We start from the raw sequence: 251,946 nt of genomic DNA on the forward strand, positions 1-251,946 counted from the left end.
AATCACCAGTGTACAAAACCGTACAGCATTGCTCCTGTAATCCGTACAAAATGATTGTCTGCATGGTGGAGTAAGGCTGGGGTTGTGGGAGGGGAAGCGAGGAGCTGGGGAGGAGCACGGTTCTATTGCCGCCACCACCACCAGGCTGTGCCCCTGGCTGCCAGTGAGTGTCACTTGGGTGCACTCAACTGTGACATCAAGGACGAGAGGGCATCTGAGCTAGATCACATCCCAGGGCCCACAGAGCTCACAGCCTGTGGGGGGACCCCAACTCCCTGCTTGGTGGGGCCAGGCATAACCTGGAGATAGCTGTCCCTGGCCTCAATGACAAGGGCGCCCACCTCTGGTCTGCTAACACTGCTGTCATTAGGCATTTGTTGGGTCCTGGCCAAAACCAGTCCTTTCTCAGGACAGGGTTGGGCGGATGGACACATTAACTTGCTCTGAACAGGGCTGAGATCCCCCTCCTCCTGGAATAGGCCTTACCACCTGGGGGCCTCGACTCCCCTGGGCAGACCCCGGGGCGCTGCTGGCCCCTCCAGGTTTCCACCCCTGGGGAGAAAAGGCTGAGGCAAGGCCCAGATGCTCAGGTCAGAGACTCACACCTTTAGAAGCTGTCCCTTGACCCTTGCTTCCAAAATGCCCATTTCAACACACAAAAGCTAAAAGGCACCCAATTGTGCAATAAAGTTCCCTCTCGGCAAAAGGGAGGGGTTCTGGCCTGGGGCTCGACGTGGAGCTCCCGGTGATGGCCCATGACCCTCCAGAGAGGAAGAGGACAAAGCCAGTCTGACTCCCGGGGGAATCACAGTGATTCTCAATAATTTGTGATTTTCCCAAAGGGCTGTGCTTTAAAAACAAACACCCACCACTTCTCCAACTCCCCTGACCTGGGAAGAGGGGAAGGGGAGAACCATGCCATGCTGGCTATGGGATCCAGCTTGGCCTTGGAGGTGAGCAGAGGTTGGGGGTCCAGGTACTGCTCCCCTGGGGTTGGGTACCACCTCGCCCATTCGGTGGCTGGGAAAAGGACAAGGCCAGAGGGAGCCTCTGTCCACCTTCCTTCTGAAATCACAGAAAGCAGGCACCAGAGGGCCGGGGTGGCCGGGAATGCCCAGCAGCGCACTCCTTGCCCTCCGCACCCTCCATGCTGCCGCTGCAGCTCCTGCTGTGGAACCTGTGCTGTGCTCTGTTCTGTGGCCCAGGAAAGCGGAACCAAAGCAACCTCTGCACTGACCCTGCCTCTGTGGGTACTGTGGCGGGAGAGGGGGGTGGTGACGTTAACTGAGGGTTCATCTGAACCTACTTCTGCACCAACAGCTCCTGCTACTGCAATCTCTGGTGTGAGCAGAGCCAGGGAGCGTGGCTGGGAGCTGGGTCACGGCCACAGGGCTGCTGCGTCCCACAGGGAGCGTCTCCTTGTGCTGTTTGCTCCTGTTCCTAGTGCACATGTGTGAAGGACCTGGTATCAGCTTAGCACAATCCTTAATCAAAATGTTGTTTTGCTTGAATGGGTAAATCACAAAAAAGGGATTTGGTCAAGAGCCCATTCCAGGAAGTGGTCTGGGTTACAGACATCGGCCCTACCTCCTGCCTCATGCCCCTTCCTCCAGGGTCTGGGTCCCCAAGGAGGCCACTGTGGAAGGATTTTTGTCAATAAGGGTTAAGCCAGAGAAGGCTGGGTGGGAGGCTTGCAGAGCCAAGAGAGGAGATTGGTCAGTGTAGTCTGTGGCCGCCTGGAACTGGCTAACTGAGCTCTGGCCACATGGGCACAGTCACCCCAATTCTGCTTCCCATTAGATCCCGGGCACTGGTCCCCGAAGAGTGTTGCATGACATTATCACAGAAGCTGAAATACCACCCTGGAGACCAGGAGTTCTTTCCTTCCTAAGTGGTTCTGTCCCAAAAGCAAAACATAGAAACCTGTGGCATGCCGGCAGGGAGAGGGGGTGGGGATGCCATCAGGTCGGGGGGACGTGAGCCTGAAGCAGTAGCAGTGACGGCTTTGGACATGGCCGATGGAGGCCAGCCCACGTGGGGGGCAAGCCCCGCAGAGTCGACTGGATCCAGGTGAGGGGTTTCCTTGTGAAGGGGTTTCTGGAGCCTTCCACAGTAGGAAGAGCTCAGACCTGGTGGCCACACCCCACCCCTCACCAAACTGGCTTCTGGAGTTAAGGAAAACAGGGCAAGGTGGTTATAAACCAAGCCCCATCTTGTCTGTCTTCTTTCTTCCTGTATATAAATATGTGCATATACGTGAGTATGTGTACACACACCGCAGTTCCGTACATCGCAGTAGAGTAATACTATTGTGTTATTGCATAGAAGAGATAGCTTTCGGGCACTGGGCTAGGTAACAGTCTGGGAGCGCTGGCGGCTGCTGGGGGGCTGCTCGGTGGCGGGCGCTGCGCTGCTGCTGAGCTGTCGCTGCTGCTCCTGCTCCCTGGCATGCTCCTCGTACCACTCCTGGAGAAGAGAGCAGAGGGGGCGCTGAGGGCTGCACCCCACCCCGTGCCCCGCCCACCCCACAAGGTCACACAGCCCACAGCATCCAGGCTGGAGGGGGCAGGGCTGCCAGCCTCACCCAGCTGGTACTGAAACTCCCCTGTCACAGGCCCAGAAATGCTGGGAATTTTGAATATGGCCCCAGAGGCAAAAATGACAATGAAATCTTTCCCTAGTGTCTGGAGGCTTGCACACAGCAGCTCTCCAACAAGTCCACACAGGAACAACCTTCGCCCCTTGTTTGTGAGCATAACCCTTCACTAAAGGGTCCCCCTGAGGGACCCCTTTTGAGCTTGGCAGGAATTGTGTCCATTTCACACCTGAGATACTGAGGCTCAGAGCTGTATTGTGCTAATACTTCACCTAACTTTCACCCTCCAACAGGAATGTGAAGTCATTCTGAAAACATCCAACAGTGCACCACCCAAGGCCATGATTATAACCTCTGACATTTTCAGGGACTGAGGTATTCAGGTAATTAAGGAATTAAGAAGTATACCCCACATTTCCTTTTTTTTTGGAGACAGAGTCTCACTGTGTGGCATAGGCTGGAGGGCAGTGGCGAGGTACGGCTCACTGCAGCCTTCCACTCCTGGGCTCAAGTGATCCTCCCGCCTCATCCTCCCAAGTAGCTGGGAATACAGGCATGCACCACCATACCCTACCCTACTTTTAAAAAGACTGAACCATAGACTTTTAGAGTTTTGAGATGGCCTAGTTCTGACCCCCTTGTTTTACAGAGGGGAAAACTGAGGCCTGGAGCAGATGGACAGGCAGAAGGGCAGAGGCCGAGGGCAGCACACCTCCCTCCGACCACACCTGAGTGGGTGCTGCTGCACAGTTGTCCGCTTGCACAGACAGGCATGGAGTGACTTGCCCAAGGTCAAACGCTTCTATTATTTCCATGTCTCTGTGATACCAAGTTCAGTGAGCCACTACACATCAGCCCAGAGAACACTGCCTGAGTCTCTTGTGTTCCTGAAGAGAATGTGTAAGCTGCTTTGGGGATGGCACCTTCTGCTTTTCAGGTGTGGACCCTGGTTGTCACCGTTTTAGTGAAACAGAAGGGCTTCAAGCTGTTAAAATGCCAGAAAACAGAGCAAAGCTGGTGTAGGAGAGGCTCCCCAGAGCCCTGGCAACCCTGAGGTGGTTGAGAAGACCCTGCAGGGCTCATGTGCTGGTGGCCCACGGTCTGGAAGGCACAGTGCCAAGTGCCAGCCCACATGGTGCTTTGTGAGATATTTTCCTTAGCTGCCAATATGTAGAGATTGGGAGATTGTGCAAAGAAAAGGAAAAAGAAAAACATCTGACTCTGCCTTTTTTTTTTTTTTGGAGACAGAGTCTTGCTCTGTCACCCAAGCTGGAGTGCAGTGGCATGATCTTGGCTCACTGCAACCTCCATCTCCTGGAGTCAAGCAATTCTGCCTCAGCCTCCTCAGTAGCTGGGATTACAGGTGCACAGAACCAGGCCTGGCTAAATTGTGTATTTTTAGTAGAGACAGGGTTTCACCATGTTGGCCAGACTGGTCTTGAGCTCCTGGCATCAAGTGATCTGCCTGCCTTGGCCTCCCAAAGTGCTGGGATTACAAGCGTGAGCCACCGTGCCTGGCCTGCCTTTTCTTAAATTAGCAGCCAAGGTGGCAGGATCGCTTGAGGCCAGGAGTTTGAGACCATAGCAAGACCTCACTGCTACAAAATAAGATAATTAGGGTGTCACGGTGCACACCTGTAGTTCCAGCTGCTTGGGTAGGCTGAGTGGGGAGGATCACTTGAACCCGGGGGTTGGAGGCTACAGTGAGCTATGATCGCGCCACTGGACTCCAACCTGGGTGACAGAGCAATACCATCTCTAAAAGAAAAAAAACAAACACCCAATTATGAAAAACTCCAAGCGGTCCCAGCCTGGCCAACATGGTGAAACCCCATCTCCACTAAAAATACAAAAAGTAGCCAGGTGTGGTGGTGTGTGCCTGTAATCTACTGGGGAGGCTGAGGCAGGAGAATCGCTTGAACCCAGGAGGCGGAGGTTGCAGTAAGCCTAGATCGCGCCACTGCACTCCAGCATGGGAGACGACCGAGACTCCATCTCAAAACAAAACACCAAGCAGCCTGGCCACAGTAGACCTTCTTCCTATTGGGCAGTACTCGCTGGAGCTGGGAGGAGGCTGTGTCCCCTTTGGACAGGCACATCCTTGCCAGTTCACCACCGTCACTGCTCTTTCCTCTTTGCTCGCTGTTTCTTGCTACACATGTTTGAGTTTGCAGCTGACTCAGAATAAGAGATGGAGACGAGGTTCTGGAGAATTCATAAGGGGCAGGGACATATGGCGGCAGGCAAATGGGAGAGCTGCCTCTGCTGTGCACGTGTCAAGGGTTTAAGGCTAAGTGGGCCCCACTCAGGTCCCACACAACCCCCAGCAGTGGTCCCGACGGACGATCCGCATCTCTCTACCAGCCTTCTCCCTCTCCTCAGAGGGCTGGGGAGCAGCTCCCTGCCCCTCCCAGGCTGTAGCTCGGGGGAGGACTCGCAGCATGGTCAGCCAGGCTCCTACCTGGATCTCTTCCTGGTACATCTTCAGGCTCAAGTCGCTCTTGGTCCTTGATCGCCGTCCCAGAAACACCATGGAACGTTGCTAAGGAAGAGCAGAGGCTGCAGGGCTGGGCTGCAGATGTTCAGGTCCCACCCCTGGTGCCACAGCTGGCCTCTCCCACTTCTCCGGCTTTTGCAACTGTGTCACTCAAAAATGTTACCAATATCTGAGGGAAGGGATCACACCATGGTGAAACCTGCCTCCCTCCTTCGGACCAGGGCCTGGGCTCCTCACCTGGTATCTCTCCATCTGGGAGAGGGTCTCCAGCAGCCGGGTGACGTCCGAGGAGGCCCCCTGTGCCTCCCGGTAGAGCTCCAGGACAGCAACCAGCTCTTCTTTGGAGATTTCCTTCTCAAGGGTGATGCCACCATCAACTGCAGGGAGGGAGGGCAGGTGTGGGAAGGGCCTGGGGCTGGAGCTGCCAACCTGGCTGGGTCTCGTACCTCCCTGACCCCCCTCCACAAGGGGTCTTAAGGTTCCCTCTCTAAACCGACACTGCATTGGCATCCTGCTCTCCTCCTCGGCCCTCCCTTCCCTTCCCCTCCCTCTGCTGTGATATCAGGAGTGCAGGTCTAGCCAGCAGCTGTTACAGGGCCAGAGGGTTTCAGGAAGGGGCCTCTAAACACAGAGAAAATGGTCAGACGGTCTGATACGACAGAGATCTGAGGATGAGTAGTAACAGGTGTGGGCACGGGGTATTCTGTCTGTTTTGAGAGACAGGGTCTCACTCCGCTGCCCAGGCTGGAGTGCAGTGGTGTGATCATGGTCACTGCAGCCATGACCTGCTGGGCTCAAGCAATCAAGGGCGGACAGTTTTGAATTTGGGAAGAGTGAGGCAGTCACTAAAGCCAGCACCATCCAGTTGCAGCAGGAATACGATTCGCCTGTGCTGTAAACAATGTTTACACCATTTAAATCAAGAACCGTAATGTGAACCTATTATTGAGAAATGTGGAGATGACTAACAGAAGAAATAGCTAAGAGGGAGAAGCCTCTGGAGGATGGGAGGGGGAAGGCAGGGCACGGGCTGCTGCTGCCACATAAGCCTTTCTCTACTTCTTGATTTTTCTCCAACTATGACATGCACTCTTTTTTTAAAGTTAGATCATGTCTTCTGACATTAAATATTTGAAAATCAATACAAATACAAGATCTAGAAAGACAAGCCAGATAGATAAGCTGGACAACCAGACAGCAGAAAAATGACAGCCTGATGGCTGGCTGGACGGCCACCCAGACAGACAGACAGAGCTGGGTGGGCGGCAGACATCAAATGCCCAAGGCATCATCCCTGCAGACCTTCCGAGTCCTGGTTCTTGCGGCTGTAGTTCATTCGGAAGACGAAGGCCTCGAGGATGAAGGCGACAATGATCGTCATCACCACCTGGCCAGGGACAGGAAGGGAGGGGCAAGACAGGGGAGGAGGGTGGGTGAGTGTCCGTGGCTGCGCAGCCCACGCTCAACAGAGCCCGGCCATATGGGACCCAGCCCCACTCCCTGACGCTGCAGCCTGAAGAGCAGGGGCAGCTGGTGACATGGAAGACGAAGGACAAAGAGCGTTCTGTGGTCCGGGACCTACCATGGTCACAATGTAAAAGGTCATGAAGTAGAGGCGGCTCCAGTGAGAGGTCTGAGAGGTGACGCCTTCCTGGAGACCAAGAGAAGCAGCCAGTGAGGGGGTGCCCATGCAGGGCAGGTCCCCGTCTACACAGGCTGCTCCATGGCCCTGGCTCTTCTTAGACCCCACCCTGATTTGTGGCTGGCTGTGAGAGACGGAGGGGTGGGAGCTTGCCCCCCTGGGCCCAACACTAATTCCTGACTGCTGAAGGAGCCCTGGCTGCTCCCTTGGATGGCTGGATCCAGAACCAGGGCAGCCTTTATCTCAGTAGGGCTGGGAGTCGGGAAAGTTTAAGGAATGGAATAAAGAGATCAGCAATGCTCGCCGCATTGTCACTAGAGGGAAAAGTCATCCCTACAGTGGGCAAGACAGGACAGAGACCCAGAGTTTAAGTGCCATCTCCTGGCTGCTGGGAACATGCAGGGAGATGGGAGTGACAGCCGAGTCCAGCCAACGCTGGGAAGGGTGGCTCCCCGGGCCCAGCCATCCTGTGGCTGAACACCAACACAGCATGACTCAAGACCCCCAGCCCTGCGGCTATGGGAAGAATGATACACCCTGGGTTGGGGGGGAGACCCAGGGTCGACCCCAGGACTGACAGGAAGACACCCCCAGAGGTGCCCGAGCTCTTACCATGATGATGTACCAGTTGTTGACAACTGTGAGCTCAAACAGGGTCACTGCCAGGGGAAGGGAGAAAGAAGCATTCTGATGAGGCCCCACTTCAAAGTCAACTTCGAGTGGCCTCTTGCCAGCTATCCTGGGTGCCGTGTGCTGAGATGAGGGGGTCACCATATGACCGCTTGGGTTGTGAGCTCCAGGAAGGACCAGGCAAGGCACTCCTAGGGCGCTGGCTCCACAGGACATTGTGGCCCGGCCCCAAGAGGACACACCCTCTGCCTCGGCAGCCTGTGCCACACGAGACCATCTGGATCTTACTGGGTGCAGATCTGGGGTGTCATGGGGGCACACCCTTTTTCTGGAGAGGCGGTTTGGCTGTGTTCGCCTCTTCATGGGGGTGGGCAGAGGGCTGTGGGCAGCCTGAGCTGGGGGGCAGTGCAGCTGCAGCAGCATTGGTGTGGCTGGGTCCCATTCTGCAAGTGGCAGTGTGATGAGGGGACCCCGCCCAGCTAAGGCTTGCATCTCTTCTCCTCCCCAAATACTGAGAAAGTATCAGGAAAGAGTGGAATCAGGCAACCGAGTGAGCTCCGGGATCCGGCCTGGACTTCACTGCTAAGGCTGGGCAGACCATGTCCTCCACCTGGGCCGGGGAGGCTTCCAGAAAGTGTGGCCCTCGGTGCTGGAGGGAGAGGCCCAGACACTTTTGCTACAACACCTCTGGGACCCGTGGTGACAAGGACGGGGTCCCCAGGGAATGTGCCCCCTGTGATTTTTCCCACTCACCAAAGCTGTTGAGGATGTTGTCAAAATTATTGAGATAATAGTAGCCTTCCTCCACCACGGTCCTGTTGCCCACGGTGTGGTTGCGCCAGCGGTAGGCGTCTGCCACTGTACTCGTGCTGGCCGGAGCACAAGGGAGAAAGGAGGGAGGGTCACAAGGCGATCGGTCACCTCCAGAGAGGACAGAACTCTGAAACAAACCAAAGTCTGGCCAAGAATCCTTCTGTTCTGCCCGCAGTCTCGTTTCCTGCCTAACCCTCTCCACCTCATGCCTGGGTCCCCGCTGGAGGAACGCCCTTGGCTACTCCTGCCTGCTGGGCTTGGTGGGAGCCCCTGGCCAGCCTGACCCACCTCTGTCACCTGGAAGTTCTCTGCCGCAGGCGGGGCCTTCTCTCTCACCACTGCCTGCAGGGGAGGGAGGAGAGGCAAGGGCCTCCTCTGCACCTGCCCCATCTAGGATCTGCTCTTGAGGCTGGACACCAGGCCACAGCCCCAGGGAAAGAATTCCCTACTTGGGCTTCCCTGATACTTGGCCTGAGCAAGTATTTGAAAAGGTTGGCCCTGTTTTGAGGAGCTCATATTTGCCACTTTTCTTCTAATCCTTTATGGCTGTTGTGTTAATATCCATGCTAATGTTTATAGAAGTCTAGTGTCTGGGCCACCAGGGAGCCTCCTTCCACATGCACGCATCAGATGCACGGGTGAGGTCTCGAGCTTGCACTAAGCTCCCTGGTGACTGCAATGTGCTCTAAAGTCTGGGACCCACTGCTATAGGCTTCTGGTTCCAGACCAAGCTTGACACTCAAACTGGGTCTCAAAGCTACCAGTGTCTTTGTAAAACTGTTTCCTCATCAGTGCTTGAGGCTGTAAAGACCAAATGCAAGAGGACTCTGAACTGAGGATGAATGAATGGCGGTGTGCAGTGATTTCACTGTGGCGGCTCAGGAGAAAGGGAGTGGTCATGGGAGATTTCACTCTCTGCTCCCCATCCCTGAGCACCATGACCTTCTTGCACGTGTCCGTCTGTCTTATCCTATGATGCTGTCCCTAGAAGACTGGTCTTGGCCCAGGTCCCCAGCCACTCCAGGAGAAGTGGGAGGAAGCCATGGCACTTGACCTCTGGACCCGGGCTACTTCAGGGGTGGTCTCCAGCCCTCGGCAGAGGGTGAGCTGACGGCTCCCGACCCTATCTGGGGGATGGGGAAACAGGGACCCTGAGTCCAGGACCCTCGTTTAGCTCACTGCACTCAACTAAGCCCTGAAAGCAAAGCAAGGTGGTTGCTCAGAGAGGAGCATCCCTGAGGACCCCAAGGCCACAAGGACACCAATCCTGGCCCTGGCCAGCCCTCTGCCCTGGAAACGCAGACTGCCTGGGGCTGGGTGGGGCCGGGCACCGCCTACTCACTTGCAGCAGTTGGGGAAGACGATCCCGCAGAAGAACTCCATGCCCACGATGGCGAAGGAGTAGTAAAAGATGAGCAGAGTGAGGCCCAGGCTGTGGGGCGACAGGGGCAGGGTGATGCGGGGCCGGCAGGAGGGGGAACGACTCCTCCACAGCCCTGGCCTCCTCGGACCCGTGGGGCTGACTGTGGGGCCACGCCCCAGGTCGGTTCACCAACTGGAAAGTGCCTGCGGGGAAGGGGCCTCGTGGGGCAGCTCTGGGGTGAAAAACGGCTCAAGTCAGGACGCTATGAACAAATGCCCCTTTCCCAGAGATTCACCCCTTACCTGTGAAGGTAGACTCACAGGTGACCCCTTACCTGTGAACGTAGACACAGGTGGTAAGCAAGTTGACAGCTCCCTGCCCTCCCTACTAAACATGTCAGACAGGTCAGTGGAGAAAAATGGTGCCCAGGAGACCTGTGGTGGTCAAGATTCCAGGCTCCTTGGAGCCCTGTCAGGCCCTCAATTGCAGTCCTTTGTGGAACTCCTTTCCCCCAACTGCCACTCGGCTCCCGCCCCCACGGGGCACCACCGCATGGCACCTGGACCTGCAGGCCGGGGTGGGGGCTGGCAGTACCTGGCCATCCGGGGCAGCAGCTCGAACATGGTGTCCAGCACGTTGCGGTAGCGCTCTTTCAACTTAAACAGCCTGAGTGAGGAGGACGCCCGTCACCTCCACACACAGGCGCATGCCTCAGCCCCCGCCCTCAGAACATGCCAGCCCCGCCTTCCACACGCCACATGCTGAAGACAGGCGAGGGCATCTCCTCCACCTGCGTCTGCTCCCTTGGGCGCCACCAACCCTGAGCTTGGCCCAGGTGACTCATGCATGAAGGAAGGGACCGTGGTGGCCCCAGGACACCGGCTGGGCGGGGCCCTTCCATGACAAGGAGCAGGGCCAGGCTGCGTCTCCTTGCAGTAGAGCTGCAGGCTCAGACAAGAGCAAGGCCTGGCTCCCGGGGAAGACGGGGGAGAAGCCCGTGTGCCCCGGGGAGTAGGGGCAACGGAGCTCACCAGTGAAGAAGGGTGGCAGGGAGTGGGAGGGAGGCGGACACTCAGGGACAGCCCCAGGCCACCCCCACACGCCAAAGCGGTAGGCTTTTCCTCCATAGACGCCACCACCCCTCCCGGCACCTGCCCTGCCCATCCCGCCTTGGGAGAGGATGGGGTGGACGTGGATGGGGTTGCAGCTGGAGGGTCAGGAGGCAAACCCAGGCTCTGAGGGCAGAGAACCTGGGGACCCCTCATTAGGAAGAGATACCATCAGTGGGGCAGGCTCGCCTGGGACTTCCTCCAGTGTCCCTGGGAAATCACTGGGACCCACACAGGACTTTTCTCTACTAGAGGCTGAGCCAGAAAAGCACAAGGGGTCCCTGAAAGGCCCTTCCAAGCCTCAGACCTGTGGCTCTGTGATCTGCGACTGAGCACATGGGCTCCTGTGGCTGGTGCCATGCCACCTCGGGTGGGGTGCACATGAGTCATGGGCTGGGCTTCTCTGCCCAGAGGTGCCTGGTGCAGTGAGGGGATGGGCACAGGCAGCCTGCATACCCTCAGGGGTGGGGATGGTGACCCCATGGCACTTCTGCAGGGGGTGACATCTATGACTCTGGCTTGTGAACCTTCTGGCTCTTCTGGGTCACTTCCTGGACCAATCCTGGGGCATTCCCGCCCTCCCTCTCTTTCTCCCTCTCCTTCTCCAGCTCTGCCCTGCCCCATCACCTCAACAGCTGGAGGGGGCGCAGGACCACGATGAAATAGAAGGGCTCCATGTTGAGGGCCAGCGCCAGCAGTCCCAGGAAGGCGAACACTGTCACGGAGAAGTCAAACCTGCAGGAGGGGAGAGGCCAAGGTCCACCCTGTGGCCCTGAGCCTCCCTGCGCCTGCTCCCCTCCCCGGCACCGTGCACAGCCACCCTCCCACGGAGCCCAGACACAGCAACACCAACAGGAACCAGCCGGCTGCGGGAAGAACTTCCTGCCACCCTGGGGCTTCAAGGTGGCCAGGCCCTGTCCCAGCATGCGTCTTGGGAGTCAGGCCTCAGTGCTCTGACCCCAGGGCCAGAAATGCCCGGGAACCCCCTCCAAAGGGCCCCGTGCTGGTCTAACGACAGGGAGGAAAGAAGCCCCGGAGTCCGCAGCCCTGGAGACAGGCCTCGTCTTCCACTCAACAGACATCTGGCTACACACTGCGGACCAGCCTGACCCCAGGGAACTTTCTGAGGGAAGACAGCAGGCCCTTCCAGTGAGATTCACATTAGAACAGCTTGCCCTGCCCCAAGCCAGAGGACCCTCTCTCCTCTCCAGACACACAGGGCACACATGTGCTGTCAGCTCCTCCCAGCTCTGCTCTGTGTGTTAACCCCCTCACCCTCGCGGCCCACTCTGCGCGTCAACCCCCTCGCCCTCGCGGCCCAATGTGCGCGTCAACCCCCTCGCCCTCGCGGCCCACACTGCGCGTCAACCCCCTCGCCCTCGCGGCCCACTCTGCGCGTCAACCCCCTCGCCCTCACGGCCCACTCTGCGTGTCAACCCGCTCGCCCTCGCGGCCCACACTGCGTGTCAACCCCCTCGCCCTCGCGGCCCACACTGCGTGTCAACCCCCTCGCCCTCACGGCTCAAGACCTCATGAGTGCAACCTGACTTCACAGGCCAGTTAACTTGAACAGGGCAGGGAAGTGACCTCCCACGCTCTGGGGAACAGGCAGAAGGGCCACGTGGGTCTCAATACTGCTGATCAAGGAAGGTGGGGGAGCATTCTTCTCTGTGGGCATTGTGGTTTTTATGGAAGAGAAAAAAGTTTAATGACTCAGGAAGAGCCAACCAGCCTGTGGCACCTCAAGAGGCCTTTTCCAGAAGGACTGGCATGGGTGGTCTGAGAGGCTTCAGACAAGGGCCTGACCCTGGGAAGTTCCTGGGCTGGGGGCAGGGCTGCTTGAGGGAGACACAGGCCTCGGCCCGTCCTCAGACCTTCCCTCTGCAATTCCAGAAATGGCCCGGGATTGGGGTGTGCAGAGAAGGGTCTGGGGCCACCATCAGAGTTTCAGCTTTGCGTCAGAAACATGCTGTCCACTCACAAGTTCCATCCGGAGGACAAGTACTCCACAGGGCCCAGGCCGGCGACCTTCAGGAACAGCTCCACCCCATAGACTGCGGACAGAAGGAGTCCATTGGCAGCAGCCCCGCCACATCCTCCCCCTGCTCGGTCTCCTCTTTGAGGCTCCTCCACAGTCTGCAGCCTTCCTGCTGGCCATGTGCCCTCCAGGCTGAGCCCAGGCCTCACTCATGTCCCACCGTGAGAGCAGGTGCTCCATGAGAGGGCCCAGATGGTGGGCAACTGAGTAATCTGCTTAAAAGAAACTGGCCAGGCATAGTAGTTCATGCCTATCATCCCAGCACTTTGGGAGGCCAAGAGAGGAGGATCACTTGAGCCCAGGAGTTGGAGACCAGCCTGAGCAACATAGTGAGACCCCGTCTTTACAAAAAATACAAAAATTAGCCAGGCATGGTGGCGCTGTGTGCCTATAATCCCAGCTACTTGGGAGGCTGAGGCTACTTGGGATCCCTTGAGCCCGGGAGGTTGAGGTTGCAGTGAGCTATGATCACACCACTGCACTCCAGTTTGGGCAACAGAGAAAGATCCTGCCAAAAAAAAAAAAAGAGAGAGAGAAATCCTCCCTTCCTGTCTCTGGGCAGGGCCCTGCTAACCATTTGTCCATCCAACAGGTGTGTCCTGACCACCCCTTCCATCTTGGGCCTTGCACTGGGTACCAGGTGTGCAACAGTGACCAGTGCAGGGCACCCCTTGGGGCAGAGAGCTTATCAGCTCGGTGGGAGAAAAGACGCCAACAGGGAATGACAGCACAGTGTGCTCAGACTTGATAGAAGGAGCAGGAAAGTCAGGAAGAGGCTGGGGGAGACGCCACCAGGCAGAGGAAACCCCTGTGCACAGCCCAGAGGCAGGCGAGAGCAGCAGGCAGCAGAGGCCACTGAGGAGGGCAACAGCGTGCAGCGGGGGACACGGCGCTGGCAAGCGAGTGGAGGGCCACACACGCCTAGGATTCTGGGCTCCATCCAGAGGGCAGTGGACAACCACGAAAGAGTTTTAAACAGGGACAACACGGAATCCGACTAAATACTCCGTCTCTTTATAGCTTCCTGTTTTAGAGAAGAACCATGAGGTTCTATACTGAATAAAAGTTCTCCCAGACAATTTTAAAACAAGCAGTCCAGCAAAGCCATGTCAGAAACTTACTAGTTAGAAAGACGAGGTAACTCCAGGGCACGTGCTTGGAGAAGAAGTTCCCACCTGTAAGGCAGAGAAGTAGCAGCTCACAGGCAAGCTGGGTGTGCCGGCCAGGACATGGCCAGTCCCCAAGCAGGGCTCACCTTTCAGCATAAACGTCTCCACGAGGATCCAGACCCCGTTGACTGCCACCACCAAGTCTGAAATACACAGGCCCATAAAAGACAGAGAAATAACAGGGGGGGCTTAGAAATCTGCAGGTCACAGTTGCCGTCCCTGGTTAACTTCCTGGAGCTCTATGGGATGGGGAGAACAGGGCTGCTCCACACACCCATTTGATTGGGAACGTCTTTCTGCTCAGTGCTCTTACCAAGGGAGCTAAATCAACCAGTGTTTTCACCTAGAAACAGCTACAAATTTCTAAAAACACTCCCTCTGTCACTGTGTGAACACCAGTTATGATGTAGAGATTATTCCAAATTGGTGTAAAAGATGGACAATATACAAGGCATTCAAGGATTGAAAACATGTGTTTTCCCCTAGAGACTTCTAATTTTAAAAAATTGCATGAACTCTTTAGAAAAACTGCATATGCATTAAGCCATTCGCCTAGCGATCCCACTTTCCAGAAACCATCCCAATGATGCACTGGCAAAAATGTAAGATGTATCTGAAAGCTATTCACTGCAGCACGATTTGTGATAGCAAAACACTGGCAACAATCTCAATGATCATCAGTAGGGGAGTGGTTGAGCAGACTATGATACGTTCATAAAGTGGCATACTTTAACCATAAAAACAAACACAGGCTGGGTACAGTGGCTCACACCTGTAATCCCAGCACTTTGGAAGCCTGAGGCAGGCAGATTGCGTTGAGCCCAGCGGCTCGAAACCAGCCTGGGCAACACAGGGAGACCACATCCCTACAAAAAATAAAAACAACTAGCCAGGTGTGGTAGTTGTGGGCCCAGCTACTCAGGAGGCTGAGGTGGGAGGACCGTTTGAACACAGGAGGTCAAGGTTGCAGTGAGCTATGCTTGTGCCACTGCACTCCAGCTTGGGTGACAGAGCAAGACCCTCTCTCTAAGAGAGAAGAAAGAAAAGAGACGAGGTACATTTCTACATATTAATTTTTTTTTTTTTTTTTTTTTTAGACAGGGTTTTACTGTCACCCAGGCTGAAGTGCAGTGGGGCGTGATCTTGGCTCACTGCAACCTCCACCTCCTGGGCTCAAGCGATCCTCCCACCTTAGCTTCCTGAGGAGCTAGGAACACAGGCGCACACTACCACACCAGCTAATTATTGTATTTTCTGTTGAGCTGAGGTTTTGCCACATTGCCCAGGCTGGTTTCAAACCCCTGGGCTCAAGTCATCCACCCGCCTCTGCCTTCCTAAGTGCTGGAATTATAGGTGTGAGCCACCATACCCAGCCTCATTTCTACATATTACCATGAATTGGTCTCCAGGGCACATTGTTAACTGCAAAAAGCCAGGTGGCAGAAAAAAGTGCATAAAATATGCTATTGGTTAAGACAGAGATATTGATATGCATCCAACTTACAGGTTTTAAACAATGGAAGAAGCCATAAATAAAAGTTGCCCACTGTGGGAAGTGACAGGGATAGAAATGAAATTTCCTTCAATATATATATTTTTTGTAGATCTGACTTGGAACCATGTATTTTACATAATTTTTTTTGCTTTTTTTTGAGATGGAGTCTCGCTGTGTCACTCAGGTTGGAGTGCAGTGGCGCCATCACAACTCACTGCAACCTCTGCCTCTCAGGATCAAGCGATCCTCCCGCCTCAGCCTCCCAAGTAACTGGGACCACAGGCGTGCATGGCTACTTTTTTCTATTTTTGGTAGAGATGGGGTTTCACCACATTGCTCAGGCTGGTCTCGAACTCCTGACCTCAAGTGATCTGCCTGCCTTGGCCTCCCAAAGTGTTGGGATTACAGGCATGAGCCACCATGCCCAGTCCTAATTTACGTAATTATGAAACAAAATTTGTTTTTTTTTTTTTTTTTTTTTTTTGAGATGGGGGATCTCACTCTGTTGCCCAGGCTGGAGTGCAGTGGCGCCATCACGGCGCACCGCAGCCTCAACCTCCCCAGGCTCGGGTGATCCTCCCACCTCAGCCTCCCAAGTAGCTGGGACTACAGGTGTGAGTTACCACACTCAGTTAACTTTTGTATTTTTTTGTAGAGATGGGGGTCTCACCATGTTGCCCAGGCTGGTTTCGAACTCTTGGGCTCAAGCAATCCAACCACCTCGGCCTCCCGAAGTGCTGGGATTTTAGGTCTGAGCCACCATGCCTGGCCGTAAAATAAAATAAAATGTCAAAAGCAATCCCAAAAAATAAAAAATAACATGGCATAAAAAAATCCAAATGTATATCCCATTGGTGACATGTCCACATGGAAAGGAACTATTCCAGGTGACCTTAAAACACAAGGCCAGGCACAGTGGCTCACACCCGTAATCCCAGCACTATGGGAGGCCAAGGCAGGAGAATGGCTTGAGGCCAGGAGTTTGAGACCAGCCTGAGCAACATGAGAACACTCCAACTCTACAAAAAATAAAAACATTAGCCGGGTGTGGCGGTGCGCACCTGTGGTCCCAGCTACTCAGAAGACTGAGGTGGGAGGATGCATTGAGCCTGGGAAGTCAAGGCTGCAGTGAACTATGACTGTGCCATTGTTGGGGCACCAGACTAAGTCCTTGTCTCAAACAAACAAACAAAAAACCCCACAGTAATCTGAATGTACATCCCCAGACTGATGTTTCTAGGAATTATATCATTGGGATTGCGTTGCAGTTGTTATCCTGGGACTGTGAGATAAAGCAAATGAATAACTGTGCCAGTGTAGTTAGGAACCTGGATATTTTTCTTCTTTGTTGGTGTCTGATTGTCTTCAAAGACAATCTGGATTTTAAGATTGAGAATCTAGGCCAGGCACGTGGCTCACGCCTGTAATCCCAGCACTTTGGGAGACTGAGGTAAGTGGATCACCTGAAGTCAGGAGTTCGAGACCAGCCTGGCCAACATGGTGAAACTCCATCTCTACTAAAAATACAAAAATAGCCAGGCGTGGTGGCGCACACCTGTAATTCCAGCTACTCGAGAGGCTGAGGCAGGAGAATCACTTAGAACCCGGGAGGTGGAGGTTGCAGTGAGCTGAGATCACGCTAGCCTGAGAGACTGAATTGAGACTCTGTCTCACAAAAAAAAAAAAAAAAAAAAAAAGGATTGAGAATCTAGATGTGTAAGATTCATGAAATCAGTCTTACACATCTAGATTCTTAATCTTAAAATCCCTGTAGGCCTGAATGTGAAGTATCAGCATGAACTCACAACAGTTTATCTTTAAAGAAACAAAACCCTAGTTCTGTCCATGGGAAGGCCTAGAAACAGTGACCAACCCAAGCAACGAGCACTCAACGCCTCGAATTGTGTCTCTAACACCATCTCCTACTAAAAGGAACCAGAGCTCCTTGGAAAGACCAAATTGGATCAAGCCTCTAGGTTAGTACTATCCAAGGGAATTTTCGTGACAATGAAAATTTTCTTATCTGCACCATCCAATTGGTAGTCATTAGCCATTTGTGGCTATTAAGCACTTGAAATGTGACTGCTAAGCTGATTTTTTCATTTTAATTAGCTTAAATGTAAATGGCCGCATGTGGCCAATGGCTTCCACACCGCACAGCATAGCTCTAGATAGAACTACTAAATTCCAGGAAAGGGCAACAGAGGAACACACAAAACCCAAATCTTGCTTCCTCACCTAAATACTGCATGAGGGGAGGAAGAGGAGCCTAGAGATTAAAACAAACTCAAGAGACATATCGACCAATCAACTCTGTAGTTCTGGAATTTGCTTCCAAAAAATCTAGGGCTAGAGGGGATGATGAGCCACAGTGAGGATACAGATGGGTGATGGGCACGGGGATGCGTGTGGTAATGTTTTCTCCAATTTTATACATGCTGAGAATTCCCCACAGTAAAAAGTCAAACACAGGATTCTAGGACCAATCTCTTGCCTCTCCTGCTTCTAGAACAGCAAAGGACTCAGGGGGAAAGTGGCCTAGAGTGGAGATATTTCATACTTACACATGAAATACTGGAAGGCCTTGGACTTCACAAGGATATTAATGCCTATTTGAAGAAAAGACTTGTTAAAATGTAAATTTATGCACTTGTTTCCCCTACCGTATCCTTCATTTTTTATTTTTTATTTTATTTTATTTTTTTGAGACGGAGTCTCGCTCTGTCACCCAGGCTGGAGTGTAGTGGTGCGATCTCGGCTCACCGCAAGCTCCGCCTCCCGGGTTCACGCCATTCTCCTGCCTCAGCCTCCCGAGTAGCTCGGACTATAGGTGCCCGCCACCACGCCCAGCTACTATTTTGCATTTTTAGTAGAGACGGGGTTTCACCGTGTTAGCCAGGATGGTCTTGATCTCCTGACCTCGTGATCCGCTCGCCTCAACCTCCCAAAGTGCTGGGATTACAGGCGTGAGCCACCATGCCGGGCCCCGTATCCTTTATTATTATTATCTCCTTCTGGGCAGGTGCGACCACCTACCACATTCTTTGTGCATGCAGGTAAGCATGGTCTTTAGCCCAGAGGTTAAGAAAGGAGGGTCCTGGCCGGGCACGGTGGCTCAAGCCTGTAATCCCAGCACTTTGGGAGGCCGAGACGGGTGGATCACGAGGTCAGCAGATCGAGACCATCCTGGCTAACCTAGTGAAACCCCGTCTCTACTAAAAAATACAAAAAACTAGCCGGGCGAGGTGGCGGGCGCCTGTAGTCCCAGCTACTCGGGAGGCTGAGGCAGGAGAATGGCGTAAACCCGGGAGGCGGAGCTTGCAGTGAGCGGAGATTGCGCCACTGCACTCCAGCCTGGGCGACAGAGCGAGACTCCGTCTCAAAAAAAAAAAAAAAAAAAAAGAAAGGAGGGTCCTACTCAAAGAGTGGTACCCACACTTCTGTTCAGACCCCCAGACAAGACTGCACTGACTGTAGCTGCTCTGGGGAGAGGCTGAGCAACCTGGAATCCAGATAGAGCAAGACAAAGCTCTGCTGACCACTGCTGAAACTGGCATGAAATTAACGGGCAATTGTCAGGTTAATAATATGAGCACCCAATTTCAAATTTTCAAACTTTACACTACACAAGCATTATTCAAGGGGTCATGCAAAGTAAGTATACATCCTGTCATAAGAGGAAGGTAAAAATATATTACTGGGGCTGGGCATGGTGGCTCACTCCTGTAATCCCAGCACTTTGGAAGGCCAAGACAGGCAGATCACGAGGTCAGGAGTTCGAGACCAGCCTGGCCAGCATGGTGAAACCCTGTCTCTACTAAAAACACACACACACAGAATTAGCCAGGCACAGTGGCAAGTGCCTGTAGTCCCAGCTATTCAGGAGGCTGAGGCAGGAGAATCACTTGAACCTGGGAGGCGGAGGTTGCAGTGAGCTGAAATCGCACCACTGCACTCCAGCCTGGGCGACAGAGCGAGACTCCATCTCAAAAAAAAAAAAAAAAAAAAAAAAAAAAATATATATATATATATATATATATAAAATTGGATGAAAAGGTAGATAACAGAATAGAATATATAATGTCACCCTATTGTTTTAAAAATGCATAGAAAAACGGCACGGAGGGAAACACATCAGAGAATTAACAGTGGTTATCTGGGTGGTAAATTTCCATTTACTTCTAATTATCTCACTTTCAAGTTTCTTCAATGAATATCTTTGCTTTTGTATGAAAAAAGAAAAATTCCCCAAATGTCTTGGTTGGGTTAAGTTACCCATTTTGGTTGGGTTAAGTTACCCATTTCTCTCCAATCTGCTTCCTACCACGCTTACCTCCCTGCTGGGGTAATCACGCTGTCTCTTCACACACACATTCAGACAAACACACACACACACCTGTCTGAACCTCTCCTCAGATGCTCCTCGGTGGTCTCTGAAAACTTCCGTCAGCCCCCAGCTGCCAACACCTGCCATATTCAAGCCCACTTACCTTTGAAGATGAGGAGCGCCGTCCTGGGAAGCTCATCAAACCAGTGCTCTCTGTTTTTCTTGGCCTGGTAGATAACAGGACCAAGAGGGAGGGTGTCAGGGCCAGGGACCAGAGCCGTGCCCTGGAGCCAGGATGCTGGCTTCCTTTCCTGTTCACCCTGCTAAACTGGGGAACAATGTTAACCTTCAGGGATCTATATGACAACACAGCCAGCCAGTGTGTACCAAGCATTTACAATGTGCCATGCAGGGGCATTATTTTAGTATAGTCCTGAAATTAGCTTTGTCAGTAGGGATTATCATTATGCCACTTCCCAGGCAAAACAAGGCTCAGAAAGGCTCAGCAACCTGCCTGATGTCACACAGTGACTAATGGGGTCTAAGTGAGATTGGGTGCTGTTAACCATGACACTATGTCACAAATGTGAGGGCAGATTTGGGGGCTGGGGGCCACCTGTGATCCCTGAAGTGTACCATGCCAAGCTGGGGGCTGAGCTGCTGTAGCAGGGAGAGAGCTGGATCTTGGGGTGTCCCTGCTTCTCACTGCCCCACTTGGGGACCTGTCTGTCTACTGCTCCTATGGTCTCAGAGGAGAACTCACCTTCCACTTCAAAGCCGCAACTTCGTAGATATCGTAAAAGTCCTTTAGGCTGCCAAAAGCAAAATAAAAAGGGACAAAATATCAGAACATAGTTCCACTGAGCTTTGCTTCTCTTACTTGCCTGCCTATGGACACCTTTACAGGGTGAGGGTAGGAGGAAGGGAGGGGATACCGTGTGAGTCCCAGCACAGCAGTGCTGGGGGATCCTTTACCTGCGATTGTTTGGATCTCCTCTGACCCTGAGGTACTACGAATACGTAATCCACTTAGTCTCCACCGACTGCACTAACTACGGACAGTGTCAGTGCCCTGGAGAGGCAGCTGCTGGAGTACTAGGATTCTTACGAGGACAGAAACTTCGCCTTTTAGCAGGGGCCTTAATGTAACACCTGGGACTGCAAGCTCAGCTCAAACAGGGCTTGTTCTCAGCTCCACAGCAGGCTGCTGTGGACAGGGCTTGGTCATCAACAGCCTGGAAGACCAATCCTGCCCCTGGAGATCTAGGGTCAGTTCTCTGCGGCCGAGCCAGGTATGTGCAGGGGATGGGGGAAGTATATTCACCCCTCTCTGTCCACCTGGCTCACATGGGACTATCCCACCCCACTGGGGGTTCGAGGGCCAGCAGCTGGACCAGTCCACTCCATGAGCTCCTTTTTTCTCAAGTCAGTTTGAACTGGATTTGTGTTGGACTTTTGTCACTTGCAAAAGGAATCCTGGTGAATCCAGTCTGTAAGTCTACATGGATAAACATTTCTGTGGAGGAAACTGAAGTCTCTGACAAGCCTATAGGCCTGCCCACCTCCACGGCCTTCACATGCCCTGGTTCACTCTAGACATGAATGCCTTGTCTGGCCACGCTGCCCCTACCAGGCACCTGCTCTTACCTGAGCAGAGGTGTGTTGTTCTGATTCAGGGCCTTGAAGGTAAGATAGCGCTCCCTGGCACTCATCCGGGGCTTGTAGAAGCGCATGAGGCCTTCAAACTGCCTGTAGGAGATGCCGGCGGGCCTCTGGGGGAGAGGGAGGAGCAGTGTGGAACCCAGACTACTCCCTTTCCCTTGGGGCACCCACTCCAGATCCACTCCAGCTCTGTTCATTCTTCCAAGGGCAGGGCTCCTGGTTTCTAAAGTTGCTGGCCTGGCCATGCTTAGGGGCTGCTCTGGGCAAGGGAGGGAGGACAGGGACCAAGCCCCTCCCTGGCCCATGGCTCCTACCCTCTGGCTGACGAGCAGGCGGTAGGCATGCTGGATGGCGGTTCGCTTGTGCAGTAGCAACGACTTGAACTTGCGTTTCTCAATGTCATTGAAGGTGTCGAACACCACAGCCAGAAGCTGTGGGAGAGAAGCACAGGGCCCTGGTTCAGGGCCGTGAGTGGCTGGGGCAGGGGGTGCAGGGGGGCATGGGTTCATCATCTAGGCAGGACTCTCATCCAGCCAACCCAGAGAGGCCCTGGGGAGACCCTTTTGCCTGCACCTCATGGGGTAGGAAGTCGGTCTCCCAAGTCTCAACAGAGGAAACCCTTTGTTCCTCTTGTAAATTTCCCTCTTCAGATACATGAAGGCATTGTTACTCAATCTTTCCCAGGTTCCCCTCCACTTTCCCACACTCCCTTCCCCAGTTCCAGCTTGTCCCAGGCTGGGCAGGGGCAAGCCAGGGGAGGATAGAGTAGCAAGAGGGGCGCATCTGGGTTCTGAGCCCAGTCTGACTCTGGCCAGTGGCAGGAGGAGGCTGCCTGCCCACTGCCCTCCTGACCTCCGAGCCAGAAGTACCCTTCCTCCCCCTGCCCTCTTTGTACTTCTCCTTCACTGCTTCATGTGTGGCCCAGGAAAAGGGGGAGTGAGAGGCTCTGCAAGCAAGGAAATAACGTTCTAGAGTTGGCTAATACCAAAGTTAGCTTATCAGAGGGGGATGGAAGGTGGGGGAAGAACTTGAAAGAATCCTTTTTAGAAACACTTTCTCTGTCTTTAAAAATGTTTTAAGGGAAACTCTCTGGTCCTTTCCCTCAAACTGGTTCCCCATTTTTTCCCTGTGGATCAAAGGTCAGCACGCTTTTTCTGTAAAGGGTTCAACAGCAACTGTTTTAGGCTCTGGAGGCCAAATGATCTCTGCTGCAATTACTAACCTGTGGTCATATCATGTGATCAGCCACAGACTATACATAAACAAATGGGCATGACTGTGTCCCTGTGTATTTACAAACACAGGCTGTGGGCCAAATTTGGCCAGCAGGCCGTACTTTGTTGACTGTTGCCCTAAATTCTCACAGCTCTAAATATATTGCAAATTAAATCAAACACAAAGAAGTACTCAACATATTTCTTCTTGGTTTTGAGGAATTAAAACAAGAATATATTTTCTCCTTTTTAAGACTTAATTTTGGCCAGGCGCTGTGGCTCACACCTGTAATCCCAGCACTTTGGGAGGTTGAGTCGGGCAGATCACCTGAGGTCAGGAGTTCGAGACCAGCCTGACCAACATGGCAAAACCCTGTCTCTCCTAAAAATACAAAAATTAGTCGGGTGTAGTGGCATGTGCGTACGCCTATAATCCCAGCTACTCAGGAGGCTAAGGCAGGAGAATCACTTGAACCTGGGAGGTGGAGGTTGCAGTGAGCCGAGACTGCGCCACTGTACTCCAGCCTGGGTTACAGAGCAAGACTCCATCTCAAAAAAAAAAAAAAAAAAAAAAAAAAGGACTTAAAATTTTTTAGATTTCACATGTCTACCTGGAGAAGATGATTTTCATTTCTATACTCGGCCTGACTGTGGTGACTGGTGTGAGAATGCTCTGCGGAAGCATAAAAATAAACACAAAACTCGATCAGAAGCCTCTTCCCGTTAGTCCTGCCATGGATTGTGTGGTCTGAGCACCGGCCTAACAGCCTGGTGTCGGATGTGATCTATGATGGCTGGGACATTCCTGGCGGCTGTCTGCGCCTCCACAAATACTCTCAAAGTTCTTTGAGCACAGGCGCTTTATGTTCTCCTTCACAAACGTGTTCTATACTGGATTTTCTGATGGTTCCTGATAAATGAGGTAGAAATACACAAGACATTTCTGGCATGTGAGTGCAACTGAACAGACTGGTTAGGAACAGGGCTCTGGAATGGGCCTGGCCTGGCTACTCCAAGCTATGCAGGCGTCAGCAAATCACACTGTCACTCTGACCCTCAGTCTCTTCATCTGCACTTCGAGAACCATACTCACTACCTCCAGGGTTGTGTTTATTTATTAAATTATTTCATCCTTATATGTAAAGCACTTTGCATAGTGCCAAGTGGCTAAGGCTTACTAAATGCCAGCTTTTACAGTTATTATAATATAGTTGGCCTTCCATATCTGTGAGTTCTGCATCCATGGATTCAAACAACTGCAAATCAAAAATATTCCAAAAACAAAAGGATGGTTGCATCTGTACCGTACATGTACAGCCTTCTTTTTCTTGTCATTATCCCCTAAACAATATAGTAAAACAATTTTTTTTTTTTAATACGGAGTCTCGCTCTGTCACCCAGGCTGGAGTGCAATGGCATGATCTTGGCTCACAGTAACTTCCACCTCCTGGGTTCAAGCAATTCTTCTGCCTCAGCCTCCCGAGTAGATGGGATTACAGGCGCCCACCACCACACCCAGCTAATTTTCGCAAGTAGAGACAGGGTTTCACCATGTTGGCCAGGCTGGTCTCGAACTCCTGACTTCAAAGGATCCACCCACCTTGGCCTCCCAAAATGCTGGGATTAAAGGCGTGAGCCACCCTGCCCGGCCCAGTATAACAACTATTTACATAGCTTTTACATTGTATTAGGTGTTATAGGTAATGCAGACTAATTTAAAATATACGAGAGGATGAATGTGCACAGGTTATCTGCAAATACTCTGCCATTTTAGACAAGGGACCTGAACATCTGTGGATCTTCACACCTACAAGGGGTCCTGCAAACAATCCCTGTGGACACTGAGGGTCAACTGTCTATTTCTGACGTAAGAATGCAAAGGTCCCAGGGTCGCCTGGGTTTAACATCCAGCACTATCAGCAGCAGCAGCACTGCCCTGGTGAGGATGCCACCCCCAGCAACTGGCTGAATTCCTGAAGTCCTGACAGGGCATTCCCTGCAACACTGCACCTGACTATGAGTCTGGGACTTCCTGCCCCAGCGTTCTGCCCTGAGAGGCGGAAAGCAGTCCCCACTTCTCCAATCCCATGGCGCCCAGCGCTGTGTGGGTAGCGGCAGGCTGCTTCAGCATATAGCCTGAGGCACAGTCACTCACCAGGTTCATGATGAAGTACAGCTCGATGGAGAGGTACACGATGAAGAAGACACACGACCAGGGGTTCCGGGAGTAGGAGGGCATCATCACATCTGGGAAACTGTATTTGCAGAGGGTGACCCGGCGTGCTGTATCTGCCTGTCTCCATCCTCTCAGAGCACATGCCTTGCAGAGGACAGCTCCTTGTTCGCCTTCCCAGCCTCCAACCCCGGTTCCCCTACTCTCACCCCTGGGCTTCATGCTCAGTGGGCCAACCCCATCTCCCAACGGCACCACAGCACCTGCCTGTGCTGGGATGTGGAATATACTTTGCAGAAAAGAGGAGGAGACCCCAGGGCAGCAGCAGAGGACCAAAGGCAAGGCAGAGTCTGCACTTACTTGGCTGTGGTCAGAAGGACAAACAGACTGACGATGCTGTTCTCCAGGGTGCTGAAGTACTGCAACGGAAGAGGGGGCAGAGGAGAGGTCGGGACCAGCCAAGAGCACATGGCTGCCAGGAACAGGCTGTGATGGGCCACCTGGCGCACCCTGCCACGCCCGCTCTTGCATCTCTCAAGGAATCCCTGAGGGAGGCAGAGGAAAGAGCAAATACGCAGTCCAGAGGCCTCCCCTTTCCTGCACCTGATGTTTCTGGCAGAAGCAGACTATTGACTTGGGGGGACTTTTTTCTAGGGAATCACATGTCTGGGCCATTCGTCTGGCTCTCCGCCACTACTCCTCTGCCAAAATATTTCAACGGTCCAAACCTGATCCTGGCGGCACCCCTTTGAAGGACAGAAAAGGGGATCCCCAGCTCTCAAGGAAGGAAGTGGTCAAGTCTGAGTGACAGGAACTCCCACGTGTGGTGCACACACAAGCTATGATGAGAAACCAGGCAGGGCCCCCCTTCCCCACATGGCTACAGGGTCACGCTGGTGACCCTGTCTGAGGGAAAAGTCCTCCATAAAAGAAGAGACAGACAAATGTGCCAATTACTTACGGGGTCTGAAGGGTTAGGGGAGAACAAGTAGAAACCTAGAAGCGGGTGGAAACACAGATAAACAAAAGGATTAGAGCAGAGGTCCCAAAACCTGGTGTGAAAAGGACCGGGCAAATACAGGCAAATGAATGCAGCAGGTCAGGAAGAGCAGCAGGGACTGTTGGGGACCACAGCACCCCAAGAATGCATGCTGTGTTGAAAGGGAGCAGGGCTGCAGGCACCAGACGCTTGCCGCTCTACAGCAATGTGCTGGGCACTATCAGCTCTGTTCTTTCAAAAGAGGGGAAGTCTGTATTTTTGTGTAAAATCTAATTTTAAAATGCTGGCTCCAAGTTTTCAGACCAAACAAAACCCATCTGTAGGCTGGATCTGGAATCCAGGCTGCTGTTTTGCAATCTTAGGTTCTGAGATCATGACAGCTGAGTAAAATTCCAAAGGGATCCGCTGCTCCCCTGCAGCCAGGGTCCCAGGGTGGGAATGCCATTCACTTCCTCCCTTCAGGAATGGACCACTCCCTGAGTCCCTGAAATCCTGAGTGGGAAAAGGGAGGAACTCTGCCCTTAGGGGAAATCAGCCCTACCCCTGGAGAAGCACAAACAAAATTCTACCAAGAGTGGGATGGCGGGTGGGAGGAAGTGAGAGCCATGACTCAGGACAAGGCAGCCATGAGAGCCAGGAGGGGTGGGGCCTGGCTCTAGCCTCAGAGTCAGGGCTCTGGAGTCCCACTGTCTTCGCCATCTGCGGAATCCTGGTGAAAGGACCTCGGCTTTCCCAGCTGAGTACCAGGGCTTCCAAGGTCTATGCCCTGTGACTCTGTGTGGCTATCACAGTCAGCCCCATGTGAAAAACCAAGCCCTCCTGAATGAGCAGCCTGTGACCCTGCTGTACCCAGTGAAGCTGAAGCTTGCCATCTCTCAGGGCCCAGGCAAGTGCCTTCGAGAAACTCTCAAGCGTGAGCACCAGGAAACACACAAGAGTGTTCACTGCGGTGGGATTTGTGATAAGAAAAACATCCAACAGAAGAGCAGATTAACAAGCTTTGGCATACTTGCTCTGCTCCAGTGAAAATGAATATACGGCATCTACATGTATCAACAGGAATAAATTTCAAAAACACAGTATTGAGCGAAAGACCAATGTGTAGAAGTTAAGTATGTAAAGCTTTATCATTTCTTTGTCACTTGGGGAAACATAAATGTGAAACAAAATATAAAGAAGTGCATGGGAATGATAAGCTTAGGACAGTGGGTACCTTTGGGGAAAGCGGGAATCATGATCACTAAAGGTCACAAACGTGCCTTCCATTTTATTCTAAGGCTTCATTTCCTAAACTGGATGGTAGGTCCATGGGTGTTCACGTTATTATTATTTATTTATTTTGAGACAGGGTCTTGCTCTGTCACCCAGGCTGGAATGCAGTGGCACCGTCACAGCTCACTGCAACCTCTGTCTCCCCATGCTCAGGTGATCCTCCTGCCTCACCTCCTGAGTAGCAGGGACCACAGGAGCATGTCACACACCACCATGCCCAGCTAATTCCTGTTTTTGTTTGTTTTTTTGGTAGAGATGGGGTCTCGCGCTGGTCTCGAACTCCTGGACTCAAGCGATCTGCCTGCCTCAGCCTCCCAAAATGGTGAGACAATCGGCATGAGACACCATGCCTGGCGTATTTTTAAAATCTTTCTGAATTTCTGAAACTACCTGCTCTGGTCTGAATGTTTGTGTTCCCCGCCCCAATCCCTACGTTGAAATCTAATCCCCAAATTGAGGGTGTTAGGAGGTGGGGGCTGTTGGAGGTGAAGAGGTCATGAGTGTGAAGTCCCCCCGAATGGGATTAGTGCCCATATAAAAGAGGTCCCAGAGGCTGGGCGCAGTGGCCCACACCTGTAATCCCAGCACTTTGGGAGGCCGAGGCAGGCAGATCACAAGGTCAGGAGTTGGAGACCAGCCTGGCCAATATGGTGAGATCCCGTCTCTGCTAAGAGTACGAAAATTAGCTGGGTGTGGTGGTGGGTGCCTGTAGTCCCAGTTACTCGGGAGGCTGAGGCAGGACAATCACTTGAACCTGGGAGGCGGAGGTTGCAGTGAGCCGAGATCGCGCCACTGCACTCAGCCTGGGTGACAGGGTGAGACTCCGTCTCAAAAAAAAAAAAAAAAAAAAAAAAAAAGAGGTCCCAGAGAGCTGCCTCTCACCTTCCACCACGTGAGGACACAGCCAGAAGGCACCACCTACGGATCAGGGAACAGGCCCTCACCAGACACCCACGGCTGGCCCTTGACCTTGGACTTCCAGATTTCACAGCCTCCAGAACAGGGAGAAACAAACTTCTGTTGTTTATAAGCCACCCAGTCAGGAAGAAATAAACTTTTGTTGTTTATAAGCCATGCAGTCTATGGCATTTTGTTATAGCAGTCCAAAAGGACTAAGGCACTGTCAAAATAATTTTTCTTCTCTTTTTTTTTTTGAGACAAAGCCTCACTTACTCTGTTGCTGCCCAGGCTGGAAAGCAGTGGTACGATCTCAGGTCACTGCAACCTTGGCATCCCGGGTTCAAGCAATTCTCCTGCCTCAGCCTCCCAAGTAGCTGGGATTACAGGCGTGTGCCACCCACGCCCAGCTAATTTTTGTATTTTTAGTAGAGACTGGATTTCACCATGTTGACCAGGCTGGCCTCAAACTCCTGACCTAGGTTATCTGCCCACCTCGGCCTCCCAAAATGCTAGGATTATAAGCGTGAGCCATTGTGCCAGGCCCAAAATAATTTTTCATCCACTGTGAACGTGCTTTTTGAGTGCGCCTAGGCCTGAGAAGTAGGAACTCACCGAGGATGGCGAAGATGATCATGAAGAACAGCAGCAGCAGGAGGATGTCCATGAAGGGCGGCAGGGACTGGAAGATCTGCCGCAGGTTGCTGGGGAGAGATGGGCCAGCTCAGGGGAGGTGCCAGCTGGGGCGGGCCGTCTGGGACTCCTCCTTGTTGAGATGGGGGCCTAGTGCTTCAGACTCGAAATACTAAACCCTGCCATACCCTGGTGTGACATCATGCTTCATTTTTTCCTAAAGTGGCTTGAGACCCCCACTTAGTGGGTGGCGGGGAAGAACTGGGGCAGGCGTAGCACACAGCCACCTCCACCTGGTGACGGCCCAAGGAGGCAAGTGCCCTGCAAGCAGGGAACAGAGCAGAAGGCCAAGGGCATCACTTTGGGCGCAAAGGTCAGTTTCCATGAGCAGGATGTGGAAGGCATGAAGACATTTCAAGGCCACTTAGTCCTGGGACGCTGGGCCTGTTTCAAGGACAAGTCCTGTTTCTAGCTTTGCAGATGGGCACAAAGAATGAATTACAAGCCCACTCTCAGCAACAGTAGACCAGCCAAGAAATTTTCCAGATTGTGTCTCCCAAAATAAATCTCAGTTGAGGCTTGGTCCGGTTTGAGTTTGGTCCCACAGCCTCAGTGGAGATGGCAGGAGAGTCTGCTTGTGTCACATGGATGCTGCTGAGCTGCCTGCATTTGGGTAGATAACACGCATAGAGCGAGGAAGCAGCTCTGGAAGGCTGCAGAAAAGATGGGAAAAAGCCCTGGACCCAGAGGCCGCAAACCTACACTGCGGCAGGAAGATCGCTTTCTCCTGTGCGTGGGTGGAATGGCAGAGGGAGAGTGAGTGTGTGTGTACTCCCACCAGCATGCAGGGTCGACGTCATCACTAACTGACTCACAAGCTCTTGCCCCACCAGCCCAGAGGTCAGGCCATGCCAGGATAGTGACTGTCTGCCCAGCTTCCAACCCGGGCCTTACCGCCGGATGCCACCGCAATACCGACAGTCCACCAGGAAAATGCAGCGTAGTGCTCGGGTCACCCGCACATGGGACATCTGCCGTACCAACACCACGATGGCCTCGACAAACTGCACCACCAGCACCGAGGTCTGCGGGTGGCAGGCATGGAGCACCGTCAGGCCCTGCAGCCCAGCCGTCATCCTGCATACCTAGAATTGGGGGCTGGGGAGGCAGCGCCCACTCTGACCTCGGGAGGCCTTGTCTTCTCTCCAGCCCTCTCTCGCACTTCCTGCCAACATCAGGCAGCCCCAGAAGAAAAAAACTCCAGCTGCTGGCTCAGGTGTGTGGCACCAGGAGAATGAGCCGAAGGGAAGCATGACTGCTGGTATCCACTGAGGAGGCAAAACTGCCACTCTGCCAGGCCCCCTTGATCAGCCCTCCCTACTCACATCAGGGATCCTGGGGCCTGCAGCTCCTCTTCAGCTCCGCTTACTTGGCTACACTCTCCTAGAGTAGCACACATGCTCCACACACTACAAAGTGCCACCTTGACGTGCTCCTACTCACGCCACTCTCTGCGGCACAGAGAGAAAACGCATAACACTAGGGACAGGTGAGCCCGGGCGCAGTGGGCAGAGCTGGGTGTGAACCCCATGTCTCCAGATGAATGTAAAACAGGGAGAGCAGCACACCTCTCTCCAAGGTGACTGCGCCAGTGCCTGGCAGGTACTAAACACCCCATCACATTAGCTACTGCTGGCATCACCACAACATCTAGGGCACTGGCAAGGCTGAGGGCGTGGTCAGGACAAGGACCCTAGGGTGACACCTCTAAGCATGGACTGGGTCCATGGTGGATTCTGAATTGTACCAAAGAGACAGGTTTGAAGGTGACATGGGAGAAAAGGCTGCAAGGGGAGGGACAGATGGGCGGACACATCACCTTGACCATGGTCCGCTTGTGCCGGATGAAGGTGTGGAGGCCCAGCCAGCGTAACTTCATGCAGAGTTCAAACACTACCACCATCAGGGCGAATAGCTCCAGGGTGGCGTGGACCTGAGACCAGAGGGTGTGGGGATGTGTCATGGCCAGCCCAGCCCATGGCCACTCCTCATTGCCCAATCCTCCCAGGACCTGGAAGTGCCCCAGGACATCCTCCCAACACACACCAGAGTTACAAAAGCCTGGCCCTGCATGCCTAAAGACAAAGCCTTGGTCACGGAGCCTTCCCCAAACAACTAAACATAATCTTGATATCCAGGAAACTGACATGCTGGTCCAAATGATGAAAAATCAGGAAGGAGCCTGAAGTTTGTAAGTTATAAGAAAAACAAATTAGCTGGGCGAGGTGGCGCACACCTGTAACCCCAGCTATTCAGGAGGTTGAGGCAGGAGAATCGCTTGAGCCCAGGAGGCAGATATTGCAGTGAGCCGAGATGGTGCCACTGCACACCAGCCTGGGCAACAGAGGGAGACTCAGTCTCAAAAAGAAAAAAAAAAAAGTAAGAAAAACAAGATAAGATAAAATTTAATATCTAGCCTTGTTCTAAGAGGGATTTCATGTAATTTACAAAAGATCTATGAAAGACACTAAGAAAGCATCAATTAGGAACTTAAGAAATAAAATCTGATTGTCAAAAAAACAAGGACTGTCAAGCAGAGAGCAGCCCCTAAAACTCTCATTCTCATTCTGGACAAAAGGACAAGACATGGAAAACCCTCAGCTGTAAAACCTTCCCAGCAGGGAAGTCAAGTGCTTCCGGGAAGCAGACATGGGAGAGCTCCTCCTCCCGGGGGTGGGGAGGTTCGGGGCCTGTGGACATTCCAGTGGGCAGGAACTGACAGAGTGAAGGGACGGGAAGATGGACTCCAGCACAGGGGACAGAGTGGTGGAGGTGTGCAGAGGAAGAAACACAGACTGGCTGGAGCTGTGACTTTCAGGCACGAAGGAGGAGAAACAGGAAGGGAAACTGAGTCATGGAGGGCCTCAGAGGCCAGGCTGGATGAGTGCTTCCTAACTCAACAGGCACAGGCTTCCTTCCCTGCTTCCATGCCTCCCGCACACTCCTTGAGAAGGGAACAAGCACAGCTCCACACCTGCTCTGGCCCCCACTGAATGATGGCTGGGCCTAGGTGTGGGGACATCTGAGGGGCTGGAGCTGCCCAGGAAACATCTCCGCCTCCCATGGTGACCACACCCAAATGCCTTCTCCTTTGAGGCTGGAGACAGAGTAGTGGGACTATCCACTGGGTGCCCTCCCCACCCAGAGACAAGGTGTGGGCACTGGTTCTGAGCAGGGCCTGGGACACTTCCCCTCCCTGGAATGCACTGGTGGGCAGAATCCCAGAGAGACTGGCTGAAGGCCATTCACTCCAGCAGGGACACCCAGGCATTTCGGCTCCCAAGGCCTCTATGACCGCCTGGTATCTCTCTGTTTTAAGTCTGTTTGCAGTGTTTGTCCTCCCAGTATGTTCCTTTTTGGGGTTCTGTCGTTTGCCCTGAAAGCCGTGGCTCCCAGCCCCCCATGTGAGGAGCATGTGTGCTCACGTAGATGCCGAGCCGGAGTGCGGGGACGGCGGGGGCCTCGCACAGGGAGAGCAGCAGCAGCAGCAGGGCCGTGGCCAGCTCCATCAGGTAGAAGAGGTGATTGTGTGCAAAGAGGTAGGCCGCCAGCGCCTTGGCATCCTTGGGGTGGGTGAAGAACTTGTCATTGTTCTCGCCTTCCTGAAAAGATGAGAGCAGTGTGGGCATGTGAGCCTGGAGACCTGTCCAGCACCAAGGAGGAACCATGGGCAGGAGAGGAAAGGAAGGACCCAGGCAGGCGAGGAGAGATTCAAGCCAGAGACAGAAGACGCTGGAAAATCAAAATGATCTTCGCAAAACTCATGGTGGTCAAGTCTCACTCCTGCCTGCTGATGGGCTCAAGAGACTTGCTGCTTCTTAAAAACCACTTGGAGGAACCAAAGTGTCCTGAGACAGCCAGGTGTAGTGACATCCCAGCTACTCCAGAGACCAAGGCGGGAAGATCCCTTGAGCCAGGAGTTCAAGTCTAGCCTGGGCAACACAGCAAGACCCCATCTCTTAAAAAAGAGGGGAGGGGCTGGGTGCCATGGCTCATGCCTGTAATCACAGCACTTTGGGAGGCTGAGGCAGGAGGATTGCTTGAGCCCATGAGTTTGAGACCAGCCTGGGCAACAAGGTGAGACCCCTGGTGCCAGCTACTTAGGAGGCTGAGATGGGAGAATCACTTGAGCCCGGGAGGTCAAACCTGCAGTGAGCCAAGATCATGCCACTGTACTCCAACCTGGACCACAGAGCAAGATCTGGTCTCAAAAAAAAAAAAAAGAAAAAGAAAAAAAAGAAGAAAGGTCCTAGGAGGAGATAAAGAGAAACAGGCATGAGTCCCCTCAGAGGCCAAGTTCTCCCTCTAGGAGTGCCCAGCAGAGTGTAAAGAGCTCAGAGGCCAGGCTCGGTGGCTCACGCCTGTAATCCCAGCACTTTGGGAGGACGAGGCGGGCAGATCACGAGGTCAGGAGATTGAGATCATCCTGGCTAACATGGTGAAACCCCGTCTCTACTAAAAATACAAACAAATTAGCCAGGTGTGGTGGTGGGCGCCCGTAGTCCCAGCTACTGAGGAGGCTGAGGCAGGAGAATGGCATGAACCCGGAAGGCGGAGCTTGCAGTGAGCCGGATCGTGCCACTGCACTCCAGCCTGGGCAACAGAGCGAGACTCTGTCTAAAAAAAAAAAAAAAAAAAAAAAAAAAAAAAGGGGCTCAGTGTAAAGAGCCTGAGAGGAACCACATGAGCTGAGCCTTGGCTTTCTACTCCTTCCCTGAGGAATGTTGGGAAGGTTCCTTCGCCCTTGAGGCTCAGCTTCTTCAACGGTAAAGGCACTAACATTAGTGCTTCCTCCTGGGGCTGTTGTGAAGAAGAAAGGTGAGGACATTTGAAAGGCATTTAGAGTGGTGTCTGCCACACAGTCAGCTCACTACAGGTATTTGCTATTATCATAAGTTATATGAACATTACCAGAAAAAAGGAAGCCAATAACCCTGCCTAGTCAGACCCTTTAACGCCCTTCAAGAGCTACCCAGAACAGGCGCAGTGGCTCATGCCTGTAATCCCAGCACTTTGGGAGGCTGAGCCGCATGGATCACCTGAGGTCAGGAGTTCGAGACCAGCCTGGCCAACATGGTGAAACCTCATCTCTACTAAAAATACAAAAATTAGCCGGGTATGGTGGCATGTGCCTGTGGTCCCAGCTACTTGGGAGGCTGAGACAGGGGAATCACTTGAACACTATTATACTCTATACTCCAGCCTGGGCCCCTGTCTCCAAAAAAAAAAGGAGCTGCACAGTGGCGTATTGCTACTATACGTTTACTTAATTCAGGATTCCCCATACCCTACCTTGTTTCAATTGACAAATAATAATTGTATATGGGGTACAATGTGATATTTTGATATATTTATATGTTATGTAATATTTTTTTTCTTTTTTTTTGAGACAGAGTCTTCCTGTGTCACCCAGGCTGGAATGCAGTGGTACAATCTCAGCTCACTGCAACCTCCGCCTCCTGGGTTCAAGCAATTCTCTTGCCTCAGACTCCTGGGTAGCTGGAATGACAAGTGCACACCACCACACCTGGCTAATTTTTGTATTTTTAGTAGAGATAGTGTTTCACCATGTGGCCCAGGCTGGTCTTGAACTCCTGAGCTCAAGTGATCCGCCCACCTCAGCCTCCCAAAGTGCTAGGATTACAAATGTGAGCCACCATGCCTGGCCCATTCTCACAAACTTATTCTGGGAAAGGCTCTGCTTACAGTTTGCAGAGTGACTGTGAGTGAGTCACTTCCCTGAAGCTGGATAAACTGCTCTCCTCATTAGCAAAAAATCGAGGCAAACCGCAGACCCAGCAGCAAACCTGGCAGGGGTAGGCATGTCAAAGGGAGCAAACACCTTGGCAGTCAACAGAGGGTAAGTTGAACATGGTTCTGTGCTCTGTGCAGGGCTGTGGTTTTCACTACCACCTCCATGGCCACGGCAGTGGGCAGGGGGCCACATACAGTGGCCTGGGAAGCTTCTGGTTTCAATAACTAAAAAAAAAAAAATGTATTTCTTGGGCAATTTCTTCCAACAAATAGCCAGGAATGAAGGTCTCGCTAGAAGAACCACTGACATGGGGGCTCAGATTTTAACTCTAGGACTTGGAATCGTCCCAGAAGAGATGGGGGGAATGAGGTCTCCACCAATAGATGGAAATATCACCCATGGCACTGGATTCTGAAGAAAACCCAAGAGAACATCGACCCTGTTTCCTGGCTGCTGATCATAAACTAGATTTGGAAAAATAAGGAAGGCCAGTTGTAGCGACTTCTAGGCCTTTGCTCTCTGCTCTCTGGGGTCCAAGTCCACATAGAAATGAGTACTGTTTCAAAGGCACCAGGACTGCTGAGCACGTGGCTCCAGAGGATGAGTTAACAGGTAACAGGTAAAATGTGGGAAGAGGGGAAACTGCAGGCACCAGATACCCTCAAAGCAGCGAGGGCCAATTATCCACGCACACCAGCAACCTGGCTCACTGCAGGACCTATAGCCTGGCTGCAAGTGTGAAAAGGCAGGCCATCTTGAGCCGGGCACAGAGGCTCACACCTGTAATCCCAGCACTTTGGGAGGCTTAAGCGGGTGGATCACTTGAGGTCAGGAGTTTGAGACCAGCCTGGCCAACATGGTGAAACCCCGTCTCTACTAAAAATACAAAAATTAGCCGGGCGTGGTGGCAGGTGCCTGTAATCCCAGTTACCTGGGTGGCTGAGGCAGGAGAATCGCTTGAACCTGGAAGGAGGTTGCAGTGAGCCGAGATCGCGCCACTGTACTCCAGCGTGGGCAATAGAGTGAGAGTCTGTCTCAACAAAAACAGGCCATCTCATCCTCCAGGAACAGCTGTGAATGACTGTGACTGTTCAAAGAAATCCAAGTTTTTCTTACATTTTTTTTTTTAAAATGCATTTTTGGTAAAATAATTTAAACAATTTAAATTTGTAAGGTAGTAAAAATTCCATCAGCCAGAGATAATCATCTTTAATATTTAAACAACTTTCCAGATATGTACAGATATCTGTACACATACATACCCGCATGCATATGTTGCTGTATGACATCAATTTAAAATGATCATACAACACCAGCTGTTCCATAACTGCTTTTTTTCCACAAATACATGGCCCATTTTCAAGGAGATGCACACGGTCAGTTCATAAGTGATGCAACAGCACACAGAATAAAAAATATCATCTGGAGGCTAAACAGTTTAAATGTGGAGCTCTGCAACTCCCTAGCTGGGTGGCCTTGGGCATCATTTGGCCCCTCTGAGTCTCAGTCACCACATCTGTAAAGTGGGAGATGATCACTGCAGCCTCAAAGGCTTGTTACAAAGATTAGCAGGTGCCCTTTAAAGTCTCATATTTTCAGGCCGGGCGCGGTGGCTCAAGCCTGTAATCCCAGCACTTTGGGAGGCCGAGACGGGCGGATCACGAGGTCAGGAGATCGAGACCATCCTGGCTAACACGGTGAAACCCCGTCTCTACTAAAAATACAAAAAACTAGCCGGGCGAGGTGGCGGGCGCCTGTAGTCCCAGCTACTCAGGAGGCTGAGGCAGGAGAATGGCGTAAACCCGGGAGGCGGAGCTTGCAGTGAGCTGAGATCTGGCCACTGCACTCCAGCCCGGGCTACAGAGCAAGACTCCGTCTCAAAAAAAAAAAATAAAATAAAATAAAGTCTCATATTTTCATTACCAATGTCCTCACCTGCTTAGGAAAAGGAGGAATGATCAGGATCCTTAGAGCTTCAGCCATTCTAAGTCTGTGTTCTGACCAATCCCACGCTCTTATCTAGCCTCAGAGAAGGCGATGTGCAAAAGACATCCTCGCTAGATCATTAACAAGCATGCCTGAGCTTGGGACAATTTTCCTAAAACATTCTGTTGCCTTAACTTGAAACAAAACACAATCGTTTAGGTGTATATGATGCTGCATGAACGTATGAGAAACAAACGATTGAACAACCATCAAACAAATGTCTAAATTTCATTACATCTTTTTTCTTTTTTTTAGACAGGGTCTCATTTTGTCACCCAGGCTGAAGTGCAGTGACACAAACATGGCTCACTGAAGCCTCAACTTCCCAGAGTCAGGCGACACCTTCACCTCAGTCTTGCAAGCAGCTGGGACTAGAGGGTACACATGCCACGCCTGGCTAATTTTTGTATTTTTTCCAGAGATGGATTTGCCATGTTGCCCAGGCTTGAATTTCACTAAATCTTTTTTAAATGACAAAACAAATACTTGCAGTGGAGAGCTGATTCAGATAAGAAAGATTAGGGAAAATTATGATGTGAATGCACTTAAGAAAAAGTCTATTTCCTCATCCAAACTCTTAATGCAAACCAGAAACTGAAATCTTATAGTGACAAGATTGGCAAGATTAAGGTTAAAATGTCACCGCCAGTGGGGCCGTCAGTAAAGAGGCAATACTTCCTGTGGAGAGGATTCCATGATAAACATCAAGGACCTAAAAACTGTTGATTCCTTCTACCCGGTCATTCCATTTCTTAGACTTTCCATTTCTTTTACTTTCCTAGTAAAATAATCCTAGATGTAAGGGGGTGGGGGTGCTATGTATAGATTGTCCTTGGATTATAATTTACAATAAGGGAAAATATTCAAGATTATCAGGTTAAGTAAATTAGGATAATTTACCTGATATAATTTAAAGCTATTTAAATAGCCAGGTGTGGTGGCTCATGCCTGTAACGCCAACAATTTGGGAGGCTGAGGTGGGCAGATCACCTGAGGTCAAGAGTTCAAGACAAGCCTGGCCAACATGGCGAAACCCCATCTCTACTAAAAATACAAAAATTAGCCAGGCATAGTGGCACGTGCCTGTGATCCCAGCTACTCCAGAGGCTGAGGCAGGAGACTCGCTTGAACCCGGGAGGCAGAGGTTGCAATGAGCCAAGATCAAGCCACTACAATCCAACTCCAGCCTGGGTGATGGAAGGAGACTGTCTTCAAAAAAAGAAAAAAAAAAAAGCAGAATATAAAATTGCACATACCATATGACTTTTTTGGAAAACAGATATATTATTCTTATAGCACATTTTTTTTTTTTAAAACCTGGAAGGAAATAATGTTGACAGTGACTGCCTTAGGTGAATGTTTCTTCATTCTTTTTTGTATCTAAATTTATTGTAATAAGCATGTATTACCTTCACCTTTCACACAAAAATAAAAAATAAAAAAAAGAATCCAAAAATGGCAAACAGGAAAGCAGCAACAAGTTAAACAGGAATAAAGCTACAGCATTCAGTATGTAAAGAAGAATTCCCTCCTGAGAATGTGGCCTCTCAGTGTGCCCTGAGAAGAGGGAGGGTGGCAGGGAAGGCCGAGTGGACAGACTCCAGAAATTGTGGGGGTTAGCACAGCCCCAAACAGGGGCCTGAAGACAAGCCGGTGCACGGCAGTTTTCCCCTATGAGCACAGTCAGGTCAGCCAGCCCATCTTACGAACCTGAAGCTCACACACGAGCAGCAGCAGCAGCATGAACCGCCGCTGGAACTGAATTTCTGGGCACCTAACAGAGTCCTGGCTGCCCCACCCCACCAATAGGTGCAGAGAACCGCCAGGGCCTGACTGGAGATACTCACCTGGAGGTAGATTGCTGCCTCTTGGTAATTCATCTCCCAGTTGTGTGAGGGGCTGGAAGGGGAACTCCCGCCCTCAGAGCTGAGACTGGGGGCCTGGGAGTCGTGGATGGCATAGCTGCCGCCATCTGCATTGGAAGAGGAGAGAGATTCACTTGGCACCCAGGCTTAAGAGCATAAAGACACCGTTCGGCAGAAGAAAAGCCTGGCAGTCCCTTCATATGCTCACATGGACATCCTGTCATCTTCAAATCAACCTCCAAGCTGTGTACTGATAACGGCAAGAATTAGCACAGCTGGTTACAAATGTTTTCCTTTCTCTTGATAAGTGAAAAAAGCAAGTACAAAATAGTACAAATAGTATGCTCTCTAATGTGTACAAAAGGGAGGAAACAAGAAAACATAAATACATCAACTTATCTTTACCAAAAGAAACACAGGAAGGAAAAATGAGAAGTCAATGAAATCAGTCGTCCTACAAGGGCTATAAGGAACAGTGTAGATGGACCCTTTTTGAATCCTTTGACTTTTGGAAGCATATTAACATCCTACTTAGTTAAAAATTAAAAACAACTGGATTTGTTCCCTGGTGCAGGGCCATCTCTTCCCTGCTGACAGCCACGCCCTCCTCCCCCAGCAACACTGGGCCATCTGTCTGGGTAGAACATCCCCTCCTTGCTCTCTGTCCACATTGTTTGGCTCTGGCCGACTCCACCCCTGGCTCCCGGGCAGGTGACCTGGGCCTGGCAATGAGCCCCTCGTCTCCCCTGGGCCCAGGGATTGGTTCAGGCATGGCTGCTGACCCAAGTCCGGCCAGTGACAGCTGAACTTGAAACTGTTCCTGGGCCAATTAGGAAGGAGGGGCTCTTTCCCTGTTGTTGCTCGCGGCTGCCTCTGCCACCGCATGGGGAAAACTTGCCTGAGAAGGAAGTCAGCAGAGAACAAAACAATAACCAAGAGATAACACTAACACCAGCTGCACCTCTGGAATTCAGCTGTGCCTGAAATCTACCCCTTAATTTCCAAAATCCAAGCTGATAAAGAGATCCCATTTGAGTCTGAGTTGGGTTTGTCACAATAATCCTGAGACTCTACTGATACACACAGTAAACAACAGCATCAAGAAATGATGCATTGATTGGGAAGAAGTGAATCTGAGAGAAATCTGTAAATCCGCATTGTAAATGATCCACCTGAAGGAAGATAAAGCATCTAATGTTTTGGGCTGAGCACAGTGGCTCACACCTGTAATCCCAGCACTTTGGGAGGCCAAGGTGGACGGATCACCTGAGGTCAGGTGTTCAAGACCAGCATGGCCAACATGACGAAACCCCAACTCTACTAAAAATACAAAAAGTAGCCAGATGTGGTGGCAGGTGCCTGTAATCCCAGCTACTCAGGAGGCTGAGGCATGAGAATCGCTTGAACCTGGGAGGCAGAGGTTGCAGTGAGCCAAAATTGTGCCACCACTCTAGCCTGGGGGACAGAGCAAGACTCCGTCTCAAAAAAAAAAAAAAAAAAAAAAAAATCTAATGTTTTGATACTGGGATTTGCACAGTTGGCAGGAAGCAAATGTGTAAGGCTTACAACCATGCAAGGGACAGGAAACTGACAGGGCTCAAAGGCCTGCTGGGTTGCAAAAGGTCCTTCTGATCTTGAATTGCCAGTCATGAGCAACCAGGACCAGGCACATCCATTTTCCTAACAATAATGCTGCACATCTTTCCACATGTTTATTTACCATTTGTGTATCTTCTTTGAAGTGTCCAGATCTTTCACCTTTTTCTTTATTATATTATTATTATTATTATTAAATTGAGAGCTCTTTTATACACTCTGGATACAAGTCTATCAGATACATGATGATTTGCAAATCTTTTCCCCTTTGTGGTTTCTCTTCTCATTTTTTTCTAACAGCGCCTTTCAAAGGTCACTGAAACAGAAGTTTTGCAAATTTTGATGAAGGCCAACTTATCCATTTATTCTTTTATGGATTAATACTTTTGATATCATGTCTAAGAAATCTTTGCCTCACTCCTGGTCATAAAGATTTCACATCAGGCCAAGGCGGGGAGGATCACTTGAGCCCAAGAGTTCAAGACTAGCCTGGGCAACACAGTGAGATCTTGTCTCTACAAAAAAATTAAAATAAAAAAGATTCCACATCAAGGCACAGTGGTGTAAGCCTGTAGTCCCAGCTGCTAAGAAGGCTGAGGTGGGAGGATCACCTTAGCCTGGTAGTTCAAGCCAGCCTGGACAACACAGAAAGACACTGTCTTTAAAAAAGAAAAATAAAAACAAAGATTTCACATCAATACCTCAATGCCTTGATTACTGTGGCTTTACAGGTCTTAAAATCAGGTAAATGTTGGCAGGGCACAGTGGTTCACGCCTGTAATCCCAGCACTTTGGGAGGCCAAGGTGGGCGGATCACGAGGTCAGGAGATCAAGACCATCCTGGCTAACATGGTGAAACCCTGTCTCTGCTAAAAATGCAAAAAAATTAGCCAGGCGTGGTGGTGGGCGCCTGTAGTCCCAGCTACTAGGGAGGCTGAGGCAGGAGAATGGCGTGAACCCAGGAGGCGGAGCTTGCAGTGAATGGAGATCGCACCACTGCAATCCCGCCTGGGGGACAGAGCGAGACTCTGTCTCGAAAAAGAAAAAAACAAAAAACCAGGTAGTGTTAATCCTCCAATTTTGTTCATCTTGTTTTCAAAGTTGTTTTGGCTAGCCCAGTTCTTTTGAACTTCTATATAAACTTCAGAATTAGTCGATTTCTTTGTCCCTAATCTAGGAGTCCAATCAATCAATCAATCAATAAAAACCCAGCCTGAGGAATATAGTGAGACCCTATCTCTACAAAAAAAAATTTTTTTTAAGTAAAAAAATTAGGCATGGTGGCATGTGCCTATAATCCCAGCACTTTGGGAGGCTGAGGTGGATGGATCGCTTGAAGTCAAGAGTGAAGACCAGTCTGGGTAACATACTAAGACCTCATCTCTACAAAAAGTATAAAAATCAGCTGGGCATGGTAGCTTGCACCTATAGTCCCAGCTACTCAGGAGGCTGAGGTGGGAGGATTACTTGAGCCTGAGAGGTCAAGGCTAGAGTGAGCTATGATCATGCTACTGCATTCTAGCCTGGGTGACAGAGCAAGATCCTGTCTCAAGAGTAACAGGCCAGGCGCAGTGGCTCACGCCTGTAATCCTAGCAATTTGGGAGGCCAAGGCAGGTGGATCACCTGAGCTGAGGAGTTCGAGACCACCCTGGGCAACAAAGTGAAACCCCACTGGTCTCTAGTAAAATACAAAAATTAGCCGGGCATGGTGTCACGCACCTGTAGTCCCAGCTACTCAGGAGGCTGAGGCATGAGACTCACATGAGCCCAGGAGGTGGAGGCTGCAGTGAGCCAAGATTACACCACTGCACCCCAGCTTGGGCTGCAGAATGAGACTCTGTCTCAAAATAAATAAATAAATAAACAAACAAACAAATAGTCAATTTCTACTTAAAAAAAAAGCCTGCTGGGATTTGATTGAAATTATGCCAAATCTATCCATGAAACATCTTAAAAACTCATGAATATGGTATATCTCTCAGTTTATTTTGATCTTCTTTAATTTCTCTTAGTAATGTTTTGTAGCTTTCAGTATATGGACCTGACACATCTTTTGTTAGATTTATCACGAAGCCTTTCATATTTCCGATGCTGCTGTAAATGAAGTTGCCTTTTAATCTCAATTTCCAATTGTTTGTTGTTAGTATACAGAAATACGACTAATTTTTATATATTGGCCTTCTATCCTGCAACCTGGATAAGCTCACTTAAAAGGTCTAGTAGCCTCTTTTGTAAATGTCATGAGCTTTTCTATACAGAAGATCATGTTGTCTGACGATAAGGACAGTTTTATTTCTTCCTTTCTAATCCAGATGCCTTTTGTTTTTCTTGCCTTATGGCACTGTTTAGAACCTCCCTTACAATACTGAATAAAAGTGATAAGAAGGGATATCTTTGTCTCATTCCCCATCTTAGGGGAAAAGCATGCAGTTTTTCACCACTCAGTATGATGTAAGCTAGAAGTTTCTCGTAGATACTCTTTATCAGGCTGAGGAAATTCCTTTCTATGCCTAGTTTGTTGTGAGATCTTACCATGAATAGGAGCTGGATTTTGTCAAACACTTTGTCTACTTTGAGATGATTTCAGCTTGAGTATCCCTAATCTGAAAATCTGAAATCCAAATGCTCCAAAATTCCATACTCTTTGAGTACCAACATGACACTCAAAGAAAATGCTCACTGGAGCATTCTGGATTTCATATTTTCAGGTTAGAAATAACCAATAAGTATAATGCAAATATTCCAAAATCTGAAAAAAATTAAAAATCAGAAATACTTCTGGCCCCAAGCATTTTGGAAAAGGGACAGTCAGTCTGTATATGGTTTTTCTTTCTCCTTTGGTTAATATAGTGAATTACAATGATTGGTTTTTGAACATTAAACCAACCCTGCATTCCTGAGCTAAGTCCCTCTAGTCATGATGTATTATCCTTTTTATATATTATTGCATTTGCTAAAATTGTTTCAATTTTTTGCATCTATATCCACGTAGAATGTTAGTCTGATGTTTCTTTCCTTGTGATGTCTTTGCTGGTTTGGGTATGAAGGTAATGCTGGTCTCATAAAATGCGCTAGAAAATATTTCCTCCTTTTCAATTTTCTGGAAGACTTTGGGTCAAATTCGTATAATTTATTCCCTAATGTACAGCGTTCACCAGGAAAGCTATCTGGGCCTGAAGTTTTCTTTCTAGGAAAGTTTTTATTACATATTAACCTTCTTCAGTACATATAGAGCCACTCAGGTTTTCTATTCTTACTGAGAAAGCTTTGGTGGTTTGTATCTTTTAATAAATTTGTCAAGAGGTTAAGCAATCTGTCCAAGATCACACAGCTGTAAGGGCTGAACCAGGCTTTGGCCCCTAGCAGCTTGCCTCCAGAGCAGATGCACTTAACCACTATGCAGTACTACCACCCCCTTTAAGGAAGAGGAGTCGGGGATGAGGAATGCAGATGATGATTTTAATCTACTGGTAGCAAACATTTATTGAGGTTTACTATATGCCAAAACCTATCCTATGGCAGATTTTATTTTCCAAAAATGGCCACCACATTATCTTTCACCTTCCATGCTCTTCTGGAACCTTGCCACTTTTCCACACACAGAAGCTCTCTTCCTCTTGAAATCAGGTGAGCCTTCATGACTGCTGTGACTAATAGAGAACAGGGAACCTCATGACTTCTGAGGTTATAAAAATACTTTCACCTTATTCTCTTGGGGCACTTACTTGTGGAACCGAGCGACCATTTTGTAAGGAAGCCCAAGCAGCTGGTGGAGAGAGAAGACTCAAGGTCCCAGTTCACAGCCCAGCTGAGCACCCAGCCAAGGGGTAGTACCAACTTCTCTGCCACATCAAGGAGCCATCTCAAAAATTGATCCTCCAGCCCCAGTTAAGCTGTCCAAACAGATGCTACATACAACAGCAAAAAGACAACTCCACCAAGCCCTGCGCAAACTGCAAATTCAAGCAAAATAAATGTTGCCATCTTAAGGCACTCTGTTGGGGCAGTGATTTGTTACAAGGGCAACAGATAACTGATACCTATCTAAATACATTGTATCTATTAACCCACTTAGTTCTAACAACCCTGGGAAGAAGGTAATATTGTTATCAATAGATAACTGATACCTATCTAAATACATTGTATCTATCTATTAAGCCACTTAGTTCTTACAACAACCTTGCTAAGTAGGTAATATTATTCCCACATCAGACTTGAGGAAACTAAGGTGCACAGAGGCTAAGTAACCTCCCCAGGTCATGCTGCTAGTGAGAAGCAGGGCTGGGATCCCAAACTAGGCTGCCTAGCTCCCAGTCGGTAGACTACTTGCCTCTCAAGAATCAGAAACTTGAAAAGGATAACAGGGTAGTTAGTGCCAAAAGGACCAAAAATACACTAGCATTTCCATCACTAGAGTGGAGTTCCAAGTAGGAGGTGGGACATCTGGGTGCGGTTTGAACTTGGTAATTCTGACCCTTGTCTTCCCAATAGCAACAGAGCAGCATTCCCTACTCTGATCCCAATGCTCATTTCTGAAAGAACTAAGCCCTAGGCAGAGACAGGAGAAGGTCAAACTACCTTCCTCAATCTGCTCCCGTGGATCAGAGAAGCACCAGCCAAAACGTGACTCCTGAGCAGAAAAAGCCACAGGCGAGCAGCTGGATGGAGCTGCGTCCTCGTGCGCCCATGCCCTGTCCTCCATGACCTCCATATGCCCCAGCAGGGGCTGGCACCAGCAACACAGCAGAGTCCTAGGTAATATAAATAACAATGATGGAGTGGGGCAGGTAGCTGCTAGCTGGCACAGATGGCAGCAGCCATTAGTGCCACCCTCCTACCCGACACTAGACAGGAGCGTCTATGTAAGCCACTGCCATGAAGAACCCCTTTGGAGCCTTCCCACCCTTCTTCTCACACAGGGGTCTCCTTGAATTGACAGGAACTTCCTCTTTGTGCTCAGGAGCTCTCTCAACCCATTCCTGGTGGGGAGAGGACATCTGGGCCTTCTCAACAGCTCCCCCATCCCTCACCACTTATACCACAGCACCCCTGGGACCAGGTGGCCCAATGCATCCCATGGTGCAGGCCATTCCTTGCTAACAAGCCTCACTGACACTCCCAGCAACAGGTTTCTCCGGGGAGCAGGTAACCTTTGCTATCTTTAGGTGTCCTGGTTTGGGTGAGAGATAGTCCCTCTTCCCCGATACATAACCCTTCAAAGCCACAAAGGACAGTTCCATTCAGCTGAAATCCACAAGGACCACCGAGACTGGAAGGACTAGGCTTATGGCTGCCCTGGGAGGACAGTCCTCAGAGCCAGAAATCTTAATCCCATCTTCTTTTTCACTTCTCATGGCCTGTAACTCACCAGGTCTAGAAAGGTCTCCTCCCTCCTCCTTCTCATCTCTACTCAAGAGGTCTTTGGGGCCTCTTGTCTTTCACCTAAAAGCCTGCAGCAACCTGGACTCGCTCTCATTGTCCAGGCCTTTCCTGACCACCTGACTTGGGCCCCTTGAGGCAGGATAAATCAATCTGGTAAGGCCGAAGTCTGATGGTGTCACTCTGCTACTTAAAATCCTTCCATGGCTTGCCTGCAGAAAAAGACTGACTCCTTGGAACAACAGGAGAGGATCTTTAGAGCTGGCTCCTGCTACAGCCCTCTCCCTTTTCCCTATTCCTGTACCAAACTCCTAACAGCAGAGGGGCTGGGGCCTGAGCCTCAGGGCTGGCCGCAGACAGCAACAGGTGACCATGGAGAGCTAAGGATGCAGGGAGCTGGCTGGAGTCCCCCCATGGGACAGTGAGCACCACAGAGACAAAACGTGAGCCCATGGCCACAGACCATACGTGGCTGGTGGGTGAGGGCAGACACGTGGCAGTGCTGCCAATGGTGGAATGAGGACTCAGGAATGGACTTCACAGGGTGTTTCTGCTAGATCTGAAAGGGCTTTCTAATAACTAGAAATGATGGACCATCAAAGAGGGCTTTAACTTTGTCAGGTTTGATGGATTAAAACACAGAAGTCAGTGCCATGCTTCGTTAGAACTGGGTACCTAAGTATTTGTTATTTTAATCGAAACATAATCTGTGAGTTGGAAATAAGTCTCTTTCCTTTTTTTTAATTTTTAGTTTTAGAGACAGGGTCTCACTACGTTGCCTAAGCTGGACTCAAATTCCTGGACTTGGGTGATCCTCTCTCCTTGGCTTCCATTTGGAAATAATTCTTTTTACTGAGCCCAGGCTGGAGTGCAGGGGCACTATCATGGCTCACTGCAGCCTCAACATCTCAGGCTCAAGCCATCCTCCCACCTCAGCCTCCAGAGTAGCTGGGACTATAGGCATGTGCCACCATGCCTGGCTAATTTTTTCTTTCTTTCTTTCTTTTTTTTTTTTAGAGATGGGATCTTGCCATGTTGCTCAGGGTGGTCTCAAACTCCTAGGCTCAAGTAATCCACCTGCCTCGCCCTCCCTCCCAGTTCTAGGATTATAGGTGTGAGTCACTGCACCTGGCTGGAAATAATACTTTTATTTTCATTTTTAAACTTTTATGTATTTTTTCTTTTTTTTTTTTTTGAGACAGAGTCTTGCTCTGTTGCCCAGGCTGGAGTGCAGCGGCACAATCTCATCTCACTACAACCTCTACTTCCCAGGTTCAAGTGATTCTCGTGCTTCAGCCTCCTGAGTAGCTGGGACTACAGGCGTGCACCACCACACCTGGCTAATTTTTGTATTTTTTGGAAGAGATGGGGTTTCACCATGTTGACCAGGCTGGTCCTGAACTCCTGACCTTCAAGTGATCCAACTGCCTTGGCCTCCCCAAGTGCTGGGATTACAGGTGTGAGCCACCGCGCCTGGCTGGGAAATAATTCTTAATGAAAATATTCTAAGACCAACAACTGGCCTGTTCATCTACTCCTTTGTTTAGCAGACATTCCCAGGGTTGTCCCTGCCCAAGGGCAGCTCCTAGGTGCTGGACCCTTAGTGGGGAATGTAGGAACGAGGTAGCCCTTGCCCTCCAGGGGCACCTGTCTGCAGAGGCAGTGGAGTACCCCATCACCACCTGGCCTCAAAAAGAGGCTCTGTAGCTACTAGTCATGGAAGTTTCAACAGCAAAAAGGTTCACCAGCCAGTGAGCAGTGGACTAGCTGCCCCTGCAGCTTGTGGCATCTAAATGTTTACAGGTATGTGGTGACTTCAAGGGGAGCAGGCAGGTGGGTGCAGATGGCTTCAGAAGGAGCTCCAAACTGCGGAGCTGCCCCAGAGGATTGGCAGTGCCACACACAGTCTGAGCAGGGCCCAGCTGCCTAGATCCTGATGGCACCAAAAGCCTTCCACAAACACTTCCTCACTGCGTAGGGAGGGCAATGGCATCTTTTTTTTAGCGCATGTGTCCCTCTCCCACCTCCCGATTAACTGCAGCCCCCAAATCTAGCCCCAATTTCATCAGCTCAGCTTCAGCTACAAGAACACACACAAACACTTGTGGAGCAAATTCTGTGAGGCAGGCACTACTCTCGGCACTTTATATGTGAAATAACTTCATCCTCGCAACCACCTTAGGAAGTGGATACCATCAGTATCCCCATTTCACAGGTGATGGGACAGAAGCACAGAGATTAGTCAGTTTGTCCAGGGGCTCCCACATTTAGAAAGTGATGGAGCTGGAGAATAAACGAGGTCTGTGCCTGGAACCACTCTAACTGCGGGCGGTGTTATTCCACGTGATCTGCACAGTCCATGAATGGTGTGCGATGGTTGGGGATGAGCACCATCCAGGAATCAGAGCCAGCGTGTAGAGGCCATCACTGCAGGTGGCACTGTGCGGCACTTCCTTTTCCTAGTACTTCATTTCTGCTGTGTTTGATGGAAGTAGAGGTCCTCTGCCACAGAGTGTGGGAAGCCCTGCTACATAGCTCTCCGGCATGCATTGTAGGCACTTTCTGCTGCTGTCTTAGGAGCAACAACTGTCAGGTCAGGAGCGGATCCTAGAGACCACCTAATTCAAGGCCCAGCTTTTAGAGGTGGGGAAAATGAGGGCAGGGAATGTGATGTCTCCGTGGTATAGGGCCAACTGGTTACAGCACCAGGTCTAGCACCCAGGCCTCCTGGCTCCCCATCCAGAGCTTTCCTTCATACAAATATCTCCCACTCATCTCTCACTAGTGAAATGTAGGGGATAGCTCTGCTGACCCACTGTCTGCCGTGGGGTACACTGGCCGCTGTCTCTTCTGATGGACAGCATACAGCTGTGAGACAGGCTTAGCACCTATGACCCAAATCAAAGAGAACATGTGGCTGGTTCTCGCACAGATGGTCCCTCCATTGGCCAGGGCTCTTGGGATGCACTCTTACAGGCCACAAGTGACTGGGGGGCAGGAGAAGGCCCTGGGGTGACTGAGACCACATTTTCCTGGCCGTACCGGTGCTGCATGGAACAGCTGCACCAACAGAGAATCTTGCGGCAGGAGGGGCCTCAGGAATCAGGAGGCTCCTCCCCTTCCACAATCAGCTGAAAGGCCCACAAATAGGGGCTGTGCCTGGCCCACAAGACCTTGCTCTCACCAGCTCCTCTGCCACACTGTGGCCCAAACCACCTCTCCCCTAGACCAACACAATCCCTTCTCTGTGTCCCTCTCTGTTCTACCCTCTGTGGCCTATTCTTGACACCAGTCAGAGAAATCCTCTGTTGCGTGCACATGTGTGTGGGTTTTTGGCAAACTTTTTTGTTTAATATAACAATAATCCTCAAGAACACTAAGCCAAATGGTATCACTCCTCTGCCCGAAACATGCCCCAGCCTCCCTTGATCGGAAGATCTCATGGAACCTGACCCATGATCTCTCCAAGTCACCTCGTCCCGCCTGCCCCTTGCTGCTGCCATGCTGGCCTCCTTGTTGTTCTGAAACGTGCCTGGAACACTCTGCCTTGGGGCCTCTGCCTCCCCAGTCTTTGGCTGTTTCCTCACACCTTCCAGTTTCCACCCAAACATCTTATCAAAGGCTCCCCTTGGCCTCCCCTACAAGGTGAGACCACATCACTCTGTCCCCTCAAAGTGCTGAGGCTTCCTCCTGGGGCTGTCACCACCTGACAGGGTATCTGTTTACTTGTGGGCCTGTTTCCCTGCCTGGAATGTCAGCTCCAAGAGGGCAGGGACTTTTGTTTTGGTCACTGTGGTGTTCCCAGGCCCCAGAACAGTGTTGGATACAATGTGTAAGGGGTCAGCAAACATATCTGAATTGAAGTGAAATAGAAGGCCTTGCCTGCCCTGAAGATTCCACACACCCCCGTGGGGCACTTAAGGATGGCCACAGCCTGGAGGGTGGAGAGCAAGGAGCCATCCATGGGGCCTGGCAGGCCTCAGGCAAGAGGGTGGGCTCCACCGGGGGTACACCAACGGGTGTTAGGAAGGCGTGTGACGTGGTAATTTTGTATTTGTAAAAACCCTTCTTTTAGTGGTCTGCTGAAGAGGGGCTGTTTTGTGTAAGAGTAATTCAGGGTAGAACCTTGAAAGGGACAGGGAAGAATAAGACTCAAGAGCTAAGGTGAAAGAATAGCGAATTCTCCCCCTCCCAGGGCAGACTTTGCTCTGTGCTTCTAACCACTCAACCTCAGAAAACAGGACTTGGTGTGCTCATGTGGTCCCAAAAGGCAAAGCACGATCACTCTTTTCTCCACATGGAGAAAGGGACGAAAGGCCTGAGGTGACACTGGCCATTCAGGGGCTTTTCAAGAAAGCCACAGGTGATCGCAAAGGGCCTCCTTCACACCCAGGCACGAGCGACTGGGGTGCATATTTAGGGATTATAGAAAGGGTGCAAATGGAAGGCAAGGAGCCACAGTTCCATTCTGTTCCTTTTGTACGTGGCCTTTATGCAGCAGTGCAGCTGTGCCAGCCAAGTCCAGGGCATGGCAGGGGCTGGGTGGAGCTGGGCCACCTTGTGGGGTGCTAATCCCCTGCCCTGTCTGCTGTCTAACCCTCTTCCCCACTTATGAGGTTACAGAAGTAGCCAGAGAGGCAGTGGAAATGCTCCCACCCCGAGTGCTGCATTGTTCCCGCAGAAGGTATGCTCCAAGGCTTGGCAGCTTCCTGAGGAGGACATTTCAGGCCCAGGAAAGAGGGAAGGCAGGGGGCAGAAGGGGCAGATCAAAGGGGACAGGGCTGATAGCCAAGTCCTGGTGAGTCAGGGTGTGAGCCGGTGAGTGCAGATGGAGTGGTGTCTGGGAGAATGAGCCCCTGCTTGCTGGGGAACCAATCCCAGCAGGCCCAGCTTCCTCGAACTGAATACCCTCCGTGTGGGAAGTAAGAGGGCGTGCAGGGGCCCCAAGCTGCCCTGAGAGGTCAGCACTATATGTGAAGCTAGAGGACAGTCTGCCCCACTGAAGCCCATTGTACCCACTGGGTTGGCTGCAGGACCTCTACCTGGGCAGCCTTGAATGCCAACAGTTGTTCGCACCCACCTGCTCTAGTGGCCTGGTGCCTTGCTCTGACCTCCTACTGCCCACAGACCCTGGGCAGAACCTCCTGGTCAATGATTGGCACTCGCATCTTCGGAGTACCAGGCACAGAAAACACAGGAAGCGTCCTAGCCAACAAAGTGACCAGGCAGGCTCACCCCGCATCACCCCAGTCCAGCCCCTTCCTCTGTGTGCCGGGGCTGGCCCTCTCCAACCGGTGCTCATTACAGACCACGGAAGAAGCAACACCTGTGGCCTCTGACCTTGGCACTGTTCTTGCCCAGAGCAGAATGGGTTCTTCCAGGCCAGCCGGAAAGGCAGGGATCGGGGCACGCCGCAGGGGCCCAGCTCGAGGAGACAGGATGACCTCACCGTGGAGCTGTCAGGGAGCTGGCCTCCACTGCCTCCTCCAGAAGGCCAGCAGCTAGCCCTTGCCTCTGCATGTTCACCTTTCCTGGAAGGCAACCGGGCCAGATATGGGAGGGAGGGAGGGAGGGAGATGAGCAGCAGCATGGGCAGGTGGGCAGGATTTGCAGTCTCCCTGCCTCCTGCAGCCAGCAAGCTCCACACGCAGGTTTCAGAAAGGACCAGAGGAAGCTGACCAGGAACACTCTTGGCAACCAGGAAGATTGTATTCTGCATCTCTGTTCTGAGCCTCTGGGGAAAGTTCCACGAAGGGAAACATTTTGTCCTGCCCTTCTGGTGCCCTGGGCAGACAGCTCTCTTGGGAAAACCAGACCAAGAGGACAGGCACAGCCTTTCAGGCCCGCAGACTTTGGCCACTAAAGATTTCTGTGGCACCAGCCCCTTAACTTCCCTCCCTGAATCCTGGCAATCAGCCCGGAGGAGAGAACATAAAACCACTCAGAGGAGGGGAAGGAGTGGAAAGAAACAGCTGAACTGACAGGCAGGAGAATACAAAACAACAACCCAAACCCTGACTCAAAGCAGCAGAGACATCCCGGTGCACAGGACAGGCGGACAAACCAGAATGACCTGTTTGCATACATGGTAACACTCCCCCATGCTGATGTCACAGGGCCCAGACGCACCCATGAAACAGCTGGCTGATTTGCACGCCACATTGGAAATGACCCTGCGGGGGAATCCAAGGTTTCCATTTGCTGGAGCACAGCATGCAGCAGCTTCCTGGTGGTGCCGGATAAATAGAAACAGTTTCCATATGCCGGCCATAAAGATGCACTGGGGAGGAGCAGGAAAGAGTGGGCAGGAGGGGAAGGCTTCCACGACCCACCTCCCACCCAGCAAGCGCAGGGGGCAGCCTGGGCTGCGTAAACCACTGGGGCCTTTCTTTGGTGCCTGGGCCAGAGATTGCTTTGGATAAAGGGCCCCTCCTGGGAGGAAGCTCTGATCAGAAAAAGCAGAGAATGACTGTTCTCGGGAAGGGTGATACTGAGGGGCCTACCCCGTTTCTAACCTCTCTCCTTTTCAGTCTCATTTTCTTTCTTTTTTTGGAGACAGGGTCTCACTCTGTTGCCCTGGTTGGAGTGCAGTGGTGCAATCATGGCTCACTGTAGCCTTTACCTCCTGGGTTCAAGCAATCCTCCCACCTCAGCCTCCCAAGTAGCTGGGACTACAGGCATGCATCACCATGCCCAGCTAATTTTTTGTATTTTTTTGTAAAGACAGGGTTTCATCACCATGTTCCCCAGCCTGGTCTTGAACTCCTGGGCTCAATTCATCCACCCAGCTCAGCCTCCCAGAGTGCTGGGAATACAGGCATGAGCCACCGTGCCCTGCCTCATTCTCATTTTCTTAAACACACACAACCTCACGCATTCTCGAATGCACACATACACACACCCTCACACACCGTCTACGAGACAAAACGGAACCCTGGACACCCAAGTTCACTCCAGCTATGCCGCCTCCCCTCCCCCCAGTTCATGATCTTAATCCCCAGAGCCTCAGTTTCTTCATCCAGAAACTGGGACCGGTGCCAACCGTGCTCTAGGCATTGCAGAAACAAACGCGAATACCCACAAAGCACTCGGAGCCCTCCGGAAACCAGTGCCTACCAGAATGACAACGAGCAACTACCCCGCCGCTTGCCAGTTGTCACTGAGAGCCCCACTCCATGGGAAAGAGCTCAAAGAGAAGAGGAAAATAAACCAGAGTGACACTGATGAGTTTTCCAGGCACAGCGTCGCCACCGTGCTTCTGTGCCGGCTGGCTCTTCAAAGGCCCCCAGATAAAAATCTAGCATGAGATGCTATGCCGAAAGAAAGCAAAATGCACATCCCCCTGCTCAGGCCTTCTCTCTCTGATAATTGGTTGCAAGACGGTGTAGAAGGTGGACCCGCATTATCGACACGTTAGTAAAAGCTCCAAACCCAAGCAGAGTCCTGGGCAAATACACTGACCTCCAGAAAGGCAAGAACTGGCATGGAGCCCTCCCAGTTGAATTGCTGGCCTCCAGCCCAAAATCTGTCCTGCCAAAGGCTTAAGTCAAAGGAGAAAAGGAAAAAAGAAAGGCTCAACGGGGCAGTACCATGGGTCAAGCCCTGTTCTAGAGGGAGGGACTCAGGTGTGAAAGTCTCTGTTTCCAGCCACCTGACAGGGACCTAAGTGGCCAAGTCCAGAGGGAATCGCTGTCATCCATGAGGTCAGGCCCAGGGAGCCTGGAACTGGCAGGGGATGGGGCAAGGAAGCAGAGAGCAATTCTATAAACGGAGTGCGAAAGACGTGGAAAGGCAGGAGGGGTGCAGATCAGAAACAGGCTCTTGGGAGGTGGGGGACAGGGAAGAATGTAGGCAGGGAGAGGGGCTGGGAAATGAGCACATCAAAACCACTGGGGGCAGTGACTGCAGCCTGAGATGCCCACTTCCTAACTGTCCACAGCAGACATCCTAAGGTTGCAAACATTGCCTCGAGAACACCTTTCTAATCTTTTTTTTTTTTTTTCAGATGGAGTCTTACTCTTGTTGCTCAGGCTGGAGTGCAGTGGCACAATCTCGGCTCACTGCAACCTCCGCCTCTCAAACTCAAGTGATTCTCCTGCCTCAGCCTCCCGAGTAGCTGGGATTACAGGCGCCCGCCACCACACCCAGCTAATTTTTTGTATTTTTAGTAGAGACATGGTTTCACAAAATTGGCCAGGCTGGTCTTGAAATCCTGATGTCATGTGATCCGCCCACCTCGGCCTCCCGAAGTGCTGGGATTATAGGGATGAGCCACTCTTTCCCATGGAGTGGGGTTACAGGCATGAGTCTGTGCCCGGCCTCTAGTCTTAATAAATCACATGGTAATTTTGCGGAGAAAAAGGGAGGATGTAGTAGTTTTTTTTTTTTTTTTGAGACACAGTCCTGCTCTGTCGCCCAGGCTAGAGTGCAATGGCACGATCTCAGCTCACTGCAACCTCCATCTCCCGGGTTCAAGTGATTCTTGTGCCTCAGTCTCCCGAGTAGCTGGGACTACAGGTGCCTACCATCATGCCCAGCTAATTTTTGTATTTTTAGTAGAGATGGGGTTTCACCATGTTGGCCAGACTGGTCTTGAACTCCTCATATCAAGTGATCCACCCACCTCAGCCTCCCAAAATGCTGGGATTACAGGTGTGAGGCACTGCGCCCAGCCAGATGTAGTTTTAAAAGGCTGACCGCCTATATACAAACACATGTGGTTTAATTTGAGGAGACATTTATTCAGCACTTACTGTATACCAGGCATTGTGCTAGGTGCTGGATTAGAAAAGGTGAAACCATGGCCCTCACCCTCATGGAACTCTCTATCAGTGGGTGACGAAGGATCGTGACTCTGGTGCACTGAGATCTAAAACAGGCTGGGATGACAAGGGCCCTCCATGGGGGCTGGTGGCCAGTGGCAGGGAGGAACTCAGGGCATGCCAGAGCTGGCATTTCAAGGCTGAGGGATGAGTAGGTATTCACAGGGTGGACAAGGATGGGGTGAGTGGCACATTCCAGAAACAAGGATGGTCATTCAGACAGCACAGAGACTTGAACAGCAGGGCATGTCTGGGAAACTGCAGAGGGTTCCGTAATTCTGAAGCTTAAAATGCCAGAGACCAGTGACCAGGATGATGCAGTGGACAATGGTAACAGCTGCGGCTCGCACTCAGTACTTACCACACACCAGACACAGTAAGGGCTTTATGTTAATTAATTATTCTAAGCGTACAAAGGCCCTACAAACAAGACTTGATTATTATCCCCAGTTTACAGAGGGGGAAACTAAGGCCCAGAGAAGCTGAGTGACTTGCCCAAGATCACAGAGGGAGGAAACGATGAGCAGCCAAGCCCTTGCCTTTCCCTCCACTATTTCTACAAGGCTGGGGGTGTAGGCCAGGTGGAAAGCCATGCTGAGGGCCTGGACTTGAGCCACTGGGGACTAACAGTGTGGAGCAACCTGACCAGGTGTGCTACTTGGAAAGACACAACCAAGGAGGTCAGTCCTGGCTAACTCCCTAACCCATCTGCAAACATTCTGCACAGGCAAAACCGCAAGTTCCTTTTCCCAGCGGAGCCACGGCCAGCTAGTGTTCGTGAGGCAGATTAAATTGCCAGGGGCCGCCACGGTCACTTTTATTGTGTAATCCTCCTTCCTGAGATGGAGAACTATGTCTTGTCCTTACGGCATGCCCCATGGTTTGCCAGATGTCCATGGGTAATTTCTTGGTGAGGCAGGACATGACTTCTTCTTTAGTCCATGAATTTCAAGACCCAACTTGGAATTGTACTTGCTGCTCCCATGCCACTGGGTTTATTATGAAACAAAGGGCCTTCCCTGCCACTGCTCACTTACTCACTAAGTATTTATTGAGTACCCGTCATGTGTAAAGTGTTTCAGATGCTTTAAAAAACATTTGCAAAGGCCCTACGCTTCCTGCTGTCACACACACACACACACACACACACACACACACACACACACGCAGAGGCATGCAAACGCCACTGTTTACCCAGTGAAGAGTACAGCACCTGTGCGAACATCTGTTCCATATTCACTTGGAAGCATCTGAAATGCTAATTGTGAAACACCCAGGGACAGGGAAGGGAGCTGGAGAAGAGTAAATGGAGATTAAAGGCATTTTTCACTGTGCACTGGTGCTCTCTGGTTCCCCTGCAAGAGGTCAGCAGAAAGCCCATGCTCAGAAGAACAAGTCTGGCTTGAGACTCAAGCTGCATGAAGGTCACTGATGTGTCAGCTGATGGCATCCACTCAGCACAGATCAAAGGTCCGCTCTAGCCCTTAACCAGGAACACCTGCAGGCTGGCTGGCCCCAGCTTCCATGAACACTGGCCACGCCCCAGCACCTGGATCTGCTGCTGCTGCAGGCAGCTTTGTTCAGAAGAAGAGCAACAAGGGGTGAGACGACCGTGAGGCACGGGCATCTTGGGGAAGTGACAGCTGGGGGATGGCTACATCCCACAGAGAGCTTGATGGCCTAGGCCTGCCACTTCTCCAGGGCCCCAAATTCCTATGCAGTCAGTGGCCAGGCACTGCTTTTAGCCTTCCCTTCCTTTTGCTTCAGTTTACCTTTCTGTCGGTGGGGAAGACAGCCCCAAAGAAGCATTGTGAATAAAGGAAAATACAATGGAAATCAAGAAGCCACCCTAAAGAATGAGCAGGAGTGGCCGGGGCAGTGGCTCACGCCTGTAATCCCAGCACTTTGGGAGGCTGAGGTGGGCGGATCACCTGAGGTCAGAAGTTCAAGACCAGCCTGGCCAACATGGTGAAACCCCATCTCTACAAAAATTAGCCGGGCATGATGGCAGATGCCTGTAATCCCAGCTACTCGGGAGGCTGAGGCAGTAGAATTGCTTGAACCTGGGAAGCCGAGGTTGCAGTGAGCCAAAATTGTGCCTCTGTACTCCAGCCTGGGCGAGAGTGAGATTCTGTCTCCAAAAAAAAAAGAAAAAAAAGAATGAGCAGGAGATAGAGCTGCTTGATTTTTAATTAATTCTCCTTGCAACACAACAGGAATGGTAGTCAAGGAAGTTAACTACCATCCCTCAACTGCTACAATACTTAAGAATATGCAAACTACCAACTCACACCCCTTAAGAGGAACCACAAGAACGTGAGAACGGAGGAAAGGTTCACATCCTCAGTGCAGAAAGTCCTTCAATAGTCTCATGGGCTGAGACTCTGACTATAGACATTCATATACTGATTTGACAGATGAAGAAATTGCAACTTAGGAAAAAACAAGCTTAGCTCCTCATTCAAGGATGTTCAGCTATCAAGAGATGATGCCAAAAATTCAACCCCATCCTTTGCAGTTGACTGAGTGACACTCAGAAAATGTTGAACTGTTGTAGACACCAGCAGGTACCATCACTCCTCAGCAGACACACATTCATCACAGTCTAAGAATCTCCCGAGCCACTTCCATTCCCAGACTTCCGTGTCTCCATACACTCTGGACAGTGTCTGGTCTCCAAGAGGAAATAGAGAAAAACAACATGCAACAAAATCAAATGGGCCAACTAGGCTGGAGGCTGAGTCGACTTTAGCACTCATAAAATCTGTGCCCTGTTGAAGCTAGCAGACTGGCTCCAGGCTGTGCAGTAAAAACTGCAATTCCAACCAACCAGGCAGGCCAGCCAAGTGTGAACAGCCGAGCCCGCAAGAAGACAGGCCCCTTGAGAGTCACAGAGAGAAGACATCACGCTTGTCGACGACCACCCACAAGTGAAAGGCAGCGCAGCCGGCAGCTTGGAGCAGCTCCAAGCCATTAGCCAGCACTGAGCACAGGTTGCTCTGCCCAAGCTGGTTTTCAGCAAGTGCTGAAAGAATTAGGAAAAAAATAATAAAATCCCAATCTAACAAAAAGAGAGATAAAAAAGAGAGACGGGCAGTCTACAAATGGTAGGGAGGCGACAGGGAAGCTCAGATGGAAGGAAGGTGGGGATTGAGCACCCGGGGCTAATATGGCTATTACAGGACATGTGTGGGCTCCTGGGGAGTTCAAAGCTGGAAGCAGAGACCTAAACATCCAAAAAGTAGGCTGTTCCTAGGGGCGGCAATGCCATGCCCTGCTGGGCTACTTCTGATCTGATCACATGTGAATGAATCTCCTTGTCACCCCGCAATGGCTCCAGGGGCTGGTTTAGCTGTGACAGTCACCTGGGACCCTGGATGTTTTTGGAAACCAGTGACTCACTCCCAGATATGCAACTTCTATTATGTCTATTATTGTGCCCAGAGTATGTGTAGAAGAGACATGGTCCCTGCCTTTGCAAAACTTGTATTACCAGAAAGAGGCACAGCTGTGTAAAACATCAGCACCTAAAACAACAGCCATTAACACCCAGGCATTACACCAGGTTAGGCCTCTACCTTCCTGCCCTGCCCTGCCTAGTCATCTCAAACAGGCATCAGCGAGACACAAGAAAGAAACTCATAAACCAGGTAAGTGATAACTGGGGGGACCAGGATTCCCAAAACCCTGCTTGATGCTGGATAAACAGACTGGCTATGATTCACACTATGAAAGGATTATTTGCCAAACCTAGCCCTCCCATCTATATTTTATTTTGAAATATATATGTATATATGTATTTCTAGAGATAGAGTCTTACTCTGTTGCCCAGGCTGGGGTGCAGTAGTGTGATCATGGCTCACTGCAGCCTCAGACTCCTGGGCTCAAGCAATCCTCATGCCTCAGCCTCTCAAGTAGCTGAGACTACAGGTGTGCACCACCACACCTGGCTAATTTTTTTAACTTCTTTGTAGAGATGGGGTCTCACTATGTTGTCCAAGCTGGTCTCAGATTCCTGGCCTCAAGAGATCCTCTTGCCTTGGTCTCCCAAAGTGCTAGGATTACAGGGTGAACCACTCGCCTGGCTCCCACTCATATTTTAAATTACCTAATTCATCAAAACTCCATTTTCTCACAATCTATCATGGCACAAAGCAAACTCTGATTCAATCATCAAATCAACTACATCCCAGTGTTGGGGAGCGAGTGGGTCTCTGTGCGGTGAAGAGCAGAGAATGAGGTGTAAATAGCATACATGGAGAAGGAGAGGCTGTGGAAATACAACCACTATTCTCAAGGGTTAGGGAAGGCTCTAAAGGCCTTCAGCTAAAGAAAACAGGAAGGGCCAGGCGTGGTGGCGCTCGCCTGTAATCTCAGCACTTTGGGAGGCTGAGGCAGGTGGATAGCAAGAGATAGCACGAATGGCTCTGGGGAAGACTTGGTCATTTAAGGTAGCAAAAAAGGACACTCTAATATACAGCTACTAGATTGCCGCCAGGCAGGGGCCACACCCACGTGGCACTCACAGGACATATCTGCAAGTCTAGATATCTGCAAGTCTTCCAAATGCCACTGAAGTAGGAAGCCACCAAAACTAGGAGGTTCCCCGAACCCCTAAATCATGTTTTTTAAGGGAAAAAAAGTGGCACTGCTGCTGGAGTAATATGATGCTCTCTGCTTGCTTCTACAGCTAAAATATGTGGGCAAAGAGATCAGAATATTTTTAATAATTTGTCATCCAAATACCCAAGCTGTATTCCAAGATGCCAATTCCTCAATACCAGAAGTGTGGCTATGAGGATAGGTTTCTCCACTAAGTGGGAAAGGCAGAACACCGGGCTTTATCGTGAAGGAGGATGATAAAATAAGAGGTAGGCTGCCTGTCTGAACAGACTAAGAACTTCCTGATCAACCTGAGATGGGTTGTTCAGGAGAATGTGTCAGTGCACTGGAACAAAGCAGGAACTTATCTGCCGGAAACAGCCACACCTTTTTTATTCAGGAGAGTGGCCCTGGAACTTCAATGTACTTTCTGATCCTAAGAGCTGGGTGTGGTGGGATTAGGAAGGGCAAAGTGGGAGACGTGTGACAGGGCTGGGCACAGTCAAACATCTTCCTCCCATCGGCCCTGCTTTTCTTTCACTAGTTGCTTCCTCCGTGCCCAATACTGCTGGGATGTTTCTCATCAAAGAGCACCCTCCTGGGCCGGGCGCCAGGCCAGGTGAGCCGTCCAGATGCTTCCTGAGCGCATTTTAAGAAGTAAGGACTGGCCAGGCATGGTGGCTCACACCTATAATCCCAGCACCTTGGGAGGCCGAGGCGGGCAGATCACTTGAGGTCAGGAGTTTGAGACCAGCCTGGCCAATGTGGTGAAACCCTGTCTCTACTAAAAAATACAAAAAAATTAACAGGGTGTAGTGGTGCACACCTGTAATCCCAGCTACTGGGGAGGTTGGGGCACTAGAATTGCTTCAACCCGGGAGGCGGAGGTTGCCGTGAGCCGAGACTGTGCCACTGCACTGCAGCCTGGGCGACAAAGCAAGACTCTGACTCAAGAAAAAACAAAAAAAGAAGTAGGAACTGAGCTGAGCTTCCAGGACCTGGGGAAGTTCAGTGACTGGTCAGGGAGACAGACACAGAGAGAAAAATGCCAAATCTGGCTCCTACTACTGCAGAACAGCCTGGCAGTTTCCTCTCCATCCACCTCTCAATCTCCAGGGAGAAAAGTAACCCCTATTCAGGGCTGACCCACCCCAGGGTTGCTAAGCTCAGGGTGTATCAAAGCGGCTAGAGACAGCATTCTGAGGGGGCAAGATGTCAGTAGGATGATGCTCTGTGATCAGGTACTTTCTGGCCCAAACACATTTAGCAGCTCCCATGCCCAACTCAACCAGGTCCAAACTTCTGCCATCGGCATTTTAGGCACTCCATAAAACGGATATGCCTGCTCTGACCCCTGACCCTAATTATAATGGCTGACATCCACCCAATGCTTATTCTGGTATAAGCCAGGCACTGTGCTAGTTGTGTGAGGCATGCTATCTTGTATAAACCTTAGAGCAGTCTTAAAAGGTAACACTAATATTAGTGTCATTTTACAGATGAGGAAATCGAAGCTTAGAGAGGTTACATCATCTGCCCAAAGTCCCAGCAGGAGAAGGCAGGACTGGACTCAAACTCAGTGGGTCTGACCCCAGAGTTCATGTAAAAACACCCCAAATCCAATCTGCCCCCAGCATGCTAATCTCTGGCCCTGTCCAGGGTGAGAGTCTCAGAAGAGTTCCTACTTTTTTTTTTTTTTTTTTTTGGTGAGACAAGGTCTTGCTCTGTCACCAGGCAGGCTGGAGTGCAGTGGCAATCTTGACTCACTGCAACTCCCTCCTTACTTCAGCCTATGCCATTTCCCCTCCCTGGGATGTTCAGTCCCTCTCCCCAGCACCCCAAACTCCCACCTCTTCCTAAGTCACACCTGTCCATAGTTGATCTTCTGCTACTCCCCTGGCTGAGCTGCGTGGTCTCCAGCCAAAGGGCTGTACCGTCAGAAGTCAACCAGGGGCTACAAACTCAAATGCCTACAGGCACCAGGCAGGTAACAAACATGGGGGCTTGGGCATGCAGACTCAGATGTCAAGCTGTATCTGCATAGCAACTATTTGGTTACGCTGCCTCTTAAAACACTGTTCAGGCAAAAACACAACGGGTACCCCGTGTCCCTGGGCCATCTCCACACTGCCTGGTCTTGCCATCATTGCCAACTGCTCTTGGCAGGGCAGTATGAATGAATTTTCAGACACTCTCTTGAAAAACAATGGTCATTCCCCTGCTTAAAGTGCCCTGGGGCTTTTCCTCCACCCCAGGATGAAGGTCCAGCTCCTCTCCAGTATGGCTCTAGGAGTGCAGGCAAGAAGACCCTCAAGATTTGGATCCAACCTTTCTCCCCAACCCTCTGACTCAGGTGCCACCCACTCCAGCACATGTACACCTTTCCTCCCCTGTTCCTTTCTTCTGGGAGAGTCTTTCACTTCCTGTTTATCTCCTTAGACCCTCAGCACACTCAAGCTTAATCCAATCTCTAAAGCCAATCTGGATGCTACCCCAACCCCTCACCAAGCAGACCCACGCCATCTCCTCCTGCCCCCATCTTTCACCTTCTTGGGAAGCCATGCCCACCTCCCCTAAACCCTTCTAGAGTTATACACCACAAAAGCAGCATGTTCTATACTCATCTCACTGCCAACCAGACCAAGCTGTAACTACATTTGACGCACTTCTTCTAACTTTCAGGGCAGCTGTTCTAAGTCCTAAATGTGCAGCCATTTTAATAACTCGACTTAGTTTTTCAGTTGACAAGGAAGTGACAATTTAGAGAAAAAAGAAGATTAGCTATTAAACCACTGTTTTTTTCCTTTTTTTTTTTAAACCATTACTTTTTAAAAAAACTTTTAATGCTCACGTGAATCTTTATTACACATCTCAAAGTCAAACCTAACAACCACCAAAAAAGGTGATAGCCGGCTGGGTGCGGTGGCTCACACCTGTAATCCCAGCACTTTGGGAGGCCGAGGCGGGTGGATCACAAAGTCAGGAGATCGAGACCATCCTGGCTAACACAGTGAAACCCCATCTCTACTAAAAATACAAAAAAATTAGCAGGGCATGGTAATTTTTTACCACAGGCAGGCGCCTGTAGTCCCAGCTACTCGGGAGGCTGAAGCAGGAGAATGGCGTGAACCCGGGAGATGGAGCTTGCAGTGAGCCAAGATTGCACTGCTGCACTCCAGCCTGGGTGACAGAGAGAGACTCTGTCTCAAAAAAAAAAAAAAAAAGGTTACAGCCTGAATCAAATCACTTTTAAAAAAAGGTAGGGGTCCAAAATGGCGTAGGATGAAGATAAGAAGGAAGAATGTAGAATGAGCACTCCCTAGACGCATGTGAACTGTAACAAAGAAGGAAAGAATCACCAGGAAAGAATGATGCAGGGTTTCCTGGGAGACGCGTCCACCTGCCCTGGCTTCAAATCTCCCTTTGCCTGGCCTGGCTTGACACCTCCACCCTCCAGCCCCAGCTTTGATTCCAAAGTCAAATGAAATCTGGTCTTTCTTTGGGTAAAGCATTTAGTGGCAAAGAGGAGACTGCCTGACCTGTTCTGATTCCCACTGGAAGCCACTGGAAGAGGAAGATAACCTCAGGGGCCATGGAGAGTTTGTTGGTTGGTTTTGTACTCTTTTCCTTGATTTGAAGTAGTCTTCTCTGAACAGAAAACAGAGGGTGAATCGGTATGTTCTATGTCAGAGAGAGCAGGGGCAGCCTACTGACCAGATTTCACTCAGCTGGCTACTTTGAAGACATATATGAATTGGTTGCCACTATTTACGAATCAAAAGACTTTTGATTAAAAATATAGGTTCTAATTTCTTTTGAAAAACTGGCAAATGTGCTAGCAATCAGCCTGTGATCCTATACGACAGCGATTAGCCAGAGTAAGTCACAGTGTCCCTTCAGAGAGTGCACACTGTCCCCAGCATGCCCATGGCCCGGCAGGCCACGTGGTGGCCCAGCCCTCAGATTTTATGCTACGACCTTATACCTCCTCTGAGTCACAGCCTCGTGACTGGGGTAGGGAAAGAACTGCACTTTTTACAAGGAGATAAATATCTCCAACAAAAAGTAAACAAGGCGTAAGGGGTATCCGGTACAAAAGGCAACACAAGCACCAGTGGCTCCAATTTGGATATCTGGCTCAGTCCAGGGACTTCTACCAGGCAGGTCCGGATATGGGGTCACCTGCCAATGGGAGTCAACAACCTCAAGGGGTCACTGCCCTCAGCAAGCCCACCTGGCCTTGGAAGTTTACCTTCATGCCCCACTCCAAACTCCTCCTCCTCATCCTTCCTCTCCCAGGCCCAAATCTTGACTCCTGAGAACTCCCATTTTCCGCCCAAATTTTCTTGTTCTAACCACCATGATGGAAAAAGCAGCCACATGTCTCTATGCAGAGGAAGAATCGGGGAAAGGCGTGCATTGGGGAAAAGCCTAGTTTCCGCAGATGGTGAGAGCGTGGCTGTCCTCTGTGGTGTGGTGTTCACTTCCCCCGTCTCGGGGCTTCTCTGGGATGATCCAACACAGCTTCACAATGAAACACCATCAGTTGTGCTATTTGTACAATATGAAAGGGAGCTCCAGGTATGGAACTCCATTTAAAATAATTGCCTTAGAGGAAATAAAAGTTTAATTTAAAAAAGGGATAAAGATAGAAACCAACTTCCTTTTGGGAAAGAAAGAGATTCAGCCTAAAATGCTACCTCTTCCACAGAGCTCTACCTCACGGGGGGGCATATTAGGTAAGAGACTAGTTCTGGAGTCAGTAGACATGGGTTCAAAGGAAGTCAAAGTGGCTTCGTGACCTTGGGTAAGTTTCAACCTCTGAGAGCCTCCGTTTCCTCTTCTCTTTTTTTTTTTTTTTTTTTTTGAGGCGGAGTCTCGCTCTGTCGCCCAGGCTGGAGTGCAGTGGCGCAATCTCGGCTCACTGCAAGCTCCGCCTCCCGGGTTCCCACCGTTCTCCTGCCTCAGCCTCCCGAGTAGCTGGGACTACAGGCGCCGCCACCACGCCCGGCTAATTTTTTTGTATTTTTAGTGGAGACGGGGTTTCATTGTGTTAGCCAGGATGGTCTCGATCTCCTGACCTCGTGATCCACCCGTCTCGGCCTCCCAAAGTGCTGGGATTACAGGCTTGAGCCACCGCGCCCGGCCTCCTCTTCTCTACGATGATATTGAAAGTAACGGCCTCCCAAATCTGCTGTGAGGGAGGACCAAATGATAGACAGCAGCACAAAAGTGCTTTGGGGCTGGGCGCAGTGGCTCGTCTGTAATCCCAGCACTTTGGGAAGTCGAGGCAGGCAGATCACGAGGTCAGGAAATCGAGACCATCCTGGCTAACACGGTGAAACTCCGTCTCTACCAAAACAAATACAAAAAATTAGCCAGGTGTGGTGGCAGGCACCTATAGTCCCAGCTACTCATGAGGCTGAGGCAGGAGAATGGCGTGAACCCAGAAAGCGGAGCTTGCAGTGAACCGAGATTTGCGCCACTGCACTACAGCCTGGGTGACAGAGCGAGACTCCATCTCAAAAAAAAAAAAAAAAAAAAAAAAAAAAGTGCTTTGGATACCGCCTGACACACAGCAAGGGCTCAACACCCATAGGCCATGATTATGACTGCACATACTCTGACCCAGGCACATACCCTCCCCAGGCATACTTGCCTGTGGGGAGAAGGGTGACAGTCAGAGAATGCCTGAACCAGAGGATTCACTCCAGCCAAGGGCAAGACTGGAGACCTGCCCGGGGCTCCTGGAGCAGGAAGGCAGCATGGGGGCTGTTTCAAGACTGATGTCACTCCAGGTTTGTTCCTGGGCTACCTTGCTGTCATTTGAAACCTCCCCGCAGAGGGCATTGCAACCAGATGCCCCCAGCGGCACGCTGCTGTGAGCCATCCAAGCCCTCCCATATTCCCTCCCCGATGGGGAAGCTGAGAAGTTCACGGTTCTGGCTCATGAAGCGCTCTCAGAGCAAACGTGAACTCAGCCCTCCCCAAGGCGAGCGGGGAGGAGCGTGGCAGGTGCTCCAGCCTGCACCCAGCTGCCATGACTGCCATTTAGAGCGGTAGCGTCTTGTGTGCGGGGAAAGGGGGACGGGAAGAGACGGCATCTCATGGCAGGGGGCCTAAGGCAACAGACAGGATCCCTCCAATGAAGAAGCGGAGGGCTGAGGAAGTGAAAGCTCCAAGGCTCGGCTGCAAGGTTCCTGCCCAGCATGCTGGATGCTTACTCATTTTAATTGGTGCCACTGCTGGTCTGGTGACACCCAGCGCTCTGCCTTGGCGAGGCCCTGTAAAAGCCAGGGGAATGACTCCAGCGGAGCCAAATGCCCAAGCTCGGTGGGAGCCTGTGAAAATCAAATTGCTGCTTGGTCTCCAGCTGCTACATGGAGGCGTCCCAGCTCGGCAGGGGCCACCTGCTGTGCCAGGAGTGAAGCAAGAAGGATCTGAATCATGGCCTGGGTTCAGGACCTATGCTCATGGAGGATATTCCAAGAAAGCCCAGTCTCTGGCATGATAACGCCTATGACCGGCTGAGCACTGACCATGTGATCACAATGATCTCACTCAATCCCCCGCAACGACTCTACTGGTGGATGCCATCATGGTCACATTCTACAGATGAGCAGGCTGAGGCTTGGAGTAGCTAAGCACTATACTCAGCTCAACCACTCCACCCACAATGGTATCACAAGTGACAAAAGCTGTGCAAGCCCCTTGGGCTTCTTCACTCTTTGGCAAGTATGCTGGGGCCATCTGGTCAGAGGCAGAGCTACAGTACAGATATCAGTGATGGAGTGCATGCCTCGGGGTGGATTATCCTCTGCTGCCAGCCGGTGAGGATCTCTCCCAGCTCCTCCTGGTTACAGTGGCCCTGAGGCCAACAGCTCTGGCCCACCTTGATTGAGCCTGGTGCCAACTCGCCCTGGCTGCATGAAGACCCTGAAAAGGGGACCAGGGTGCAACATGGGGGCCCCTGCCAGGGGGCAGGGATCCTCCACATTGCTGAGGTTGCACTGGGTCTTAGTGAACTCCTGATGGTGTGCCAGGCATTGACGTGAAGGAGGGAGAGGGTAGGCTTTCTGCGCTGTGACCTCGGACCTTAGCTGCAGGACCTGTCACCTGAAAACCATAAACAACCCGGCACCAAAGCAGAGACCGAGCATCCTGCTCAGACCTCAGCCAGCCCCACCGAGCCCAATCCTTCCCTCACTCAGAAAAGGCACATGGTCCAGCCCATCTTAGGCAGTGGCTGGCTTTAAAGGCAGGGAGGAGGCAGAGCTGAGTCTGACCAGAGGTACCCTGGGAAATTCCTTGGACTGCCCACTATGTTCAGACTCGTCCTGATTCCCTGAATATAGTGGGTGAGACCACCGCCTGCCACACGGTGTGGACTGTGGTCTGTCTCTAAACCGCTCTAACAGTGGCCCCACTGACTGTTTTCAAGGTTATTCCTAGTTTCCAGGCTTTAAATACCTCTGCTCATACCTGCCTCCTTTATCAACCTGACACCGTGCTGCCTGTGAGTCATTCATTAGCACTGCAGCAGCCACGCTTAGAGCCCAAAGATGTCTGAGTCTTGGATTAAATCCACAATTGCCCATATAAGGAGAAAAACCCAAACCCTCCAATTTCCTACAGGGATAAGGCCCTCACATAGGATTAAAGGTCACAGGCAGCACAACCAGATTCCTCGGCCCCTGCCTCTGAAGAAGGGGTAGGAGTGTGATGGCCTGAACTGTGTCCCCCTCAAATTCATAGGCTGAAGTCCTAACCCCCAGTAGTTCAGAATGTGACTGTGTTTGGAGAAAGGGTCTTTAAAAGTGATTAAGGTAAAACAAGGTCATACGGATGAGCCCTAATTCAATAGGACTGGTATCCTTATCAGAAGAGGACACACAGACTCAGGGACAATCACGTGGGGACACAGCAAGAAGGCAACCATTTGCAAGCCAAGGAAAGAGGCCTCACAAGAAACCAAACCTGCTGACACCTTGGTCTTGGACTTCCAGCCTCCAGACCCATGAGAAATTAGATTTCTGTCATTTAAGCCACCAGTTCATGGTGTTTTGTTAGGGGTGCCCAAGCAGACATGAAGCGTGGAGGTACAGTGCCGAGAAGGTCTCAGCAGCTGCTGGGCCAAAACAAATGCCAGGCTTGATGGTGACTCAGCCTTAGAAAGCTTGCGTCGTTCGGTCACTGCCAACTCCGAGGATGGCCTGCATCTGCATTCTGCCAACTCCTTAGTACTTCAAAGGTTTACAGCAACCAAAGACAAAGGTCAATGATGGCAGCCACCAGGACACTCAGCTGTGCTGAGAGCAATGGGACTCAAAGCAATGGTGAGAAGAGGCGGCAGGAAGGAGGCTGCCCACCTCTAACTTGGGTCCTCACACTGACTGCCATTCCCATGAGCTGCGAGGCCCCAGAAATCCAAGTACATTGATTCTGACCACGATTTGTTGAGTACCTGCATATTGTGGGCATTGAGCTATGTGATACAAAGATAAATGGTCCAGGTATGGTGGCTCATGCCTGTAATCCCAGCGCTTTGGGAGGCCGAGGCGGGCAGATCACTCGAGGTCAGGAATTTGAGACCAGCCTGGCCAACATGGTGAAACCCTGTCTCTACTGAAAATACAAAAATTAGCTGGGCATGGTGATGCGTGCCTGTAATCCCAGCTGCTGAGGTGGGAGGATCACTTGAACCTGGGAGGTGGAGGTTACAGTCAGCTGAGATGGTGCCACTGCACTCTAGCCTGGGCGACAGAGTGAGACTCCATCTCAAAAAAAAAAAAAAAAAAAGATGAATGGATTTCAGGGCCTAGTTGGTGATCAGATGGTTAAATGTGTAATTACTCTACCATAATCTACTTGTAATAATGGAAGCCTAATCAAGATACCGAAGCAGAAAAGGGTAGTGAGTAATTAGCTCTGTCAGGAAGGGGAAGTTCAGTGAAGGCGTCAAAGAGACGGTGTTATCAGCAGGATTTTCCAGACAGAACTGGAGGCCACGAGCAAACAAGAGGCTGAGAAAGGGATTCTAGACCGACTTGCCAGCAAGGTGGAGAGGTTTAAGAATGCACAGGGGATTCACCAAACTAAATGCAGAATGATGCTGTGGACTGAGGCAGGAAATGGGACCGGTCAAGCAAGAAGGCACTAGAACAGCAAGGCTTCATCTGCCAGCTGAAGAGCTTGCCCTCCCCAACACCCCCAGAGGGATGGGAAAGTCCCAGGAAGCTTTAAAACAGGGAAACCACCAGGGTGGGCTTGTGTTTTAGATGGACTCCTCGGGGCCGGATGCAGTGGTTCACGCCTATAATCCTAGCACTTTGGGAGGCCAAGGCAGGCAGATCACTTGAGGCCAGGAGTTCAAGACCAGCCTGGCCACCATGGTAAAACCCCCATCTCCACTAAAAATACAAAAAAAATTAGCCAGGCGTGGTGGCTGACGCCTGTAATCCCAGCTACTTGGGAGGCTGAGGCAGGAGAATTGCTTGAACCCGGGAGGCGGAGGTTGTAGTGAGCCGAGATTGTGCCACTGCACTCCAGCCTGGGTAGCAGAGCGAGATTCTGTCTCAAAAAAAAGGACTGAAGGACTGCTCCTCAGACAGCAGGGACAGGGGGACACTGGGGTAGAAGGTCAAGGCCAACATCCAAGCACAAAATAGCAAAGGCCTACTATGCTAAGGCAGAGCAGGCTTCCTCTGAAATCTCTTGTTTACTTGCACAGGTCCTACTCTTCTTCCCAGTCAGGCTTGGTGAATTATACCGAGTCATTGAGGTTTTAAAAAACAACCCAGTAAGAAGTTGAGAGAGGAAACTAAGATGCTAATGTGCTGTGCAGGAAACACAATGTCCCTGGACCCCAGCAGTTGGTTATACATTTCTTTATTCCTGAGAAACAAACCAAAGTAAGCCACTAACTTTGCCAAGATAAAAGAAGCCTCGCTAGTGGTCTAGCCAAGGGGAGTCTTATTGTGTCTCTGGCCTATTTCCTATTCATCGATGTTCAAAACCTGATCTTGACACAGGACTGGGTTGCTCTCTTGCCACTTTCATCCCACAGGAAAGCTGGACACCCCACCATCACAACAGGCACGTTGGAGGGACTTAAAAGTGACACTCACGATGACAGCCAGGACTCCCATTTAGAATCTTGAGCCTGGCTATTTCCAGACACAAGTCACACCCTTAGTAGGCCAACCACTCTCCCTCACTAGGAAGCATTCCTCTCTAAAGCTGAAACTGAGCCACAACCACTTTCATCCCTTTCCCCAAAGCACCTTCCACTGTGGTGTGGGAGGAAAGATCAGACAGGCTTTACTGCTTGCTAGCTGTGTGACCTTGGACAAGTTACTTAACCTCTCTGAGCCTGTCTCTTCCTTTGCAAAATACAGATAATAATAACAACCCTATATTGGGGTTATATGAGGAGATAATATAAATGCTAAAGGCCTGTATTCACCTTTTATTTTTTTGAGACAGGGTCTTGCTCTGTTGCCCAGGCTGGAATGCAGTGGTGCAGTCATAGCCCACTGCAACCTTGAATTCCTGGGTTCAAGCGATTCTCCCACCTCAGCCTCCTGATTAGCTGGGACTACAGGCATACACCACCATACCCGGCTAAGTTTTTAATTTTTTTGCACAGCCGAGGTCTCGCTATGTTGCCCAGGTTGCTCTTGAACTCAAAATCACTGGGCTCAAGTGATCTTCCTGCCTTGGCCTCCCAAAGTGCTGGGATTAAAGGTGGGAGCCACCACGCCTGGCCTGCGCTCACATTTATTAAGGGTGGTGAAGAAAAAAGGAGAGGGAGGAGCAGCTGAAGAAATAAAGGAAGGAAGAGGAGAAGGGGAAGGAATTCTGGAGTCAGATGATGCTGGGTTCAAATCTCTGCTCAACCATTTCCTGGCTGTATGACTTCAGACAAGTTACTTGACCTTTCTGACCCATAGTTTCCTCCTCTATAAAATAGAGATAATACTGCCTAGCCTTGCAAAGGGATTTCAGAAAGCAGACAGTCTGAAATCGGAACCACTGCTTTCTCATCCCTGAGTGGCACTTGGGGAAGAATCAGGTTTATGTTCGAATCCTCCCGGGCAGCCCAGCTCTGCCACCCTAGATGAGGGTGAACACAGTGAAGCAAAGAGAAGCCTGTTTCTAGGCAGCCAGGGCTTCCCACCACACTCACAACACTGGAAACACTGCTCTCCTTCATCAGTTCCCAGGGGAGGCCACCGAACTCCCTGCAACTCAACGAATTCTCCCTGGACAAAGGAGACAGGAGAGCCTGGCTCGTCTCTCCTTGGCCCCAAACATCTCTGCCTGGCTGGGGAGCACTGGCAGATGGTGGAACATCCATTTGCTAAGCAGACTCTAAAGCACTGTTTCCCAACGTCTTAGGACCCTCCAGAAAAGGCGAGTTATTTTAAGCCTCTCCTGAGCCCAAGGCCTGAGCAACTGAAACAAATGGCTTCGGGATGAGAACCAGAAAGGTTTTCAAGGCCTCTCATTCTGCCAGAAACACATTTAAAATTAAAAAAATTTAAAGCTCCTTGCCGCACTTGGGTTCACTTTGTGCTAGGCTTTGGTTCAGAGGAAGACAAAGCAAAACCCCAAGCCCTCAAATCAATGGATCATGACAAAACACTCGCCCTCTTCCCCGCTGTCCTGGGCAAGGGGGGACTGAGATGGAGCAAAGAGACACGGGCAGTGCTGCTTTCCTGCCAACGGTTTCCGATGGGGACAGACGGAGGCTGGTGTTGAAATCTGTTTCTTTTTTTAACAAGGAATGGGGCAGGGAAGGCAGCCAAAGCAGGTTGGCCTGAGGTCCCCGCCAAGCATCCACAGGCAGGCCAAGGTACCTCAGGTGCAAGGCAGAAAGGTGGAGAAGGGAATGAGAGCATGAAGAAGGGCGGCTAGGCCCCCAGAAACACTGCCAAGCTGAGGGTGTGGAAGGAGAAACCCACAGTCTCCCAGGAGTAGTTTCTGTATCAGAACTTGGGGCTCAAACGTGGGGCCAGGCAACAAGTTACACACCCCAACTATCAGACCACAAAGCGCTTATCACCTCCCAGCCTCTGAAACAGAAAAGCTGGGCTCCCCGCAGCCCACCCCACCATCTTACTTTTACTAGGTAGCTCTTCCTGGCCCAGGCCGTTGGAGGGAGCCAGTGGGGCACTGCCACCCTCGTCCAAGGTCAGGATGAGTGGCACGTCGTCATCCAAACTCACAGCCATGTTCTCTTCTCCTGTGGCCCTCAGGATATGATGTCCAGGGCTTGAAATCGTCTCTGGTTTGAGCTCCCTTTCAAAGCCACTGGGCCAGGGGTGCTGCTCAGAAATTCCTCCATTAGAGGCATCTTCTAGGGTTTGGGAATTAAAAAAACAAAAGATAATTATTAAAATACAGCCATGAGTGATTAATCTATTCTGAAATTAGATAGTGGTGATGGTTGCACAACCTCGTGAATAAAAACCACTCAAGTATACTCTTTAAAATGGTAAATTAGGGTCAGGCGCAGTGGCTCACACCTATAATCCCAGCACTTTGGGAGGCCAAGGTGGGTGGATCACTTGAGCCAGGAGTTCAAGACTAGCCTGGCCAACACAGCAAAACCCTGTCTCTACTAAAAATACAGAAAATTAGCTGGGGTTGGTGGTGGGTGCCTGTAATCCCAGGTACTCGGGAAAACTGAGGCATGAGAATTGCTTAAACTCGGGAGGTGGAGGCTGCAGTGAGCAGAGATTGTGCCACTGTACTCCAGCTTAAGTGACAGAGACCCTGTCTCAAAACAAATAATAAAATGGTAAATTATATCTCAATTAAATAAAATGGTAAATTATATCTTAATTTAAAAAATAATAATAAAACGGTAAATTATATTTAATTAAAAAAAATTGGCCGGTGGGGTGGCTCACATCTGTAACCCCAGCATTTTGGAAGGCTGTGGTGGGAAGATCAATTAAGGCCAGGAATTTGAGACCAGCCTGGGCAATACAGCAAGACCCTGTCTCTATAAAAAAATTAAAAAAAAAAAAAAGCCAGTTGGGTAAGCATACGCACAGAAAAAAATAAAATAAATATTTAAAATACAAAAATAAATAAATAAATAAATAAAATTAGCTGGGCAGATGGCATGCACCTGTAGTCCCAGCTACTCAGGAGGCTCACTTGAACCCAGGAGTTCAAGGCTACAGTGAGCTACAACTGCACCATTGCACTCTGGCTTGGGCAACAGAGCGAGACCCTGTCTCTTAAAAAGTAAAAGAATTAGGCCGGGTGCGGTGGCTGACACCTGTAATCCCAGCACTTTGGGAGGCCAAGGCGGGTGGATCACTTGAGGTTAGGAGTTCGAGACCAGCCTGGTCAACATGGTGAAAATCCATCTCTACTAAAAATACGAAAATTAGCTGGGCGGGGTGGCGCGTGCCTGTAATCCCAGCTACTCAGAAAGCTGAGGCAGGAGAATTACTTGAACCCAGAAGGCGGAGGTTGCAGTGAGCCGAGATCAAGCCACTGTAGTCCAGCCTGGGCGACAGGGTGAGACTCTGTCTCAAAAAAATAAATAAATAAATAAAATAAATTTTAAAAAATAGAATAAAAGAACTATTACAGTATAATAGCCTTAAAATATGGAGGAGGGAACCCTGCAAGAACAAATACTGAAAAGTTAAGGGTAATTCTGTCTGGAGAGTGAGATTAAGGCTAATATGTTCTACCTCCACTTCTCTTTACATTTAATCGTAAGTTTTGTAAAGACTTTAGAGAAAAAAATAGGCTGGGCACAGTAGCTTCCACTTGTAATCCCAGCACTTTGGGAGGTCAAGGTGGGAGAACTGCTTGAGCCTAACAGTTCAAGACCAGCCTGGGCAAGGTAGCAAGACTCCATCTCTACAAAATAAAAAATTTAAATTAGCTGAGCATGATGACATACACCTTTAGGCCTAGCTACTTGGGAGGCTGAGGTGGCGGAAACACTTGAGCCCAGGAGTTGGAGGTTATAGTGAGCTATGATCACACCACTGCAGTCTAGCCTGGGCAACAGAATAAGACCCCGTCTCTAAAAAATAAAATAAAATAAAATAAAATAAAATAAAATAAAATAAAATAAAAGGCCGGGTGCGGTGGCTTATGTCTGTAACCCCAGCACTTTGGGAGGCAGAGACAGGTGGATCACTTGAGGTCAGGAGTTCAAGACCAGCCTGGCCAAAATGGAGAAACCCCGCCTCTACTAAAGATACAAAAATTAGCTGGGTGTGGTGGTATGCACCTATAATCCCAGCTATTCTGTAGGCTGAGGCAGGAGAATCACTTGAACCCGGGAGGCAGGGGTTGCAGTGAGCTGAGATGGTGCCACTGTACTGCAGCTTGGGCGACAGAGTCAGACTCCATCTCAGATAAATAACTAATAAAATAAAATAAAATAAAATGACAAAAAATACAACCATTAAAATAATAGTTAATACTCGCCCGGGCACGGTGGCTCGCGCCTGTAATCCCAGCACTTTCGGAGGCCGAGGCGGGCGGATCACGAGGTCAGGAGATCCAGACCATCCTGGCTAACACGATGAAACCCCGTCTCTACTAAAAATACAAAAAATTAGCCGGGCATAGTGGCGGGCGTCTGTAGTCCCAGCTACAGGACTCAGCTCTAGTCCCAGCTGAGGCAGGAGAATGGCGTTAACCCGGGAGGCGGAGCTTGCAGTGAGCCCAGATCGCCACAGCACTCCAGCGTGGGCGACAGAGCGAGACTCCGTCTCAAAATAATAATAATAATAATATTAATAATAATAATAATAATAGTTAATACTTAATAAGTGCTTACTATGTATGAGGGACCCTACTAGCACTTCATAAGTAAAAGTTAACTGAAAATTTTTTATAGCCCCATGAGATAGGCAGGCCTATTATCCCCCCATTACAAGATGGGGGTGGTGGGTTCTTCAGGCACAGAGAGATTACGTATCCTGCCCAAGGACCCACAGCTAAAAAAAAGCCAAGCTTTCAACTATGGTGTGACTCCAAACCTGTATTCCTAGCCATTACACTATAATTCCTCGAAGTCTGGGTCATGCATTTAGGCAGCATCTAGCTCCAATCACCAATATGTACTTGCCCATATATACAGATTTAAAACACATCTTTCACTTCAGCTTTACCACGCAGCCTCTCAGGAACAGTTAGAAACATACTTCTAAAATGTGTCATTTTTATATCATTTTTAAATAGGAGTTGTTCTCTTAGATTTAGGTGTCCCAGGAAGGGGAAAACAGTATTTTTTTTTAACTGATGAGTATTTTTTAATACAGTAAAAATGCTCACACTTAACTCTCAATTTAAAACACTCAGAGCAGCTGGGTGCAGTGGCTCATGCCTGTAATCCCAGCACCTTGAGAGGCCGAGGCAGGTGGATCACTTGAGGTCAGGAATTCGAGACCAGCCTGGCCAACATGGTAAAACCTGGTCTCTACTAAAAATATAAAAAATAGCCAGTTGGGGTGGTTCATGCCTGTAATCCCAGCTACTGGGGAGCCTGAGACAGGAGAATCACTTGAACCCAGGAGGCAGAGGTTGCAGTGAGCTGAGATCATGCCACTACACTCCAGCCTGGGCGACAGAGCGAGAATTCATCTCAAAAAATAAATAAACTAAAAATTTAAAAATAACTAAATAAGTAAAACATTCCAAGCTAGCCTGTTACAGCTCCTATTTATGCACATTCCTGTTTCCGCTGAGACGGACCAAAAAAACAAAAAAAAAAAACACTCAGCAGATCTGACTGCAGACCTTTGAACTTGCAAACAGCAGCAAGTTCCTTCCTCAAGCAGTGGGCTCTGGGATCAACCCATTTTGCCTCCTAACTGACCTAGTCAATGGCAACTGAGCGACTGACTTCTTCCTCGAGTCACTGGAACAACTCTGAGCAAATCCGCGTGCATCCACAGGGAACGGTACAACTTTTTGAAACAAGGCAGGGAAAGTAAACACCGTTCTGCTTGCCGCTAAGCCCGTAGCTCTCTGCCCAGCACACTTCCTGTGAGATATTTTTTTTAAGTTTCCTCCAGATCTGGGGGTTTATTTTGCTTTTAAATCTCAGCAGTGGAGAGGCAGAAGAGGAAATCCCAGATGAGACACTACTATTTGGCAGTCTTAAGAATTATGGTTGTATTGTCGTTTTGGTTTAACTTTTTACCACAGACATTTTCAAACGTACTCAAAAGTGCAGAGAATATATATGTGGACTTCCTTGTATCCATTACTCAGCTTTGACAATTATCTCCCATATTTACTTTGAAGGCAGGAGAATTTATTAACTCAAAGAGAAGAGGTTTCTTAATGTTACCATTATCATAATGGCTAGTGGTTTCTATGTTTTAACTCACGGCTGTCCAACATTTTGGCTTCCCTGGGCCACGCTGGAAGAACTGTCGCGCGCCACACATAAAATATACTAACATTAATGATGGGCTAAAAAAAAAAAAAAAAAAAAAAAGAGGCGGGGGGGGCGGTTCATGCATAATTTCATGATATCTGCCACCACAGATTAAAGTCCTCGCATTCAAACGCTTGGACACGGTTGTTTAACTGTTTAATACATGACTGCTTGCCTGCCTGTATTGTCTTTGCCCATTGGCTTTCAACTGGGGTGATTTTTGCCCCCACGGGGACATCAGGAATGTCTGGAGACATCTTTGTCACAACTTGGGAGTGAGGGGATTGCTGGTGGGTGGAGTCGGGGGATTATGTGGCTCAAAATGTCAATTGAGCTGCTGTTGAAAAATCCTATCTTAGCTAATATCCCCACTTTACGAATGAGGAAATTGAATCTTGGAGTGGTTAACTTGCCTCTTATAAGTTTCAACCCAGGTAGTCTGAATCAGGGAACCTTCCTGCTTAACCATGACCCTATATACACCTACGACTAGAACCAGTACCCTGATTTGAATTCAAACACGTCATTTGTCCAGCGAGACAAAAATGAGGTCCAGAGAGGGGAAGAGACTTGCCCAAGGTCACACAGTGCAGGAGCGGGGCTAGAACCCGGGACTCCTGAATCCTGGTCCAGTGTTCCCTCCGCGGGCTTTGCTTCTGCCTCTACAGAGGACCCAAATGGCCAGCCCTGGGGAAAGGGCCTAGGGGAAGAGGGCCAGCTGCCATGCCGCTGTCCGCTCGGGCAGCCTGACCCGGGCACGAGACTCCTGCGGGGTCACCTGAGGGCGCCAGGGAGAAGAGCGAGGGAGGGAGCAAGAAGGAGGCAGGAGCGCTGGCTCCAGCTCCGCGTGCTCCCAGCCCCTGGCTGGGCGCCCACGTGAGGGTCGCCCCAAGAAGTCGGGGGCAAGGAGAGAGGGTGCAAAGCCCCGGCCCGGGCTGGACGGAGAGAAGCGCGGCGGAGACTTCCCCGCGCCCTCTCTGGGCCCATTCAGCCCACCTCCCACACCAGAGTGTCGCGCCGCAACCCCTTACTCCGCGCCCTCTGACCCTGATCCCTGCCCTCTCCCTCTGGCCAAGTCCTCGCATCCCTCGGATTCTTACACGCGCCGCCCCAGCAACCCGGACCGCGCGCCGGGGTCCGCACCACGCAGCCCAGCCCGCCGGCGCCGCCGCCAAAACCCCGAGCCCGAAGCTGTTGCAGCCGCCGCAGCCGCCGCCACTTCAGCCACCGCCACCAGGGTAGCTGCGCCAGCTCTCCCATCCGCCGCCTACCGTCCTCTCAACCCCGCTCGCCCCGCCCCATTTCCCCTTCACAGCGTCCTACTGGCTAACTGGGCTACCATGATGAGCTCTGATTGGTCAATTCTCACGTCTTTCCGCAGGTCTCGCCCGCAGCCGAGGCAGTACTCCCTGCCCGCCTCCTTAAGAAGGGGCGGGACGAAGAATCCACGCCCCTTTCTCCTCCCATCTTCCCCGCCTTAATCGTTGAGTCCAACCCAGAGGGAGTCCCAAGTCTTTCCATTGGTGCAAGGTCAAAATGGCGGTGCTTCTGATTGGTCAGACTTCAGGAGGTGGGGACAATTGAGCGGAACAAGAAATTGAATGGTGAAAAGAAAGGTCAGTCAGACACAGAGTCCCGCCTTCTGAGATTGGCGGGTAACCTCGCAACGCTGGGACCGCGGCGGTAACTGTGGCTAGGGAAACCTGGAGCCGTCAGAGCGGGTGAGTAACCAGGTGGGAAAGGGTCGCGGATCGGGGGAGATGTGGAATGGGGTTCAGCCCGATGTCCTTTGGCTCCCTGAGAAATTGGTAGCCCCCGCTGCGATCCCGTCTCAGCTTCAGGACCCCGTCCCTCAGCCCCTGCCTCAGTCTGGACCTCTCGCTCCACAGCCTGCAGGGAGCCGGCCTCCATTCTTCCCCTTCTACCTGCCCACTTCATGGCCCCACTCCCTCATCCCTAAAACGACGAGGACACCAGTCAAGCAGAGTCACATCGTAGTTAACTTATTTCAAGTCAAACATGGGAGCTGTGGGTGGGAGGGGGGTTTATAAGTCCCCTCCCATTCCACCCAACGACCATACGTTCCTCGGTGAGCGGGCCATCTCACTTAAGTGTTTAAATTAGGTAGTTTTTGTTTGTTTTTGTTGTTGTTGTTGTTGTTGTTTTTGCCTAGCGCGGTGACTCACGCCTGTAATCCCAGTACTTTGGGAGGCCAAGGCGGGCAGATCACTAAAGGTCAGGAGTTCTAGACCAGCCTGGCCAATATAGTGAAACCTCATCTCTACTGAAAATACAAAAATTAGCTGGGCATGGTGGTGCACCTGTAATCCCAGCTACTCGGGAGGCTAAGGCACGAGAATCACTTGAACCCGGGAGACCGAGGTTGCAGTAAGCCAAGATCGCGCCATTGCACTCCATCCTCGGCAACAGAGCAGGACTCTGTCCCAAATAAATAAATAAATTAGGTAATTTTTATTATACCACTTTTGCCTTTGTCCTAACTTTGGAATTTATTTCCCATCTCCGTCCTTAAAATGTAATCTCTTTGTACCTACTAAAGATAGAGAGTTTCTTGTGATGATTAAATGAGGCTGAGGGCTGGGCACAGTGGCTCAATCTGCAATCCCAACAATTTGGGAGGCCGAGCGGCGGATCACCTGAGGCCAGGAGTTTGAGACCAGCCTGGCCAACATGGTGAAACCCTGTCTCTACTAAAAATACAAAAATTAGCTGGGCATGGTGGTGCAAGCCTGTGATCCCATCTACTCGGGAGGCTGAGGCAGGAGAATTTCTTGAACCCGGGTGGTGGAGGTTGCAGTGAGCCGAGATGGTGCCACTGCACTCCCGCGGGGGTGATAGAGCGAGGCTCCATCTCAATAAATAAATAAATAAATAAATAAATAAATAAATAAGGCTGAGGTGGAAGAATCGCTTGAACCCAAGAGGCGGAGGTTGCAGTGAGCCATGATTGCACTGCTGCACTCCAGCCTGGGCCACAGAGTGAAAAACCCTGTCTCAAAAAAATATATAAAAAAGAAAAACTTTGAGGTTCAAAAGATATTTTCGTAAGAAAATGAAAAGATCAGCCACAGACACAGACATGGAGGAAATATTTGCAAATCTCATGTGTCTTATAATAGACTTGTATGTAGAAAATAAAAATAACTCTTATAACTCAAGAGGACAACTCCATTTTTTTAATGGGCAAAAGAGTTGAGTAGACATTTAAAAATCAAAAAGACAATCCCAAATATCATCATGTAGATAAATAAACAAACTAGCTTTCATATATTGCTGGTAGGTACAGCAGAATACCAATTGGTACCACCAATCTGAAATATAGTTGGCAGTTTCTTAAAAAGTTAAACATAGGTCAGGCACAGTGGCTCATGCCTGTAATCCCAGCACTGTGGGAGGCACAGGCAGGTGGATCACCTGAGGTCAGGAGTTCGAGACCAGCCTGGCCAACATAGCAAAACCCCGTCTCTACTAAAAATACAAAAATTAGCAGGGCATGCTGGCGGGCCCCTGTATTCCTAGCTACCTGGGAGGCTGAGGCAGGAGAATCACTTGAACCTAGGAGGCGGAGGTTGCAGTGAGCCGAGATCATGCCACTGCATTCCAGCCTGGGCAATAGAGTGAGACTCTGTCTCAAAAAAAAAAAAAAAAAAAGCAAATGAGTATTTCATTATTTTGATCTGAGCTTTACGATTTTTCTTTTCTTTTTTTTTTGAGATGGAGTTTTGTGTTGTTGCCCAGGTTGGAGTGCAGTGGCACGAGAATTGCTTGAATCTGGAAGGTGGAGGTTGCAGTGAGCTGAGATCACGCCACTGTACTCCAGCCTGGGCAACAGAGCGAGACTCAGTCTCAAAAACAAAACAACTACAACAAAAAAATGTGAGTGGAAACAGAGATCGTTTGCAGATTAGCTCATGGGAATTTGGTGGAGTGATAGAAATGTTCTAAAACAGGATTGTATCTAAAACTGATGTGGCAACTTTAGATACATTTACAAAAATAGTCATTGAGTTTTATACTTACAATGGGTGAATTTTATGGTAATGTAAATTACATCTCAATAGAGCTGTAAAAAAAAAAATTACACGCGTGGTTAGTACCATGCAGGAAAGGTGAGAGAATTTCCACAGGTTGTAAAGTGCTGTGTGTTCCTGTCTGAGAAGGGGTAGCCATTGAGCTAAGACCTAAAGAATGAGAAATTGTTAATCCAGGGAGAAATTGTTCATGGGGGGTTGGTTTCTGACATAAAGTAACATTATACGTTAGTGCCTGAGAGCAGGAGGGGTTTGAGATAGGCTGTTTTTTGTTTGTTTTGTTTTTGAGACAGAGCCCCTCTCTGTTGCCCAGGCTGGAATGCAGTGGTGCAATCTCAGCTCACTGCAACCTACGCCTCTCGGGTCCAAGCAATTCTCCTGCCTCAGCCTACCAGGTAGCTGGGATTACAGGTGCCCGCCATCATGCGCTGCTAATTTTTGTATTTTTAGTAGAGATGGGGTTTCACCATGTTGGCCAGGCTTGGTCTCGAACCCTTTTTTTTTTTTTTTTGAGACGGAGTCTTGCTCTGTCGCCCAGGCTGGAGTGCAATGGCGCAATCTTGGCTCACTGCAAGCTCCACCTCCCAGGTTCACGCCATTCTCCTGCCTCAGCCTCCCGTGTAGCTGGGACTACAGGCACCCGCCACCGCACCCGGATAATTTTTTGTATTTTTAGTAGAGATGGGGTTTCACCGTGTTAGCCAGGATGGTCTCGATCTCCTGACCTCGTGATCCTCTCGTCTCGGCCTCCCAAAGTGCTGGGATTACAGGCGTGAGCCACTGCGCCTGGCCTGGTCTCGAACTCTTGACCTCAGGTGATCCACCCGCCTCAGCCTCCCAAAGTGCTGGGATTACAGGCGTGAGCCACCGTGCCTGACCCTGTTTCATTTATTTTTAACACTAGTCCCAGTCGGCAAATTGATTTCACTGCCCCATAAAGGGTTGCAACCCTAAGATATTATTTTTTAAGCAGTTTTAGATACACAGCAAAATTGACAGAAAGGTAGAGAGAGTTCCCATATACTCCCTATTCCCATATGAACAGCCTGCACCACCATCAACCTCCCCCACCAGAGGGGTGCATTTGTTACAGCTGATGAACCTACATTGACACATCAGCAGCAGCATCCAAATTCCATAGTTTACATAAGGGATAAGGGTTCACACTTGGTGTTGTACATTTTGTGAATTTGGATAAATGTATAATGATGGTATCCATCATTGTAGTAAGGTACATAGTATTTTCACTTCGCTAAAAATCCTCCCTATTCTGCCTATTCATCCCTCCCTTCCCCTAGCCCTTAGACAACACTGATCTTTTTACTATCTCCATAGTTTTGCCTTTGCCAGAATGTCATATAGTTAGAGTGATACCATATGCAGCTTCTTCAGATTGGCTTCTTTCACTTAGTGATATGCATTTAAGTTTCTTCCATGTCTTTTCATGGCTTGACAGCTCATTTCTTTTTAACGCTGAATAATCCTGTATTCCATTGTCTGGATGCACTACTGTTTATTTAGCTATTCAGCTCCTGAAGGATATCTTGGTTGCTCCCAAATTTTGGCAGTTGTGAATGAAGCTGCTATAAATATCCATAAGCTTTTTTTGTGTGCAGGTTTTTGTGTGGACATGCATTTTCAACTCCTTTGGGTAAACACCAAGGAGTATGATTACTGGATCGTACAGTAAGAGCAGGTTTAAATTTGTAAGAAAACAACCATCTTCCAAAGTGGCTGCACCATGTTGCATTCCCACCAACAATGACAGAGTTTTCTGCTTCACATCCTCACCAGCATTTGGAGTTGTCGGTGTTCTAGATTTTGGCCATTCTAATAGGTGTGTAGTAGTTAAATATTTTTTTCAAGTTGGAGAAGTTGATGGTAGAATAATCTAAATTCACTACTAGGAAATCCTTCTGTCTGAAACTGCCGAAGTGATACTGTCTACAGTTAGATATAACCAGAAATAAGCATTTCTAAAGTGACACTGTAACCAAAAGAGGAATTAAAATTCCTGATGAACTGATTGATAAAGAGGGGAGACTGGACAACAGGGAGTGATTTAAGGGAGCTTGGTCTTCTTCAGTCACTAACAGGAGAACATGAATAATGTAGAAACCAGCAAAATTAAAAACGAAATAGTGAAAAGGAGTAAAAACTGCCTCTGTTTTGGCTCTTTATAAAGCCTTTGACAAAAACATATACCATATTATTTTGTTGAAAGGTACATCTATTTTAAGAAATATTAAAGTGTTGATATTAACATATAATTTTTGAAGTAGTACTAAAAGTCATAAAAGCGTAACACTTTTGAGCAAGGATTTCATTTCATTCCCACAACAGTGCTATGTCCCCATTTCACAGGTAGAACACCAAAGCTTGGAGAGGTTAATCGACTTACCCAAAGCCACACAGCCAGGAAGTGGTGAGACACTGGAATTGCGTTCCAGATGTGTTTTTAGTTTCCACTTCAGTAATGAGGAAATGAAAGCCCAGAGGATCAAGAGGACTTGCCCAAGTCTCTATAGCTTGTGGCCAGTGGAAAGTATTTCATCATAACCAGCAACATAGAAATCTGTCCGGGGAGGGGGGCACATTCCCTCCCAACCTGAGTCACTATCCCGTGTCCTCTGTCTCCAAAGCACCAGATAATCCTAGAGCCTACAGCCACCCAGGCAGCATTACAAACAGGGTCCCATCTGTCAATACCTCCAGCTTTCACTGCTGCAGCCCTAGCCTGGGAATCTTTTACAGACCAATTATAAACCGTAAAACACAGGTTCTCAAAAAGAACGAGAGAGGAGGATTGGGTAATAGTTCAAAACTAGTCACAGAAAGACAAAAAAAGAAACCACTCAACTATGGAAAAGTAAAAACTTAATTACATTTAAATCTTTTATTTAAAAAATTCCAAGCCCTGAGTAAAGGGATGCAAAACAATTCATAGGCCAATTCTTGGCCTACAGTTTTATCATGAAAATATGACTCTCGGCCAGGCGCAGTGGCTCACGCCTGTAATCCCAGCACTTTGGGAGGCCTAGGCTGGGGATCATGAGGTCAGGAGATCGAGACCATCCTGGCTAACATGGTGAAACTCCGTCTCTACTAAAAATATAAAAAATTAGCCAGGCGTGGTGGCGGGCGGGCGCCTGTAGTCCCAGCTACTCAGGAGGCTGAGGCAGGAGGATGGCGTGAACCCGGGAGGCAGAGCTTGCAGTGAGCGGAGATTGCGCCACTGCACTCCAGCCTGGGCGACAGAGCGAGACTCCGTCTCAAAAAAAAAAAAAAAAAAAAAAAGACTCTCTTTTCTGACTCCAATTCAGGACATATATATTTTGCAAAACAACATTATCCTATTATGCCAGCATCTCCCAGTGAGGAGACAGGCCTATTGGTAAATCTGGGTTTGCCATCTCATTTATTCAACAGTGATTTTTTTTCTTTTTTTTTTTTTTTTTGAGACGGAGTCTCACGCTATCACCCAGGCTGGAGTGTACAGTGGTGTGATCTCAGCTCACTGCAACCTCCATCTCCCTGGTTCAAGTGATTCACCTGCCTCAGCCTCCCAAGTAGGTGGGATTACAGGCATGTTTTACCACACCCGGCTAATTTTTGTATTTTTAGTAGAGACGGAGTTTTGCCATATTGCCCAGGCTGATCTCAAACTCCTGACCTCAGGTAATCCACCTGCCTCGGCCTGCCAAAGTGCTGGAATTACAGGTGTGAGCCACCGAGCCCAACCGCAACAGTGATTTCTTTATTGAGCACCTACTGTGAAGTAGTTGCTTCAGATAGCAGGTTTCATCATGAATCTATTGCTTCTTTCTAGCCCCTCCCTTTACCCCTCTCTAGACTTGAAAGACTCAGATAAAACATACAGAGTTTGGAAGAAAGCTAGAGGTTTGGAGGGTAGTGAGATATTTCTGAGGCTAAAAAGAAAATTCCTCTTGAGCCCAGGAGTTCAAGACCAGCCTGGGCAACATCGCAAGACCTTGTTTTTTTTGTTTTTTTGTTTTTTTGTTTTTTTGTTTTTTTGTTGAGATGCAATCTCACTGTGTCACCCAGGCTGTAGTGCAGTGGTGCGATATTGGCTCCCTGCAACCTCCGTCTCCCAGGTTCAAGCAATTCTTCCGCCTCAGCCTCCATAGGTGCCCACCACCACACCCAGCTAATTTTTGTATTTTTAGTAGGGATAGGGTTTCACTATGTTGGCCAGGCTGGTCTCAAACTCCTGACCTCAAGTGATCAACCTGTCTCAGCCTCCCAAAGTGGTGGCATTACAGGCGTGAGCCACTGCGCCTGGCCAGAAGTCAATCTTAAAATCAAGAGACTGGACAGACTACTGCTGATGGAGTGCTGGCTCTGTCACTTCCTAGCTGTAAACTAACTAGAATCATCTAACCTCTCTCTGTCTCCCTTTCTTCATCTGTGAAATAGAGGTAATAGCACCTACCCCATAGGGTTCTTGCAAGGATTAAAGGAATTAGTTCGTATATAGCATTCAGAACAGTGTCTGCTACACAGTAAGTTCTCAAGAACTTACTTAGCTAATGTTAAAATGGTATTCCTTAAAATGAGATCCGGATGAGGATGGAAAAACTACCTATCAGGTATTGTGCTTATTACCTGGGTGATGAAATAATCTGTACACCAAACCCCCATGATGTGTAATTTACCTGTATAACAAACCTGCACATGTACCCCAGAACCTAAATTAAGAGTAAATTTAAAAAGAGAGAGAGAAATCCATCTTCCACACTCCAGTTGTTTCGGTTTTTTTTTTTTTTTTTTTTTTTTAACACCTTCTGACTTTTCCACGTGCCCGTTTGGATTTGTAGGGTAGTTGTAAGTGTTGGGTTTTTTCCTTCTCTCCAGGGGGAAAAATATATAATTTAGTTCAAATCTTTTTTTTCCTCAAAATATTCTAAGAGTGAAAGTAATAAAATATCCAACAAGCCTGTTTGAATGAAGATGAGGTATAATTTGCATGATAAAGATATATTTCCATTTATAAAGTTCATCAGCAGAATTAATGACAAATAAAGGGAATATCCAATTAAAGTTTCCCATCCATTAACAATTTGCTTCACTCTCAGGGCAGGAATTTTAAAAGGAGATGCTTAAGTTGGAAATGATTTAAATATTAAGGTTAGTGGCATTAAAAAGGACATGAAATGATCATATTAGGATTCAAGGAAAAGAGTTTCTCCAGTCATTTTTGTCGTCAGAGTCAGATGCATTTCCCCTCAATCCTAGTTCCATGGGCTTTTTCTTGTTCACGAAAATAAGCTGTCAAGAACTGATGGGTGTCATCATAATCAAAGAAAACAAGTTTGCCCTTTAAAGCAAAAGAGGTAATTTGGCTGAAAGCAAATTGGAAACATTTCATATAACGTTGCATTTCCAGCCGCATTCTCTGAAGAATTCAGGCGTTTTGATTTATGCCTGAGAACTTTGGGTTACAATGGAGAGGACTGCATTCATTAACTACCTTGTTCACATTCATCCTGTGGCCATGAGCAAAGATCCTTCATCCTCGGAGAGGCTGATAAAGCTCCATGGCTGTCCCTAAAACTTTTTTTTCACTTATGAGATAGGATCTAGGCCTGGCGCAGTGGCTCACACCTGTAATCCCACCACTTTGGGAGGCTGAGGTGGGCATATCACCTGAGGAGTTCGAGACCAGCCTGGTCAACATGCTGAAACCCTGCCTCTACTAAAAATACAAAATTAGGCTAGCATGGTGGCACATGCCTGTAATCCCAGCTACTGGGGAGGCTGAGACAGGAGACTGCTTGTACCTGGGAGGCAGAGGTTGCAGTGAGCCAACATCACACCATTGCACTCCAGCCTGGGTGACAAGAGCAAAACTCTGGCTAAAAAAAAAAAAAAAAAAGAGGAGAGATAGGGTCTTGCTCTGTCACGCAGGCTGGAGTGCAGTGGTGCGATCATGGCTCACTGCAGTCTCAACCTCCCCGGCTCAAGCAGTCCTCCTGCCTCAGCTCCCCAAATAGCGGAGACTACAGGTACCTGCCACTGTGATGGCCTAATTTTTTTTTTTTTTTTTAACTTTTTGTAGAGGTCTCATTTTGTTGCCCAGGCTAATCTTGAACTCCTGGGCTAAAGCAATCTTCCTTCCTTGGCCTCCCAAAGTACTGAGATTACAGGTGTGACCACCATGCCCAGCCTCCTAAAACTTTGTCTTCAGGAAAAGCCTCAAAGGATCTCATGAGATTCATTAGGGAACAGGAAGTGTGTGTGAACCAAAGTGACTGAAGATAATCCTCAGTCCTCTGCTCCCAAAGGGGCTTCTGGTTGTTTTTTTGTTTTGTTTTGTTTTTTGTTTTTTTTTAAGAGACGGTCTCACTCTGTTGCTCAGGCTGAAGTGTAGTGGCCTGATCATAGCTCACTGCAGCCTCAAACTCCTGTGCTCAAGCAATCCTCCTGCCTCAGTCTCCCAAAGTGTTGGGATTACAGGCATGAACCATGACACCTGGACTGATTTTGAATCCATTCTGCCTTGCCAAGGAACTAAACATCCTTAGCACCTGATCTGGCCTGCCTTTCTTTTTCGTTCTTAGTCACTTTAGGTGTTTCTTTGATTCCCTGCCATTCTCTTGGTGTGCTCTTTGGTTTGGTGAGTTGAAGATATCTTTGTGGCTTCAAGTGTCACTTCCTTCTCCTGGGCAACACAGCGAGACCCTATCTCTACAAAAATAAAAATACAATAATTAGCTGGGCATGGTGGCACGTGCCTATAGTACCAGCTACTCGGGAGCACGAGGCAGGAGGACTGTTTGAGCCCAGGAAGTCGAAGTTGCAGTGAGCCATGATCATGCCACTGCACTCCAGCCTGGGTGACAGAGTGAAACCCTGTGTCAAAAAAAAAAAAAAAAGAGGAAATGGATAGGGAAGGCCAAGACACCACTGTCCACTGCAGTACGGCAACTAGAGCTCAATGAGTTTAAAAGTGAGCTCATTGTTCTCCCCTCCAAACTTCCTCTCCCAATTTCTGCCATAGTTTCTTAAGGGCCCCATCTTTCTCTACCAGTCACCCAAACTCAAAACTCTTTCACTCATCAAGTCCTAATGATTCTTTCTTCAAAACATTTCTCACATCTACAGACAATATGAAAATAAAAGTGGCACAGGTAACCTGTAAGCAGTAACTTACAGCTTTCATTGGTGCTTTACTTCTTAGGAGAGGGGGGAAAGACAGACAATAAACAAACAGGTGTATATAGGGATGTCATATGCTGATACTTAACCTGGAGAACAAACAGGATAAGGGGGAAGAGAAGCAGAAGAATCATGGTGAGGGATGGGGATGTTATGGTGGGTGTCCATCTGAGACATGGTGTTGGCGGGTGGACAGACATCCTGGGCAGTAGATGTTCTCTTTTTTTTTTTTTTTTTTTTTTTTTAAGAGATGAGGCCTTGCTGTGTTTCCCAGGCTGGTCTTGAACTTCTGGGCTCAAGCGATCCTCCCACCTCAGCCTCTCAAAGTGCTATGATTACAGGCGTGAGCCCCTGTGCCTGGCCAAGGCAGCAGGTGTTCGTTTGATAGTTGCATCAGAAATCACTAAAGTCCTGGACTTGGGATTTTCGTTTTCCTGTGTTAATGCTATTAGTTATTTACTGAACTTTTACAGCATGCAGGCCGTGTGCTGGAAGCTTCTCATTGATCCTGAGGACTCCTGTTTTACAGCTGAGGAAGCCCAAGCTCTGGAAGATTAAATGAGCAGCCCAGAGACCCCCAGCAAGGATTTGAACCCAAGCGGGGCTGTGCAAAGCTAGTACTTTTAGCCATGGTACTATGAAAGCAATATAAATTACTGATCTCTGCCCTACAGATTTTTCTGAAACAGTTATTTATTTACTTATCTATCTATCTTTTGAAACAGAGTCTTATTCTGTTGCCCAGGCTGGAGTACAGTGATGCAAACTTGGCTTACTGCAACTTCCACCTCCTGGGTTCAAGAGATTCTCATGCCTCAGCTTCCCAAGTAACTGGGATTAACCCAAGTAACAGGCATGCACCACCATGCCTGGCATTCTCTCATATTTTCAGTAGAGACGGGGTTTCACCATGTTGGCCAGGTTTGTCTTGAACTCCTGACCTCAGGTAATACGCCTGCCTTGGCCTCCCAAAGTGCTGTGATTATAGGTGTGAGCTACCAGGCCTGGCCTGAAACAGTCTTTTAGCTAAGCTTTTTACTCTGTAATAAATGTAGATTTATAGAAAAGTTGCAAAGATAGTACAGAGAGTTCCTGTATGCCCTCCATTCAGCTCCCCCTAATGTTAACATCTTAGATAAACTTGATGTGTTTGTGAAAACCACAAAATTAGGCCCGTCACAGTGGCTCATGTCTGTATTCCCAACACTAGGAGGCTAAGGTAGGAGGATTGCTTGAGCCTAGGAGTTCAAGATCAGCCTGGGCAACATAGTGGAGCTCATCCCTACAAAAAGTTAAAAAAATTAGCCAGGCATCGAGCACCTGTAGTCCTAGCTACTTGAGAGGCTGAGACAGGAGGATCACTTGAGCACAGTAGGTTGAGGCTGGAGTGAGCCATGGTCACACCACTGCACTCCAGCTAGGGTAACAGAGTGCCTACAAAATTAATGTTGGTACAATGCTATTAACTAAACTTTAGACTAGATTTGGATTTGGATTTGGATTTCTCCAGTTCCACTAATGTCCTTTTTCCACTCCAGAATCCAATTCAGAATGCAACATCGCATTTAGTGAAATGGTTTTTTAAATTGTATTTCAAAGTTGTATTTCACCACCATCCATGCCACCAATTTTTAAAATTAGTACTTAAAAATGGCCGGGCGTGGTGGCTCAGGCCTGTAATCTCAGCACTTTGGGAGGCAAAGGCAGGTGGATCACCTGAGGTCAGGAGTTTGAGACCAACCTGGCCAACATTGCAAAACCCTGTCTCTACTAAAAATACAAAAATTAGCCAGGCGTGGTGGTGTGTGCCTCTAGTCTCAGCTGCTCAGGAGGCTGAGGCAGGAGAATCATTTGAGCCCAGGAGGCGGAGGTTGCAGTGAGCCGAGATCGTGCCACTGTACTGCAGCCTGGGTGACAGAGCAAGACTCTGTCTCAAAAAAACCAAAAAAAAAAAAAAAAAAAAACTTTAAAATCAGTGAAAATGTGCCATTCCTAGTCCTGTTAGTCTTAACCACTGTCTGCCCTGTCCCTGTCCCTGTCCTGCTCAGACTTAGGCTGATGCCTGCGGTTCCATTGCCCAGGCTCCCTTGTCAGTTAGTTTCCTGCTGGTTTTGGCCAAGGGCAGTAGAAAGAGAGAAACCCGGGTATTTCTCCTCCCCCACTGCCACCGTTCTTTCACCTGCATTTCCGGCAATGTCTCTAGCTCCTCTGGGAACTGATGGCTGTAGTTCAAGCTTCCCCTGGGTGACCCTGGGCCCCAGGCTCACCACCTCTTCATGTGGTGGCTTCCTGCCATTGACAATTGTGGGATGGCTTTGTCTTCCCCTGGTTGGCCTCTCAACTCTCCCATCACTGAGGTAACCAGTCTCTGGTTTTAAATCCTTAGAATGGCATCTGTCTTCCTGGCTAGTCCCTACCTGACACATGTGCCTGAGACGCCTCCAGGCTTGGTCTCCCTGCCCTTGTGGCCCTAACACCCTCACAAAGCTGAAAACTGCTTCCAGAGAAAGGTTCTGTGTAAAAGCGACAGAGGACCTAAGATGAACTCTTAATGTCAACAGTTGTGGTTTCTGCAGCCACACTAACCACATAGATGTCAGCACAGCTACACTCACAACTACCTCTTCCTTTTGCAGGATGGCCAGAGACAATAAAAGCATGAGACCCAAGTAGTCTACCGAAGTCTCCATCTCTGCGGACCTACAGAGGCACAGAGGGCTGCTCACAAGATGGCTTTAGACATTCTTGCCATGGCCCCTTTGTATCAGGCCCCTGCCATCACCAGAATAGGGCCAAAGACAGACCCATCTAAAAGGCCAGCTGACCCACTAAAACCCTTGGTTCCCTCTAGGACCAAACTCACCACCATTGAGGCCAAAAGGATCATGTCCATCCTGGATGAGGCGATCAACAAGGTGGAGCTGGTGACCCTGCTGTCATATGTGGCATCCAACAGAGAGGATGTGGAGGGGATGCTGGGGGAGGACATCATGAGGGCAGTGAGAGAGCACGAGGATCTCTGCCAGGTCCTCCTGGAAAACGTCAGGTGCCTGAAGGAGAAAGAAAGGCAATTGCAGGAGCAGGAAGAGGCTGAGGAGGAAGGGTGGCTCAGAGACCGCCTCCTTTCCATAGAGCTGCAGAAATCCAGCCTCTCACCACTTACGCAGCAGATCAAAGACTCCACCAAGAATGTCCTGAGACTCTTGCTCAGCAACCCACAGGCTGCTAGGCTCCTGCAGATGCAGACGCAGAGTAGAAGTGCAGAAGCCCAGAATTTTATTGACAGCCTAATCGAGCTTCGTGGTTTCCTATTTGAAAAACTAGTCACTAGTCCCATGGAAGCGAGGGATAAGGCCCAGTTCATACAGGATATCAATAGACAGAATAGTAATAACCAACAAATCATCGATACTCTTGAAAATGAATTGGCGGAGAGAATGAAGAAGAGGAATGCAGAGGTATTGTTTCATAGTACTGCTGAAATTACTGAAGGTGTGACACAAATCTTTTTTGTTGGTTGGGTTTTTCCTCAATGATTGATTGATTTTTTTTTTTTTTTTTTAAGATGTAGTCTTGCTCTTTGTCCAGGGCAGAGTGCAGTGGCATGATCTCAACTCACTGCAACCTCTGCCTTCTGGGTTCAAGTGATTCTCCCACCTCAGCCTCCCAAGTAGCTGGGATTACAGACATATGCAACCACGCCCAGCTAATTTTTGTATTTTTAGTAGAGATGGGTTTTTGCCATGTTGGCCAGGCTGGTCTAGAACTCCTGACCTCAAGTGATCCTCCTGCCTCGGCCTCCCAAAGTGCTGGCCACTGCGCCTGGCCAATTAATTGACTGATTTTTTCATACAGGGTCTCACTCTGTCGCCCAGGCTAGAGTGCAGTGGCATGATCACAGCACACTGCAGCCTCCATCTTTCAGGCTCAAGCAATCCTCCCATCTCACCCTCCCAAGTAGCTGGGACTACAGGTGTGTGTCACCATGGCTGGCTAATTTTTTGATTGTAAGGATGGGCTCTTGCTATGTTGCCCAGGTTGGTCTCGAAATTCTGGGTTCAAGAGATCCTTCTGCCTTGGCCTCCCAAAGTGCTGGGGTTACAGGCATGAGCCACTGTGCCTGGCCTCCCCCATGATTTTTTTTTTTTTTTTAAAGATGGAGTCTTGCTCTGTCACCCAGGCTAAAGTGCAGTGGCAATATCTTGGTTCACTGCAACCTCCGCCTCCTGTGTTGGGAATGCGTACTTGGTGTCACCAAAATCAACACTGAGACAAAGGATCTCTCAGCAAGGCTAGTTTACTTTCTGCAGAAAGGGTGCCACTCACTAGCAGTCTTCCCACGAGAGCACACGTGAACAAAAGAGACAGGGTCATTTATAACCTGACGCATCCACCCTCTGCTGTGTCCAGTTTCCATTGCCTGGAACGGGACCTCACATTCTGTACTCAACCCGATTGGCTAGCAACTTAGAACTTCCCAAAAGAGGCAAAGGCAGAGGGGAACAAAGGAAGAGAGGAAGTAACTTCTGGAATGCTGAGAGAGGGAAAAACACCTCCAAATAAGGAAGACGAGTAGGCTATCACCTAATGCTTGCTCAGACTGGTTCAGGTATGCCAGGGCAAATGTCTAAGCTAAAATGTGGGAGCTAAGAACAGAGTATATTGATTTCTTTTTTTTTTTCTTCTTTTTTTTTTTTTTGAGATGGACTGTTGCTCTGTCACCCAGGCTGGAGTACAGTGGCATGATATCGGTTCACTGCAAGCTCTGCTTCCTGGGTTAACGCCATTCTCCTGCCTCAGCCTCCCGAGTAGCTGCAACTACAGGTGCCTGCCACCATGCCTGGCTAATTTTTTTTATTTTTATTTTATTTTTATTTTTAGTAGAGACGGGGTTTCACCATATTAGCCAGGATGGTCTCGATCTCCTGACCTCGTGATCCACCCGCCTTGGCCTCCCAAAATGCTGAGATTACAGGCGTGAGCCATGGCGACTGGCCTATTGATTTCTTTATTATAGCTAGCTGAATTGAAGAATATTAGCACAGGTCTTTGAGTAAATTTTGGTTCTAAGAGAGGTTACTACGTATTCTGAATTAGACTGGGAGGAAAGTCCCTTTGAAGAGGAACCTCTATTTATTTCATTTTCTACATCCTGGGTTCAAGCAATTCTGGTTCAGCCTCCCGAGTCGCTGGGACTACAGGTGCTTGCCACAATGCCCAACTAATTTTTTTATTTTTAGTAGAGATGAGGTTTCACCATGTTGGCCAGGCTGGTCTTGAATTCCTGACCCCAAGTGATCTGCCCGCCTTGGCCTCCCAAAGTGCCGGGATTGCGCCCGGCCTAAATAGCTTTTCTTTCTTTCTTTCTTTTTTTAATTCATTTACTCCACACATTATTGTAAGTACTTACTAGGTACCAGGTCTTATAAATAAGCCCATGTGGTTGCAGCCTCATGGAGTTCACAGTAAGGAAGGTAGGAATTAAAAACTCATTTAATTACAGTTTTGAGAAGGACAATGTGCTATAAGGGAGTGTTACAGGAGAACTCAACTTATACCAAAAGGGTCAGGGACGTTGAAGCCAAGATATGAAGAATGCGAGGGCGTGAACCAGGCAAGTACAGTGAGGAAGAACCTTCCAAGCTACGGAGTAGCAAACTTTTTTTTTTTTTGAGACAATCTTAGTCTATGCCCAAGGTGGCATACAGTGGTGTGATCTCAGCTTACTGCAGCCTTCATCTCCCAGGTTCAAGTGATTCTTGTGCCTCAGCCTCCCGAGTAGCTGGGATTACAGGCATGTGCCACCATGCCTGGATGATTTTTGTATCCTTTAGTAGAGACAGAATTTTGCCATGTTGGCCAGGCTGGTCTTGAACTTCTGGTCTCAAGTGATCCTCCCACCTCAGCCTCCCAAAGTGCTGGAATTACAGGTGTGAGCCACAGCACTTGGCCGCCAACTTTTTCTGCAAAGGGCCAGATAGTAAATACATTAGGCTTTGTGGGCCAGATGGTCTGTTGCAATTACTCAACTCAGCTCTGCTGTTATAGGGGGAAAGCAGCCACAAACAATATATAAATGAATGGGCAGTGTTCCAACAAAACTTTACTTACAAATACAAGTGACTGGCTGGATTCAACCTTTGGGCCATAGTTTGCCAACCCCTGTTCCAGGTGGAGGGTAGAGTGTACCTCAGTCATGAGATAGGAATAAGCCTGGCTAGTTCAGAAACCCAGAGAATGCCAGTGAGCTAGAGGGAAGGGGCAAAGATGGGCTGGGAAAGCAGGAGAAGGAGACAGATCACATGGGGCCTTGAGACCTAATCAAGGAATTTGGTCTCTAGAAGTTTTTAGTGTTAGAGACAAGATCTTGCTCTGTCACCCAGGCTGGAGTGCAGTGGCACGATCATAGCTCACTGTGGCCTTGACCTCCTGGGCAATTCTCCTGCCTTAGCCTTTTGAGTAGCTGAAACTACAGACATGCGCCACCACTCTTGGCTAATTTTTTAAATTTTTGTAGAGACATGGTCTCACTATGTTGCCCAGGCTGGCCTTGAACTCCTGGGCTCAAGCAATCCCCCTGGCTCAGTCTCACAAGTAGCTGTGACTACAGGCACATGCGACCATGCCTAATTAAATTTTTTTTCTTTTTTTGGAAATGGGGTCTCTGGCCAGAAGTGGTGGCTCACATCTATAATCCCAGCACTTTGGGAAGCCAAGGCAGATGGATCACTTGAGGTCAAGAGTTCAAGACCAGCCTGGCCAACATGGCGAAACCCCGTTTCTACTAAAAAAAAAATACAAAAAATTAGTTGGGCGCAGTGGCTAATGCCTGTAAGCCCAGCACTTTGGGAGGCCGAGGCGGGTGGACCACCTAAGGTCAGGAGTTCGAGACCAGCCTGACCAGCATGGTGAAACCCCATCTCTACTAAAAATACAAAAATTAGCTGGGCATGGTGGCGGGCACCTATAATCTCAGCTACTTGGGAGGCTGAGGCAGGAGAATCACTTGAACCCAGGAAGTGGAGGTTGCAGCGAGCCAAGATCGTGCCATCACATTCCAGCCTGTGTGACAGAGTGAGACTCTGTCTCAATTAAAAGAAAGAAAGAAAGGAAGAAAGGAAAGGAAAGAAAGGGTGAGAAGAAAAGAGAAAAGAAAGGAAAGAAATGGGGTCTTACTCTGTTACCCAGGCTGGTCTTGAACTCCTAGCTTCAAGGGATCCTTCAGCCTCAGCCTCCTGAGTAGCTAGGATTATAGGCGTATCACACCAGCTAGAAGAATTTTTAAGAAGGGAAATGGGAGTGTGGTGGCTCACGCCTGTAATCCCAACACTTTGGGAGGCCAAGGCAGGTGGATCACTTTAGCTCAGGAGTTCGAGACCAGCCTGGGCAACATGGTGAAACCCCGTCTCTACATAAAAGACAAAATTAGCTGGGTGTGGTGGTGCACACCTGTAGTCCCAGCTACTCAGGAGGCTGACGTGGGAGGATCACTTGAGCCCAGAAGGCAGGGATTGCAGGGAGCTGAGATCGCACCACTGTACTCCAGCCTGGGCTATGGAGCAAGACCCTATCTCAAAAGAAAAAAAAAAAAAGAAACGGTAGCATGATCCCAAACCTAATAATAATTGTCATATTGGACACATACAGTGTATTTGTTTTACATACATTTTCTCTCTAAATCTTTACAAAAATCCTATGAGATGATGTGTGAGTACAGATTTGGCTGCTATAACAGAGACACCCAAAATAGCTTTGGCTTAGTTAAGACGGCAATATATTTCTCTGTAGTGGAAATACCGGAGCTGGTGTGGCATCTCTGCTCCCCAAGTTGTCAGAGATCTGGCTTCTTCGATGTGACTTTCCTGCTGACCCCACGTAGGACTTCTGCCTGTGGGCCAAGATGGCTGCTCCAGCTTTCCCCATCATGTGGCCCCCGGTCCAGCCAACAGGAAGGAGGAAAGGGGAGGAGAGGGCTTGGTTCTGCCCCTTAAGGACACATGTGGAGGTGGCACACAGAACTTCCATGCACATCTTGTAGCCACACCCAGCAGAGAGAGGTGCTAGGAAGGACCCACCACCTGTCACCGGGCCGTGTTATGTTCCACATTCTACCCCACAGCCTCTCTGGGGAGAACAGACATGGGCGGTAGCCAGGCTGCACTGTCACAGGCCCTTCTGTTTCTATCCCCCACCACTGATGAGAGGTTCAAGGCCCTGGGAAACTATTCTACCCTCCTCCCTGGTGCTGGGTTGGGCACTTCTCATTGAATTTGTCCTTTAAAGCATTCATCTGACTTTGTTGGTAACATTCACCCAACTTTGTGGATAACATATCTGTGTGTGATATGTGTGGTCTTGAGAGGTTTGGCTCCTCCACAAGAAAAGGGGACCTTGTCTCTTTCCGCCTGCCGCTGTGTCCCTAGTAAGCCTGTCCAAAGGAGGGGCATGATGTATACTTGCTGAGTGGACAGAGGACGGGCTGCTGAGCCCTCGGGCAGTGAGGTTACTTGTAAGGTGGAAGGGGCATCATCTAGGAATAGGCAGAGGGACACAGGTGGCCCTGCTGGTCTCATTCAGGTGCTAGAACCAGCTTGGGGCTTCACCTTGGACTGACCTGGGGTCAAATGCCATTTTTGCCAGGTGGACAAATTTCATGTCATTGAACCTCAGTGTACAATGAGGGGAGACACCAATCAGGCACGTGTGGGGAGTCTACAAGGACAGCTCTGACTGCTGATCATATTCCGAGCTCCTGGTGCCTCAAGCCTTGCCTGCAGGATGGGCTTGCCCCAAAGGCGCTGCCTCCCTGCCCCCAGTGTGCAGGAGGTGAGCAGATGCCCGGCAGGCCTGCTGCCAGCTGACCCAAGCCCAAGATGGTGACGTGAGCAGCCATAGCACCACTGTGCTCAGAGGGAGACTCTAGTGTATATGAGAAGCCTTGAGGGCTTCTTTACAAAACTGTCTCATCCTCCACCCCCATTCCTGTTCGAGAATCCACCCAAGGCAGGGGACAAGCCAGGCATAGGCCCTCGGGAGAGAGCCTGGTGGTGATCCCTGCAGCCTGTGTTCATCGCACACCTTCATGCACCCCACCAAGTGTCTCTGCCAGCTGGGCCTCCCCTCCTGTGTCCCCAGGAGGAGGATCACTGCTGTCCCGGTCCTCCCCGGTGGCCTCAATCCAACAAGCTTGTACCCTTCATTTGTGCAAGGAAATAGAAAGTGGTGGCCAAGAACGTGGGCTCGAGGTCAGACAAACCTAGCTTCAGGCCCCCATTGAGCTGGGCAACCCCAGACAGATGAAGCCACCTCCTTGAGCCTCAGCTTTCTTGTCTGTAATCAGGCTGTCCCTGACCTCCACTGCGGGGTTGGGGGTGTGATTAGAGAGATAATAACCCAGGTGGCATGCCTGGCCCCGAGGGAGGATGCAGTGGTGCCAGCCTCTGGTGACTGTCAGTTGGTATGGACGGTTTTTCTTGAGATGGAGTCTTACTCTGTCACCCAAGTTACAGTGCAGTGGTGTGATATCTCTGCTTACTGCAACCTCCACTTCCCGTGTTCAAGCAATTCTCCTGCCTCAGCCTCTCGAGTAGCTGGGATTACAGGCATGCACCACCATGCCCGGCTAATTTTTGTATTTTTAGAAGAGATGGGATTTCATCATGTTGGCCAGGCTGGTCTCAAACTACTGACCTCAGGTCATTCACCTGCCTCAACCTCCCAAAGTGTTGGGATTACAGGCGTGAGCCACTGTGCCCGGCTGGGCATGGAGGTGTTAACAGAGCCCTTTCTCTTCCTGGCTCAGGTGGAAAAGGAGAACTTTGTGATCCAAGAACTGAAAAACCACTTGCACCAGGTGCTCAAGTTCTCAGAGAACAGCCTCCTTCGCACTAAGCAGGAGGCCGAGAAGCAGCAGAAAGCCGATTTCCGGGCATCACAGGCCAGGGTAGCCAAGATCCAGCAGGAGATCCTGCAGCTGCAGTCACAGTTTTACAACCTGGTCATGGAGAACCGGGAGGCGGAGCAGGCGCTGAGGAAGGTGCCCCGGGAAGTGGGAAGTGGGAAGCGGGAAGCAGGGAGGATGGGCCGGTGGGGCCCCTGGGGCGGGGGATGGGTGGGACTGTCCCATCACTCCTGGAGGTCCAGCAGTGTTGGGCAGGGCAGGGCTGCACCAGCTACTCAGGAAGTGGCGTGGTGGAGGGGAAGGACACAGGAGCAGGGAAGGCCCAAATCCGAGCCAATGTCTCCTGGGAGGCAGGAAGGGGCAACACACAGGCCTGGGGATGGGGGATAGAGAAACTGGGACCCTGTCCCAGCATTGCTACATGCCAGCTTTGTGACCTTGGGCAAGTTCCTCAACTCCTCAGACCTCACAGGGATAATACCCACATCTTCAGAGGCTGGGTGCCATGCAAAGGAATGAAGAAGTAGCACATGAAGCTCAGGCAAATTACTCAACTCCTGCCCAGCTGCCGATTTCACACCTTGGAAATGAAAATGCTAACATTGGTCTTAATGGTTGTTACACGAGAATTACATGAGATGGTGGTGAGAGAGCTGGTGCATAGTAGGTGTTCAATAAATATTATTTCTGGCCGGGTAAGGTGGCTCATGCCTGTAATCCCAACACTTTGGGAGGCTGAGGTGGGAGGATCACTTGAACCCAGGAGGCGGAGGCTGCAGTGAGCTGTGATGACACACTGCACTCCAGCCTGGGCAACGGCAAGACCCTGTCTGTACAAAGAATAAAAGATAAATAAGTCAGGCGCTGTGATGTGTGTCCCAGCTACTTGGGAGGCTGAGGCAGGAGGATCACTTTAGCCCAGGAGTTTGGAGGCTGCAGTGAATCATGACTGCGCCACTGCATTCCAGCCAGGGCAAGAGAGTGAAACCTTGTCTCTTAAAAAAACCCAAAACCTTCATTTGCCTTCTCCTTCATCATCTCAGCCAAGACCCAGGCCTAGCACACACCCAACTTCTAAATCTCTTTCCTCGTAAAAGGCACCCTTTTTAATACTTGTCCCCAGTCTCTTAGTGTCACACTCTTGAGCATCTGATGGAAGCCACGGGCCTCTCCCCCAGCAAGAAGGCACAGATGCACATACACATCCTAGTGGACAGTTCCCCAGGGAGCCCAGGCCCCCTGAAGCTGGCCTATCCATGGTGCCCAAGCTAAGTGCTCTTGCTCTGTAGGATTAAGAGGTTGATTGATTGATTGATTGATTGATTTTGAGACAGGGTCTCACTCTGTCACCCATGCCAGAGTGCAGTGGCGTGATCATAGCTCACTTCAGCCTCCAACTCCTGGGCTCAAGCGATCCTCCCATCTCAGCCCTCATGAATAGCTGGGACTACTGGGGCATGTCACCATGTCTGGCTAATTAAAAATTACTATTATTGGCCAGGCGCGGTGGCTCACGCCTGTAATCCCAGCACTTTGGGAGGCCGAGGCAGACGGATCTCCTGAGGTCAGGAGTTCAAGACCTGCCTGGCCAATGTGATGAAACCCTGTCTCTATTAAAAATACAAAATTAGCCAGGCATGGTGGCGTGCACCTGTAATCCCAGCTACTTGGGAGGCTGAGGCATGAGAATTGCTTGAACTCAGGAGGTGGGGTTGCAGTGAGCCGAGATCACACCACAGCACTCCAGCCTGGGCGACAAAGTGAAACTCCATCTCAAAAGAAAAAAAATTCTTAATTTTTGTGGAATCAGGGTTTTGCTATGTTGCCCAGGCTGGTCTAGAACTTGTGGCCTCAAGCAATTCTCCTGTTCCCACCGCAACCTCCCAAATGGTTGGGATGAGCCACTGGCCCAGCCTGTTTATTTTTAATTTAGGTGAAACTTATATAATATGAAACCATTTTAAAATGAGCAATTCAGTGTCATTTAGTATATTCACAAAGTTGTGCGACCCCAATTCCACCACTTCTATCTAGTTCCAAAACATGATCACCTCAAAATGAAACTCCATATCCGTTAAGAAGTTACTCCCCATTCTCTTCTTACCCCTGTCCTTTGCAATCACTAATGTGCTTTCTGTCTCTGGATTCACCTATTCTGGACACTTCATATGAATGGAATCCTCTGTGGCAGTTGTGTCTGGAATCTTTTATTTAGCACCGTGTTTTCAAGGTTCACCCATGTTGTAGCAGGGATCAGTGCTTCATTGCTTTTTATGGTGGAAATAATCTTTTAAAAACAAGATTAGATCATGTCCCTCCACTGCATCTATATCACCCAGTGGCTTTACCTCACCCTTTCCTGAGAATACAGCCTCTTCTTGCTGACACTCCCTCTGTAACACAGCCTTTCCCTTGGACCTTGTTGGGGACCACTACCCTCCTCGCCACTCCCTTCCAGCCACACTGACTCGATTTCTGTCCTTTTTTTTTTTTTTTTTTTTTATTTTTTGAAACAGTCTCGCTCTGTCACCCAGGCTGGAGTGTGGTGGCATGATCTCAGCTCACTGAAACCTCCGCCTTCTGGGTTCAAGAAATTCTCCTGCCTCAGCCTCCCAAGTAGCTGAGATTACAGACGTGCATCATCATGCCCAGCTAATTTTTGTATCTTTAGTAGAGATGGGGTTTTGGCATGTTGGCCAGGCTGGTCTCAAACTCCTGGCCTCAAGTGACCTGCCTGCCTCAGCCTCCCAAAGTGCTGGGATTACAGGCACAAGCCACCACGCCAGGCTGATTTCTGTCCTTTAAACAACACAAGCTTGTTCCTACCTCAGGGCCTTTGCACCTGCTGCTTCTTCTGCCTAGGATGTCCTGGAACCAGGCTGCTGGTTTCAAATTCAGGCTCTGCCACCCATTAGCTCTGTCACCTTGGGCAAGTGAGATAGCATGTCTGAGCCTCAGTTTCCTTGCCTGTGAAATGGAGAAAAGAGAACCTCCTTGCGCGGATTCAATAGGCGAGGCATGTCAAGCACCTGCCACAGGGCCTGGTGATGCACAGAGAGCTCAGTGCTGTTGATTGTTAATATATTTCATCAAACAATGACAAATTGGATCTTTTCTAGAAGAAATATAAAGTAGAAACGGAAATCGAGAACTGGATCCAGAAATATGATACAGAGATGGGTGAGAAGCAGGTATTTGTCGCTGAATAAGTCTCTCTTGCATGCTTTTCCCAAGACCTTCTAGGAATGGGATGAATGGGAAGAGCAGCCTTGGGATGGCCCATGGAGTGGGCAAACTTCTGAGCCTCTCTGCGGGGAACACCTGCCTCTGTTCAAAGGGTTTGTCCAGCCTGGGGCAGAATGAGAGTTGGGAAAGAAAAGAGCCAGAAGCTGCAAGGCCAGGTGTGGTGGCTTATGCCTGTAATCCCAGCACGTTGGGAGGCCGAGGTGGGAGGATCGCTTGAGCTCAGTAATTCAAGACCAGCCTGGGCAACAGAGCAAGACCCAGTCTCTATTTAAAAAAAAAAAAAAAAAAAAGCGACTGGCTAGAAGGGCCTGACACTGGGCCTAATGATCGTGGCTCCATCTAGTGTCCACATCCTATACTCCTCTGTATGGGCTCCTGCCAGCACCCCCACAAGCTGGAGCTCCTCCCCACAGACTCAGATGGGAGCCTGCCTCCACCGCGTCACTCAGTCCCTCAGCCAGTTTTTATTGAGCACCTGAGATGTGCCAGTTGTGTGGCCTTAAGCAAGGTACTTGACCTTCCCAAGCCCGTTTCTGCATCTGATTAGCAGAGGCAGTAATTACCATCTTGGGACCCTCGCAGGGATTGGGTGAGACACCATAGCTGCAAGTGTGTGCCCAGCATAGGGTCTGGCCTGGAGGAAGTGCTCAGGGGGTGAGAACCTTCAAATCGAGACACCCCCAAACCATTCACCCACCACTGGGATAACATTGGTGGCCTATGGCTCCAACCCAGAGGCCAGAGAAGCCTGGGGAGCACTGGAGGTAACATGAGCCAGAGTGAGCCAAAGCCAGGTGTGTTCTTCAGAGAAGGGCAAGTCAGAATCTTGTCCTGGGCAACCGTCAGGGCCTGGAGAGGGGAGCTTTGCAGGCTGGGACTCTCGTTTCTCTGGGCCGCATGAGGGTTGTGGGTTGGTTGAGGGCAGGGACCTTGTCCACCCAGCTCTGTGTTCTCTGGCAGTGCTCTGCTTTTTGTAGATGCTGGGTTAACGTCAGTGGAAGGAAGGAAAACAGGTGTAAATGGCAGCAGGAGAGGCTATGGTTAGACATAAGGAAAAACTCTGGAACTCCGTTTGAAGCTTGAGAAAGTTCCTTCTCCTCTGGTGTCTTGTGGAACAGACTGCTTTTATGGCAGCAGCCTCCATTTCTTGTGTCCCCACTATGTGCCTGGCATCATGTCCAGTACATTGTGTCCATTGGGTCATTTAATCCTAGAAACAGCCCCTGGGTTTGGAATCGTCCTCATGTTTCAGATGAGGAAAAACGAAAGCCTGAAAGGTGAAGTCAGTTGAGGTGTGGCAGAGCTGGGACTTAAAACTAAGTCTGCCCAACTCACAAGCCCATGTTCTTTTCCTGTTCCTGAAATTATTTTAGTGGGGTCTTTCCTAGAGCTGGGATGGAGCCAATCCCCTCTCCCCATCCACCTCACTGGGACCGAGATGCTGAACAGCTTAGCTTAGGGGCATCGCTGGGGCAGAAGCCCATTTGGGAAGGGTGGGGGGCCTCAGGGAGGAGGGTGGGAGGAGGCGCTCTATGCATGGTGACCCCAGCCCCACCCCTCGCCCCAGGAGGAGTTGGAGGATCTGGAAGCTGTTCACAAGGAGGAGAAGATCGCTCTGGAGGAGCTGAAGCGGAGGCACAAAGTGCTGGTGGAAGAGTTTGTGCAGATCCGGGAAGAACGAGAGATCAACTCCAAGAAAAGGATGGAGGCGGAGCAGGAGATGGTGCGCATGGTGCGGGCGGCCACGTTAATCCAGGCCTTTTGGAAGGGATACCTGGTGCGCTCCCTGCTCAGATCCAAGAAGAAGCGGGGCAAGGGCAAAGCAAAGGGCAAGGAGAAGGGCAAGCAGAAAGGCAAGGAGAAGGGCAAAGGCAAGAAATGAGCTCTCCACCCCAGCCTGCTACTGACCCTTATCCTCCCAGAGACCAGGCCAGGAAGCCACCGGGATAGAGAGCACTAGATTCATGGCTTTCATGATGTTTTTATTTAATAAATTAAAAAGTATTTGAAGCCGCATTGAAGGGAACGCTCTATGAATAAATCTCTTTATCCAGGGCTGTGGGCTGTGTGTGTCCAGCTCACAGATGGCGTTTCCACGAGGAGCGTGCAGCCTGGGGTGTCAGCCCGGAGATGATGGTTCCTTACTTCAGCCTTACTGGGCAACCAGACCCCAGCTGCAGCCCGGAAGCTGCCATGGCCATGATGGACACATCACCCACCAGGGCAGTGGGGTGTGGGTCCCAGCTGCCCATAGAGGGCACAGAAGCAGGCAGGGAACTCCAGGAGGGGCAGGGCCTCAGGTTTCAGGCTGCCCCCAACCCTGTTCTGGGATTAATTTGCCTGCAACTTCCCCCGCTCCAGCACTGTGAAAGCTCAGAGGGAGTCCTGAGGTCACAGCAGCCCTCAGCTTCACATTCCAGGGAGCTGAACAATTATTTAAAACAACTTTTTTTTTTTAAAGCATATAAATTGATTTAATTAGTAAGTTTTACATGACACTGGAGCCTTCATGAGGAAATGTAGACCTGAAGAAACAGTTAAGCCTGTGTGTTTTACGCTACATTTGATTAAGAGTAGATAGTTGTGGTGATACATAATAGGGCAGAAAAGGTATGATCTACTGGTAATAAGCTGGGGGAAATTTAGCAAGACCTGTGTGTTTAGATTCTTCTCTGTGTCCCTGTGTCTTCAGAAATAAGGATATAACTTTCCTCTGGGTATAGGGAGGGCACCTCTCACATGAGAGTCTTATGACCTGCTTCAGGAAAACGTCAGAAAATACTTTCTTTTTTTTTTAAATGTAAAAAATGTTTAGGCCAGTCGTGGTTACTCACACCTGTACTCGCAGCACTTTGGGAGGCTGAGGCAGGCAGATAGATCACTTGAGCTCAGAAGTTTGAGACCAGCTTGGGAAACATGGCAAAACCCCATGTTTTATTTTTTGTCTCTATAAAAAATAAAAAAATTAGCCCAGCATGGTGGCACATGCTGGTAGTCCCAGCTACTTGGGAGGCTGAGGTAGGAGGATTGCCTGAGTCTGGGAGGGTGGAGATTGCAGTGAGCTGAGATTGTGCCACTGCACTCCAGCCTGAGTGACACAGCAAGACTAAATAAAACAAAACAAACAAAAAAAGGTGGCTAGAGAGACAGGGTCTCACTGTGTTGCCCAGGCTGGTCTCAAACTCCTGGCCTCAAGCAATCTTCCTGCCTAGGCCTCCCAAAGTACTGGGATTACAGGCATGAGCCATCACACCTGGCCTGGACAATTATTTTTAAATTATTTGTCAGCATTTAAAAAACTGAGGGCCACCACATAGAAATCCAGCACTCTCCCTTTCCTGGAAAAAAATCGAATCATCCAGATATCCCAGGCTTGTACGTCTTCTAGGGCTCAGCAGCAGCAGCCCCCTTTAGATGGTAGAGAGTAAGTTGCCCCCGTCCTCACCACCCCCAACTGCCTTACATACACCACAGCCTGGTGTCAGTTACCCTTTAGTGTTACCTCGGGCTATTGCCAGATTTTACTGTAGTTGGGAGGAAAGAGTTTTTTGTTTTTTGTTTTTTTGTTTTTGAAGAGTCTTGCTCTGTTGCTCAGGCTGGAGTGCACTGGTTGGATCTCAGCTCACTACTGCCTCTGCCTCCCAGGTTCAAGTGATTTCTCCTGCCCCAGCCTCCCGAGTAGCTGGGATTACAGGCATGCGCCACCATGCCTGGCTAATTTTTGTATTTTTAGTAGAAACAGGGTTTTGCCATGTTTGCCAGGCTAGTCTCAAGCTCCTGACCTCAAGTGATCCACCCACCTTGGCCTCCCCCTCCCAAAGTGCTGGGATTACAGGCATGAGTCACCATGCCCAGCCAGGAAAGAGAGGTATTTCTGGCCTATGTCTATGGAAACTAAGGGGAAGATGGGAAGGCAAAAGAAATGGATGTTTCAGGAAAAGCTGAGTTGGGCATAAGTAACTAATTGTTTGTGAAAGTTCCAGGAAGCTTAAACATTCTATATGTTTAAAATGCACATTGCAGCTGGGCAAGGTGGCTCACACCTGTAATCTCAGCACTTTGGGAGGCTGAAGCAGGAGGATCACTTCAGGCCAGGAGTTTGAGACCAGCCCACTCGTGACTCTTTTTTTTCCCCTTTTTTCTTGTTTCTTACTGGAAGGAATGAAATCCCTCTCTACAAATTTTTTTTTTTTTGAGATGGAGTCTCACTCTGTCGCCCAGGCTGGAGTGCAGTGGCATGATCTCGGCTCACTGCAAGCTCTGCCTCCAGGGTTCACGCCATTCTCCTGACTCAGCCTCCCAAGTAGCTTGGACTACAGGTGCCCACCACCACGCCCAGCTAATTTTTTGTATTTTTAGTAGAGACGGGGTTTCACCATGTTAGCCAGGATGGTCTCGAACTCCTGACCTCGTGATCCACCAGCCTCGGCCTCCCAAAAAGCTGGGATTACAGGTGTGAGCCACCGCGCCCGGTCCAAAAAAATTTTTAAAACAAGTTAGCTGGGCACGGTGGCACATTCATGTAGTCCCAGCCACTCAGGAGGCTGAGGCAGAGGACGGCTTGAGCCGGGAGGTCAAGTCAGCAGTGAGCTATGATTGCACCACTGCACTCCAGCCTGGGCAAGGAAATGAGGCCCTGTGTCTTAAAAAACAAAACAAAACCAAACAAAAGAATCACCAAAAACAAACAAACATACAAACAAAAACCCAAAAAACAAAGCGTTTACATGAGAGCGCAGTTGGCCTGCCTGACCCCATAGGCATTTCCGTGTGTCCCTGGTCCTGGGCACTGCAGATCTCCCTCCCCAGCAGTGTCCACTCTTCCCTGCCCCAAGGCAGACATACCAAACGGATGATGTGGCTTCCAACTGGACTCCCTAGAATCCTGGTGCCTCCTGGAGGTGCCTTACAGGAAGACGGGGGCAAGGAGAGGCCCAGAGCCCAGCCCACACTGCCCAATCCAGGTGCAATTCCATCTGTGCAAAAGCTTTGCTGCTTTTCCTAAGCCCTGGGCTGCATTCTAAGTGCTCTGCAGACACACGTGTCACTGTCTGGCTTTCTTGGACCCTCCACTTGGCATAGTCCTAGCCATTGTTTTATTTCCCACCTTAACAAACACACACACATACAAACTTAAAACTAAAAAAATACTATTGTCTGTATTCTGAGCTCAGGAAGAGCTGGCCAACCACAAGTTAGTAGCATTAGCCAGAAGCCTATGGGAGGAAGAGTCCAGCAATTCCTGAGGCCCCGGGTTCCCAAACTTCAGTCACCCACTCACCACTGTCATGTTGTCTGCCACATCCTTGTACTACCTGTTGTATTTAACTTTGTTATTTAAATCAACTCAGGCTTAACAATGGCCTTTACCCTAAGGGGGAAAAAAAAGGAACATTCATGGCTTTGATAAGCTGATATATTTAGTACATGAAAATAAATACAGAAGCATATTAAGATGAAACAATGTTCACTCAAAAATCTCGCAGTTGCCCTTGTGTTCTCCAGGCTTCACACAGAGTCTGGGAAAACTCCTCTAGGGCTTGCAGACTCAGTTGGAAACTAATCCTGAGCAGGAAGCTTGGCTTGAAGGAGAGGGGACCCTCCAGGTTGGCAATTACACCATTTATTTGCACTTGGCAGCAAGAAAATGGATGATGTGGGAGGTGCCAGGCCCCTAGGTTGGCACTAATTTGGAGTGTGGTTGAGACAGGGCTGGAGACGGCATCTTAGAGGTGGCCCCCACATCCGCAATCGGGAGAAAAAGGCAGGAATCGACTAGAGATTGTCAGGATAAAGGGAGGCACTGCCCACCCCTGCTATGTCTGTCTGCCCCCACAGGGGCTTCATACCTGGGGTTCCCTGGGTGATGAATGTCCTCCTACCCTGGCAAGGGGCTACACCTCTCGCTGTGGCCCCATAGGCAACCCTGATGAAAGAGTATCATTTCCAAGGGGGCTTTGCTTTCTGGGTGGCCCCAACTCGTCGCGGGGTAGCTGGCACTGAAATGCTAACTGAGCGAGCCCTGGAAGTCACCAGGGGGCTCCGGAAGGTCACCCCTGATGTGGAAGGCCTGAGATCCTGAGGCCCATTTGTGTGGGAGGCACTGGTGGCTGGATGACCAGTGCTGGGGACATTCAGGTGGGTGAGGGAATGGGAAAGTCCCCGCCTCAGGGGGCATGAAGAGTGTAACCCATCCATGGATAACTTCTGGGAGTCTGCCGCCGCCCCCGGCTCTGTCTTGGAGGGACCAGCTGGGTGAATGGCTCGCAGTGGGACCTCCCTGGGGCGGGGCGAGTGGCTACCCCTGGGGGTAGCTGGTGGTGTCCAGAAGAGAGCACGGAGCTTTGCGGCATCCCCCTTCGCCATCCGCGGGGCCCCGAAGCTGGCGCCCTCAGATCGGGAGCCAAACAGCGACTCATCACAGTAAGACGGGGTGTGGCTGATCAGTCTGGCAAAGGGAAGATAAACGCCATGAGCGGGGGGATGAACAACCCCTCAAAACTTTAACAGCTCTCCCACCCATCCCCAGGCACTGGCAGCAGCAGAGGAGGGTTCCCTGCAGATCCCAGGAGTCCCTGTCTCCCAGTCTGAAACCTATAGCGAGGCCACAGCCTTCTGTGGCACCACTGTCCCTGGTCTCCACTGATTTTACCTTGCGAAACATCCACTGCCCCTGCATCCTGACCCAATTCCCAGGCATGTGCCCCAGGCCTGGACAATTTGCATATTCCATCCTCCTGGCCACATGGATTGGTTCAGGAATGGCCAGATGACCCAAGCCTCTCCAATCAGAATCTGCCTTAGGACATTTGCAGAAACTACTAGGAAAGAGATGTTTTTCTGCCACCTGACTTTACTTCTTGCTAAGCTGATAGGATGTCAGCCCAAAGCAGTTTGTGGCCATCTCCTTCCTACTGGAGACTGAACGGCATGCAGGGAAAAGTAGCACTAAGGTGGAGACAGACAGTTCCAGCCACAGTTTGAGCCCCTCTTACAGGAGCCCCAAATGCCTTCTCCTGGGAAAGCCAGTTTGAATAAGTTTTCTGTCACTTGCAATTGAGAGTCACAATTAGTATAACCTTAGTCTTTAGAGCCTCCACTTTTTCTTTTTTTTTGTGAGACATGGTCTTACTCTGTCGTTCAAGTGGAGTGTAGTGGCACAATCACAGATCACAGCAGTCTCAAATTCCTGGGCCCAAGCAATCCTCTCACCTTAGCCTCCCTAGTAGCTGGGACTACAGGCATGGTGCCACCAAGCCCAGCTAATTTTTTTTTTTTTTTTTTTTTTTTTTTTCAGTAGAGATCAGATCTCACTATGTTGCTCAGGCTGGTCTTGAATTCCTGATCTCAAGCAACCCCCTGCCTTAACGTCCCAAAGTGCTAGGATTACAGGAGTGAGCCACTGTGCCCATTTTCTTTTCTTTCTTTTTCTTTCTTTTCCGGAGACGGAGTCTCACTCTGTCACCCAGGCTGGAGTGCAGTGGTGCGATCTCACCTCACTGCAACCTCTGCCTCCTGGGTTCAAGTGATTCTCCTGCCTCAGCCTCCTGAGTAGTTAGGATTACAGGTGTGTGCCACCACGCCTGGCTAATTCTTGTATTTTTAGTAGAGACGGGGTTTCACCATGTTGACCAGGCTGGTCTTGAATTCCTGACCTCGTGATCCACCCACCTCGGCCTCCCAAAGTGCTGGGATTACAGGCAAGAGTCACTGCGCACCTGGCCTTTTTTTTTCTTTTCTTTTTTTTTTTTTTAAGAGACAGAGTCTCACTCCATCACCCAGGCTGGAGTGCAGTGGTGCAATCATAGCTTACTGCAGCCGCGAACTCCTGAGCTCAAGTAATCCTCCCACTTCAGCCTCCAGAGTAGCTGGGACTACAGGTATGCGCCACCATGCCCTGCTAATATTTTTATTTTTTGTAGAGACAGGGATCTCACTATGTTGCCCAGGGTGGTCTCAAACTCCTGGGCTCAAGCGATCCTCCCACCTCAGCCTCCCAAAGTGCTGGGACTACAGGCCTGAGTCAGCCTGCCTGGCCTATTTTTTTTTTTAATTCAACAGATATTCATGGCATACCTGCAAGATTCCATGCCCATAGTTTTTGGCCAGGACTGAAAGTGTTTCTATCCCCAAACTGCAAGTCTTTGAAAGGGCAACCTTTTGCCACTTGGTTTAGCTGCTCAAACCACATTGGCTAATGCCTGCATATGTCTGGTGCCAAGGTTTTTGCTCAGTAACTTCTCTACCTCTTATGCAACCCCTCACTTGACACCCTCTACCTGTTGGCATCCAGAAGAAAATTCAATCCTCCAGGTGAGCAGGGAGTTGGCACCTCCCTTTTCATGGACACCATACTTCCGTTAATGCAGCCTATCTTTACCTCAGTGTTTTCTCAGTGTTTTCAGCCATGTTGTAGGTATCAGTGTTGCTGATCTCCACCTGACCCTGCCTTGTCTACAGAACTGGCAAAAACTGATTCTTGTTTTTATAATAGGCATCATTCCCATTCTCATTTCATTTCTGTCATCTGAAATATGTCCCTGTGGCTCAGAATGAACCTTAAATTTAGTTGGCCAGTTCTTATGGACTGAATTGTGCCCACCCAAATTCATATGTTGAAGCCCTAACCCCAAATGTCTCTACACTTGGCCTTATTCAGATTAATTAAAGGTAATTAAGGCTGGCCAGATGCGGTGGCTCACGCCTATAATCCCAGCACTTTGGAAAGCAAGAGGCGGGCGAACCACTTGAGCTCAGGAGTTTGAGACCAGCCTGGCCAACACGGTGAAACCCCGTCTCTACTAAAAATACAAAAGTTAGCCGGGTATGGTGGCGTGCACCTGTAATCCCAGCTACTCAGGAGGCTGAGGCAGGAGAATTCCTTGAACCCGGGAGGCAAAGGCTGCAGTGATCCGAGATGGCGCCACTGCACTCCAGCCTGAGCAACAGAGCCAGACTCTGTCTCAAAAAAAAGAAAAGGTAACTAAGGCTAAATAACGTTATAAGGGTGGGGGATCCTAATCCAATAGAACTGGTGTCCTTATGAGAGGAAGAGACACCAGGGGTGTGTGTGTATACAGAAAAGGCCCTTGCATGTAATTGAAGGATTTAAAAAAAAAAAAATAAGAAAAGGCCTTATGATGACACTGTGAGAACGTGGCCAACTGCAAGCCAATGAGAGAGGCCTCAGGAGAAACCAAACCCGCCAACACCTTGATCTTGGGCTTCCAGCCTCCAGACTGTGACAAAATAAATATGTGTTATGGCCAAGTGCAGTGGCTCACGCCTGTAATCTTGGCACTTTGGGAGGCCAAGGCGGGCGGATCACAAGGTCAGGAGTTCGAGACCAGCCTGGCCAACATAGTGAAACCCCATCTCTACTAAAAATGCAAAAATTGCCAGGCGCAGTGGCTCACACCTGTAATCCCAGCACTTTGGAAGGCCGAGGCAGGTGGATCACCTGGTAGGGAGTTCAAGACCAGACTGACCAACATGGAGAAACCCCATCTCTACTAAAAATAGCCAGCATAATCCCAGCTACTCGGGAGGGTAAGGCAGGAGAATCGCTTGAACCTGGGAGGCAGAGGTTCCAGTGAGCTGAGATAGCTCCATTGCACTCCAGCCTGGGCAGCAAGAGCGAAACTCCATCTCAAAAAAAAAAAAAAGTTAGCCAGGCATGGTGGTGTGTGCCTGTAGTCTTGGGAGGCTGAGGCAGGAGAGTTGCTTGAACTCAGGAGGTGGAGGTTGTGGTGAGCCAAGACCGTGCCACTGCACTCCAGCCTAGGCAACAGAGCGAGACTCTTCTCAAAAAAAAAAAAAAATTTGTGTTGTTTAAGCCACCCAGTCTGTGGTATTTTGTCATCGTGGCCCTAGCCAACTACTGTGCTAATCTTCTGTCTTGTTTCTTTTTTTTTTTTTTTTTGAGATGGAGTCTCGCTCTGTCGCCCAGGCTGGAGTGCAGTGGCGCGATCTCCACTCACTGTGAGCTCCAGCTCCCGGGTTCACGCCATTCTCCTGCCTCAGCCTCCCAAGTAGCTGGGACTACAGGCGCCAGCCACCACGCCCAGCTAATTTTTTTGCATTTTCAGTAGAGACAGGGTTTCACCGTGTTAGCCAGGATGGTCTCGATCTGCTGACCTCGTGATCTGCCCACCTTAGCCTCCCAAAGTACTGGGATTACAGGCGTGAACCACCACGCCCGGCCATCTTCTGTGTCTTTGTCCAAACCACTGTAAACAATAAACAGGACAGAGTCCTGTGGCTCACCACTAGACACCTCCCTCCAGGCTGATATTAATCTGAAACAGTCCAAATAATCTAATTCTAATCTAATTAATTAACAACAATGACAATTTGCATTAGTTCCTATTTTTCTAACTTGTTCATAAAAATGCAGCAAGACCCACTTTCAATTTTTTTTTTTTTTTTTTGAGACAGGGTCTCACTCTGTCACTCAGGCTGGAGTGCAGTGGCGTGATCTGGGCTCACTACAATCTCTGCCTCCTGGGCTCAGGCGATCCTCCTACCTCAGCCTCCCAGGTAGCTGGGAGTACAGGCGCACACCACTACACTTGGCAAATTTTTGTATTTTTTGTAAAGACACAGTTTCACCACACTGCCCAGGCTGGTCTCAAACTCCTGAGCTCAAGTGATCCCACCTCAACCTCTAAAAGTGCTGGGATTACAGGCATGAGCTACCCCACCGAGCCAAAACCCATTTTCAGAATGACTTCAGAAACACCACATCTATGCCATTTCAAGGATCGATCATATTAATATTAATAACCTTATGCAAATTTCTCTGTGATCTTATGCATCAGTTGACTCCTCTGGGCCTCAGATGCCCAGTTTGTGACATTTGGGGATAGGGAGTCCACCATCACAACCATCAACACTACCATTTATTGACAGCTAAGTATTAGGTTACTGTGCGAAGTGCTGCAGACCCCTCTCTCATTTAATCCATCAACAATTCCCCTAGGTAGGAATCATTGGTCCTATTTTCCACATGAGTAAACTGTGGCTCAGAGAGGTCAAGACGCTTGCCCAAGGTCACAGAGTAGGTGAACATCAGGGCTGTAACTGGAATCCAGGTGGCTGCACTGAGTACAGGATTTGTACCTCCCTACCCCATTACCTGTATTTGTTCTTCTTCCTTGGAGTGAGGGTCGGGGTGCTGCCCCTTGAGGGGGTGGTCTCACAGCTCCCCTTTGCCCCTAAGGCCTTCGATGCCTCCTTGCCCACGTCTCTGGTTCTGTTAGCCTTCTCCACCCAGGGCGGGTCAAAGTCTGGTGGGGTAGGCCGGGTGCTTGCTGGGCTGCCAAACAGAGTCTCATCCACATACGACGTTCTGGCCTTGACCCGGTAGCCACCCCGGCAGCGGTGCTGAAGGCGGAGGGTCTGCATCCCACTGACGGCGAGCCCCACAGGGTTCTTCATGCTGCCTGTGGTCCCTGGTGACAGCAGGTGTGCTCTGCCGGCCAGGCCCTGTTTCCGAGGCTCCCTGTGAGAGGTCAGAGTAGCACCCCTGAGCCACAGCAGTGCTAATGGAGGAATACTGGTAGTCTCTGAAGTTCTCATCCCAAGGGTTTAGTTCTCTCTCAACCAATATCTCAAAGGGGAGCTGTCAACTTCAGGGGGCATTTTGGAAATTTTTTTGGCTTTTTTTTTAGTTGTCAAAATGGTGGAGAAAGGGGTGCTACTGGCAATCATTTATAGAATGACTCTGGGGGTGAAGGAGAGATGACACCTGTGCCCATTTAGGCACCAACCAGAAAACGCACTATGGTGGTAGGGGAGACAGGCACATTCCTATATCCTGTGTGTACTGATGGGTGCGGGGGCAATGACAGCCAGCGTGGATTCCATGCCTACCTCCTGCAAAGAGCTTTACAAGCATTGTTTCATTTAATCCTCTCAACAGCACTGTGAAGTAGCTTCGAATTTGTCCATTTTACGGATCACAAAACTGAGGTGAAGTCACATGTGTAGGTCACACCTATAAAGCTAAAACGGTGGAAGTGAAATCTGAGTCCAGAGCTTGTGTACTTGGCTACACTGCTATCGGGAGATCACCGCCGCCCCCACTGCCCCACATTCTGCGACTCCCAAATTCAATGACCCGATTAAAAAATGCCCGAGGTCCCTGCATTTTTGAGCTTTCTCCTACCTGAGCATCTTGGTTCGTAGTCATCGGGGTCCTCAAGGACCCCTCCCCGCGTCTTCTTCCCTCCAGATCTGGACCCCCCGGCGAGGGCGCGGGGGAGCGCGGTGCATCCGGGATCCGCGTCAATCTGCAGCCCGGAATGCCCGGGGCCCCGGACCGCCGGCAGCCCAGGCCGTGCCGGGGCACCGCGCGCGGACCAACTCACCCGAGAAGCTGGCACAGGCGACGTGTGAGCGGCGCGCGCATCCAGAAAACCAGAACCCAGCACCTAGCACCCAGCAAACAGGGAGCAGCCAGCAACACTGCGCACGCGGCCCGGACCATTCGCGCCAAGGGATGGGGGGAGTCCGCCCAGGGGCGGGCGCCACGCCCCTGACGCCCAGGAGGTACCTAAACACGGCGAGGGGCCTCTGGTGCCACTCACTCAGGGGCTGGTGTACTAGGCCGCCCAGGGCCGCAGACACTGGCGAAAGCGCAGCCGAGGTCACATGGCCATCGCGCCTCCCCGCCCCAAGCAGTTGGTGCGCGCCGCAGGCCACGCCCCCTTTTGCGTTCCCAGCGCGAGGCCCGAATGGCGGCAGGCAGGCGCCCGGCGGCCGGCCCTCGGTCGAGAGCTGCCATGGCCCAGTGGAGGAAGAAGAAGGGGCTCCGGAAGCGCCGAGGCACGGCCTCCCAGGCCCGCGGCAGCGACTCGGAGGACGGCGAGTTTGAGATCCAGGCGGAAGATGACGCCCGGGCCCAGAAGGTAGGCGCGTGGGGCTGGGACGCACTTTGGGGCCCGAGACCCGGCTCCCGGCAGCGCCCCGAGGCCTCAGTTTCCCCAGCTGGGGAGTGGGCTCCGCAGAGAGTGAGGAGGGAGGCTGCCAGCCCGAGGACCGGTCTTGGGACCGCCGGCCTGAGCACGTGTCTCGGGGCTTGTCAGGCTTAGGGTCCCGCGGCTGGAGCCTGCGGGGCCTTCCTGCCGGGTTTTGGTCGCGCGTCTCTCATTGGCTGCCTCCTGCACATGGGGCGGATCCTGGTTGCCTTTCGCCCAATGAAAAGTGCCGTTGCAGAAAATCTGACTTTGAGAGTTTGGAGCGTTCTTGGGAGGTTGAGTTAAGGGGAGGACGGACTGCGTGGCTTGAGACCGTGACGCCCCCAAACCTCTGGGAAGCTAATTTAAAAATTAGCATGAGCCCGGCCAGTTTGTGTTTGTTGACCATTTACTATGTGCCAGGCTCCATGCTAAGAGCTGTACGAGCCTTATTATGTAATCCTCACACCAACGCTGTGCTAACACCACCGGCAACTGTCATCTTCATTTTTCCACAGGAGGAAATTGAGGCCTCGAGGGTTAAGAAATAGTCAAAGGCCTGGTGTAGTGGCTACACGCCTGTAAACCCAGCACTTAGGGAGGCTGAGGTGGGAGGATTGCTTGAGGTCAGGAGTTCAAGATCAGCCTGGGCAACATAGGGAGGCCCCCGACTCTACAAAAAATTAAAAAATGAGGATGGCCGCAGTGGCTCAAGCCTGTAATCCCAGCACTTTAGGAGGCCGAGGTGGGCGGATCACTTGAGGTGGGGAGTGCAAGACCAGCCTGGCCAACATGGTGAAACCCTGTCTCTACTAAAAATACAAAAATAGCCAGTTGTAGTGGCACGCGCCTGTAATCCCAGCTACTTGGGAGGCTGAGGCAGGAGAATCGCTTGAAACTGGGAGGCAGAGGTTGCAGTGAGCCAATATCGCACCACTGCACTCCAGCCTGGGTGACAGAGCAAGACTCCGTCTCAAAAAAGAAAAAAAAAAATTAGCCTGGCGTGGTGGCGCCTGCCTGTGGTCCCAGTTCCTACAGAGGCTGACATGGGAGGATCACTTGAACCTGGGAAGCGGAGACTACAGTGAGCAGTGGCTACACACACACACACACACACACACACACACACACACACAAAGGAGATCCCAGCTTTACAAAAAAAAGAAAGAAAGAAACTTGACCAAGACCCTACAGCTTGTGAGTACAAGAGCCAGGAGATTCAAACTTGGGACTGTCTGATTCCAAGGCCTGTGCCCTTTCCATTACTGAATGCTACATGTATGCACATGAGGGGACAGGTGTGAGCACCAACGGGGCAGAAGGGTTTTGGCCATTATTTCCCACAGTCCTGTTCCCAGCAGGTGCCTGGCACCAGGTAGGCTCAGGGCAAGGAGATGAGTAAGTGGGCATTTATATGAAGAGAAAGGATCAAACCCCAAGGCAGGAACTGGAGGAGACCTCATCCCACCGTCTCCCTCCCCTTCCAGCCTAGCCAGCTCCTGGCACACAGTAGGTGCTCAACAAATGTAGAGAAACTACTAAAGGTAATGAACAGCACAGGTGGGCAGAGGTAGTGAGTACCAAAGAAGAGGAGTCTGTGTGTAGTTCAGACCAAGGGCTTTCTCACGGCACCGCCCTGTGTTCAAATTTGGCCCAACCTTGCACTGGCTGTGGGACATTGGAGAGGTTGCTTAACTTCTCTGTGACTGTTTCCACATCTGTAGAAAGCAAGTAAATGATTATATATGTTTCAAAGATTGTTGGCCAGGTGCCATGGCTCATGCCTGTAATCCCAGCACTTTGGGAGTCGGAGGAGTGAGGATCACTTGATGTCAGGAGTTCAAGACCAGCCTGGGCAACATGGTGAGACTCTGCATCTACAAAAAATACAAAAATTAGCTGGGCATGGTGCTGTGTACCTGTATTCCCAGCTACTTGGGAGACTGAGGTAGGAGGATCACCTGAGCTAGGTGAGCTGTGATTGCCCCACTGCACTCCAGCCTGGGTAACAGAGTGAAACTGTGTCTCAAAAAAAAAAAAAAAAAAAAAAGTTGAAAAGATGAAAGGAGGCTGGGCGTGGCGGCTCATGCCTGTAATCTGAGCACTTTGGGATGCCAACGTGAGCGGATCACTTGAGGTCAGGAGTTTGAGACCAGCCTTGCCAACATGGTGAAACCCCGTCTCTACTAAAAATACAAAAATTAACCAGGCCTGGTGGCGCGTGCCTGTAGTCCACGTGCCTGTAGTCCCAGCTAGTTGGGAGGCTGAGACAGGAGAATTGCTTGAACCTAGGAGATGGAGGCTGCAGTGATCCAAGATCCTGCCACTGCACTCCAGCCTGGGTGACTGAATGAGACTGTCTCAAAAAAAAAAAAAGACCGAAGGACATGCTGTTCATACATGCTGTTCAGTAGCTATTGCAGGTGCCTATGTGTCCCAGGCACCTTGTTTTCATGTGCTTAGAGCAGGGATTGACCGACCTATCAAGGGCCAGATGGTAAATCTTTTTTTTAGGTTTTATTGGGCCATATAAGATTACTGTCTTTTTTGTTTGATTTCTTTTTCCTTTCCTGCAACTCCTTAAAATGTAAAAACCGTTCTAAACTCGCAGACCATTCAAGACAGGCCATGGCTCTGCCCTAGAGGATTGTAGTCAACCTTAGAGGGTCACAGTGAAAAGAACACAGTCTCTGAAGCCAGGGTTCACATCCCTCACCCACTACCTGCTGGCTGTGTGACCTTGGGCACGTCACTTTATCTCTGTGCCTCAGTTTCCTTCTCTGTAAAATGGACAGAACAATAGTACCCACTTCAGATTGTTGTGAGGATTAAGTGGGTTAATTTGTATGAATTCTCAGAGCAGCACCTAGCTTACAGTACATGGCCTTGTAAGTTTCAGCCACTCTTATGAATTGCTGCTCCTTAAATGCTTTTTTAAAAAATTTTTTGGTAAAGATGGGGTTTTGCCATGTTGCCCAGGCTAGTCTCGAAACTCCTGGGCTCAAATAAATGATCCACCCACCTCAGCCTCCCGGTGCTGGGATTACAGGCGTGAGCCACCACGCCTGGCCATAAATGCTATTTTTAAGAGAAAGGGGGCAGCCCTGGAGTCCAAGAAGGTTCCCCAGAGGAGGTGTCTGTATTGGATTTAGCTGTGCCAGAAGTGGGTCCTGGGTGAGCAGAAAGGAGACCAGGCACAAGACAGACCAGAGATCAGAAAGGAGATTGGTTGGCGGCTCGTGGGGTGGGGGTAGGGGGCGGGAGAGCTTGGAAAAGTCTAGTACTTCACATGTAGTAGGCATTTTGATTGGCTCTTTAAAGTATTTAGGGGCTGGGTGTGGTGGTTCATGCCTGTAATCCCAACACTTTGGGAGGCCACGAAGGGAGGAATGCTTGAGGCCAGGAATTCAAGACTAGCCTGGGCAATGTAGTAAGACCTCATCTCTACCAAAAAAAAAAAAAAAATACAAAATTAAAAAATTAGCCAGGTGTGGTAGTATAACGCCTGTAGTCCCAGCTACTCAGAAGTCTAAGGTGGGAGAATCACTTGAGCCTAGGAGTTCAAGGCTGCAGTGAGCCATTACTGCACCACTGTACTCCAGCCTGGGTGACAGAGTGACACCCTGTCTCTTAAAAAAAAATATGTGTTTACTTTTTTTTTTTTTTTTTGAGACAGGGTTTCTCTCTGTCACCCAGGCTACAGGTGCAAGTGACCATACCTGGCTAATTTTTATTTTTTTTATTATTATTATTTTGACACAGAGTCTTGCTGTGTTGCCCAGGCTGGAGTGCAGTGGCGCGATCTCGGCTCACTGTAAACTCTACCTCCCGGGTTCAAGTGATCCTCCCACGTCACCCTCCTGAGTAGCTGGGATTACAGGCACATACCACCATGGCTGTCTAATTTTTGTACTTTAGTAGACGGGGTTTCACCATGTTGGCCTGGCTGGTCTTGAACTCCTGACCTCAGGTGATCTGCCCATCTTGACCTCCCAGTGTTGGGATTACAGGCGTGAGCCACTGCGCCAGCCAGGTATTTAATTTTGAGGGCTTTGATGGTGGTGATGATGATAGTGATAATACCACCACGTTTCTAAGCACCTTTCTAAGTTTGACACTCACCCATATATATGATCTTCACAGCACCCTGGGAGGCCTCTGCTTGTTGTCCCCATTCTCCAGGTGTGGAAGCACAGGCTCAGGGAGATTAAGTCCCTTCCCTCAGGTCTCACAGCTGGTAAGTGACAGGATTGGGATTCAAACCGAGACAGTCTATCTGCAGACCCCACTCCAGACTTCTGTCCTGTCCTGGCCCAGCCAAAGGAGAACTTACTAGCAAAAAAGTGACGTGATCTGGCGGAAGCATCATTGGCTTGAATCGGGGAGAGAGGGCAACAGCATAGCCCCCTTCCCTGCCCCCTGTGATCCCACTGTGCCTGAAATGACACTGCCTCTCTGTTCTTCCCTCCCAGCTGGGACCTGGCAGACCCCTGCCCACCTTCCCCACCTCAGAATGCACCTCAGATGTGGAGCCGGACACCCGGGAGATGGTGCGTGCCCAGAACAAGAAAAAGAAGAAATCTGGAGGCTTCCAGTCCATGGGTGGGTGCAAGTTTGGCATCGGGGACTTTGCGGGAGCGGCAGCTGGGGATCGACCCCGCCTCTGCACTCCATTACTGATGTCCACTCTGATCCCAGCACTGTGGTTGGGTAGACTAGGGTAGCAGATCTGGTCTCCCAGTCATTCAGGTCCTTCTAGCGGGGCAGTGCGCCTGACATAGGAGAGGGCAATTAGAACAGGCCTCGGAAAAGGCGATGCAGATGCAGGAACAGGCAAAGACAGTCGGGGACTTACTGCATGCAGAGGGGCATTTCAGAAGGAGGGAAAGGATGGAATAGGTTGGTGGTGTGGGGACACCTGGCTGGCCGGAATTAAAGCCTGACTGTTACTCCTTACAAATCAGTAGCAGCTAGAGCAAGGATTCAACTATCAAGACGAGTGCCGGGTATGGTGGCTCATGCTGTTATCTTAGCGTTTGGGGAGGCAGAGGTGGGATCACTTGAGGCCAGGAGTTCAAGTCCAGCCTAAGCAACAAAGCGAGCTCCCATCCATGCCCTCACCCTCTTGTCCCTCCCCACCACCTGGGTGATTCTGAAGTTTGTTCCAGACATCCTCGTTGTGTCCGCACACACTTCTGAGAGGCGCAGGACCTTACCACACCTAAAACGAAGGCACAGCTTCTCAGTGTCGTCTAAGACCCCATTAGCGTTCAGAGATCCCTACTGTCTCATGACATCAAGAGTGGGTTCACATCAGAAAAGCAAATAAGGTTCAAGTGCCCCAGTCAGATCTGTCTCCTAAGTCTCATTTCACCTTTCAGTTTCTGCTTTATTGCTTTTTTTCTTGTTGTTTATCGTTGATGAAGCTGTCACTTGTCCTGTAAAGTTCTCTGTGGTTGGTGCTGCGGGGACTCCTTCGGCCCCCTGATGGTTCCATGTCTCTCCCAGGCCTAAGCTACCCGGTGTTCAAAGGCATCATGAAGAAGGGGTACAAGGTGCCGACGCCCATCCAGAGGAAGGTGAGGGGTGGGGCGGTTGACTGGTGAGGGCCAGGGAGGATTGACATGGCCCTCTTGTCTGGCCCCTTGACAGCCACCCCTTGTCCCAGCTGTCATATCTCTTGCCCCCTTTACTCTGCTGAAGCCCCAGCTAGCGTGCCCACGTCCTCAGTGGAGAAGGTTGGGCCAAGCTGAGCAGAGACTCTGGGCCTTTCTGCCAGTTGAGCCTCCCAGAGGCTTCCCACAACTAAGCCTCAGCTCAGGCAACTCGCAGCCACCTATTATCATCCAGGGATTATGATTATTGTTCTCAGATGCTTCACCCAGTGGGAGCCATCTCTCTGGGGTGCTGAGGAGGACTGGACGGAAGGTAGAGTCTGCTCTGCCTGAAGAAGGGTGTTCCAGCAATGGAAAGAGTTGGGGTAGTGAGCCGCTTATCCTTAGAGGCGTGCTAACAGGCTTTTGAAAGAATGGGCAAGAATAGGCTTAAGGCTGGGTGACAGGTGCCTGCCCATTCACTGAGATCCGTAGCACGCCCACTCCTCAGGACCTTGAAGCTCTGGATTATGTGGTATTTGGGAGGAGCTGACCCTGACCTTCCCTGCTTGTGCCTCTCTAGACCATCCCAGTGATCTTGGATGGCAAGGACGTGGTGGCCATGGCCCGGACGGGCAGTGGCAAGACGGCCTGCTTCCTCCTCCCCATGTTCGAGCGGCTCAAGACCCACAGTGCCCAGACTGGGGCCCGTGCCCTCATCCTCTCGCCCACCCGAGAGCTGGCCCTGCAGACCCTGAAGTTCACTAAGGAGGTGTGTGTGGGCTTGGGGAGAGGTGGGAGGCGAGGGCTGACTTGGGACCGGGCACAAAGGCCACGAGTGTGCTGTCATCTCACTCCTGCCCTCTCTCAATCACTTTCTCTTCTCAGCTAGGCAAGTTCACTGGCCTCAAGACTGCCCTGATCCTAGGTGGAGACAGGTAAGGTCCCTGCACCGCACGCCAGAGTCACCACCGTGCAGGCACATCTCTGTGTCTCCAGGACATTAGTTTGATTTAGCTCTGTTGCTTATTAATAATGGCAACTTCTGTGCTCATTCAAAAAAACCAACAAGACTGGGCCCAGTGGGAAATGCCTGTAATCCCAGCACTCTAGTAGGCCGAGGCGGGCAGATCCTCTGAGGTCAGGAGTTCGAGACCAGCCTGACCAATATAGTGGAACCCTGTCTGTACTAAAAATACAAAAAAATTAGCTGGGCGTGGTGGCGCATGCCTGTAATCCCAGCTACAGTGGAGGCTGAGAAAGGAGAATCACTTGAACCCGGGAGGTAGAGGTTGCAGTGAGCCGAGATGGCACTACTGCACTCCAACCTGGGTGACGGAGCGAGACTCTGTCTCAAAAGAAAAAGAAAAAACAAAACAAAAACCCAACAAGGCTGGTCCAGTGGTAGCAGGTTATCAGAACTTACCAACATTAGTATCATTAAAGTTGGTGTACAACCCCCTCACTGCTAAATTTGACTGGCTTAAGAAAAAAACCAACAAAGGAAATCCTACAATAAAATGTTAAAATAAATTGTCCACAGAAGCACTGCCACTCAGAAGTTCTGATGCTCCTGAAATAGAGTCGTCAGCTCACAGGATAGACAGGTGTATCTACTTTAATATGCCTAACTGTGGGCTTGGTTTTTGTTTTTGTTTTTTGTTTGTTTATTTTGAGACAAGGTCTCGCTCTGTCACCCTGGCTGGAGTGCAGTGGCGCACTCACAGCTCACAGCAGCCTCAGCCTCCTGGGCTCAAGTGATCCTCCCACGTCAGCCTCCCCAGTAGCTGGCACTACAGGTGTGCACCACCAAGCCCAGCTAATTTTTGTGTTTTTTGTAGAGATGAGGTCTCGCCGTGTTGCTTAGGCTGGTCTTGAATTCCTGGGCTCCAGCGATCTGCTGCTTTGGCCTCCCAAAGTGTTAGGATTACAGGCATAAGCCGCCATGCCTGGCCGTGGGCTGTTTGGAAGCAGAAAGCACAGGAATTGAGGGATATTTATAATAGCTCAGATTCGTAAACTGTATTATCGCCTGATGTGCAGGTACCACCCTTCCTAGGTAGTAGGTGCCACACCTGTTTTACAGATGAGCAAAATGAGGAAGTGACAGGTTAGAGCCAGGCAATGATTCCGTAGTGGAGCTGGGATCAGAATCCAGTCTCCTGCCTCATTCCATGCATTATCCCACAGTTTCTGCCTTAAAGAGCAGCCCCTTTAAGGGAGAAAGTTTAAGGATGCTGCTGTTAACACTCTTGATTCTCAGAGAGTTTGCTTTTCAGTGCTTTTGTCTCCATTGTCATTTATTCTTTCTAAAGTTTGTGATTGTCAGAAAGGCCTCCCTGGGCTAGTCCTGGCCCAGGGCTACCCTGGCTCCTACAGGTATCCCAAGGGTGCTTCAGAGGAGGACTAAAAGTAGGGATGTGTGTCCAAAGGGTTTAAGGACGAGAGCTGACAGATATCCGGGGAACCTGAGTTCTAGTTGGAGCTGGTAGTTCCAGGGTTAGTTGCTGGGGGCGCTGTGGGTAGAAGGCAGCTTTGTTGCTATCTGGACCAACAGAAGGAGTGAATTGAGGTCTGTAGTTGAGCCCATCTCTTTGGGGGAACTCTGTTATAACCGTTCTTTTGAATATTTCAGCTTGTATCTCTTGTCAGGGCAATGCCTTTGCCTCACCTCAGCACTGGCCTTTCCTCAGTTCCAAGCCTCGGGTGTGTGTTCCTGGGGTTGGGGTGTGCAGCCTCACCTGGACATTTGGTTATGGGAAGGGGAACCGGAGACCTGTTCTATCAAGCTAAAACCCTTCTCTCCTCTCTAGGATGGAAGACCAGTTTGCAGCCCTGCACGAAAATCCCGACATGTGAGTTTGTTGATTGGGAATGACTCCCTGAGGTCCCTTCCCAGTGGTGGGGGTGTAAGAGAACTATGGTGGTGGCCCTGGCCCTGGGGTCACCTGGCCTGTGCACCCTCTTCCAGAATTATTGCCACGCCCGGACGGTTGGTGCACGTGGCTGTGGAAATGAACCTGAAGCTGCAGAGTGTGGAATACGTGGTGTTCGATGAAGCCGACCGGTAAGGCTGCAGGTCAGCCCTGAGCACTTGTGTCTGAACTGGGAAAGCGGAGGCAGAGAGGTCAACCAGAGGAAGGCTCTGCCGGGAGAGACCCGTGTGGCCAAGATCGAAGCAGTGTCTCCCCAGATGTGTCCTGCAGACCTCCTCATAAGTGGTGCTGGAGCTCGTCTGTGGGGCTCTCTGACCAATATTTATAATTTTGCATTTCAGGAGTATTGAAATAAATAGTAGGACATCTAACATGGGATTTATTTATTTATTCATTTATTTTTGAGATGGAGTCTCGCTCTGTCACACAGGCTAGAGTGCAATGGCACAATCTTGGCTCATTGCAACCTCCGCCTCCCAGGTTCAAGTGATTCTCCTGCCTCAGCCTGTTGTGTAGCTGGGGTTACAAGCACACGCCACCATGCCCAGCTAATTTTGTACTTTTAGTAGAGATGGGGTTTCAACCATGTTGGCCAGGCTGGTCTCGAACTCCTGACCTCAGGTGATCCACCCGCCTCGGCCTCCCAAAGTACTGGGATTACAGGCACGAACCACAGTGCCCGGCCCCTAATGTGGGATTTCAAAGATATTTTTTTAAAAGCACAAAGTTGAGAGCATGGACTCAGGAGACAGACAGGAGTGGGATCCAGTCCTAGCTCTGCGACTTCAGCTCTGAATTTGGGCAAATCACTGGGCATCTCTGGGCCTTGGCTGCTTCAACTGCAAAATGGGGATAAAGTAGCATGTACCTCCCAGGGGTGCTGTGAGGACCCGAAGACTTGATACTTGTAAAGTACTTAGAACCCTCCCTGGCAGAGTTGGGGAGGGGGAGGTGGGGAAAGAGGGGAGGGACTGCTATCATTGATTGATTGATGGTGACAGGGTCTTGCTCTGTCGCCCAGTCTGGTGTGATGATGGCTCACTGCAGCCTCGACCTCCCAGGCTCAAGGGATCCACCCACCTTAGCCTCCTGAGTAGCTGGGGGTATAGGCATTCGCCACCACGCTCAGCTAATTGTTTTCTTTGTTTTGTTTTGTTTTGCTTTGTTTTGTTTTGTTTTTGAGATGGAGTCTCGCTCTGTCACCCAGGCTGGAGTTTAGTGGTGCGATGTCGGCTCACTGCAGGCTCTGCCTCTCGGGTTCATGCCATTCTCTTGCCTCAGCCTCCCGAGTAGCTGGGACTAAAGGCGCCTGTCACCACACCCGGCTAATTTTTTTTTGTATTTTTATTACGGGCGGGGTTTCACCATGTTAGCCAGGATGGTCTCGATCTCCTGACCTCAGGTGATCCACCTGCTTCAGCCTCCCAGAGTGCTGGGATTATAGGCGTGAGCCACCATGCCCAGCCCCAGCTAATTTTTTATTTTTTGTAGAGATGGGGTCTTGCCTAGGGTGTTCTCAAACTCCTCCTACCTTGGCCTCTCAAAGTGCTGGGATTACAGGCGTGACCCTCTGCAGTCAGCCTGGGCTGCTGTCGATTATTTCAGCATGAGTTTGTAAGAACATAACCGAGACAGATTCCAGATTTCAAGGTTATTGTTGCTTAGGATGAAGTCACGCGATAAAGTGTGAGTGGGCTGAGTTAGAGAGAGGAGCCCTGGGACACCGCAGAAGTTGTGAGGACAAGGATGGCTGAGGTTGGAACTCCAGGGAGCGGAGGCCCCCTCTGACCTGGTCTTGCCTTCTACCCTTCCAGGCTTTTTGAAATGGGCTTCGCAGAGCAGCTGCAGGAGATCATCGCCCGCCTCCCTGGGGGCCACCAGACGGTGCTCTTCTCCGCCACGCTGCCCAAACTGCTGGTGGAATTTGCCCGCGCTGGTGCGTGAGCTGGGGGTGGAGATGGGGGCTGGGGGTGGGGCTGGGGCCTGGGGGTCCAGTCCCTCTGCGACACCCCCACTCTCCCCCACGTCTCCTGCAGGCCTCACAGAGCCTGTGCTCATCCGGCTTGACGTGGACACCAAGCTCAACGAGCAGCTGAAGGTGAGGCTGCACCTGTCCTGTCCCAGGAGGGTGTGTCCAGGTGGGCCCTGCAGGCTCTGGGCCAGGATCCCGAAAGCCAACTCGTGATGCCCTCTCCCCACAGACCTCCTTCTTCCTCGTGCGGGAGGACACCAAGGCTGCCGTGCTGCTCCACCTGCTGCGCAACGTGGTGCGACCCCAGGACCAGACCGTGGTGTTTGTGGCCACGAAGCACCATGCCGAGTACCTCACTGAGGTGAGCCCAGTCCTGAGTGGGACCGTCACCTCCTTCAGCTGGAGTTTGGAGCTGCAGTTCCCTGTGCGGTCACTAGAGGGCAGCATGAGAGTGGACCAGGAACCTGGGCCTGGGCTCAAGATGGTCATTTTTATTTTTATTTTTATTTTTATTTTTATTTTTTGAGACGGAACCTCACTCTGCCATCCAGGCTGGAGTGCAGTGGCATAATCGCGGCTCACTGCAGCCTTGACCTTCCAGGCTCAAACAGTCCTCCCACCTCAGCCTTCCGAGTATTTGGGACTTCTGGTGCTTGTCACCATGCCCAGCTAATTGGTTACTTATTTTTGTATGTTGTAAAGACAGGTTCTCACTCAGTTGCCCAAGCTGGTCTTGAACTTCTGGGCTCAGGTGATCCTCCCAGCTTGGCCTCCCACAGTACTGGGATTATAGGTGTGAGCCATTGTGCCCAGCCTAAACTTTTTACTATGAAAACATTTCTTTTTTTTTTTTTTTTTTCCTTTGGAAATGGCATCTCACTCTGTCACCCAGAGTGGGGTGCAGTGGCACAATCTCAGCTCACTGCAACCTCCACCTCCCAGGTCTGAGTGATTCTCCTGCCTCATCCTCCTGAGTCGCTGAGACTTCAGGCACCACCATGCCTGTCTAATTTTTGCATTTTTCTTAGAGACGGGGTTTTGCTGTGTTGGCGAGGCGGGTCTTGAACTCCTGACCTCAAGTGATCTGCGCATCTCAGCCTCTCAAAGTGCTGGGATTACAGGTGTAAGCCACAGCGCCTGGCCTAAACTTTTTATTGTGAGAAAATTTCAAAGACATACTAAGATCAGAAAATAATATGATGAACTCCTGGGTACTCGTTATCTAGGTACAACTGTTATCAGCTCATAGCTGGTCTTGACCTTCATCCATTATTTCCCCTTATCATCCAGGTTATTTTGAAACCTGTCCCTGCCATCCTGTCATTTTCCTGTAGATTTTTAGTGTTTGGTTTGTTTGACATCTTAAGATTGAGGCATGACCTGCATGTAGTAAGCTGTGTGAAGTGCTGTTAGCATGTGTGAGTGGCTCAGAGTTTTTTCCTATGTGTTATCCCTGTGTGACCCTCGCCTGGGTCAAAGCCTGGGGAGTCGCTGTGCCCCAGAAGGCGGGGGGCCCCTTTCTGTCAGTGCCTGCCTCCCCGTCGGCTACACCTGGGTCTGTTATCTGAGGACATGGTTCACTGGGTTCCGCTCACTCCACACACAGTTAACAGCGCTCCCTCTGTGCAGCTGCTGGGGTCACCAGCGAGTAAGACCAAAATAGTCATTTTTAAATAGTTTTTTTAGAGACAAGAGTTTTGCTCCTTTGGCCAGGCTGGAGTGTAGTGGCATGATCATGGCTCACTGCAGCCTCTGCCTTCTGGGCTCAAGTGATCCACCCACCTCAGCCTCCCAAGTACCTGGGACTCTAGGCACGAGCCATGCCTGACCATGCCAGCTCATTATTTATTGATTTATTTTTATTTTTTCTGTAGAGATGGTGTCTTGCTGTGTTACCCAGGCTAGTCTTGAGCTTCTGGGCTTAAGTGATTTTCCAGCCTTGGTCTCCTGAAATGCTGGGATTACAGGCGTGAGCCACCACGCCCAGTTTAAACAGTAATCTGTAAAGAACAGCTAGCGCCATCATGAGTGTCCCATGTTGAGACTCTGTTCTCAGCACTGTGTATACTGACTCATGTGATCCTCATAATAAGGCTACAAAGAAGGGGCAGTTATTCGTACAGATGAGGAAAATGAGGCACAGAAAGGTTTGGTAACTTGCCCAAGGTCACACAGCTTGTTTGTAGCAGAATCAGGATAAGGCCTGTGCACTGAGGTAGCATTTGCAGCTTCCCTGCACACATCATCTCTGATGAGGGCCCTCTGCACACATCATCTCTGATCCTCAGACAGCCCTGCAGAGAGGTGGGAGGTGTTGTAAGCTCCATTCCTCCCCAAACTGGTGTCACCCAGCAAGCTGGGATTCAGACCAAGGGTGCCAGACTCCAGAACCCGTGGTCTTCTCTCTGCACCTCAGTGCCTGTCCCCCACCATGGCCTGCCTGGCTTCCTTTCCTTTCTCCTCCAAGTCTCCTTCTCACTTTGTTACCATCTTTGCTCTGAGCAGCTGCTGACGACCCAGCGGGTGAGTTGCGCCCACATCTACAGTGCCCTAGACCCGACAGCCCGCAAGATCAACCTTGCCAAATTCACGCTTGGCAAGTGCTCCGCCCTCATTGTGACTGACCTGGCCGCCCGGGGCCTGGACATCCCGCTGCTGGACAATGTCATCAACTATAGCTTCCCTGCCAAGGGCAAGCTTTTCCTGCACCGTGTGGGTAAGCGGCCCGTGGCTGGCCCTGGGGCAGGCAGGGGTGCTGGATCCTGGCAGAAGCCGAGGGTACAAGGCTTAACTCCTGACACTGCATATGGGGTGGCTGTGGGCTTGTTTTAGAGACAGAGCCTTGCTGTATTGCTCAAGCTGGTCTCAAACTCCCTATTGTGCCACTGCACTGCAGCCTGGGCAACGGAGCAAGATCTTGTCTCAAAAAACAAAAAAAAGACCCAATTATTCAGCTTATGGTTTTTTTGACTTTACAATAGCACCCATACAACCATTCTATTTTTTTCTTTCAGTACAGATTCAATAAGTTACATGAGATTTTCAACACTTTATTTTAAAATCGGCTATGTGTGGGATGATTTTGCCTAAGGGTAGGCTAATGGAAGTGTTTGGAGCATGTTCAAGGCAGGCTGGCTGAGCTGTGACGTTTAGTGGGTTAGGTGCAGTGAGTGTATTTTTGACAGCTGTTGGGTTTATTGAGATGCAGCCCTTTGTAAGTCACGGAGCAGCTGTGGTCTCATTTCAGAGATCGCTGTTCCCCATTGCTCTTTGATGACATGGCCGTCATTTTGGTGTGCATCCATTCTTCTGATGTTTCTATTTTAAGTTGTGGTAAAGTAGACATAGCATACAATTCAGCATTTTGCCATTTCCCAGTGTGCAGTGGAGTGGCATTGAGTGTGTTCACATTGTGCAACCATCACCACCATCTGTCCCCAAAACCTTTTTTTTTTTTGAGATAGAGTCTTGCTCTGTCCCCCAGGCTGGAGTGCAGTGGCATGATCTCAGCTCACTGCAACCTTCACCTCCTGGGTTCCAGCTATTCTCTTGCATCAGCCTCCCAAGTAGTTGGGATTTCAGGTGCTTGCCACCACGCCTGGCCAAGTTTTTGTGTTTTTAGTAGAGACGGGGATTTCACCATGTTGGCCAGGGTGGTCTTGAACTTCTAACCTCAAGTGATCCGCCTGCCTCAGCCTCCCAAAGTGCTGGGATTACAGGTGTGAGCCACCATGCTCAGCCCCAGAACTTTTTCATCTTGCAAAACTGAAGCTCTACCCATCAGACAAAATCTCCTTATTCCCCTCCCATAGCCCCTGGTAACTGTTACTCTACTTTCTTTGCCTTCTTTTAATTCATAAGTGTCATATGGTGAGCACACTTCCCTCTTGTTGCTGTCTGCTGTCCCCTAGTTTTCGTTGCTGTGTGGAGGGCTGGTTCTGCATGTTCCTAGAGAGGTCCCCAGGACCCCCCAAAGGGAATTTCTTGTGCCTCACAAGACCAACAGTGCCAGTCGGACAACCTCAAATGAAATCTCCAAATGTCGTAACACCTTGTTTTCCCAAGATACAGACACAAGCCAGAATATAATGCTGTGCAGGGATTTATCTATTTCATGCAAAATTGCAATCACATTGGGTGCTCTTTTTTATAACTTGCTTTTTGTTTTTTTCTTTTTACATCACCACACATAGCAAATGTTTTTTGTTTACTATGAAATGTCATTCTGTGATGGGTTGGCACATCTTTTCTATAAGGGGCTAGACATGAAACGTTAGGCTTTGTGGACCATACTGTCTCTGTCATAACCGTTCATCTCTGCTGGTGTAGTGTGAATGCTGCCTATTCATTTACATAGACAAATGAGTGTGGCTGTGTTCCAGTAAATCTTTATTTACACAGACAAGCAAGGGGCCCGGATCTTACTCTGTTGCTTGGGCTCTAGTGCAGTGGCATGGTCATAGCTCACAGTAAGCTTGAACTCCCAGATCCAAGCAATCCTCCCAGCTTAGCCTCCCAAGTACTTAGGGCTGCAGGCACACACCACCACATTTGCCTAATTTTCATTTTTTGTAGACATGGGGTCTTACTATTTTGCCCAGGTTGTTCTTGAACTCCTGGCCTCAAGTGATTCTCCTGCCTTAGCCCCTCAAAGTGCTGTGATTACAGGCGGGTGCCACTAGCCTGGCCCTGTAGGCTGCAGTTTGCCCACTCTTTTTCTGAGCTGTTTAATTCCCCACTGTGTGGCCATCAGCTAATTCACTTAACCAGTCCTCTATCCTTGAGCCTTTAGTTCCAAACTTGGGGCTCTCCTAGTCAGGGCCATACTAAACCTCCTTGTGTGTGAATCTTTGCATCTTTGGGGGCAATTCTCAAAAGTGGGGGCACTGAAGAGTTGATCATGCTCATGAGCAGGCCTTTGCTGTATTTCTGCTAGTCTCCCAGGGCACCGTATCAGCTTGGCCACACTCTCACAGATCAACCCAGAGACCATGATTGAACTTCCCTGTGCATAGGTGGGGAGAGCAGCTATGGGAGTTCGAGGCCTGGCCAGGCTCACCCGCTCAGGATCTGGTCTGTGGGACTCATGCTGGGTCCAGGTTCTTCTAGTTTGCTTAATTAAGCTTGAACGTCTCCTTGCTGCAGGCCGTGTGGCTCGGGCTGGCCGAAGTGGCACAGCCTACTCCTTGGTGGCCCCTGACGAAATTCCCTACCTGCTGGATCTGCACCTGTTCCTGGGCCGCTCCCTTGCCCTTGCCCGACCCCTCGAGGACCCCTCAGGTGAGTGGAGGCTGGGTGGGGTTAGGGGTCTCCATAGAGTTCATGGGCCCTATTTTGGCTGTGGGAGGAGGTGGGGCTGGGTTTGACCCCAGGAGAAGATGATTCCTTATTTTATTTTATTTTATTTTATTTTTATTTCATATTTTTTGAGACGGAGTCTTGCTCTGTTGCCTAGGCTGGGGTGCAGTGGTGTGATCTTGGCTTACTGCAACCTCTGCTTCCCAGGTTCAAGCCATTCTCTTGCCTCAGCCTCCCAAGTAGCTGGGACTACAGATGCCTGGCTAATTTTTTATTGTATTTTTAATAGAGACAGGGTTTTACCATGTTGGCCAGGCTGGTCTCAAACTCCTGACCTCAGGTGATTCACCCACCTCCCAAAGTGCTGGGATTACAGGTGTGAGTCACTGCTCCTGACTGATTCCTTTTATTTTTTAATGAGACGGGGTCTTACTCTTGCCCAGGCTGGAGTGCAGTGGTGCAGTCACGGCTCGCTGCAGCGTCCAACTCCTAGGCTCAAGCAAGCCACTGTGCCTGGCTAATCCCTCTATTTTAAACTCAGGATTTCCCACAACAATCCAGATTTCTGGTATCTACTAGGAAACGGTTGGATCTGGGTGCTAAGCTGTGGCGCCCCCCATTAGACAGGCTCCCTGGTCCCCTGCAGCCCCTGCCTGCCTCCCTTTCCTGTTGGTATAGCCTGCCCAGCCCCTGCAGGCATCTAGTGTGTGACCCTATACTTGACTGAGTTTTCAGGGGAGCACAGGGGGCGGGGAGGGAGGCTGAGGCACCTTTAGACCAAGCCCAAAGGACTTTCCTCCTTCCTTCCTTCCTTCCTTCCTTCCTTCCTTCCTTCCCTCCTTCCCTCCTTCCCTCCTTCCCTCCTTCCCTCCTTCCCTCCTTTTCTTTCTTTTCTTTCTTTTCTTTCTTTTCTTTCATTGAGACAGAGTTTCGCTCTTGTTGCCCAGGCTGGAGTGCAATGGCGCAGTCTCGGCTCACCACAACTTCCACGTCCTGGGTTCAAGCAATTCTCCTGCCTCAGCCTCCTGAGTAGCTGGGACTACAGGCACACACCACCACGCCCAGCTAATTTTGTGTTTTTAGTAGAGACAGGGTTTCACCATGTTGGCTAGGCTGGTCTCGAACTCCTGACCTCAGGTGATCTGCCCGCCTCGGCCTCCCAAAGTGCTGGGATTACAGGTGTGAGCCACTGTGCCCGGCCACCCACAGGACGTTTCTGTATACACCCTAGAGTGGGAATGCATGGGACAGACAACAGGAATCACCATGGCCTCCATCTATGGGCCTCCAACTGTGGGCTTCCACCTGCAGTCCTGCTGGTTCCCGGGCCCTGTACACATCTTGCCTCATTTGTCCATCTGTGCTGGAGGGAGGGCTGTCAGTCACCTCCGCTTCACAGATGAGAAAACGGCTCTGACAGGCCTACCCGCGTGCACACCGCAGGAAGGTGGGGAGCTAAGATTCAGAGCTCCGGGCCCCCTTCTTGGCTGTTCACTCTTGGCAGCCAGTGGTGATCTCTGTCCAGGCTGTGGCCCCCTCAGGTGACCGTGTGGCCCTGCAGTGTCCCAGCCCATGCCTGGAGGCAGCTGGAAAGCAGACTCTGCAGTGGAGAGTCTGGGGTCAGATGCAAGGGCACAGGAAAGGGCTGTGGGGCCTGGCCGGGGTCAGGGGCAGCCTGTGCAGTCACCGGAGGTGGAGGCCTCAGTTGGGCGCCACACAGGGGTGAATTGGAGGGGGCATTTCAAAGCATTTTCCTGGGAGCGAAGCCGAGAGTGCAAGGGCCAAGTGAGGGAGGTGCGAGCACAGCCCCACCCAGCAGCCCCAGGGGCCGGGTGACAGGCAGGAGCAGAAGGAAATGGACCCTGCACCCAGGGCCTGCTCAGGGCTAGAGGCAGCACGCAGCCCTGTGCAGGCTTTACAGATCTCCGACCTTCTGGGTTGAGAGCTGTGCATGGGTGTGGGAGGGGCAGAGGGAGGGAAGGAGCCTCCCACAATGTCCAGGCAGAAACCACCCCCGGTGCAGTTAGCTTTTAGGGAGAGACATCCTGCTTTTGCTCCAGAGCTAGCCAGGGGTCAGCAGGGCCCAGCACGTGCTTAATCTGGAGAGATGGGAAGAGGGCAGGCTCCTGACCCAGTGCAGGGTTTGGTTTCCGACCCTGACCCTCACCATGTGCCCCTGGGCCAATCTCTAAACCTCCAGGAGCCTCAGTTTCCTCATCTCTAAAATGGACTCATCAGGGCCTTTCTTGCAAGATTGGCCAAATGTTGGTAATTGACGGTGGGTGATGGGCCCATGAGGTCCATCACACTCTTCCCTCGGCTTTTTGTGTTTTTCTTTCATTGTTTTGCCTTTTTTTTTTTTTTTTTTTTTTTTGAGAGGGGCTCACTCTGTCACCCAGGCTGGAGTATAGTGGCATGATCACAGCTCGCTGCACCCTTGACCTCCTAGGCTCAGGCAGTCCTCCTACCTCACCCTCTTGAGGAGCTGGGAATACAGTCAGGTCCACCATGCCTGGATGATTTTTTAGTTTTTGTGGAGATGGGGGTCTCACTATGTTGCCCAGCTGGGTCTTGAACTCCTGCACTCAAGTGATTCTCCATCTGTGCTGGAGGCTTCCAAAGTGCTGGGATTACAGGTGTGAGCCGCCGTGCCTGGCTTACGGTTGTAGATGTCCTGTAGTAGAAAGTCAGAACGTGACGACAAAAGAAAGCACGTACTTTCCTCATATTTTTGGTGTGAGGTAAAGGAGATGATGATGATGAACTCAGCACAGTGCTTGCACATAGGAAGCCTCTGTCCCCGGCATCCTCTGCTCTTACTGTTGCTGTTACTTATTACCATAAGGATCGCTGTTGCTAGTATGGACTCTTCCTAGATTGAATCCTGTCTCTGCAACTGACTCATTTGACAGTCCTGGTAGCAACTGAACCACACTAAGCCTCAGTTTTCATATCTGTAGAACAGGGTTGCTGTGGAAATTGAATTTCTAATGCTGGAGTCAGCAAAGTTGCTGTTGGTTGTTTTTTGTTTTTAAGAGAGACAAAGTCTTGTTCTGTCACCCAGGCTGGAGTACAGTGGCGCTATCATGGCTTACTGCAGCCTTGGGCTCCCAGGCTCAAGTGATCCTCCTGCCTCACCCCATGAGTAATTGAGAGACTACAGGTGCACACCACCATGCCCGACTAATTTAAAATGTTTTTTGTAGACATGGAGTGTCACTACATTGCTCAGGCTGGTCTCCAATTCCTGGCCTCAAGTGATCCTCCTGCCTCAGCCTCCGAGAACTCTGAGATTATAAGCATGAGCCACCGTGCCCGGCCAACAAAGTTTTGTTTTTAGAGCCAGATAGTACATATTCTAGACTCTGTGGGCCATGTGATCCAGGGTGGCTCTTCAACCCTGGCCTTGTAGTGCAAAAACAGCCAGAGACCATGCATCAGCGAGTAGTGCAGCTGTGCTCCCATAGAGCCATTTACAGAAGCAGCAGGCAGCTGGCCGGCCGGCCGCGGTTTGTTGACCCCTGTCGGTGTATTCAAGTGTCTGGCTCTCTAGCTCCTCCGTAAGTGCTGGTGTTCTTTGCAGTGATTATTTTGTAGCCATTTACCTGTGATTGTGGAGCCAGGGTGAGACCCAGGAATGGTGGTCGGGCAGCGGACAGGTGGGCTGGACTGAAAGACCCCTGACAAGGTGCTGTGTGGGGTGCAGGTGCGGCCGGTGTGGATGGCATGCTGGGTCGGGTGCCACAGAGTGTGGTGGACGAGGAGGACAGTGGCCTGCAGAGCACTCTGGAGGCATCGCTGGAGCTACGGGGCCTGGCCCGCGTAGCTGACAACGCCCAGCAGCAGTATGTGCGCTCGCGCCCAGCGCCCTCACCGGAGTCCATCAAGAGGGCCAAGGAGCTGGACCTTGTGGGGCTGGGCCTGCACCCCCTCTTCAGTGAGTCCTTCTACAGGGTAGGGGTGGCAGGTGGGTCTTGCTGACCCCACCCACAGCCTGATACCTCACTGCTTTCCCACCAGGCTCGCGTTTTGAGGAGGAGGAGCTGCAGCGGCTGAGGCTGGTGGACAGCATCAAGAACTACCGCTCCCGGGCGGTGAGTGGGGCCGGGCGGAGACCACACTCTGAGTCCTGGCTCAGTGGAGGCCAGAGACAGATGGCCCGTGACCTGGGGTCACACAGTGACAACGGTGGTGCCATGACTCAGATTGCAGTCCTGACCCCCAGCAGGACCCCAGCAGGGATTTTCATCTGAGCTTATATCTTAACCTGCAGCCTTGGCTCTGACAGCCTCTCTTGAGATGCCCCTTGTTCTGGAACCATCCCTGCTGGCCCACAGCAGGTGGCATGGGGCAGCCATTCCCTAGCACTTAACAGATGGTTCACGAGGGGAAGTGACATGCTCCCGGTCTGTTAGAGGCCTGAAGAGCTTGTTTTCCTGAGCTTCCTTCCCTCCTTCCCAACTGTTGACTCCCATTAGGCACCCCATCTTGTGCATATGGAAGGGGATGCACAAAAGGAAAAACCTACTCGGGAATGAGTAAGCTTGCCAGCCAGCTGGGATCAGGAGAGGAGCTGTCATGGTTAAGAGCGCCAGTTTTGAAGTCAAATGGACTTGGGTTAACAAGCTATGGTTTTTCCTAGCATGTGACCATGGGCTGGTTACTCACCCTCTCTGGGTTTTTGTTTTTGTTTGTTTTTGAAACAGGGTCTTGCTTTGTCACCCAGGCTGGAGTGCAGTGGTGCAATCATGGCTCACTGCATCCTTGACCTCCTGGGCTCAAGTGATCCTCCTATCTCAGCCTCCTGAGTAGCTGGGACTACAGGTGCATGCCACCACACATGGCTAATTTTTTTATTTTTTGTAGAGATGAGGTCATGTCATGTTGCCTAGACTGGTCTCAAACTCCTAGGCTCAGGTGATCCTCCTGCCTCAGCCTCCCAAAGTGCTGAGATTACAGGCGTGAGCCATGGTACCTGGCCTGGGTCTCTCTTTGTGTTTTTGTTTTATTTTTGAGATAGAGTCTCGCTCTGTTATCCAGGCTGGGGTGCAGTGGTACAATCTCGGCTCACTGCAACCTCTGCCTCCTGAATTCAAGTGATTCTCCTGCCTCAGCCTCGTCAGTAGCTGGGACTACAGGTGCCCACCACCACACCTGGCTAATATTTGTATCTTCAGCAGAGATGGGGTTTCACCGTGTTGGCCAGGCTGGTGTCGAACTCCTGACCTCAAGTGATCCTCCTGCTTCAGCCTCCCAAAGTGCTGGGATTACAGGCATGAGCCACTGCGCCTGGCCTGGGTCTATCTAATTGTGAAGTGCAGATAATGAGAGTGCCCACCTTGGACACTGGGGAAGACTTGGGGAAGAATGCCAATAGGGAGCCCACCAAGTGGTAAGGGTGGGGTTAGGGGTAGGAGGCTGGTGGGCAAAGGACTGGGTGTCCCCTCCACAGACTATATTTGAGATCAACGCCTCCAGCCGAGACCTGTGCAGTCAGGTGATGCGCGCCAAGCGGCAGAAGGACCACAAGGCCATCGCCCGCTTCCAGCAGGGACAGCAGGGGAGGCAGGAGCAGCAGGAGGGCCCAGTGGGCCCAGCCCCGAGCTGCCCAGCACTGCAGGAGAAGCAGCCTGAGAAAGAGGAGGAGGAGGAGGAGGAGGCGGGAGAGAGTGTGGAGGTACAGGTTCCACCCTGGGGACCCTGGACCTGGGGTACAGGGAAGGGGTGGCTAAGTCGCAGCAGCCCATGAAGCTGTTCTAGGGGCTTTGAGCAGTGGATGGAGGTGGATGCTGTCAGCTTCCCATCTGCAGAGTCGGGGTATGGTTCTTGTCCACTGTCCCTCGTTTAAAACTGGGGCCAGATCTTTAGCCTGAGAAGCTGTGTACAACATGACACCCTCAGTGGGGTCCAGGGCATCACCAGCCACCAAACACATCAGGGCTTCTGCAGTGAGACGTGCGGGTCTCACTCAGAGGGAGGACCATGAAGTGTCCCATTCACCTGGTAGGTGGGTCTTGGGCCTGCGTGTCCCCCAGGATGTCCCTCTCTCATGTTTTGTTTAGACAGAGGGTTCAGTAGCCTGGAAGACCAGCTGGAGACCCCTGACCTAGTCCACGTTGTTCAGAGCAGGCCAGGCGCAGAGAGGGGCAGGGCCGGCTGTTACACAGCCTGGAGCGCGGAGCTGGAATGGGGAGTTGGGTCTCCCCCAGCCGGCACTCTCTCCCTTACCTAGCTGTCCTGCCTCTGCTGGTCCCTGAGGCAGGGGTTGCGCTGTGTGTGCAGATGAGGAAACTGAGGGTCCCACAGGAGACACTGTCACCCAGCTAAGAAATGGCAAAGTGAAGCTTTGAAAGTCCCCGGGAAGCCACTGGCCCCTGTGGCCAGGGTGGTGGGTAGGGAGGCTGTGGGGACTCCCCAGGGGGCTACAGGCATGACGCTGGGCCTCGGTCCGTGCTCTGCCAGGACATTTTCTCAGAGGTCATGGGCCGGAAGCGGCAGCGGTCAGGACCCAACAGGGGAGCCAAGAGGCGGAGGGAGGAGGCCTGGCAGCGGGACCAGGAATTCTACATCCCCTACCGGCCCAAGGACTTCGACAGCGAGCGGGGGTGAGTGGCTGGCTGGGTCCTGGGTGGGGCAGGCAGGTCTGCTGGATCCCATCAATCCAGTTATGTCTCCCACCTTCCCCCTGCAGCCTGAGCATCAGCGGGGAAGGGGGAGCCTTCGAGCAGCAGGTGGCTGGCGCTGTCCTGGACCTGATGGGGGACGAAGCCCAGAACCTGACGAGGGGCCGGCAGCAGCTCAAGTGGTGAGTGAGCGAGTGACCCACCCATCCATGCCCCAGGTGAGTGAGCGAGTGACCCACCCATCCATGCCCCGGGTGAGTGAGCGAGTGAGCCGCCCATCCATGCCCGGGGTGAGTGAGCAAGTTAGCTGCCCCTCCATCATCCCTGCCTGGGGTGAGTGAGCGAGTGAGCTGCCCCTCATGCCAGCAGGCAGGGTGAACTCCCTGACGTCCTCACTCCCATCTGATCCTGGACAGCCTGGATTATGACCTGGCTGTCCCCCATGTGACCACTCACAGCAGGTGTGATGGCCCCTGGCTGTTCTGTTACCTTGATTTGATCACACACCACAGAGATCTTGACCCCGTCTATCCTTTTTGCTGGCAAGTCTTTCTAGACAGGGCTCAGGACCCATTTGTTCAGGAGGACTCTAGCGTCTAGAGAATGTATGTGACTCAACCAAGGGTCACAGCTGGGAAGGGGGAGGGGATTGGAAACCCTCCAGGAGGCCCTTGTCCCTGAGCCAGGCCCCAGTGCTGGCGGCAGTCCTCTGACCTTTATTGAGCGCCAACTGCATGCCAGACATGGCTGCACTGCTTTCTTTTAATGCTCCCAACAACCTGACAAGAGGGTCGGGTGAGGAGATAGGCCCTGAGCGGGAACCGGCACTCCAAGCGTTTCCCTCCACGGCAGCCGTCCCAACTCCCTCTCCTGCAGGGACCGTAAGAAGAAGCGGTTTGTGGGAAAGTCAGGACAGGAAGACAAGAAGAAGATTAAGACAGAGAGTGGCCGCTACATCAACAGCTCCTACAAGCGAGACCTGTATCCTGAGGGGCGTGGCCGGGGAGGGGCGGGGCCGAGCAGCTTCAGCAGCAGCAGCTCCAATTAAGTGGGACCTGGGGGCGGGGCCGGGGATGAGGGGCCGGAGCTGAGCGGCTTCAGCAGCCGCATCTCCAATAAGTGGGACCTGTGCTGGGGGCGGGCCCAGCGGCTTCAGCAGCCGCATCTCCAGTAAGTGGGACCTGTGTGCTGGGGGCGGGCCCAGCAGCTTCAGCCGCGACTGGGATAACAGAACTGTGTCTGCTGGGGCGGTGTGGGGAGGAGCCTTCTCCCGTCCCAGGGGCTTCACGCAGCTTCCTTAACGAGGTTTCCCAGCTATCAGAAGTGGAAACAGAAACAGAAAATTGATGATCGTGACTCGGACGAAGAAGGAGCATCTGACCGGCGAGGCCCAGAGCGAAGAGGTGGGAAGCGAGGCCGTGGTCAAGGTGAGAGCCAGGGAGGGTGGGGAGTATGGGTGCACAGGTAGGTAGAGCAGTTATGGTCAGATTAGGGTAACACTGAGGCACGGGTGCAGGGGCTACTGCAGAGCCCCAGAGCTCGGTGTGTTGGGGTATGCTGCCAAAACCCTGGGTCCCTCCATGATCCCCCCACCCAACCCCCACACCCACAGGTTCCCCCTTCCTACTATCCCGGTCTCTGATGGTCACGAGCATCACCTGACAGGCGCTGGGAAGCACCGTGCCCCTCAGGTGCCTTGTCCCCGACCTCTGGCCACTTCACAGATGAAGCCACGGGGATGACTTCTGGTAGATGCCCTGTTCACCTAATTAAGCCTATTGTCTAAAATCCTAGAGAACTCGGGAGGTGGAACCTTGTGGGAATGCTGCTATGTGGGCCATTTTCACCTGCAAAAATGGCATCTGCATGTGGTTCGACCTGGCAGAGTGGGCATGAATTGAACCCCTGTGGCATCCTCAGGAGTGACGTTCTTTTTAGCAATGCTGTGGGGAAGTTCATGTCACCAAAGACGCAGTCAGAAGCAGCTTTGGTTCCGGGAGGAGGTGATCACGGGGGATGTTGAGGAAGATACTTCCTCGAAATGTGGGTTGGCAAATAGTACATTTGGTCATTTGAGGACTTCGACCTCTTTGATCTGGCCTGGGTCCCTCAGCCAGTAAAAGGCTAAGGTGGATTTGAAGCCGGCTCTGTCTACCAGAGCCTGTGCTTAAGGGCTGCTGTCAGGGAGGGGCTCCCACTTGCTGGGTGCGGGCAGGCTGTGTCCTGGAAGGCCACACATGACCTGGGAGGCAAGGTGACTGCGAATACCCATTTTACAGGCCGGGAAACAGGTGCCTTATGAGGGCTGTGACTGAACCTGAGTCACCCAGCTGCCCAAGGCTCCCACCTGGGGCCTTCCCTGGGGAGAGGGGAGTTTGGGACCATGTCCTGGGTCTCTCTCAGATGGCGTTACCCACTGCTGTGTCCCTCCACCTTCTGGGGCTGGTCACTGCCTTCTCTGGGTGTCTCTGTGAGCCTGCATGCATTTGCCTGGGCCTGTTCTCTGTGGCTCCTCCCCCTCCAGCTCTCCCATCTGTGGGAGTGTCTCCTTGTCAGCATGGCTGGGTGGGGACCACCCACACCTCACTTCTCAGCCTGTTTTTACCTGGGTGAAACAGCAGCTTCTGCTGTGAGCAGTGCCGTGCAGTGGGCGGGCAGGGGCTGGGGAGATGGGGGCGACCTATGGGCTTTGGGAGAAAGCAGCTGTTCTTCCTTTTTTGTCCTCATTGGAGGTGATAGGTCCTGCGAGGCACCCTGGCTCCACTGGAGACAGCTGGGAACACCCCAATGGTCATCCCTCTAGGAGCGCTGGGGAGGCTGCTGTTATGAATGGGGAGGAGGAGGAGGACACAGGACTTAGTGGGAGCCAGGGAGGGTGGTGCTTGCCTCCCGGAGAACTAGAAGAATGGACTACCTGATGCCCACCTGTCAGGCTAGGGCAGGGCCGCTGACCTCTGCTGCTGCTGCTTTGCTGTGTGACCTCAGACAAGTCCCTCTCCCTCTCTGGCCTTCTCTGATTCCTCTCCCACCTAAAGGAAGGTTCATCTACACCCTCTTTTCATCTAACAAGCCTAGAGCATGGTGTCCATGGAGACAGAGGCTGAGGTCTGTTTCGGTTACTATGGGGGGCCTCAGAGCGTGCAGTAGCAGTAGGTGTGCTGTGGAAACATACACTCCTTGGTTGGAGAATTTTTAATAGTAACAGTCATGCCTAAAAGGCTCTCACTATGGGCCAGGCCTTGTTCTGAGCACTTTATACCATGGAAATGCATTTTCTCTTCACCCATGAAGGAGGTGCTGTGATTTATAATTCACAGATGGGGAAACTGAGGCACAGAGCCGTTTAGTGACTTGCCCAGGGTCCAAGAGGTCACAGCTGGGATTTGAACCCCAGCAGTTCTGGCCCCGTGTTATTGACCACTCCATGAGGCTGCCTAAAACTTTATTAGCCACCTACTGTGTACAGACACTGGGCCACAGCAATAGGCACAGAACAGGAGTAGGGACAGGGAAGGAGTCTGCGAGCTTCTGGGAGGAGGGGATCTTGGGAGTGATTCCGACAGCTGAGCTCCCTGAATCCCTGTCCCAGCAGGTGCATCCCGGCCCCACACCCCAGGCACCCCTGCAGGCTGCGTCCGCCCGGAACTCAAGACCAAGCAGCAGATCCTGAAGCAGCGGCGCCGGGCCCAGAAGCTGCGCTTCCTGCAGCGTGGTGGCCTCAAGCAGCTCTCTGCCCGCAACCGCCGCCGCGTCCAGGAGCTGCAGCAGGGCGCCTTCGGCCGGGTCGCCCGCTCCAAGAAGGGCAAGATGCGGAAGAGGATGTGAGGACCGGGACCCAGCTCCGTGGCTCCTTGATTGGCCTTAGGGTGGGCATCGGCAGACGTTCCTGTGCACCACTGTGTGCCTGGCCCAGTGCTGGGCACTGGGGGCACTCCCTGCAGGAGCCATCGTCCGTGAAAAGGAGCACTGTATGGCCACGGAAGGGCAGCAGCTGCGTCAGCCTAAGACAGAGACATTTGAGCAGGGCCTTGAAGGGTGTGTAGGAGTTCGGCAGCAAAGCCAGGCAGGCCAAGACCTGAGTTGGCAACTCAGCTGCTGCTGCTTCCATGTGTTCTGGGTTCAGAGGTCATGGCTGCACCAGTCAGAGCCCTGAGTGCCTCAGGGTTTGGCGATGGAATTTTTAATATAATAAATCTTTGTTGAGCACTGCTGGTGGGCCAGGAGTGCAGTCTACTTGGGGAGTTGGAATGGAGAGACCCAGGTACTAAAATCCCAGCTAATGTGGCAGAGGAGTTGTGGGTCTCCCCAGGGTAGGTTCTGCTGCTGTGTCCATTTAGCGATGAGGAAATTGAGGCTCAGAGCACAAGCCAGGTGCCGGAGGTGGGAGTTGGTCCGCCTTCCTCCCACCGGGACATGGTTGCAGCTGGGAGTGGGCTGTGGGAGGGGAACAGGATGTGCAGCCCCGGGGCAAGGGCACAGCTGCTCCCCTCTGGCTATGAAGAGGTTAACTCGGCCCCTCCACACCTGGAGGTCAGAACCTGGCCTGCCCTCTGTCTTCTCACCACCCACCCCCTGTTTGAGGTTCTGAGAAGGTCAAGGGTGGCCCTAGCAGCTGAATTCTCAGGCTGGGCCCCTCACCTGGCAGAGTCCATAGTGGAGGGGCCTTGGTGATCTCTCATCTAGCATGGACCCTGCTCTGAGACCTGACAAAGAGCTTTTTTCATGCCCCAGCCACCCTGGCAGGGAGGGCCTGGTCTGATCTCATTTTAGAGGCAGTTGCCCCACACATAGCCCCTTGACCTTCCCATCACCTCCTCATCAGGGCATGCACTTATTGAGTGCTTGCTATGTGCCCCTCATGGCAGGCCCACAGCACTCTGAACAGGCACAGCCCTCCCATCTTCCCAATGAGGAAACAGATTCAGGAAGAGCCACTCAGTCCACACCCCAATGGAAATGGGGGCCCTCCTATCTCAGGGTCTCTCAGGGATCCCCTCTCCCGCTACTCACCTGGGTCAGGGCTAGGAGGCAGGGGCCGCAGGCTCAGCCTGACCCAGGCCAGCCAGCATGGCAGAGAGGTCCTGCATGAACAGCTTCACCTGGGGGGGAGCCCAACACGAAGTCACATCCCAGCCCCAGAGCCACTGTCCAGCCCCCATCCCTCAACACGCGGGGAGGCCAAAAGGCAGGGTGGGGACTGGAGACCCCCTCATTAAAAGAACAGCAGTGATGGTGGTTCCCAGAGGCGGTGACTGAGATTCTAAACTGTTCTGCGTTTTAAAAGCCTCAGGCCAACCTTCCCAACTGCTGCGTGAACAGACACCTTCACAGCTTCCTTGCTGCTGTCACCTGCACTGTCCAATTAGTATTTTCATTTATATCAATCAGCTTTATTTTCTTGTACCTGGATCAGTCATATTCATTGGTTTGTGATCTACTCTTATCTCCATGGGTGGCCGTCCTTTATTGTGTTTTAATTAACTTCTTTATGAACTTAATGAATGCCATGGATCTATTGTAAAAACTAGGACTTGAGGGTGAACTTACAACCATCTGTGGGCTCCCCTCATATTCGTCATTGTATCAACAACTGAGAAGGAAACTTTATCTCCACCAAAAATGGAGAAAAATAATTACCCCTTGTCCTAACTAGGGGGCAACTGGAAAAATAATGAAAATTCAATGAATAAATGAAGCTGTTACTGAATTCTGGCAGCCGCAGGACAGTGGGAGTCCCAGGCCCGGAGGCCAGGGAGTGTTAGGGGAGGTGGGAAAAGGCATAGTGTCCCTCCATGGAGCCTTTCTCCTTGACAGGCAGAGTTGATTTTGAAAAGAGATGATCTGGTCCTAGTGCAGTGTTGTTTACAACTAATTAATTACAATCGGTTACAGATTTTGTTCCTTCTTAATTTCCACTACTACACTTGGACTTAAAGAAAAGGGACTGACTCTTTCCTGTTTACGCCAAGCCTGTGTTTCTGCTAGTCTCATGTGCCACACGGTAACCAGGTAACAGGCCAGGCTGGGAAGAACAGTGGCATTGATGCATCCAACCAACTAGGAGGGGCGAAGCAGATTCCCAGGATCCAGGTCTTGGTGTTCGGTTGGAATCCTGGCCATTGGGCAGAACAGGAATGGGAATGGGTTGGGGAAAAGGTGGGATGCCTCCCTTTACTTTGCCTCCACTTCTCAAAGGGGCCACGCTTTGGGTATACCCCCTAGAAACAAGAAAGTGTTTGAAGTCTGAAATCTCCCACCATTGTAAACCTATGTCATGCTGAGTGCGGTGGCTCACACCTGTAAGCCTAGCGCTTTGGGAGGCTGAGGTGGGAGGATAACTTGAGGTTGGGAGCTTGAGACCAGCCTGGCCAACATGGTGAAACCCCATCTCTACTAAAAATACAAAATTAGCCAGGTGTGGTGTGTGCCTGTAATCCCAACTATTTGAGAGGCTGAGGCAGGAGAATCACCAGGAGGCAGAGGTTGCAGTGAGCCGAGATCGTGTCACTGCACTCCAGCCTGGGTGACACAGGGCTAGACTGTCTAAAAAAAAAGCCTATGCCACATTCTACGCTACACAACTCAACCTAACCCCACCCTCACCTTCCCTGCGGAAGCTGAGGCCTCTCTGTGCAGGAAGCAGGGAGCCAGAGGGCCAGAGGTTAATGAAGAGTGAGTCTGGACCTCATGATTTTTTACAGTTGTTGCCACATGGGTGGGCTGTTGGATCCTGTGAGAAAAGAGGGACTCAGCACAAACCCTGGCCTTCCTGGTAGAGGGAGGGCATTGAGACCAGCCACTTTTTTTTTTTTTTTCTTTTTGAGATAGAGTCTAGCTTCATCGCAGAGAGGGACATGGCTTTCTTCTGGCCACTGTCAGAGCCAAGACACACTCAGGAATCCATCCTAGACCTGGTGCCTGCGTGGTGATCGAGCCACGGCTGGGGCAAGGGCTCTGACCTTAGAGGGCCATGCTTAACCCAGAGAAGGTGTTGCTAACTGTGGGGTTTTAGGCACCTGATTTTTCCAAAGAGGGAGTGTTTGGGGGCTGGCGGTGCCATAAAGAGGGGCCCTCACCTGCTCTAGTTGTCCCTCCGTGTCCTCAACGTCCAGGGTGGGCGGCTGCCTCTGATGCTGGCACACTAGCTGGAACAGGTTGAGGACGGCCATCCTGCTGCGTCCCAGGAGCAGAGTCTTCTCCGCTGCTGTGTTCTGAATCTGAATCCACTTGGATTCCTGGAGAACACCCACCCTGCTCCCAATTATGGCAACTGGCCAGAGGCGGGCTGCCCTCTCTTCACAGCCACATTTTTTTGTTTTTTTTTTCTTTTTGAGATGGAGTCTAGCTTTGTTGCCCAGGCTGGAGTGCAGTGGCCTGATCTCAGCTCACTGCAACCACCGCCTCCTGGGACCTAGCGATTCTCCTCCTTCAGCCTCCGGAGTAGCTGGGACTACAGGCGCCTGCCAGTGGACCTGGCTAATTTTTGTATTTTTAGTAGAGACAGGGTTTTACCATGTTGGCTAGGCTGGTCTCGAACTCACGACCTGAGGTGATCCGCCCCTCTCGGCCTCCCAAAATGTTGGGATTACAGGCATGAGCCACAGCGCCCGGCATTCTTCCCATCCACTTCTGCCAGTCAGGCAGTCAAGTGCTCTCGGGAGAGGGTTGCAGGAGGCTCGTGCCGGCGGATAGGGCGGGGCCTCATGCCCGAAAGGGCTCGGTGATGCCTGAGATGCCCTCCTTAGTGCAGCGAACCCTCTGGGGTACGCATTGCCCCATCTGTCCTCATCAGCCCTGGCGCTCCTCCCCGCCCGGCTGTGGAAGCCTGGGGTCCCGAGCGCCCCCGACGGAGGGCGGGCCGTACCCACTGCAGCGTACGCTCCCTGGCAGCCTCCAGGCGCTCCTGCAGCTGCGCCCGCCTCTGGCCCTGTGCGAGCACCTCGTCCGGCCAGGCGTCCCGCAGCTGCTGCAGTCGCGCTCGCGCCGCCTCCAGCTCCGCTAGCCGCTCGCGCTCCCTGAGCCTCAGCGCCGCCTGTGTCTGGGCCAGGCCGTCGAAGCGCGCCACCAGTTCCGGGACCTCTTGGAACTAGAATTGGGGGCGGGGAAGGGACTCACATGGGCCTGCAGTCCCCTACCCTCCCCATCCCATCTGGCCGCCGGCGTTCCTTATTATTGGAATAATCTTTCTGGAAAGTGACTTAAATGTCAACCTCCGTTTGTTAGAGACAAGGTCTCCCTCTGTCACCTGGGGTGGAGTGCAGTGGCGCGATCATAGCTCACTGTCATCTCGAACTCCTGGGCTCAAGCGATCCTCCCATCTCCGCTCCAGAGTAGCTGGGACTATAGTCACACGCCACCACGCCCGGCTAATTTTTTGTAGAGACAGGAGTCACTCTATGTTACCCAGACTGGTCTCGAACTCCTGGCTTCAAGCAATCCTCCCGCTTTGGCTTCCCAAAGTGTTGGGATTACAGGCGTGAGCCACTTGCGCCCGGCCAGAGTTAGCTTTCTTAATCTTCAGTTTTCCTAGCTGTAAAATGGGGTTGACAGTTGACAATAACAGGACTCACTTCACTGGACTTTGGGGAGGATTTAAAAACAAAACGTGGGCGGTGGCTCACACCTGTAATCCCAGCACTTTGGGAGCTGAGGTGGGAGGATCGCTTGAGCCCAGGAGTTCGAAACCAGCCTGGGCAACATCGCAAGACCACTGTCTCTACTAAAAATAATTTAAAAAATAGCCAGGCGTGGTGGCATGCGCCTGTGGTCCCAGCTACTTGGTAGGCAGAAGCAAGAGGATCCCTTGAGCCCAGGAAGTCGAGGCTGCAGTGAGCCGTGATCGCGCCAATGCACTCCAGCCTGGTGACAAAGCGAGACACTGTCTCAAAAATACTCCAAAACTAACAACCACAAAAACTAAAGCGTATCCCTGGCATACAGTGAGCACTCCATAAGCGATAGTTCTTGGCATGCCGCCAAGAACTCCAGTAGTTCAGCGCTACAGTAGTTCGCCGGGCCGAAGCCGTCCCTGAGCCACTCTGCGCCGCGCGGTGGCGCCGAGCTCCCAGCCTTCTTCCCGGGACTCACCCCTGGCAGCAGCTCCAGCGCTTGCTCCAGCAGGCGCGCGCAGGGCTCCAGGCGCTTAAGCCGGCGCTGCAGCCGCGCGCGTTCCTGCCGTAGCTCCTCCAGCTGGGTCCGCAGACGCAGCGCCTCCGCCTCTCGGCGGCTCGCCTGGTGTCGCTCCTCCGCCGCCCTCCGCAGCGCGCGATTGCGCCGGGCCTCGGAGTCCTGGGGAGTAAGGTGGGGAGAAGGCGATTTTCAGGAATCGGGAGCTGGCGGGGAGTTCGGCACCTCCATCCTGCCCTGACATTCGCACGCAAAACCAGGGGCAGCCAGCAGGCCTGGCTCAGCAACTGGCTCTTCACCCAATTCCCCCGCCCGCTTTTTTTTTTTTTTTCTTCATCGGCGTGTGTTTCCCGCCGTTTCCTTTTGCATGACGAAAACCACTTCTTTTCTTTTTGTTACCTGCCGGGCTCCTATGGGGGTGTGAGCTGCTACCCGTAGACCCCGCCCCCCCCCGGAGTCTCCACCTACCTGCAAAAACTTGTCAAAGCGGATGAACGACCCCTTTAGCTCCCGCTCCTTCTGTTCCAGCTGTTCCCAGCGCTGTTTCAGAGCTGCCATTCTGGTGCGGAACACCTGGGGGTGAGGAGTGGGTTGTCTGTGTGGGTTTGGGGGTCCGGGTCCTCCCATGCTCTCAGGTTCACACTTAACCCCTTCCACCTGTTGTCCCTAATCTGTGGCTGCTCCCTGCTCAACCCACCCGTGGCTCCCATCACCCAGGGATGAAGCCGAAACACCCTCCTCCAGCCCCCGAATGCCAGTGTCCCTGTGCTTCCCTCAGGCCTCATCTTACCCTCTCTCCTCCCATACTCTGTCCTCCGGCCGCTTAACCACCTGTGTGTGGTTCTTGCCTTCCAGCCAGTCTTTGTGTATGGTTTTTCTCTGCCTGTTTTTCCTTCCTTATCCCTTTCGCCTTTGCTGGATAAGCCGACTTGCCCTTCAGCAATCCCCAAGACATTACTTCCTCCAAAAAGCCCTCCTTGACCACCCCCATGGGGAGGTAGGGACTTCTTTTGGGCTCCCACAACCCCTGCCCAGTGCTTCTTGCCTGTAGCAGTCACCACCTGAACACTTACTTGCTTTCCTCTCCAGACTGTGAGCCCCACAAGGGCAGGGACCATTGTAAGACCTCCAGGTCTTAATGCAGTGCCCAGCACATACTCAATGCTCACAAATTTATTTGCACCAACAGCTGGTCTCATTTGATCCCCATTTGACAGATGAGGAAATCAAGGCTTGGAGTGGTAAAATCACTTGTCTCAGACCTTGTCACTAATAAATTGGCTCCATCACTTCCCATCCGCTGGCTCACCACCTTGTTACAGTAGTCGGGGCTCACCTCCTTCTGGGCCTGCAGGGCCTGGTCTGCATCTACCAGCTCTTGCCTCTTCTCCAGGAGACGCAGCACTGGTGGGACGTAATCCTCAGCCTGCTCTGGCAGCTTTCTGAAGAGGCTCAAGTAGGAGGTAGGGGTGAAGGAAGCATGTTTCAGGGCCCCACATCTCACCACTGTGTCTGGAGTGCCCCATTAGCCACCTGCTGGCTGTTTAATTTTTTTTTTTTTTTTGAGACTTGTTTTTGGGTGTTGCTTTGTCACCCAGGCTGGAGTGCAGTGGTATAATCATAGCTCACTTCTGAGCTTAAGCGATCCTCCCATCTTGTCTCCTGAGTAGCTGGGACTGCAGGCGTGTGCCACCACACCTGGCTAACTTTTTTTTTTTTTTGTAAAGATGAGGTCTCGCTTTATTGCCCAGGCTGGTCTTGAACTCATGGACTCAAGCAATCCTCCTGCCTCAGCCTCCCAACATGTTGGGATTACAGGCATAAGCCACCATATCTGATTGAATTATTATTATTATTACATATTTTTTGAGATGGAGTCTCGCTCTGTCATTCAGGCTGGAGTGCAGTGGCACGAGCTTGGCTCACCGCAACCTCTCGCCTTCCAGGTTCAAGCAATTCTCCTGCCTCAGCCTCCCAAGTAGCTGGGATTACAGGTGCACGCCACCATGCCTGGCTAATTTTTGTATTTTTAGTAGAGACAAAGTTTCACCCTGTTGGCCAGGCTGATCTCCAACTCCTGACCTCATGTGATCCGCCTGCCTTGGTATCCCAAAGTGCTGGGATTACAGGCGTGAGCCACTGCAACCTGGATGAATTCTTCATTCATTGAACAAATTGTCCTGAGCACCTACTCTGGGCCAGGCACCCTTGTAGGACTGGGGGTGCAGCTGTGAACAGGACAGACAAAAATCCCTGTTCCCTCATGAGCTGGCATTCTGCTGGGAGCCACAGAAAATCAAGCTAATAAATAATAATAATAATAAAGAATGACAGGACATGGTAGGCACTGAGATGAAAAATTAAGCGACTAAAGGAATCTTTCAACAGGGAGGAGGTGGCATCTGAGCAGAGACCTGGAGGAGAAGAGGGAGCAAGCCACGTGGACATCTCCAGGGAACAGATTCTAGGACCCTGGTGCAGCTAGGGTGGGTGCAGAGGAGGGAGGGAGGAGGGAAAAGATGGGAATTGGGAGCAGGGAGGGGCTGAGAATCCAACTGCGGTGGGCCATGGTGAGTGGAGACTTTGGCCTTGACTCTAAGTGAAGTGGGAGTGGAGTGGGGGGTTTTGGGCAGAGGAGGGGTCCTTCTGGCTGCTGTGAGGAGCAAGGACAGTGGGCAGCTGCAGGAGACCAGTGGTGGTGCCACGGGATATTCCAGAGATAGTGTGGTTCCAAGCAGGGCAGCAGTGGCGGGAGGTGAGAGCAGAACTGATGGCGTGGGGAGGGGGATGAGAAATGGGTCAGAGGTGACCCCAGGAACCAGAAGGATGTTACTGCCAGGGCAGTCTGCAGGAGAGCAGGTCAGGTGGGGAGACCAGCTCCCTGCTATGGCCAAGCCCAAAATGCCTGATACCTCTGCAGGGAGAGGCCCAGGAGGCAGTGGGGTTCTGGAATCCAGCGCCTCGGGAGAAAGGGAGAGCAGAAGGAATGACTAATGTGTAATCATCAAGGTTTTCCCAGCCATGGTCCGGGAGGAAATCCCCCTCCCTATTTTACAGATGCTAATACTGAGGTTGGGACTTGAGGCCATGCTGCTGAACACGAAGGAGGCACAGAACAAGCTTCCTCTGTTCCTCCTGAAAATGCAGTTTTGGGGGTGGATTGGGGAGCAGGATTTCATAGAATAATTCCTTCCCAGCTTGGTTTGAATGATTTAATCTCAGCTGGATGTCAGCTAGGGGTGGGGGATCAAGAACGATCCCTGAGACCACGGTGATGTCTTGGTTTCTCCCTGAGCCTCAGTTTCCTCCTCTGTGAAGTGGGGACAGTAACCCCACTGTGATCTGCCCAAAGAAGCCAGGACGCAGGAGGTGAGGAAGAAGGGATGGGCCAGCCCACGCATTCCGCCCTCCTTCTGGCCCTCCCTCCCTCTATGTCCCACTCACGTAGACAGTTTCTCTTGCAAAGCCAGTCGGAAATATTCCTCCCAGGGCACCGCCATCCTTCTGGCAATTGCCCCAGCTTTCTTTCCACCAGCTGGAGTTTTGCACAAGCCTAGGAGACCCTGGGGGTTCTGTGGAGCGTGGTGTGGAAGCCTGCTCAGCTCTCCCAGAAGGCAGCCACCAGCAGGCTCTGGTTGCCTGGCAACCAACCACACAACATTCCATTGCCTGGCTGTGGCCAGGGGAATCCACCCTTGGAGGGAGAGGGAGGAAGCTGCCGGTAAAGGAGCACCTCTGCCCCTCCTGGAGAGGCCTGTAACACCCCATCAAATCGGGTATGCAATGGAGAGGATGGGGGTCCCTTGGCCAAGAAATTGCCTCTCTTAGTGCCCCACGTTTGCCCAAGCCTCTTCCTGGTTGGGTAGGATAGCCTCACTATCAGGGCCACACTTGTGTGTACTCAGTCAATGGCTCGAAAGAATAATTCCTGGGCACCCACTGTTAGCCAGGCCCTGGGTGGAGTCATTCACTCCCAGCCCTTTTAGGCGCCACTCCCTGTCCTGGTGATGGGTGATGGGGCTCCTCTGGCTATTTCTCAGGGAGCCCCCAGACTGATTAGGGAGAGAAAGGGAGGCCATCAGGACCTCCTAGACCTCATAGACCAGCTTAGAAGGGATGGTCTGGACTTGGGGGATGGGAGAAGCTGAGATAGTTTGGGTATTTATTTATTTATTTATTTATTTTATTTATTTTTTTTTTTGAGACGGAGTCTGGCTCTGTCGCCCGGGCTGGAGTGCAGTGGCCGGATCTCAGCTCACTGCAAGCTCCGCCCCCCGGGTTTATGCCATTCTCCTGCCTCAGCCTCCCGAGTAGCTGGGACTACAGGCGCCCGCCGCCTCGCCCGGCTAGTTTTTTTGTATTTTTTAGTAGAGACGGGGTTTCACCGTGTTCGCCAGGATGGTCTCGATCTCCTGACCTTGTGATCCGCCCGTCTCGGCCTCCCAAAGTGCTGGGATTACAGGCTTGAGCCACCGCGCCCGGCCTTATTTATTTATTTATTTATTTGACATGGAGTTTCGCTCTGTTACCCAGGCTGGAGTGCAGAGACTCGGTCTCAGCCCACTGCAACCTCTGCCTCCCAGGTTCAAGTGATTCTCATGCCTCAGCCTCACGAGTAGCTGGGATTACAGGTGCACGCCACCATGCCCGAGTAATTTTTGTATTTTTAGTAGAGATGGGGTTTTACCATGTTGGCCAGGCTGGTCTTGAACTCCTGACCTCAAGTGAGTCACCTGCCTTGGCCTCCCAAAGTGCTGGGATTACAGGCATGAGCCACCATGCCCAACCAATGGTTTGGGCTTTACTGTGGGTTGGATGCTATGCTCAGCACTCTATAGTATCTAAATTAATCCCTAAGACAGCCCTGTGGGGGGTGGGTGGTACTAGGGAAAAGTACTCAGAGTAATATGAAAAGTACCCTTGGGTTTTTCAATTCAAAGCAACAAACACTAGCATCTTGTCCTCCCTGCTTCCGGTCATTTTATTTTCCATTTTAAATAATTTATTTTCCATTCAAAGAAATGTATTTTCTTAATGTACAGCAATGCTGTTTCAAAAACCTATAGTTCCTTTTAATCCTACACTGCTTAAAAAACTCCTAAGGATTTCGTTAGAGCATGTTTTAAACAACAGAACTAGGGCTGGGTGCTGTGGCTGATGCCTGTAATCTCAGCACTCTCTGGGAGGCCAAGGTGGGAGGATTACTTGAGCCCAGGAGTTCCAGCCCAGCCTGTGTAACATAGAGAGACCCCATCTCTACAAAAAATAATAAGATTAGCTGGGGGTAGTGGCGTGTGTCTGTAGTTCCAGCTACTCGGGAAGCTGAGGCAGGAGGATGACTTGAGCCCAGGAGGTTGCAGTTGCAGTGAGCTATGATCACTCCACTGCGCTCCAGCCTGGGCAACAGAGCAAGACCCTGTCTCAATCAATCAATCAATCAATATCTATGAAATTAAAAAGAACTAAAATAATGTACATTTTATCTTTGAGCATTTTAAAAAATTAAATTGGACACACTATCTTTCAGCACAAATTGATGTGAAGTTACAGTAAGATATGATCTCATGTTTTCTTTCTTTCTTTCTTTCTTTCTTTCTTTCTTTCTTTTTTTTTTTTGTTTTTTTTTTTTGTTTTTTGAGATGGAGTCTCGCTCTGTGACCTAGGCTGGGGTGCAGTGGCATGATCTCCTCTCACCTCAACCTCTGCCTGCTGGGTTCAAGCGGGTCTCCTGCCTCAGCCTCTGGAGTAGCTGGGGATTGCAGGTGTGTACCACTGTATCTGGCTAGTTTTTTGTGTCTTTAGTAGAGACAGGGTTTTGCCATGTTGGCAAGGCTGGTCTCGAACCCCCGACTTCAGGCGATCTGCCCACCTTGGCCTCCCAAAGTTCTGGGATTACAGGCGTGAGCCACCTTGCTTGGCTTCATTTTTTTCTTAATTTTTAAAAACATAAAGGTATCTTTTACAAAAAGTAAAAGTCACTTTTTCTGTATACCGTTCTATGGGTTTTGGCAAATGCATAAAGTCATGTAATCACCACCACAATCAATATACAGAACACTTCCATCACCCCAAAAAGCCCTTGGGCCCCTTTATAATGAACCCTTCCCTCCACTCTAACCTCTGGCAATTTCTACATATTCTTTGTCCTTCGAGTTTTACCTTTTGCAGGACATCATACATGAAATTGCTAATATACACTTAGTAGCTCTTTGAGTCTGTCTTCTTTCACTTAGTAATATTCATTTGAGATTCATTCATATTGATATGTGTATCAGTAGCTCATTCTTTTTTATTGCTGGGTACATTATGTTATGAATACTATAGTTTGTTGATTCATTCCCCAGATGAAAGATAGGTGAGTTGCTTCCAGTTCTGGGCACTTGCAAATACAGGCTGTATTCATGTGCAGGTTTTTGTGCAAACATAAGTTTTCATTTCACTCGTGTCAACATGTCAGAGTGGTATTGCTGTGTCGTATGGTAAGTGTATGTTTAACTGTATAAAAAACTGCAAGTTGTTATTCAAGGTGGCTGTACTATTTTTATATTCACACTAGCAATGTACAAGAGTTCTAGTTGCTCCATATCCTCACCAGCAATTGGTATTGTCAGTTTTTTAAAAAGTCATTTTATGGCTGGGTGTGTTGACTCACGCCTATAATCCCAGCACTTTGGGAGGCTGAGGCAGGTGGGTCACCTGAGGTCAGGAGTTCAAGACCAGCCCAGGCAATATGGTGAAACCCAGTTTCTACTAAAAATACAAAAATTAGCCAGGCATGGGGCCATGTGCCTGTAATCCCAGCTACTCGGGAGGCTGAGGCAGGAGAATCACTTGAACCTGGGAGGCACAGGGTGCAGTGAGCTGAGATCACACCACTGCACCCCAGACTGGGTGATAAGAGTGAGACTCTGTCTCAAAAAAAAAAAAAAAAGTCATTTTAATAGTTGTGTTGTAGTATAAATTATGGTTTAATTTTTTTTTTTTTGAGACAAGGTCTGGCTCTACCGCAAGGCTGGAGTGCAGTGGCACGATCTTGGCTCACTGCAACCTCTACCTCCCAGACTCAAGCCATCCTCCCACCTCAGCCTCCCAAGAAACTGGGACCTCAGTTGGGTGCCACCACGCCCGGCTAATTTTTGTATTTTTTGTAGGTGGGGTTTCACCATACTGTCCAGGCTGGTCTTGAACTTGCGTGCTCAAGCTCTCCGCCTGCCTCTGCCTCCCAAAGTGCCGAGATTACAGGTGTAAGCCACCACACCCGGCCTAGATTACATTTTAATTTTTGAGATAACTGTAGATTTACATGCAGTTTAAGGACCAATACAGAGAGATCCCATATCCCTTCCACCCAGTTTCCCCCAGTGGTAACATCTTGTGTAACTACAGTACAATATCACAATCAGAAAGCTGGCATTGGTACAACCCATTGAACTCACTCAGATTTCACCATTCTAACATGCACTCATGGGTATGTGTGTGTGTGTATATTTAGTTCTATGCAACTAACATAACATGGTGAAAGTCCCCCATCTCTACTAAAAATACAAAAATTAACCTGGTGTGGTGGTGCACACCTGCAATCCCAGCTACTCTACTTGGGAGACTGAAGCAGAAGAATTGCTTGAACCCAGGTGGCAGAGGTTGCAGTGAGCTGAGATCGCACCACTGCACTCCAGCCTGGGGGACAGAGCAAGACTCCCTCTCAAAAAAAAAAAAAAAAATTAAATGAAAAACTAAATAAAAACTCTCATATTCTTTTGCATAGGGGCTGCACATTTTACATTTCCACCAGCAACAAATGAATGATCCAGTGTCTCTGCATCTTTGCTGTGATCACTATTTTTTTATTTTAGTCATTCTGATATGTGTGTAGTGATAGCACATTGTGTTTTTACTTTGCATTTCTTTAAAGGCTAATGAAGTTGAACATCTCTTCATGTGCTTATTTGCCATCTGTATATCCTCAGTAAAATATATGTTCAGTTCAGTGAAACGCCTCTTGCCTATGTCTTAACTGGATTGTTTTTAACTGTTGAGTTTTTACTTATTTATTTATTTTAGAGCCAGAGTCTCACTCTGTTGCCTGGACTAAAAGTGTTCAAGCAATCCTCCCACCTCAGCCTCCTGAGTATCTGCAACTACAGGTGTGCACCACTGTACTAGGCTAAGTTTTAATTTTTTTTTTTTTAGAGATGGGGTCTTACTACATTGCCCAGGCTGGTTCTGATCTCCTGGCCTCAGGAGAGCCTCCCACTTCTGCCTCCTCCTACCTCGGTCCCCCAAAGTGTTGGGATTACAGGCGTTAGAAACAGGGTTTCACCATGTTGGCGAGATTGCTCTCGAACTCCTGACCTCAGGTGATCCACCTGCCTTGGCCCCCCAAAGTGCTGGGATTACATGCATGAGCCACCGTGTACAGCCGTAATTATTAAAATTTCTTGTAGAGATGAGGTCTTGCTATGTTGCTCAGGCTGGTCTCAAACTCCTGGGCTCAAGTGATTCTCCCACCTCAGCCTCCCAAAGTGTTGAGATTATAGGCATGAGCCACCACATCAGCAATTACTATTCTTTTTTTTTTTTTTTTTTTTTTTGAGACGGAGTTCCGTCTTGTTGCCCAGGCTGGAGTGCAATGGCACAATCTCGGCTCACCGCAAGCTTCGCCTCCTAGGTTCAAGTGATTCTCCTGCCTCAGCCACCCGAGTAGCTGGGATTACAGGCATGCACCACCACACCCAGCTAATTTTTTGTATTTTTAGTAGAGATGGGGTTTTTCCATGTTGGTCAGGCTGGTCTCAAACTCCCAATCTCAGGTAATCCACCCACCTTAGCCTCCCAAAGTGTTGGGATACAGGCGTGAGCCACTGCCCCTGGCCATTATGTGGTTTTATAAGTGGTTTTTGCAAATATTTATTGAGCATCTTACCCTATGCCAGACACTGTGCTCAATGCTGAGGATATAGCAGGGGACAAGACAAAACCTGATTTCCTGGGCTTACAGGCCAGTGGAGAAGTCAGAGGAATCAAATCACCCTGCAGATACGTGATGGGTTAGGAGGAGAGGCCTAGAGAGCATGGGGGCAGGCAGGCCTCCTTGAGGAAGGGATGAGCCCAGGAGGTTGCAGTGAGCCGAGATCATACCACTGCACTCCAAGCTGGATGACAGACAGAGACTCTATCTCAAAAAAAAGAAAAAAAAGCATTCAACTTCCCTCTCCTGAAGCTGCTCATGGCTTAAGGGAGGGGAAAAAGTCCTTGCACAAACCACTTCTCTTAGAAGGCTGGGGCTGTGGCTTCTTCTCTGCAGCCAGCCAATCCACCCGCCTACCCAGGCCTCAGCATTCCTCTCTGTTCAATGAGGTGCTGTTCCCAAGCCCTCCCTCCATGCTTCGGGGTGGGAGTCCCAGTTTCTTGCCAGCTCTGCCTCCTTCCTGCCTCTGCCCCTACCTCCTGGAGGGTGGGGACGCTGAGTGACAGCAGGACACAGCTCAGCCGGCTCTTGGCTGAAAAGCTCTGGAAATATCCCCCAACCCGCCCATCTCATGCTTCTGTGCCTTCCCCTTTTCTACTTCTCCATTCCAAGGTGGGGTGTGGGGAGAACTTTGGGGAGTGGGGCTGAGGCAGGAGGAAGTGGGGGTGCCGACTGAAAGACAGACACCTTGTTTTCAGGCCCTGGGAGGAGGGAACCTGTGGGGCCCTGCTTCCTCGGCAGCCAGCCTGCAGGAGGGGGTTTGGGAATTCCTGCCCACTCCGCTCACCGATGCCTCCTGTCCTACGTGGCTCCCTGCCCAGAATCGTGCCCAGCAATCACAAACGGGGCTTTGTGTTCCTGAGACAAAGAACAACTCGTCACCCCAGCCTAGGCCGAGGCCCGTGTCTGCTCTGCCCTGGTCTTGGCCACAGAAGGGAAGGTGCCACTTCCCTGGAGGGGACACAGGCCTCCTGGCTTGGGGGTGTAGGTATACTGGGCAGGTGGTAAATTGGCAATGACGAAGCCGCCCTCCTAGGCACTGTAGGGAGGGAGGAAGTGAAAAATAATATGACTATTATCACATGAAAAGAGGCCAAGTTCCAGCCCTCCAGGGGAACTGAATTCTGTTTAACCCGGTGTGCGTGTCGTGAGTCTTTCTAATGTGCCAAGCTGTGTGGGAGGCTCAACATGAATCAGACACTGTCCCTGACATTTAGAAGGTAAGAGGAGCATGTAAATCGCCACAAAACAAGGGAGCAAGAGACCAAGGTCACACAGTGGTGCCACCGGGGCCTGGGGTTGGGGGAGCATCTCTGCCTCCCTACTCCTCTGCAAGGGCTTCTCAGAGACTGTGGAAATACAAATAAAGGACAACTATTCCATTTATTTATGTATGGAGATGGGGTCTCAGTACATTGCCCAGTGCTGGTCTCAAAACTCCTGGGCTCAAGAGATCCTCCTTCCTTAGCCTCCGGAGTAGCTGAGGCTACAGGTGTGTGCCACCACACCCAGCGAAATTTTAATTGTTTTTTGTAGAGACAGGGTCTTGCTATGTTGCCCAGGCTGGTCTTGAACTCCTGGGCTCAAGCAATTCTCCTGTCTCGGCCTCCCAAAGTGCTGGGATTACAGGTGAGAGCCACTGCACATGGCTTAGGACAGTGGTTCTTTTAGAAGCTGGAGGGACCATGAATCCTTTTCTGATGATAAAAGAAGCACATGGGGTTGGGTGTGGTGGCTCACGCCTGTAACCCCAGCATTTTGGGAGGCTGAAGCAGGAGGATCACCTGGGGTCAGGAGTTCAAGACCACCCTGGCCAATATGGTGAAACCCCGTCTCTACTAAAAGTACAAAAATTACACTTTGGGAGAACGAGGTGGGTGGATCACAAGGTCAGGAGATTGAGACCATCCTGGCTAACATGGTGAAACCCCATCTCTACTAAAAATACAAAAAATTAGCCAGGTGTGGTGGTGGGCGCCTGTAGTCCTAGCTACTTGGGAGGTTGAGGCAGGAGAATGGAGTGAACCCAGGCGGAGGTTGCAGTGAGCTGAGATCGTGCCACTGCACTGCAGCCTGGGCGACAGAGTGAGACTCGGTCTCAAACAAACAAAACAAAACAAAACAAAAATTAGCCGGGCGTGGTGGCGGACCCCTGTAATCCCAGCTACTTGGGAGAATTGCTTGAACCCGGGAGGCAGAGGTTGCAGTGAGCCAAGATTGCCCCACTGCACTCTGGCCTGGGTGACAGATTGAAAGTCCATCTCAACAACGACAACAACAACAATACAAAAAATTAGCTGGGCGTGGTGGCACATGCCTATAATCCTAGCTACTCGGAAGGGTGAGGTGGGAGGATCATTTGAACTTAGAAGGCAGAGGTGCCACTCTACCTCCCAATGAGCCAAGATCACTCCAGCCACCCAGGCTGCAACAGAGCGAGCCGAGATCGTGCCACTGCACTTTAGCCTGGGTGACAGAGCAAGACTTCACCTCAAGAAAAAAAGAAAAAAAAAAAAGTACATGCTATTGTGTGTAAGGAATCCCTCCAGCTCCAGCTGTAGCCCCCATGTCTGCTCCATCATCTTCTCATCGTTCTTTACTCTCTGTGAGTATATTATTGAGCTGTGTTACTTTTGTCGCTTTCCTATTTTACTGAGAGCCCCAGGAGAGCGGCACGGGGCCGTCTTATCCCTCACTTGCACCTCGCTATATCCCTACCATCTAGTACATAGTAGGCGCTCAATACATGTTTGTTCAACAAAAGATCTTATATATACATACATAGAATATTTTATGGCCTCAGACTCACACTGTGTATATGGTTGTATATACCTTTTCCTCACCATTTATGCTTTTTCAGTATTTTCCTGTTATTAAATCTTCCTTCAGAACATTTTTGAAAGAGCCATGCAGTATTCATTTACATTGATATCTGTGCTTTACTTCCCCCCACCACCATCTCTTATAATCTTTATTAACCTATTGGGAGGACTTTTGCTTATTTATTTATTTGTTTTCGAGACAGACACTTGCTCTGTCACCCAGGCTGGAGTGTACTGGTGCAATATCGGCTCACTGCAACCTACGTCTCCTAGGTTCAAGTAATTCTTGTGCCTTAGCCTTCCAAGTAGCTGGGATTACAGATACATGCCACCATGCCTGGCTAATTTTTATATTTTTAGTAGAGATGGGGTTTTGTCATGTTGCCCAGGCTAGTCTCTAACTCCTGAGCTCAAGTGATCTGCCCTTCTCCGCCTCCCAAAATGCTGGGATTACAGGTATGAGCCACCACGCCCAGCCTTATTTACTTATTTAATTAAAAAGAATTATATAATAGAGACGAGGCCTCACTGTGCTGCCCAGGCTGGTCTCAAACTCCTGAGCTCAAGTGATCCTCCTGCCTCAGCCTCCCAAAATGCTAGGATTACAAGTGTGAGCCACCATGCCCAGCCCATTTACTTATTTTTTAAGAGAGAGGGTCTTGCTATGTTGCCCAGGCTAGAGTGCAGTGACACTATCATAACTTACTACAGCCTTGAACTCCTGGGCTCAAGCCATCCTCCTGCCTCAGCCTCCTGAGTAGCTGGGACTACAAGTGCAAGGCATCACACCTCGTTAATTTTAAAATTTTCTGTAGCAACGAAGTCTTGCTGTGTTGCTCAGGCTGGTCTCAAACTCCTTGCCTCAGCGATCCTCCCATCTCAGCCTCCCAAAGTGTTGGGATTACAGGGGTGAGCCACCATGCCTGGTCCTGTAAAGGCCTTCTTGAGAGAAATGACTGATCAAACAAAGGCAGTGTGTGTTGGGGGAGCAGATTGGGAGGATATGAGAAAAGTCTTAAGGGTGTTGAATTCAGGAACAGTATCTAGAGAGCTATGTGACTAGGGATTCCTGTGCCCAGTAGTGTATTGGGAAACTGGCTCTCAGAAATAAATGTAGCTTTTGCCAGTTTCCATACTGTAAATCCTACCCTAGTCAATTTCAAGTTCCCATGTGATGTGGCTAAACATGGAGTTGGAAAGTTATGAGCGCAGTCGGCTCTCCAGTGCTGATGGGAGCAGGCTCCAGGACACCCCACCATGCCCAGTCCTGATCCCTCTTCTGGGATGAGGAGCCCTCTCTCCTCCATGTCTGTGAGCCCTCCCTGGGCCCCGGGCCCAGCATCTTAGATCAAGCGAAGACTCAGCCTGTCCTGGACAGAGGGCCCACTGGGAAGGCCGGAGCCCTGACCTTGGAAGCTCTCCATCAGATTTCTCAGCCAGGATGAAAATCCTCAGATTCCCCCAGCTCAGCGATCTGGAACTGCCCTGGCCACTGAAGTGTGGGCCTTCATCCATACCTGTAATCTGGGGCTGGACCTGCATTCCACCTGGGCAATGTCTCCAGGACCTAGCCTCAGAGCTAAGCCACCAAATGGGGCTCAGTATCAGGCACAGGACGTCCCACAATGGCCATGACATTTATTGAGTGCTTGCAGTATTCCAGGCTGTGCTAAACACCTGGCACTTATTTCTTTTCCAGCCTCATGCTCATTCTAGAGGTGGATGCTATCAGTATCCCCACTTTACGGATAAGGAAACTGAGGCACTGAGCGAGTAACTCACTTGCCCAAGAACACTTGGCTTGGAAGTGCAGGTGCCAGGGTTCAATCCCAGGTCAGCCTGATGCTAAACCTTCTTCTGGTAAACCCTGAACTCAGCATTTCTCCCCACTTAAGTCTTTATGAAGCACCTGCTGTGTGTATCTCATGGGTGTTAGACTATGGAGGGAGATGGCAAGAAGAAGGTTATGAATTTGCCTTTAAGGAGCTTGGGGATGGGGTTTGGCCATTTCTTGAGCACCTACTATGTGCCAGGAATGATGCTATGTGCCTTACTCTGCCCTCGAGATGAACTCTCATAATAACCCTGGGAGAATCACGAGCCTGCCCTCGCCCTGCCTAGCTGGATGGTCCCCCGCAGGCCACATACTCTCTCTGGTCTGCCTTTCCCACTTTGGTTCCTTGACATGGACTGCCCTAGGCAACCTCCAACTCCCTGCTAGTTTCAGGTCAGAGCTTCTCAGAACAACAGGAAATGGCTGGGCCATGTGGAAAGTTTGGGGAGTGTGGCCAGCGCCCCAGGCAAATTGTGGGGTCACACTCCAGATATTGCACAGGTGACAGAGCTGGCTTGCTGGAGGCCCAGCTGGCACAGTCTATATCCTTGGTATTTCCCCCTGGGGAGCTGGGGAAGGGTGTTTGGGTATGTGACTTCCTGCTTAGCTCTGGAAGATGGGCCAAGATTGCTGCGTGGCAGTTTGGCTGGCATCCCGTGGGGGCTGTAGGAACAGGCCCCTCAGGTTCCATCATTGGGAGGTTCCAACAGGGGTCCTGGGGATCTGGAGGCCTGTCTGAGGTCTTTGCAGGCTCACAGAAGAAAAAGGCTCAAACGGTAGTTTCCACTAAATGTATGTGGTGGGGGGCGGCGGGGGCGGGGGGCAGGATTCCTGTCTTAAAGCTGCAGTTACATAGCAAATACCATAAGTACCATGCCCCTCACCACCTTAGGTGGTATCTTTTCTTTGGGGGAGGATCTGGGGTAACTGATAAAGATCACAGTGGGCCAGGCGCGGTGACTCACGCCTGTAATCCCAGCACTTTGGGAGGCTGAGGTAGGTGGATTGCTTGAGATCAGGAGTTCAAGACCAGCCTGGCCAACATGGTGATATAAAAATACAAGCTACAAAAATCTACTAACAATATAAAAATTAGCCGGGCATGGTGGTGGGTGCCTGTACTCCCAGCTACTCAGGAGGCTGAAGCAGGGACTTGAACCTGGGTGGTGGAGGTTGCAGTGAGCCAAGATGGAGCCCCTGCCCTCCAGCTGGGCTAAAAAAAAAAAAAAAAAAAAATTACAATGGGAGGGGGTCTTTAACGACTCCTTTGGGCTATTATTGTTCTGGACCTAACCCTGGATGACCCCTCATGCCCCGCTGAGGATGTTGCAATACTTCTAAGCCTTGGAGCCTGTTCCGCTAGATCCATTTCCCAGACAGGGTTAACTGAGACCCCGTCTCTGGTGGGTCAGAGACTCACCAGGCAGCCACCAGCTGGGGAAGGAATTCCAGGGCTCTGAGTTCCTCATCAGCCCGTCTGGGGTGCTGGGTGGGGAGTCAAGTAGGGAGACTGGGAAGTAGACCATTGGGCTGCTGGTAGAGCCGGGCAGGGCACTCCTGGTCCCGCCGGTCTGGGCGTCGTCTCCCGCACTCAATCTGCAGGGGCACTCCCACTGGTGCCTGGCCTTTCTAAGAGGTCTTGGGCAGGTCAACAATGAACTCACAGGGAGAAATAAGTGTCTGAACAGATCTGTCCTGGGACAGGCCCTGCCTGTCATATTATCTCATTTAAAATCAGAGAAATGTACAAACCTGGAGCCACTGGAGCAGAGAAAAAGGAAAGAAAATCTCTGCCTGGAGTGGAAGAGCATCCTGGAAGCCTTCCCAGGAGAGGTGACGCGTGGGCCACGCCTCAAAAGACAACAATCAGAATATCAAACACTTTCTGGACGTGTATTAGGTACTTGTCATTGTCCTGAGACTTTTATCTTCATTAACTCATTTAACTCTTTCAAAATCCTGTGACTGAAATGCGATGTCATCCTCACTCAACAGATGAGAAAACCAAACCAAAGCACAGAGAGGTTGAATGGCTTACCCAAGTCCAGACAGCTACTAAATGGAGAGCCAGGATTCGAACCCGGGAAGGCAAATCAATTACTGACTGTGAGCCCTCCGCCAAGGTATTTAACCCCTCTGAACCTCAGTTTCTTTATTCATAAGCTGCGGGTAATGGGGTAATAGTGCAGCAGTGTGTAGTGTACATCTGTGAAGGCAAAAATGAGCTAATCCCAGTAAAGCGCTTAAAACAGTGCCTGGCACCCATGAAGTGTTCAAACAACTGTAGATGACTTTTTATCATCGCTGTAGTGGTTACCTTCAAGCCTTCCCCTCCTCCATCCGGCCGCGGCTTCCTCCCCCGCAGTGCCAGCCCGTGACGTTAGAGCAGAGTCTGGGTTCTGTGTTTAACTGGAAACTAGAACGAGATGGAAGAGGATGTTCGAGGCCCCTCCCTTGACTCTGAACGGACGCCCAGGGAACATGCGACCCTCTCTCGCGACGCCTCCCACCCACCGCTAATACTTGCTCCTGTACCGGGGGTGCGGAGGTTGGAGAGAGGAGGCTGGTGTCTGCATGGTAGGCAAGGAGGGGTGGGGGCGGAGAAGTGTGAATATGTTGAATGAGGGACAGGCGGGGACACAGACCATGTCTTTTGAGCCCAATGCCAACTCACCAGGAGCCAGCGGCCACGCCCATCAGGACGGGGGCCCCTCCCCACCTGGTAGTGCACCCTGGTCTCCGCCGCCCTTGCGCTCTGGCGCGCATGACTGGGGTGCCGGCAGAGGGCGCGCGAGGTGGGCCGGGGTCAGGCGGGGTACCCCATGGGAGGCGGGATTGGGGGGAGGTCCCTGGCCGCCCCTCCCGCCCCCTGCCCGCTCAGCCCGCTTGCCTGGAGCTCCAGACGCCTAGGCAAGAGCCCGCTGCGCCCCCTGCGCGCTCCTCCTGCTCGCGGCACGGCTCCTACCTGTAGAGTCCGGACGGGCGCTCCCTCCCCGGGCACCTACACCTTCTCCTCCTTCGGAAGTCTCCCGTCCAGCTACCCGGGTCTTGGACAGGCGGCACCGGGACCCCGAGGCAGGGCGCCAGGCTTGAAACAGGTGACATGTAGACGTCCCCTGGTCCAACCTCGCAACCTGAGCGCCCTTCTGCCTGGAAAGTTTGTGGCTAGGCGCCATGGCCAAGAGCAGCTCGCTGAATGTTCGCGTGGTGGAGGGCCGCGCGCTGCCCGCCAAGGACGTGTGAGTACCTCTCGGGCGCTTCGGGGTGATGGGCGCGCAAGGCCTGGGGTGGGGCTGGGATCGCCCTTTCCGCGTGCCAGAGCGGGTTGGCAGGAGGGCGAGGGGTTCTTGTCTAAGACTGGTATTGGGGCAGATCCGCTTTAAAGGGGCGAGAGGCCCCATGCCCATGGCTGTCCCGGTGGCAGGGGGGCACCTAGACTTAGCAGATGCCCCGCCCCCCCCCGGGCAGGGGAGGGGATGTCTTTGTTCCCGGAATGTACTAACGGGGGTCTTCCAGAGCTGAAGAGGGGATTAGAGGGCCAGATTCTGTCAGATCTGGGAGGGACAAAGCCGGGGGTCTCTTCCTTAGTCCAGTCATGTGTTGGAGGCAGCTCCTCCAGGCCTGAGTGGCGGCCTAGCAAGGGAACCCTGGGGAGGACCCTTGGAGGGCCTGGGATCAGATGAGCCCCAACATCCTGTGTGGATCTGGTGCTTAGGTTTGCAGAGTGTCACCAGGTGGCCCTCCAGGGTCCCTTTTACCCTAAGCCCTGAGCTCCCCAGTCTTGTGGCTCCCAGCCTCGTGTGGGCCTTCCCGGGGGGCTGAACTGCTTGAAGAGCCAACTCCCTGCTGGGAGCCCCTCCCCAGCCAGATGTGATGGGACTGGGGGACCCTACGACTCCCTTCACTACCAAGTCCTGAGATATGCTTCCCCCGGGGCTGAGTCAGCAGCTGCTGAATCAGCAGAATGTGTGGGGGGGGGGTCCCCCTCCTGCTTGGCCTAGAGCCCAGGAGGGGCTCTGAGGGCCTCAGCACCTGCGACAGGTGTGGGATCCTCCGGAGGACATGTGCTGTGTGACCTTGAACCTGCTTGTCTCTGGGCCTTGGTTTCCCATTTGGGCAATGAGAGCTCTGGACCGGAGTCCCCGTCTGGTTGCCTGGGGTCTCCCATCCAGCTGGGAGGGTGGAAGACCTGTTAGGAGTTCCCCTGTGGCCCAGGTGAGCAGGAGCATGTATTGGGAGCCTTCGCCTGTGTCGAGGTTCGGTCTTAGCTCTGTGCTGATTCCCCAAGCTGTGGGTTCCCTGAGAGGACTTTCCTGCCTGATTTTATGACACTCCCAACCCCCAAAACACTGCAGCTGTGTTAAGGGGGCAGCTGTTGAAAGCAATTTTTGCCACCCTTCATCCTCATCGGCTACTCCAAATAAACACGCCCTGAATGAGAAGCAGAGTGTGTGCTGTGACAGTTCAGTGACTGGACAAGCCCCCCTCTTTCTGAGATGTCCCCTCAGAGCCCCTGGGAATGAGACAGCCTACACTGTTAGGGCATTGAGGCCAGGCTGGGAGCCTGGCAGCTGCTAGGCAGTGAAAGGAGTCCTTTCCAGAAACAGGTTCTCACTCACCGAGCTCTGGCCCCTCCACCAGTCCGGGTGAGAGGTCATGAGGGGGAGATGGGTGTCTCCCCTGCACCTGGACACTGGCTCATGGTAACCTGCTGCCTCTCTGGAGAAGGGACTTGAGTCATTCCTGGTTCCTGCAGCTCTTGACCACCCTTCCTGCCCCTAGTTCCTGGGCCAGTGAGCTATGAAATAGGTCATGCCCTAGAGCAAGGGTGGGGAGGAGTCACTTAGCCCCAGCTGGGGGGCGGTCCAGCCACCCTGCCTCAGTTTCGCTAGCTGTCAGCACCCTTCTTCAAAGGGGCTCTTCCTGTAGGCTTCTTGTAGGCTTCGATGCCTGGGGGCTCTTAGGTGGGCTGTGTTTATTCCCTCTTCTCCTAAGAGAAAGGGCCCAGACTCTGCCTAAAGCATTGCCAGGTTTGGGGGGCATCCATTCTGGCCTGGGAGGAGGCCTCTTCAGGTAATTTTAGAGTTTTTACTATTAAAAATAGTAGCAGTCAGTCACTGAGGGCTTAGTATGGACAGGCCCTGTGCTTAACACTTCATATAGTCCTATTGGCGTCTCTTATTTTACAAATGGGGAAACTGAGGAACAGAGCGGCAAAGTCACTTGCCTAAGATCACCCAGCTGCGATTTGAACTCTGACTACTCCATGCCCAAACCAGACTGGGCAGGCGATGGCTGAGGGGCCTGCTTTCCCAAGCTCGAGCTGAGTCAGGGGCCGTGGGAGAGGCCACAGGTCTGCAGAGATCAGGGGTCTGGAAGCAGCCACCCCCTCTTGCCACTGTCGCCCTCCCTGATAGGAGTCTGATAAGGCCCTCATGCGTCAGAGCCCTGCAGCTGACTAGTGCTGAGCTCGGCTCCCAGGAGGGCCTGGAGGTCAGGCTGGTTCTGCAGAACGGGGCGTGTCTCCCAGCCCTCTGCTAGTGGGATCCCAGCCCATCTGACTCCACATCTGTAGTAGGGGAAACTGAGGAATGGGAGCCTGCATAAAGGAAGCTTAGGGGTGGAGAATCCAGGGAGGGAAACTGAGACACAGGGCATTACCCCGCCACAGATGTCTGAGGGTGAAGCCCAGATGGGGAAACTGAGGCTTCTGGGGTTACCCAGTCCAATGGATTTGGGATGGAGCCAGAAGGGGAAACTGAGGCCTGGGGCACTCCACAGAAGGATATTCAGAGGTGGGACCCACAGAAGTTCATTAAGACACTGACCATCACCTGTCTAAAGTGTTCAGGGATAGAAGGCAGGTAGGGAAATGGAGGCATTGGAGCGTCCAGCCAGAGGGGGATAAGGGAAGGAGTCTAGAGAGGGAAACTGAGGCACAGAGAAGGGCTTATCCAGCAAGATAGGTTCAGGTTGGAGCCAACTCTTAGCACCAACATCCCTCTTTCCTGAGGCATTTGTGGATCTATACAAACTGGACAGAAAGACGGTGGCAGAGATCAAGGGAGTGGTGCTGGGGCATCGAGGGAGAGGGCCATTTGGATGGGTAGAGGTGGCATTGGTTTAAGAACGCGAGTGCGAGCCCACAAAACTGGATTCCAGTCCTATCTCCACGATTACTCCCTGCCTCCAGAGAAAGCACTCCATAAACCCAGTCATTCAGAAATAGCTCTGGAGGGCCAATGCATGCTAGATGTGGGGGCTGGGGTGGGGAAGGGGGGGACACAGACTCTCCCCAGGAGTTCACAGTTTGGAAGTGGCAGGGAGGTGGGGAGACAGATACTAAACACAGAGAAATAAGGGAGGCTGGGCGTGGTGGCTCACTCCTGTAATCCCAGCACTTTGGGAGGCCAAGGCGGGTGGATTACTGGAGGCCAGGAGGTGGAGTCCAGCCTGGCCAGCATGGTGAAACCCTGTCTGGACTAAAAATGCAAAAAATTAGCCAGGCGTGGTGGTGTGCACCTGTAATCCCAGCTACTCAGGAGGCTGAGGCAGGAGAATCGCTTGAACTTGGGAGGCAGAGATTTCTGTGAACCAAAATCGCGCCACCGTACTCCAGCCTGGGTGACAGGGTAAGACTCTGTCTCAAAAAAAAAAAAAAAAAAAAAAAAAAAAAAAAAAAAAAGAAGAAAGAAGATGATTTTAGGTAGAGGTCATTTTAGACAGGACAGTGGTGGCCAGGGACAGCCTCTCGAGGAGGTGACTTTGGACTGAGACTTGAATGGCAGGAAGGAACCAGCCATGGTAGTATCAGGGCTAAGTGTCTTAGGCAAAGGGAACAGCAGGTGCAAAGGCCCTGAGGCTGGCCCGGGGCCTGATGAAAGACAAAGGAGGCCTGTGTGATGGGATGGAGGAGGAAATGAGGGGCCTGTTATACAGCTTGGGATTTGCAGGTGACTGTTATTATGAAGGGGGGATGGAGCTGGCCTGAATTGGCAGATGACTCACAGCTACTTAAGGGGCTGCAGCACATCTTAAGAGATTTAGAGGGTTGATTTTGAGGCCTGGGTTCCCTGGTTTTTGCCTGTAGGGAGGGTCCGCTGAGTCTGTCCCTGTGGAGGGCTGAGGAATGGGGAGTCCCCTCCCCAGGGAAGCTCCCAGTGAAATGAAAAGCTGGGGACACAGCGTTAAAGCCCCTGCAGGGGAGAGCTGGGGGCCAGACCATGATCCAGCCCCGCATTTGAGTTCCTCCAGCCCCCTAGGAGGTGTGTGTGTGAGCATCACACCTGATTTATAGAGCAGAGAAACTGAGGCCGAGAGGGAAGGGGACTTGCTGGGATGGCACAGCTAGAGGGTGGTGAAGCCAGGCATTCAAGATGCTCCCCCTGACATGCTCTGGGCCTCTGCATTGGGCTTTCGGGGCCAGGACTCTGAACCTGCTGGCCTCAGGCCTCCCGGTTCCATTTCTATGGGTGGAAGCCCAGAGCGCACAGATGTGGTGGAGACATCTCCTGCTGGTCTCCTGAGGTTCTACTTCTGAGCTAGACTTGCTGTGTGACCCTGGGCAAGTCCCCTTCTCTGTGCATCCGTCTCCCCTGCCTGCGTCATGACGGGGACCCTCCACCCATGGCTGCCCTGTCAACCTGCTTCCTCCCTGAACCCCCTCCTTCTGCAGGTCTGGGAGCAGTGACCCCTACTGCCTAGTGAAAGTGGACGACGAGGTGGTGGCCAGGTGAGGGGTGGCGACACCAGGCCTGGGGGGAGAGGAGGAAGGGAGGGGTCTCTTTCTAGACCTGGGAATCTGGGACCAAGAATTCACATTTAAAGGGGTGCTTACCCTGAGGGGGACTCGCAGGCCTGAAGGGGGGTGATTTGTGCACAGCTGGGACTGCCAGCTCCTCTTCCCGACCAGCCCTGCCTTCACCCTCTGGACCTGATGCTGTCCCTGCTGGCTCCCTGGGGCTGACTCAGCGCTGCCAGCCTATGCCTCCTACAGTGGCCTCCCTGGGGGCGGGCAACTCACGCTTGACTGGACTGGCTGGTTCCGGGCCTGCCGGGTGCTGCGGGCACTGGGGATGTCTGTGTGCATGGGTGCGTGCATGTGTGTCTGTGTGTGCACCTGCCCAGCTGGGCCTGCTTGTGAGTTGCAAGGGTGGGGGATGTTTCGGGGCTAGTGTGAGCGCCTGTGACCATGTGCCTATGTCCTCGTGGGTGTGCAGGGCACAGGCTCAAGTGTGTGTACCAGTGTAGTGTGTGTGTACATGCACGTGCACATGGCTGCCCTGCACACGCATGTGAACACCATTGCCTGCCGATTTGGTCACACAGGCACTGGTGTGGACACATGTGAGGGTGTGAGGATGTTTGGGGTGTTTGTGAGTCTTGCAGGGGGACATCAGGTTGGGCCTTGCTTGGCTCCCACCCCCGCAGGCCGAGGGACAGCTCTCAGGGGCCTGATGGGGGTGGGTGGGCTGGTGGGTGGCTGAGGCCTTGGTTCCTATGGAGACGGCAGGATTCAGGATGCTCCTATTCGGGTCCAGATGGGCTCAGAGCTGGGGGTGGGGAGCCTGCCTGGGGGAGGGGCCAGCTGCAGCTCCTCCCTCCACTGACTTCCCTCCACTGTCCTCCCTGTGCTCATGCTGGCGCCTTGATACAGTCCCTGACACCACCCCAACCCCACAGATTGATTTTCTGTGTGACCCCAGGCTGCTGTCTCTCCCTCTCTGGGCTGTAAGAAGCCTTTCAGCTCAGGAGCTGGGGAATGTTCAGAAGACATTTGACTGGGAAAAGGTCAGGTTGGGGGAAGAGGGTATTTGGGAGGAAGCACTGGGGGTCCATCTGAGGTTGGTGCCACTGGGCTGGAGGAAGAAGGCAGTGTGTGTGTCTGTGTGTGTGTGTATGTGTGTGCACGCATCCACATATGTGCACTCTTTCTTAGGGCACAGTGTGGTGAAAGGAGGGAGGAAGGGAGCAACAGGTGTGAGGACCAAACTTTGCATCCACAAATGTGGGCGTGTCTTTACTGGGCAAAGCGGAATCTTTGTTCTCTGCTGGGTAAAGGGAAGCACCCCTGCAGGGGCGCCACGGCAGAGATGCTGTGTGTGTGCACCTGCTTCTGGGCTTGTCTTGGTCCCCATTCCTCCTGTGCCTCCCTCCTGCTCACTGTGTACTTCAAAGCCCTGAGTGCTCCGTCCCCTGCTCACCTCCTGTCTCCTGGCCCCTCTCCCTCCCCCATTCCCACCAGACACCTTCCTATTCTTCAGCTCACCAAACTCATTGCTGCCACAGGGCCTTTGCCCATGCTGTTCCAGCGTTCTGGAATACTTGTCCTTGTCCTCGTTGTCTCTCCCCACGCTGCCTGACTAGCTTCTACAGGAAGCCTTCCCTGATCCCCTCCGACCCTACCCCCAAGACCCAACCAGGGGCCCTTGAGCTAACTCCAATCCCAGGACTTCTCCCATCATGTCCTAATTGCTGGGAGACAGCGCCTGCCTGTGGAAGGGGGATCTGTGGGGTAAACCCTCACACCTCTTCCTCTGATCCCTGGAACTCAGCACAGGCTGGGCCCATAGTCCAAGTGAATGTGGAGTAAATGAATGAACAAATGAAGGAATGGAATCGTGTGTGTGTGTCAGTGACTGTGTGTTTGTATGACTCTGTGTGTGTGTGTGTCTATGTGTATCTGCTTTATATCATTGTATAAAGCTGTGTGTGTGAGTGTGTGTCTCTGGATCTCCGAGTGTGTCTCTGTGTTCCTGACATATGTCTATTTTCATGAATGTGTCTGTTTTCTGTGTGTCTCTCTGCATGTGCCTGGCGTCTGTATTTCCAAACCCAAAGGCACATATTTTTAGGACTTTCTGAGGGTGCATATGTGTATCTGCTTATGTGTAAATGTGTCTCTGTCTCTGGCCTCCTTGATGTATCTGTGAGCGACTCTGTCTCAGTGTGAATCCGTGTGTGTATATCTGCACATATGTTTCTGCGGGTCGCTGTGCGTGTCTGTTGGTCTCTGTGTATCTGGGACCTTAGTCGTGTATTGGGGCCTTGTGTGTGTGTGTGTGTGTGTAGGACCATGTGTGTGTTCTGTGTATGTGCCTCTGTGTGTGTGTGTGTTGAGATCTCTGGTGTATGTCTGATACTCTGGGTATGTGAGTGTTGGGGTGTGTGTGTGTGTCTATGCCTGGATTCATACATGCTCCAGTGTCCCTGGGTGAGTACATATCTAGGATCTTGGAGTGGCTGTCCTTGGGTGTGTGTGCGTGTCTGGGCCTCTAGCCGGGTTCGTGTGGGGGTCTCTGAGTGTGTGTGTTTGTCTGGATTTCCGTGTGTGTGTGTGTATGTGTGTGTCTGGGTCTCCAGGTGTCTGCCTCCTGTGTGGCCCAAGGACCCCCAGCCCCCTGCACCTCCTTTCGCAGGACAGCGACTGTCTGGAGGAGCCTGGGCCCCTTCTGGGGGGAGGAGTACACTGTGCACCTGCCTCTGGATTTCCAACAGCTGGCCTTCTACGTGCTGGACGAGGACACCGTCGGGTGTGTGGCTGGGGAAACTGGAATGTGTGGGTTGCAGACCCAAGCCTGGGCACCTGAGGGGAGAGGGGATGTGGGTCCACACCCCTGAGGGCGTGCCCTCCCACCCAGACCTTGACACCTGCCCCCACTTCTCTCTGGGTGGGGCAAAGGGACCCCTGACTCGGACCCTCACGTGCCCGCCTTCCTGCAGGCACGATGACATCATCGGCAAGATCTCGCTGAGCAGGGAGGCGATTACAGCTGATCCCAGAGGTGGGCGAGGGGCACGGGCAGAGGGAGGAGGGGGCCATGCCCAGGGTGAGCATTTGCAGGGGCATAGCACGTGGCACAGGGAAGCACAGAGCCTTCAGTGGAAACTTATTTCTCTTGTTGCTTTTGTCTTTACTTTTTGTTTGTTTTTAATTGTTGTTGTTAGAGACAAGGTCTTGCTCTGTCACCCAGGCTGGAGTGCAGTGGTGCTATCATAGCTCACTGCAATCTTGAACCTCTGGGCTCAAGCGATCCGCCCATCTCAGCCTTCTGAGTAGCTGGGATTACAGGTGCACACCACCACACCCAGCTAATTTTTTCAGAAATATCTTGTAGACATGGAGTCTTGCTATGTTGCCCAAGTTGGTCTTGAACTCCTGGGCTCCAGCAATCCTCCCACCTTGGCCTCCCAAAGCGTTGGGAGTACAAGTGTGAGCCACTATGCCCAGCCTTGTCTTTAGTTTTTGAGCAGTTAATTTGTTTGCCTAGTTCAATATTCAGATTTTACAATAAGCACCCCAGCTACTCTGTTCCCTTCCTGACATTGTCAGCTTCTTGTGTGTCCTTCTAGAAATATTTTAAACATATATAAGCAAGTAATAGTCATAATAGCAGGCTGGGCATGGTGTGTCACACCTGTAATCCCAGCACCTTAGGAAGCAGAGGCAGAGGCAGGAGGATCGCTTGAGCCCAGGAGTCCGAGAGCAGCCTGGACAACATAGGGAGACCCCCTCGCTACTAAATATAATTTAAAAATAGTAATAGCAGCAAACATTTATATACTGTATCTATAAATATAAACATACAACATATATTTATATGTAATAAATACAAATGTATAAATATTATTCTGAACACTAAGTTCTTTACATGTATGGACTCAGTGAGGGAGGCTCATCATAACCCTGAGAGGTAGGTGGTCTAATTATTAACGCCCACTTTATAGGTGAATAAACTGAGGCACGGAGGGTTAAATGATTTGCTCAAGATTACATTATTAAGTCAGATAGCCAGGATTTGAACCAAAGTTGTCTAGTTCCAGAGTCTATGCTTTTTTTTGTGAGACTGTGTCTCATTCTGTCACCCAAGCTGTTGTGAAGTGGTGCAATCTTGGCTCACTGCAGCCTCAACCTCCCGGGCTCAAGTGATTCTCCCACCTCAACCTCCCAAGTAGTTGGGACTACAGGTGTTCACCACTACGCCTGGCTAAGTTTTGTATTTTTTGTAGAGGCAGGGTTTCACCATGTGAAACCAGGCTGGTCTTGAACTCTTGGCCTCAAGTGATCCGCCTGCCTCGGCCTCCCAAAGTGCTGGGATAACAGGTGTGAGCCACTGCACCCAGCCGAGTCTGTGCTCTTAATACTGCGTTTTTCTGGCTGGGTGTGGTGGCTCACGCCTGTAATCCCAGCACTTAGGGAGGCCAAGGCAGGCGGATCACGAGGTCAGGAAATCGAGACCATCCTGGATAACAAGGTGAAACTCTGTCTCTACTAAAAATACAAAAAATTAGCTGGGTGTGGTGGCGGGCGCCTGTAATCCCAGCTACTAGGGAGGCTGAGGCAGGAGAATGGCGTGAACACAGGAGGCGGAGCTTGCAGTGAGCCAAGATCACGCCACTGCAGTCCAGCCTGGGCGACAGAGCAAGACTCCGTCTCAAAAAAAAAAAAAGCCGCGTTTTTCTGGACTTACACAAATTGCAGCCTTTTACACTCTACTCTGTATCTTGCCTTTAAATTTTAAATTTTAAAATTAATTAATTAATTAATTAATTAATTTTTGAGATGGAGTCTTGGTCTGTCACCCAGGCTGGAGTGCAATGGCGTGATCTTGGCTCACTGCAACTTTTGCCTCCTGGGCTCAAGCAATTCTCCTGTCTGAGTCTCATGAGTAACTGGGATCATAGGGGTCTGCCACCACACCTGGCTAATTTTTGTATTTTTAGTAGAGATGGGGTTTCACCATGTTGGTCAGGCTGGTCTCGAACTCTTGACCTCGAGTGATCCACCCGCCTCAGCCTCCCAAAGTGCTGGGATTACAGGAATGAGCCACACCACCTGGCCTGTACCTTGCCTTTTTACTTCACTAAGTATCACTGAGATCTTTCTGTAACAGTGCTGTCAGAGTTTCCGCATTCTTCGTTTGGGATGGCATCGTGGTGCTCCATTGTGTGGCTTTACCATTATTTATTTGGCTAGTTCCCTATTGATGGCATCTAGGGAGTTCATAGTCTTTCCTTGGTTCAAGCCATGCTACAATAACTAGTCTGTACAAAAAAAACTTCACACATATGTAAGTTATATCCATCAGTCAGATAAATTCCTAGAGTTGAATTAAAGAGTACACACATTTGCGTACTTGGTAGTTGTTGTTATATCACCCTCCATGGAAGAGTTAACTATTCACTCACCCCACACTCTCGCAAACAGTTATCAAACTTTTTGTGATCGATTAGTTGTAAATACTACCGCATGCAGACCAGCCAGTTATCAAACTTTTTGATCGTGTATCTGATAGGTGAAATATTGCCTCAGCATAGGTTCATTTTGCACTTCTCTCTCTCTCTCTCTCTTTTTTTTTTAAGACGGAGTCTTGCTCTATCACCCAAGCTGGAGTACAGTGGCATGATCTCGGATCACTGCAACCTCTGCCTTCCAGGTTCAAGCGATTCTCCTGCCTCAGCTTCCAGAGTGCACCACCACGCCTGGCTAACTTTTTTTGTATTTTCGTAGAGACAGAGTTTTGCCGTATTGGCCAGGCTGGTCTCAAACTCCTGACATCAGGTGATCAGCTTGCCTCGGCTTCCCAAAGTTCTGGGATTACAGGTGTGAGCCACCATGCCAGGCCAAACTTCTTTACAGAATGGGAAATCCCTCAGTATTTTTTCCATCTGAAATCATGAAGCTGGGTGGGATGGCTCACGTGTGTAATCCCAGCACTTTGGGAGGCCGAGGCTGGCGGATTGCTTGAGGTCAGGAGTTCGAGACCAACCTGGACAACATGGTGAAAACCCTGTCTACTGAAAATACAAAAATTAGATGGGCATGGTGGCAGGTGCCTGTAATCCTTGCTACTCGAGAGGCTGAGACACAAGAATCGCTTGAACCTGGGAGGCGGAGTTTGCAGTGAGCTGAGATCGGGCCATTGCACTCCAGCCTGGGTGACAGAGTGAGACTCCATCTCAAATGAAAACAAAAACAAAAACAAAAACCATTAGCTAAAACCTAACAGGGAATGGTAAACAAAAAGCAAGGAAACCATGAAGGATTTCCTTGAAAGCAAAGGTCAATATCAATTCTACAGTCAATAAAGAGACTAAAACTTGGACTAGGGGTAAGGTGGATGTTATCAACATAAGAATTCTCCCTTAGGGGGTCCCAGAATAACCAACTCCTGCTCCTCTCTAGGGATAAGCATGTTCCTTAGGTTTCCCAGAGTAAGTTCAAACAAACACGACTTCACAAAGATCAGCAAACACACAAGGAAATGAGACACCATGGGCAATAGTCAGCAGAAACAATAATCATCTGATTTAGACCCACAAAGACTTTAGATTCTGTAATCATAATATGCAGGATTTTTAAAAAGAATCAGATTTAAAGAAATAAAAGATGTAATCACAAGAAAGGTTGGCAACAACAGCAATAAATTACAAGTAATTACGCAGGCAGATTTTAAAAAAGAACCAAATAAAACTTTTAGAGGTAAGTGTAATTGTTGAAATAAAAAATGGAGTGGTTGAGTGAAACATCAGATTATTCATAGTTAAAGGGAGATTTAGTGAACTGGAAGCAAGGTCTAGAGAAATTATTCAGAATTTGTTTCAGAGGAAAAGGAGAAAAAATAAAATAGAAGTTCAGAGACATGGAAAATAACTGTGGAGGTTTAACATTTATTTAATTGGAGTTCGAGAAGGATAGAATTTTAAAAATCAGAGACAGGCAAAAATTTTAACAAAAATTGGGAAGAGGAAATAATTTTAAAAAATCAATCATCTAGAATTTTGCAGAACTAAAGGAAGGATATGATTCCATAAATAGAAGAAGCACAATCTCTACTAAGCAGGATTTTAAAAAATCTGTATCTAGACACATTGTGATGAAACTGCAGTGCATCAAAGACATAGTCCTTAGAATTACAATAGATAAGGCCGGGCGCGGTGGCTCAAGCCTGTAATCCCAGCACTTTGGGAGGCCGAGACAGGCGGATCACAAGGTCAGGAGATCGAGACCATCCTGGCTAACCTGGTGAAACCTCGTCTCTACTAAAAAATACCAAAAACTAGCCGGGCGAGGTGGCGGGTGCCTGTAGTCCCAGCTACTCGGGAGGCTGAGGCAGGAGAATGGCGTAAACCCGGGAGGCGGAGCTTGCAGTGAGCTGAGATCCGGCCACTGGACTCCAGCCTGGGCGACAGAGACAGACTCTGTCTCAAAAAAAAAAAAAAAAAAAAAAAAAAAAAGATTTACAATAGATAGAAAAAGCTGGGCACGGTGGCTCCTGCCTGTAATCCCAGAACTTTGGGAGGCCAAGGCAGGCAGACGGCTTGAGTTTAAGAGTTTGAGACCAGCCTGAGCAACATGGCAAAACCTCACCTCTACAAAACACACAAAAAATTAGCTAGCTCTGGTGGTATACATCTGTAGTCCAAGTTACTGGGGAGGCTGAGGCAGGAGGATCACTTAAGTCTGGGAGGCTGAGGCTGTAGTGAGCTGAGATTGTACCACGGCACTCCAGCCTGGTGATGGAAAGCTAGAAGTCAGTGAAACAATGTCTTCAAAGTGTTGAGAGAAATACAGAGAGGGAGAAATGCCCAAGATTTTTTTGAGGGGAGAGTATGCTGGGATTACATGATGAAGTTCTTTCTATACCAGGGTGAAGTGTGTGATGGCACATGGCTACGAGCATTGGCCCTATAACTAACTATACTGCCTGCATTCAAATTCTAGCTCTGCCATTTACTAGCTGTGAGACCATGGACAAAACTCTTCCTCCTTGTGCCTCATTTTCCTCATCTGAAAATGGGGATAATTACAGCACCTATATCAGAAGCCAGGGTCTTAACACATTTTTAATTTTAATTGAGGCAGGGCATAGTGGCTCATGCCTGTAACTCCAGCACTTTGGGAGGCCAAGGTGGGTGGATCGCTTGATCTTAGGAGTTTGAGACCAGCCTGGGCAACATAGTGAAACCCCATCTTTAAAAAAACAACACAAAAATTATCCAGGCATGGTGGTGCACGCCTGAAGTCCCAGTTGGTCGGGAGGGTGAGGCAGGAGAATCGCTTCAGCGCAGGAGGCAGAGGTTGCAGTGAGCCAAGATCGTGCCACTGCACTCCAGCCTGGGCAACAGAACCAGACCCTGTCTCAAATAATAATAATAATAATAATAATAATAATAATAATAATAATAATGAAAATAATGTTAATTGAATTTTTAAGTTAACACAATGCCCAGTACATGGTAGGCACTTCATAAACATTAGTGCCTGTGCCTTCCAGGGATTGACAGCTGGATTAACTTGAGCCGAGTGGACCCAGATGCAGAAGTGCAGGGTGAGATCTGCCTGTCAGTGCAGATGCTGGAGGATGGGCGGGGCCGCTGCCTTCGATGCCATGTGCTTCAGGCCAGGTATGCTCAAGGTGGAGGTGGTGTGGAGGGTGGTCTGAGAATGAGCAGGAGTCCCTTGGGTCTCCCCTGCTGCCTGGCGTTTGGGGCCTCCTCACTCCTGGCGCACTTCTGGGCTGACAGTCAGGTTCCCTGTGTGGACAAACAGTCCAAGCTCACTGGGTTTTAAGTTCCTGGGGGCAAAATCCTGTTGAGTCCCCAGGGACTAGCAGCAACAGACCAGACACTCAGGATGACAGGTGACAGGTGAGTGTGGAGGTGTAGTTATTAAATTGTAACTGACAAATACCCAATTCATACTGGCTTAAGCAAAAGAGCTATGTTACTGGCTTATATGACTGACATGTAGCTTCAGGCATGGCTGGGTCCAGGTGTTCAAACGATGCCGTTAGGAATCTGTCTTTTAGCTCTGCTGGTCTCTGAGTTAGCTTCATTCTTAGGCAACCTCTCCTCAGGTGAGAGGTGGCCCTAGCAGCTCCAGTCTGGCACCCTGCCAGCTGAGCCACTCCAACAGAAAAAAATCTTCTATTTCCTACCATTTCCAACCAGTGTCCTGGGATGAAGTTTTACTGGCTCAGGCTGGGGCGCATGCTGTCTCTGAACCAATTACATTGAATAATGGGTCAGGCCTGAGTGACAAGCCCATTACTGGAGCGGAGGGAGGGATTGGCCCCCACTAAGTCATGTGAGAGGGGGTAGTGAGAAGGAGATAGGTCCTGTCCCAAAGAAAAGTCAGATGCAAGATGGACGCAAGTCCAGGAAAACCCACAGGTGGCCCTCTGGGTGCACCAGCTCATGGGACACCCATCTTCCCTCTTGCCTATTTGTCATGGCCATCTCCTTCTCCCTTCCTCAGCTCTCTGTCATTTTGCTCCCTCAAATATCTCCACCCTTCCCCCACTCCTCTCTCATCCTGTTTTTCTGCCTTTTTTTTTTCACCTTCCCAGCTCTCACTTTTAGGCAAATCCCTGCCCAGATCGGAGAGGACCTCCAATTTCTAGCTTGCTGTGTGACCATAAAGCCGTTCCTTGCCCTCTCTGAGCCTCTTCCACCACCTCCAGATTTTTGCTTCTGGCTTTGGCCCCAGCTGGGGCTCCCTAGAGTCTCAATGAGGGAGAACCAGGGAGGCAGGTGACAGGCTGAGGGACTCAGCAGTGGGCAGAGGCTCACTTTTGCCCATGGCCCCTTCCCTAGCCACAAGGCTGTGCAGGATCCTTGCAGGCATGAGAGGGACTGATTGCTGTCGCTTAGCAACCGGGCCAGCTCCTAGGAAACCGAAGAAGGCTTTGGATGCTGAGCAGAGGTGGGAAGGGATCAGGAGGAAGAAGGAAGCAGCCCCTGGTGTGGGGGTGGGGTGGTGGTGTGTTCCTGGGTTTGGGGAACGTCAAGAAGGAGGGATGGAGAAGCTGCCTGGAGTAAGACTTTTGGGTTGTCATGGCAACCAAAGGCAAGGAGTCCCTGCCTTCTCTTGGGTCCTAGACAAGATGTGGGCATGGGTGTTTGTTGAATGAATAAATGAACCGATCATCTACCACCTGCCAGGTGCTATGCTAGGCCCTTTACACACAACATCCCATCTAACTCTTGGCTCTATGAGGTTGGTCTGTTATTACTCCCATTTTCCAGGTGAGGAAATGAAGACTTAGAGAGGGGAAGTGACTTTCCCTAGTGTCCCCTAGCCAATGAGCACAGAGCCAGGCTTTGAACCTTTGCATCAACTTTCCCATCTGGGGCCTCCAGAGAATCTGAGGCTCTTTCTTCCCCTTCCCCGTTGCACTTCGACTTGCTGGGCTTTGTGATGTAGGATATGACCTCTTGGTGCCTCAGTTTCCTCATCTGAAAAATAGGGATATACAAGTGCCTCCTCATAGAGCAGTGACAGGAAGATACAGGGTCTGGACGGGCATGGTTAGGGGTGTCCCCAGCTGGACCGACCCCTACAATGGAACAGTTAATTTCCTTGGAAACCAGTGACATTGGAATGATATACTCTTAACAGCTTTTCCAAGGCCCAACTCGGGTGCCGTGTTCCCTCACTCCTTTCCCCATCTGTTCCCAGGGACCTGGCTCCCAGAGACATCTCTGGCACATCTGACCCATTTGCACGTGTGTTTTGGGGCAGCCAGAGCTTGGAGACCTCAGTGAGTGATGGGGAATGACACCAGGAAGGAGTGGGACATTTGGTGGTGGGGCAGGGGTCCCCATCAGCTCTCCCACTCACAGACCACTTCCCTCGCCCACAGACCATCAAGAAGACTCGCTTCCCACACTGGGATGAAGTGCTGGAGCTGCGGGAGATGCCAGGTGCCCCGTCCCCACTGCGGGTGGAGCTCTGGGACTGGGACATGGTGGGCAAGAATGACTTCTTGGGCATGGTGAGCCTCACTCCCTGCAACGCCCTCCCTGGCTCCCCAGTGCCTCCAAGGGGGAAGGAAGATGAGATGGGCTGAGCCTCCTGGCTCTCAGAAGGGTGGATGTGCAGCTGCCTCATCAGGTTCCCCTGGTTAGGCAGGAGTGATGCAGTTACATTGCTCTGTTTTATAGGTGAGGAAACCGAGGCTGTCAAAGGTACAGCAACCTACCCAAGATCACAGGGTGGGCCCAGATTCTCATTCTGGGATGAGAGCATGACAGATGACTGTGTGCTGGCCCTGTGCGGAGTGTCCCTCCCGCAGAGCCTCATTACTTAACCTTCATGGCCACCCTATGAGGCTGGGACTGTTGCTATCCCCATTTTACAGATGGGGACATTGAGGCTCAGAGAGGCTAAGTGGCCTTTTCAAGGTCATATGGCTAAGAAAGGGCAGAGCAAAGATTTGAGTTCAGATCTTTTTGACTCCAGACCTACGCCCTTAACTCCTACTCCTAGAAGTCCTGGGCTCAGTTTCTTTCTCTTGGTTTCCCAGTCTTTGGAAACAGCCTGACAGCTCCTCAAATAGTTAAAGATAGAGTTACTCTATGACCTAGCAATTCTACTCTTAGGTACGTACCCCAAAGAAATGAAAACTTATGTTCACTAACACTACTGTTCATAGCAGCATTAGTCATAACAGCCCAAAATGGAAAAAACTCAAGTGTCCATTACAGATGAGCAAAATGTGGTCTATAGATATAATGGAATATTATTCAGTCATAAAAAGGAATGAAGTACAGTAAGTCCTCATTTGATGTCATCCATAGGTTTTTTTTTTTTTTTTTTTTTTTGAGACAGAGTCTCACTCTATTGCCCAGGCTGGAGTGCAGTGGCGTGGCCTCGGCTCACTGCAACCTCCACCTCCCGGGTTCATGCTGTTCTCCTGCCTCAGCCTCCCAAGTAGCTGGGACTATAGGTGCCCACCACCATGCCTGGCTAATTTTTTGTATTTTTAGTAGAGATGAGGTTTCACTGTATTAGCCAGGATGGTCTTGATCTCTTGACCTCGTGATCTGCCCACCTCGGCCTCCCAAAGTGCTGAGATTACAGGCGTGAGCCACCATGCCTGGTCCATAGGTTCTTGGAAACTACAGCCTTAAGCAAAATGACATACTGTGTACTGTAGGAACTTAACTCTTATTTATTTATTTATTTATTTAGGAGGAATCTCCCTCTATTGCCCAGGCTGGAGTGCAGTGGCATGAACTCAGCTCACTGCAACCTCCACCTCCTGGGTCCAAGCAACTATTTTGCCTCAGCCTCCCAAATAGCTGGGATTACAGGTGCACACCACCACATCTGAGTAATTTTTGTATTTTTAATGGAGACGAGGTTTTCCCATTTTGGTCAGGCTGATCTTGAACTCCTGACCTTAAGTGATCTGCCTACCTCATCCTCCCAAAGTGCTGGGATTACAGGCATGAGCCACCCACCCAGCCTTAATTCTTGTTTATAGTAATTAGCTCATGGTACATTTGATTTTCTTATATGTTATGAATCAGGACTTACTGTACTGGCACATGGATGAACCATTACACTAAGTGGAAAAAGCCAGCCCCCGCAAAACACATATGATTCCATTTATATGAAATATCTAGAATAGGCAAATCTACAGACACAGAAAGTAGATTAGTGGTTGCCAGGGGCTGGGGGGCACGAAGTGACTGGTAATGAGTACGGGCTCTTTAGGGCTCATAGACAATGTTCTGGAATCAGCAGCACAACTAATTGCGGTAACTCTGTGAATATACTAAAAATCATTGAATTGTACACTTTTAAAAGGTGAATTGTTTGGGATGTGAATTACATCTCTATAAAGTTATTTAAAAAGAGAGAGAGGGTGGGGTTTGAGTGCCTCCAGAGCTGTCCTTACGCCTTTTGATAGATGGATTTATGTGCCTAAACAGAGCTGAAAATACACTCAGTCCACACATGCTATCTCTAGCAGCCGTGTGACCTTGGGCAAATCACTCCATGTCTCTGAGCCTCAGTTTCCTCAACTTGGAAGCCCTCAGTGTCCTGGCAGGAGCTAATAATTTGGGACTTGTAGGAGAGAAGGAGGGGGCCCCTGGCAGGCCATTCTGCCCCTCTGTGGGTGGGCAGTCTGTTCTTCCAGGGCTAGGTGAGACCTGAGCCCGGCAGGGCAGGCCATGACCTGGCTGAGGGTCTGTGTGTCTCTCCCAAAAGGTGGAGTTCTCTCCGAAGACCCTCCAGCAGAAGCCACCCAACGGCTGGTTCCGCCTCCTGCCCTTTCCCAGAGCCGAGGAGGATTCTGGGTAAATGTGGGTGCAGAGGGAGGCGGCCAGGCTGGAGCCATGTCGGGCAGCATCCATAGCTTGTGGGCAGAGCCCATGCCAGCCCATGCATTATTGCTGTGCCACTTCATTCATGCATTCATCCATTTAACAACCGTCTATGGAATATCTCTCAAGGTGTTTACGTAAGTCCACAGGATTTCACTTTACACCCATTCACCTGTCCATGTGCAAACACGTTGGCACGCACTTGATATATATTCAGAACTTTGGGTCCTTCCACACCTGTCCATACTGTTCATTCTTGAACACACTTATTTATACCATCTCCACTTGCCTGTCCTGTCTATACCCATCAATATCAGTTCACACCTGTTTATACTGGCCTCCCCTATTCACACCTGTCCACGCTTGTTCACACTGTTGACACTCATCTTCACTTGTCCACACATCCTTTACATATTTGTGCACACCGGCCACATCTATCCACTCTGGCCACACCTGTTTACGTTGTTTGTATACATTCCTATTTATGCCTGTTCACACCTGCCTACCCCTGTTCACACCTGTCCACACTTGTCTATACCTGCCTACACCTGTCTTGTTTTGCAAACTCCCACCCTCCTCCCATATGTTCCCATTGGCCTCTCTTGGCTCTCCACACCTGCCCATGCGCTCTCCCATAAGAGCATCTTTCATTTTCTTTTCTTTCTTTCTTTTTTATTTTTTTAGACAGAGTATCGCTCTGTCATGCAGGCTGGTGGAGTGCAGCAGCACGATCTCAACCTCTGCCTGCCAGGTTCAAGTGATTCTCCTGCCTCAGCCTCCTGAGTAGCTGGGACTACAGGCATGTGTCACCACACCTGGCTAATTTTTGTATTTTTAGTAGAGATGGGGTTTCACCATGTTGGAGAGGCTGGTCACAAACTCCTGACCTCAAGTGATCTGCCCACCTCAGCCTCCCAAAATGTTAGGATTACAGGCGTGAGCCATCACATTCGGCCAGACCTTTCATTTTCTTATGATCTGATCCTGGACAGGAGAAACCTGGGTGCCCTACGAGTGAAGGTACGCCTGATCGAGGACCGCGTCCTGCCCTCCCAGTGCTACCAGCCTCTCGTGGAGCTGCTCATGGAGTCTGTGCTGGGGCCAGCAGAGGTGGGTGCGTAGCAATGCAGTGCTACCAGGGGAGTGCCAGGGGTCTGGATCCTGGCCTCCCCCTGCCTCACGGAGCCCTATCTAGGCTCATCTGCTTTGGGGTCCCAGGGGCCGAGGTCACCTTTGTCTCCCGCCCCCATCCAGGAGGACACTGCTAGCCCCCTGGCCTTGCTGGAAGAGCTGACCTTGGGGGACTGCCGCCAGGACCTTGCCACCAAGCTGGTGAAACTCTTTCTTGGCCGGGGACTGGCTGGACCCTTTCTGGACTATCTTACCCGGCGTGAGGTGGCTCGGACCAGTGAGTTGCCTGCACAATCCCTGACATCACCGCCCTCAATGGTGGGCTTGCAGGAGGGTTCCTGGGGAGAAAAGGGGAAGCATCAGGCAGAGGGAAAGGGCTCCTTTTTCTGTGGGTCCCTGTGCTGTGCACCCCAGACAGTTGGGAGCCCAGTTGCGGCTCAGGCCCTGGTTTTGCTACTTGTGAGCTGTGTAACCTCAGGCAGTTCACTTAACTACTCTGGGCCTCTGTACTGTGAATGGGATTGATGTTTTGGGTCTTCCTGATTCTTGGGGCTGGAAGAATCATGACCCCCACCTTGGGTGAGTGGGGTGAGCTAGGTCTAGCTCCCTAAATCCCAGCAAACACTTCCTCCTGTCCTCCCAGTGGACCCCAACACCCTCTTCCGTTCTAACTCCCTGGCATCCAAGTCGATGGAACAGTTTATGAAGGTGAGTAGGTGAAGGCCTGGGGGACCGGGCACAGCTTCCTCGGGAACCTCCTTCCCAGTGCCTACCTGGCTCCCTCACTTGGCTGGCTTCAGAGGCTGAGCAGCTGAGCTGCAGTGCTGGTGGCTGGTGCCCGGCCTCGCCCTGAGTTGCACCCGGGTGTGTCCCCCACCCCAGCCCTGGCCTCTCTCTGAACCTCTTCCTGCATGGCCCCCCCTGCACCCAGCTCATGGGCATGCCCTGGCCTCGCCCTCAGCCCCACCCCGTGTGGTGCCCCCTGCCCCCAGCTCGTGGGCATGCCCTACCTGCACGAGGTCCTGAAGCCCATGATTAGCCGCGTCTTTGAGGAGAAGAAGTACATGGAGCTGGATCCCTGCAAGATGGACCTGGGCCGCACCCGGTGAGCAAAGCCCGAGGACTCTGACCCTCCGACGGCCGCCTTTGGCTACCTGGAGCCTTGTCTGGGGGCTAGGTTCATGCTGACTGCCACTCACCCTGGGGCTACGACTGCTCAGGAGCTCGGTGGCTGAGCTCAAAGCCTTACACACACGTCCTTAGGTCTTCAGGCTATGTAGTATAGGGGTTATGGCCAGGACTCTGATGCTAAGCTCCCTAGGTTCAAATGTTAGCTCTGCCACTATTGATGGACAAAGTTGCTAAAACTTCTGTTCCTTAGTGGTTAAGTTGTTTTCTTGTTTTTTTTTTTTTTTTTTTTTTTTTTTTTTTTTTTTTTTTTTTCAAGACAGGGTTTTACTCTGTCACCCAGGCTGGGGTGCAGTGGTATGACCACGGCTCACTGCAATGTCAACTTCCCGGGCTCAGGTAATTCTTCCACCTCAGCCTCCAGAGTAGCTGGGACTATAGGTACACACCACCACCCCCAGCTAAGTTTTTGCATTTTTAGCAGAGACAGGGTTTTGCCACATTGCCCAGGCTGGTCTCAAACTCCTGGGCTCAAGCAATCCTCCTACCTTGGTCTTCCAAAGTGCTGGGATTACAGGCGTGAACCACCGCGCCTGGCATAATCAGATTTTTTTTAAGATTAAAAAACTCAAAATATTGATCCTATGTTCTTCTACTTAATGCACACACTACTTCTAAAATGTCCCTTATTCAGCTGGTGAGAATATTGTCACCTGAGAGGTGGAGCTCATGACCTCTACTCCGTTAACTGAGTCATGCATGTGCTCCACAAGCATTAGTGATCTTTATTACTGTGGTGCTGGGGGTCCCCGACATTATGATATTTACTGCTGTGCTGCTGGCGGTCCCCAGCATTAGTGATCTTTATTAGTGTGGTACTGGCGGTCCCTGAGTGGGCCCGCCTGCAAGGGAGATCGTGGAGTGCTCATTGAGATTGGGAGGAAGCAGAGCAGTGGCTAGGGGGTCATTCCACCCCTCCGTGGGTTCCTCCTCCTTTCTCTCCAGAACCTTCTCCTGTCTAGCCCACAAGCCTGGGGCTGTGGAAAATGGTTGCTGGGATATCCATTGGGGACCGTGGCAGAGACAGGAAAGGATCTTTCCTTGTGCTGTCCACACCTTCTGACTACCTTAGAGGCAGGCATCACGACCCCTCTTACTGATGATGCAACTGAGCCTCAGAGAGGGAAGGTCACTTGCCTAAGGTCACACAGCCAGGAAGTTACAAAGCAGGGATTTGATCTCAGGCCCTGAGCAGAAGGGCACAGTCCACCTGTGAGACTCCAAGTCGAGGGCATTTCCTAGCACACTTGATAATGATGGAGGAAACTCAGTGGGCACCCATGGGGACGGGGGTATCTGGGGACCTGGGCAGGGCAGGGTGGCAGGCAGGCTGTGGACTTGGCAGTCCTGAGTTCTATTCTCAGCTGTACCATCTCCCCAGTAACCTCTCTGAGCTTCAGTTTTCTTGTCTGTTAAATGGCAACAAGTAAGGCTACTTACCCCATCAAGGTGCTGTTAGGATTGAAAGAGACCGTGCCAGAGACGAGTCCAGGGCTCAGCACATTAGGTCCAGGGAGCTGAGAACCCCCAGCTCTCAGTCTGGGTGTGGGCAAGACGGACCCTCAATCTGTAGAGAAAGAAAGGAACACAATAATTGCAGATGGAAAAATGCTGTTCTATCATCCACAAAACAAAACAGTGATTGAGTGCCAGGCTCTGGGCTGAACACTGAGGATACAGTGGGGAACAAACAGTCCCAAGTCCCTATTCTGGGGGGAGACAGATAATGAGCAACTGGAAGAAGAAGGTTTGTTTGTTTATTTATTTATTTATTTATTGAGATGGAGTCTTGCTCTGTCACCCAGGCTGGAGTGCTGTTGCATGATCTCGAATCACTGCAACCTCTACTTCCAAGGTTGAAGCGATTCTCCCACCTCAGCCTCCCGGGTAGCTGAGATTATAGGCGTGCACCACCACACTGGGCTAATTTTTGTATTTTTTGGTGGAGATGGAGTTTCACCATGTTGGCCAGGCTGGTCTTGAACTCCTGGTCTCAAGTGACCTGCCTCCTTGGCCTCCCAGAGTGCTGGGATTACAGGCATGAGCCACTGTGCCTGGTGGGAAAAAGGTTATTGAATGGGATCAGGGAATGGAAACAACGAGGGAGGGGAGAGGCCTGCAATATTCCAGAGAGTGAGGACAGGGGCAGCCTCACAGGGGAGGGGACATCTAAGCAAAGACTTGCAGGCGGTGAGGAAGGGAGTCTTGCGGAGATTTAACATTTAACGGGAGAGTGTTCTGGGGGAGGGAGATGAGCCAGTGTAAAGGCTGCAAGATGGGAATGAGCTCATCGTGTTTAAGCAACAGCAAGAAGCCCGGTGGGAAGGGGCAGGAAGGAGGCTGCGGAGGTGGGGGGAAGATGGGTCCCCTCTGAGCTCAGCGGGGCCGGTGGAGGGTTTGGGGCAGGCAGATGCTGTGTCCCGAGTCTGAGCTGCTCCGCCGGCCCCTCCAGGAGGATCTCCTTCAAAGGTGCGCCCTCGGAGGAGCAGATGCGGGAGACCAGCCTGGGGCTGCTGACGGGCTACCTGGGGCCCATCATGGACGCCATCGTGGGCTCCGTGGGGCGCTGCCCGCCCGCCATGCGCCTCGCCTTCAAGCAGCTGCACCGGCGCGTGAAGGAACGCTTCCCCAAGCCAGAGCACCAGGTGTGCCGGGATGGGAGGCCCAGCCTGGGGACGGGCTGGAGCTTGTCCAGGGTCACTCGGAGGAGTCAGGACAGAGCTGGGACCAGAACCCAGGCTGCCTGGGGACAGCGTTCCTGGCAGGGTCCGGCTCCCAAGAATGATAATAATAATAAAAATTGCCCAGGTGCGGTGGCTCACGCCTGTAATCCCAGCACTTTGGGAGGCTGAGGAGGGTGGATCACTTGAAGTCAGGAATTTGAGACCAGCCTGGCCAACATGGTGAAACCCTGTCTCTACTAAAAATATAAAAATTAGCCGGGCATGGTGGCTCACAGCTGTAATCCCAGCTACTCCGGAGGCTGAGTCAGGAGAATCGCTTGAAGCCAGGAGACAGAGGTTGCAGTGAGCGGAGATTGCACCATTATACTCCATACTGGATGATAGAGATAGATTCTGTCTCAAAATAAATAAATAAATAAAACAAATAATAATAAATATAATAATGGCAGCTAACACTCTATAGCCTGGTAGCCTGACCATGGGCCAGATCTTGTTTTGGGTGATTTATGTATTTATTACCCTATTTAATCATCACATGCAGCCTGTGAGGTGGATACCAGGATTATTCCCATTTCACAGAGGAGGAAACTGAGGCCCAGAGAGCTTAAGTCACACAGGTAGAAAGGGGTGATATTGGGACTGGCACTCACCCAGGCAGGTTGGCTCCTGAGTCTGTGCTCATAACCAGCAAATAATAGAGTCTGGCACCAAGTAAGTGCTTCTTAAAATTCCAGATGTAAGACAGACAGACAGAGAGAGGAAGTAAGAGAGAAGAATGCAGATCTGGCATACAGTAAGTGCTCAGAAACACCCAGAATACAGTCTAAAAATAAATCCCTGCAGGTGTAGTGCTATACCAACATGGATAGAAAAGTTGAAAATTCAGATGCTGTGAGTTTCAGGCAGGTGAGGCACAAGAACAAAGTAGGTAGCGCGTGGAGTGGTAGGGAGTCGTACAGACTGTGACCAACTGGAGCCCCCAGAGCTTGTCTAAAGGGGGCAGCTCCAGGGGATCACTGCTGTATAGAAATGGAAGCCCAATACTGCCAGATCTTTAGAGATTCTGGATTTTATGTGAGGTCTGTAATGTATGTATGTATGTATGTATGTATGTATGTATGTATGTATTTCTTACTAACTTTTGAGACGGGGTCTTGCTCTGTTGCCCAGGCTGGAGTGCAGTGGCAGGATCATAGCTCACTGCAGCCTCTATCTCCCAGGCTTGAGTGATCTTCCCACCTCAGCCTCCTGAGTTGCTGGGACTAGAGGGGTGCACAACCACACCCAGCTAATTATTTATTTTTGTAGAGACAGGATCTCATTGTGTTTCCCAGGAGGATCTCAAACCCTGGCCTCAACCAATCCCCCTGCCTCAGCCTCCCAAAGTGCTGGGACTACAGGCATGAACCACTGTGCCCGGCCTGACCCCTTATTTTTAAAATGTCAGCATGAATTTACCTGAAAACCAAACACAAAAGAATTTTGGGTCAAGCATTATAAAACATTTGTGGTTGGACTGGCCAGTTTGCGACCACCTGGTTGAATGCTCAGCACACCTCCCGAGGTGGCTGTCATTGTCCTCACTTGCAGATAACATCGGCTGAGATGAACTCTTATGTAGTGCTGATGTATCAGACCCAGGGTTCACTTCGCAGAAAGATCTGAGACCTGTTACATGTTGGCAATGCCGTAACCCACTTCCTAGAGCCTCATTTGAGAGCTTTTGATTTATGCCACATCTCTCTCCACTTACTGTTTACAGATGGGGAAACTGAGGAACAGAGAGGTAAAACACCTTGGCCAAGGATTTTCTAGACTCCCAGCTGGGGTCTCTCCCCTCGCCCCGGTTGAGGAGTAAGCTCTGGGCCTTGACACTGAGATGTAGCTTGGCTTGCGCCTCACCTTGCTGGGCTCTCACCTGGGCTGCCAGCAGAGGTGTTAAGTGGGGCACAGCTGTGGCAGGGAACAGGGAAGAAAGGGAGGAGGCCAGCTCCCCAGACAGCCTAGACCTTGTGTGGTGAGTCAATATCAGTGACACCCAAGTGTCCTCTAGTTCTCAGCCCCCAAGGTGGGCCTGGAGTAGGGACTTTCTCAGGCCCGGGGAACCCAGGGAAGCCCATTTCTCTGCTGCACTGACACCGGTTCTTCGCCCTCAAAAAGGAGGAAACAAATGAGCTGATGGGAAGACTAAAATGACCCTAGACTACAGATGGCGGTGGGGTGGTGGTGGCCTTGGGGGACAGTTCAGGGCTCCAGACGGAGGAGAATGTGCTCCTCTGGGCAGTTCCAGGTAGCCAGCTCCTGCAGGGCTCACTGTCAAGGCCAAGATGCCCCAGGAAGGTGGCACATGCCCGGGGAGGGCATTGTTTCATGTGTGACTACAACCTCTAAATAAACACAGGCGCAGACTCTCAGGCTAAATATAGCCGGGCAAGTGTGAGAGGTGGGTGGGGAGCCGGTCTGGGGGGAGCAAGATGCACCCAGGATGGAGGGGCACCCTTCCCTGAGTCACCTCTGCTGGTGCCTTACCTTTAGATGGGCCAGGCCCCAGATTCACATGGAGGGGAACCATACTCTACAGTTTGTAGAGGGTAGAGGTTGGAGGTGGGGAGGTGCACACAGGATGGACTCGGGAGCCCATCAGACTGGGTTCACTACTAAGCCTCAGTTTCCTCATCTGAAAAAATGGGACAATAGCACTTATCTACCCACACGGGGTTGAGGACTAAATGTGATAATTCAGGCTTGGTTTCTAATACTTGGTGAGGGCTCCTTGGTAGCTGGTGTTGAATGGCAAGAGAGCGTGGTGAAAAACAGAGAGTTCAAATCCTTGGCTGGACAAGATGGCTCACGCCTATAATCCTAGGACTTTGGGAGGCTGAGGTGGGTAGATCACTTGAGGTTAGGAGATCAAGACCAGCCTGGCCAACATGGTAAAACCCCATCTCTACCAAACAAACAAACAAACAAACAAACAAAACCACAAAAAACAAAAACTGGCCAGGTGTGGTGGCATATGCCTTTAATTCCAGCTACTCAGGAGGCTGAGGCACAAGAATCACTTGAACCTGGGAGGCGGAGGTTGCAGTGAGCAGAGATCGTGCCACTGCACTCCAGCCCGAGCAACAGAGCAAGACTCTGCCTCAAAAAAAAAAAAAAAAAATTTCAAATCCTGCCTGAGTCCAACTCCTGCCTCTGCCACTTATAGCCGTGTAGCCTTAGGTGAGGGATCTTCCCTCTCTGGGCCTCAGTTGCCTCTGCTGTAACATGGAGATATAATCCTTCCTGGGGTCAGTATTAAATAAGCGAATGTATAGAGAGATATCTGTCCTGCTGCTGTTATTACCATAAATCACAGATCTGGGTTTGAATGCCGACTTTGTCACTCATTAGCTGTGTGACCCTGGGCAAATCGCTTGATGTCTCTGAGCTTCTGCTTCCTCATCTGTGAAATGGGAATCATGATGGTGCCTCCCTCTTAGGGCTGTGCTCTTGGCATAGTGCTTGGCACAAAGCCAACTCTGAGGACATCTGGCCAAATCTGCTTTTGTAGGATTGGTTTTGTTACTTCATTTTTCAGGTGGGAAAACTGAGGCCCAGAGAGGAAAAACTTCCTCGGTCGGCCATTGTGGCTTCCTGGTCAATTCCCCATCCCACTTCTCTTTGCACCACGAATTTCTAGTCCTTGTTGCCTCAGTTTACCGAGCTGGGAAATGGGTTTGGGGGGCTCCTCTTACCTGCTGCTCCTCCCAGCAGGATGTGAAGTACCTGGCCATCAGCGGATTTCTCTTCTTGCGATTCTTCGCGCCCGCCATCCTTACCCCAAAGCTGTTTGACTTGCGGGACCAACACGCGGACCCCCAGACCAGCCGCTCACTGCTGTTGCTTGCCAAGGTGCCAGCCATGAGGTTCCCCCATCCTGGGTGCTCTTAGCCAGGGAAAAAAAGCATGGTAGGAGCAGAGCTGGGAGGCCAGACCCACAGAAGACCCAAAGAACACCCAAAGAAACCCAAGTCTGAAACACCACCATTAGCATTCTATCCCAAGGGTGAAGGCAGTCATTATGCACTCCAATTTCCCCTTTGGAAATGAAAACCCAACCCTTACAGAAGGAAAGTGGAAAGCAGGCTAGCAGTCATTCACACCTTAGTATAAATTAGATCATCCTTTGCAAAGGGCAACAACTTGAGATTCTGCATGACAGTATGCAAGGTAGGATTGAGCAGTCCTGGCTGGGGGAGGGTCTGGGCTTTGGAGGGAACAGAATAAGGTCACTGGGGGGTGCAGATTCCAAAAAGAGGAAGGGGAAACAGATATCACCCAAGGAAGGTGTTGAGTCTTCTTATTGATTTATATTTTCTTTGAGACGAGTCTCACTGTGTCACCCAGGCTGGAGTACAGTGGCACGATCTTGGCTCACTGCAACCTCTGCCTCCTGGGTTCAAGTGATCCTCCCACCTCAGCTTCTGGAGTAGCTGAATTTACAAGTGTGTGCCACCGCGACTGGCTAATTTTTGCATTTTTAGTAGAGACAGGGTATCATCATGTTGGCCAGGCTGGTCTCGAACTCCAGCCCTCAAGTGGTCCGCTTACTTCAGCTTCCCAAAGTGCTGGGATTATAGGCGTGAGCCACTGTGCCCGACAATAAGAGTCTTCTTTTATTGAGCACTGATTTGGGAGCCAGCAGTCCACGGAGGGCCCTCCCGTCTGCTGTGACCTTGGCCCCGGCATCCCTCGTTTCTTTGCTCTAGGCTGTGCAGAGCATCGGAAACCTGGGCCAGCAGCTGGGCCAGGGCAAGGAACTGTGGATGGCCCCCCTGCACCCCTTCCTGCTACAGAGCGTCTCACGTGTGAGAGACTTCCTGGACCGGCTGGTGGATGTGGATGGGGATGAAGGTGAGTTCCTGTGGTCCTGCCGTATCTAGCTTCTCAACCCAACTGGGACACCACTCAGGGACTTCCCCTTTTCCCCACCAGCTCCTCAGCACTGAGAATGTGAATCTGTGGGTCAGTCAAGTCAACTAACATTTCCTGACACTGTGCTAGGCCCCAGAGACAAACAGAGCTCACGTGCTGTCCTCCAGGCCATCCTAGCCAACGTGGGGATGTGGCTGTGGGCGGGATTGTGGCATGGTGTGCATGCAATTGACAAACATCTATTAAGCGCTTACTAAATAATAGGCACAGTTCTAGGCGCTGGGGATGCAGCAGTGAACAAGACACAGAAAATCTGATCTCACAGAGGTTTTATTTTGTTGGGGAACACAGGCCATTAGCAAGATAAATAAGCAAGTTATGTGGTATGTTAGAGAGCTGTAAGTGCTAAGGCGGAAAAATAGAGGAGGAAAGAACAGAGACCTGAAAGGGAACAGGTAGAGAGCCGTGAGAATCCCAGGGAAGAGTGCCAGGCAGGGCACAGCATGTGCAAGGGCCCTGAGGTGGGACAGAGAGTGCCACTGAGGACATCCATGAAGAAGAGTGAAGCGGGGGCAGTGGGGAGGCAAAGAGGCAAGGCCAGAGAGGTGGGGGGCCAGATCATGTGGGGCCTCATAGGCCTTGGGAAGAATTTTAGCTTTGACTTGGAGTGAAACAGAATCACAGGATGATTTGTAGCAGAAAAGTTGTGGTTGAGTCCATACCATAATGTGGGGATCATGACCCAGTTGGATCCCAGTCCCGTTGGAGCAACCTGTCAGAACGTAGAGCCTGGTTGTGGCATGGTGGGGTCCCTGTGGTGCTGGGGTGGGGTGGCGGGGCTGTGTCCTGGCTCCCTGAGTGTGGTTAGATGCAGGACATTGCCTGGGTGGGGCCCCATAGGGTGTGGCTACCCCTGCTGGCTGCCTGCACACTGTCTGCAGATTTCTCTGGTTGGAGAGAGGTCTTTAAGGGCTACTTTGCCCACCCCCTCCTCCCGGCCTCCATGATTGCATTCCCTATTGAAGGAGTGGAGTCTGAAGTCATCGCGCTCATCCTCCCACCTCTAGGGGAGCAGAGAACCATGCCCATCCACTGAAGTCCTCCCTGGGCATGCTAGTGGAGTAAGGTAAGCCTGGATAGGGAGGGCTCACTGTCCACCACCTCTCTTCTCCCATTTCCCAGAAGCTGGTGTCCCAGCCCGGGCCCTGTTCCCGCCCTCGGCCATTGTTCGAGAAGGCTATCTGCTGAAGCGCAAGGAGGAGCCCGCCGGCCTGGCCATGCGCTTTGCCTTCAAGAAGCGCTACGTCTGGCTCAGCGGGGAGACCCTCTCCTTCTCCAAGAGTCCTGAGTGGCAGGTGGGGCTCCCGTCCACAATGGAGGGCTTGCCAGGGGTGGCCTTTTTCAGGATGCTGCCTCTTTGTACACAAGGGGAAACTGAGGCCCACAGTGGGGCAAGGCCCCAAGGTGCCATAACAACTTAACAATGACAAACTCTCAGGACAGGCTCTGCTCACAAGTTCAGGCCAATGTGGGCAAGGGACATGGACAGGCACCATCACACATCCTTCAGAATGTGCACATGCGGTGGCAGGGATATGCCTCCCAGATGTGGAGGCACACAGGACAGGGACGATGCTGAACCGCTCTCCAATGCTCCCACCCGGATCTAGGGCACGTGCTAGACAGACTCATAACATTGAATGTGTTCACTAGGAACGTGTGTAGATGTTCAGGCACATTCATCCAAGCATTCATTCACTCGTTCACTCATTCAGCAAACATTGAGCCTATTATGTGTCAGTGTCCTAAGCACTAGAGATACAGGAGTGAACAAGACAGGTGAAAATCTTGCCCTTGTGGGGCTGGCGTTTGTGACTAGAATGCCCCGAGACATGTGCTGGAGTCTCCCGAATGGGGAGCTATGTGCACACCAGTAGATGATGACAGCTAATGCTGGGAAGGGAGTCCACACTTACTGTTTCTATTTTATCAGGAGAAAGGAGATTCCAGGGGTCAATTCTCTGGGTTCCAATTTTGGGTCCAACCGATGAGTGACCTTGGAAGGGTCATCTATCTTCTTGCACCTCAGTTTTCTCATCTGCAGGTTGGAGAGAATAACAGAACCAACCTCAGAAGTTTGTTGTGATAATTAAATAAGTTGATCAATGTAAAGTCCCAAGCACCATAGAAGTGGTAGCTATTGTTAACAAGGAAACGGATCCCCAGAGAAGTTGTCACTTAGACAGGTGGCTGGGCATGATGGCTCACGCCTGTAATCCCAGCACTTTGGGAGGCCGAGGTGGGCGGATCACTTGAGGCCAGGGGTTCGAGGCCAGGGGTTCGAGACCAGCCTGGCCAACATGGTGAAACCCCATCTCTACTAAAAATACAAAAAAATTAGCCTGGCGTGGTGGTGCACACCTGTAATCCCAGCCACTTGGGAGGCTGAGGCAGGAGAATAGCTTGAATCCGGGAGGCAGAGGTAGCAGTGAGCCTAGATGGTGCCACTGCATTCCAGCCTGGGCGGCAGAGCGAGACTCTGTTTAAAAACAAAACAAAACAAAACAAAAAAACAAAACAAAAAGGATAGAGCAGGACTCACCCAACAGTTCACATGGATGGATGGACAAGCACACAGAGCACAGATTTACAGGGTTGAATGTCCCGCCTCTGGGAACCCACTCCACCTGCCGCACACAACCAGACGGAAGCTGTCCCCACCCCGGCCCTAGCCCCCAGCCCATCCTGTAGCAACAATCCTCTTCCCCAGACCCGCCACTCCATCCCCGTGTCGCACATCCGCGCCGTGGAGCGCGTAGACGAGGGCGCCTTCCAACTGCCCCACGTGATGCAGGTGGTGACGCAAGACGGCGCGGGGGCGCTGCACACCACCTACCTCCAGTGCAAGGTGAGACCCCGTCGCGATGGGGAGCGGGTGGGGGTGGGGAGTCCCTCGGTTCCCACCCGCCCCCTGATCGCCTCCCACCTGCTGCAGAATGTGAACGAGCTCAACCAGTGGCTCTCGGCCTTGCGCAAGGCCAGCGCCCCCAACCCGGACAAGCTGGCCGCCTGCCACCCCGGTGCCTTCCGCAGCGCGCGCTGGACCTGCTGCCTCCAGGCTGAGCGCTCAGGTGAGGGGGCAGCGTGGACTGCAGGCTCTGCCGGCCCTACCCGTCAATCAGTGGGTGTCCCACTTCCGCCTGGGCTGGCTGTGCAACCTTGGGCAAGTTACTCAACCTCTCTATGCCTCAGTCTCCTCAACTGTGAAATAAGGTTGATAACAGTGCCTTTCTCATGGAGTTGTGATAATTAAATGACTTGATTTACACAAAGAGCATAGGACGCTGCTTGGCGCATGCAAGGTGTTATTTCTACTCACTAGGTGCAAGCATCCAGTGGCGCCCAAACATCATGAGCTTGTTCTCAAGGAAGATGAGTGCATAACCCAAATTTTTTTTTTCTTTTTTTTTTTTTGAGACAGAGTCTCACTCAGTTGCAAAGGCTGGAGGGCACAATCTCAGCTCACTGCAACCTCTGCCTCCCGGGTTCAAGTGATTCTCCTGCCTCAGCCTCCTGAGTAGCTGGGTTTATAGGTGCATGCCACTGCACCTAGCTAATTTTGTATTTTTAGTAGGGACGGGTTTTCACCATGTTGGCCAGGCTGGTCTCAATCTCCTGATCTCAGGTGATAAGTCCACCTCAGCCTCCCAAAGTGTTGGGATTACAGGTGTGAGTCACTGTGCCCGGCCTTTTGTTAATACAATGTTATAAGTGCCAACATGAGGCTTTTGAGATTCCAGTGGATGCCTCTGACACAGCCTCAGGATGGGGACTCAAGGAGGGCTTCCTGGAGGAGGTGCTGCTTAAATGCGACCTGAGTAGAGCAGAAGTTAAGCAGCGACGCTGGAGACAGAACTGGGAGCTGGGGCTAAGGAAGTGTTGCAGGTGTCATGAGCAAAGGCCTGGAGGTTGGGACAAGGTAGGCTGACGGTTGGAAAAAGGTCTTTGTGACTAGAGCCTAGAATGAGAGAGGAGTACTGGGAGAGGCAAGGCTACTGCAAAAGTCTAGGGAGCAGAAGTGGGGCTGGATGAGAGTGGAGGATGTAAGATTCAAAGGAAGTAGTGGGTTTTTTAATTTTTGTTTTTGAGACAGAACCTCTCTCTGTTGCCCAGGCTGGAGTGCAGTGGTGCAATCACGGCTCCCTGCAGCCTCAAACTCCTGGGTTCAAGCAGTCCTCTCACCTCAGCCTCCCAAGCAGCTGGGACCACAAACATGTGCCACCATGTGAGGCTAATTTTTTTTTTTTTTTTTTTGAGACAGAGTCTCACCCTTTTGCCCAGGCTGGAATGTAGTGGTGCAATCTTAGCTCACTGCAATCTGTGCCTCCCAGGTTCAAGCGATTCTCCCGCCTCAGCCTCCCAAGTAGCTGAGATTACAGGCATGAGCCACCATGCCTGGCTAATTTTTGTAGTTTTAGTAGAGACGGGGTTTCACCATGCTGGCCAGGCTGGTCTGAAACTCTTGACCTCTAGTGATCCACCCACCTTGGCCTCCCAAAGTGCTGAGATTACAGGCGTGAGCCACTGCTCCGGACCCAAGGGTAATTTTTAAATTATTTGTAGAGATGAGGTCTCACTATGTTGCCCAGGCTGGTCTCGAACTCTTGGGCTCGAGTGATCCTCCCATCTCAGCCTCCAAAAGTGCTGAGATTACAGGTGTGAGCCACCCCGTGTGGCCTAGAAATAGTAGGTTTGACGAGGGATTTTAGATGAAGGAGCACGGCTTGGCGACAGCCTGGTTGTGGAGGCTTCTGGAAGGGGAGGGGGCGTTACTGATGAATGAAGCTGTATCCCCTCAGCTGCCGGCTGCAGCCGTACACACTCAGCTGTCACCCTGGGGGACTGGAGTGACCCATTGGATCCCGATGCTGAGGCCCAGACGGTGTATCGGCAGCTGCTCCTGGGGCGGGACCAGCTCAGGTGGGTGCCCCCACCCATCCCACTTCACCTCCTATGACCAGCTGAGCCAGCCCCCCACCGTGGCCTTGCTGTGTTCATGTATTCATTCTTTCCGTGTGCATTGGTAGATCTTCCCTGGGGGCCTGGCCCAGGGTGAGGACTGGGTGTCTACACAGTCAAGGCTTGGGAAGCATCCTCGGTGGGAGGGGTCCCTCATACAGAACTGGGTCTTGGGATCTTTTAATACCTGGGGCTCCAGAGACCCTGGCACAATTCACATAAAATCCTGGCCCCCTGCACTTGCTAAATGACCTTGGATAGATCTCTTCCCCTTCCTGGCATGAGGATCGCTATCACTGTTATTCGGTGACAGAGATTTGTCCCAACTCATTATAGAGTGGGTTCTGAAGCTGACCTGCCTGGGTTCCAATCCTGACCCAGCCACTTACTAGCTGTGTGATCTTTTAAAAAATATATATACATTTATTTAGACAGAGTCTTGCTCTGTTGCCCAGGCTGGAGTGCAGTGGCATGATCTTGGCTCACTGCAACCTCTGCCTCCCGGGTTCAAGCGATTCTCCTGCTTCAGCCTCCCATGTAGCCAGGATTACAGGCACCTGCCACCACGCCTGACTAGTTTTTGTATTTTTAGTAGAGATGGGGTTTCACCATGTTGGCCAGGCTAGTCTCGAATTCCTGACTTCAAGTGATCCACTTGTCTTGCCTTTGCCCTCCCAAAATGCAGGGATTACAGGCATGAGCCACTGCACCCAACCAGGCTGTGTGATCTTAAAAAAGTTGCTTAACTTCTCTGTACTTCAGTTTCCTCGTCTGGAAAAGGGGAATAATAATGGTGGTAACCTCGTGGGTTGTCCTGAGGATCAGATGAGCTAATACAGGTGGAGCACTTTGTAGGTGCCTGGCCACATAGTTAGCTTTCAATAAGTGGTAATGATGACGATACTGATGCGGTGTGACCTTAGACAAGTTACCTAACCTCTCTGTGTCTCAGTGATCATCTGTATAATGGAGCTAATACTAAATACCTACCTCATATGAGTTTGTCATGACAATTAAATGAGTTAATACATGTACAAGGTTTAGAATAGTATCTGACACTCTAGAAATGTTTGCTGTGTAGATGATGATGATGATGATGATGATGACAATGGTAGATGGTGATGGTGATGATTCAGGAAAACTAATTTCTCAGAGAATTTCTGGGGTAGGAATCAGGATTGGGAATCAGGGACCAGACTTGTCTTTCTCCCTCTCACCTTCTAGGCTGAAATTACTGGAGGATTCTAATATGGATACAGCTCTGGAGGCAGACACAGGTAAGGGCTCCTGTACCACAGAATGTAAAGTCTGGGCGCGGTGGCTCAAACCTGTAATCCCAGCACTTTGGGAGGCCGAGGTGGGTGGATCACTTGAGGTCTGGAGTTTGAGATCAGCCTGGCCAACATGGTGAAACCCTGTCTCTACTAAAAATTTAAAAATTAGCCGGGTGTGGTGGTGCACACCTGTAATCCCAGCTACTGGGGTGACTGAGACGTGGGAATTGCTTGAACCCAAGAGGAGGAGGTTGCAATGAACTGAGATCATGCCACTGAACTCCACCCTGGGCAACACAGCAAGACTCTACCCCGCCCCACCAAAAAAAACCAGTAAGCTAAGGGGTTAAGGAGGTCCTTTTTTCCTCACAGGCGCTTCCCCACTGTCTCCTGTGTTTCCAGTCCATCCTCAGGCCACAGGGCTGTGTGTGGGGACTCTCAAGGATTTTAGGGTTCTCAGGGCACAAGGCACATCTGCAGAGTGAGAAACCATCGGGTCCGGGTTACAGCAGCCTGCCTTGGACTGGCTGAGCCCCTGTGGCCTCTTGTCTCCCTCCTAGGGGCCTGTCCTGAGGTCCTGGCCCGGCAAAGAGCAGCAGCTGCCCGCCTGCTGGAGGTGCTCGCAGACCTGGATCGTGCCCATGAGGAGTTCCAGCAGCAAGAGCGAGAGAAGGTGGCCCTGGGCCCACTTGGCCCCTGAGGAAATGCCACAGCTAGCCCGAAAGGAGGAGCAAGGAGGTGGGGGACCCTCTCCTCAGCGCATCCTGCCCCAGGAATCTCCTGTCTCCTTGTACCTCTTTGATTCTGTGGTTTGGAGGCTCCCAGAGATGTACCTCGTCCTGTGTGCCTTGAGTCCAGAACTCAGGGCATGGAAGCCCTTTGGCAGGGGCTAGCCTTGCACTGAGCGAATCTCGCTCTCTGGGTTGATTCAGACTGGAGTGGATAGGATAAGGAATCTGACTTATTTGACTGAGACCGGGGTCTCTGCTTCACCAAACTGGCCTCTATCCATACCAAGGAGGCCAGCCTGGCTCTGAGCTGCTGGATACAGCTGGACCTGAATTCCTGAAGCCCATGTGATGTTGTTGCCCCAGATAGGCACTAAATGGGCTCATTCCTTCCTGTTTTTGTGTCTGCTAATCCCTATAACCTCGCTGATTCTTCTGTACCCTGCCCTTGGCCTAGGACCCCAACCACAAGCTTCCAGAATCAGGTACCCTCAGGAAGAACCAAGGCTGGGTGGGGGTCCAGTGTGCCACACTCTTGGAGCCTGGGAGACCTTGGGCCAGGCTCTTTGTCTCTCTTTGGGGCTCAGATTACCCTGTATAAAAAGAGGAGGGAAAGTCTAGATGTGTGGTTTTCAAACTGGATTCCAATGAGGTCGTTCAGGAGCCAGGGAGGGCTTTCTGTGACTGTGGGCCAAAGACTACCCGCTGGAATGTCTGCTAGAAATGCAGATTTCTGAGGCCCAGCCAGCTACTGACTCAGAATCTGAAGGTATATGAGGGCAAGAATCAGGGTTATTTAACAGATTCCTTAGGTCATTTGGATGAGCATCAGCTTTGAGGACCATAGGCTTGGGGAGTGGGCAATTTTATTTTATCTTATTTTAGAGTCCGGGGTCTCACTCTGTTGCCCAGGCTGCAGTACAGTGGCATGATCATAGATCACTGCAGCCTCAAACTTCTGGGCTTCAGCGATCCTCCCACGTCAGCCTCCAGAGCAGCTGCGACTACAGGTGCAAGCCATTACGCCTGGCCAATTTTTAAATTTTTGTAGAGATGAGGGGTCTCGCTATGTTGCCCAGGCTGGTCTCAAGCTCCTGGCATCAAATGAGCCTCCTGCCTCGGCCTCCTTAGTTGCTGGGATTACAGGCGTGAGTCACAGTGCCTGGCTTGCAATTTTATATGCCAGGGTTTGGGTTGAGGTTTTGTCTGAGAATGAACCATGGAGTACAAATGTTTGGGAACACGTGACTGGCAGAACTGGAAGGGCCTCCAAGGACTCATTTCCGGTGTTGTGTCACTAGAGGGTGGGACAGAAACCAAAGCCTACCTGGCAGGGGATCAAGTAGACCAGGAAAGACACGGCGCTATCCCAAGGCTGGCCAGCAGGGGTTGCCCGAAGCCGCAGCATCACCAGAGCTGCAGGGGCGTCCTGGCATGTTGCAGAGAGGCTGACTTAAGGCTGGGGTCCATCCCTGTCTTTCCCTAGTTAGAACCTGACCCTCCTCCCCAAGGACAGGGTCCTGACGAGCTCCGAGATCCTGATGAGCTGATCACAGTGTCTCCCAGCTCCTCCGTATTCTCCCCGAGGCTCCCAGTTCTCCGCCCGAGTTCCTTGTTTCTTGTCTCTTGTCATTGTGCCAGGGAGCAGATGTGTGCATTGCCTCGTGCTCTTGTGAAAGAGAAGGGTACTTTCACCTTTGCATTCTTGGAAACTTGGACTAGGAGGGTCTGTCACTGCTCCACTGCCCCCACCCCTTCCGGCCCAAGGCAATGACCCTGAAGTTGCCATTCTCTTGCAAGCCATCACTCCCCAATGGGGCTGACTACAGCCCCCAGGAACAGAGCCACCCACCCCTCTCTTGGCAGGAAAAGACCAGGCGAGGAGGAGAAAGACCATTTATTTCTCCACCCACAGTGGGACTGGTAGGTTTTGAAAAGAGCAATCGCTGGCATACCTTTAAATCTTGGCTGACTCCCACCGTGGCAGCCAATCAGCAGAGGCAGAGCTGGTGAGTTGCCTGGGCAACGGGCCCCTGGTTGGCCGGAGACGATTAGCCACCCCACTGCCCACTCCCAACGAAAGGGAAATTGACTCTCTGCTGTCCACTCTGCTTTAAAATACATGGGCCCAAACTAGGCCTCCTCCTCTCGCTCCTGAAGTCAGAAGCGCCAGCCTTTGGCTCTCAAAATTGGGAGCGATTAGGTGGAGAGGATGGGACAGGGAGGATGGGAGAACAGTGCCTTTATCTGGGACAGACAGAAGGCCTGGAGATGGGAAGGGAGAAGGAGATCAGAGTCCAGAGAGATGAAGAGGGACAAACACAAAATCAGGACCCTCTAGTCCCCGCTTGCACTGGCCATTCTTTTGTAGAACTGCCCAGTCATCTGGGGGCTTCCACCCCATGGGCCCACCATTGCCCAATCAGTGGGTGGCAGACATGGGTGATGACATGGAATGGGTGAGGCATCGGGGGTACACTGAGTTTCCCAAGTCCCTGTTTGCCCCCCGAGCCCTGGCAGGCCCCTAAGGGCTTGCCCTGCATCCTCCAGTTTGTAGACAAGGCTGTACAGATGCAACTGAGACACAGATGGGGATCCACATGGGGGGGTCATGGGGTCTTTCTGTCGCTTCTATTCCAGCCTGGGGGCAAGTAGAGGCACGTGGGTGTGCGTGCATGAGTTCAACAGGACGTGTGTGTGTGTGTGAGGGGGCGGGTCTCTGTCTTTTTGGTAGGGAGGTTTCCAGTACTCTCTGCACGGCCCTCGCAGGGAGCTATGATTCGGAGCCAGCCTGACATGCCATCTCTCTTCATCCCAGCTGCCACCAGGCAGGTCCCCCGAATGGCTGCGGCTCCTTCCGCAGGCTCCTCCCCAGCCCTGAACCTGGGCCACCAGGACACACCTGGCGAAGGAGGCATTTGCCGGACCAGGGGCAAAGCAGGAGGGAAGGTGGGCAGCCTTGGGCCTCAGGCCTTGGCTGCAGCCTCGGATACACCCTGGGCTGTGAGCTCAGCCAGCACGTTGTCTAGGTAGCTAGCGTCCGGGTAGCCGTGGCCCGTGAGGTTGGATCCAAACTCGGTCTTATGGTGGATCTCGTTCCACACCACGGTGTCCGACTCGCCCGTGGTGTTGGAGGTGCCGATGGTGAAGATGAGTCTTCTTTCCCAGGCCGTGATGAGCAGCCGCAGCACCTGGGGGGACAGGGACACGGTGGGGCTGGGTGGAGGCCACAGGCAGCTTCCAGCCCAGCAGCCTCAGCCTCCCTCCCTCCCCTGCCACATCATGGCTACCTTATGGTTTCATCCATTGGCACCGACTACGTACTGCCGACTTTGCCATTTCCTTTATATTTGTATTTCCTGAACTGCCAGTAAAAGCTCTTTCCAAGTTATTTGTTTGTTTTGTCTTTCCTTTCCTTTTTTGTTTTTTTTTTTTTTTTGCGGGGGGGACAGAATCTTGCTGTGTTGCCCAGGCTGGAGTGCAGTAGTACCACCAGAGCTCACTGCAGCCTCGAACTCCTGGGCTCCAGCAATCGTCCCACATCAGCCTCCCGAGTAGCTGGGACTACAGGTAGGCACCACCAAGCCCAGCTAAAATTACAAACTTTTTGGAGAGACAGAGTCTCACTATATTGCCCAGATTAGTCTCAAACTCCTGGCCTCCCACCTCAGCCTCCCCAAGTGCAGGGATTACAGGTGTGCCCCACTGTGCTTGGCCTGCCTGTTTCTTTCTTTTCTGTGTGTGATGGAGTCTTGCTCTGTCACCCAGGCTAGAGTGCGGTGGGGTGATCTCGGCTCACTGCAACCTCTGCCTCCTGAGTTCAAGCAATTCTCCTGCCTCATCCTCCCCGGTAGCTGGGACTACAGGCGCACTTCACCACTCCCGGATTTTCGTAGTTTTAGTAGAGATGGGGTTTCACCATGTTGGCCAGGCTGGTCTCAAACTCCTGATCTTGTGATCCACCCGCCTTGGTCTCCCAAAGTGCTGGGATTAGAGGCATGAGCCACCGCACCCAGCCCTGCCTGTTTTTTTTCTGGGGTGAAGAAAGCATCTGGCAGCTCTCTGCTCTATTTAGTTTGGACTCCACACTATATTAAAGAGCAACTTGTAAATTAGTTACTAACATTCAAAAGCCTAGAGATTTCCCATGAAAATCTGGATTTCTTGGTGCTCTTGAAAAGCAGAAAGTCAAATCAGACAGTCTGTAGGGTGATGGTGAGAGCTTAGACTGCCTGGGCTCAAATCCGAGCTCTGTCACTTAGTTTCTGTGTGACCACGGTCAAGTGACTTGCCCTCTCTGAAGCTTTGCATCTTTGTCTATAAAATGGGGTCAGGATCTTGACCTCAGCGGCTGGGGAAAGGAGGTAAGATGTGTGAAGCCGGTGGCCATGGTCGCTGCTGTTGCGGTGCTGCTTTGGGGAGGAATGTGAGAGCAGGGATTGGGAATGATGGGGACCACAGGCCCAGGCCAGTGGTTGCTGGAGCCCCTGCCTGCGCCTATCTCCCGTGCCCTCACGACTGGGCACCCACCTTCCGGCCTTTCTCATTGTTGGGTAGATAGCAGTGGCGAGGGAATCCTCTTGCGGTGAACTTCTTTCCGGGGTTGGGGTGCTCAGGGCCCTGCAGGGAGGGACAGTAGCAGGGATTTAGACCATGAACAGGTGGTGGCAGGGCAGAGGAGCATCTGGAGGAGTCGGAGGGGAGTGGGGGCTGGGGGCCAGAGAGGCAGAATGGGAGTCCACCTGGATGCCTGTGGGGATGTCGTAGACGATGCGGATGGTCTGGGTGTCAGGGAAGCCAGGTAGCGAGTGGGGGATGAGGTGGAACTCCATCTTCCCAGGCGGCTGCGTACCCGTCTTCTCCCCGTAGATGGCCTTGCAGGTGGGGCACTGCAGGCTGCCATCCTGGGCAGGGGAGGCTGGCAGTGAGTTCCCAGTGGCCCCCCAACCCCACTCCGTTCCCTGCCCACTCCCCAGCCACTGTCCTGCCCAACCCACCTTGTTGCCATTGGAGTACATGGCCACGAGGCACAGCAGGTGGTACATGTGGCCGCAGCGGCCCAGGCGGCCCACGAGCTCAGGCCGCACGCCCTTGTGCCGAAGCACGCCCTCGTAGCCTGACGCTGTGACCAGCCGCTCCATGCAGATGGTGCAGTCCTGCAGGTGGGCAGCAGGGGAGACTGAGGACTGGGAAGGGCAGGGCACCTACTGGGTCAGCACTGCCCCTTGGCGGGTCACCATGGGCAGCAGACCACACTCTCTCTGGCGCCCATTTGGCAAAGGGAGACAGGACACACCCTCTGCCCCATACATTGGTTTCTTTTCTTTTCTTCTTCATTTTTATTTTTTATTAAGAGACAGGCTGTGTTGCCCAGGCTGAAGCGCAGCAGTGCAATCATAGCTCACTGCAGAGTCGAACTCCCGGGCTCAGGAGATCCTCCTGCCTCAGCCTCCATCATAGCTGGGACTACAGAATGAGCCACTGCGCCCAGCCCCTTCCCATATATTGAATTCTGATACATCACAGAGGAAGATGGCTCCCTCACCACTCCCCAGGTGAATTAAGGGCTTAACTATCAAAAACAAAACTTAAAAACATTTAATGGAAAATATGGGTGAAAATGACACAAAAACTCAATCATCAAAAGATGGATAAATGTGAGTCCATTAAACGTAAGCATTTCTATTTATCAAAAAAACCTCATAAAGAAAGTGAAGAAAGGAACAAACTAGAGGAGCTCTGTATCACCCAGAACCCAGGAGGAGGGGTGAGGGTTCTTGCCCCCTCCATGCCAGGGCCCTCCCCCCTGCCCCCCCACCCCCTCACCCCCTTCTCACCTCATCAGGTGGATTTTTCACCTTCTGCATGTATCTTCGAACCACATCCTCGGGATTCTTACCTGCAGGGACACAGCGGGGTGGGTTTGAGGGTACCCAGAGTCTGTCCCTGAAGGCTTGGCTCAGAACTGGGTCAGGGGTCAGAGGGCAGGGGTCAGGGTGGAAAGGGTTGGTCAGGGTCAGAAGTCAGGGGTTGCTGGAGGTTAGCTGTAACAAGAACTGGTGAAAGATGGGGCCAGGCAAAGGGAGCTGAGATCAGGCAATGGAGACGAGGTCGTAAATGCTAAGAATAAGTCGGAGACCAGAGGTCACACAGTTGTGGTCAAGGCTTAGTGGGGTTCATCTCGTGTGAGGCAGGGGGCGGAGGGCGTACTCTTTTTAAGGTGCTTCTTCTTGGTCTTGCGGCACACCCCGGGCACGCCGGGCACGGGCTTCACGTCGCTCTTGCTCACTGGCGGCGGGTGCAGGATGGGCTTGGGGGCCCGCGTCAGGCACACGGGCAGCCCGGCCGCGCACAGCAGTATCCCGGTCATCCCTAGGGGTCGGGGGGGCGCAGTCAGAGGGCGGGGCGCCATCCTCGCCCAGACCCCCGACCATTGGCCCTGGGAATCCCGGGGCCCTCCTGTGGGTGGGAGGGTTGCACTCTTGGGCCACACCCGCTCAGCCCCTTGAAGGCCCCTGAAGGGCCTTCTGCGGGCCACGCCCACCCCGTGTCCTGGGCCCAGTGGAAGGGGCGTTTCCTCTGGGCCACGCCCGCCGGCCCATCTCGGGGGCGGGGTCACCGGGTGACACGGGGGCTGCCTCCTAGTGGGCCCCGCCCTTCTTTCCCGCCCCGGGCCAGACCTCACCTGCCAGGGCCGGATGGACTGGCCCAGTACCATTCAAGTTCTTCACCGGGAGCGCGGGGACCCTGCGGGGAGAAGAGGAGACGCCGCTGCTGGACTCCAGTCCCCGACACCACGTCAGGGGACCTGGCTTGCCTTCTGTCTCTGGCTCCTGGGCACACACCCTGGCCTCTTTGTACCTCTCTCTGCCAACTGCAGTGACCTCCAGGAAACTCTCTTTCTACTCTGACATCCTATTATGGGGCGGGGGTGGCCAGGACCTCGGCCCAGGTTCCAGTGGATGCACCCTTAAGACTTTAGTGCAGACCTCTCCTTACCCTACAGCCGGCTCCTCCCTCGAGAGGGCGCTTTGGCTCTGAGGGCTCCTTTCATTGGCCGCTGTGCCCGAAACCCAACTACTAGTGTTGTAACTATTTTAGCATCTCTCAAAACTTGTTAGATGTAGCATTATTAATCTCCATAAAATGTTCCAGGAAAGAAGGATTCAGGAATCAAGTAAGTTAGGAACACGTCACTGTCTCCCTCTCTGAAATTCACAACATATCTGAGCATATTAAAGGTTCTGACAAGCCCTGCATAAGAACATATCATTAACAATGATAAATTCAGGTTTTCAAAAGCATTTGGTGATGACGTTTTTTTTCTCTTCTGGAATATTTACTGATGTCAGTTTCCGTGACAAGGTACTATCCTCTCTTCAAATGAAGAGCCCCTAGGAAAAGGTATCCTGACTCTTCCCCTGGCCCTCAAAAGAGCTTTGGCTGTTGGAGTCAGTCAGAGCTGCTTTCATATCTCAGCGCAACCACTAATGAGTTGGGCGCCACACAGCATGTCAATCTCATCTCTTGTAAGGGGTGGTCTGTAAAATGGGGATAATATGGTACCTTTTTTTTTTTTTTTGACTGCTGTGAGAATTCCGTGAAATTATATGTGTCAAGGGCCAAGCACAGTTCCTGGTACCTAACAGATACTAAGAGCACAGCCATTGGTATCATCACTGTCAGCTGTGCAATCCTGGCCGAGTAATTTCACCTGTCTGCTTCTCAGGCACTAAGTCCTGGTGTAACTTCTCTCCATCTTAGAGAGGAAACCACAAAACTGCTGTAGTGACATTGAACAAGTCATTTAACTTCTTGATCCTCAGTTACCTTATCTGTAACACAGGCGTATTAACACCTCACTTATAGAGTCGTTGGGAGGACTAAAGGAGAGCTTGCGGTGATGTGTACGGTGTGTCTGCCTGAGTCCTCCCGGCTTCAGCACTTGTTTATGCAGGGAAACTGGTGTCTTGCTGTTGATGGGCATGGAACCCTGGCTGGATACGTTCTGATGAAGAGGGGTGTTCTGAAATCCAGGGGGCAGCCTGAAGGCCTTGGGGGATGTGCCATGAGAGGGGACAGGAAGGGCTGGGAGCAGTGACAGCTGGAGAAGGAGCTGCAGCAGCCGCCTTGGCTCTTGACATGCCTGTTCAGGTCACAGCCTGTCCAATGCTGTCTGGTCACCTGTCCTTGGCAGGCACAGTTGGCACCAGAAAGCATCTTCAAGCAAATGGTGCCCTTGGCAGGCTTGGGTACTGCTGCAGTGGGTGCAGACACACAGACATATACACCCAGGGCACACACCATCCACACGGATACACACATCCAGATATACACACAGACGTGGAGAAGATCACACAGACTTATCATACCCCCCGGGACACATTACACACACATGTTTAAGTACACAGACACACAAACACACACAACCCAGGACGTATACCACAGATACATGCACACACACAGACACACATATCAGGGAGCCTCCCTCCCCATCTGTCTACTTGGGGAATGCACTGCACACACCAGGGAATGCACACCCTGCACACATACATGGACACACACAGGCACACTTCAGGGCACACCCCCCACGAACATACATGGATTAAGATACACACACACTCACATATTCCAGGGAACACCTCCCCACACCTACAGAGACTCATGCACACATGGGGACATACAAATACACACAGAAGCACACACAGCTCTCCCCTGGAAGGACACTCCATGGACAAGAGAGGGGGCTCATGTAGACCAGTACTGCACCTGTCACTGCCGCCCCTCTCCCCAGCTGCACAGAGCTGGGTAAAGTGGGCAGCAAACCCAGAGTTTGGTGCGCTCAGCCCTCACACGCACCCGGCACGCTGCAGCCTGCAGAACGGCCTGCCATCCACACACAGACACATGATTCCGCACTGCCTGTGGGGAAGTACTCATGCGTACTGATTCACATCATGCATGGGGACGCGGGAGGACACGCTGACTCACTGCACGCGAGGACACACGCGCACATGCTCTCACCCACACCTCCCGACACTGACACACACTCAGCCTGGGAGGCCCATACCCGTACACACGCAGATGCACAATCACACATGCACACAGGTACAGCACACACGCCCCCACTCAGTGGCTGCTCAGCTATACTGGCTAGTATCATGTGGCCAGGACTCCCATCCCAGACCCCTCTGAGGGCTGTGGAGAGGTCTGGAGCAGATATCTGGATCGAGCCCCTTGAGGAGGTGTGGCGTGACTGAAGTCAATGAACACAGCTCCTGAGGGAGGCAGGATGGGATGGCAGGTACCCTGGGTCCCCCAGGACCTGGTCAGTGGAGGTGGGAAGAAAGCACTGTGCCTCGGTTTCCCCATCTGTAATGGATATAGAATCCTGTGAAGGTTAAGTGTGTTAAAACATGTAAAGCTCATCATTTGGCACAGGGATGAGAGTGAAGGTGTCTTGATTTTCTTGTCAGGCACCCTGCGGCGGGGTGCCCATGAAAAGGGGTGCTGAGTATTCATTTGACCCTTTTCAAGGTCTGTCATAATCCTCCAGGACCTTCCTGAGGTGGGCAGCTCTCACCACTCTAACTTCCTCCCTCCCCATACTTTTACGGGAATGCATAGAGGTATTTCCCTCAAGCTTCTCCTCTTCCCTGCCCATTCTTCAAGCACCTCTAGTGCAGACACATCAGTTAAGTCTAGGTCTCTCTCACACCTCTTTCTTCCTTTCTGTCTCACAAGAAGAAAGTATCTCTTTTTTTTCTCCAGAGCTGCCCATAAAATGGGTGGAAAGAAAAATATTTAGCATGCATACCACCACTGGTTGGTCTCCTACCTGTGGCAGACATCACTAATCCATCACAGCACTCTCTCAAGCTTAGCAGAGTCCTCAGTACAGCTCTCCAGGCAGCCTCTATAAATCAGTAAAGCCAGTTTGCTACCCCAGGTCTATATAATGCCCAAAGTCTGGCCCAGTGGGTAACCCTGCTCTTGCTGAATGTTTGGCCTAGGAGTTAGACAGAGGGTACTCCAGGAAAGGAAGGATTTAGATCTCAGCTGCCCTAAAATTTCTGGAGCCCCTTAAACACCACATAGCCCTACATTACAAAAGTCAGTCTTGCTCCTGGGAAGAGCACTGTGAGGGGGGTGTCACGGTGGGGCTGTTATTTATTTACCCATCAGTGAGCTTGGGGGACAGTCCCGAGGTAGTCGCCAGCCTCTCTCTATCTGCAGGCCTCCTGCGAGAACCCAGGGTAGCAGAGTTCCCACGAACCCTGAGCGTGGGAGCCGCCCGGCCCCCTTTTGATGTGGGACGTGCTGTTTCCTCCGAGTCAGTGAGAACATCCTCCCGCCTGGACAAGCGACCGCTGCTCCCGGAAGGGGAGCCAGCCTTCACCCCTAGCTCTGCCTTTTTGTGGGCTCAGCCTGGCACAGGACCTGAGGAGTCCCTCAGGCCCTACCCAAAATCTGCTCTGACCAGAAGGCAGGTCTGGGCTCCACCGCCATGCAAGCCCCTATGCCTTTCCCAGCCCCGAATCAGATCCTGTCTGTCCTCTGCTCTCACTCCCCCTGCAGCTCCCACTTTGCTCATGGTAATACCTGGCCTCCTGATCTGGCCCCCATATACCCTCTGAACCTCATTTCCTGTGTGTTCACCCCTCTCCCACCCCACTTGAGCCACCCTGGTCTCTCTGCTCTTTCTCAAGCATGCCAGGCACATTCCCACCCCTTTGCTGTCTGGTCTTTGCACTTGCTGACCCTTTCCCGAGGTGCTCTTCCCAGATATCCTCATGGCGCACTTCGTCACTTAGCAGAGGTCTCTGCTCAAATGTCAGCTTATCTGAGACACCTTCCCGACCACTTTATTTAGTTATTTATTTATAGACAAGATCTTGCTCTGTTGCCCTGGCTAGAGTGCAATGGCTTAACCATTGCTTACTGCAGTCTTGAACTCCTGGGCTCAGCGATCTTCCCACCTCAGCCTCTTGAGTAGCTGGGACTACTGGCACACACCACCACACCCAGCTTAAACAACAACAACAACAACAACAACAACAACAACAAACCTTTTGTGGAGACAGGGCCTCACTATGTCGCCCAGGCTGATCTGGACTTGAACTCCTGGGCTCAAGTAGTCCTCCCTCCTCGACCTCCCAAAGTGCTGGGTTTACAGGCATAAGCCACTGTGCCTGGCCCCAACCACTTTATTTAATTAATTAATTAATTAATTAATTTGAGATGGAGTCTCACTCTGTCTCCCAGGCTGGAGTGCAGTGGCACGATCTTAGCTCACTGCAAGCTCTACCTCCCAGGTTCATGCCATTCTCCTGCCTCAGCCTCCTGAGTAGCTGGGACTACAGGCACCCGCCACCATGCCCGGCTAATTTATTTTGTATTTTTAGTAGAGACGGGGTTTCACAGTGTTAGCCAGGATGGTCTCGATTTCCTGACCTCGTGATCCGCCCGCCTCGGCCTCCCAAAGTTCAGGGATTACAGGTGTGAGCCACCGCGCCTGGCCCAACCACTTTATTTTTAAAAAGCCCATCTTTGTCCTTACCTTACTTAGTTTTTTTTTTTTTTTTTCATAGCACTACTCATAACCTGACATTATAAAGTCTTTTTTTTTTTTTTAATTTATTATACTTTATGTTCTAGGGTACATGTTTGTTACATATGTATACATGTGCCATGTTGGTGTGCTGCACCCATTAACTCGTCATTTACGTTAGGTATATCTCCTAATGCTATCCCTCTTTAAGCATGACCTGGCCCTGTGTGATCTGGTCCACCCCTGCCTCTTCTGCCAGACAAAGTTAGAGCAGGAATGTCAAATATATGAGTGCATACCACTACTGTCCTCCTAGCACTCACGGCAGGCATTACTAATCAATTCCGGCATGCCTTACCACTAAGCCAAGATGCAACTTCAGAATCCTCCTCAACACAGTGCTTTGGGAAGTCACTGCCACTGGAGCAGAGATGGCACATGTGATGAACTCTATTTGTCATTTATTTTGCAGATGATGGGACTGAAGCCCAGAGAAGGGAAATGACTTCACTAAGGTCACCCAGCTGGTCTGTGGTGCAGCTTGCACCGGGTCCTGGAGTTTCCGAGTCAGGGGCCAGGGATGACCCCACGAGGTTGGTCTGTGGAGCCATCTGGAATTGAGCCAGCCTTGAGAGCCCTCTGTGCTCTCTGAGCTGAAGTCTTTGACCTGGATCCTGGAACTGGCTCAGGCCTGGGCAGGGTAGATCAGGGCTGTCTAAGTGGATCCACTGGCCTGCTTTGGTCACCTCTCTCTGTCCCAGGACCCCGGAACGCAGGAGACCACACTGACAACTGGCCCTCCCTTTAGGGCAGCCAAGTCCTCTCCCTCCAAAGTCTGGTCTCCTTATCTCTCCCCTCCCACCCCCAGCAGGCCTGGACTTGTTATTTTCTCTGATGATAGTTTCCAGGCCCCCCACTGGCCTTGGCCCCCTTCAGGATACCTCACACTTATCCAGCAGCCCCCAAAGAGCCCCAGGAGGCTCATGACTCAGTCATTTGGGTCCAAGTGGGTGAGGAAGGGGCAGAAGTGAGGATGTTATATTATGGGGAGAAGGGAGTTGAACGGTGCTTTGGGGACCCCCCAGCCTCCCCTTTTCTCCTTTCTAGGGGTGTGAGCCTGTCACCTTTCCCCACTTTTAGGGCTGTCTCTGCCTTGTAGCTGCGTCCACGCTCCTCCCCCCATAGTCCTGGAGAACACAGCCTGGGGCCAAGTCCCCGCCGCCACCCCCACTGCAGAGACTTGAAGGACATCACGGCAAGCCCAGTACCCATGGAGTCCTCCTCAGCCTCTGTCTGGGGTCCTCACTTCCCCTTTCCTTACCCCAGCACCTCTGTCTTCCTAGACAAACCTCTGAACTTCTCTGGGCTTCAGTGTCCCCTCTGTGAAATGGGACACCTTACCTCTGTCCCTATCCATCTTCTAGAGATTAAAGGAAGTAAAAGTCCCCTCGGGAGACATTTTGAGGGGTGAGTGGTATTGGAGGCTCAGATTTATCTAGAGGTATGGGGGCTGTGGGGGTCACTCTTTTCCACCCTCCTGGTCCTCCCGCCTGCCCAGCTCTCTGTGGGGGAAGGAATGTGGAGGAGATGGTTGGGGGCAGGGAGGACCGGTCAGGTAGGGGAGGGGAGGGCAGGACCAGCTGTTCCCACGCCCCGGGGCAGCCACGTGCAGACAGGAGTGTGTGTGGTTTGGTCTCCCAGGGAGCAGGGCAGGAAGTGCTTCAGGTGGGGGGAGTGTTTGGTTTGACCTTGTGGCAGCGGTGAGGCGGGGTGACAGTCACTGCACACCAGTGGCTAGCGGGGCAGGAAAGTGGGGGAGGGTGGGCAGCCAGGGGCCTGGTGGGGTCCTTGACTTCACAGCGTACCTGTCAGTACTTTAACATTTTCAGACCCCTGAAATGTAATACTTATGGAAGGTCTGGAGAAAGAAAATGTGGATTCTTTTAAATAAAAGCATAAAATCACTGCAAGAAATTTAAAGATAAAAGAAAACACAAAAAGGAAGGAAAACCCTAAAGCACACCCACCACAACAAAGTCCCTTTGCCCCTGGGCTCCTGCTTTAGCCCCGCTGTGGTCTATGCTCAACATTCAGAGTGAGCCTGTTAAAACAGTCACACCCATCTCTCCCAACGCACAGCCCTGCTGGTTCCCTTCTCATGAAGAGCAAAAGCCGAAGTCCTCACCGCAACCTTCCAGGCCCTGTGTGTGACTTGGCGCCTTTTCCTCTCTGACTTCTTTCCCACCGATTGCCCTGAGCCTCTCCAACCACACCGGCCTTCTCAGGCACCCCAGGCCCACTCTGCCTCAGGGCCTTTGCACACACTGTTCTGCTGTCTGGAATGCTGGAATGCTCTTCCCCCAGTTCTTTTGCGTTTTTTGTGTTTTTTGAGACAGGGTTTTGCTCTGCCTCCCAGGCTGGAGAGCAGTGGTGCGATCTTGGCTCATTGCAACCTTGACCTGCTGGGCTCAAGCGATCCTCCCACTTCGGCCTCCTGTGTAGCTGGGACTACAGGTGCGCACCACCACACCCAGCTAATTTTAAAAAAATGTGTAAAGATGGAGTCTCACTATGTTGTCCAGGCTGGTCTCAAATTCTGGGCTCAAGTGATCCTCCCACCTTAGCCTCCCAAAATGCTGGGATTACAGGTGTGAGTCACTGTGCCTGGACCATGCCTTGCTTTTTAACTTCCTTCCATCTTTGTTCAAGAAGGTATTACGTTCTCCATGAGGCCTTTCCTTCTCATCACTCCCTACATCCTTTCTCTCCTATATTTTTCCTCTGTAGCAGTTACTACTTTCTACCATATTCTACAATTAATTTATTCTGTTTTGTGTTCGTCTCCCGCTAGAATGTGAGCTCCAAGAGAGGAAGGATTGTCTGTTTAGTTCACTGCTGTGTCCCCAGGGCCCCAAACAGTGCCTGGCACACAGAAATTGTTCAATAAATATGAATTAATTAATTAAAAAACAGATGAACATATGCTATAAAGAAACAGCAAACTACAGAAAAGATGGGCGACAAAGGGTTAATGCCCTTAATGCAGGAAGAACACTTGCAAATTAATAAGGAAGCAATAAACAGCTCCAGAGAAGGATAAGCCAAAGAAATACACAAGTAATTGGCAAAAGAAGGAACCACTCATGGCCAGTAAACAGGAAAAAGTTCTCAGGCTCAACTAAGAACCAAAGATATGGAAACTTAAATGACATCTCTTTAGCAATGATCAGCTTGGCAATGTTGTACAAATCTGATAGAGATGGGAGGGACAAGGGTGGATTTAAATGGGTGCAGGCCTGGCTGGGCACTGTGGCTCACGCCTGAAATCCCAGCACTTTGGGAGGCTGAGGTGGGTGGATTGCTTGAGGTCACGAGTTGGAGACCAACCTGGCAAACATGATGAAACCCCATCTCTACAAAAAATGTAAAAAATTAGCTGGGTTGGTGGCACGCGCCTGTAGTCCCAGATACTCAGGAGGCTGAGGTAGTAGGAGTATTGCTTGAGCCTGGGAGGCAGAGGTTGCAATGAGTGGAGATCTTGCCACTGCACTCCAGCCTAGACAACAGAGTGAGACTCCATAAAACAAAACAAAACAAAACAAAACAAAAAAAAGGGTGCGGGCCTAAGAAATCCAAGCCTGACATCTGGCTTCATGATGGACTATGTGGGCCTGTGTTGCCAGTCCCATTTCACAGGTGCAAAAACTGAAGACCAGAGAGGCAGATGAGCTCAGGCAGGGTCACACAGGAATCAGGGCAGGGCTTCTGGGATCACGATCCAAAACAGCACAGGCTGGCTGGAGATGGGGCATCCCCAATACACGAGTCAGCTTGGGTTTCTGAATCTGAGTCCTAATTGTGTTACCTCGTACAAATGTCTTAGTCTTTTGGAGCCTCAGTTTCCTCATTTGAAAAATGGGGATTATAGAACCTGCCACATTGAGTATCTGTGAGAATTAAGAGAGACATACCTGTAAACGGCCAGGCACAGTGGCTCATGCCAGTAATCCCAGTGCTTTGGGAGGCCAAGGCAAGAGGATCGCTTGAGCCTAGGAATTTGAGACCAGCCTGGGCAACACAGTGAGACGCCCATCTCTACAAAAATTAAAAATTAGCCAGGCATGGTGGTGCACACCTTTAGTCTCACCTACTTAGGAGGCTGAGGTGGGAGGACTGCTTGAGCCCAGGAGGTTGAGGTTGCAGTGAGCTATAATTGTGCCACTGCACTCCAGCCTGGGTGACAGAGTCAGACCCTGTCTCATACACACAAAAAAAGGCATGAAATTGAGAGCCGGGGACATAGGGAGCACTCGATAAATGGAAACAGGCCCGCAGCTATCCCTGTCCTCCCACCCACCACGTGGGGTGGAAACTCTGAGTGTGGTTCCTCTGCTCCACAGCTGTGTTCCAACACACTGGACACTGACCCCTCAGGGGACAGGGCGGATCTTCCCCACCCCCGCAGGTCCCCCAGGCCCAGGCTGCCAGCTGGCTCCCCGCCCTGTCTGTTACAGGGGCAAGTGGAAAAAACCCTAGCCAGGTGGATGCTCTGCCCCCACTGGCTATGTGACCCTAGACGAGTCAATCCCCCTCTCTGGGCCTCCTTCCCTGTTATCCATGCAGGGCTGAGATGAGGATGGAGGTGAGAATGACATTGGAGATCTCTGCAGAATTCACACCTCCCTTGCATGCTGATCCTTGCTGAGTCTGCCTGTGTGAGAGGTGGTGGTTTTAGCTCTGACAGATGGGGAAACTGAGGCTAGAGAAGCCAAGCCTCAAGTGGGTCCAAGGTCACCCAACCTGTAAAGGGCTCTGGATCCATCTGGGCCAAGGAGGGAAGAGAAGGAGGGCGGACAGAAGGAAGCCAGGGAAGGGAAGAGATTGACTGAGAGGAAGAGGTGGAAGACAGAGACAGAGAGAGAGAGACACAGAGCTACAAAGAGATATGGAAAGACTGAAAGAGACCAACATACACAGAGATATTGTTTGGTGCAAAAAAAAATGGTGGTTTTTGCCATTAAAATTATTGCCAAATTGCGGGAGAATGGCATGAACCCGAGAGGCGGAGCTTGCAGTGAGCTGAGATCCAGCCATTGCACTCCAGCCTAGGCGACAGAGCGAGGACCCATCTAAAAAAAAAAAAAAAAATTATTGCCAAATTGGCCAGGCGCAGTGGCTCATGCCTGTAATCCCAGCACTTTGGGAGGCCGAGGTGGGTGGATCACTTGAGGTCAGGAGTTCGAGACCAGCCTAGCCAACGTGGCAAAACTCCGTCTCTACTAAAAACACAAAAATTATCCGGGTGTGGTGGCAGCTGTCTGTAATCTCCATTACTTGGGAGGCTGAGGCAGGAGAATCACTTGAACCTGGGAGGTAGAGGTTGCAGTGAGCTGAGATTGCACCATTGCACTCCAACCTGGGTAACAGAGCAAGACTCTGTCTCGGGAAAAAAAAAAAGTATTGGCAAATTATAAAAGAGGAGACACACGGAGACACTGTTATGGGCTGAACCGTGTCCCGCAGAAGTCACGTGTTGAAACCCTAAGCCTCAGGACCTCAGAATGTGACCGTATTCAGAGACGGGGTCTTTAAAGAGGTAATTAAGTTAAAATGAGGTCACTAGGGTGGGCCCTAATCCAGGAGGACTGGTGTCCTTCTAAGAAGAGAAGATTAAGACACAGCCAGGTACAGAGGGAAGACCACATGAGGACACAGGTAGAAGATGCCATCTATAAGCCCAGGAGAGAGGCCTCAGAAACAACCAACCCTGCTACACCGTGATCTCGGACTTCTAGTCTCAAGAATGTGAAAGAGAATACATTTCTGTGGTTTAAGCTGTTACCTTGTTACCGCTGCCCTAAGAAACTAATACAGACTTAAAATCATAGAGACAGGCCAGGTGCTGTGGCTCACGCCTATAATTACCAGCACTTTTGGAGGCTGAGGTGGGCGGATGCTTGAGGCCAGGAGTTTGAGATCAGCCTGGGCAACATAGTGGGATCCTGTCCCTACAAAAAATTTTTAAAAATTAGCTGGGTGTGATGGTGTGTGCCTGTGGTCCCACCTACTTGGGAGGCTGAGTTGGGAGGATTTCTTGAGCCCAGGAGTTTGAGGCTGCAGGGAGCTATGATTGTGCCACTGCACTCCAGCCTGAGCAACAGAGCGAGGCTCTGTCTCTAAAAACAAAAAACAAAGACACAGAAACAAAGAGACCAGGGTGGGGAGGGCTGGGAGGTGGTTTGGGGACGAGGGTGACAGTGGGTAGAACTGTCTGCCTGGTTCCTCAGAGACCCCCACCTCCATCCATTTCCCCTCACAGGCTGCACTTGGACCTCAGCTACCTCAGCAATGGAAAGCTTCAGGCAGGAGAAGCCAGGGTCTGCCACCCCCATCTTCCTTCCTCCTACTCCCCTTCCCCAGCAACAGGCTCCACGGGTCTTGAGACCCAGACGGATTTTTCTGGGGGGGTTTCTTGGAGATGGAGGGTTGGGGACTTTGAGCCAGGCTTGTCTGGCTGGAGAGGGTCAGTTAGAGGGGCTAGAGTGAGGCCGGGCAGAATCTGCGTGGGTGGGGAGGGATGAGGGAGTTCTTGCAACGTTTCCCCCACCCCACATCTCCTGTTTTCCAGGCCAATGTCTGGGCTCAGGGAGGGTCAGAAACAGTTCCCAAGGGGAGGGGCAGGAGAAACGATGTCGGCTGTGGGGGAGGGGCACGTGGCTGGAGACAACAGAGCCCTGGCAGGTTAGAGGAGGACATGTTTAACAATCTGCACCCCCACAGATAAAACTGTTTTCACTACAGCCCTCTATAGCTCAAGCACACTCTATAGCTCCCCACTGATGGCAGCACCAAGCCCAGGCTTCCCTGAGGCCACCCAACCTGGCCCTGTACCCCCATTTGGGAAAAAAAATCTCAGCCCCCACTGTTCCAGAAAGGAGCCTCTATCCCCCGGTGGTCTCCAGAACCTTCTGGATTCATTCTTACCTCCGCCCCTTTGCACCTGCAATGCCCTGCCTGGGGTGCCCTTCCCCTTCTTGCTGGCGCCTCACACTCCAGTCCTTCCCACACCTCTAGCCCTTCCCCGAACACACCACACCCTTCGAGCCCCCTTGAAGTTGTTTGTGCTGTTCCCTCTGCCTGGGTCAGCTGTTCTCCGCATCTGGCCACCTCCTCAGAGGGCTTTTCCCTGAACTCCCACACCGCCCTGTCCCACTACCTCCCCAGCACTTCTGTCTCATCCAGAGACCGTCTTCATTTACTCTTTGCTTGCTGTAGGTCTGTCTCCCCATCTGTCTGTGTGCCCTTGGGGGACACAGGCCTTGTCTGTCTTGTTCAGCTCTGTGAATACACACCCACAGCACATATTTGGAGAATTAACACTGGGCCATGAAAACTGAGTAATTTTCAGCCTCCTCTAGAACAGTAGCTTTCAAATATCTTTTTTTTATTTTTTTTTTGAGACGGAGTTTCACTCTGTCACCCAGGCTGGAGTGCAGTGGCGTGATCTCGGCTCACTGCAACCTCCACCTCCTAGGTTCACGCAATCCTCCCACCTCAGCCTCCCGAGTAGCTGGGATTGCAGGCGTGCACAACCATGCCTGGCTAATTTTTGTATCTTTAGTAGAGATGTGATTTCACCATGTTGGCCATGCTGGTCTCGAACTCCTGGCCTCAAGTGATCCACCCACCTTGGCCTCCCAAAGTGAGCCACTACATCCACCTTAAATATTTCATCAGTGACTGAGAAATTCATTTCACCTCGCAACCTATTAAACGTATGCAGAAATGATGCAAAATATTCATGGAACACTTTTTTTTTTTTTTTTTTAAGGAAATAGCGTCTTGCTTTGTCTCTCATGCTGCAGTGCACTGGTGTGATCATAGGCCATTGCAGCCTTGACCTACTGGGCTCAAGTGATCCTCTCACCCCAGCCTTCCGAGTAACTGGGACTACAAGCACACCTCCCTGCCTGGCTAATTTTTTGTTACTGTTGTAGAGATGGGGTCTTGCTATGTTGCCCAGGCTGGTCTTGAACTCCTGGACTCAAGTGATCTGCACACCTCGGTCTCCCAAAGTGCTGGGATTACAGGCATGAGGCACTGTTCTCAGACTACATGTAACAATTCTTATTTTTACTATGCATTACACATGCCAATGTATTCTAGTTCCATTCCATTCCGTTCCATTCTTTCTGTTCCAAGAAAATTCTGGCTACAACCTTCTGATTTCTAGTCTTCTTGCGGGTTACAAGAAATTGACCCAGAGAGAAGGTTCTCAAATTCTTACTGCAGAGGTCCCTGGAATTTTCCTGGTTCTGTCCCCTCCCACACTCTCTCTGGCTTGCCATTCTAGGACCCACTCTACTTGTTATTCTGGGACCTCCAACCGCTCTTTCTGTAAGGCAGCCAGAGCCCAGCTGCTGTCTTTATAGGGCCATAACTGATACTTCAGCCCCCTGAGATCTCCCTGAGATCTCGGTGAGTCTATCTGCAGTTTTGGACAAGGCTTCCCCAAGGGGTCTTCTTTGACCCCCTCAAGTCTCCTCTCTGTTGGCACTGGGCCTGCCCTAGGCTGAAGTCACACGGGACACAACTCTGTGTGTCCCCATGGCACTCTCCTCCGAGAGGAATGACCAGGAGGTAAAGGGGAAGGGAAGGGTGAGGCAGGCAGGTGGTAGTGGCTGGCTGTGATGCGTCCCTGGAAAATTACAGCTTCCCTGCCCTCCATGCCAACCCTCCTCCTGGAGAGCAAAAGAAGTCTGAACAGCCATGCCTGAACTACTGCCAGTGTAAATGCTGTGTTCAGGTACACAGCGTTTTCACACGGTGGGAAGATCTTCTCCCATTTGACAGATGACGAAACTGAGGCTCAAGGAAGGAGAGGGACTCTTCCCAGGTCTCCCAGTTCAGAAGTGGCCAAGAGGGGGACTGGGCGTGGTGGCTCATGCCTGTAATCCTAGCAATATGGGAGGCCAAAGTTGGTGGATCACATGAGGTCAGGAGTTCAATACATGCCTGGGAAACATGGTGAAGCCCTGTATCCACTAACACTCACACATACACACACACACAGAGTAGCCAGGAATGGTGGCGTGCACCTGTAGTCCCCGCTACTCAGAAGACTGAGTCAGGAGAATCGATGAACCCTGGAGGCAGAGGTTGCAGTGAGCAGAGATTATGCCACTGCACTCCAGCCTGGGCAACAGAGTGAAACTGTATCTCAAAAAAAAAAAAAAAAAAAAGTGGCCAAGAGGGCATTTGAACCCAGGAAGTCAGACTCCCAAAGGGACAAAGGGTGAATAGGGCCACCTAGTTCAGGGTCCTGACCCTTCCTTTTCCCAGGCCTTGTTTGCCCATAATAAAAGCGGTGACTTGGATGCGGTGACCCCAAAGATCACATCCAGATCTGAGCTTTGGTGATCTCGGGCCATCATTATCAATTCCCCAGGCCATGCCATGGTGACTGAAGCACAGTTGGTTTTGGGTGCCCACTCTTCCTCTTGTGGCCCACAGTCCACATCCCCCTCGTCTTTCCCAAGTTCAAGGTCTTTGATTTTTCCTCTCATTGCCACCCCTCAAGACTTGGTTCTTTGCTCAGATGGAATGAATCTGGGGTCCAGGGTGGGCACCCAACAGCAGCTCACTGGGTCCCTATCCTGGGGCCTGGGACACCTTAACCCAATAATTGCAAACTTGATACAAGCTGGGTGCCCGTCCTTAATAAAATCATGCTGGGAAAGCCAGTTCATAAAAGTGTTTCCAAAAAGGGCTGCTCTCGTTAAAACAAGAGCACAGAGGCAGACTCTTGTTTGCCTGGCTCTCCCCCACCCCCACGATTCCAGGTCACCCCAGGAGTCCCTGGAGCCCAGTGTGCAAACCATAGTATTAACCCAGAGTAATTGTGGTATTTCAGGTGCAGCCTATGGGGAAATACTTTGGACAAGCAGCTGATGCTTGCTCGAGCCACCATGTGAGGTGGGCATGGACTGGGACAAGGACAGGCGGACTCTGAAGCCCTCTAAAAATCCTAAGACAACACAGCACAGACTTTGGAATCGGACAGGTCTGGACTCCAAGGTCTACCCTTCCCCGGTGACCCTGAGAAGGCACCATAGCTCTGCCAGCCTCGGCTTCCCCATCTGGAATATGCACATGGTAGAACCGTTTGGCAGAATAAACGAGGTGATACATATAACGAATTTAGCAAATAATAAACATGGAACACGCACCATTGATGATGTTGCTATTATGGCCCCAGCACTTGTGAATTGTCTTATCTTGGGGGAGTTAGTTCCTGTCTGTGAACTGGAGGTGATGACGGTACCTACCTCATAGGGTCCTTATGCATGGAGATAGATGCGTGGGAACATGTAAAGGTGCTTAGTTGATGCTTGGCACAAAATGAACATTTAGTGGATGCTGGATATTACTTACTGTCATTATTATTATTGTAATCTTTGCTCCTGCCCTAGTGGCCAACCACTCCCAGGCTTCGTCCTTGCCTGCGGACGACACAGAGGTCCCCTCCCCCTGGGCCCCGTCTTACCCCGGCGGGATGGAGGCGCGCGCGCTCACGCTGGTGGTGCGCTGGGGCCCGGGCCGGTTGAGGTTGTTCTGCCCCGGGGTGGGCGCGCCGCCGGGGGCGCTCGGGCTCCGTGGGGGCGCCCCGGGAGGCGGCGCGGGCTCGGCGGGGCCGGTGACGGGCGCTGCCCAGAGCGCGGCGCCTGCGAAGGTGGCGCTGGGTCGCACGGCGAGCGCACCTGGAGGCCCTCCAGGGGGCGGCGGCGGCGGCAGCGGCAGCGGGGGTGCGGGGGGCGCCTTGCGGCGCTGCGAGGCCAGGATGGCGTTGGAGGCGGCGCGCGTGCTGTTGACCAGCAGGCACTGCTGGCAGGAGCAGGGCTGGCCCGAGCTGGCGCCCACGGGCCACGACTGCGACTTAGGGATGGAGCCCACGGTGAGCGGGTAGGCGAGGTCCAGGCGGCGGCGCAGGCGGCGGCGCCGGCGCGTCTGGCGGTTCATCTGCGACATGCTGTTGAAGTAGATGAGGTAGCAGAAGCCCAGCGACGAGAGGTCGAGCCACGGGTGCTGCTTCTCGTAGGCGTTCTGGATGGTAATGCAGATGTCCATGTCGTAGGCCGTCCATGCACCGCCGTCGTTCTCCCACTCCCACACGATGCCCTTGCCCGGCGCCGACGACGGGTCGTAGAAGTTGCGCCGCACGGGCCGCATGGTGCCTGTACTCGAAATGAGGAGGGGGCGTCAGCACAGCGGGCGGGCTTGGCTCGGTCAGGGGTGGGGACGCCGAGCGCTGGTCTGCGCAGCTGGAAGGGCGGGCCACAGCAAGGCAGGGGTGGGCGGCACAGGCCTCCAACGGGTCCATCCAGAGTTGGGGAGAGGGTCAATACATGCATGGAGAGGAAGGAGGTCAAGGCCCAGGCATGAGGTTCAGTACAGGCTGGAGGGTCAGGACAGGCGGGACCCAGGGTGAGGGGGGCCAGGGCTAAGGGTTCAGCACATAGCACTGGGGCGAGAGGTGGGCAGGCGCGCGTGGTCAATAGATTAGGGACAGGGGTGGGAAAGCCACCAAATGGGGTGGGGGTGCCAAGATAGCCTGAGGTAGGAAACCAGCAAGGTGTGGAGGGCTCCCCCACCCTCCATCTCTCCAGGGCCAAGACAGACACTGAAGTGGGGGTTTATCACAGGCCCTGGATGGTGCGAGGGAGGGCAAAGGGGGCTTGGGGGTTCTTCAGACCACAGTAAGATAAGGTGGGGCAGGCATAGACAGAGACCAAGGCTATGCACAGAGGCCCCATCCAGTCCTCGCCTTCCTTATAGTTCGCTCACTCATTCAATGATTCATTCACCAATCTGTTCATGCCTTCGTTCATTAATTCAAGCACTAGTTCATTTAGTCATTCAACAATTCTTGCATTAGTTCATTCATTTATCCACGCCCTAGTTCACATATTCATATATTCCTTTATTCAATGATTCATTCATTCAATGATTCTTTTGTTAGGTCATTCATTCCTGCCTGCAGTCATCCTTTTTTATTTTATTTTATTTTATTTTTTTAGAGACGAGAGTCTCCCTATGTTGCCCAGGCTAAGTCTTGAACTCTTGGGCTCAAGCGATCCTCCCGCCTTGGCCTCTCAAAGTGCTGGGATGACAGGTGTGAGCCACTGTGCCCGGCCCCACTTTTTTTTTTTTTTTTCAGACAGAGTATTGCTCTGTCACCCAGGCTGGAACACAGTGGCACAATCTAGGCTCAATGCAATCTCCACCTCCCAGGTTCAAGCGATTCTTCTGCCTCAGCCTCCTGAGTAGCTGGGACTACAGGCATGCGCCACCTTGCTGGGCTAATTTTTGTATTTTTAGTAGAGATGGGGTTTTGCCATGTTGGCCAGGCTGGTCTCGAACTCCTGACCTCAGGTGATCCACCCACCTTGGCCTTGCAAAGTGCTGGGATTACAGGTGTGAGCCACTGCCCCTAGGCCCTTTATGCTTTTTTTTTTAAATTGATACCTTTATGTATTCTCCATCTTCAGCCCACTCCCGAATTCAAGCATTCAGACATTCCTTCATTTACCACCATCCTCTTTAAAACTGTGCACCCCCACATACTTTCCCCTCTCTCCTTCCCCGCTCCATTTTCTCCGTCAGATATACTTCACATTCTACCCATTTATGTTGGTTTCTGTCCATCTCCCCCTCGCTAGCATGTAATAGCCACAAGGTCAGGATTTTGTTTTATTTACTGCTGTATCCCCAGCCCCTGCACACAGCAGGTGCTCCAGCGATATTTGTTGAATGAATGAATGAATTCATTAGGTCACAAATGGATGCATTTTTTAAAAAATTCATTCACACTTTGTGCTCATCCCTGCATTGGTCCATTCCTTCATTTGCTTATTTGTTATTTTCATTCATCTGTTTGTTTCATTTGTTACTTCCTTCAACAAACACCTGCTGACTGCCAGGTGGGCCCCCTGTCATAAAGGAGGGCACTGAGGCTTTACTCCCAACCACAGCTTCGTGTTTGCCAAAGCTCTGCGTGCTCCCCTGAGAGCAAGGCTCCACAGGAAACTCCGGGCTAACCAGAGATAATCTAAGGTCCAGGCTGCAGGACTTCTCAGAGCCTTTAGCCTGCTGTGTGTCTTGGGGCTGATGAAGTGAGTCTTTTGCTGGGTTCATTTGGCACACCTGCAGAAACACTGCACACTCGACTGCTCCTCAACTGCGGGCAAGTCCCTTCAACCTCCCCAGGCCTCAGTGGCCCCATCTCAAAAAGAGGGGTGATCATCCATGACCCACCCCTTCCCTCTCACACAGGGTTTAGGGGAGGAGTGAGTGAGAACAGCCGCAGAGGGTCTGGATGGGACGCCAGGGCTAGGAGACAGACAGACCTCACTTCAAGTCCTGACTTTCTGACTTTCCAGCTCTGTGACTGTGCATAGGCAACTCAACATCTTTGGGCCCCAGTTTTCTCATCTTGAAAATGGGCACAAGCAGACATGCAATAAAAGACTGCTGCATTGCCAGCTATCGCAACAGTGGCTTGTGGGGTTGCTAAGAGGATCCATTGAGATAAATACTGTGTCTACTCTGATGATTCCAAAATCTGCCATCTTCAGCCCCATCTTCTCCCCTGGGAGCCAGGTTCATGACCCTTCCCTGGAGAGGTCTAACAGACACCTTGAACTCAGCTCTGCTCTCCCCTGCCCCGAACCTGCTCCTCCCGAAGTCTTCACATCACAATTCCTGGCAGCTCCCGCCCTTCCGGATGCTCTTCCTTGGACCCCCAAACCTTGGTCTCATCCTTGACTTCCTACCTCATATCCCACCTCCAATCTGCCCGTAAATCCAGTCATCTCCACCTTCAAACACACACACATCTGACCACTGCTCCCCACTGCACTCACACCACCCAGTCCACGCCATGTTCTCTCTCCTGCCTGGACCATTGCAGTAGACTCATGACTGGCCTCTGATACTACCCTTACCTCTGTAATTCATTTCCCACACCGCAGCCAGGGGGATCCTGCTCAATGCAAGTCAGATCACATCCTTCCTTTCAAGATCCTCCCGGGCTTCTGCTCACTTGGAGTAAAAGCCAAAGTCCTTGCCATGACCTACAACGAAACCCCACATTGTGGGGTCCTGTCCTCCTCTGACATTGCCTACCTCCCCCTGTCACTCACTCCATTCCAGCCACCCTGGCCTCCTTGCTGCTCCTCAAATACACCAGGCACTGTCCAGCCTCAGGGCCTTCTCACTGGCTGGAATATGACCTCACCATTCCCATATGTTCTCATCGTTTCCTCCCTTCTTTCTTACAGGTGTGTGTTCAAACATCTAAAACATCTAAAAATGCAGCCCTCCTATTGCTGTCCTCTGAGCTTGCTTTATTTTCCTCCCTGGCACTTGGCATTACCTGAATATATACATATATATATGGAGAGAGAGAGAGAGAGAGAGAGAGTCTTGCTCTGTCACCCAGTCTGGAGTGCAGTGGTGTGATCTCGGCTCACTGCAACCTCCACCTCCCAGGTTCAAATGATTCTCCTGCCTCAGACTCCCGAGTAGCTGGGATTACAGGTATGTCTCACTCAGCTAATTTTTTTGCATTTTTAGTAAAGATGGGGTTTCACCATGTTGGCCAGGCTGGTCTCGAACTCCTGACCTCAGGTGATCCAGTTGCCTCAGCCTCCCAAAGTGCTGGGGTTACAGGTGTGAGCCACTGAGCCAGGCAAGATGTATTAATCTACATGCATTCTTTACACTGCATATCCTCACTCTAGGCTGTTAGCCGCGAAGTCAGGGATCTTGTCTGCTTTGCTCACTCTTGTACTCCCAGCACTTGGCACAGTCCTTGCACACAGTAGGCCCTCAATACCTAGAAGGCGTTTCCATTGTTAATTGGCATCTTCCTTGGGTGCCTGGCCCAGGGATCTGCAATCGGATAGGGGAACTCAGACTATTCCGCACTGGTGTGTCCCTACTCAGGGCTGAAAGAGCTTGTCCTCTGCCCTCTCCTCTGTTAGACTCACAAGGGCTACAGACTAGCCGTGTGCCCTGCCAACTGGACAGGCCCCGACAGCTGGAGAAATCGAGGCATGGAGCTATGGCTGTTGATATGAGAGGGGCGGGGTTGAAGAGGTGGAGAGGTTGGACTGGCAGCCCAGCCCCAGGAAATAAGGTCCCTGGGGCCTATCATGTTCCAGCCAATCAGACAAAAACTTCCTCTGCACCTCTGGGGCAGCCTCACTCTGATGCCTGATTTATCATTTTAATTGAGTGTGTGCAGATTGATTTCTTCCCTGGTGATGGGGCTTCCTCCACAGCAGGCCCGGGAGGGGACGCGTTAGAGAGAAAACCCTGGTCCTGCTCCCACCTGTCTTGTGTGCTGGTCTTCCCCTCTCAGGGTCTCGGTTTCCCCACCTGCAAACTGAGGGGTTGTGATGACTGATCTTCAAGGCTGATGTGCATGAAGTACCACCATGGAGCTCCTGGTGAGGGGAAGGCAGTGTATGACCTGAAAAATGTGCAGGATAGGAAGGGAAGCAATGGGAACCCGCCTTATTTAACTTCCCCTGTGTGCCAAGTCCTGAGCTCGGCAGGGGAGGGGCCAGGATAGGAGGTGCAGAGTGAAGTGATTCAAACAACTCAGGAGTCTCTCAGGTCGAGCCAGGTGCGGTGGCTCACTCCTGTAATCCCAACACTTTGGGAAGCTGAGGCAGGTGGGTCATCTGAGGTCAGGAATTCGAGACCAGTCTGGCCCACATGGTGAAACTCCCCATCTCTACTAAAAACTACAAACATTAGCCAGGTGTGGTGGTACATGCCTGTAATCCCAGTTACTCAGGAGGCTGAGGCATGAGAATCGCTTGAACCTGGGAGGCAGAGGTTGCAGTGAGCCGAGACTGCGCTATTGCACTCCAGCCTGGGCAGCAAAGCGAGACTCTGTCTCGAAAAAAAAAAAAAAAAAAATCTCTCAGGTCTTGTGCAAAAACTGGCTGGCACCACACATAGCCTCAGTGCCCTTATCTATAAAATGGGGGTATTAATATCTACCCCAAAGAATTACTGGGGGAACAAAATTAGATAATGCATAGGCAAAGATGCTTAGCAGAACACTTAGCATTTAGTAAGCACTCAATGAATATAGCTACAATGGCTGATATTACGTACGTTACCCACACTCATCCTCCCCCAGCCCTTGTTCACTTGGCGAACTCCTATTTACCCAACAAAGCCCTCCATGTGCTCATCTCCTCCAACACGGACTTCTCTGTTCTGTTGCTATAGTTGGCAAACGCAGCAATCTTTTATTGCATGTCTGTCCTCACACTGTCATTATTTGTTTTTGTTCTTAGTCATTCTCATTGGTAGATGATTTTTGGGAGGACAAGGACTACTAGGTCAAATACACAACTATGTTTCGAGCACCAGGCACAAAGGCTGGTACAAAGAAGGCATCTGCAACCGAGACGGGCAACCTACTTGGCACTTGGAGGAGTGGGAAAGAGGAAACTTTGGGCTTGATGGAGAGGGAGTGGCGATTGGAGACCAAGCAGCCCCCAGGGTGGAGGCCAAGCGTCGAGGGGTCCCTGGGGAGGACCCTCAGGCCGGGAGGAGGATTCTCAATGTCAGCATTGGCCAGCTCTGCAGCAAAGGACTCTGGGAGCTCGTCAGGGCCAGCTAGCCCAGGCCTCCCTCTCTCCAGGGCTCTATTTACCAGGTATCGATTTTCCTGCCTGTTTACTGGTAGTTATTAAAGGCTGTGTCCCTGGAGTCCTTTTGAAACAAGATTGGAACCTGGAGAGCGGGAGTAATTAGGGCAGCTGCTGTCCTCCCCGCTGGGCCCTGCACCCTGCAGCACCCGCCGCTGCCCGCCTGCCCATCCGTCCGCCTCTCCGGCCCAGGCTGGCCGCGGACCAGGCCGAGGGGGTGGGCAGCTGGTTCCCTGGTGACCTGCCTGGGCTTCGATCTCAAGATTTCCAAGGGAGCAGTGGTGGAAATGTTCCTTCTCCTCCGCAGTGGCCGTGGCCTAGATTTTCAGCCAGAACAATGGGTCTAAGAAGGGGCTGGAATTTCTTCAGCCTGGGAGAGAGGCTGGGCCTCAGGCTGGTGGCCGGAGCAGAACACACCCCACTCTGGGCTTCAGGGCACTCTGCTGTGCGGGCCACAGGGCCTGGGTCCCCCAGGCAGTTAGGGGCCTATGACAAACACAAGCTCCTTGCCTCGGCCTGTTTTTGTGTCTCTGCCTTTGTTGTCTTCCCCTTCCCTCCCTAGTTGCTTAAAAATGTTTGGCAGAAAAATTCCAGGCTTCTTCCAGCTGCACTGGAGAAAGGGGCTTTGGTCAGTGTCAGCTGGAGCACTGCACAAGCCGGGCCCCCGAGAGTGGGTGTGGGGGCGGCCATAGCCACAGCAGCCAGTGACTGCTTCATGCCTGGGGCAGAGACAGGGTGACAGCGGGATGGAGAGAGACAGAGAGAGACACACATGATCCAAGAGACTGTCAGAGACAGGCCAAGGCCAACATGGGAAACTGAAGCAGATACAAAGAGAGCTGGAGTCAGAGACAGAACTAGCTTGAGAGATGAAAAGAAAGGGAAGCTGGAAACCTAGAGGCTGAGACCATCACGGAGAATCAGGGAAACTAAGGCTAGCATTTATTGAGCACCTACTGTATGGCACATGCTGCGCGCAGCAATCTCCTTGCACTCACTCATTTCATCCTCACACCATTGCTTCCAGGGAGGGACCAGGACTATTTCCATTTTACAGATGAGGAAACTGAGGCCCAGAGAGAGGCGAACTCTTGGGAGGGTGAGAGCAGAGGGCTGGGAATAATGCCACACTCGTGGAGTAAAGGCAGGCCCAGGTTGGACTGGTTCCAAGGGATTCAGCCTCACCAAGTGGTAGCACAGCCTAGGATACTTTCAGCGATGGAGAGCTCACTACTTCAGCTTTACCTTCCGTTGTTTAGCCATGTGAGGTTTTTGCCCTAGAGCATGGTCCCGATCTGACCCCGCTGCCTAGAGGTGGGTATGTGGCTGTCTCAGCTCCCACGTCTTAGCCTTAAGAAGCAGCTGACTCTGGAGAAGGGGGAGGGTTCTGAGCCCCTAAGCCTTCCTCCTGCCGGTCCCTCAGCTTCTAAATGGTTCCTCTCTGGGCTGGGCCAGCTTCAAGGCCCAGCAGGGAACCCCTCCCTTTGGGGTTGGCTTCCCGGAGGGAAATGATCTCAGTTTGGGGGCACCCAGACCTTGACGGGAAGGGGGCACGTGGGAGGCAGTCATGGGACATCCTGTCGGGCTGGGGGAGTCCCACCACAGGCTGAGGCCTGTGACCGGGGGTTGGGCCGTGGCTGGGCCCCAGTGAGAGACTTCACTGAATCCTTCACCAACCCAGAAGTCATAATACTAACAGCCATCCACACTGAAAGAGCACGCTTTTCTGCCCCAGGCTGTGTTTAGCTCATTTAAGCTAAAGGGTGTGTTTAGCACCCCTAGGAGGCGGGGGTGTTGTTGGCCCATTTTAGAGGCGAGAAAACAGAGGCATGGAGCAGTTAGGAGCGCACCGGATGCCATCTGTGAGCGGTCCAGCCGAAGCCCACACAAGGCTACCGCCTCGCTTCATTTGCTGTTCCCTCTGACTTAGTCTCATGAGCCTATGTTCTGGGGAAGGAAACTGAGGCACAGTGGTTGCACGGTAAGTAAGTGACATGGCTGAGGTTCCAACCCCAGATTGCTACTTGACCTTCTGGAATAGCCCTTTAGCTGGCATCTGCATGGCTGCTCATCTCTCTCCCACAACAAGGACAACAGTGGCACCCAGCACCTTACCGAATGCTCCGCAGTGCCAGCAACTGTGCTAGGGGCTCACGCATGTCATCTCCCAGTCCTCACAGCAGCCCCAGGGGTGTGTGTTAATATTAGCCCCATCGAGCAGATGGGGAGACTGAGGCTCCCTGAGAAGACATGGAAGTCTGGCTGGGGGCACTGGCTGGGCTGGGATTCGAGCCGCAGCCTGTGGATCCAGGTTGCCTCGCCAGCTCCTGCCTCAAGATCGATAACCCTGCAGTGTTCTGTTTCCCTCCAAACTCTCCTCTGGGACTCATCAGGCTAAGCTGTGGCCCATTAGTGGTTTCCTCGTGGTTGAAGCCAGCCCAGGTTCTCCAGGGTCTGCTGGAAGCCAGGCCAGGGTGGTGGGGAGATGAGGGGAGGAGAAGGGGTCTGCAGCGCTGCCTAAGGAAGGCGGAGGGGCTGCGTGGCACTCGGAGAGGCTGCCACCTTGGAAGCTGCTGGTAGGCGGAGGTGGGCACTCATATGCCATGGGCTTTCTGGTCACCTGGTTTCCCACACACCCAGCAGGGGATTCACATCCCCAGCAAAGAAGGAAGTGGAGGGGGAGGGGACAGAGGGCTGGACAGTCCTCCACCGCCTGAGCCCTCCAAACTGCTCCTTTCTCATCTGTGAAACGGCATAATTGTAATAACAATACAATAATAATAATAATAATAATAATAATAAAATCACTCCCAGAGGGCCTGCTATGTGCCAGGCGCTATTCTAAATGCTTCATGTAGGTCAACTCTTCAGCCACAAAATGACTGGGGCAGGTTGTTGTGATAATAATGATAATAAACATATGATAATAATGATAACTATTACTATCACTGTCTTGTACAAACACTGAGTGAGGTACAAACACTTTGTTTGTTTGAGACGGAGTCTCACTCTGTCGCCCAGGCAGGTGAAGCAATTCGCCTGAAGTCCAAAGTCACATAGCTACTAGGCTACTAAGTGAAGGCTGAATCTAGCCAGGATTTGAACTTCCCCCACTTCCACTGTCGGCCCTTTGGCCCATGTCACCAGAGTGCTAGCCTGCACTGTTGCAGGGGCCTCCTCTCCCCGTGTCCCAGTGTCCACCCTTTGCAATGTGCAGTGCATTCTCACATGGCAGCCAGAGGGATTTTTCACAGCCTCAAGGCTGTGTCACTCCTCTGCTCAACAGCTATCAATAGCTCCCTAGTGCCCTTAGGAATCAGTCTAAGCTCCTTAGTGTAGCCTCTGAAGCCCATCACAAGCTGTCTGCACAGCCTCACTCTCTAGCCACACCAAAATCCCAGCTATTCTTTGAACACCCCATGTGTGTGGTTATGCCTCTGTATTTGCATATGCTGTTCCATCTGTCTGGAATGTCCTGCCCGCCCCACCCTATTGGCCTCCCTGCTGAGTTCTTTCTCAATCTTCTGGCTCAGCACAAGCACTCTGTCTTCTTGGAATCTTCTCTGCCATCCTTAGGGCAAACCACTCGCTCCTTGGGGCCGCCAAAGCACCTTGCACCCGCAATGCTCCCATCAAAGCACATAGCTCACTAGGTGCGGAGGTGTCTGTGTTCCTTCCAGCCTGGCAGCCTCTCCAAGGCTGGGCTGGTTTACAGTCACCTTGGCATCCCTCTGTGGTCAGGAGTGTGGGGAGGTAGGTACTTGCAAAATGTTGGATGAATGAATAACCAAATACATCTGAATGAACCTAACTGAATGCTGCTCATGACTAGGCTGGAGACTGCAAGCTGGGCAGATATGGTTTTGTTCTGGCTCACATGCTATTTACATTTTTAAAATAGTGACCAATATTTATTCATTTATTTATTTGAGACAGGATCTCACTCTGTTGCCCAGGGTGGATTGCAGTGACGCCATCATCGCTCACTGCAGCCTGCACCTCCTGGTCTCAAGCAATCCTCCAGCCTCAGCCTCCTGAGTAGCTGGGATCACAGGTGTGTGCCATCATGTCCAGCTAATTTTTTTTCATTTTTATTTGGTAGAGATGGGGTCTCACTACATTGCTCAGGCTGGTGTTAAACTCCTGTGCTCAAGTGATCCTTCTGCCTCAGCCTCCCAAAGTGCCAGGATTCCAGGCATGAGCCACTTCAGTCGGCCTCACATTTAAAAATTGGGGCAGACTCACACCAGTCCAGATTTCAGAAATCCCCAGATATCCAAGGGTGGGGCCACAACGATTGGCCTCCTTGGCAACAGTGAGCAGGAGCTGAGTTATGCTGGCCCCATTCATGCCTTCAAGTATTTACTGAGCACCTGCTGCGTACCAGGCACTGGAGAGCAAGACAGTTAAAAAACCTCTGCCTTCCCAGACACTGCACACACTTCTATTAGTTCCCCAGGCCCTGTAAGCATCTGAATTTGCAGCCTTTGTGTAGATGGGTAAGCTGAGCTGCAGAGAGAAACTTGGGCAAGATCACCTGGCAAATTAGAGACAGGTCTTGGACCCAGGCTCCCTGACTGTCATTTCCACAGGGCCAGGTGAGTAACACCTTGGAACGAATGAACCTTTGTTCCCTAGAACAGAGGAAGCTGGGGAGGGCGATGCTTACCCCAGCCAAGCGGAGGGCTCTGGGAAGGTGGTATTCCAGGTAAACTCTGCGCTTCCTCTTGCCGTGCTCTGCTTGCAGTTGGAGGGGGAGGGGACAAAGGCCCAGTTGGTCATCGGGACAAGAGGTGGCTGTGCTGCAGCTGCTGGCAGGACTGTCCTGGCAGCCTCCTTTGATTGCCTCGTCCTTTGTTCTGCATCTCAGGGTGCTCAGCTCCAGGGCCCAGTGCCAGACTCCCTCATGCACCCCGTCACTGGCTGCCACTGCTGTCTGTGCAGGCAGCAGTAGCAGCCTGGAGCAGCTCCAGAGGGATGATGGAAGGAGCCCAGAGAGGGAGAGGCGCTTGGCCAGGGTGGCCGAGCAAGGACACAACCATGCGGGACCTGGAGGAGACTCAGTTCCTAGCCCGGCAGCTCCTGGGCCCCAAGGTGGGGGACAATCCTATATGCTGGGACTTCCTTGGCACCTGTATCACACCCATCATCACCCCACCCCTTACCCCCAGAACAGAAGCACCTTGAGGGCAGGGATTTGTGTCTGTCCTGTTGATTGTGACATTCCTGGTGCCCGGACAGTGCCTGGCACACAGTAGGTGCTCATGAAATTCCTGATGAATGAACGAATAGTGACCACAATCACACGAGTTCGGTACTACCATCAGGTCCATATTACAGGTGAGGAAACAGAGGTTCAGAGGCTCAGGGAGAGAGTGTGGTTTACTTAAGGTCAAAGTCTTTTTTTTGTTTGTTTGTTTGAGACGGAGTCTCACTCTGTCGCCCAGGCTGGAGTGCAATGGCGCGATCTCAGCTCACTGGCTCACTGCTACCTCCACCCCCCGGGTTCAAGTGATTCTCCTGCTTCAGCCTCCTGTAGCTGGCATTACAGGTGCCCACCATCATGCCCATCTAATTTTTGTATTTTTAGTAGAGATGGGGTTTTACCACGTTGGCCAGGCTGGTCTCGAACTCCTGACCTCAGGTGATCCACCTGCCTTGACCTCCCAAAGTGCTGGAATTATAGACGTGAGCCACCACACCTGGCCTACACACCCCACGATTCTTAGTAAGCAGCTGGTACTGGGACGGGAACCCACAGCCCGGCCCTCACCAGCAGCATTCCCCAAGGCAGCTGGTTCCAGGTTCCAGGCCCCGTGTCCTCAGTTGATGTCAGCCAGAGGCAGCTAGGGGCTGGTGGGGGTGTCTATGTCAACCCAGAGGCTGGGTGGGCTCATGGGGGGTGACTATCTAAGGGCCTGGAGCTGTCCTGGGGACTGGCTACCACTGGATGTGATTCCAGAGCCAGGTGGAAGGACGGAGGCCCAGGGAGAGAGACAAAGGTGGCGGGCAGAGGCCCGGGAGCACCCCAGGCACCCCCATGCCCCAAGAACATCACACTGGGGAGAGAGTTAGGGACCCCAGACCCATTGCCTACTGCCTGAATGGGCACTTGGAGCCACTGTAAGCAGTCCTGCTTCATCCCCTTCACCTCCCCATGGCCTCCCCCTCCTGGCCCCTCCTCGTCACTCTCTAATCACGCTCTCCATAATCTCCCCTCCCATCCCCTCGCCCTTCACTCCTTACCACCTTCTTCACCATCCCCTCCACAGCCCCACTACCTGTCACTTCCCCATCACCTCCCCCACTCTAGCCCCCACACTTCCCATCACAGCTTCCATCTCCTCCTTCCTCTCCAGGTCAGACTCCACAGGTCCTTTGGAAGGATGAGGCGGGGGATGGGAGGAAGTGGGAGAGGAGGAGGGAGGGAAGAAGGAGGAAAAAGGGGTCAGGGGAGGAGAGGGAGAGGGAGAGAGCTGCGAGGGGGGTCTGTCCCGGGCATCCCCACCCCCAGCCCGGAAGGCGTGGGCAGGTCGCTGATGGTGCTGTCCAAGGTACTCGGTGGCCTGGGCGAGCCTGGGAAGGTCCCTGCCCACCCAGCTGCAGACCTGGATCTGATCTCAGATCCACCTCTTCCCAGTGTGGGCAGGTGGCTCCCCACCCTCTGAGCTTCAGCTTTACTATGTGTAAAAGGGGGTGACGCCTGCTGACTGGGTGAAGGGAACCCAGACAGACTGTAGGAAGTGCCTGAGGCTGCCCCTGCCCCACCTGCTCCAGCTCCAAGGGCCCATGATTAATGAGGCTGGTCCTGCGGTGTGGCTGTGAGTCCCCTGGGGCCTGGCTGCTAAAGGGCAGCAGCTGGCAGCCCAGCCTGCCAGGCCCCAGTGGGCCCCAAGAGGCCTCCTCTACCCATCCCCTATCTCCCATCACAGCCTCCCTCTGCCACCCAGGCCTGAGACCCTCCTCCAGGACCCTGCTGAAGGACCCCTGCTGTTTCCTCCACCTGAAAGTGTTCCTCCCATCATTCTATTTACCTAAACCACACACTCTCAAAGGATTCCTCCTCCAGGAAGTCCTCCTCTCAGAGGCTCCAGGCATACACTGTGCACATCCTATGGCTGAAGGCGCCCTGCATCTCCCTAGTGAGGCATTTAAATCTTTTTCTTCCTTGAGCATGAGTGCTTACTACGTGCAAAGTTGTATCCTCCATGCTTTTACCTACATATCTCATTTAATCCTCATGACAACCCTCCCAGCTAGGGACTATTCTTATCCCCATTTTACAGAGGAGGAAACAAACTTAGAGAGGTTAAGGAATTTGCCCATGGTCACACAGCCAGCAAGGGGTCAAGCTGGGTTTTAGTTCTGTATCTGTTGTCCTGATGAGTCAGAGGGTTCAAAGGCTATTCCCATGATATGCATTTGCCTTCACCTTCACTAGGCTCTGAAGTTGATCTGAAGTGGATAGATTAGACTCTGAAATGCATTACGTCCTTCTGTCTGAGTCCCCAAGACCCATCGCAGGACCTGGTACTGAGAAGCCACCAATGACTACCAAATACGAGCGATGAATTTATAGTTTCAAAACAGCTTCTGGAGTTAGCTGAGCAGCCAGAGACCATGGGTCTGCAATGGTGGAAATACAGACAGTGTGACTGGTGGTTGGGGAGACACCCACATGTGGATTAGCTGGACCTGCTGCTACCAGAGATGGACCGCTCCCTGCCCCTACACATAATCTTTCTTGCTCCTGGCATCACAGCCAGCCTTAGTCTCCAGTGAGGAGGCTGGAGAGAGGGTCCCAAAGGGTCCTGTAACCAGGAGCTAGCCCTGGAGGCCTCCAGGATAGTGTAGGCTGTCCCTGCCTTGGGCTAGACTCCGACAACAAGCCCCAAGAGCGCTCTCAAGAGAGAAGGGGGAGGGGGTTCTCTCAGCCCTCGCATTAAATGTCACCTTGTTTTCTATCCCTAAGGCCTGTCTGGGAGGCCTGGGCTCTAGCTTAGGACTGGTAGGCTGTGTGACCTTGGGGAAGTCACTCACCCTCTCTGGGCCTCACAGTCCCCAGTTGGTGTCTAAATTCCGGAGGTGCTTTCCCTGGTGATGGGAAAAGCTCCTCCCATCTGGGTGGTAGCAGCCTAAGGGGCTCCAGCCTAAGTGTCCTCAGATAGTGCTTACTTTCAGGGCAGGGGCCAGGGTCGAGTGAAGCTCAAGGTTTCCGGGGAAGGAGGCAGGCTGGAAGATCCTGGAAACAACCAGCACCTGCCACTCCAACCTGTCGGCCAGCTTGGGGGCACCAGAAAAGGCCAGGCTTGCAGCCTCGGATATGGCATCTGTGGATGGTCCCCAGCTGGCCTCCCTCGGCCTCAGCTTTCCCATCAGCAGAGTAGGCAGGAGGCTGCCATGCACCCCTCCAGGAGCACATGGAGAGCGACATGGGAGATACCAGGCAGATAGGTGCCCCTCCCCAGCTCCAGCCATACGAGGCCAGGCAGTGAGCTGGGAGCTGCTGCAGAAGTGGCTGAGTCGCACCTCTGTCCAGCTGTGTGCACTGGGTGGGAAATTTAGGGTCTGGGTGAGGCAGCTGTCCCAGTGGCAGGGGATGTAAATGATCCCCCAGGGAGGTTGTGGCCTCTTCTCTGGGAGCAGAAAGCCAATCTCAAACCTTTCCCCCACTGCCGGTGGCAGCCAACCCCTCACCCCAAGACCCTGACGGCTCCTGCGCCCGGCCCAGCCACCAGCTGAGCACTCCTTGGCCTTGGGCTTCCCATATGTGGCAATCTTTGTCTGTGGGAGGGACGGTTGGAGACAGAGGGAAATGAAGAAAGAAAGCTTTGAGGGAAACCGGGCACTTGGCTCAGTACTGCAAATCAAGCAAGCCACCCATCCCTCGCCCAGCTCTGACTCTCCCTCCAGCCCTCTGCCTGGGACACCACCGTGATGGATCTAACATCATCCAGCTCAGGGTCACAGCATCAGGCCTCCCCGTGGAGGGGCCCCGGTTTCCAGTCCAGACTCTGGGCTCTGGACCTAGAGGGCTTCAAAGGGAACCTCACCCCCTGCAGGGAGCAGTGAAAACAGCCCAGCAGGGGAAAGGTGAGGGGGCACCGGCTGAACAAACAGCAGCCCCCGTGGGGCCAGAGCCTGGCCTCTCCCCTGTGGCCCCAGCCTGACACCTGGGCTTTCTTCCGCTGGCTGCACTGCACGAGAGGCATATACACAGGGCATGTGTGTGTCAGCATTGTGCGAGCAGGCTGGTGCTGTGTGTGTGTACGCACACGCACGTGTACCTTGGCACACACCATGAGGCGTGGAGAAGCCATGCTGGGTGTTCCGTGGCACCAGCACGGTCTTACCCCATGCTCAGATTAAGAACATGTGAGGGCAGGGGGTCAGTGACCTGCAGCACACAGGTCAAATCCACCCACCATCTGCTATTGTGCAGCTCAGAAAGTAAGAATGGCTTTTACATTTTTAAATGGTTGGTGGGGGGGAAGGAAAATTTTATGACCTGTGAAAAAGATATGAAATTCAAATTTCTGTGTCCACAACTAGTTTGATTAGAACACAGCCACACTCGTTCACTTACATATTGTCTATGCTGCTCTTCTGTTCTGATAGAGTTGAATAGTTACAACAGAGACTGTGGGTCCCACAAAGCTTAAAAGATTTATTATCTGACGCGATCAGAAAAAAATCAGCCAGCTTCTGTATTGGGAAACTAGCAAAGCTAGGGCCGTCTCCCAGCAAATTAAAGTTCAGCTTCAATGAACATATCGAGAATTTTACAATTAGAAAATCTAGACAGAAGCTTGTGTTGATTTCAGCACATACACGTGAGTTGTGGGTTTTATAGCATTGTGTTGGAGTGTGTGTGTGTGTGTGTGTGTGTGTGTGTATGAAATATAATATTTTCAAGATTCACGGCCGGGCACGGTGGCTCACACCTGTAATCCCAGCACATCGGGAGGCCGAGGTGGGTGGATCACTTGAGGCCAGGAGTTCAAGACCAGCTTGGCCAACATGGTGAAACCCTGTCTCTACTAAAAATACAAAAATTAGCCGGGTGTGGTATGTGGTAGCTGCCTGTAATGCCAGCTACTTGGGAGGCTGAGGCACGAGAATCACTTGAACCCGGTAGGCAGAGGTTGCAGTGAGCCAAGTGCTCTAGCCTGGGTGACAGAGTGAGATACTGTCTCAAAAAAAGAAAAAAAAGAAAAAGATGTACGATCTCTTGCTGGTGTCTCATACACACAGTGGTGAACCCGTGCTACGTGCACAGTAGATAATTCGTTGATGTTTGTGGGATAAAGTCAGTCAGATTCTCTCTGTCAATCTGAGAACGCTGCTGGAGAAGTGATGCTCTCACCCATTTCATGGATGTGGAAACAGATCTGGAGAGGCCTGAGGTCACACCACTGGCACTCGGGTTTGCTCCCTGCCGGTTGAGGCTCTTTCCCAGTCCGTTACCAATGAGGACAAGACATCCTTTCTTGAGATTGTTTTGCTCCTGGGTAAAGCAGGGGAGAAACCCTCACATGTCTGGTGAGGAAGCCTCTGGCCCCACTCTCCAGCAGATTCCCAGGCAGCCGAGGTCTCCTGCCAATCGCAATAGGTTTCCAGGCCTTCCTCCCTCTCTGGTTGGGGTGGGAGGGGTTCCTGGCAGGCTCCCAGGAGTCCATTTAGGAATGAGTGTTTTTTTTTCCCTTTTCCGGCAAACAGGGGGCAGGTGTGGAGTGAACAGCTCTGGGGAGGGGGTGAGGGGAAGTGACCGGAGCTGAACTTCTGGGGGATCCAGTGAGGCTGAACCATAAAAGGGGTACTATTGAGAGAATGAGGCCTGATGAAAGGGGAGTGTGCAAGTCTGGGTACTCGGGAACATAAGGGGATGCTAGGAATAGAAATGGGGGTTCCCCCAAAGATAAGAGGATCAAAGGTAAAGTTGCCAACGTGGCAGCCTTGTGGGGAGTCTGTCCCTGCTTCTAAGGACCCCGGCGCCCATCCCCCACCCAGCTAGGTCCTGGAGGATCGCTGCACCCAGCATTAGCTCTGAACCTGCAGAACAGCAGACCTCCTAGCAAGCAGTGATGTCCACCCACTTCTGCCCTCACAGCCCTGCCCTCTACCCCTAGGAGAAAAGAGAACGGGGTGGGCAAGGTGCAACACTTCCCATTCCTCCGTCAGGTCCTTGGTGCCTCTCTGGAAGAATGCGCACATGGAGCTAATGATGACTTCTACTCTCTGGATCAAATTCAAAGTTCTTTGCATGGCTGTCCAGGCCTGTACATCTGGCCCTTGCTCAGCTGCGTCTTGCTCCATCTTCCCCTTGGTGGGAGATGCATCTCAAACAGAACGGACTTAAATGTCCTCTGCTCCTTCCCACCCCAGGGCCTTCGCACTGGCTGTGCCCTCTGCCAGGGACACCGGTGCCCTCACTCATTCTTCAGATCTCTGTTCAAACATCACTTTCTCAGGCTAGCCTTCCCTGAGTACCTCTGGGCCGGGTTTAGTTCATGCTTTCAGATCTGCCACTGATTGTCTCTGCGGTGGTATGTTTGCTTGCTTCCTGACCACACCGGGAACTTCAGCGTGGGTCCTCCAGCAGGAAACCTCGACTGATGACTCTGTCTTGCTCCCTGCTGTACTCCAGTGCTTAGCACAGAAATGGACACACAGCAGAGATCAATAAATAATCATATGATGGAATGCACAAACAATTGGCACCACCAGTGATGGTGGTCAATGCCTGGAGTTACGGAAACATAGATGTACTAATCTGTACCATCCATAAGCCATTTGTTATGAATTCACCTGTGTTTCTAGACATGGTAAGCACCCTGTGGGTACCAAGCAATGTTCTAGACTATTGGAACGTCCAATCATTGCAGAAACTTCTATTGGACTGTGCTAGTTAGAAAGGCTGGCCTTCTTTCTAACTAGCACGGTCTAATAGAAGTGTCTGCAATAACGCAATGTTCTGGATCTACACTGGCCCCCAAGGTACCACGAGACTCATGTGGCTACAAGCACTTGAAGTGTGGCTAGTGAGACTGAGGAACTGGATTTTACATTTTACTTAGTTTTAATTAATGTAAATTTAAGTAGCCACATGTGGTTGGTGGCTACCGTATTGGTTGGCACAGCTCTAGAGAGAAGGAGAGCACCCTACTAGCCTGGGGTTATTACGTGTGGTTCTGACATCCAGGAATTCGTAGGGACTTCCCCAAACCCCATCAGCTGGTCCTTGGGGGGTCAAACGTGCCAAGGATTTCTAGGCTGCTTCTACACGGCAGGATCCCACCACTCCCCACTGCCGACGAAGCTTGTCACAGGTGCCACCGGGCAATGACTCAGGGAGATCTCCCAAACAATGACAAATCTCCAGAACAAAAGAGAGTAGGCCTGAGAGTGGGACCTCATCGTTTTTATCACCATCATCACCTATCACATTACCACCAATACAACCATCAACATCACCATCATTACAACCACAACAGGATCACCAATACCACGAAGTAACATCCACACACAGGGCTACCAGCCACACCACATGGCCACGAAGACTGCCACCAACATCATTTTCTCCATCATCACCACCCCATCACACCACTTCCAGCACCACCACCAACACAACTGTCAATGTCACCAACACCAATGAATTCCAGGGTTAACGCTAGCACTGACATCACCAACACTGCCACGTCACCATCATCCATCCCTCCATTATCACCAAGACCCCACCACCATCAATACTATCACTGAGTCACCACCAACACAACTGCTAACACTGTCTCCTCCATCATTGCCACCCCCCCACCATCAACACCACCAACGCCCCCCATCCCCAATTAATTACCACCAGCAGGACTCCACCCCCCAAACCAACACTTGGAGCCAGTACAGGATACCAGTTAAGAGTTTTGGCTCTGGAATTCAACCACCTGGGTTTAAATGCCAGCTCTGAGTTTAAATCATTCAGCTTCTGGGAGACTCAGTTTCTTCATCTATAAAATGGGACTCATAATAATACAACAATAAACAGACTTACTGCCTGTGATTCTTGGAAAAAATCAAATGAGGAAGTGCATGTGAAGCCCTTATTCTACAATCACATGCTACTGCTATTCTAGATTCTGTGCTCAGTGAGCACCATTTTATTTAATCCTCACTCAGCTGTGAGAGATATTGATCTACCCATTATGCAGATGAGGAAACTGAGGCTCAGAGAGAGGAAGCAACTTGCCCAAGGCCCTACAACTTGCTCAGAGGCTGTACTGGAATCCAAGTCTTAAACTGGACAAGGTTAGACTGCCCTGTTTTTCTGGAGGTGAGGCAGGGAGATGGGGAAGGGATTTGGGATCAGATTTACTGGGATTTTCTGCAGCCCACGCTGCAAGGTAGTGGTGGTTCAGCAGGGCGGGTGGCATGGGGTGGGTGGGGAGTCTGCTCACCTGTGTCCTGGCGAAACTGGTGCATGGACTGCAGGTCGATGATGTAGGGCACAAGCTGGGCGTCCACCTGCCCCAGGACCACGGAGCCGCGAGCGTCCTCCTTCAGCACGTTCTCAATGTGGTGGCACACGGTGGCCGTGTAGGGCCGCCAGCGACTGTGCTCATTCAGCCACTCCCACACCACCACCCGGGCCACGTTCTGCGGTGGGAAGCCCAGACCATTCACAGGCATCAGCCCACCGTGGCCTGGCCGTGACATGGCCGCCACTGCCTCAGGGGCCAGGTCCCCCACTATTGCAGGCCCAGCTACTCCTGGGCCTGGCAGCAGGCGGCAACTTCCTCTCTCCCCAGGGGGACAGCAAGGACCGTCTGGCCTCCTTTCTAACTCTGGGTTCTCTCTGAGGCCTAGAGGCCTCCGTTAAAGGAATGTGGGGTGGCCATCCAGGCTGCAAAGACCTCTTCCCTGCAGAGCCTTCTCGGATAAAGGGTGCTGCCCTGGAAAGCAAGTGTCTCTCTTATGCCGGAGGAAACAGCTCTAAAGTCCTTGGCCCCCTCGGCTGGCTCAGGTAGGGAGTGAGGCAGCCGCCCCCGTTCTAGGTCCAGCCTCTTCAGTGTTGTCTCTGGTCCCTCTTCCCCGCCAGACAGGGCCTGTCACCCAGGAGGCCTGGGCCACAGCCTGCTGCTCCTGCGGCTCTCAGTCAGCCCTCTGCACTCCCAACCGCGTCCCAGACCCTGCGCCTGGCTTCAGTGGGGCTTCTTGCCTCCCTCCAGTCCGGGCCCCCTTCTCCGACGGCTCCTGCTGAAGGGGGCGTCCCTGCCCCCTTGTTCCCTCTCCACGGTGTCCTGGAAGGCCTGGGTGGCTGCAGAACACACGGGGAAGGGGTGCGGCGCGGACCCCCGGGGGGTGCGCCTGGACTGCGGCTCCGGAGCTGGGCTGGGGGACGAGGGGGACGAGGGGGGCGGGGGCCCGTGGGCACGCCCCACCCCACTCGTGCTCGCGACCTGCCAGGAGACAAGAGGGGAGAGGGCCCTTTAAGAGGAGAGCGCAGCACCCCCTCCCCCATTCCCAGGAGATCATTCGGCTGAGAACAATGGGGGACCGAAGGGGGACAGCAAGGGGGGCGTACGGGGTCGCCCCGCCCGCTTTCCCTTGGGGCAGGCCTGGAGGGAGGGCTGGGGCCGGGGGCGCGGTTTTCAGAGACTCTCCGCCTGGGGGGTGCCCTCCTTCGCTCCCAGAGCCTTCCCTTCCCCTGGGGCCCTCACCCTGCCGGGGGGTATGCCGGGTGCGCGGGGATGCGTCGGGAAGCTAGGGGATGAACGGAGCTGCAGGCGCGGCCCAGGGCCCCTCGGGGGTCGCGTCGCGGAGGGGGCGAATCCAGGAGCTGGACCGTCTCTGCCTCCCGCCCTGGGGATAACAGCCCCCCTTCCCCAGCTCAGACGTCGCCGAGCCGCTCGCGGGCCCCCAGCTGGAGCCGGGGGTGGGGTCCCTAAGCACCCGCGCTCTCACCGCCTCTCTTCGTCTCCGGCTCCGGCTCCGGCTCGCGCTCCAGCACCGCCGCCTTCTGGGCTCCCCCCGGAGTGGGAGGGAGCCGCGGTTCTGCCTCCGCGCCCGTTCCCTCCCAGGCCCCTCGGCCGCCGCGCCGAGCTTTCCGCGCGTGGACAGACTGCTCGGCCGACGGACGGACGCAGGAGCTGGCTGGCGGCCGCCGGGATCCCGCGGGTGGGAGGCGGCCTCGGCAGTGCTCGGGAAGGGAGAGGGGAGGGGGCGGAGGAGGAGGAAGGGGAGGAGACAGATCGCGGCCCTGAGCGCCATCGGCGCTGACACGCGAGTCTCAGGGCGCCCCAAATCCTCGGCCAGGCCTTCCCGAGAACCCAAGGGGCCTTCTGACCCCAAGCAGGGCTTGAGGCAGGGAGTGGGGTGTTTAGGAGTCGCCGGCTTGAATCTTTGTCATCTTTATTTCCAGTCTCCCAGTCTAGGGCCTGGCACTGAGTAGGTGCTCAATAAATGCTTGAATGAATGAATAAGATCCAGAGACTGTCTAAAGAAAGATCTTGAAGCATTCAGAGCTAGCCTCCTTTCCTCCTCTAACTATTCCTGGGGGCGGGAGGGTGCTGACAAGGCCTGATTCAGACTCAGATAGAACCGTGGAATCTGAAGAGTACAGATGAGGAGACTGAAGCCAGAGAGAGTAAGACCCAGGCCCAGGATCACAGAAGCTTAGAGCGGTGCCCAGACACCAACCCCAATCTGAATCTCCTGCCAGTACCCAGTTCCCAGCCCTAAGCCCACTTCCCCCAAAGCACCCACCTGCTCCAGGTGAGAGGGGGTGGGACCAGGGGAGGGGACCCTGGCCAGGAGGTGAGAACCTGGAGGAAGAGAAGGGCAGGCCTTCTGCCATGTCATTCACAGCCACCTGCAAACAACTAGTGCTCAATAAATGGTGGGTGAGCATTGGTTGGATGGAAGGGAAGACTGGAAATGGCAGCAACTCAAGTGTTAATGGGATGGCCGGTTCCTCTCTCCTCCAGCAAGCTGGATGCAGCTGAGACACACGTCGGCTGGGAGGGGGGTGGACCACCCGGGGCCTTTGGGTGTTTAGATTGGGGAAGATGAAGGATGCATCCGGGAACTCTAGCCTGGGTGGCTGACGGAGGTCAGTGACCTGTTTGGGCGCCTGCCCAGAGCAGCCCACGCCTGCCTCCCCAGGGCAGATGGGGATACACTAGGCAGGGGCAGGGGCAGGGGCAGGGGCAGGCTGCTCAGGGGTGCTTTCCCAGAACCCAGCTCTGGCTCTCCGGCCTGCTGGAGGGACCTTCCCTCCCCAGGCCCCTGCTCTGACCAGCAGCCCAGTGTTGGATGGGCTTTTTCATATTGGGTCAATGATTCTGCTTTCTTTCTCCTGCTGCAGACTACAGAGGGAGGCTTTGCATACGGCAGGGCCAAGTCTGCAGTATGACAGTACTGACAATACTCCCACAGGATCACTGAGTTCTGGGATTTTAGCCTAGGGTCCATGGATGGCCTTCTGGGGTCCATGAAGTCCCCCTCTCCCATTACAGGCAAACTTGTGTGTCTAGGCGTTGTGTGTCTTGTGTGTCTGGGAAGAAGGGCACTGGCTGTCAGCAGATTCTTCTCCCAGGATACTATGACTGAACAGGTTCAGAGCAGATGCTCAACCACCTTATGTTATAGAAGGATCTGGGGACCCCACAGTGGAGAAGAGATTGACTCAAGGTCGCATGGTGATTTAGCAGCAAATTGGAAAAAAGAACGCAAGTCTCTGGACTTCCTGTCAAATGCTATTTAAGGTCTGATTAAATGTCACCTCCTCCAGGAAGCCTTTCTTGAATTCATCCCATCTTCCTCTGTGTTCCTTTGCCCATAACTTGACATGACACCCTGTGTCACAATTAGCCTCTTAAATGAAATCTGTCCCTGCTAGAGTGAGATAGCCATCATATTCATCTTGGTGTGGTATGGCTGGTGCCCATTACATAAGGGTGTCATTTACTGAGTGCCTATTATGTGCCAGGCACTTATGTAATACTTACTACTCTTCACAACTGCCCCACAAGGAAGGTAATATTGTCCTCATTTTACACATGGAAACAGAAAACCTCCTGAAGCTCAGAGAGGCTAAGTAGCTTACCCAAGTTCCCACAGGGAGTAAGTGGCAGAGCTAGGATCTGTGTCCCAAATGCTTTTGCACCTCCCATAGCACCATGCTGCCTCTGTGTTTGTTGAGTGACTAATGGATGGCATCCAGCTGAGGATCTGGTGCAGTGTGGCCCTTAATGGCCCCTCTCAACTGGGTTTGGAACATCTGGGAATGCAAAACTGCTCCCAGGGAACTTGGGGAGAAAAGATTTCCAAGGAGAGGGAAGGAATTTGGCCACCAAGGAGCCCACAATTCACTGGAGGGATGGCTCAGATGCCAATGAGGAAGTCAATAGGACAAAAGCAATCAATCATGAACTGTTTTTTTTTCTTTTTTTTGGTCCATTGAGGCATTTTATTTATATAAATTTATTACATCCCTAGAAAAACAATCCCAGGATTTTCCCCCTTATGTGTTTTTGTCTTGCTTCCTTATGGTCCCTGATACCAGCTGAGGTTGTCAGGACAATGAAACCAAAGGAGATAGGGGTACCATTTTTCTAGATCTTTGAGTTGCAAATCAACCTGGGGCTTGTCACTGTACACTTGTTTAACCTGCCTGTGAGGTCCACAGTGATTTTTCTAGCTCTGTGATTATTGATGATTTCAAAGTCACTGATATAAACTAAGTTGCATTATCACACTTAGAAACTAGATGACGATTTTGGAACACAACCTAAAACTACCTGGTGTTTGCTTCTCTTCTCAGCATGTTGATGCTATTGAGAGCATTGGCCAGGACGTTCACATGCACCATTATAGCAGCTCAGAAAGATGGCAGAAAGAGACGAACTCATTTTTTTTTTTGTTCTGCCATCCACCATCCACTCATCCATCCACCCATCTATCCATTCATCTATCCACCCATTCCTCCATCCATCCACCCACCCACCCATCTATCCAGTCATTCATCCATCCACCCACTCATGCATCATCCATTCATCCATACACCCACCCAGCCATCATCTATCCATCCATCCATCCATTCATCCATCCATTTATTCATCCATTCATCTATGCATTCATGTATGAAACTTCCCACCTTCCTTCCTTCCCCTCCTCTGTCTCTCCCTTCCTTCCTTTCTTCCTCTTTTTGTTTATTTATTTTTTTAAGATGGAGTCTTGCTCGGTCACCAGGCTGGAGTGCAGTGGCGCAATCTCAGCTCACCGCAACCTCCGACTCCCTGGTTCAAGCGATTCTCCTGCCTCAGCCTCCCAAGTAGCTGCAATTAGAGGCACGTGTCACCACGCCCAGCTAATTTTTGTATTTTCAGTAGAGACAGGGTTTCACCACGTTGGCCAGGATGGTCTCGATCTCCTGACCTCATGATCCGCCTACCTCGACCTCCCGAAGTGCTGTGATTACAGGTGTGAGTCACCGCACCCGGCCCCTTCCTTCCTCTTATCCACTTATTCATCCATCCATCCATCCATCCATCCATCCATCCATCCATCCAAAAACTACCAGATGCCCTCCTATGTGCCAGGCACTGGGCTATGAACTGAGATGCAGCATAACCCAAGCAGCACGGCCTCTGCCATCCTGGGTCTCAGAGTCTACTGAGAAAGTCAGACATGAATCAAAGAATCACACAAAGTGTAATTCCAAACTTTTGCTAAGACTATGAAGTAAAAGTTCAGGATATCATGAGGACATCTAACAGGGGTCCTATCAGGTCTAAGAAATCAGGGAGGGCTTCTCAGAGGAGTTGATGTTTCAGCTACTCCCTGAAGGATTCACAGGTCTTAATGTGGCTGAGTGGGGTAGGAGGGGGAATGATTACATCAGAGGAAACAGGAATGTGCAAAGGCCCAGAGGTGGGAAAGAGCTTGGTGTGTTAGAGCAACAGAAAGGAGACCAAGTAACCACTGAGAAAGAAGAGGGGTGAGCCTGGGGCCAGATGAGGCAGGGCTACCATACAGGGCCTTGGAAGACCCAGTATGGATTTGTGATTTTATCCTAAGAGTCATGGGGAGTTACTAAAAATTTGATGTGATTTGATTTGTGTTGGAAAGAGCCTGGAATTAACTAGACTTTATTGAGTACCTACTGTATGTCCAGCCCTGGTCTAGGTACAGGAGAGTCTGGAAGGGGACACAAAACAAAATGAGTGACACTGAAGGCGGTATTAGGGGCATGTGCAATTAGGGTATGAGCCCTGGGAGACACATGCCACCCCTGTCCCCAGCCTGTGGAGCCGAGTAGGTTAGGCTCTTTTGAGCCCTTCTCGCCAGCCCTCTACATCCTTCTGTGCAGACCAGCTGTGACCTCCCCTTCAGCAGCTGAGAAAAAGTTTAAGTGGAAAACAGGAAACAGAGTGAGAAGGACTGTTTAGGTGTCTCTGGGGACTGAAATGGGGCCCCTGGAAGTCAGAGTGTTCCTTGGGCCTGCAGGACCCTGGTGGGGTGGGAGTGGTGAAAGGTCTTTTGCTGCCTGCTGAGAATGGGTGGTGGAATTGGAGAAGCCTCAGAAGGGTGGTATCCACAGCCAGCCTTCCTCAGCGAGGACGGTCTGCGGGCGTGAGGTTAGGCTGGGCACTGCTCTCGTGGCCGCGTGTCCAGGTCATGGCTCCTGGGAGCAGTGTCTCCCCATCACCAGCCAGAGGCTGGTTCCAGGTGAGCACAGATTCTTTCCGGGGTCTTGCTCTGAAATTCACATACAGCCGGAGTTGAAAGCAGCTTGAGCATCTATGGGCGAGATGGTGAGATGAACGCCCTCCCCACCCCAGAGCGCTGGGTCCCACGCTGGATTCACGTGAGAATCTCCTGCAGAGTGCATACAAATCACTCACGTTCAAGCCCCACCCTCAGAAACATGTAGTTGGCTGGGGGGTCCAGGTATTTGTAGGCTTTGGCCAATGGTTCTTTCCCTGGATTTAAGGGATTAAAACTGAGAGATGGTTGTCAGCCTGTCTCTAGGTAGCTGGGCTAATCATATGCGATACTGTGAGCTTTTAGGGCCCATTTAGAACCATCCATTTACTCATCTAATCAGATGCTGTTTGCTGAGCACCTACTGTGTGCCAGATACCATTCTAGGCACTGAAGATACAGTGACAAATAAAAGACACAAAATACTTGCTTTCCTAGAGCTGACCTTCTAGGTGGCAGGAGAAAAGAAGTAAATAAATGCATAAATATAGAGTGCATCATGTAATTTAAGTGCTGTGGAGAAAAATTAAGCCCTCTTAGACATTACTGGTGGGGACATGACTTGGTGCAACCATGTTGGAAAACAGCCCAGCTTTATCTCTGATAGTTAAGCACATATACACCCTGCAGTCCACCCGTTCTACTCTGGAGTATGGACCTTGGAGAAATTCTTGCCCATTTACAGCAGGAGTCCTGTAGAAGGATGTTTATAGCAGCTCTATTCACAGTGGCCAAAGCTGGGAAGTAACCCAAATGCCCATCTGTGAGAGAGCAAATGAATAAACTATGGTTTAACTCCCACGATGAAATATTACACGGCACTCAACATGAAGGAACTATGGATGGAGCTTTGAAATAAAATATTCAATGAAAAATTTCCTCTTACATAAACATATTCCCTTTTTATAAAGTCAAAGGCAACTACAATTATAGGCACACATATGCGATAATAGACTGTATGAAAGGGAAACAGGGGAAGAATAAATACAGGATTTAGAATGAGGATTAAGAGGGGAACGTGGCGCTGGGGGTTGGGGGACCATATGGTAAGATGTAAGTCACTGTGGAGATCCTAGCTTTTGTTTGGGTAGTGGTTTCACTGGTGTTTATTACATTCTTCTTCTTTTTTAAGAGACAGAGTCTCGCTCTATTGCTCAGGTTTCAGTGCAGTGGTGCGATCACAGCACTCTGCAGCCTCCAGTTCCTGGGCTCAAGCAATTCTCCTGCCTCAGCTGGGGCTACAGACACGTACCAGCATAAAATAATTTTATTTTATTTTTGTAGAGATAGGGTCTCCCTTTTTTATCCAGGCTGGTCTTGAACTCCTGGGCTCAAGTGATCCTCCTGCCTTGGCCTCCCAAAGTGCTGGGATTACAGGTGTGAGCCACGGTGCCCAGCCATTCTTTTTTTTTTTTTTTTTTTGAGACGGAGTCTTGCTCTGTCGCCCAGGCTGGAGTGCAGTGGCCGGATGTCAGCTCACTGCAAGCTCCGCCTCCTGGGTTTACGCCATTCTCCTGCCTCAGCCTCCTGAGTAGCTGGGACTACAGGTGCCCGCCACCTCGCCCAGCTAGGTTTTTTTTGCATTTTTTAGTAGAGACGGGGTTTCACCGTGTTAACCAGGATGGTGTCGATCTCCTGACCTCATGATCTGCCCGTCTCAGCCTCCCAAAGTGCTGGGATTACAGGCTTGAGCCACCGCGCCTGGCCTTGCCCAGCCATTCTTAAAATTAACCAATTAATTAAAAGATGATGAAAGTATTATTAACCCCCTTTTTTGTTGATCAAGATTAAAGAAATAAGCGAGTAAGCAGGGAGGGGCTAGATCATCCAGATCATGCTGGGGGTGGAGATATGATTGCTGTTTTTCTTCTTTTGAGACAGGGTCTTGCTCTCTTGCTCAGGCTGGAGTGCAGAGGCATGATCACAACTCACTGCAGCCTCAACCTCACTTGCTCAATTGACCCTCCCATCTCAGCCTCCCGAGTAGCTAGGACTACAGGTGTGCACCACCACACCCGGCTAATTTTTGTTTATTTTGTAGAGACGGGGTTTGGCCATGTTGTCCAGACTGGGGTTGCAACTTTAATCAGCTGGTCAGGGAAGGTACTCCCAGGTGACATCTAAGCCATTACTTGAAGGAGAGAATAGTGAATAAGGGGATATCTGAGGAAGAGGGCACAGGGTAGAGGGCACAGCAGGTGCAAAGGCCGCTAGGTGGGAGGGTGCTTGACATGCTGTAGGAATGGCAAGCTGGAGGAAGTGAGTGCAGCCATGTGAGAAGCAGGCGTAGGGAGGGAGAGAGATGGAGACACGGGATGGGGGAGAAGAGAGGGAGAATGCTTCCTGCATTCCCCAAGGGGTTCAAATCTTGAATCTGCTCTTTCCAGCGACTGGCTATTCAACTTTTCCTTAGGTTCCATGAGGCACCCCAGTTTCCTTGAGATGATTTAACTGGGTTTCTATTACTTGTAAGCCAGTGATTCCTACCTGGTGAAATCAGTGCCCTGTGGTCAGAAGATCATGGTGTGAGTTTCTTCGAGAAAGATTTCTTAAGAGAAAGTGCAAACTCGAGGGTGGGTGCTCGTGTAACAGAAGCCCCTGGGAGGTGGAAGGGGACCCAGGCCAGCACCAGCTAAGGGGCATGGAATAGTAGTTAGCCCATTCATGGAGTGATTTCTAGGTACAGGGATTTTATTATACTCTTTCTTTTCTTTATTTTTGAAACAGGGTCTTTCGCTCTGTCACTCAGGCTGGAGTGCAGTGGCATGAACTCAGCTCACTGCAACTTCCTCTGCCCAGGTTCAAGTGATTCTCTTGCCTCAGCCTCCCAAGTAGCTGGGACTACAGGCATGAGCCACCATACCCGGCTAATTTTTGTACATTTAGCCAGGCTGGTCTCAAACTCCTGACCTTAAGTGATCCACCCACCTCGGTCTCCCAAAGTGCTGGGATTACAGCTGTGAGCCACCTTATTATGCTCTTTTAGTCCTCCCCAAAACCCTGACAGACGTTATTACAGATTTTACAGGTGGGGAAACGGAGGCAGCAGAGGTTATGGCATACACAGTGAGCAGTTGAGCCTGAAAACCCCAGGTCTGGCTGACGTTGGAGCTCTTGCACCTGGGATGTGAGGTACTGATCTATTTCCATTGTGGTGTCCCTTTGTCTTTGGGGACCACAGTTTCTCTCCTCTACAGTTTGGGTGGATGGGTCCTTGCCTCCTCTCCCCTCTTCCCCAGCCCCTGGGCCATTGAGAAGGCCTGTGGGCAGCCAGGCGAGGTGGGAGCACTGAATCTGGGACTCGCTGTGTCTCCAGCATGGAGGGAAGGGACCCAGAGAAAGAATGGGGTTTAGAGTTAGTGTGGCCTGGGGTGTGGTGGAAGTTTGGTGTGGCTAGGGGACTAAGAGAGGGAGTTGGGGGGAGGGGTGTGTGTGTGTGTGGTGTGTGTGTGTTGCTTATGCAGAGCTGGTCCATCTGGGGAAGGGAGGGGGAGCAGAAAGGAGAGAGGAACCCTAGTTCTTTTCCCCGCTCTACAAATGGACCGCGGGAGTCCAGCAGGGAAGGCTGAGAAATAAAATGGGAGTGTGTGTGTGTAGAACGCCCCCTAGTGGTCTATTTTGGTCCCTCGTTCTAATGCTGGAGACATTTCCAGATAATTTATTTTTAATGTTTTTTATTGCAGTAAAAATGCATACCATAAAATTTACCATTTCAATTCTATCTAAGCTAAGTGTTAAGTATATACACATTGTTTTACAACCAATCTTTAGTACTTTTTCATCTTGCAAAACTGGAACTGTACCCTTTAAACAAGAACTTTCCCATTTTCCCCTCCCTCCAGCCTGTAGCACTCACCATTCTACCTTCTGTGTCTAAGAACTTGACTAGTCCAGTACCTCCTATAAGTGGAAGCATGTAGTGTTTGCCTTTTTGTGCCTGGCTTATTTCACTGAGCATAATGTCCTCAAGGTTTCCCCATGTTGTAGCTGTGTCAGGATTCTCTTCCTATTTAGGGTGAATCATATTTCACTGTATGTATGCACCACATTTGGTTCTCGATTTGTTATCTGTTCATTCATCAGTGGACCTTTGTGTTGCTTCCACCTCTTGGTCGTTGTGAATAGAGCTGTTATGAGTTATGGGTGTACGAATACCTCTTTCAGACGTTGCTGTCACTTCTTTTGGGTGTATCTCCAGAAGCAGGATTGCTGGATCATACGAGCTAGACTGAACTCCCCGCTCCCCAATTCATATGTTGAAGCCCTCACCTGCAATGTGACCATATTGGGAGATAGGGCTTTTAGGAGGTAATTAAGATCATAAGGGGCCGGGTGCTGTGGCTCATGCCTGTAATCTCAACACTTTGGGAGGCCTAGGTAGATGGATCACTTGAGGTCAGCAGTTTGAGACCAGGCTGGACCAACATGGTGAAACTTTGCCTCTACTAAAATACAAAAATTAGCAAGGCATAGTGGCATGGTCTTGTAGTCCCAGCTTCTTGGGAGGCTGAGGCAAGAGAATCCGTTGAACCCTGGACGGCGAGGTTGCAGTGAGCCAAGATGGCGCCACCGCACGCCAGCCTGGGTGACAGAGTGAGACTCCATCTCAAAAGAAAAAAAAAATCAAAAGGGGTCATAAGGATGAAGTTCCAATCTGAGGAAATGGGTGGCCTTATAAGAAGAGGAGAAACAGGGATCTCTCTCTCTTCTTCCCTGTGCATACAGGCAATGAGGAAAGGCCGTGTGAGGGACTATCAGGAAGACAGCTGCCTGTAAGCCAGGGATGGGGGTCTCACAAGAACCAGACCATGCTGGCACTCTGATCCCAAACTTCCAGGCTCCAGAACTGTTGGAAGTAAATATCCGTTGTTTAAGTCACCTGGTCTATGATATTTTCTTTTTTCTTTTTGAGATGGGGTCTTGCTCTGTCGCCCAGGCTGGAGTGAAGTGGTGTGATCTCGGCTCACTGCAACCTCCACCCCCGGGGTTCAAGTGATTCTCCTGCCTCAGCGTAGCAGGTAGCTGGGACTTCAGGTACAGGCCACCACACCCAGCTAATTTTTTTTGTATTTTTAGTAGAGACGGGGTTTCACCATGTTGGCCAGGCTGGTCTTGAGCTCCTGATCTCAGGAGATCCGCCTGCCTCGGCCTCCCACAGTGCTGGGATTACAGGTGTGAGCCACCGCACCTGGCCAGATATTTTCTTAAGGCAGCCAGAGCAAATACAATATAGTAATTCTATTTTAATTTTTGAGGAACTGTCATACTGTTCCCAGAGCATTTTACATCCCCACCGAGAGTGCACAGGGATCCAATGTTTCTACATCCTCACCAACACTTGTTATTTTCTGTCTTTCTTTTTATTAAAATAATAGCTACCTGAATGGGTTTTCCAGGTAATTTTTCTCCCAGCCATCAATGAGGGCTCCTGTGTGCCCAGCACCAGGCTGAGTATGTCACATGCCCAGTGGTTAGTATCATTCCCATTTTCCAGATAAGGACGCTGTGGTTTGATGGGACAAGTAACTAACTCAGTGTCACCAATGAGTAAGTGCTACATGCATCACTGGCTCCAAGTTGGATTTCTTGACTCTAAAGTCAAGAATCTTAATGGAAATCCTATTAATCTTGGTGATGATGGTGGTGATGATGATAAGCAGCGATTACAGAGCATTACTCCTGTGACAGGCGCTGTCCCCAGGTCTTTACATACATTTTAATGGATTTAATCCATAACAACCCTGTGTGATGTCTACTATTATGATCTTCATCTTACAGGTGAGGAAACTGAAGCACGGAAAATTCAATTTGCTTGTTCAAAGTCATACGGCAACTAAATGGTACAACCAGGATTCTAACTCAATATCCTATTCTGCCTTCATATGAGCACGATGACTCCAAGAAAATCCCACCTACCAAAATCTAAATTCCCCTAAAGTAAAAATGAGGGAGACAGCCTTTGCTTCAATGAAAGCATCACCACCATAATTCTCCTGGCTAGAGGGCTTAATTCTCATGCCATTTTTGTGGAGTATGTTTTAGTTGAGTTTTAGAGAGCCTCAGATTGACCTGAGATGAACTCTGGGACCCTGGGAGCCAGTGTGCAACCCTGGTCTCCTATGGAAAGCCCCAAATCAAGTTTGAACCCTGGCTCCTTTCCTTTTTTTGTGTGTTAAAATTTTTATTTTAAATTAATTTGAGATCTTATAGAGAAGTTACAAAGAGTACAACAAATTATTTATACCTTTCACCCAGATTCCTCAAATGTTAATCTTATATTTGATTTCTTCCTCTTCCTCCTCCTCCCCCTTCTCCTCCTCCTCTTCTTCCTCCTCCTCCTCCTGCTTATTCTCTCTCTCTCTCTCTCTCTCTCTGTGTATATATATACACACACACGCACACACACACGAACAAACACAATACATGGATATATATAATTTTCTGAAATTATATATATCCCTCCTTCGTCTTCACAGCCAGCAGCACCCTCCAGTCCCTTTCCCTGCTTCTGCTGTCACTTTTTTCTCCACTCTGACCTTCTGCCTCCTGTTAGAAGGATCCTCCCTCTTATAAAGACCCTTGTCATGACACTGGGCTCACTTGGATCATCCAGGATCATCTCCCATCTCAAGACCCTTACTTAGTCCCATCTGCAAGGTCCCTTTGCCGTATGTGCAGGTGTGGGGATGAAGATACGCACATCTTTGGGGGCCCTCATTCAGCCTATCACAGCTACCTGGCTGAGGACTGGCAGAGACCTTCTGAGCCTCTTCATTGCTGCTATTGCTCCTTTGCTCCCAAACCACTCACCTGCTTCGCCAGGGCTGCAGTCATTGACCAACTCTGTCTGAGGTTGCATGCCTTACCAGTGAATCCTGCATTTGCCTTTTTTTTTTTTTTGAGACCAAGTCTTGCTATGTCACCAGGCTGGAGTGCAGTGGCATGATCTCGGCTTACTGCAACCTCCGCCTCATGGATTCAAGCGATTCTCCCACCTCAGCCTCCAGAGTAGCTGGGATTACTGGCACATGCCACCATACCCAGCTAATTTTTGTATTTTTAGTAAGACGTTGGCCATGATGGTCTCGATCTCCTGACCTCGTGATCTGCCCGCCTCAGGCTCCCAAAATGCTGGGATTACAGGCGTGAGCCACCGTGCCCAGCTGCCATTCTTAGTTAAGAAGTGAGTGTGTGGGCCCCAGAGTCTGGCTGTCTGAGTTGAAATCCTGGCTTCAATGCTTTGTGGCTGTGTGACCTTGGACAAGTTACTATACCTCTCTGTGCCTCTGTTTTCTCATCTGTTAATGGGAGTGAGATAATAGGTACCAGTCCCATAGGTATGGGGTGTGAGGATTAAATGACTTCATGACTGTTGCATTCTTAGAACAATACCTAATTCAGAATGACCTCAGTTAATGTTAGCTAGCTTAAAAAAAAAATTAAACAAAAACATTATTGACCGGGTGCTGTGGCTCACTCCTGTAATCCCAGCACTTTGGGAGGCCAAGTTGGGTGGATCACTTGAGGTCAGGAGTTCGAGACCAGCCTGAGCAACATAGTGGAACCCAGTCTCTACTAGAAATAAAAAAATTAGCCAGGTGTGGTGGTGCATGTCTGTAGTGCCAGCCACATGGGAGGCTGAGGCATGAGAATCGCTTGAACTGAGGAGGTGGAGGTTGTAGTGAGCTGAGATCTGCACTCCACTGCACTCTAGCCAGGTGACAGAGTGAGACAGTCTCAAAAAAAAAGTTATTAAAAGCAGAATATTTCATCACTTACCATCTACCAGGTTGCTTCACTGTCTTCTAGGCTTGGGCTTTGAGGTCTGAGTGTGCCAGGGTGTTTAATGCCAGCGCCACAACAGACAAACCCTGGACTCGCAGTGGCGAAACACAATCAAGCTTGCTTCTTGTTCTTCTTAGGAGGAGGGCAGCCCTTCCCCAGAGAGAACACGTGGCCTCAGGGTCAGTGGGGCAGGGCAGGAAAGCAGTGGGACTGCTCCATTTCGCAACACCAGCTCTCCATTGCCTTAACTCCCAAAGTCACATGTCAGTCTCACTCCAGTTCCAGCCCAGGAACTAGGTCAGTGGAGGCAGGGATGGGGTGGTCAGTGCTGCGTCGGGAGGTGGAGCCTGGGACAGAGAAACCACTAATGCATCCCATGGAGTCACAGAGGCCTCAGCGAGGAGGTGATGAGTAACTCCAAGCTTGAACAGGAACTTGCCTAGGACAATCCTGGATGTGATCCTGGGATAAACCCTGCAGGAGATTAAGGTTTCAACATTCAGGGTGAGAAACTAAATCT

The 251,946-nt window shown here is 51.3% G+C and overlaps 7 protein-coding genes and 1 long non-coding RNA gene across 24 annotated transcripts; 3 read left to right on the forward strand and 5 right to left on the reverse strand.

The window, feature by feature from the left end:
- Positions 1 to 1,297: 1,297 nt before the first annotated feature.
- On the reverse strand, positions 1,298 to 76,277 carry LOC105493375 (two pore segment channel 1). 2 transcript variants are annotated; one of them, XM_011760953.2, is made up of 28 exons: positions 76,129 to 76,277; positions 70,721 to 70,957; positions 38,179 to 38,303; positions 32,016 to 32,192; positions 30,410 to 30,523; positions 29,485 to 29,615; positions 28,513 to 28,601; positions 25,690 to 25,724; positions 25,089 to 25,147; positions 24,711 to 24,810; positions 21,656 to 21,772; positions 21,327 to 21,451; positions 20,443 to 20,491; positions 19,843 to 19,906; positions 17,917 to 17,961; positions 13,944 to 14,000; positions 13,810 to 13,863; positions 12,632 to 12,704; positions 11,278 to 11,385; positions 10,136 to 10,207; positions 9,521 to 9,610; positions 8,119 to 8,234; positions 7,348 to 7,394; positions 6,676 to 6,744; positions 6,396 to 6,480; positions 5,331 to 5,470; positions 5,058 to 5,138; positions 1,298 to 2,466 (listed from the first exon to the last, which is right to left on the reverse strand). In XM_011760953.2, exons 2-28 carry the CDS (start codon positions 70,830 to 70,832, stop codon positions 2,350 to 2,352), a joined length of 2,451 nt encoding a protein of 816 aa, XP_011759255.1. In that variant the 5' UTR covers positions 70,833 to 70,957; positions 76,129 to 76,277; the 3' UTR covers positions 1,298 to 2,349. The 2 variants fall into 2 exon arrangements, with proteins under 2 accessions (XP_011759255.1, XP_011759256.1); XM_011760954.3 differs by lacking the exons at positions 70,721 to 70,957; positions 76,129 to 76,277 and adding an exon at positions 38,602 to 38,708.
- Positions 76,169 to 101,422, forward strand: LOC105493374 (IQ motif containing D). 4 transcript variants are annotated; one of them, XM_011760948.3, is made up of 5 exons: positions 76,172 to 76,266; positions 76,410 to 76,749; positions 88,896 to 89,717; positions 96,062 to 96,314; positions 100,974 to 101,422. In XM_011760948.3, the coding sequence occupies exons 3-5, from the start codon at positions 88,989 to 88,991 to the stop codon at positions 101,354 to 101,356; spliced, it is 1,365 nt and encodes a 454-aa protein (XP_011759250.2). In that variant the 5' UTR covers positions 76,172 to 76,266; positions 76,410 to 76,749; positions 88,896 to 88,988; the 3' UTR covers positions 101,357 to 101,422. The 4 variants fall into 4 exon arrangements, with proteins under 4 accessions (XP_024652206.2, XP_011759250.2, XP_070927126.1 ...); XM_071071025.1 differs by having other exon boundaries at positions 76,174 to 76,266; positions 96,062 to 96,295; XM_011760949.3 differs by lacking the exon at positions 76,172 to 76,266 and adding an exon at positions 99,280 to 99,351 and having other exon boundaries at positions 96,062 to 96,295.
- A 3,382-nt stretch (positions 101,423 to 104,804) lies between these two features.
- LOC105493376 (RBPJ interacting and tubulin associated 1) lies at positions 104,805 to 111,990 on the reverse strand. 3 transcript variants are annotated; one of them, XM_011760958.3, is made up of 4 exons: positions 111,576 to 111,990; positions 111,281 to 111,404; positions 110,544 to 110,909; positions 104,805 to 105,854 (listed from the first exon to the last, which is right to left on the reverse strand). In XM_011760958.3, exons 3-4 carry the CDS (start codon positions 110,843 to 110,845, stop codon positions 105,347 to 105,349), a joined length of 810 nt encoding a protein of 269 aa, XP_011759260.2. In that variant the 5' UTR covers positions 110,846 to 110,909; positions 111,281 to 111,404; positions 111,576 to 111,990; the 3' UTR covers positions 104,805 to 105,346. The 3 variants fall into 3 exon arrangements, with proteins under 3 accessions (XP_011759260.2, XP_011759259.2, XP_011759258.2); XM_011760957.3 differs by having other exon boundaries at positions 111,281 to 111,412; XM_011760956.3 differs by lacking the exon at positions 111,281 to 111,404.
- A 125-nt stretch (positions 111,991 to 112,115) lies between these two features.
- On the forward strand, positions 112,116 to 138,997 carry LOC105493728 (DEAD-box helicase 54). Of its 2 annotated transcripts, none has more exons than XM_071071016.1 (20): positions 112,116 to 112,317; positions 116,838 to 116,967; positions 117,874 to 117,944; positions 118,543 to 118,731; positions 118,848 to 118,897; positions 120,773 to 120,814; positions 120,931 to 121,026; positions 122,710 to 122,831; positions 122,932 to 122,993; positions 123,097 to 123,228; positions 125,373 to 125,583; positions 128,013 to 128,147; positions 131,872 to 132,102; positions 132,186 to 132,259; positions 133,618 to 133,842; positions 134,628 to 134,770; positions 134,857 to 134,970; positions 135,665 to 135,769; positions 136,103 to 136,215; positions 138,378 to 138,997. In XM_071071016.1, the coding sequence occupies exons 1-20, from the start codon at positions 112,144 to 112,146 to the stop codon at positions 138,611 to 138,613; spliced, it is 2,655 nt and encodes an 884-aa protein (XP_070927117.1). In that variant the 5' UTR covers positions 112,116 to 112,143; the 3' UTR covers positions 138,614 to 138,997. The 2 variants fall into 2 exon arrangements, with proteins under 2 accessions (XP_070927117.1, XP_070927118.1); XM_071071017.1 differs by having other exon boundaries at positions 138,381 to 138,997.
- A 799-nt stretch (positions 138,998 to 139,796) lies between these two features.
- LOC105493379 (cilia and flagella associated protein 73) lies at positions 139,797 to 159,657 on the reverse strand. Of its 3 annotated transcripts, none has more exons than XM_011760966.3 (7): positions 159,577 to 159,657; positions 145,251 to 145,365; positions 144,383 to 144,487; positions 143,876 to 144,076; positions 142,653 to 142,874; positions 141,865 to 142,023; positions 139,797 to 139,887 (listed from the first exon to the last, which is right to left on the reverse strand). In XM_011760966.3, the coding sequence occupies exons 3-7, from the start codon at positions 144,470 to 144,472 to the stop codon at positions 139,810 to 139,812; spliced, it is 750 nt and encodes a 249-aa protein (XP_011759268.1). In that variant the 5' UTR covers positions 144,473 to 144,487; positions 145,251 to 145,365; positions 159,577 to 159,657; the 3' UTR covers positions 139,797 to 139,809. The 3 variants fall into 3 exon arrangements, with proteins under 3 accessions (XP_011759268.1, XP_011759266.1, XP_070927127.1); XM_011760964.3 differs by lacking the exon at positions 159,577 to 159,657 and adding an exon at positions 147,359 to 148,067 and having other exon boundaries at positions 145,251 to 145,356; XM_071071026.1 differs by lacking the exons at positions 141,865 to 142,023; positions 159,577 to 159,657 and adding an exon at positions 147,359 to 148,067 and having other exon boundaries at positions 145,251 to 145,356.
- On the forward strand, positions 147,597 to 198,990 carry LOC105493378 (RAS protein activator like 1). 8 transcript variants are annotated; one of them, XM_071071018.1, is made up of 23 exons: positions 147,597 to 147,690; positions 159,277 to 159,438; positions 159,534 to 159,661; positions 165,214 to 165,270; positions 167,957 to 168,070; positions 168,261 to 168,322; positions 173,816 to 173,945; positions 176,002 to 176,083; positions 176,186 to 176,317; positions 178,543 to 178,631; positions 179,651 to 179,768; positions 179,913 to 180,066; positions 180,433 to 180,497; positions 180,782 to 180,894; positions 183,430 to 183,622; positions 187,415 to 187,555; positions 188,413 to 188,557; positions 189,761 to 189,933; positions 191,349 to 191,486; positions 191,574 to 191,709; positions 193,438 to 193,558; positions 194,822 to 194,874; positions 195,432 to 198,990. In XM_071071018.1, exons 3-23 carry the CDS (start codon positions 159,534 to 159,536, stop codon positions 195,569 to 195,571), a joined length of 2,484 nt encoding a protein of 827 aa, XP_070927119.1. In that variant the 5' UTR covers positions 147,597 to 147,690; positions 159,277 to 159,438; the 3' UTR covers positions 195,572 to 198,990. The 8 variants fall into 8 exon arrangements, with proteins under 8 accessions (XP_070927119.1, XP_070927121.1, XP_070927120.1 ...); XM_071071020.1 differs by having other exon boundaries at positions 189,764 to 189,933; XM_071071019.1 differs by having other exon boundaries at positions 187,418 to 187,555.
- LOC139356645 (uncharacterized) lies at positions 182,210 to 190,666 on the reverse strand. Its single transcript, XR_011608827.1, has 3 exons — positions 190,555 to 190,666; positions 187,399 to 187,589; positions 182,210 to 182,544 (listed from the first exon to the last, which is right to left on the reverse strand). It is a non-coding gene; the product is annotated as an uncharacterized lncRNA (long non-coding RNA).
- On the reverse strand, positions 197,482 to 239,070 carry LOC105493377 (deltex E3 ubiquitin ligase 1). Its single transcript, XM_011760959.3, has 10 exons — positions 238,839 to 239,070; positions 237,332 to 238,333; positions 217,697 to 218,384; positions 202,285 to 202,346; positions 201,810 to 201,971; positions 201,437 to 201,498; positions 200,597 to 200,755; positions 200,342 to 200,503; positions 200,130 to 200,219; positions 197,482 to 198,790 (listed from the first exon to the last, which is right to left on the reverse strand). Exons 2-10 carry the CDS (start codon positions 237,588 to 237,590, stop codon positions 198,566 to 198,568), a joined length of 1,869 nt encoding a protein of 622 aa, XP_011759261.1. The 5' UTR covers positions 237,591 to 238,333; positions 238,839 to 239,070; the 3' UTR covers positions 197,482 to 198,565.
- Positions 239,071 to 251,946: the final 12,876 nt, after the last annotated feature.

This window comes from Macaca nemestrina, chromosome 10, assembly GCF_043159975.1.
Source record: "Macaca nemestrina isolate mMacNem1 chromosome 10, mMacNem.hap1, whole genome shotgun sequence".
Classification (NCBI taxonomy): domain Eukaryota; kingdom Metazoa; phylum Chordata; class Mammalia; order Primates; family Cercopithecidae; genus Macaca; species Macaca nemestrina.

What these genes read in the sequence shown, in the direction of transcription:
- LOC105493374 (XM_011760948.3), top strand. Translation starts at nt 88,989, where the DNA reads ATGGCTTTAGACATTCTTGCCATGGCCCCTTTGTATCAGGCCCCTGCC. An exon ending in TGAAGAAGAGGAATGCAGAG is followed by an intron (nt 89,718 to 96,061) that starts GTATTGTTTCAT and finishes TTCCTGGCTCAG; the next exon opens with GTGGAAAAGGAGAACTTTGT. An exon ending in GGTGCCCCGGGAAGTGGGAA is followed by an intron (nt 96,315 to 100,973) that starts GTGGGAAGCGGG and finishes CCCTCGCCCCAG; the next exon opens with GAGGAGTTGGAGGATCTGGA.
- LOC105493376 (XM_011760956.3), bottom strand. An exon ending in AGGAAGAAGAACAAATACAG is followed by an intron (nt 105,855 to 110,543) that starts GTAATGGGGTAG and finishes TCCCTTTGCCAG; the next exon opens with ACTGATCAGCCACACCCCGT.
- LOC105493377 (XM_011760959.3), bottom strand. Translation starts at nt 237,590, where the DNA reads ATGTCACGGCCAGGCCACGGTGGGCTGATGCCTGTGAATGGTCTGGGC. An exon ending in CCAGTTTCGCCAGGACACAG is followed by an intron (nt 218,385 to 237,331) that starts GTGAGCAGACTC and finishes TTTCGAGTACAG; the next exon opens with GCACCATGCGGCCCGTGCGG. An exon ending in ACAATGAGAAAGGCCGGAAG is followed by an intron (nt 198,791 to 200,129) that starts GTGGGTGCCCAG and finishes CTGTCCCCCCAG; the next exon opens with GTGCTGCGGCTGCTCATCAC.
- LOC105493375 (XM_011760953.2), bottom strand. Translation starts at nt 70,832, where the DNA reads ATGGCTGTGAGTTTGGATGACGACGTGCCACTCATCCTGACCTTGGAC. An exon ending in GGAAGAGCTACCTAGTAAAA is followed by an intron (nt 38,304 to 70,720) that starts GTAAGATGGTGG and finishes CTTCCAATGCAG; the next exon opens with ATGGCGGCAGCTATGCCATC. An exon ending in TATTGCGGTGGCATCCGGCG is followed by an intron (nt 28,602 to 29,484) that starts GTAAGGCCCGGG and finishes ATCTCTCCCCAG; the next exon opens with CAACCTGCGGCAGATCTTCC.
- LOC105493378 (XM_071071018.1), top strand. Translation starts at nt 159,534, where the DNA reads ATGAGAAAACCAAACCAAAGCACAGAGAGGTTGAATGGCTTACCCAAG. An exon ending in GCCAGAGCTTGGAGACCTCA is followed by an intron (nt 176,084 to 176,185) that starts GTGAGTGATGGG and finishes CCTCGCCCACAG; the next exon opens with ACCATCAAGAAGACTCGCTT. An exon ending in CCAAGAGTCCTGAGTGGCAG is followed by an intron (nt 189,934 to 191,348) that starts GTGGGGCTCCCG and finishes CCTCTTCCCCAG; the next exon opens with ACCCGCCACTCCATCCCCGT.
- LOC105493379 (XM_011760964.3), bottom strand. Translation starts at nt 147,414, where the DNA reads ATGGCGGTGCCCTGGGAGGAATATTTCCGACTGGCTTTGCAAGAGAAA. An exon ending in TTGCAAGAGAAACTGTCTAC is followed by an intron (nt 145,357 to 147,358) that starts GTGAGTGGGACA and finishes GAGCCTCTTCAG; the next exon opens with AAAGCTGCCAGAGCAGGCTG. An exon ending in CCCTGCAGGCCCAGAAGGAG is followed by an intron (nt 144,488 to 145,250) that starts GTGAGCCCCGAC and finishes CCTCACCCCCAG; the next exon opens with GTGTTCCGCACCAGAATGGC.
- LOC105493728 (XM_071071016.1), top strand. Translation starts at nt 112,144, where the DNA reads ATGGCGGCAGGCAGGCGCCCGGCGGCCGGCCCTCGGTCGAGAGCTGCC. An exon ending in ATGCCGAGTACCTCACTGAG is followed by an intron (nt 123,229 to 125,372) that starts GTGAGCCCAGTC and finishes TGCTCTGAGCAG; the next exon opens with CTGCTGACGACCCAGCGGGT. An exon ending in GAAGCGAGGCCGTGGTCAAG is followed by an intron (nt 136,216 to 138,377) that starts GTGAGAGCCAGG and finishes TCCCTGTCCCAG; the next exon opens with CAGGTGCATCCCGGCCCCAC.